The sequence below is a fragment of the Oikopleura dioica genome, chromosome 2 (genome assembly GCF_907165135.1).
Source record: "Oikopleura dioica chromosome 2, OKI2018_I68_1.0, whole genome shotgun sequence".
NCBI classification, from domain to species: Eukaryota; Metazoa; Chordata; class Appendicularia; order Copelata; family Oikopleuridae; genus Oikopleura; species Oikopleura dioica.
Window position 1 is genome coordinate 385224 of NC_137292.1, and position 258334 is coordinate 643557.

Consider the following 258334-nt stretch of genomic DNA (forward strand, 5'->3'; position numbering starts at 1 on the left):
GCCCCGCGCCAAGTGGAAAGAGCTCATCAACATCGCCCACGTGACAGGGGTATTCGCACATAGAAATAAGGTATCCGGCTTGTTGTGAAATATTACCGCCTCTAAATTTTTCTTCACTGATGAAAAATTCATAAGATCATACTTATCGCATCTATATTTCGCGATTCGACGACCATCGTTGCAGGTCAGCCTGTACTCCCAGTGAAATCTTTGGTTCCGATCAGGTCCATAGTGGTAGTTAGTTTCTCGCCTTTTTCGATCACCTGAAAGGCCTGACCAAGAGCCATTCGAGCTCGAATTGCATTATCGCACCGATCTTTCGGTCTCATGCAATCAAGGGGCTCTCCATTGAAGCCGTGAAACTCGATTGTTGGCGAGATTGAACGGCACCCCTGCAATGAGATTTTTCTCTGGGAATTGTTTGGCAGCGAAAGCCCACTTGGACAACGAGCCTTACAACTTAAGGCTCGGGTTGGGAAGTCACCGCACTCCCACGAGCCATTCTCGATCGGCGCGGCTTTCAGGGCATCCGCCAGCATCTTCTTGCATCTCGATTCCGGATCGGCCCCACACTCTAGCTTCGCGCCGATGCCTGCTGAATTGATTCTTGCGCCGTCAGTCGAACACCCTTTTATCAGAGCTCAAGTTCTTTTCAGAATGCCAGTATGAACATCCAGCAATCAATATTTATACAAAAGCATATCTGCTGTATCCGACAATTGATTTTCCTCATAAACTTTGAGCCCTGCTTTTGCATTGAAAAATGCTTGTTTGCGATTTCCATCGATGAAAACAACTTCGTCCGAGTTTGAGCATTTTGCGATGCATTTTACCACATCTATCCCTTCCCGCTGGCATTGCCACTCGCCACCAGCAATGAGAGTGGAAAAAGTGGCTTCTCTAGCAAGACTCATGCATGCTCCTCGCGACTCCTCTTCAGCAGCGAAGGAAGCAAGAAAAAAACTTGTTAAAAGTTTCATTTTTTTTTATATCTTGTCGATAAAAATTTGGAATACAAATTACAACAGAAGTTTTTATGCTCTTGCGAGTTCGGGCGCTAGAGATCTTTTAACCTGGCTTGTCTGGGAGAGTGCGCTACAAAGTCAGAGTAGAAATTCGGAAAACTTCTGTTGCGCTTTCTTGATGTCAACGGTTCAACCTACCATTTACATGTCAACCATCAATCAAGAAGTGGATTCCAGAAAGGAAGTTATCTCCTGCTCACGTTTCGAGATACGAACTTTTAAGAAAATCAGTAATTTGAAATGCATGTATCTAAATTCGTGCTGAAACGGTACCTTTAAGGTTCTCATAGAACGTGTTGCGTCCGTAGCACCTCTCATGAACCTCTTGGCTAGATGAAGCCTAGCCCAATAGAAAGCTATTCTATTGATAAAATGAAGGCTGCTTCTTGATCGCCCGGAATGTTGGATTGCCCGGATCCTGAATCGCCCATTTTCCTTGATCGGTTCCGAGGATTCCGGGCGATCCAGGATTCCAACGACAAAGGAGCATCTCAAAATGATCTTTCTTTGAGAATTTCGAAAAATAAACTCTTATTTTACGAGCCATCCGCGCCGAAACATAAACTGTTCTTTTAAGCGAGAAAAGCAAAAGAGGATTTCGACCCGCAAAGAATTTCAATGAAAAAAGATGGAAATCCTTAACAATTGAATTGCGACATCATTTGAGCGAGATTTATAATGAACTCTGAAATGATGATAAAAACTGATCATAAAATTGCCGTGAAATCAGCTTTATTTTTGAAAGTCGTTTTAAATTGCCAAAAGAGACAATACACTGAGAAGATATGAGTTTTTTTTATCATTTAAAACTTTTCACTTGGTTTTTGACCGGCTTTTTGGAGAATTTCCTCTTTCTCGGATTTTCATATGGCTTTTCTTTCTTTGAATTTATTTTAAAAGACCAAGGAGTTTTCTACAGCCAGTCATGTTCAAATGGGACTAATGTCTATTGGTCAGAAAGCAGCGAGCTTTGTCCAGAAGCATTAGAGCTTTATAATACCCTTTTTACGACAATATGAACGGGGATAAATTAAAGAAAAATAAAGGTTTACAATTCTTTATTTGATCCTCAAAATAGCGGCAATTGCTATTCTAGGTTATTTTCTCTCAAGTTTCCTCATCGATTTTGTCGGAATTTTCTGGTTTCGAATGCTTTTTTGCTCGATGAACACTGCTGGATACATAATGGTCGCTTATTATGAAGAAAACCACCTTCTGCTCTTCCCAGGATTGATATTTATTGCCTTCACGCTCGCCGGCGTTTGGTTGGCGGATGCAATCGCTTCGAGCATTTTCGGAAAATACGAAGGAATCGTTGTTGTTCTTCTAGCTGGCGCGTTTGATGCATCAAGTGGGGTGCCGCTGATTTTGAAGAAGATTTATTCGACGTTTTCGCTCTCGCAAATGACGATATTTCTAGCGATTTTGACGGGAATCATGCACATACGAACATTTCTGCAGATGCCATACTTTCTTCCGAATAATAGTTTTGAGAAGGGTTCGAGAAAAAATCTAACTAAACGACCTTCATCTAAATTGTTCATCATTCAAAACTAATCCAACCCTATTACAGACAATGGCGAGATACTCAAAAATACTGTCTTCGGTAAACTCTTCTCAAAGAAAAAAATCAAGCCAAGAAAATCAATTGGCTTCGAAGATGAGCCAAAAATTTTTGACTTGAAAAAATGTTGTTCATCGGAAGAATCAAATAAAGTGACGAAGCTGACAGACTCCTTGAAAGACCCCGTATTCATCATTTTTACATTGGTTTATCTTATTTCCTCGACGAGAGCGAGAAGCATCTCTGGCTGGATGTATCCCTGGCTTCAGTGGACTTATGCGTTTTCTCAAAATGCAACAAACGTGGAAATTGAAGAGCATGTTTCGCAGATTTTGGATGTTTTTGGCTACCTAATTTTTGCTTCACCCCTCTTCGCGCTTCTACCAGAACTGATTGTTATCATCGCATTCTGGACACAGGAGCAGCTTCATAAAGAAGAATAATTGATTAAAAAAAATCACGCTTGAATTTTTTCAAAAGCTTTTTTTCAGCCGAACTTGAAAGAAAGGTTCAACCGAGATAAATTTCTCACAGTCGTTTTGATGAGCTTCATTTGCATGTCTGGAGTCATTTTGTCTGGACAAATGATGTACCGGGTAAACTTTGAATAAGTAAAAAAATCATAACGAAAGTTGAGGCGAAGAGTTTGACGGACAATGCAAATACCTACGTCTTTTTAATACTTTTTCTTCTTTTCAAAGCGAACGTCTACGCTTCTCCTTGCAGTATGCTCTTGTTTTTCTTTCCAAAAGAACATTATGGCAATCTGGTCTCATTCAATGTCGCCCCTGTTTTTCTGTCAATGTGGCTGATTGATCCTCTTTTTCGAGTGATCTTAGGAAGAGTTTTTCTGACCATTCAAATATTGATAAAAGACTCAAAACTCTTTACAAAGGTGGAAATCAAATAAAAGAGGCGAATTTTGTTTGGGTCAACTTGGGCTTCGCCGTTTTACAAGGAATCTGTTTTTTCGAAGTATTCGCGCCGAAACATGGACTGTTCTTTTTGGCGAAAAAAGAGAGAGAGAACCTAAATACACGGAGAGCCTCGGTTTTCAGTCGAATTTCGGGAATTTCAGTGACAAGACTTCCAGCAGAAATGCTCGATGAAAATGCTCCGAGAAGATACTCAATAATTGGATGAAGCTTTTCATAAATATATCAAAGAAGATCCTTTATTCAAAAATAAACTTGTTTTGGAAATAATATTCACTAAAAATCAATTGTCTGGAACAGTAGGAAGTCAGGAAGTCAATAAATTATAACATTAATTTTACACTTATAATCTTATAGGGAAGTTGTTTGTGAGAAATCTGCGGTGGCATCGTTTCTTTGAGAAATATCTTTTTCATCCTCAGAAATTTCATTCCCTTCGCTCTCAATTTTCGAAAGATCTTTATTTTTCGCAAAATAAGAAGCAGCCAAGTAGCACAATCCAGCCGTTGCTTTCATCGTCAGTGCTTAAAAATGAGTTTAAATAATCAACAATTTTCTTACGCAAGACGAGAAAAGCATGAACAAGCCCTCGATTGTCATGAATCAAGCAGTTTCCATCGGAACCGTCTTTCATTTCACTCCAGACGACGCAGGCTTCGTCGATGACAGCACCAACGACGATCGGAGCAGTGATGCTTCCGAGCAAGCACAAGATCAGGTTCAAACTCGCTGCGGTCGTCTTTTCGTCAGAATTGAATTGGCGCAAATAAGCCGTCTGAAATCAAAATTCTTATTTCTATTTTAATCAAGCCGAAGATAACCTTGACGATCGGCAAGGGAGCATACGAAAACGCAAAAACGAAAAAGAAGCAAATAGTTATTTTCCAAAGAGAATCGCACTCAATAGCGTTTTCACAAAAGCCATCAGCAAGAGATTTGGCCACAGAATCCTCATTGTCGCATCGACAATTGGTCAAATTGAAGTCGAGACAGCCAGCATGGCAAGGCGAAAAGTAAGTGATCGCTGATTCCTGGTCGCAAACTGGTTCGAAAATTTCGTTTTGACAGGAACAACCCGAACGGCAAGATGATAAGTTGGAAAAATTTGAGAGAATCGAGTCTCCGTTTTTGTCGAAAACGCCGAAAATTTCTTGATTGTCGCAGGGAAATCTGTACATGCTCGGCAAGTACACCACCGATGCTGCCATTGAAGTCAGGAAACAAATGAAAAGCAACTTGCTGCTCTGCAATTTGAAAGTTCCAAAGGGAATCGGGATCAGACATCCAATAAGACCTCCGAGAGCGCATACGCCGCCGCAAAGTCCAGCTACAGAGGCGGAAATGTTGTATGTTTCTTGAAGAAGTTTCATTCCGTAGCCCATCAGAGCAGCTTATTTTAAGATTTTTATCGCCAAATTTCTTGATTTTTATTAAAAAGATTCTTTTAAAAAGTCAGAATGAGAAGATTTGAAAATCTTTCCTGTTGTAAAAAGATCGCAAATTCCACCAATCGAGCAAAACCACCAACAAGCATTTTTGAGCACAATTTTCGTCGCCTTCAATTCGCTCCCAATATCCGTTTTCTCGCTTCTTTTCCTTCCTGGCGCCCCGGGTAGAACTCTCGGGTAACCAAACAGAAAGGGGAAAGTGAGACAAGCAATAAAGAACTGTATCAAAAATGGCAGCCACCAGGCCCCGATCCAATTTGGATCGCTCGGGTCAAGATCAACGGAGCCGTGTAGAGAAATATCCGTCCAGATGCCAAGGAAAAAAACGCTGCTGAAAAGTCCAAGCAGAGATCCAGCGACAGTACCGGCGTTGCAGATTGTTATATTCACTCCTCCCTTTTGCTCGTTTGTTTGGTCCTCTGCGGCTGTTACTCCTTTAAATAGAAGGTTCAAAATATAGCAAATCTTGATCTAACTCGCCTCTTGTCCATAAGACACTGTTACCGATTCCAGTAAGAAGCCCAGCGATGATAAAACAAGCAAGCCAGCTGGACTGATCAATTTCTCCAAAGAACTGATTATCTTTAGAAACAGAGCAAATATTCGGTTCAGACTCCTCCGCGCCTAAAATCGGAGCATTCGGAGTTACAAAATGCGGAATAAAATTGAGCGCCGCACCGAGAGCAATGGCTGCTCCGGCTGGACCCAAAGAGCCGCCAAGAGAAATCTTCTTCGCTAACCAACTGGATGGAAAGGCAAAGGCAAGATAGCCAATGTCATAGGCAGCCATGATTAAGCCGGATTGCTTCGAGTTGAAACCAAAGCGTTTTTCAATTGTTGAAATTGAAGCTAAAAGAGCGCCGTATGGGCCGAATCCAATTGCGGCGATAATCACGGTGAGGAAGAAAACAAACCAATTCATCGAGTTCAAACACTTGAGAAAAAGTCATTTCCTAGTAAGAATCATGCAAATTTATACCTGCAAAAATTTAAAATAGAAAAAGAAAACATATCTTCCTTCTTCTTCTTTATTGCTCTGATTAGTTTTTTTAACATGATTTTTCTCTGAAAATTCTTTATTGAACATATTTTCTTCTCTCATTTTAAAGCAAAAGGACGGCTCTTGAACTTTTTGTAATTTTCTGTTAGACTTCATTGGCAGGAAACTAGCCGGACAGCCGGAACTTGAGCTCCCATCCGGTGGATACAGGCCTCACTGATATAGCTTGAACCCGAGGTTGATAAGCAAAGCATAACACCGTAGCAAGAATAAAGCATTGAAATTCCTTCTCAAAAAGCAAATACGAGCACGTCACAACTTCAAGCTATTTCTTTTACTGACCAATCTTCATCTTCAAACTCAACGAGAAACTTTTCAATACAGTGATGGAGAAATGATTAAAAAAGACATTGATGGCTTCCTTTTTTAAAACAAAAAAAGTCAAAGAAAACTATTTTGTTTTCGAAAAATTGACAGGAAGAGAAAAATAATGCCGGGAAGAAAAAGGCTTGAATTCACGTTTTTAGCCTCGTTGGTAACCATATTTAAATACACCTCTGAGCTAACTCTTCCCTTTACAATAACGGCCATGTCTTCTCCTCAAGATGGCGGCACTGTGGAATCTGTCTGTACGTTGAATGGATCAGTTCCAGTTGAAAATGCGGGGAAATCAGGAAACAACGATTTTGCCTGGACAGATGAGCAGTACGGAAACATACTCGGAGCATTTTTCATCGGCTATTCAATTTCTACCATCGGATCTGCTTTCGCAACGCAGAAATATGGGTTTTATCCGTTGATCAAGGTTTTGTGCTTCGGAAGTGCAACAACAACGCTTCTTTTCCCATTTGTCGTCAGGAGATCCTACCAACTCGGATGTCTTTTACGAGTCCTACTTGGCATCTTTTCCGGTCCATATGTCCCCGCTTTGCAAGGATCATGGTACTGGTGGGGCATTCCCAGCGAATTAACGACGAATATCGCGATTCAATCGGCTGGCGTGACGATCGGGAATATTCTTGGCTCAGTCGGAAGCGGCATGATAATCGATTCATTTGGCTGGGAATACTGCTATTACGTCGCTGGAACTTGCCAGATTTTCGTTGGTCTTCTCTGGGCGGCTATGGTTGATCCTAAGCCAGACAGAGAAAGAGAAGCATTTGGCTTTTGCGGGATAAAGAAATTGAAGATTTCAAGTAGAATGTCAAAAGAAGAAAAATCTCTGGAAGGGACAAGAAATTCTTTACTAAAAAAAATAATGATGGCTTTTTCTTGTCCAAAAACAGATAAAACATTCTCGACCAGCATCACTTCTTACAACAGAACTGCGGGATATTCCTTTCCGATCGATTATAATAGACCCTCAAGTCCTCCTCGCTCTTCTAGGATTATTCTCTTTTAACTTGATAATGAGCAGCACGATCAGCGTTCCGACATATTTGACACGCGCTTTCGGGTTGCCACTTTCGATAGTGACCTACGTTTTTGGAACAGTAGCGCTTGGATGCTTGATTGCTAGTTTACCTTCGGCGCTAATAGGTAATGATGAAGAAGATTTTAAAAGTATGAATTTTTCCGTTTAAAGTTGATAAATTACGAAAAAAGTACAGCACGACTTTTGTTCGAAAATCAATGATTGTATTTTTCTGGATTCTGATGCTCCCGTCAGTTTGCTGCATTAAAATTTTTGGTTGCAATTTTGTTGGAGTGTCCGTCCTTTTTTCTATTTATATTATTTCAACAGCTGCTTGCGGAAGTAAGTGATAAAGTTCGACGATTGATCTGATCGAATTAACAGTAGCCGGAATACTGCCAATTGCTGCTGAGCTGTCTGCAAATTTCGGCCCGATTGTGACTGGTTTCGCCGGTGGCATCGGCAATTTTGCGGGGTTCGCTTCCACTTCGCTCATGGTTTACCTGCTCAAAGACAAAAATCAAGGTAAGTCGTCAAATCAGACGTATCGAGTGTATATATAGATGACCCCGCCAATTGGAACCAGTTTTTTGTGGCCCCGGTTGGTTTCTTTACCGTTTTCATGGGCTTTTTCCTTGCTTTTGGAAAGATAGAAGTTCGACCGTGGGCGAAGAAAAGAACGACAAATTTTCCTTTTCTGCTGAAATGAGGAAAAAAATACACAAAAAACAATTTCACAATTTGTTTCAACTTTGTTTTTCTATTTAGCTTTAACGAATTTTTTCGCTTTTGCAACAGCATTGCCGAATTTCTTCTTCAAGATGACTTGCTTAGTTTTCTCAAGTCCAACATAGTAGGGTTGAGGCAAATGACTCCCGATCGGAAAGTCAGACTCGTCGAAAAGCGGAAAATCAGTTGGGCCGTGATCATCCCCAGAATGTCTAAAGAAGTGTTTTTCTCCTCTTTTCGTTAACAGAAAAAAACATAAATGCTTGCCTGAACCAATAAAGTAGATCAAGCACTTTCACAATGGGATCGCTAACAAGTCGGATTCGCAAATGCTTCTTTACTCTAAATTTTTAGAGTAACATTATCGGAAAACATTATCGGAGCAACAAAAATTTTCCGAGCGAGAAAATTAACCTTTCCTTGAACAAATCTTGAAGCGCCTGATTCCCAATTTTCGGGGCGGCGACACTCACAACTCGAAAATTCTCATTTTCATACTTAGGCGCTGATTATTGGCTCCGATTTTTTTTCATTTCTATACAACAGCCATTTTCACTGAAAATTTAAAAAGTTCATCCTAGTTTTCGAGCCAATCCTAAGGAAGCGCCAACTAAACAGGCAACTGCGCCACCAAGTGAGTGGCCAACAATTAATATTTCGTCGACTGGTTTTGTTTCCAGAGTTGAATCGATAAAACTTTCAATTTTCGGCTTCAGAGCTTGAAAGCACTCGTAGAAACCGCTGTGAACGCGAGCTTCAGTTTCTTCAAATTGAACTTGGGAAATCTTTAAATCTTGCCAGACGTCTTGAAGCTCAAGTGTCCCGGCGATGGTGGCGATCGCATAAGTTTTTCCCTCAACACCATCAATAGGCTTGTCTTTTGCATACATTAAGATGGCATCGGAGCCCGTTTCTTCGTCTCGGATGACTTCGAACTCGAAAAACTCGAATCTTTGCAGCAATGAAGCCAAAGAAGACTAAATTAAGATTATCACTGATAACAGATATTAAAATTCTAGAACACCTTTTCGAGCTCACTTCCATGTTGCGTCACAATCTCAGTAAATTTTTTGCTGTCACCATTTTCAATTCGTGCTTCAGAGAGACTCTAGAAACGATTCTCAGTTGAAACGGGTGGTAAAATAGTATTTTTACTTGACAATTGTAAGGAAGTGCAGATAGCCGAATAGAGAATTGAACTTTTAGGATTTTGTCGATTGAGATATTTTGGTAGTTCTCGTCTACCCACTCTTGGGCGTCACTGTTGAACCACTCTTTTAAAAAATCAGCACAACCCATTTTAGATGAAATGCTTCCTTTTGAAGACTCGAATCGCATCAAAAGAAGAGACCGGAAATCGATATGATAAATGCTCAGCTCATAATACTTTCTATTGTACTACCATTAATTATGCACCATAATGGTAGAGATTAACCAACGAGTTATAACTTATAAGTCTTTCCCTCATGTCAGATCATTTAGCAAGAATCAAGAAGAAATTCTTGAAAGCGAGAATAAGTTGCATAACAAAATCTATATTACAAATAATTTATTTGAAATAAATTATGATACTTATTGTCAATAAACCGATAATAGGAAAGAAAAATCTTAGGGCAATTCTTTAATTTTCGCTTCTAGCTGTCATATGAAAAATGAATTGATGGATAAATTTCTGGTTCTGCTAATTCACTTAATTTGCTTACTGAAATGAAATGTGCATAAAACAAGAGGGAATCAATCTGATGCAGGGTTGGGTGACGTTTTTCATTGATTTGCCACCGGCTTTGATTATCAGATATTACCTTTTTCTGACAGTGGCAAACTGTCACCGCCCTTGTCGTTAAATATTCACTAATCTCCCTCTTTACGAGCCTGAGTAACGTCTTATTTTTACTGTAAAGATGATTCTGTAAAGAACTTCTTGCACGCGTCCATCATTTCGTAAGTAACGTAAAATTCTCTCTTGAGAGGAATTCTAATTTGCGATCCTGAATGGTCGATGAGATTGTTTTGGAGAATAAATTGGGAGTCTTCAATTCGGTCTAGCACCATTTGGTGGAAAATTATAGACCCGTCGATTCGTTGATAGGCGCCAGTTACGGTTAACGGTTGAATAAATTCAAATTCTGAATGCAGGAGGACTGAAATTTAATAACTTACTGATAATCTTTGTTCTTTTTAATAAACCTTTTTCAAAATCAAAGTTGCCTTGTAATCCTTGATTTAATTGATCTTTGATAATATCCCATCCGCTTTTGTTCAAATATGTTTCCAATTTCAAGCGTTTTAGGAGCACTTCGATGTTGTTCGCTTGAAATTCTTGCTCGTCATTTTTTGGATTGAGATTCAAGCCAGCCAGACTCCTCGGGTAGATGATCATTGTTAACATTGTGAAGATTTGTTCGAGTATAAAATATCTTTGCAAATCTAGGTCATCGTTATATCTAAGATCATTTTTAATAGCCCATCGAATAAGCACTGTTATGGCGATTGGTACATCAAGATTGCTTTCTTTCTGGTCGAGAACATTCTTCGTTAGATTTTTGAAGTCGAAAATAATAACGATAATAAAAAGAAATTTTTCTCTTTTTCATTAAGAAATTCATACCCTTAGTTCTTGCATTATCTGTTCTCTTTCGTCTTCTTCGAGTGGTTTGAAGTTCAAACTTTGAACATAAGACTCCAGGCTGTCTCCAGGGTTCAACCATCTCCCTAGTCTTCATTTCTTTCCATATTCATCATATTCGGTCTATTAGTGTTCATTTCCAATAAATTTGGTCTTTCAGTCTGCATCTCCATTATATCTGGCTTAAATTTAATTTTTTTCAATAACAATTTTTCAATAAAATTGAGCGTCTCTTTCTCGATTGATTTTCAGGAAGGAAATTGTGCTTCTTTCGAAAGTTTGCTTTTTACAATCATATTTGCTTTTTGAGGGGGAATCTGAACGTTTCTGATGAATTTAGGGTTAGGGTTTCACAAGCCCTAGCAATTAATGCCATAACCAGAGTTGGTAAAAAGTATACTTCACTCGCCCTTCGGAATGAAGTATACTTCAGGGCGTTGCAGGGCGTTGAAGGGCGTGAAGTGTACTTCCGCCCTTCCCTCTGCTTCAACCGCCCTTCCGCCCTTCACTCTACTTCAAATTGGTTCTGTCGGCCATCAGAATCCATCCGCCAGATTTTTTTCAAATTTTGCGCTTATTGGCTCTCAGGCGCCATGATTTAAATCACGCTGATTGTGGCAGATGAAGTGGCAGCTAAAGTTTTCGATAAGAACCGATAGGGCGATGCTGCTGCGGGCCCTTTTCGCGGTGCCCCGCGTCGCGCGAGTTGCGACATGCCTCTAGTTATCGGATGATTTCAAGATACCAGTAAGCACTCGTAAAAACATTTTTTCAGAGATGAAAGATAAGTGTCTGATAGAGAACATATCGAAAAAAGAATGACGGGGTAAGACGGGCCTAGAAGATCTGCCTATTTGAAGGATAAATTCCATGTTTTTCATAATACTCATTGATTTTTTGCGAATTTTTCTTTCATATTTAAAATCAGTAGGTAAGAAAACATACTTGTCTGTAAAATCAGGAAAAACGGATGAATATTTCGGGTACATATGAATATTTCGGGTTGTAGTTGGGAAAGCGAAAATGGGGCCCTCGCGCTCCCGTGATAGTCCCTAGCCAAAACCATTGCCAAATAGACTATTTGAAATAGTCTATTCATTCACGTTTTCGAAGCTTTCCAGAACATGTTTTTTTTTTGTTATTTTTGGCGACGTTCGACGACATTAAGTGACATTCGTCGACATTTGGCGGCATTCATGGACATTTAGGAATATTCGTCGACATTTTGGGACATTCCACGACATTTAGCGACATTCGGCGACATAGTCAGTGCCAGCCAAATCTTTATTTTCAAAACAAATTTGCTTGATAAAGTTTATTTGATAAAAGTCAGTTGAAATTTCAAAGGCCTTCACAGTACAAAAAAGGTTTTACGCATAAAAGTGTTGTCGACACACACATTTTTTTAAACTCTTTCAAATCTCCTAAAGCTAGCTGTCTTTTCCGAGCATTTCGATTACCTGCGCCTGAGCTCTAGAAAATTCTGCTAGCAAGGAAAAATTGATATGAGTGGAGCGCGAAGAGAAGGGGCATGAAAAACGGGTGAAAATACGGTTCCGAATCGAGAAATTTGAAAAAGAAAAAGAGAAGCGTCCAATTTTTAGGCTTGAGCTTGTTTGATGGCAGCAGATCGTCGCTTGAGTCGTCGCTTCTCACCTCGTCGCTTTCGGGCAGCTTCTTTATCGTAGCCCTGCGACATCGCTGAAGAATAAATTAACACGGGTCATCGTTAAAGGGGGTGAGGTACCAAGTAGATAAATTTAAAAGCCGTTAACTGTCTATTTTTGCACAAGAAATTAATATTTTTCAAGACTTATCACCAAAGTCCCTATCTAAAAAACACGTTTATGATAAAAGGGAGGAGAAAAATAGCCCAAAATTTTGGATAAAACTTCAAAAAACGAGTCCAAGATTAATTGTCTTCAGAACACTTGATCTAATTCAAACCATTACTTGTCGAGTTAACCCTGAATCGACAATCTTTACCCGATTTTCCGGAGTCTTTTCGACAATGATGGCAAAAGCCAGTTGAAAAAGATGGGGTACCCGATTCGAACCTGAAAGAATAGCAGCTTTTTCCTCAGCTTCGTTCGCTTTTCGCTCTTCTTCAGCCTTCTCTCGCGCTTCCTTGGCGAGTCGCTCAGCCTCGACCTTGGCCTTTTCCTTCTCCATTCGAGCGTTTTTCTGCTCTTCTCGGAGCTACAGCAATTTTAGCTTCAATAGCTATTTTGTCAACTTTACCGCTTTTCGGTCGTTCATTCGTCCTTCAAGAGAAGTGATGTTTTCCTCATCAGCAGCTCGCTTTTGGAAGTGATCGTCGCACATTCGCTTCAACTCGGCCAAATCTCGCTCGAGTCGCTTCTTTACGAAATCGTCATCCATCGTTGAAAATTTGCTCTAGAATCGAAAATAAGCCAAGATCCCCCGCTTTATCTCTTCTATTATTATCGTCATAAAATTACGAATTTACACAAAAAATTTGAAAATTACCTCGTTCCTCGACAAGCAAAAATTGAAAAAACAAGGGTCGGGCCAAGGTGGATCCGCAGAAGACTCAACAGCTGTCTCCCCAACAGAAATCACGCCAGCTCTTGTAGCCAGGTCACAACAGCAACTGATGAGCTAACAACTTGCTGACAGGGCGCTTTTAACTCTTGTTAGCCCTGTTTGTTGGAAAACTCGTAAATAATAAAATTATTGTCAAGATATACTGTCAAGATAGAATTGTCCTGTTTTGACATTATCATGATTGCTCATGATAAAGTTTTCTGGAAAAAAAACGATAGATGGAAAATTAAAAAAGATGTTTCCAAAGTATACTTTCCGCCCTTTCACAAGTAAATAATATGTTCTTCCTTGATTTCAAAACAAAATTTCAGCTGAAGAGAAGGAAGAAATCAAGACCAGAAAGCGCCAAAAAGAAAGCAGAAAACCTTCGATTTCGAAAGCGATTTTTAAAGTAATTTGACGATTTTTCTTCATATATTATATCTTGAATAGATGCCATTTTACGTGGTCGAAAACGGGCGAGGTTTCAAATTTGGCGACGGCTTGATTGTCAAAAACTCCAAAAAAGAAGAATCAAAAGAGGAGGAACTTCTTGAGCCTGAAGATGTACTTCTTGTTTTTGACTTTCTTTAGAGAAAAATTAAGGGGGTGGTGGTCGAGAATCAGACTTCTTTTGACAAAATTAACGCAAAATTCTTCTTAAAAATCTTATTTTTTCTAACCGAAAATGGGTTAAAAAGGGTTCAAATTATGTGGGCGACTTGGTCTGAAAAATATATTTTGTCAAAAAATTGTCGTTATTTTGGGTCAAAGTGGACCTGAAATCTCATTTTATGCTATTTTTGAGAAATCATTTTCGGCTTTTTGATAATTTTCGGCTATTTTAGGCGACTAACTTGCCTAAACCATAGTTTTTGAGCTAGAAAAAAATCATAAAAGAAATATCTGAAGTTTATTCTTTGAAATACTGAAAATAAATGCCGAAAATCAAGAATCCTAGATAAATTCTCGACCACCACCCCCTTAAGGAAATGTCGGGTTTGCTAGACGCAAAAGAGCAGGCGAAAAAGAAGAATGAGACGTCTGAAGAAGGGTCAGGATCGGATTCGGAAGAAGAATCGGAAGAAGAAGGCGATCTAGAGGATGTAGAAATGTAAGAAACAAAGATGGAAAGGAGAAAGAAAGAGTTGTTTTTCAGAGACCCGGCAGAAATAGAAGCTGCGCTAGAAGTAGACGCGGACGATGGTAAGAGAGCTATTTTTAGAAATGGTATATGAGTTGATTGAAGGCGATGACAGCAATGACGACGACGCGGAGGAAGACGATCTTATTTGAGTTCAAGTATCTTCTTACTCAGCAGAATACGAGCTGAACTTTGAAACTGGATTTTGAAAATGATTTATTTGAACTCGGAAACAGCGACGAAATCGGATCAGAACTGGACAAGGGCCTTGATCGCCTCGACTGCGCAGTGGAAGACGAAATGAAAGGTTTTCGATTGCCTGCTCATTAAAATGAATTTTGTCATTCAATTTTGTATTCAGATAACAGCCAGCAGGTGATTTATCTGACGGACATCAGTCACTCGGCATCGATCGCTGGCGAATTTACCGATCAGGACTCGTACATGCTCGACGAGTTTCCTGATCAAAATGGCGATCAGACGTCTTACCTGCTTGTTTAATGCTCCATCAGTACGAAAATGATATTTTTAAAAGAATAAAGAAGATGACAAATGTACTTGCTCTTGATCTTAAACATTTATTATAAAGCGCCAAAAAGGTTGTTGCCATTAATGAGATTCGCCATCTTTGAGTCGTCCCAGAAGCCTTAAGTGAAGGTTAAAAAGGAGGAAAATGAGATCGATAAACCAAATTGAAGTCATAAAAGAACGACTTCGTTCTTTATTAACAAAAAGGCTGTTGTTAAAACGATTGAGATTTACTAAAATGATTGTTTCTACGCTCCCTTCCTTACGTCGTTTTTGTCAGTAAAATTCTGGAGAAGTTAGCTCTAGAGCCTAGAATAAGGGCTAAAAGTACCAACTTGTCACCGAACCGACTCTTATTAGCAGTTGGGGTCCGTGTACAGTCAGTTTAAATCCGACGAAAATGACCAACTAACTGAGAAAGTCGGGGTTTGGCAACCCTAACTCTAGAATCCAAACGGTAGTAGGGGCCCCCTATTAGGGTGTTATCATTCGAGCTGCCCCGAACCTTAAAACTAACCAAGGGGGCTTCGCTCCCCGGACCCCCTTAAGAGTTACCAGTCCCTAGCCCTAACCACTAGCCCAGATTCTAAAGAAATTGAATGGCTCGAATCATAGGCTCGAATGATAGCCCCTCTCTTCGATCAAAACCTGGTGATGGAGATCTCTTTCCGACGAACATCATTCCGTCCAAAAACTCGTTGTACTCGTCGGCCGATCTTTGTTGTAAATTGAGCGGATTTGCGCTAACGAAATTGATGATCTTAATTTTCTTGTTTCAAAAAGTTAGTCCTCGTTGATTTCAAATAAGTTTTGAAACAAGTGCCGAAAAAGCGAAAAAAGTGAGGTTCATTTTCGTTTTTTTGTTTGATGCGCCGCGTAAAATGTAAAATAGCTTCTGAAAACGAAAAGGGGGTGACGAGGAGATTGGCTTTGATTTGAAATGTACAGGTGATCAAAGATTAACAAGGACGCGGTGAATACGCGGTAGCATTATTTTTATATAGCATTATGGATGAAGAATTGCCATTACTGTGCAATTAACTGTCTCTTGTACCGATACAATCATCATTTCAGTCAGCATTAGTATTCAACCCTTCGCTCTTGTTAACGCTATTTTGTCTCTCAGTATCATTTGCTTAATTCACAGGGAACAATGTCTGGGAGAGCAAAATGAACTTGACGGTACCGTAAAAAAACTGACAAGAGCTTTCTACGCAGGTTTCCGACCTCGGGCTTTGATGAAAATCCTATGTTGATGATTTTTAGCGACAAAATGTATTTGGAACTCTTGAGACATGAGAGGCAAAATGGATGGGTCCGCTTATATTATAAGCCGAGATATATAATTAAATGATCATCTGCGTATAATTCTTTATTAAAAATTGGATGATCCACTTTTCGGACCGTCTGCCCGGCAATCGTGTTCCGCTCTTAATTTATATTTTCTTATTTAACAGACATGACAAAAGATGTCTTGTAGACTTGAGGTTCTTTTTCCCCCGTTTGAACTTACTTTAATTTGAACTAAAGTTGAGTTTCAGAAACTGCTCTTTGATGATGCTCAAATCGACCACGTCTTATGTATATCAACTTCATTAAACTTTGATTAAGAGCAGCTTTAGCGATTCTTAAGGATTATTCTCCGAAAAGGGTTTATTCAGAGTTCACTTATTAGCGTACAAAGTAGGCTTAACTCGCATTGGCATCGTGTCACTAAGACTTTCTTACAGTAGGTAGTAGTCTAATTCTTCATTTGTTTAGTAACATTGTATGTTTTGTAAAGACTTAATCTTTTAATGTCATGAATTTCAGCTAAAAATAACTTAACACTTGCTCTCAGTTGGTAGATTTAGACATTCTGTCAATTTCCACAAGAGTCTCGGAAAAATCAGTCTGCTGCTGCCGATCCAATTGGCGAGTCATTCAGAATAATACGGTACAAGAAAGGGAGTACTCATTCTAGCAGTCGATCTGCTCAAGGAAGTCCCAATTTTATGGGATTGAGCTTTTTAATTATTCAAGAAGGTAGCATTTTTAACTGTTTTTCGTTTTTCAAAATGTATATTTTCCAAATTTATTTTGACAAAAGGTGGAAATTTCCGAACAACCCTAACCCTAATCGTCCGTTTTTTCCCTTGAGCAAATAATTCCAGACTTTTCAATAAGATTTTTCGAGTCGCAAAAGTCGAAAATAATTTCGCGTTGAATGACGTCATCACTCGCGCGCGAAAGACGCGTTTTGGCTCAAAAGTCGTTTTCCTCACAAAAGTCCTTTTGACGCGCTTTTTCTAAGGTGGTGGAGGTTTTCTAGCCCACTTGCGCCTTATAAACCCTAGAACACCATACCTTTTCGGAATCAGCAGGAAATTCTAAGAACTTTGACCCTTTTAGTTTTCGAAAATTCCACTTCCGGTCCGATTCTAGAGCCGGAAGTTGGCGAAATTTAGGAGTTAGGGTAAAGTTTGACATATCAAATTGATGCTCAGAAGATTTCCTTTAAATTAAAGCAAGAATCGATCCCGACCGCGGTCAAACCAACCGGTTAAAACTGAAAAAATCATCAATTTATGCGTTTTTTCATAATTTTACCGGTTCGATTGACCACGTTTGGGACTGTTTCATCTGACATATTGATTTCAGGATGACTCAAAACGTTCGAGCATCAATTTGATATGTCAAACTTTACCCTAACTCCTAAATTTCGCCAACTTCCGGCTCTAGAATCGGACCGGAAGTGGAATTTTCGAAAACTAAAAGGGTCAAAGTTCTTAGAATTTCCTGCTGATTCCGAAAAGGTATGGTGTTCTAGGGTTTATAAGGCGCAAGTGGGCTAGAAAACCTCCACCACCTTAAAAAAAGCGCGTCTTTACAAATAATGAAGCGAGAAAAGCAAGAAAAAAGAATTTTCTGTAAAGAAAAAATCGAAGTGTAAACCGCTGAGCGGTCGCGAATGCTTGTGTTTTACTTTCTGCGAAATGTGTGAAACGAAATTGATCTTTGGCTTTCTTTCTTTTTTCTGTCTGTTGTGCTGAGCTCAAACACGAGAAAAATATTTATTCTTTTTGACCTCGATTCTTGATAATTCATTTTCGAACTGTTCAAATTTCAAAGAGAGGGTTGATAAAGAAAAATTCTAGATGAATGAGGACGACGACGTCCTCTTGATCGACGATGATGTGAATTCGACTCTGACGGATGACGAAGAGAGAGAGCTCATTTAGACGTTGGGCTCGGCAACATGAGTAGAAAACCTGAGTCACGGTAAAAGGCCGTAAGCTGCTCTTTCAGGAATCTGAGTCAGGGTTTCTACGCAGGTTGCCGAGCCAAGTTCAGAAAATACAGGAATTCAAGCTGGCGATGAACTGTACAAAATCAAAAACGAGTTCGAGTCGCTCAACTACGAAATCGTCCAAAACCGCATCCGCCAGGACGAGCTTCGGCGGCACAATAAGACTTCTTCGACGACGAAAGAGCTGGAGAGATGGCTGATTTGCTTCTTTATCGGTGCTTTGACCGGCGCGATCGGAGTGGTAATCACAGTCTCGATCGAGGCACTTTCGGGATTGAAGCAAAAATGGCTGAATAACTTGTTTCACCCAAGGCAGGGATCTTTATTTCAATAGCTTCTTTGCTCGAACTTCGAGCCTCGAAGAAGCAAACGGCTTCTCGATTTTCACTAGTAAAATAAGTCAGAAACGAGAATATTGCGCATATTGATCCTTGATGAAAGAGAAGTCGAAAGCCACGTGTCCTCCTTCGTCCCCGTCCTCGTCTGGTGCTGGCTGGACACTTCCTTCGTCCTTATTTCCGGACTAATGTGTGCCTTTCTCGCGCCAGTCGCCGCTGGCTCCGGCATTCCTCAAATCAAATGCTTCCTCAACGGCGTTCGTTTCCCAAAAGTCATTCGTCTAAAAACACTCATCGTCAAAGTTCTTGGAATCATCCTGGCCGTCTCTGGCGGCCTCGTCTGCGGGAAAGAAGGGCCGATGGTCCACGCTGGCGCCGTTTTAGCGGGAGGTATTTCGCAAGGAAACTCGCTGTCGCTTGGAATCACGACGTCGATTTTCGAACATTTCAGAGATGATCACGAAAAGAGAGATTTCGTCGCGGCTGGAGCTGCCGCTGGAGTCAGGAAATGGATGAAAATAAATAAAGATAGAGATCTTTTTCTGGCGAATTATTCAATAAATCGCCATCTGCGGCTTTTCGAAATGAATAACATCTGCAGTTTGGGAGGAATCCTTCCAAAATAAAGCCGCAAGCTTCTTTCTATTTTTTATCCAACTGAAAGCGCGGCTTTTGGCGCCCCCGTCGGTGGAGTTCTCTTCGCGCTCGAAGAAGCTGCTTCTTTCTGGAACCAGCCTTTGACCTGGCGCATCTTTTTCTGCTCGATGACTTCGTTCATGAGCCTCAACTACGGACTGACAGCGATGAAGACTGATCTTCAATTTGGGAATTTCTCCGCCGTTGGTTTGCTGAATTTCGGCAAGTTTGATAATTCAATGTGGTATTATTACGAACTGCCGCTTTTTGTGCTCATGGGAGTCATCGGCGGTCTCCTAGGAGCTTGCTTCGTCCAGCTGAACAAAGTAATCACAATCAACAGAATCCATCTTCGACCGAGTCGCCTCGCGAAAACGCTAGAAACCGGCTGCATCGCCCTACTTTCTACTTGTGCTTACATCGTCATGCTCTACGTAAACCCTTATTGCCGCGACGAAACGGAAGACGGACCAGCTGGATCTGCGATTAGCATGAAGGAATTTCAACATTTGCGAATGAACTGCGGCCCGCATCAGTACAACACCATGAGTTTACTTTCGTTTGGAACGCCAGAAACTGCTGTAAAGGTACATTTCTCGGCGGATCACTGAGAACCTGTGTTAAAACCTGACTCAGGTTCTCCTGAAAGGCGTTTGGTAAAAAGCTTTGTGGGAATTTCAGGGCCCTAACTCAGGTTTCTACACAGGGTACCGAGCCGAGTTTATCAGATAAAGAAATTTATCGAACTTTTAAGGCCATGTTTCACGAGCCCTACGATTTCTTCCATTCTACTACCCTTCTCATCTTCTTGCCAATCTACTGGCTTTTGGCTTGCCTAACGTATGGCATTTCAGTTCCCTCCGGTCTTTTTGTCCCTGCTCTGCTGTGCGGAGCCACTTGGGGCCGACTCGTCCACATTCTAATGGCGACGATCTGCGGCGTCGAGAAAATCAGCGATCCAAGCGTATATGCTCTCGTCGGTGCTGCTGCCGGTTTGGCTGGCACTGTCAGAATGACGCTCTCCCTCTGCGTCATTATTATCGAAGGTGAGAAAAAAGAACGAAAAATGAAGAAACGAGGCCCTTTTCTTTCTAGCGACTGGGAATTTGACCCTTGCGTTGCCGATTACAGCTGTTTTAATCACGAGCAAAGCTGTGGGAGATCTCTTCAACAAGGGAATCTACGATACTCACATCCATCTCTGGGGAGTGCCCATTCTCGAGTGGGAACCACCACCGAACTCAGAATTGATCAAGGCGACGGGAATCATGTCCAAACCAGTTGTTGGCTTCAGATCAGGTAAAAAAAGGTTTGAAAAAGGGATGAAATTGGTCTTTTAAGTCGAAACTGTGAGAAATCTGTACAACGAATTGGCATCATCGAACCATCAACACAACGGATTCCCGGTTACTGACGCTAATAACGGCGACTATCAAGGATTAGGTAAATTTCACTAGAAGTTGTCCTTGATTTCGACTTTTTATTTGAGTTTTACGAAGTCACATTCTGCTAATATTGAAAAATCGCTTGTTTTACGACCCATCGCGGCCGCAGGATTTGCTCTCGTTGACCGAGCTCAGAAGTGCTTATCCGAGGTACTTTTCAGTATCAGAGACGGGAATCGAAGAAGTGGATATGGACAAACTCGTCGATCTCAGGAATGGTTAATGAAAATCACTTCATGAAAAAGACCAGAAAAAATATTTCTCCTTTTTCTTCATGATGATTTTTTTTCAGAGATATATTTGATCAAATCTTATTAACATTAATCAGACCCTATATCAACAAGTCCGTCCACATGCTGACAGTCGAAAGCACCTTGGAGAGTATTTTCCGACTCTTTCGAGCTCTTGGGCTCCGTCATGCCGTCGTCGTCGATAAAGCCCTCAAACCGATTGGAATCGTCACCAGAAAAGGTCTGTTCCGTTAGTTGTGGATGAAATCCCTTCCGGCTTTCATTCCCTATTTAATTATTTTCTTCAGACATCGCTCGTTTTCGCGCAGAGAACGAGGCCGTCCATCGAATTCCAATTGACGAGTTTCGTCAATCGCACGTCTACTACGATTGATCGGCCTTTTTCGATTTGTACAAAGAAAATTAAGATACCAAAACGCCTTCAATTCAACCTCATTTACCTTCATTCGCCAATCTTTTTATACTTTCAAAAATATCTTATTTCTCATTCTCTCTTTCATCCATTTTTACACTGTTTCAGTTTGAGCTCCAACCCTGTCTTGTTTCAAAAATATTGAATAACAGAAATAAATTTATAGCGATACCCTTATTTTCAAAATTATGCTCTTACAGTTCCGACAAAATCGCATTTACTCATTCTTCATTCTTGTTTTTACACTTTCTTTTATTGAATAGTTCTAGTCTCATCTTATCCTTGTTCATTCGTGATTTCTTGTTTATGTTTGTGTGTCGCTAAAATATTTATTTATTGAAACTCGAAGCTCAACTTTTTCGACTGTTGAAATTTTCAATTTTCGATTCAAACATGCGTTTTTTATAGAGATGATTTACTATTGCAAAGAAAAATTGTAAAAAAAGGAATTGAATAAATGATGACGGTTGGAATTGACAATCCTGCGTTTGAAGATTTCAAGGACTCTTCTTCTGACGAAGAGAACGATTCCAGAGTAGATGAGAATTCGAATGAGTTAAATTCGGCGAGGAAAAATGGGGATTTCAAGCAGGCTTCTGCTGTTTCTGACGATATTAGACCAGGTTTGAAGAAGGAGATCTCAACCTGGGATCGAAAACCTGTGTGAAAACCTGAGTCAGGGTTCTGAAAGACGGGTGACGGGCGGCCACGTTCTGCCAGAACGGCGTTCTGCAAATACAGAACGGCGTTCTGCAAATGCAGAATGGCGTTCTGCATACGGATTTTTTTTTTCCGATGTAAATTGATTCTTATCAGTTTTAACGCATTCAGCGAAGCTTAAAGAGTAACTCCTGACTTAAGAAATTCTGAGATTTCCTTTAAGACAGGCGCGAAGCGCATATATTTTTTGAGTGCAAAACGCCGTTCTGCATTTGCAGAACGCCATTTTGCATTTGCAGAACGCCGATCTGCTGCAGAACGTGGCCGCCCTACACCCTGAAAGACTGATTATTTAAAGCATGATAGAATTGGGTAGTTTAATTGATAGATTTTGACGTGACTTTCTATAAATTCTATAAAAAAGCTCAAAGACGGCTTTCAGAACCCTGACTCAGGTTCTTTCACAGGTCATCAATCCCAGATTTTAATGATCGTTTCCATATCTTCGTTTTCAGAAAACGATTCTTCGGAGGATGAAGCACTAGAAGCCGACTTTGGATCGTCGGGTTCAAGAGTTGTGCAACTCAATCCGGCTGGCAAAGACATCGTCAAGTGCCGAATAACAAGGGATAGAAGAGGTGCAACAGCCTTTCCAAAGCCATGAATAACTCTCTTTGAAATAGGCATCGAAGCTTTCGGCTACCCGACTTATTTTCTCTACCTCGACGCTTCAACCGATTCAGAGCCGAATATGAAGGACATGGTTCTTTGCGCCAGAAAACGCAAAACCGGAAACTCGTCGTATATCATCGCCACCAGTTTGGAAAATTTAAACGCGGAGAAATTCGTGGGCAAACTCAAAAGCAACAATCTCATCGGAACACGGTTTGTTCGAACTTTTTTGAAGAGTTGAAAATTGGTTAAGATTCACGTGCTACGATCACGGACGAAAACCGGAAGCGACTGATATGTTGAGACGAGAAAAGGATGAAAACTTGAGGTCTGAATTGGTCTCGGTTTTGTACGATCAGAATGTTCTAGGATTCAAAGGTAGCGTCTTCTTAGTCGACCATTGAAAGAAACCATAATCCATTTCTATATTCGACTCTTTGGTATCGCTTTTTTGATGAGGTCATCGATCAAATGTGCCTATTTGTCGTTTATGAGAAATATGTTTCGAACCACACCTAACTCTTTATAACCACGAAATATCCAACCTCTAAATTCAAAGGTCCTCGAAAAATGACGATTGTTCTTCCCAAAATGGACGAGGAGACCAAAAAAGCTGTCACTATCCGCCCAGCTCAAGGTAAATTTCTCCTCGGCTTTATAAGGCGCAAGTGGGCTAGAAAACCTCCACAACCTTAAAAAAGCGCGTCAAACCATTTCCTAATCTAATTAACCAGCTTCTGAATCGCTACTTGGTTACTTCGACGAAGCAGATCTGCGAAAAATCACGGTGCACCACAATCGCCAGCCGAATTGGAACGAGAAGACGCAATCCTACGTGCTCAACTTCAATGGGCGAGTCACTCAAGCCAGCGTCAAGAATTTCCAAATCACAGAATCGGACAATCCGCAATCGACAATTATGCAATTTGGTCGTATCAGAAACGTAAGCTATCTATGTTTTCAATTTTTAGGGCTTTCAATCGAAAGATTAAGGGGGTCCACAACGATTTTTCCGAAATAAGCCATTTTCGAACGGCGCTCACGGCGTCACGGACTTAGATTTTTCACATATTTTTTTTCGTACAACTAGATCATTCTTAGATTTAGTGAAGCGTGTCTCAAATTTTTTTTAATCCGAACACATTCGTCGCTAGAGCGCCGAGAAGGTAACCATCTCGCGCAAAATGGCGTTTTTGGGCACTTTTTGACCGAGATTTACTCCGAAAGTTTAGGAAACAAATTTTTTTTCCATTTGGTTTCTGAAAGGTCTAACGCTAATCTAGTGAAGCGTATCTCAGTTTTGTCAAATTCCAAAAAATGATAATGTAACGAAGACGATCAAAATAATGTACGATTTTTGAAATTTCAACCAGCCTTCAGGGCATTACCCAAGCCCTTATTTTCGGGCATAAATAGAAAGTTGAGCTCATAGCCTTTCTAAAAATATGCCATATACGACCCTTAGACAGCTGTAAATAAAGGTTGATTTTTTAATTTCCATGCAGATGCATCAAAATTCGCTACTTCAAGGTCAATTTTCGACATTTTTTTCTTATACAATCGAAAAAAGCTAGAGACCTTTTTTGCAGCTTTTTTCATGAGGAATTCAAATCTGAAGAGAAAAAATTAGAATTCGAAAAATCTAAAAATCGTGTGGGACCCCCTTAAGGCTTCTTATTGGCTCAGGGCAATAATAGCGGCTTTTGATTGGCTCACGCCCAGAACAGCTTTTTATTGGCTGAGATAGGTCCTATTTCCGAAAGGCGAGACTCTGATTGGCTAAGACATAAGACGGTGGCTTCTGATTGGCTGAAAACACCCCTAAAAGGCTCGAATTCCCCATAAACTTCAATCTTTATATTTTAGAAAAAAACTAATAAATAATTTCAGGACAACTTCACAATGGATTACCGCTACCCCCTATCCGCCGTTCAAGCTTTCGGCATCGCCTTATCCAGCTTCGACCCGAAGATCGCCTGCGAATAAAAAAACTAGTAGACCCGCCTTCAGCAAACGAAAACGACTTTTTCAATCCGATCTGGTGTCTTTTATTTTCTGATTATGTCTTTCTAACATTCCCTAAAGTTTTAGTTCCCTGAAATTGAAATTGACTCAAAAAAACTCAACTTTTTATTTTAACAATTCTTCTTTTTAGTTCCTTTCTTACCCCGCTTTCTTGTAATTAAACTTATTATTATCTACTTTTTTCTAACGATTCTTTCTAACTCTTCAAAGTTCCGAAATAAAAAATTTTGCTTCATAAAAATTTGAAATTGTTAACTTCTTAGTTCAATTTCAAGTTCTTTTTCAACTATTTTCCAGGGCAAAAGTTTTAAAAAGGCATTTTTGAAAGGGAATATCCGGCATTCTTAAGATTTACTTCAATGCCTTTCAATAATCTTTGAGGCCTTTTAAAATTGAATTCAAGTTTCACTTTCAATTTCTTCAATTGTACTTTTTTATTTCCGACTCAGAACCTCTTCTACAGAGCAAAAGATAGCAGCTGAACTCAGCAACCTGTGTAAAAAACCTGACTCAGGGTCATTATCAATAAATAATGAAAAGCCGCTTTGGGGCTTTTCATTATTTATCTTTCAGAACCTGACTCAGGTTTTTACACTGTGTAAAACCTGTCAGGTTGCTGAGCTCAGGACAACAGGTACAATATGTTGCAGAGAATCAGCAAAAGCAGTGATCATTATGAAAGGATTCTTCGCTTCCAGGAATTTTGTTGCCTTTCGTTGAAAAATCAAAACGAAAATCGTCTCTAGAATCATGTTTTTGAATTTTTGCTTTTCTAAGATAACCTCAGTTCAGTTCCTCTGTGCATTAGTACAGTAGTTGCCCAGAAAAGATGGGTCTTTTCGGCCTCGCAACGAAGAAAGAAAAGGTATTAACGGGATAATTCTTATTGATCTTTACTGAATTATGACAGAAACAACTCCAAGATGAAATCGAAAAGCGCGATGTTACCATCAAAGAGTATCAACAAAAACTCGAAGATGTTGAAGCAAGTTTGAATCGCATTAAAGTTTCTTCTGGCATGAAAGATTTGCCCGAAAACGAGCAGATTGAGCAGTATCAGGAACAGTTTCAAGGCAATTTTCAATTTGTAATTTTGGCTTGGAGTCATTAGGGTTTAGGCTGAGCTCGGCAACCTGAGTAAAAGCCTGAGTCAGGCGCTGAAAGAGCTGAAATGAAAAACCGCGAAGGCTTACTGTACCTTTCATTTTAGGCTTTTTCAAAACCTGACTCAGGTTTTTACACAGGTTACCGGGCCTAGGGCCCAGGGGAAACGGTCGGACTCATTACCAATTGGTAACCCATTACCAATTTTGGTAACCCATAACCAATTTTGGTAATGCATAGGGGAAATCACTAATAATCGAGCTTTTTTTCTAGCTTAGTAGGGTGGGAGTATAATACAGTTTTAGAATCCCCAGAAGCTGGGGATCATTTTGACTATTGATAGTGGGGCGTCATCTCGAACCCTGAGGGCATTTAGGCACCTCTAAAGTCCCAAAATTCGGCCAACTTCGGAAATTTGAATTCGTCAAAAAAATGTCGATTTTTTTTATTCAAAGAGCGAGTGTGCGCTCCGCGCCTGTTTAATAGAAAACTTGTGGGGTGTTTTATTTATTAACTTGGCAAAAAAGTAAAAATAAATTGATAATGGACTCCCGAAAATTGGTAAGGGTTACCAAAAATTTTGGTAATGAGTCCCACCGTTCCCGGGGCCCAGATCCCACTTAACAAAATCCGGTTAGGCTTACCGAGAGGCAACCAAAAAAATACGCCTTTTTTGGAAACTTTTTCGAGAAAATCATCGTTGATCGCGATGCCGAAATCTCCAACCTCCAAGCAAAACTCGCCGATGCAACCCGCGAACTTGACGAGCAACTCAGCACTCATGCCAAAATGATGGAAGCCGTCTTGAACGAAAAGGACAAGCAAATCAAGGTACGCACGAAATCATCAAAAAAATACTTGATAATGAAACTAACAGGAAAAACTTCTTTCTCAAGCTTCCGAGCAGCAAGTTAGCTGTTGTGTTTTAATTAAAAAGGTAGATTTTGCGAATCAGAAAAGTCTAAACAGTTTTCTTTTCAGAAATTGGACACGAACGACAATTTGCGAAAAGCTGTCGCGGCCGAGGCTCTTGGAAAAGGAAAGCAGAGCGTGTGGACTTTCAAAAAGGTCGAGAAGAGTGAAGAGCAACAGAGATTGATCAAAGACGCGCTCTTGGCGAATTCTTTCATGCGCGGCCTCAGCGAGAACCAACTTGAGCGGCTGATCGACGCCATGGCCAGCACTAGCTATCCGGCCAACGAGAAGATCATCAAGGAGAACTCGAATGGCGACGAAATGTACATTATTCAGGACGGAGAGGTGAGCGTCAGCAAGGACGGAACTCACATCACCGATATCAAAAGAGGACTTTTCGGAGAGTTGGCGATTATGTACAACTGTCAGAGAACAGGAAAAAGGTTGAAGATTTGGAATTTTTTTTTTCTCAAAAAGTCTGCTGGACATTTTGATGTGGGTACTCTTCCTTGATTTCAAAGCCCCAAAAATCCAATCTTCAATCATTTTGACAGCTACTGTGACATCAAAGACCCCAGTTACGCTCTGGAAACTTCATCGAGGTGCCTTCCAATTGGTTGTCAAATCTGCTGGGGAAGAAAAACTCGAGGAAAAGTACCAACTGCTCAAGTCCCAGAAAGATCTTTCCGGCTTGAAAGAATCGAACTTGCGAAAAATTGCCGACTGCCTCGAGGAAGAGCACTACGAAGACGGAGATATCATCATCAAACAGGGCGAGGTTGGTGATAACTTCTTCATCATCCGAACTGGCTCGGTGAGAATCACGGTCAACGATGGCGAAGGCGAGAAAGAAGTAGCGCAAAAGGCAGAAGGAGAGTTTTTCGGCGAAAAAGCGCTTCTGACTTCCGACACTCGATCCGCCAACGTCTACGCAGTCGGTGACATCGTCTGCTACACACTCGACCGAAACTCCTTTACCAATCTGATCGGCTCTCTCGACGCTCCAGAATCAACTGTCGATCTTCACCAGAAAGCCGCGCCAACTCGAGTCGTTCCAGAAGAAATTCTCGGCTGCAAGGACGTCAAAGACTTGACGGTCGTCAAAAACCTCGGCGCTGGTGGATTCGGCCTTGTCAAGCTCGTCACTGTAAAGGGAATCGACAACAGGGCTTTCGCGCTGAAATGCATCCAGAAGTGCCGCGTTGTCGAATATGGACAGGAGAGCCACGTCATGGACGAGAAAAACATCTTGGCAGAAATGCAAAGCCCCTTTATTCTCGGGCTTTTGAGAACATTCAAAGGTAAAAAAATGAAATATGAAAAGTGAAGCCTAACATCAAAATTCTAGACAAAAAATTCGTCTACATTCTTACCGACGCTTACCTCGGTGGCGATCTCTGGCGAACGCTTTGCAACAAGGGACCTTTCAAAGACTCTGTTGCCCGATTTTACGCCGCTTGCGTGGTCCAGGCTTTCGAGTACTTGCATTCAAGAGACTACTGCTACAGAGACTTGAAGCCAGAAAATCTCATGGTTGATGAGAAGGGCTACGTCCGACTTGTCGATCTTGGATTCGCGAAAAAAGTGCTCCCTGGACACAAGACTTGGACCTTCTGCGGAACTCCTGAGTACATTCCTCCGGAGGTATACCAACAAATGCACCTAAAGTCCACTGGTTAACCTCTCTCGTTTCAGATCATTACCAACAGCGGTCACAACGTTTGCGCCGATCTTTGGTCTCTTGGAATTTTGATTTTCGAGCTCTGTTCTCGAAAGACACCCTTTTTCTCAAACAACGACATGGACATTTACGAGAAAATCCTTCAAGGAATTCACGCGGTTTCAATCCCCTTCCGAGTTTCCCGAAAGGCTGAGAGCTTGATCAAACAGCTTTGCAAGCGAGAGCCAAGTGAGCGAATCGGTTATCAGAAGGATGGATTTGAAGATATTCGACGACATCGATGGTATGCGGTAAGTTTCCCTAGAATGTAGCTGGACTCGGCAATCTTTAAAAAATATTCTAGGGTTTCGACTGGGAAGCGCTCCAAAATGAAACAATGATTGCCCCACACCCTCCAAAAATCTCAAGCTTCAAAGACTGCTCCAACTTCGATTCCTTCAAAGCCGAAAGCGAGAGCAAAGTTCCTGAAGAAAACTCTGGCTGGGACGCCGATTTCTAAACTACTGCTTCTTGCAAAAAGATACTGTACAAAAAACATGAATATCGATTTTTTTATGAATTCTGTTTATTTGAGAAAATTTCCCATAAAGCCAAAATCGACGGAGGAATCGCGGTCGTGGTGAAATGAGTCGTCAAATTCTTTCAGGGTCGTTTCTGGTAGCCTACAAGGATTTTGATTTTTCGAAAGTTAATTGAAATATACTTGTTCGGTTGATGTTTTAGGTAGGTTTTAAGGACAAGGGCGCACATATTCTCGATTCCTTCCATTCCCAAGACGACAAGACTCTTTTCTTTCGTCAGAACTAAATAACTTCGACCGTGGTTTATTCGGTAAATGCTTGACTTACGGATACATTCGTTATAAAACCGGTTTATTTGGTAGATATCTGTTTTTTGTTCTTCCAATTTCCTGGAAATGCAAAAGGCGAAAAAAGAAAAAATGAGTTTTATTTTCATCTTGACTTTTTAGCGATATTTATTCAGACTTTATATTCGGGAGCTCTTGAAATCCTCCTCGAATTCAAGATCACGAAAGAAAACAACTGGATTGGCTTTAATAAATAACTCTCATTGAATTTTTTCCTCGTTGAGAGACAGACAGAAGTTTCTGAAGTTCTTCTTGTCCAGTTTCTCAAATGCTTCAGCGAGCGAAAAAAAGCAGCCATGTGAAAAAACCGGCAGGTCTTTTTTGCTGATGTCGCTGTGATCTGTCTACCGATAGATTGTTTCGCGATCAGACAGTGTTTATGTTCCCTGAGAAAACTAAAAACACTCGCTCTTAGTCTGACCTGAGTTATCTGCTATCTCGAAACAAATTCACATGAGCGCTTACTGTTTTGCTTCTCTTCGTTGATTTCCATGTTTGGTAAGGAGAAAAGCAAGGGGTCAATTTGGGCTAGGCAACCTGTGTAGAAAACCTGAGTCAGGAATTATAAGAGCCCTATTTAAAGTGGAAGAGGTTCTTCGCAATATAACAAATAAAATTTATCATTAAAATCCGAACCGTGGGAGATTAAATTCATGATCCAGAAAAAAAACCCTTTTGCTTTCATAAAAAATCTCTGAGTCTCTGGTTCAGGTTTTATGCACAGATTATCGAGCCCAGGGTTCAATCGGAGACTTTTTCCCAAAAAACCCTAACCGTTACCCAAATAGCCCTTAAGGGCTAAAGTAAGAGCCCCTAACCCTAACCTTCTTCATTATCAAGATGTATTTGATGATCTTATTTTATAAGCAAATTGCTTTTCATCCTCTCGATTCCGAACTTTGGCTTTTGGGTAGAACAATTGAACTTTTCGACGATTATGAATTGATTTATTCTCCAAACGTTAGTTTTCCAGCGAACATCTTATTTCAAAATCAAGAATATGAAGAGCCGGCTTGTTCTTCTGGGAAGCAACTCATAGACAGTTTCGATATGGCCGCTTTCTTCAAGGCTCTGCATTTTTCGGCCTGAGAATGGCTTCCTGGAGAAGCTGAGCGAGCCGATATCTTCTTATCAGAACTCGTCTACCCTGGCTCGAGCGGTATAAAATCAGCCCTCCCACCCGTCGGATCTCATAATTGAAATAAAAATCAAGAAATAATGGCAATGAACAAAACTTTTTCAAAAGCCGCCGACTTTTTTAAATCCTTCTTTGGCAATTCTCGAAGAAATGTTTCGAAAAACACCTCGATCGACACCACCGAGCTCTGCGAGATTCTGGCCGATCCAGCTCGACTCCGCGATTTTCGAGAATTTCTCCTTCCGATGCGCGTCCCCGACATGGAAGTCGACATCGACTTGTTTCTCCAAATCAACTACGTCGAAACGACAAAGCCGTTTTCCAGCAACCGCCGCAGCTCGCTGGAAGATATTCGCGGCCATTTGACGTCGCAGGAACGACCGCTTTGGCTCTCGACCGTGGAATTGATGACGGCAAAGTCGAGGGTCACCAATTTACTCAGCGAAAAACCAGCTCACTTGGACCGTTAAAAACGCTTCGCGACAAATGCCTCGACCGACTGGTTCCTGTTTTGGAAGTGTTTCGACGATACCAGCTGAAAGACCCGCTGTTTTGGAAAGAAGATCCGCTCCAACTTCTTGTTGCTAACTGATCATTGATCAATTACTGTGTTTTTGATTTGTGACCCTAATTTTAATAATTTTTAAATAAAAAAAAATATTTGATTTGATTGATTTTTTTCTATGCACAAAAGACTTGCAAGAGCAGCGTTTTTCGCCGGCACAATTGTTTGATCGAATTCGCGGTAGTAAACCCCTTCTTGCAAGTAGGATGGCTGGCCACTAACAACCTTTGATTCATTAAGAAAAAAAGGCTGTTTTTACCTGCACCAAGTAAAGCCACTTTCTGACGAGTTGAACTGTTGTTTTTTGAACCCTGTATAAATGGAGGTAATAAAAATGATTTCCCTAAGAAAACGATTAACAGAAACTTTTTCAATTAAATTTTTTTTACGTTTTATAAGTTGTTTTTCTCAGGATCCAGGTTTTATCTAACAAATCGCTCTCGAGCACTCCATATTCTCGAATAAATGATGAGTTGATCTTCATTTTCGGACAATTAAGATCCTTCAAATTGCCGTGGTAAAGGATTGCTCGTCCTAAGTCATCGAATAGCTCGTCTTCGCAGAAAAAACTGGTGGAGAAATGAGGCTCCTCTGCTAAAACAAAAGTCATTTTCGAATCTTCTTTTTACCTCACAAATATACGCGCAGAAGGGAGGGCCATTTTTCTCGTTAATTTTCAAAACATCGACCATATTATCCACTTTCTTCTTTCGCTCTTCAATGTACTCTGGATAATTTGTGTTATCATCATCTATCCAAAAAGCGGCTCGAGTAAAACAACGAGGGTTATATTTCCCGAAATCCATGCTTTCTAAGTTCAAGAGTCTGAAAGGTTTCTTCGGAAGAGCCATTTCTCGGTCCTCACAAGTCTTTTTCGCATCCTCGAAATAAAATCGTCCCGTGACAAGCAGGCCCTCAACCACTTAAAAAATCTTGTAAAGAGGAAATTCTTGAAAGGGTTGTTTACTTTTTCCTTGAATTTCAGCTGTTATATTGAAAATTCTTTCCTTTTCTTCGTGTTTTCCGGATCTGAAAAAACATGCAATTATCAACAATCTGATAACAAAGACGACTTACAATCTTGCCAATGGCTTAAGAAAATCAAAACCTCCAGCATCATCGAAATCTTCCAGTATTGGAATGTCATTTTCATCCCGGAGAAACAAAAGAACTCCGACAAGTATACTTTCAATAAAATCAAGTACAAGACAGTTTTATAAATCGAGAGCAACTTACGCAAGCACCAGAAAAATGACGGAAACAATTTCAAAAAAGTATCTTTTTCTGACCATTTTGAAGTTCAAAATTTTTGAACTCTCAAATAGAATTTACTCTTCTCTTTGGTAATTTTCTGGTGCTAGTTTGATGATAGGTTGGCAACCTATCCATGCGAAACTCAAACATATGTTTTTTTTCACGCTGAAGTGCTTATGCTCTAGCGAATAGATCCTGCTGAAATTTTCAGCCTGAAAGAAGATTTATACTACAGTTGAGCATAGAGAACGGTTATATTTCGAGCCCAAGACTCAAGCAAACCAATATCCTTAGAGGAGTGGAAAATCGACTTTTTTGCACTGTAGCTGGAGGAATGAAATAACAGTTGGTATTTATTTATGAAGCTGTTGAGAGAAGAAGAGTTATTTGAGAAGGACAAATCTTTGGAGAGTTAATTCTGCTCGAAGAGTACCATGATTATCATTTCTGAATGACCAGAGGATCAGGGCCGCCCACGTAATTTTCGCCCGTTCGGACAAATCTTGCATTGTAAAATGTCCTTGAGACTTGGTCAGTCAGGAATGATAAAGAATCGAACGAATCGTCGCAGGAACGAGTTTTAGCATGTCGGAGGCTAAAATTAAGTCAGTAATCAAAAATTGCTTTACAAGGATGCGCAAACCATTTCTCCGTCCAAATATTCTTTTTGTTTTTGCATCGAACGACGAAATTTCCCGCCTCCGATCCATTTTCGCACTTGACCTTGCAGTTACTTCCAACATTGTTGCGCTTGCACTTCCATGTGTGAGCGCCATTGGGGGAGAAACTAGCCAGAATCGAATCTGCTGTACATTTTTTCGGAGAAAAGGAGCAACTCGGCGGTGATCCGGTAGTTTTCCAAAAAACGCTCCAGTTATTTTTGTTGTTTTTGCTGACGCAAGCGACTGTGTAGTTTTCTTTTTCTTTGCTTCCAACACATCTGACCTTGCATCTTCGTTTGCCATTGGCGACTTTGTTACATCGCCAAAGGAAGGCCTCGCCCGAAGGCGACAGAGCATCGGGAATCGATGAGACCGCGCAAGTCGACTTGCACGGATTGTTGACTGGATCTCTGCACTCACAAGAATAACTTGTCATATCATCACTATTAACACAGCGTTCATTGTCGTCACAATCGTGTGTTGCACATGGAGTCGGAAGTCCAGGCGAAACGTTTTCTCCGTTGATTTGGCATCTGAAAAACATGTCTGGATTTCCCTGCCAGGAAAAGCCAGGAGCGAGTTCGCCATTGTGACCAAAGCAAGTGTCGTCCAGCTCGGGACCGCTCCATGACCAGGTATTGTTGCAACCACCATACTCAGCACTTGCGCAGGCAGCCCACCCTTTGTCTGTTTCCCACTGCATCGTGCTTAGAAATGGATGCCATCCGTTCGGACCAGGAGTGCACGAATAAACGTCTTTGCCATTGTAAAGTTCGCCAGTAGCGGGGCACAATGCTTCCAATCCGCAGTAAGAAGCAAAAACAGCAGCGCAGCAACCAAGGTTAGTCTTTGACGCGTCACCGCAATCAGCGAGTCGGCCATCTTCGTCCTCTCCGTCGAGACAGTCAGCATAGCCGTCGCATAGCCTGTGTTTGAACAACGGTCGGATAACGTCGACAACGTCCGGCTCTAGACACTTTGTAACTGGCTCGAAGGGATGTGTTTCTTGCTTATTTTCACAGTAGAGAGCGTATCCCTGCATCGCGTCAGTAGTTGTCGCTCGAGTGTGAGGCTGGTACGTTTCGCCATTGAGAAGAGTGAATCCGAAGTACATCAAGGCTGAAGCAGGCTCAACTGGGTGGTTGGTATTTATCCACTCGTCCTCGTAGATTGCATTTGGACTGTCATAAAACTCGAAGTGATCGTGGAAGTCGGGTCGATCTTGCTCGTGGAGAATGCCGATAGCGTGGAGAAACTCGTGAGCGACTCCTCCAAATTTCAAGCAGATGCTGGGAATTCGCATTGCTTGCCAACCGGGGTGAATATCTGGCAGATCCCAGTAGCAGCCGCTGCAGACGCCGACGAACGACCAGCAACCAGCACCGTGAACGTTTTCTGAATCTTCCCCAGCGACGTGAATGCCGACCGAGTGAGAAAAAGTAGGATCGAAAACAAACTTGACGCACCCTAAGGAAAGGCTCAAGTCAGCAAGCTCATCGTGAATCTGTTGCCACTGGTGGGAAGGCACGGTATCCTGAAGAGCATACGGAACGACAATATATCCGTCGTCATCCGTCTCGCTCCATTTCTCCGCCCAGTTCACCACCCCTCGTGGTGCCGTTTTCGGGGCATTCTGGTCGATTTAAAGCTCGCTAGTGTCGTAGCCAAGGCTCGAAAGGGCCGGGACTTGCCATGGTTGAATAACGAGATCAGCATATTTTCCTCTGCTGTGAGGTCCCCCTAAAGCGTCTGCAGGAATTTTCTCGGCCGATATCTAAAGAACATTGTTTCTCTCTAAATGATAAAAATTTATTTCTAGAGTCTAGAGAAGTTATTAAACTGTGTTCTAGATTATTTTTGAAGAGATTTTATCGAGTTTTTTTTTTGCTAAAAACACTTTTCGATCGCTCAAGAAAAATTTTTTTATCATCAAACTTTTTTTTTACCTCAGATATAAATAGGCATAACGCACAAAAAATCGACTTTTTATCTGAAAGTCGTAGGAAGCTAATTTTCACCTATCATATAGAATTTTGCGCTCTGACAACATTTCAACAAAAAAAAATTTCAAAAATTTAAAATTTAGTACTTTTTTAGTACCCCAAAGTTGCCAAAAAATTGATTTTTCGTGCCATCCAAGCTACGGGGTTGTAAGTATGCTCATTCGAAAGAGCATAAAAAACTGAGTCAGATACATCGAAAAAAAGGGGTTCCTAGGGGGGTAAGTCAAATGAAACCCCAAATTTGGCTGATTTTAAGGGGTTTTTCATCCCTAGAATCCAGGGAACCCCACCAGGAACCCCTTTTTATTGATAATTCTGACTCAGTTTTTTCCGCTCTTTCGAATGAGCATACTTAGAATTCCGTAGCTTGGATTGCTCGAAAAGTAGTCAGTAAAGGGGTAAAAAAAAGTACTAAACTGTAACAAAAAATTTTTTCCAAAAAATTTTGAAAAGTCAGTTTTGGTGTTTTAGTTGCTCCCAAAGTTTCAAACTTGTATCTATTACAGGGAAAAAGTTGATTTTTTTGTGCGTTATGCCTAGATATAAATGTAATCGCGAATAGCTTCATCTTGAATACTCTCTCTAACGCTTTGTGAGTTGTTTCAACAAAACTTCTTACACGCGATTTTATATCGCCTTGCGGCTCTAGAACCGTTCCGCATTGACCAGACGGTACGGTTCTTTAGGCGCCCCACTTTGATCAGCTTTTTTATGTCAGCATTTTTATAAATTTATTTGGCTTGAGGTATCTTCAAAATTTAAATTGGAGGTTGATCCTTGGCCACAAAGAAAATTTTGCACCGGTCGATTTTTTGAACCGGCCGGTAAAATTCGTGGTAAATCGCGGTTTTGCCCTTTATGACCCTAAAAAACCCCTAATATAGGTATCAATCGATTTCTTATGAAATTTCAAGTCGAATGGAATATGAACCGCGGTAAATTGCGATGAACCGGGCGGTTAAAATCGCGGTTTAGCCCTTTTTGACCCTAAAAAACCCCTAATATACAAATCAATCGACTTCTTAGAAAATTTCTAGTCGAATGGAATATGAGCCGTTGGAATACTTTCTCGTGGAAAAAATCTTAACAACTGGATTTTTTCTGAGATACAATTAAAGTACTTTCACAGACTCTAGGAAATTGAGATAATTGCGAAATTTGGGCCGAACTTGGCTCAATTTTGCGGAATTCGGGCATTCAAAATCTCGACGGTATCTTTTCGTGTCATTTCCCGGGGAGTTTCGGACATCAAAATGACCGGCTTGACGAGTTCTTAATGATGGTATAGTAAGATCACGTGTACTGTCAGCGGCTTCCGGTGTTATTCTAGAAAAACCGGTTTTCCGACAAAAATTTTTTCAAAAATGAGGGATGAAAAATTTTTTTTGATCAATTTCTCGTGAAAAACTCTTTATTGGGGTCAGAACAAGTATATTACAAACAAAAAGCAAAATCGAAAGACCAACCCTGAAAGTGAGCCACCTCTCAGTAGAAATCTTTTTTCGGTGGCGTTACAATCATGATCAAATACTCTCTTCTTTAGTCTTAAAACGTGACCGGAGGAATCTCCATTATTCAAGGAATGCATTAAGGTTAAAAAAGAATAATTTCTGATTGAAAAATATTTTTATTAAAAATAGCCAGAGACCATGCTGAGAATGTTTGCAACAAAAGAGACGCTGCTGCAATATCCGTTAAAATAAATTGCGCGAACATTAATTGTCGGAACACTAAACGTGATTTTCTGAACGTCAATTTTTGTTTTTGGTTGTTGTTAGCAACTCCTACCACAGGAAATAAGCAAATAAGAGTAATAATCGCTATCATATTCTTGTCGATAACCTGTTTGCAAGTCAAACATAATGATGGTACATCAGGGACCCTCTCAACGTACTCTTTGCAGATTTGAAATCTGTGAAGTGCATCAAAATGATAAGAGAACCGTCAGAAATATCAAGTATTGACACCTATACTGAAGTAAAAGACTCAAAATGTCGTCGTGCGGTAAAAAAATGTAGCCATCATATTATGATAGCAATTTTAGTTGAAAATAGGACTTATAACATTTTTGGTACTCGGAATACTTGCTGCGATAATTGTTCCTTGCGTCCTTTATCTTCCTACAAGAGGCAAACCATCAACCACGACAGAATTTCCAAATAATCCTGAATTCAATTATTCGAGATGTTTCGAAGAAAAATTGAATGAAAACGTATGTTCTCTTTAAATTATTATTTATTCTCTTTTTAAAGTACCATTGTTTGGCTTCCTGTCCTCATGAAAAATATTGCTACGAAAGATGCTATGATTATTTTTATGAAGGCGCGACTGTCTGTTCAGCGATGACAGGGGTTTGTTCCAGACACAAGCTGAGCTTTTAAAATTTGATTTAACGTTTTTAAAGACCAGTACTGTTACAAGTACTACTACATCAACAACAACAACAAAGTGGACATCGATACCAGTTCCTACTCCCCCAGGATCAAATAATTGGGTAAAAATAAAATCCAATATTTAAAATATCATATTTGATCTGTGACTTTCCAGGAGAACACACATATCCTTGGATTTTACGATCGCAATCATATGTTTCAATATGCAACTGTCATCGCCGGAGACGGGTCCTCATCGACAAGGGCAAAAATAAGCTACGGTGACGAAGATTATTTTTATTCTTGGGGAAAAGGGGCCATGGTAAAGGGCCAATTTTATTTTTTTCAAGAAGGATCGGTAAAGAAAACAAACGTATTCATAATGAATATTGTTCCAGATTCTTAGGCTCGATGGTTGCGACGTTTCAAAAACGAGTTCAAATTTATTGAATTATTTTGACTCTTATGATGGTGACGCACTTACGATCCATGATGGAAGCGACGGTAAAACTTATATATTATTGTTCTTAAAAGATTTTAAGCACTTATGTGCTTTCATTCTTACGATGCAAATCACAGAAATTGTGAAATTTTTGATGGGTCAAGTTCAACACAAACACATGCTGCAATTTTTTCACACTGCTATGGTTCGACATGATTAGTTATATCTAAATCTTAGATAATTATCTGCTAATTTATGGCGAGTTGATCCATGAATGAAGCAGAGGTTCACTCGGAATATATAAAGGACAACCCACAGCTTTTGGTTCGTATAAATTTTCAAGTTATGAGCCAGGTCACCAAATTGAGACTTTTTCAATCATTGATGGATGGATTCAGCTACCTGAACATCCATGGTGAGTTTAGAATCTTCGGCAAAACCTTTAAATATTTAGGTATATTTTTGATAATTCTCTGGTTGGGCTTGATTCCGGTGCAATTATTACAATTGGAGGATCTTACTACACAGGCATTAAGTTGCTCATATTTTCTATCAATATTTTATGAATATTTTTTCGCTCTTATTCTGTTATCAGAATAAAGGAAAAGATGTAGCTTTTCGAAGGACCTCCGGACTGGACCATATCTCTTATGGATGATATTTGGATGCTTCAAGATGGAGATTGGTCAAAAATTGGTCAATTAGCGGTAAAATTAATTTTCAACATGTCAATAAAAATTAAGATCCGTCGATCGTCAATAATCTCGATTGGTGAATCAATTTACATTTATGCCGATGATTATTATTACAATGAGAACAATTATGGTAGCGTCATAAGATTGGACATGGATGGAGACGAGATCCTTAATTCTACAACTATTGCGGGTTACCCTGGAGGACAAGCCATCCTTACTCGGGCTACACCGAAATATTGCCATGACATTGATTATTATAATTACTATTAAAATTTTCCATTTGAAAATTAGAGAAAAATAAATTTTTAGTTCCAAATTCTTTTTTTTTGCACGCAAAATCGAATCAGATCTGTAGACGAAAAATCGCCAAAGCTATTCAAAGTTGTTCGAATCACATAAAAGAGTCACCGATTGCGAAAAAGATATCTGTTACTACAGTAGTAATTAGATTAAAACTGAGTATTTATATTCGGTCACATAAACCTGCAAATTGGTGGAGGAGTCATTTGGCCCGGGGCAATGATGCGCTGCGTTGGAACCTTTCACGTCAAAAGTCGCGTTTATCAACTTAGCCGCTTTTGCGTTTTTCACCGCCGAGAATAAAAAAACTACTACGAGACTACTAAAAATGAGATTTTTTCTTCTTTTTGGACTTCTGTTTATCGCTGTTTTTGGACAAGTCGACGTCCAAAATGTGTAAGAAAAAAATTTCTGAGCTCTTTTTTGTTATTTTTTTCTAATAATTATCGTCATTTTAAAATTCTAGTGAAGACGCTCTCGAAGGAACCGACCTTGTCAACAACGACGAAGTCTTAGAAGCTGACCCCTCCGACCTGGACGTCACGGAGCCAGAAACCGAAACTGAAACCGACGACAATTCCGCTTCGGACGAAGAAGAAGCCGAACCTGAGCCAGAAAAAGAACCTGAAGCAGAACCAGAGGCCGAGGCGGAACCAGAAGCGGAGAAGGAACCCGTTCCAGAACCAGAACACTTCAGCGGAGGATCATTTGTCGGCGGAATCGTCTTTGCCATCGTCGTCATGGGACTGAGCATTGTCGGATATCGATACTGGCAATCGCAGCGAAACATGCTTTAAAAATTCTTCTCGATCGAGATCGTAATATTTACTTTTTTCTTAATTTTATTTGAAGACCTGTTTTAGCCTCTGTTTTACCTTCTTCTTCTTTGCCATACTTAATCCTCATTACAAATCAACTTTGCTTTTTCAATAAACTCACAAATGAACTTCATCGTTAAAAATTTCAGCAGGATCCAAAATGAGCGGTATTTGAGCGATAAGTGAGCGGAGCAAAAAGCAAACTCGAGAAGCCGCTTGCGGCTTTGAGCGCAGAATAAAAAAGCCGCGCAAAACGGCTTCTAGAGTTTCACTTGTTGTTCCGCTCGCTCATCGCTCAAAAACCGCTCATAGCTCGCTCATGGTCAGGTCAAAGTTTGTGACTTCGGCGGAACCATAAACAATGGGCCATTATGCTGTAAATGACGGTACTTTCTGCAAAAGAAAACTCGTCGACAAAGTTGAAAAAGGCAAAATTAATTAACAAAAACGTCTCTTAGCCGCGAATCGAGAATACTTAGTTTTAAGTTGAAGGAGGCTTTCTGGACGCTGATCTATCCTTCCATACTCCTGGCAGGTTGATCAGATATCTCGGCTCATCTGCATCGGGAAAAGACAGTAATGGAAGTAACCAATTCGAGCGAAACGAAATAGGGAAAGGAAATACTGTCATTTTCATTTGGAACGCAAGATGAAAAAAGCGCTAGTTCTTTTTCTCGTTTCCGCTGTTTTCTGTAGCTTCGGTGCTAGAAGAGGTGGAGACTGTTATTTTGCAAGAAAAAATAAAAGCAAAAAATTTTAGTGCAGAAAAGAGAAAGTTTGTTGAATCGAAAATGGGCTTCAATCTTGAGGTATTCTTTTTTTGATGGAAGAAATGCATTAAAGACTTTGTCAATAGTGAATTGCACGATAACCTTGGGGAGATTAACCATTTTCATAAGTCACCCGAAGAAAAAATTCAAGTATCTCATTTCTCAAAAAGCGAGACTTTATAAAAATCATAGGTTCGCTCTATCATTCAGCCAATTCAACATGAAACCAAAAATACTGTGTATGGAAATTCAATGAAGGTAAACTCATATTCTTGAGCGTTCATATATTTACAGTACGCTTTTCAACCGACTTTCTTCAACGATATTTCCTCGCGGGACCGGCAAGCTGTTCGTCCATTTATCTTTTCTTATGAAAAATAACAAATAAATAAATGAACGAATCTTAACATACGCCCGGTAACCTGCGAAGAAAACCTGAGTCGGAGTCCTAAAACGAAAAAATAGTCCTAGAAATAACGAAAAGCCTTGCGGCTTTTTTATGAATAAAGCCGCGAAGAGGCTTCGCCAAAGTTTTCAAATCAATTGAACTGGTAACTTTGGGAAAGCCGCTTCGCGGCTCTATTTTTGAAAAAGCCGCAGTACAACTTTTCATCATAAGTCTTCTCGAACCCTGACTCAGGTTTCCAAGACAGGTTGCCGAGCTCCGACCTGAACTTTCTGACTGAACTTTGGAACTGTAATGGGGCCATCGGAAGCGTAACAAAATTTCTGTCCGTCTGTTAGTGACCTTGTTTGAATTGGAGTTTGCGCGGTGCCATTACGCAACGGGGCGATTATGAAGCTCGTGAATGTTATGATTACGTTCTTTAATTACGCTTATGCAACAAAAAAAGCACATAATTTTATTTTGCAAAAATTTATGTTCAGAAAAACAAAATATTTTTAATACTTAAAGTTTTTTAAGAAATAGAAGGATAAAACTGCTGATCTTTTAAGAGACAATCGATATAAGCAGATTTACTTGCTTTTTGGGTGTATTTTGCGAGTTGTTGTTTTTCCATTTTTACGATTGAAAAAGAGAACGAAGCTCAAAGCCGCTGTCGGAGAGATTCCAAGACAATTTGTCGGGCAGACAGAACTGAAAGAGCGCCTACGAATAGACCTTCTCTTCGGAGATAATAAAAAAGGTATGATTTTTAATGGGAAAGTGTAATTTCTCTAGAAACATTGGAGCGTTGAAACTAAGAAATCAATATTTTTTATGGCGAGATCAGTTTTGGACTTTTTATCTGATAAGGTAGCGTTTTTCCAGGAATCCGTTTTTTGAGGTAAAAGAGAGAGAAATCTTTATTTTATAATTTTTTTTGAAAAAAAATACCTTGGCTAAAATTTGAAATATAATTTCGATATCCTCATGCTGATTTTCCCATTTATTATTGCAAGTTGCACCTAAAGATCAAGTTCTGGTCAGTCTGAAAACAATCGATTTCCCCAGGGGCTTCTCTCTCCCTCTTTCTCCCTGGCTATATTTTAAATTCGCTCTCAGGCAAATCGGTTCCATTTCTCTCTCGCTCAGAATTAGACTCTGAAAATGTGAGTATTCGAAAAAAAATGAGCATTTTAGCTCGAAAGAAGAAGAAAATGAGCCCAAATTCTGAAGAGCAGGGTTTGCGATTCAGAGGACCATTCGGCGGAAGTGGGGATGAAAACGCAAATGGCAGTAGCTCCAGCAATAACAGTAGCGCAGCGAATTCGCCGAAAAAGACGGAATCAAAGAGAAAGAGATTCATAAGCGAAAGCGCTTATCAAAGATATGGGAGTAAGTCGAATAGATGTAAGTGGAAGAAATGTAAGAATATTACATTTTTTTGACCAAATCATTCACTGAAATTTTTCATAGAAAAAATTAAGGGCGTTACATCACAACTTCAACGCTGGATGGACTGATGCTGCTCCTCAATTCTATCGCAGTTTCGTTCGTTCTCGTCATTATGGGAATTCTACAGTGGTTCTTGAGCATAAGCGAGGCGAGTTTGGGAAAAACCGAATCACAGATTCTCCGAATAAGGTGACCCCCTGCCCTATTTCTTTTTTTCAAACTGCGTTTTAGGAGAGGAAGGGAGAAGTTCTACCGCCTCATTCCTACCCGTTTGATTTCGCGACTCTGGGGAGCAGTTCACGATATTCGACTTTTACACGCAGCAAGACCCTTTTTATTCTCAGGCAAGGGCTGTTCCCATAAATTATGGGCCATAATTCTTCGAAAAAAACAAGGAGATCGAACAAAAGTTACAGCCCCGAAAAAGCGTACTCAAAAATTTATGGCGTGCGGATTGATGAAGCAGCTGATCAGAACCTGTACAATTACCAAAATCTACAACAATTCTTTAGGCGAAAATTGCGTAAAGGGGTGCGGCCGATTTCACCCGCGAAAATGGTTTCGCCATGTGATGGCAAAATCATGATTCAAGGTATTTTGCGATTTACAATTAGTGAAATACTGAATTTGGGTGGAACTGATGTAATAAAAGGGGGGCTCAGCCAATCAGATGGCATCATTTATTGTTCGCACCAATAAGAAAGCCCGAAAGCCCAAACTAGAATCTGCCTATTGAAAATTCTCCGTTTAGGGCGCGTTTTCGACGGAATCATTTCGCAAGTAAAAGGAACAACTTTCACTCTCTCCCAATTCCTCGGCCCTTCCAACACCTCCAACGACCCTGCCGCTTACATCCACAAAGGCGACGATGCCGACAACAGAAGACGATACACAAGAGGCCTGCTCAAGAATCCAGACCAAAACCAAATGTACTACTCGGTCATTTACCTCGCTCCTGGAGACTATCATCGCTTCCACTCGCCTGTCAACTGGAAGGTTCAAATTCAAGTTTTTAGCTCTTCTCGAAATCGATTTAGGTAAATTTGCGGCGACACTTTCCAGGCGAGCTTTATTCCGTCAACCCATCAATTACTTCTTGGTTCGACAATCTTTTCGTCCTCAACGAGCGAGTCTGCCTCATCGGAGAGTGGATGCACGGCTTTTTCAGGAGATGCTCAGAATATTCTTAAAAAATTGAGAAACCGAAAGCGGCTTTTTGAAGAAAAGCGGCTGAATATAGGAGTTGATGGTGGTTGTATTCTTGAGCAAATAAAAAAAGTTATACAGCTGTTGGAGCGACAATGGTGGGATCAATAAAAGTGAGTTACAGTAAGAATCATGGATTGTTAGGAAGGAGGAGACTGTAGCTTTTCTTGTTCTTCAGCAGTAAAGTCGATGTCGACTGGTAGAGTGATCAGCTTTTCCATTACTTTTTCGAGGCTTTTTGCTTGATTTTTAAAGTAAGATTTTCTCCTAATTTGAAATTGAAAGCCTTTCATAAATTATTATCGATCTTTTCTTGAGTCAGCAATTCAATAATCTCAACCACGTGGGGATCAGTCGTAATTGTCGAGGTTTCGGGTACTTGGAGCGATTTCTTTTGAAACTCCCAAAATTCGCGGATTTTTTCTAGCCTCTCCAAGTTTTCGGCAAGTTTCTTTGCCGGTATTCTTCCATAGACAAATGTCTAGAGAAATATTATTCGTAAAAAGGCTCAGTTTAAATTATTACCTCTTTGCTTCGGAGAACTTCTTCAAAAACGCGAGTTTCCTCTTCTCTCGGCTTCTCTGGGCATTTTAAATCCAGCGTCGAAAACGCATTTTCTCCCATTTTTCGATAAACACTGAGCACTCTGATAACTGGACAAAATTGACCCGGGCGCTAGCCAATCAGAATCGCGCCTGATTTTGCCGAGGCGCAAAATGGCGCGCCGCGCGCTTGAATTTCTAGAATTGAATTTGCTCAGAGAAAAGAACGGCTTTTTCGCTGCAAAATTTCTTTCTTGGACATAACTTGGGCTCGGAAACCTGTGAAAAATACCTGAGTAAGGGCTTGCATTATCTTTTAAATTAACAAAAAGCTTTTAAAAATAACCATTCCGATCAATTTTTATTTCTGAATAGCCGCTTGCGGCTTTGTTAAGGCCCTGACACAGGTTTTCTACGCAAGTTGCGGTGTCCCGATCAAAATTCTTGAGTTCAATTTGCTTATTTTCATTTATTTCAGCTACCATGGGATCCAGAACTGAAAACGAACCAGAAATCCTTCGACAGAACAAAACCAGACTACAACGACCGCAATTGCTCGAAAGAATTCAAAAAGGGCGATGAAATCGGAGAATTCAATCTCGGAAGTACGATCGTTCTAGCGTTCGAAGCGCCCAGAGGACTCAATTTCAAATTTGATGATAATCAAGTCGTCCGTCTTGGGTGAGCTTTTCTTTCAAATTCCATCAAATTATCTCCTTTTTTAGGCAAACTTTCATCTCCAAAATGCTCCGAGTCCAGTCGATGCCTAATCTCCTCACCGTCACGAGCTCCTCAGTCGACTACGAAATGCCTTCATCCCTCACTCGTAACAAATCAGATCGTCACTAAAATCGCTCCTTTGAATACCTTGCTCTTCTGTACGCTTTTGTTTGTTGATTCGCTCTGATTGTGATTCTCCTTTTCTGCCTGTTCTGCTCTTCAAATTTCAAAAATGAAAAAAACTGATTCTGAAAGTTCAAAACTCGAGTTCAACTTTCAAGTTCAACTGTGAAACCAAATAAAATCTCAATTTTACAATCATTCATTTTCTTTTCTTGAAGAAATGTCGGCTTTATTCCCCGCGTCAGATTCTCTGCCCATCATTCAATACGTCATCGAATCGGATCCAGACATTTTGACCACGAACGAAGTGATCAACGGCAGATCCAGTCCTGAAATTTGGCCAGAAGTCATCCCAGGTGAATTTGCCTGTATTAAACCTTGCTCATTTCTTTCACAAGGGTCGAATCAATTCGCAGAAAACGTCGCAACAACCAACCAAGCAGGCAACGAGCTCGACCGTGAGCTAGAAACGAACAAAGTGAAGAAACTCGCAGAGCTTCAACAACTTTCCGACCAAGAAATCCTCCACAAGATGAAGAAATTGAAGCAACGAGCGTACAGGTAGCCTTTTTACTAAACAAAGAAGACTGAAATAATTCTAGCATTGGTTTAACCGAAGCAAAAGAAGTCGAAAGAAGCAAAATGCTGAACATCTTTGGCGATTTCAAGCACCAAATCAATTAATTGAGAAAAACTTTCTTACTTTTCTTCTGCCAGGGGCTTGGTAACTTGTGTAGAAAACCTGAGTCAGGGTCCTAAACGAGCTGACTCAGGTTTTACACAGTTTCCGAGCCCGCATTCTGCCTGTAAATAAATTTCCACGTCGAAATATTTGAATCCCTAATTTTTGTTCATCGAAATTAAGAATGGAAATAATCACTTGTGCTTCACAAATCCCGACAATCGAAAGAACCCGCAGAAGTTTGACTCAAGCCGAGTTTCAGCGTTACTCGCGACAACTGATTCTTCCAGAGCTCGGCCGACCCGGTCAAGAAAACTTGATCAACTCGTCCGTTCTCGTTGTCGGCTGTGGCGGACTAGGATGTCCAGTGATTCAGTATTTGGCAGCAGCAGGAGTTGGTACTTTTGGATTAGTCGATAATGACGTTGTTGATACTTCAAACATACAGGTAAGCTTTGTAAAAGGGTACTCTTTTGCTTTTTGTTCCTAAATAATCGCGGAAAATCGTCAAATTATCCCCTTTTTGAGCTAAATTTGCATGTTTTTCGGCAAGTCAGTTTTACATTCGTTGCGAAAAATGCTCTTATTTCATCAATTTTAGCCATATTTTGCCTTTCAAGAGCTCCAAAAGTGTATAAAATGAGTATTTAGCGTCAAATTCTACACATGGAATCAGACAACGGGAAGCTAAAAGTCCTCTCCGCCGCAGAAACGATCAAAAGCCTCAATTCTACCGCTACTGTTTTCCTTTTCAACTTGACAATCGACTCTTCCAACGCCCAGCAAATCGTCAATCAATTCGATTTAGTAGTTGATTGCACGGACAACGTCGCGACGAGATATTTACTCAACGACGCTTGTTTTCTTTCACAAAAATCGCGAATCCCGCTGGTTTCGGGCGCCGCGCTCCGCTGGGACGGGCAAGTAACGGTTTACAAAGAAGAGAGTTGTTGCTACAGATGTGTTCATCCGAATCCGCCAGCGCCAGAATCAGTCACGAACTGTTCCGATGGAGGGGTCATCGGAGCAGTTTGTGGCGTCGTCGGAGCTATTCAAGGGAATTGGGTCAATAAGGAGATTTATTTTTATTGAGGGTAGGAAAACCTGTAAATGTCTTTCAAGCAGTTGATTAAGCCAGACTTCTGTTTATGCAAATACTCATGTCTTCTTCTGAAAAACTGAAAATGGTTTTAAATTATATTAGTTGATAGAGGAATAATCCGACATTCGTTTGTCAATAATGAACAATTATTGTACTTACTAAGACTTAGTAATACTAAGTATTATACAGTATAATATACAGTATATAAACTGTGATATTTATCGAAATATTATTAATTCTATAAATTGTTTGGGATGTTTAATGCGCACGCTGTCCCTATTTCCAGAGCGCGAATTCAGAAAGGCGCGTCACCCCGGGCGCCGTCCAGCCCCAAGCGTGGACTTCCAACCGCGGGCGTTCGCCACCCAGCGCCAGGAGTCCGCGAACGTCCGGCTCGGGGTTTTCTTCAAACATGGCCACCCACCGCGCAGAAGTCCGGCGCCCGAGAGCGCGCTCGGACTTCCACCGCACATCCAATTTTTCGAGACCCTGATTATACTTACTTCTACCAATGCGTAATTTTTCTGAAGTCTTTGGAGCAGATGACTTCTGATGTATCTTTCCATCACTTCGCTCTGAAAGCCGTTTCCCATTCTATCTTTTACGGCTACCAAGTCTTTTCCGTAGGTAAAAATGATCAAAATTGAGAGCGTTATTTTCAGTCTCATGAGAATTGAGTTTTTATTGTGGAGACAGGACAGTATTTGAACCCTTTTATACCGTTGTTTTTTATATATCGACCATCGATTGAACAATTGCATTTGCACGAATCGAATTGACATGAAAATGTCACTTTCTGGTCCTGAATATGTGGCTTCTGCCTCAATCAGGTCGCTCATTTGACTGTTGTTTTGTGCCTACTTGGCCAGAATTTATTCAATTGGAACGAATGAACTTTCGAATGTCTTTAGCACAGGAAAATGAGCTTCTCAAAATACATCTCGTCGCCTTAACGAGCTTGACGTCGTTTTCTCTCTGTTTTAAGAACTGAAAACAATTCAAAACCGGGCTTTCAATAAATTTGAATACCTTGTGAAAAGTGTAATCCTTTTGCAAAGCTACTAACTTGGCTGTTTTCGCGATTCGATGAAGCTCCTCATTCACGATCGGATTCGTAAAGTATTTCTGTGTTCATTCAAGTTTTGATTCTGAAAATTTTTTACCTTGTGATTGCCAAGCTGGTAGACATCCTTGAAATATTCCTTCATTCCTTCACCGATGTTCGTGTGCCCATTCGCGGGAAGGCCGTCGCCATTCGAAACTCGAAAATGGGCGAAAATCAAGAGAAACACTTTTGTTTTTCGCATTGCGCGTGCAACGATGGTGCAATGCGTTCCGTCTTCACTTTTAATCGCGTGTCAGCTTATTTATTCTACGAATAAACTTGATGCATAATCTTCTGAGATCTTTACCCATGAAATATTACTGACATTCGAAAGGACACGAGAGGACAACAATGAACCACAATCGGGTGTAGGGCGTCCAGGCTCACAATTGTGAAAAAATACAGTTGCAATTAAACTTGTTGATTTCGATTGGCTTCCATTTTATTACAATTTAAACAGGATGAACAAACTGGTACATCTTTTGTTTACAGAAAGACGATTTGACCAAAAGACAGTTCGCTGCTTTTGCTAGCCGTAATTGCTTCTGTCTTTCTTCCAAAAACTAAAACCATCAGGAAGGCTTGCTTTTGGACTTGGTCTTACGTTGTGAAGAGTTGGATCTTTTTGTAGAGCAGAAAGTTTGCCAACCTTTGCCATTCGACCAAGAACATTATTTGTAGTCGGTTTCGTGAATTTTTTCTTGAGAGAAAAATATTACTCATTCAACCTGTTAGTTTCAATATGATAATTTCAAAAAAATTTTGCGGGTCTGGAAATCGGAAAAAATCTAAAAGTGCAGTTTTCTTCAGCTCGTTGAGACGAGTCGAATGGTGTGTCAAACTCTTGAAAACTCCAAGGATTGACCGGTAAACCGGCTAATTACCGGAAAATACGTTTCCGGTCGCCGTTTTCGTTCTAGAAATGCTAAAATGACGATTGAACCTGTAAACTGATCCTTATGGTTAGTTTTACTGTGGGCAAAAAGATATCGGTCAAATATGAAACACAACCTTGATTAACGATTAAAATTCTAAATTTTGTATGTATTTTGTTGTTGCTGCGCCTTCCTAATTTTCGGTCCCATTTTCATGTGAAAATACAATTTTGGTGATAAGCATGTCATGGTAAGAGATATGATTTTCATTTTTTAGCCCACATAAGAACTTTACATAAGAACTTTACACATAAGAATTTTTTGAAATTATCATATCTTTTCGCCACTAAACAATTACCCTCAACAACGCGATTTTTTGGAGGTCTGGCTGGTCGATGTTCGCTTTTAACATCGGGTTCGTGAAGTGTTTCTTTAACATATTGCGAGCCTTTTAATCAAGTTCTTTTTACCTTGAAATTTCCGCGTTGGTAAACATCCTTGAAGTACTGTTTCATTTTGTCGCTCTGGAAGCGGAAATTCGATGGAAGATCATTACCATTCGCCGCTTCAAAAAGAAGCAAAATTGAAAAAAGTATTTTAGTTTTCTGCATTTGATCGCTCTATTCGGGACTCTATCCTTTTTATTGCTCGTTGTTTCAAGATTCTGTTCATGCATAACCTCTTATCAGAAGCTCTTAGAGCTGGTGAATAAAGAACAGTCGTTAGTTACAGTAGATTTCCCACCATGACCCCGAAAAAAGCGACAGAAGCGTTGAAAATCCTCGCAGGCATAGAAAACTCTTTGTGCGGAAACATGATAATCTACGACGGTCTCAGGGCATCTACGAGGACAATCAGACTCCGACCGAGAAGGCCAGAGTGCAAGCTTTGCGGAGAAAAGCGAGAAATTATGGAATTAATCGACTATGTTCAGTTTTGCGGAATGGCGGCGAACGACAAGGATAAAGGCTTGAATTTAGTGCCTCCAAATGAAAGGTGAGTTTTCTAGGGCATCAATAGTAGCGATATTAAAAAAATAAACAATTTTTCAGAATAGAAGTCAAAGAAATAGAAGCGCTGAGAAAACGAGGTGGACTGATTGTCGATGTAAGAACAGAAGTGCAATTTGAAATGTGCCGTCTTCCTTTTGAAACGTTCAATTTTCCGCTGAAAAAATTGAAAAGAAAACCGGAGCTTCTGGAAGAAATAATTGAAGAGAGAAAAGCAGAAGAAGTCGTCTTCCTTTGTCGGAAAGGAAACGATTCGCAACTTGCCCAGGTGTTTTGGAAGGAACATACGAATGGTAAGAAAACTGAGAACAAGAACGATTCTAGCGCTTTTTCGTTTAGGAAAGATGAAAACAAGCGACGTCAAAGGAGGCCTGTACGCTTGGCAGGAAGAAATCGACAGTTCCTTTCCTTTGTACTAGACCGAAATTCTTCAAAATGTTAAAATACATACAATAACCAGATGTTTAAAAAGAAACAAGGCCTTGTTTATTTGCAGGAAAAAAACTAATTACAGTACAGGCAGATTCTTGTTGAATAATTACACATCATCTTAACAGTAAACTTTGCAGGGAATCGCTCATCCGCACTAAAATGGCATTCCAATGTTGTTAAGATGTCTGTTCAGCAGTTTGTTCCACTTTTTCATTCTGTTCACTTGGTGGTTGTTTTTTCGTTGCCCTTTGCAGCTGTCCAAGTATCTAGAATCGAGGTTGTAAAGGGGTGAAAAGAAAGGGATGGTGGATTACCGTTGAGCCCATTTTGAAAGTCCCGTCGTAAGTTGTTTGGTTCCAACTCTCGGGTCAACATTATCCAGTCGTAGATTTTCCTCATCGTCGAATCGTTCTTCTGGACCACCGTGGGGAAGGCTTGGGTCGTAGAAACCACATCTGTCGAACGCTGATCTACAATCCGACTTTTACCCGATGGAATTAATGTTTCTTTTCTTACCGCATTCTTTGGATGTTCGTGGCGAATTTCATCTTCCAGTTATCCTGTGAAGGAACGTGATCAAACCACTTATCCAAAAGTTCGTATGAAAATGCCTCTAAAAAACCAGGTAGAGAAAGAAATGAGGCTTTGAGGCTTACCGAGTGTTCGAAGTCGCGCTTTTGGATGACGATTTGGCACCTTCCTTTGATCGAGGGAATCGTAGCTGCTCTCATCGTAGTTGTACGGCTGGATGCTTGTCAATTCAGTTGGCAAGGAAGCAGCGTCGAGGCAGACAGCAAGAAGGCCGATTTGCGAAGCGATTTTCATATTTATCGTCTTTTGGACTTTTTCGTTTTTTGTGGATTTGAATCTATTGATTTGTTGTTGATGGTGTTGCTAGAATCGGGCTTGCTTTTTAAATGTGACTTTGGCGCTGTTGATCTTTGAAAAAATTTGAGAGAGGTCGCGATTTTCAGAAATTGGCACTTGATCGCGCAAATAATCGGATTCTAGTGAGGAGCTGAGCGGAGGATTAAGGCGATCTTTGGTGAACGTGATGCAAGTGAAAGAAACTTCTGTACTAGAATTTTTTTGTTCAAAATTTAATTGAAAATTAACAGTTATCGTGGAGTTTAAGTTTATGATGACGTCATTATGTTCTCAGACAAATTCTTCATGAATAAAAATGCAATGATCTTTGAGAAAGGGATCCAACTCGAAACTAGGTTGAACAATGACCACTTCAAGAATAATCTGTTTTTCTGAATACCAGAAAATCGAATAGAGAAAGATCGGTCAATAGAAGAATGAAGCTTCTACCATCTCTCGCTGGCTTGGCTCTCTCTTTCGAGCAGCCAAAATATGAGGATTTTCTCCGATCATTGCAGCAGAAAAGAAGCGGCTGGGGAGCTCCTACTGGGAGAATCGCTGCTCTTTGGTCACTTTGCCCAGCTTTGACGACCCCAGCAAATGGTCAAGTTGTTTGTGATCAAGCTACTTGTGCTCTTGTTTGCAATCAAGGATTTGTCCCTATCGCAAAGCGTCGAACGAAATGCCGCTGGAACCCGACAAAGAGTTTTTTCTGGAAGCGACAATTGGGCGCTTGCGAAACTTGCGAAACCGATCTTGCCGCCCCTCCAGCTGGGGTGACTGTGACTTGCGGCTTCAACGCATTGAATAAGAAGAAATGCACTTATAAGTGCGAAAACGGCGAAGAACTGCAAACAGCAAGTGGAAGTTTTAAGCAATTTACTGCGCTCTGTGCTTGTCCAAGATGGAACAATCGCATCTGTGGCTGGAACGCGAGAAAACTCGGTGGAATGATTACTGATGTTGAGATTGCTGCTCTTTCCTGCCCGGCTGTGGCAACTACAACAGCTGCTCCACCAGCATCAACAACTCTTGAACCACCGGTCTCGACGACAGCTGCTCCTCCTGCTTCAACAACCGCTCCACCAGTTTCATCAACCGCACCAGCATCAACGACGGCAGCACCATCAGCCTCGACAACCACTGCGCCACCTGCTTCTACAACAGCAGCACCACCAGCATCAACAACAGCTGCTCCTGCATCTTCGACAGCGGCACCATCAACAACTGCAGCTCCGCCAGCTTCATCCACAACTGGAGCACCTTCTTCCACTGCACCACCGGAAGTTTTCGAAGCCTTAACTGACGAGATTGATCCATCACTAACAACATGCTCCGGAGGTCGAACAATAGAAAAGATCATCGGAGGAACCGGCTTGATAACTGGTCAGGCTGATTGGCCATGGCTTGCTCGACTTTTGAGAACAAAGACCGACAACACTCAGACAATTTGCGGAGGGTCGATCATTGAGGATAAATGGGTTCTTACAGGAAGGTTTTAAAAAAATTGTTCTATGAAAGCAAGCTCAACTTCTGATTCATGAAATTTTAAACCCCAAAAAGCCGCCCATTGCTGCACCGATGCAACACAAATTGATGCCACTTTCAACGATTTCTCGATCTCTTCACCCGAAACTGGCGAATACACCCTAACAGTTACTCCTGCTCAAATTTTCATCCACGATGATTATTGGGACAGTAGCGATGGTAGCTCACAAAACATGGATCTCTGCCTCCTTAAATTCAACGAAAATATCCTTTCTGCTGGAACTGGCACTGCTAAAGTTTGTCTGTCTGACTCTTATCCTGAAGGTAAGACAAGTTTTCTAAAGAAAGGAATACACGTTTTCAGGCGGGAAAGCTTGCTGGATCGCTGGTTGGGGATTGATCGAAGACGGAGGTACTGCAGCTTCGGATCAGCTTAAAAGTGTTGGAGTCAATATCCTCAGCCAAAGCTACTGTCTCCAAAACACCATCCACAATTTCTTATTCGCCGACGACATCTGTGTGGGCTCTCCAGACACGACAGGCAACAACCTGATAGACGGTGGCATCGGCGCTTGCCAAGGTGACTCTGGCGGACCTCTCGTTTGCGACGTCAATGGTGCAGCGACGTTGATGGGAGTAACGAGCAGGGGAAACGTTTGTGGCGGAGAAGGTCAGCCTTCTTTGTACACTTCGATTTCTACCGACGACTGGATTTCTACGACTATTGCTGCAAATCCTTGATCAAGACAAATAAACGTTTATTCCGTCTTTTTTTATTTGAAAAGTTGAAAAGAATTGTCAATCAGAAAAGGAAGGACTTGAAATTACCATAACGACCAGAACTCTTTTTTTTTAAATCATTCAAAACTCAAGCAGCTTTTAGAAAAAAAATGTTCAACGGAAGGTGGAACAGAGTGCAGACTGATACAGTTGATCAGCTCGAAAATGTGCTTGGCATTTCTAAAAACCCGAAATTGGTGAAAGAATCAATGAGAGAATCGTTAGAAGAATACTTGAAGGCTAAGTTGACTACGATCATTCATCAAGATGGTGTTGATTTTGGAATAACAAGGCGATACATTTTTGAAAATGATGAGGATGAAGTTGAAGAGCAAATTACTGGTGAGTTCAATAAAGTTTGATAATTTGTCTTTCTGAAAAATAAATACGGCATTGCGGACAGCTCGAGTTTTGAGTTGTAAGAATGTTTTTTAAACATTTATTACAAAACTGATGACCGCATGAAGAAAGACAACATTTGTGATTTTTGTTTGAATTGAATTCTAAAAAGCAAATTTGGCACTCACCAGCTTCACTCCACAATTTTTTTTGTTTGTTCTTTGGGGTATTTAGCTGGAGAATCATTTTGTCTTGAAGATCTATTTTGTTTTTCAGAAATTCTGTTTCTTTCTCTTTGTCACGAATACGTTCTTGAAGCGATCTTATTGTTGACAAATGTTTTATTTCGCTTTCAACTCTTCGTTGAAGCTCTTCATTTTTTTCAGTCAACTGCCTGATAGATTTATTTCGCTTTTGAATCGCAGTATGGAGTGAAGTTATTTCTTGTTTTTGACTCCGAACACGTTTTTCATTCAAAAAATTACGGTCGTCTAAACGTTTCAGGTGAATGTTCGCCATGTTTGCCAAATGAAGATATCGGAATTTTAGGAATTCAAGCATAATTGCGGGATTTTCATCAATAAGAACCCATAAATTTATCTTCTTTTCTTCGAATTCTTCAGAATCTTTTAAGGTTACATATTTTTCAGCATAACCAACCAACGTATGAGCATGAACCATGGAGTGCTTAATTTTAGACAACTGGTTTTCTATGAGTTGAGCAGAAAAATTCAATCTTCTGGGTCGTTCATCATGACTTGGTTGAAGATTCAATGCCTCAGCCAATTGAGCAATTTTTTGAGGGACGAGAATTTGTTTGAGAATTCTTTCAGCGTTATCTTTAAAAAAAATAATCATTTCATTATCTCCCAAAAATATAATTGACATACGCGTTTTCGCGCTACACTTACTTTGACACGGATGTTCTGCAACAAAACATAGCCAGTTCAAATGATGGATATTCCCTGACCCAAACTTATGCAGTGCACATTTAAAAACAATCGATTTTCCAGTGTTTGAGCAAATCGGCCGAAGAGGATTGAACCCAAGCTTTGCTGAAGCCGAATCACTTTCATAGCGATCATCTTTATCCAGAGCTTCGATATCATAGTTTTTCTTTATCCATTTCTCTTCGTACGTATCCATTTTTGTACAAATCAATTTTCAGATTTCAAATTTGGGGAAAATAAACTGACAATCAACGAGCGTTCAATTTCTGGCTCTTTCACACCTTGCATCAACGGACTGCAAATAAACGGCAACGAAGGCCCTCTAAAAGTCACCTACAAAATTCAAGAAGGCAAACTAATCGAGATCCTGACCGGCAACGGCTTCAACTTCAAACAAATCTCCGAGGAAGAGCCGAAAGATTTCACTCTGTTTATGCACCGCTAAATCAAGTCTAAATAAACTCAACGCGCTCTAGAAGCGAAATTCTCAAGAAATCAAAAATTTGCACTTGATTGATTGATTCGAGTTGAGTGACGAGAACCGCTCTTTTTTAGAACTTGTTTCTTGGTCAAATGTTTATTCGAAAATAATTTCAAAAAGTGATTTTAAAGAGCATGTAATTGGCGTTTTTTAGAAAGTTCTTCGGTTCTTCTTGATTTTCTTTCGTTTTTTCTTCACTTCTTTTTGGATCTTTCGGAGGCCGCATTCAGTTTCTTCTTCTTCATCATCCGTTTCCATATCTTCTTGCGGCTGTCGATTGATTCTTTCACTTGGGGGTCCGACGAAGAAAGCGAGAATATTGTAAGTTGGGATCCAGAGAAGTAGAGACACTGTTGAGCAAATTACTAACAAAACTTGTTAAAGAAGAAAAGAGAATCTTTTTTGAAAACTGCCATCTACTTAGACGTTCAGGCCATTTTTTATAAAACATTTTATTATGATTTTCTTATCATAAAATTTTAAAGATATCATATCTTCAAATTGAGAATTTGAGGCTTTTATCGGTGACTAGTTGTCAATTTTCAAAATGAGCTCCAATTTTATCAAAATACCGAATCGAAGGAACTGATAAGACTTCTCTTGAATTCCCAAAACGGCGTAGAGACCATTTTCTTTCTTGAAAGCAGAATTTGTCAAGAAAAATAGACTGCTTTGGTACATCACTTTTCATTGGTTTCTCAACCCTTCTTTTATCCTTTGAGAAAAAAAAGAAAACCATTCCTTTAGTGAGAACAGCGCATTTCTGGTACCATTCCATGGAATCAGCATTTTCCGTGTTCACATAACTTTGATCGACGATATCTTCCAAAACGCGCAAAACAAGTCTTTTCGCTTTCCGGATTTTTTGATTTCTCTGCTCTCGTTGCTTTCTTTTATCTGCTTCTTCGCACTTTGCTAAAAAGGCGAGGCATTCTTTGTTGATTTCATAAAGTTCGTAGTTGTGATAGTAGTGCCGCATTCTCATTTTGAATCTTTTAAAATAAAAAAAAAAGCTTTTTTTGACTGTTTCTAGAGAACATTTCATTTTATGCCAAAGTCAGTCGATCAATGAAAAAAGCCGGCTAACGAAAATGTCCATTACGATATGATTACAGTTGTGCTAAAGCAGATGCCTAAAAATGGTAAAAACTTGCTCTTTTCCCGAAAAAGGCCATTTTAAATTAATTGACGTCGATTCGGTACTTGGCATTCTTTCCTATCAAGCATTTCAAAGCACCGGACATGCTAATAAAAATCTAGGAGAAGAAAGCAAAAGAAAAAAAAATACTGACAGTAGATTGCAGCTCAACCAGAAAAGTGAGATATAAATGAATTATACGAGCAGAAAGCTTATAAAATTTAATTATTTCAATCAAAAAGAAATTTTTGAGCAGAATCATCTCATCAGATTTTCTGAGGATGAGAAACAGCGTCGAAGGGGCGCGCACGAGGATCCTACTCTACCCTTAAGTTGCAGATTCTCGAATTTTGTTGTGTCCGATTCGGCGAGAAGACGGCAAGAGGAGAATGGGTCGCTGCGAGATAAGAGATCATAAGAGCTGAAATAATTGGTCTTAATTAAATAAAGATCAAACTGTTATCTGATGTGTGTGTCAAACTAGAACACACGCAGAATCATCAAAACCGCGATTCTCCTGAACTTACCATACATGATCTCTACAACAGCAGATGGCGAAAATCCTTCCACAAACTTCTTCAAGTTTGAAAATGCAGTTTTTCGTTGCGAACTCGATTTCGTGACGAAACGCGAAATGACGGGCGACGGGACTTTCTTTATCCAAAAAGAAAATTCAGTTTGACGCTCGTCGCGGGTTCAGTTACCTTTCCGACATTGCTCTTGACGATGTAATGCTTCGAAACGAAGAGTGCCAGAAGATCCCGATTGCCGGGACCACCGCGAGTCCGAATAAAGTGGCGGCGATGGCGACTTTTTCGCCAAGTTATACGCAAAAACCGACGGCGAGGACGACAACGAGGAGTGTCAAGCCGGCGGATTTGGAGCGAATTAATTATCGAAAAGAGCGATTTCTGGGTTTGAAAAGGAAGAAGGATTTGATTTCATTTCTTTTCTAGCGGTGGAAATTGCTGATGGAGATCATCGAATCACGTGCGGAAATTCTAGAGGCGCGCAAGGAGATCATTTAACCGGCGAATTTTACCATTCAAAAATCGGTTCAAAAATCATCGCAAAAAATTTTAAGAAAACTGGCCTTGAACCAAATCAAGAAATAAAATCTGCTGCGATGGGGCGCTTTGGAAACTTTCTGCCGGCACTGAATGTTGCGGAAAGAAGCCATTTTTTCCAAGGAAACAAATCTGCTGTGGATCCAAGATTCTCAAAAAGGTAAAATATGAGTAGAAAAATGCTGATTTCTGAATCAGAAAACGAATGGCTGCTGCGCTGGAAACTCGTTTCTCAAGGCCAAGAGCTTCTGCTGCGGCGATGAGTTGCGCTCAAGGAAGACGGAATTGACCAGATGCTGTGGGAAGAATAAGAAAGTTTTCGACCCAAGGCAGGGGGAGAAATGCTGCGCAAATGGAAAAGTAGCGTCGAGCGGGGAAAAGTGCTGCGGAATGGCAATTATCCGGTCCGAGGATTTTTGCTGTAGTGGTTTGGCGGAAACGACAGCGAATGGGATCATTTACGATCCTGATTCTAGTGTTTGCTGCAGGACGAGATCTCGTGGGGTGTTTTTAATGACAAAAGGTTGAGAGAAACAAGCTGAACATTGTTCAGTGAACAACGTCTGCTTTTTGTGTCTAGAAAGGTCGATTTTTGGTTAATTCAAATTTTTCAGAGGACGAAAATGATGCCTGCTGCAATGGAAAAATCTTCAACAGCTTGGAATCTACCTGCTCGAGAGGCGTAATTATTGATGACGCGTGAAAAGAGAACCTGTCAAAAAGAATATTTCTTCTCCGCCTTTGAATTTTATGATTTCAAATAAAAAAATAAAAGAAATAAACTTCCTCTTTCCAGATCCAAAAGAATCTTTTCTTTTTCGAATATTTCTCAAATCTTCCTTTTTTGAAATTTTACTTCCTCTTTCCAGATCCACAAGAATCTTTCTCAAAGAAATCTTTAAAAAATATCTCTTCGAAGAAAAAAATTGAATTTCACTAAATAATTAATTTTTTAACTTAAAATAATAAAACGTTCAACGAGCTCAAAATGTGTTCATGATGAACTCAAGGTACAGCTACAGTCGTTTTCTAGTATGCTTGTTTTGTCAGACATTTTCTGGCAGAAGTTGAACGGGCTTGTGTTTTTGGAAGAACTGGGGCAGGCATGTATTCGTACAAAACGGAGCACTGGCTCCTAAAAGAAAGTTGATTTTTGGAAGGGAAATTTGGTCGAACCTTGAATGAATCATTGTCGGATAAAAAGTCGCGTTCTGGTCGTCAATTTCTTTCGGAATTCGAATTCCAGCATTTGGCTTGAATCGGCATTTTTCCTTCTCGAACCAGACGCGGTACCAATTTCCGAAATCGCTCCGGAAGAACTGCTCTGATCGCTTTGTCGGCTGGACTGCGAAGTCGATCCCTTCGGCTGGAAGCTTAAGTTGCAGATTCTCGAATTTTGTTGTGTCCGATTCGGCGAGAAGACGGCAAGAGGAGAATGGGTCGCTGCGAGATAAGAGATCATAAGAGCTGAAATAATTGCTTTAATTAAATAATGATCAAACTGTTATCTGATGTGTGTGTCAAACTAGAACACAAGCAGAATCATCAAAACCGCGATTCTCCTGAACTTACCATACATGATCTGTACAACAGCAGATGGCGAAAATCCTTCCACAAACTTCTTCAAGTTTGAAAATGCAGTTTTTCGTTGCGAACTCGATTTCGTGACGAAACGCGAAATGACGGGCGACGGGACTTTCTTTATCCAAAGTAACGACGTGGAAGAAGTTCCTTTTGATGATTTTAAAAATCGAAAAAGTTTTAAAATAACACCTGCGCTTTTCTGAGACAACAAAGACTTTGTCATTGAGCCTTTTTATCCCGTGAGGAGATGAAAGAAGCTCATCTATCTTGAGATATTCTTCGAGTTGCCTTCCGTCTTTGGCTGAGTAAAATGTCAGAAAGGCTGGAGTAAACTCGTCGATCCAGTCATCCGCTTCTTCAAACGCGAAAAAATGAGTCTCATTTTCAACAAAGAAACCGCGGAAATTGATGACGCTCTGGCTCGTTCGATGGACCTGAAAGACTTCAATAAAACAGTAGTTTTTCATACTACTTATTGAACGGTCTAGATGATATTTTGAAAAGATAAAAAACTGAGATAATTTTAATTTCAAAGCAATAGCCATGAAGCTGCTAAGCAGACATTCATACTGCATCAGATCATTTTTCTCAATTGATCGACAAAACTCGTGATCTGCCAGACAACAACCTTTGAACAGAAGAGCGCAGAAGGAAAACGAACCTTCACACTAACGTCCCGGTCTCGTTGCATGTCGACAACGACCACAACGCCAATACAACCCAAATAGACAGCCACGAATTTTGCACAAATTTGAACATCGCCGAGAATCGGAATATCGTCGTCAAAAATGTCAAAGTTGCTCAAGTCCAAAGCGACGGTCCTCGTTGGCGGTCGACGCCAAATCGGCCCTATTTCGCTCGAAGAAGGTGATTTTGTCGGTTCCGCCGCTAAAAAAGTTTTTCCATTTCCATTTCGATCAATCTTTTTTCACCTAGATTCCAAGTATAGACAGTCAGCTTTGGGAGCCGATTGAAAAACGCCGCGGCGGCCAAATCTTTTTCAATCCGAATTTGCGCTGGAAACTTTGGCGAGTCGAAAAGATTTACATCTTCCAGATGATCAACGGAGTCGACCGAATGATCGGGGTTTCCGGTGTCAAGCGTGACGATAATCGGATCAGTATTTTTCGTGTGGGCTAGTCGCATCTGAACTGTTTTTCTGAAGAAAACGTTCGAATATCCAGAGGAGCCAGTTTTACCTTCCATGAACTCAAGAATAGCAGTCGGCGATCTCATCCCATGCCGAATCGCGCCTCGATGGAGACGGGCCCAAAGTGGCTCAGATTTTCGCAAAAGATAGGCGATTCGGCCAACTGCGGTTCTATCGGCGATCGTTTTTAACCGCGTACAGGTTGTCCTGAAAACATGAAATTGGAGAATGTAAGACGTGAAAATAGGGCTCCTTTTCGGCAATAGCCTCAATAAACCGCAATTAATTACGATTTAAGAGCCTCCAATAAACATTGAATTGGCTTTGAAATGACGAAAATGAATTCTACACATTTTGATGATAACCTTCCTCACCCGAATTGACGTAGTTCTTCTCCCGGCAAGTAGCAGCTAATGCCGCACAAGAGCTCCGGTGGCAACGAAAAGAGGCTGGTTTCCACTTCTTTTTCCATCTTTTTCTTCCTGAAACGAAAATTTGACGCTTTCTTGAATCAGGGGAAATTTGAATGAAGAAAACAGGGCGAATTCGACAGTATTCGAGAGCAGGAAAAATGACGATCAAAATGATTTTTCTTGAGAAAAAGGGGCGAAGAAGATTTTGCCGTGCGGGCGAATCCACTTGATTACGGAGCCGTTTTGGCTGGCGATGATGAAGCAGGACAGGTGAAAGAAAATGTAAGTGAGACGCTCGTTGCTGATCTTCTTCTCGACCATGGGTTCGATTATCGGCAGCTAGAAGAAACAAGGGATAACGATGAAGAAGTGGAAGAGTCCTACCTCGCTGGAATTGACGTGCTTCGGCGCAGGGTTCCTTTCTGTCTCCGAAAATGTCCTGAAAACCACGAATTTATATGCTTTCGTTATTTCACATGAAGAACAATTTACAGAGGAAACGAATATATACGAGCAACGAAAAGCGAAATTAAATATTACCGTTGCTGCCATGAATGCGTCGATTGAGAAAATCTGTAATTGTAAATATAGATTCAAGAATCTTTGATTAGAAATGAAAACTGTATCAGCAGTGAATCACATGTTAAATCACATGAAACTATTCAGCTGCTGACAAGTCGAAACGATAGAAGAGCGCGAGTTAATATTCATTTAGGCCAATTACCTTGTTCTTTTTGGAAACATAACATCGCCCGTAAGATCCCAAAGACACAAGATCCCATCGTGTCCAACAGATCCTTTAAATTGTTTTTAGAGGCAAGCTAATGATTTTAAATGAGCAAGAAAACAAGAGCTAGACCATTTATGAACAACTTTTGCAAGAAAAATATTTTCTTTGATATTTTCTATGGCTAATATCAAGCAAAACAGGCTTATTCGGAAGCAAGTAATAACTATCATCTCGAGATGATTTTGAAGTCTGATAACTGATAATTAGCTTCGATTAGGCTTGATTACTAAATTTATCTTTCTATTTTCCTGAATTTATCCAAAACAATTCCTAATCTTGCATCAATTCCAGCAGAAGAAGCAGCTACAAAAGTATCCCAGGCAATACTCGAAACCCAAGATCTATGCCCTTGGCATCGGCAAATCGGCTTTCTTGTCTCAACATTGAGAACTGTTATCGAATCATCCTCTCCTCCTGCGGCAAGAAATCGACCGCTTGGGGACCACGAGCAGCAGAGGAAGCCGCCAAAGAATGAGGAAACGGCGCAGATGTACTCGAACGAAATCTGGTAGTCGTATGACACAGAGACCTAAAAGGGAAATGGGCTGAAGAGAATAGACGTTTGTCTGCGCTTCAATTTGATGCAAATTACATCACATGAAAGCTAATTCTTACCTTGACGACGTAGCATTTTCCGTTTCTACTCGCGATTGCTAATTTTCCTCCATCGGGCGAAAATTGAATCGCAGAAATGGCAGCTTTTCCGAAGCTCCATTTTCGCAACGGATTTTCTTTCTCTTTCGAATTTTTAGAATCAAATTCGATGAATGGGACTGAAGCATCCTTCTTGTGGCTCCAATTCACTGGCGCCACGGCATCCGGGTAGTCTACACGAAATAGACAAGGTCTGGTCGTTTTCTTTTTTCGTACCTCTGTGGAAAGCGAAGAGGTCACCAGAGTTAAAAGCGGCGATTAGGATTTCTGACGAGCCGGGGAGCCATTGGATCGAGTTAATTACCGAGTTGTCGTGGTTGCGCTCGTCATTGATCTTGGCGATACTTCGCTTACTCTCGTCACTTGTCGCCATGTCCACGATTTGAATTTGACCCGCCGTGAAGCCGATGGCTATCTTCACATGATCCTGGAAGATTCGTTAATGACCATGATCGAATTCTAGTCTAACCTCCGAGGCATCGGCGGGGCAGATGCTCAACGTGCTAGGCAGAGCTTTGAGGAGGCTTTTTTCAGACAATCATACAGTATAATAAGGGGATTCTACCATCAAAGAGCCTGGAAGGTTTCTTCGCAGACAAAAAAGCCAGAAAAATTCTTTTCGTTTGGAAAGAGAAAAATTAATTCATTAAAATTTCCTTCCGCTAAATTTAATATAAAACGTGATCTTGAATCACATGGCCTTGAATTCACAAGAAAAATCATATGACCAGTCCTTCCATGAGAAAAATAATGCTAGAAGCCCCAATGCCTGATCCCTTGTAAATTCTCTTGTCCTTGTGTCTCGGATTCGTGTCGTGATGAAAGTTGTAATGGTAGACTTCCTTTCCTGTGCAAAAAACGATGCTTTGCGGATCATCTGGGTGCACTTCCTTCAGAGATAGTTTCGAAAGGTCGGGAACATAGCTGACTGAATCGACTGTTACGATGTTCCGCGGAAGTGCGACAAGCATAGAAGCATTTTGATGGCTGTCCTCTTGGTTGTAATTGTAGTCTTTTTCGTATACGCCTTTTTAGAGTTGAAAATTGAAATTTGAAAAGAATAAATGGCTCCTTCAATACTTAAACAATGAATTCAACGATTCCTTCTCGAGTTTTAAAATGTGTTTTAAGAGTTTCTGCTTTTTTGACCATTTTTGACTAGCGATTATGACTGAAAAAGACCTTGTTTACTGATGATTTGTTAGCTAGATTCTCTCAAAGAATCTCTTGTTTATTTCATGGATTTTGCAGTGGTGGAAAGTGGAATGGCATATGAGGAGTGAGAATTAGTTAGAGTACAGATCGTTCATGTCTTTGATGGCCAGCATCTGGAGAAGATTGTTGTCGTGTCCCTTGAAGTTCGCGACTCCTTCTTCGTCGATCGACTCGAAGGTTCCACGAAGCGTGACAGATCCATTCTCAGCGCAGAGAAGAGGAGCGGAAACAGCAGGCAATCCCCAGCTAAAATTTTGACAGTGTAAATCAAGTTCGTAACAGTCACCGTTATTTTCTTACCTTTCTTCCCATTCAAATGTCGCGAAATTCTCCTCCTTGCATCGTTTTTCGCCGTATTTGTTGATACAGTCTTCTCCGAGAATCATATCGACTGGGATCGACTTCATTCCCTTGCTCCAGTTGCAGTAACTGACCATGAAGCACTGTTTTGGGTTGTGATGGATGCATGGAGTCTCCATTTCGGAGACGGCATTCCAGAATCGTTTGTCGACGATTTGTTGGTAAGCTAAAATCGTTTTTAGGAATGAAATTTAGGGGAAGATTAGGCTACCTTTTCCGATCATTTCCGCTTCTTCGGGATCTTCGAATCCCTCCGGTAATTGTCCCAAAACAACGTTGTTCTTCTGCGCGAATTCATAATTGATCATGATCTTGGTTCGTCCAATCTGTCCATCATCCATCGCGTTGCAAGCAGGCATGACTGGGAGCTTCTCATCGAAGAAGAGAAGACATCGAGCAGCAGGAGCGGCGTCGAGGTATCGATCAAACAAGTCCTGGGCCGATGTGAATGGGAAGTGAGCGGAGAGATCTTCGTGCGTCTTGGTTGATGGAACTTTCATAGCGCCAGTGGGGAAGTGTTCTTTGCCGTCGATCAGGACGGACATTCCCTCGGCTGGTTTGTGAAAGCGCATGTAGAATTGATCGTAGTTGTCGAAGATGTTCTCATTCGACCCCCAGAGCAGATGTTCGTGCATCTTTTCGATTCCGATGAAGTTGGTCCACATTTCCACCTTTTCCAAAGTCACATCTGAATTACAGGCGTCCAGGCCAGTCAGCACCAGTCGCTTTCCGATGACTGTTCCGACTGCTGGTCGATTCATTCGTTCGCTTGCTCGGTTGAGGTAAACGACGGAGCTGTGTCCCTTTGATTTGTTAAGCTTTGGCGTGAGTTTTGCCCACATCATGTCGACGATGTCTTTCGGCATCCAGACGTCGTCGGAGACGAGCGACTCCATCAACTCGTCGATCATCCACATGTATTTCAAGTCAGCGGTGGATGCGCAAGTTGTCGATTCTGGAAGCTCCTTCGTCACTTCGGCCAACTTGTCGATCATCGCTCGTTGCGCTGGCTCATTCATTCGCACCTGGAGAAGAGCCTGGTTCGCGTTGAGCATCACTTCCATCATTTTCGTCTTCATTTCTGCTTTCTTTTCACTCCATTTGTCCATCGACCACTCACCAGTAGCGATTTTCGACATTTTCTCAGAGAGCTTTTCCCAGGGCATGTTTTCGGCGAAGGCTTTCCAGTCGATATCGCCCATGTGTTCTTTCATTTGGCTGAAGAAGGCCATCTTTCCTTCCATCATTTTCTTCATTTCGGGGTCGGAACCATACTTTTCTTTGTAGTACGCAGCCTAAAAAGGGGAGATAAAGAACTTTGATTGAAATTAAACAATGAAATATGGGCTCTTAAGAATTTTAACGGTGTCTTGATCGAAAAGAAGAATCCTTTACCTTATCTTTGTATTTCTCAAAGCCATGAGCGGCCTTTTCTTCATCCGGAATCGAGTCAAATTGCTCCTTGATCTCGGGGAAAAGCTCTTCCCAGTCTTTGTCCCCAGTTTCAGCTTTTTTCTCCTCCCACCAGGATTTCTCTCCCTCGGTTTTGCTAGCATCAGCGAGTTGTTGAAGAGCTTCGAATGGAGGCTCAGTTCCGTCCTGGAGCCAGCTGTCGAGGGATGGAGCCGCCCGGCAGACGGTGAAAAAAAGCGAAGTTGAAAGCTTCATTTTTCGTTCAGTTTTTCTTCAGAAAACCGAATGTGAGCATTTCGAGGGAAATGGGCGCGTTTTATAGTGCATTTGCAGGAAAATTGGCCCCGCGGGCATTTCCAGCGCCCAGGAAAAATTCGAAGGAATGCCAAACCCGCTTCAGATGTCTTCTGAGTAGGGGTTATCGCTAGATTACATTTTCGCCCGATTCCGACGTTAGAATTTCGCTGACTTCGCAGCTCACAGAGTTCATACTCGAGTAACAGAAGATTCTAAAGAAATTTTTTTCATAGAATTGCATCTTTCGAATTTCTTGCGTAATCATCGCGCAATCAACCCTCTTCTCGAATTTTAAGTAGAACACCTTCCCCCTCTTTTACAATATTTTTAATGTAGCAATGTTAAAAAGCAAAGAAACGATGAAAAATTTGTCTCAAGAACAACCACTTGGTTATCAATAAGTGCGTAGGTGGCCCTTTTACTGGGGTTCGCAATAATTCCAAAGAAACAGCCCCTGCTCTATTTAGAGTATTCTCTATAACTGCTTATTGATAAGGTATTATTCAAGGCATTTGGTTACAGAAAATAGAAGCAAATAAAAAAAACTTTGGCAGTTACAGTAGATAACAGAAATTTCGAAGATTAAGATGTTCTTGATTCGGCTTCTTTGACGCGATTGAGCAAAATTGTTGCGACTTCATGATCCGGCTTCAGTTTCAAAATCGTTTTCAAAACATGAGTTCCCTCTTCCAAGTTTCCACCTCTCAAATGCACTTGCGCCAGAAGAACTCGATAGCCAACATCTCCCGGTTTCAATTTGATCGCTTCTTTTAACAATTCAAGGGTCTTCTCCTTCGCTTTTTCCAAGAAAGCTTCTTCATTTTTCGTCGGATTCGAAACATTTTGGTTGTTTCTAACGATTTCGTGGTACATTGCTCCCAGCTGGAATTTAACCTCCGCAGCGTGTTCTTTTTCGTGATTGTTTTCGAGGAGCTTTCTGTTGCAATTCTCGAGTATACTCGCTGCCTTCATGAATTGATGCTTCTTCGGGCCGTATATCTTCGCCAGGGTTATATGCAAATTGGGCAGTTGACAGTCCCGATCTCGCTTGCTAACAGAATCCTGAAGAATTTCCACGGCGCGGTCAGTTTCTCCCGCAGCTACCAACACGATCGACTGCTCAAGGACGATCATGTGATTCTCTGGATCGAGTTTTCGAGCCTCTTCGTATTCTTTCTTCGCTTCGGCCGTTTCTCCACGCTGATATTTTAGACTTCCTAAATTGAGAGAATTATCCAGGTTCAGGGTCTCGAAAATTTGGACGTGCGGTGGATGTGCAAGCGCGCCCTCTCGCCTTGCACTTCCGCGCGGTGGTCGTGGACTCGCTTCCACGCCCGAGGCTGGAAGTGCAAACGCGCTAGGGGGAAAGTGAGTAGCCCGCCCCACAGAAAACCTTGAAACGAACCAAAAAAAGTTCGTTCTCAACCCGGAAGCCCTTTTTTGTCGATTTCGGGGTATTATCGCCTACCTACCGGAACAACCTGAAATTGAATAAACATAGATTGAACTCACTTAACTAGTCCTTTCCTTTCATAATGGAATTAATTTTGAGTTAAAATAATTGACTGCCAGAAAAATTTTACTTGACTTTTAAAAACTTCGGCAAAAACCTCCTTCTAATGGGCTAAAGCTAACTTTTAAAAATAAATAAGCACAAAAAAGGGTCAATTTGCAACGTCAATAATATTTGCGATTTTATGATTACAGGACTGTGAGGTTATAAATCATCTGGCCAAAATGAAATGATTAGAATTTTTATTTGCGAAATTGGTCGAAAAAAGGTTTTTCCTGAGAGTACCTGACCTGGTGAAAAACCCTGACCTGAGTTCCTGAGTAAAAATCGAGAAAAATTTTCCGAACCCTGTACTCAGGTTGCCGAGCCCGGGCACATTCGAAAAGGCGCGTCACTCCGGGTGTGCACTTCCAGCCCCAAGCGCGCACTTCCAATCGCGGGCGTGGCACGACCAGCGCCGGGAGTGGCTCCACGACCAGCTCGCGGTTTTTTTAAACACGCACTTCCAGCGCGCAGAAGTGGAGCGCTCGAGAGCGCGTTTCCACACCCACCGCACTTCCAATTTTTCGAGACCCTGTCCAGGTTAAAAATTATCAGCCTTCTATGAATTGAAAGTATTTGATCTAAATTCAGCCAAATATGACAATTTTATGATAATCCGATAAAATTTTATCACAGCTTTACCTCCCATATCGGAACTGATTTTCTAGCTCTGCTAGCCTTTTATCTTCAGCCTTTTAGCAAGAAATGATAATTTATCGGCCAGATTATGATTAACAAGACACCGACGACTAGTTAAAATGATACGTAGAGAATTTTCAAGTGATAGTAGATAGTTAAGAAAGCTGAGGATGAGAATAACGCTAGATTTATCAGCTTGAATATCAAAAAAAGTGTTCAAAATATGGTAATATGATAGAGGTGTAAAATCGACAATGGAGGCTGAGATCTGACGAAAATCAAAGTAACAATCAAGGTATAAGTCTGAGGATGAGAAGTTACTCTGGAGGAAGTTCCATTAAGATTTCATAATCAATTTGATTAGAATTCCTTTGATTACGTACCAAGGCGCATAAACGCTTCGGAGGTAGGCTTTATCCTCAGTGATTTTTCGTACAACTCTTCGGCGTCTCTCACCATCTGGGCTGAGCCAGATCCATTACCAAGCGTTTGCTTCACCCAGGCGAGATTGACCAGGGGATTCGGATTAAAGGGTTCCAGCGCGATCGCTTGTTCGTAGACTTTGATTGCTTCTTCGTAGCGTTTTTGTTCTGGAAAAGTTTTTGTTATTTGATTTTGAAGTGAACTAAAAGAACCTGTGAGCAAAGCGCCGTAGTGGTTGTATGGCTCGGCGATGGGAGAATCTGCGTTTTTAAATAAAAGGAGAATGTGTTGATAAAGCTTTAGGCAGATTTCATGAAAGGCTCTAATTTTTAGCTTTCCAGATATCTACATGAGAACCCCGTAATCGTCAAAATGACGAGTGGCAGAGTCTTCCGAAAAGTGTTTTTTTAAATCCGCCCCTGTTCCGCGTCCCTGTCAAATCCCCTCCGTTTCATAATCATCGCCAGTTTGAGTGTCGCAGTGTAGTAAGGTGTGTCATAATTCTGCACCGTGAGAAGCACCTTGACGGCTTCTTGAAGTCGCTCACTTTGAGCGTAGAGCGAGGCTAAGTTCGAATACGCGCTTGGATGGTGCGGATTCGCTTCGATGCTCTTTTGGTACATCTTCTCCGCCATCTTTGAACCTTCTTCTGTTCCGTCGTCGTAGAGGACCCCGATGTTGTCGTAGGCTTTGGAATAAGTGGGGTGAAGGCGGATCGCTTCTTCATAGAAAATTATCGCTTCGTCGATCTTCTGCTCGTTCCGGAGACAATTGCCGTAATTGTAGAACATCTAACGGAAGGATGATCATTGATCAGTCAATCAGTTACGAAACAGATCTGGCTCGGACCTGTTTCATGGCTGAGAGAACGAATACTTCTATCGAAAGAATCATCCTTTATCAACTGTTTCCTTTGCGTTATGGCGATGAACGGTAAGGCCAGATTCGAATAGATTTTCCTTCTTTTTCCATGCGTTGATGCGAAATTCCGTTTTTATCGTAAACAAAATTATCGTTAGGGCTAGACTAGAACGGATGATTGTTGATTTGAGGATTGATTTCTCAAATTTCTTGTGGAATTTTGTGAAGCCATCGGCAAAGAGAATCGCGAAACCGATGCTTTAGCAGGATCTCATCAAACATTGCCAAGAAGAAAATTCTGGAAATGGAATGAAAGCTGATTATCAGCGTCAAAGACATTTTTGAATAAAGGAGAATGAAAATTCTAAAACATCCCATTCAAAACAATATTTTGTGATGAATAAGACCAACTAATCTTGTTAAATTAATAATATCTTGATCATGAACATACAAGCTTTTCAATGATGAGAATCCAGTTTCTTCTCTTCTATTTTCGGATGAGAACCTGACCTGGGAGTGTACATGACTCGCTCTGCGACAGCAAATCCGACCGAAACCAACACATTCGAGGCTGGAATAAACGGGACGAAGAGCAGCAAAGTTGGAAGAAGAATTCGTCGATTATTGAAAAATCCAAAGATGCTGCGGAAACAATGAAAGCCAATAAAGAGGACGGAGGAGAAGAGACAAAGGATCGCAAGAATTCGACAGTCAGAAAAGTCCTGGACAAGTGGGATCGATCCATAAGCCCAATCGTAAGCCAAGTTCTTCGGGGAGAGCAAAAGCCAGTAGTGCTGAAACCAGTAAAAGGCAAAACTCGACCATTTGACAAATTTGTCCTTTGCAAAAGCAGCTGGATTATCAGGCGGAGTAAACACCGGATAAGTTCCGTTCAACACCCACAATCGCAGCGAGACAAAAATGAGCAGGTAGCTGAACCAGAAGAGCAACTTGTAAACGAAAAAGAGGATGAAATCGGGATCGAGAATCACTTCTCCGCGCCGTTTTCTGTTGAAAATGATGATGATTTCTAAAGCGACGAGAATCGCCAGGCAAAAGACGCCGCCTTCTTTGCACAGCATCGCTGAAGATTGATTTGTTATCTTTAATCAAAATGTTACATCATGTAAAACGTGAAGGTTCTTTCCCCCACAGATTTATCATTTTTTGAGACGAATAATTACCAATTAAAATGTCTAAAGACAAATAATTAAATCTTTTCTAGCAGAGTAACTTTTCAAGATAACTCTTGTTTCTTATCTTGAGGAAAGAAAATAATTGTCTTCATATGATTTTTTTACATTTTTAGTTGTAACAAAATCCACTAGTCATTCCTCACAAAAATGAACTCAAATTAAAATATTTAAATAATATAATTATTTATCAATCAAATACGATGATCATGAAACTAAAACACCAAGTTTTCTTTCTATGCATAGATTACTCGAATCAAACACAATTTAATCCATCAATATTGAATTTTCCAATCAAGAAGAAAATACTATCTACCGGCAAATAGAATGCCGCAGATAAACCGCTCAATGATAATAATTGAATATTATGATAAGTCGGCTTTGTTACGATATTAACGCGCAAACATCTAATAAACCGTTACGGTTCTTTGAATCAATGTCAATCAAAGTACTGTATCTACGTCAAACCAAATCAGATCCAGCCAGGCATACCCGTCAAGTTTCAAACTAACTCATCAATCAAATTTCTTACCTAAAAGCGCATAACATCCAGAAGCAGCCGTGTTATCCCGATTGACGATTGCACTGAGCATAAAATGCGCCGAAAGAACTTCTGCTCGGCCGACGTTGTTGGCGAAAGATTCAGAATTCAGCGGATGAATTCCAAAAATGATCGCGGCTAGTTGAGCGGATTCTCGAGAGTATCTTATTTTAGCGTTGGCGATTAGACTTGAAACAAGCTATTTTTAATTTGAGAGGAAGCGCAATATCAAGTTTGTAGTTTCGTCAACGGTGCCCAAAGCGAAGGAGAATCAGGTGAAGGCGGTAAACCAATCCAGAATGGAGGAGAATATTCGTCAAATGGAAGAAGAAAGCGTGATTGCCAGTCAGAATCCGATTGATCCTAGGGCACAGTTAGCAACTTAGCAACTTCGATTTCCGCAAGCGGATGATTCGGTCGCTTCGGAAGATGAATTTTAGATTTTAATTTATCGGAAAAGAGGATGGTTTTGAATGACTGATTCGAAGTGTTTGATGGGCTTTCCTTTACGTCAATTCAATCATTTCAGAATAAAATTGCCACTCGATTTAGTTAAGAAGTTGTATAAGCAGATGCATAATACCGGCAATAAATGATTTAGCACTCTGTTTTTGCGTAAATAACATTGAACATGCATTTGTTCTACGCATTTCTCGATAGCTTGAAAAAAATTGCAAATTTATTTTATATAACAACTTTAAACAAGATGATGGACAAGAAAAAATGATGATTGATTCGACAAACTTGTCGATGAGCTGTCAAATCTCGTCGTAAAATGACGTAAAACCGACGAAAAGTTACTATTATTTCCGAGTCACCTGTACGTCAACACAGTAAGCGGGCGATACGACTTGTGCGAAGTGACTTCGGACATAGCCTTTCCCCAGAAATCGTTTTTGAAAAGGGCAAGTAATCCAGTTCTGCCTTGTACGTCAGGATTGCGAACGATTGCTGGTATGTCATCGTGAACAAAGTCATTTTGGAAAGCGGGGCTGACGATGATGAAGACAATCAATGCCGATGCAAGAGGGGTCGAAAAACTCGGCATATTTGCGGAAAAAGGGCGACTTCACATCTGAAATTAAGATTTATTGTTTGAGTCAGTGTCAAATGAGTGGCCTTTCTTGCGGAAGGAAAAATGAGTTCTCCCCAGAAAAAATCATTTTCAAAAAGTCATGGGAAGCACCTATCGCTTCAAATGAAGTTTTACTCATGAAGAATCACTGAATGAGGCATAAACAAAGGTCAGCATGTCAGGTTCCGACCTTATACCTAGAAGATAGACGCAGTTTGTGAACTTGGGCAGTGAAATAAAGAACAAAAACAAGTGCTCACATGTCTTATCTTATCTTCAAAAGCAGAATTCTTTGGCAGGAGCAGAAAGCGGCAGAGTCTCCATGGTAAAAGCAGCGGATTTGTAAGCTTCGATTTCTTTTGCCGAAAGATCTTCCATCTTTTTGTAGACCACTTTGTCCGCTGAGAAAGAGGAATTGGAAAAATTTTCGAATCTTGGAACCAAGTTCCCAGGTGACAACGACGGCCTGCCCCAAAGTCGGTCGCGAATCTTGGAACCTCATTATTTCACTGATTGTGCTGATTCTAGATGCACAATCTCTTTTTATGTTATTATTTGTAGTGAATTTCGCACAAAATTGGCTAATTATGACCATGATTAAATGAAGAACCCTGTTACTTCTACCTTGGAAAATCCGCCCCTCGCGTTAAACTGTTCTGTGTTTTTGCCGAGTGCCCCTTATTAGTGTTTAACTCTAATTTCGAATTGAACAATTCTCCAAATGAATTTAACTTTAGAACAATATTAACCTTACAAACCTAACAGTCAATGAGCTGGAGTGCGCTCCGCGCCTGTCTTACAGTAAATCTCAGGTTTGACAGTGTCAAAACGGGAAAAAAGTCATATTTTTGCAAAGAAAAGGTTCCAAGATTCGCTTTACTGGCCGTCGTTGTCAACTGGGAACTTGGTTCCCAGATTCGAAAATTTTTCCAATCTTGGAACTTTTGTTCCCAGATTAGAAAAAAAAATCTAATCTTGGAACCGGGTTCCCAGATTGGTAAAGTTTTCTAATCTGGGAACCTGGTTCCCAGGTGACAGCATACCACCGTAAAAAGGATTCTCCTTGATTTTGATTCTTACGTTGAGATTTCGACAGTTTACTTTCATCGACTGCAATTTTTGACCCAAATACGCTATTCTGACTTGACACATTACTCTGAGCTGCTGTTCCAGAACCGGCCCTGAATAATTGACTTAATTCTCTCTCATTCTTTATTAAATTTGAATTGAACCCGAATGGATTGGCAGTTCCAGCTGAAGAGGCAGAATTTGCCGTAGTCGCCGCCGGCTGGGAGACACCGCCGCCCCCAAAGGGGTTTGACGTTGACGACTGGAAAGGGTTCACGTTTGACTGGGCAGGGGTTGAAGATGCTGCGGAGGAGGAGAAGGAGGAGCCACCGAAAGGATTTGAATTGGAAGATCCTGGTTTTGGCTTTTCAATTTTTATGACCTAACTCTCTGAGAAGAGCCCATTCTCTGCCGTTTATTGAAATTTGAATGATCATTGATCAAGGGAATTTGAAAAGCCTGGCAAAAGGATTTGACGCATTTGAAGTTGCATTTGAGCTTTGATTCGATGAGCCGTAAATTGAACCTTGATCTGAAGATAAAACGATAATAGCTCACTAATTAAAAACTTTTTTTAGCGTACTTGAATTTGAAGAAGTACCAAAGACGGCCCCTTTTTGATGAAGAAAAGAAAGATCCACCAGAGCGGATGGATTGTCGCTTTCGTTTCTGCAGTACTCTCAATTGCTCCTTTATGAAACATCAAAAAGAATGGCAGACATACCTTGATAAATGGCACTTTTATTCGCACTGTTGCGGAGATAATTGCGGTTTTCAATAACTCGCTCGTTCAGCTTCTTCATGCTTTCCATGTGGACTTTGATGGTCTTATTGCAGTTTATATAATGGAAGTCTTTGGACCTTCATTTTTTTCATAAAAATAATTACTTGTTTTACACTCCACTTATTTCTCAGGCGTTCTTTATCTTATATTGTCAATTATACTTGTATTTAACATCTTTATGTTTGATTGGAACTTCTTCGATTTTGCTGAGTAAATTAGTCCGAACTAAAGCATTTTGGAAAACAGTATTACTGAAAATAGTGTCCAGAGGTCTTTCAAATAAGACAAAGATGAGCATATTGGATATCAGATTTAAAAGATCAAAAATATGGCCAATTGCGTATTTTTGTATTTCAATGAGATTCGATGAGTCGTTCGAAAAAGACCTTCCTTGGACATTATCCTTATTCAAGTAGAAATTCATCCTGAGCTCTTCTGGCGAAATATCAAAAGTCTTTGAAAATCCTCCTTTCATATCGGCGGTGACTGAGTACGTAGAAAAAGGCCACACTTTGCCCTTTTCGTTGGCTGCCAGATCGACGAGAAGTGTTGAAAATATTGTTGTTTCGTCGTGCTTTGGCATTTTCAGCGAAATCTAGGATAATTCCTGGCATGAGTCAATTGTCAACCTTGAAATATGTAGGCAGGAGAATCTTTTTGTTGTCTCATGTCTGAGAGAAACTTCTTTCTAGGGCATTTTACGGAAAAAATGGAGACAACAAAGAATGAATAAATTTTGATTTTTATTATAAGAGATGTGTTGCAAAGTAAAATCTGAATTGTCAGTTCGCGTTTTTATGAAAAGAAAAATTTCTTTAGTAGAAAAGCAGGGAGGAAAAGGAGAGACATTGATAAGAAAGAACATTGACTGTACATTTAACTCATAAAGTTACAGAAAAGAGAATCGGATCAAGCATTCAAAGTCTGTCGGTGATAATTTTGAGCATCATTCTATGGATGCCTTCGCACTCTTCAAGCGGGTTTTCGTAGCTGCCTTGGAGGAATTCGGATTTGATAATTTCGTAGCACTCTTCAAGGGTGATTTCGTCCGGCGTGAATCTGGAAAATCGTTGGGGCTGTGAGTTCATTCGTCTGGAAGGTCTGTAGCTCGGTTCGGCGCTTCTTCCGGTTCGGAACCAGCTTTCATCGGGCTGGCTGTTCGGCAAGTCAGATGTTCGAATGACCATAGCGGAAGTTAAAGAAAACAGGATCACTCGAAGAAACATCATCTTTTTTCTTGTTTTTGAGTTCTTTTTTTGATCTCGGAAGAGGAGTTAAAGTTTGATATGGGATTGGGAAGAAGAGTTAACTTTTATAGTCGATAGAATCGAAGGGCGACAGAGCCAGAGCGCCACCGAACATGCTACGACAACCTGTCATGATATTACATATTTTACGAGCGTGAAAGAAGTACTTGTCTTACTCAGTGCTGTACTCACTGATTTACCCCTATTCCGGGCGATTCCGGACCGAACCCATCAGGTAATTAAGTGGACTGGTAACCCCCGCGGAACCGTTGAAATTGCCACGTATCATTTTCAACATCAATTTTGCGACTTAAGATCTAGCGGCTAGATTCTAGCCAAATGCTCTGAGGGTACGAAATCGGGGACGCTTGATTCGTGTACCAAAATTTTTTGGTATTCGAATACCAAATTTTTTTTAACCAGATCATATTTTTCCTTCAAAAACTAGTAAACCACTCCCAAAGTTTGGTATTCGAATACCAATTGGTACACGAACCGAGCGTCTCCCTACGAAATAAGACCCAACTTTCAAGAGTCGAAGTGATCACTAGGCGCTGGGCTTTATTATCATCTGTCACATTTAGTACGCATTCGAAATATATTGTTATTATAATATTCAATCTAATACAATTATTCTCTAAAAATCTAGTACCATTGGGTAATACCCAATGGGTATATTGAGAACACTGTTGCAATGATAGTTAATGGACTGTAACTGGAAAAGAATGATTTTCGATTTAAGGAGGTAGTCCTCGCTTTTTGCGATTTCGGCGGTTTTTGAACAGCGCTCACACAAATTTGGGCTTATAAAAGAGGATAAAAACTTCTGTTTTAGAAAGGTTTATCCTAGGTCTAGAGTTGCCACTCCACAAAAGAAAAGTATATTATTCACTTAAGGAGCTAGAGATCAATTTATTCAGATATCTCTGCCGAAATCGTCATTTTGACCTATTTTTGAACACGCGTAGAACCATCAAAATACAATTGCAAATTCGCGCCTTATATATTTTTAGAAAGTTTATACGATGGTCTAAAGTTGCCATATAATAAAATTAAGAAATTCAAAAAAAATATTATGTAATACGATCGATCAAACCTTGAGTCTCAAAAACTTGAAAATATGAGTTTTTGAAAGAAGGTTTATCTTATTTTACCTTTACACCAGAGGTATTATTTATCATTTTTTAAGTCTAGAGACCATAAAAAACCAAAATAACTCTACAACGTTCGATGAAAAAGTCAAAAAACTTCGAGTTTATAAAATTTTTCATCAAAATCTCACTTTTCAAGTGCGATTTTGGGGGCTTTTCTCTGACATTTGAAAAAACTGACCTACACAAAAGTTGTAGCTTTTTCAACGAGCTTTCAGAATCTGGAAAGAAAATTTGAAAATTCCGATTTTCTCAAAAGCGAGGACTACCCCCTTAATAAAATCGACCAAAGAAGTGAGATAAAACGATATAATCGTCAGAATAGTATTATCAAAGGAGAATATTGAAGGACGATATCTATAAAATATTTTATCTGAATAATGTAGCTGACGTGAAAATGTAGTCATACAGTAAAAGCCTAGTCAAGTGCTTGTAGTCATACATTATCCAGCAAACCTGCGGAATAATTAATTAATTTTATGAGAATGAAGAAAATTCGGGGACAGACAATTTCATGTGTTAATATTAAATCGTACATAATAAATATTTTGACTCTTGATGGGGGTGTAGGGCGGCGACGGTACAAAATTCGGCGAAAACTTTTGTACCGCCGGTACTGGCATAGTTTAGGTAGAGTTATGTCCAAAAACGACCATTGTAATGGGTAAAAATCGGTTTTTACTGTCAAAAAAAATATGATTTTTTGTACCGGCGGTACAAAATTTGTACCTGACCAGACACCTAACACTTATCCCTAGCCGAGAAAAAGTTTTGGTATCATACCAATTCTAGCTTTGCTAATAAAAAAAATATAAGAATAGGTGCTGTGCCGATTCAAATTGCAACCTTTCCTCATGCTGGGGTGGGAAACGGGACCGGGGCAACGGGACAATTGCCCTGTCCCGTGCAAATTCGCAGAAAACTCGAGTGAAAAATAAACGGGGCAAACGGGGCAAAACGGGAGGGGACGGAGCACCGAGTCCGAAAAATTAAGCGGGACGGGACGGGGCACCGATACTCCTTGACCCGTTTCGCACCCCAGTCCTCATGGTTTTACCAAAAAGACGACATTTTTCTAGCAGTAGCATAGACTCTTGACAATACAGTTTATTTCGTTACAAAAACAAACTCGTGGAAAAACATGATTCACGAAATGTCAACTTAGACTTTTCTGAAAGCTGATCTTTAGGATTGACATCTACAATTTTGCAGAGATTATTTGTCCTTCCCTTTCATTAAAAATTTTACTCATAGTTCTGATTCGCCCAGAGAAGACATCTCCTACACAGGTCATATATAAAAAATTTTCCGGAAAGATTATAATAGCCATTAGAAAGGCTAAAGAACACACAAAAATTCATCAAGCTACGTCATCAAGAAAGAAGAGCACCCTCTCTAGCCCCGCTAATGAACCACCTTCTGACTCTTCTACCGCCCTCTACAATCTCTCACGCTCGATTTTTGTATATAAAAACCTCCCGGATGAATTATTTATCAACTCTTCCACTACAATCAAATCGAAAAATCAAAATAAAATGAACTTTAAAATCTTCACCGTTCTTTTCCTCGCCATCAAGGCTTTCCCTGGCTACATGAGCCGACCGTGCCGAGGCTGCAAGACAGAAGTAATCAGCCAACGAGAATGCGGAAAACTCTCCCGACAAATGTTTCTCGAAGCCTTTCAACAAAGCCCGGAATCCGTGTTCCTTGTCGAAACCCCCTACAAAGAATGCGCCAACTTCCACCGATTCATTCTCAAAAAAATCGTCGAGGAAAACTGGAACACTCACTACCGACATCTTCTCCGATGAAAAGACTTCTTCTGTCAAAATTCAAAAAAAAAAATTCAAAATTCAGAATGCTGCCTTTTCTTCTTAAAAAACATGTCACCACTTGAATTTCTGTTTATAAACATTCTTCCTGTCTGTTCTTTTCTACTAAAATAAATGGAAAAAATATTAAATAAGTCTTTTTGATTGAAATCAAGGAAGAAAATTGCAATAACGAGGAAAAAATATTTTTTTTATTAAAACATCTTTTAAATTTAAAATTGATCAGTCGGTTTATAGCCGAGAATATTCAACAAGTCCTCAAAAATTTGCAAAATACATTCAAAAAGTATTATTCTTTCGTAGAGTTCTTTTGAATTCTGATCGAGTTCTATCCATTTTTCATCTTTGGACATCACTTTATGTGCGAGTTGGCCCAGTCGCAATCCGAATTGCAGGAGAATAAAGCCATCAAGTTCGCTTATTGACTTTTCCCGGGCGTTCGAGTAGCTTGCTGAAAATTCTAGCAGCTCTCGCCAATGTGGTTCCAAAGCGAACGCGCTTCAACTTTGGGTCAACACTTTTCCTTTAATTTTTAACAAGAAAAGAGGGTTGAAGAAAGACCCTTGCCTGAAATCTGCGTCATCAGTAATCACCATCTGTCGCGTTCTCGCGTTATTTTTTGACAGTAGATTTTTAATTTTTGAATAGGTTCGTTGGAGGTACATTCCATTATCGTTTTTAAGGTGGAGCTGCCAGTTAAACTTCAGATCTTTTTGACGTTTTGAGCTTAAAAATGCGTTTTTGAGAAATTTTCCTTCAATAACACCAGGAGAGAATCTCCCTTTACTGTCATTCTTGACTATTCTTGCTACAGTGGTTACAGTGTACTGTAGAAAAAAAAAGAGTACCTGAATACACTCGCTGCTACGAACCAAGCTGCATGTTTCTTTTTTGTCAGATCATCGAGCTGCTCAAAATTGTGCTTCAAATACGTTGACTTTTGCTTCTCCATCGTTTCTGCTTGTAATTCCAGTGCTTCTTGAACAACGGACTCGAGCGATAAACCCGTTCCAGCACGAGTTGACATTCCTTCTAGCTTCCCAAACCCGACAAAATCTATCTTTTCCGCCACATCGGGGTAGCCAAAATAATCCAGCGTCGAGCAGAGTTTATGAAAATGTTCTTTTTGCGACATATCTGTTATGTAACATAAAACATCCGCGGAGTACAATTCTGATCGTTTAATGGCGGTCAGCACATCACGTGATAGATAGATAGTTCGACCAGCAGAGAGAAGCTTCACTTTTCATTGGAATGAAAATATTGAGTAGAAATTATGCTGCGCTTTTTCCTCTACGCTTTATCTTTTCTTTTCCCATTCCTTCATGATGTGTCTGCTTCATATTCTTTTTCCTCGATTTCTTATTGCCAGCCATTGCCCAAGACGGGTTCCACTTCTTCAGACGAAGTATCACATCTTTGTTCATTTCCGAAGAAGAGCAGCTGTGGCCAACTTTCCTCAGTAGCCGGTAAATATCTTCAGGAGAAGCCACATCTTTTCAAGGCTCCGATAATAATTCCTTCAAGGAAAAAGTCTAGACAGGTCTTATAAAATAACTTGAGACTAGCCTGACTCTCGTTCCCAGTGATCGAAATTCACATCAAAGAGGTTGTACTGCTTCCTCTTCGGGGATAGAAATTACAGGATGGATTGATGTTTAGGTTAAAGATCAGGGTTACGGTAAGACATTCCCTGTTAGGATAAGATTAATAAATATGGCTTTCTATCTTCGAAAATATCATCAAAACAAATGAAAAAGACAAAATCCTATGACCAGATTGATCATCAATCAAGGTCCTATGATGTTTTGAACTCATGCAAATCGATTAGTAGCGAATTGAATATTCCGCCGATAATATTAACAGTTTACAATTTCATGCCCGTTCCTGTAATTTTCTTCACTCATCTTGACGACTCAATCCCTGGCTCATATGATGTACTGACGCAAAGTTCAAGATTCAACTTTTTGGAATGAAGTCTCCTAGTCAGCGAATTAAAAATAGAGTTCCATATGACCCAGTGCCTTGTGAGTGGAATTTCATCGCCTCATGCTCTTGAGATGATAGTCGGCCCGCGGCGCGTTTAATTTCCGCCGCGATCTCGGATTCCCGCTCAATTTGGGAAACTTTGACGTAAAGTGAAACCAAATCCGCAATTGCTAATTGCTCGACCGGACGGCTTTCTATGTTCAGGATCGATTATGAGCTTGTTTGACGTATTACAGTGTGAGATTACAGTATTTCCATTCTTGATCGGTTTCGTTTTTAGCTCAGGTCAGAAAGTTTGAACATAAAAAAACTATAGTTTGCTTTGAAGACTTTGACTAGGTTCGAAAACCTGTATACAAAACCTGAGACAGGGCCTGAAAGATCTTTAATGAAAAACCGATTTTTATTGGAATTTTTATTAAAGATCTTTCTGACCCTGATTCAGGTCTGAAGTCAATATTTTCAACAATTCAATTCAAAACTATTTACGTATTGTCAATACGGTATTGATAAACAGTATTAGCAGAGAGTAAATTGAGTAAATTCTGAATTTAAGATAATGAGCAAGCAGATGGTTTATTTTAAGCTTGAATTTAATACAAATAATTGTCATGGGAAACGATTACTGGCAAGCAATATCATTGACGTTGAAAATATACAATTTGTATCAAAAATAGAAAAATTGAAATGATAATGAGGGTAATTCAGAGTTCCAAATCTACCTGTTTCAATCTCAACAACAATTTTGAAATAACGTCCGTTCAAAAATCGCTTTGAATCAAAGCCTTCGATCCCTTTTCCTAAATTCTCCACTGCAAAAAAGCAGTTTGGCAAATTGCTCTCCCCAGTCTCCCAAATAATTGACCCTAACAACATCGTGCCCTTTCGCTTCCAAAAGATTGCAGACACATTGTCCCGTAATGGTGCTCCTCAAATGTCCCAAATGGAAGGGCTTGGCAATATTGGGCGAAGAAAAGTCGACAATGACGCGTTTTCCCGTTGAAATACGACTTTTCCATCCAGCTTTCAGAATTTCCGAAATCACTTGTCGCATTCTTACAGGATCAGGATTTAGTAACGAGGCTGTGTTTATTGCACAGTGAAGAAACAAGTATATTAGCTAGTAAAATAGACAGCAAGACCTTATGAGGACTATTTTTCGAATTCTAAGCGCAAGATTGAATCCAACTTCGGACGGCGTCTAGATTTCCTTCTTTTCCAGAGCATTCGTGTACTAAAACAAGGATGAACACTCGAAAAAAACTGCCCTTGTTCAAAAGGAATTGTTAAACTTTATACCACCAATTTTAACGTCATTATTGGGTATAAACAATGTCTATTTTTTGCCTCAAAGAACGCCCGTATAATAAAACTGACGTTGCGTGTTTACTCCTAGTTATACTTTTAAGTATGAGCTAATCTCGGCAACCTGCGTCAGAGTCCTGAAAATCGCATAGCTGCTTTCTTGAGACAAGGCCACTTTCAGAGCCCTGACTTAGGGCCACTAACTTAGGTGCCGGATTCAAAACAATCGTTGTTTAACAACGGTAAATACAGTCTTTTATGAACTGACAAACCTTCAACTTTCATGGGCAAATCAGCAAACTTGAAACTGTCGGAGTTTTTCTTTCCCAAGTAAACCGAGACGCGCTCATCATCGTTCGTGTCCTACGCCAAAAAGTCAATTCATGCTCCGATTTCAATGTTTTAATTATAGAAAAACTCGATCACCCGGATCACCCCTTGTGATTTCAGTGATCACAAGATGTCGATCTATGTTCCAACGAACTTTGACTTACCCTAAGGGCCGCTCCTTGTGTTTTTCGAACGAGGGTAAGTTCATTCTCCAGTAGCTCTTGAATCTTTACTCCGGACTTAAGAGGGTATATATTCCTAATCCTTTGGGATTCTTCTTGAAAGAAAAGTGCGTTTCACACTCAATTAAAATTTCCGTTTCAATTAATCCGGATAATGATTCTTTGGCCAATTATATCATATAAAATACATTTGGCTATTCAAAGAAGAAGCAATATTCTTTAAAAAGTTCTACTCAGTTCGTTATATTTCTATCTCTATCTTTCTCAGCCTTCAAAAATAACCCTTTCCTTGGCAATAGGACAGTCCTGCTGATTGGCAGCAATCAAGATCTTTGGCTTCAACGAGTTGATCTTTTCGTCTGTCAACAAGCTGAAAAGCAGCTCCGCGACGTCGCGAATTTCTTTTTGCACTTTTTCGGAGTTGATGACCAAGATGATCCCGCGAACGGAGCTCTTGAACTTTTGAATGGCGTTGTATCGCAGTCGGTCGGCGCCGGGAATGTCGATTAGTTGGATGGTCTTGGAGTCCTCGAGTTTGTATGCGGCGATGTTTGCTCCCTAAAAATTGCAGATAAGTTTGAACTTCGGAATTCTTAGTAAATCGAGTATGTCGTCGTATGAGCGTTCTGATCCACCCTTTGCGTCAAAAGATTTAAGAAAATGTCAAAAAGATCAAGACGATGACATGTTTTACGCCTAGATTCTAGGCACAACTTGTAAGCCAGAGTGTCAAAATAGAGGCTTACGATCGACGTGGCTGTCAGAAAATCCTTCTCCGAATTCAGCAGTTTCGATATCAGCGTCGTTTTTCCAGCTTGCTGAAGCCCAACGAAAACGATGTCGCTTCCCTTCGAGCTGCGAGTGAAGAAATAGGCGCAGATTCCAGCGATCAGCAAAAGCAACCCAACCAGGGCCTGAAAATCAATTATTCATTTTATCATTTTTTGACAATTTTCAACGTTCATATGTAAATTTGGCAATCGCAAAAACAGTCATAAAAGGGTATTGTCGCAAATAAGATGAATTTGATGGAAATTTATATTCGATTTTCTTCGATTTCACATAATTAGCCGAAAATTATCATGAATTCTGCGCCAATTAATAAAGCGAAAGGCGTCCACAATTCGCGGAAAATGTAAATTTTTCTCATTTTTCACCGTAAAAGCTGAATAAAATTAACTTACAAAAATTTCCACCGACATTTCTATCTTCGGAGAACTACAGCAGCCCGAGCCACTTCCGTACGAATCCAACTTTTCTTAAATTTATATCTTTAAAGCTTCAATTACGTTTGAACTTCAAACTTCGAAGAAAATAATTGTCGGGAAAAGAATCTATAATCAACAATCTGGCAGTTAAATTAAACGTAATTAAAAAAGGGCTCATTCAGCAGTATGTATGGAGTCGCCAGAGTTTGCGCAAAAATAAAAGCGTTTTTCGGTTTTTGATGTCCATCTGTCGTTTCTTTTTTGTTGAGTTCAGAATAATTTTCACAGTTTACTGAACGGAAGTAATTTGAGGAAATTGCCCTGCCAGCAAATCAAGGAAAATCAAATTAATCGTTTAAAAGTAAAGTATTTCGAACTCGATTTCCTTTGAACCATATGGATTGAGCTTTGTGCTTTGAATGAGTGCCTTTACTTCGTCTCTCTTTTTAGTCAAGCCCTTTCGGTGATAATTAGCGCAAAAACTCGAGCAAATCGATGGACCAGACGCAGTCGTACCACTCAATCATTCCATCCCACCTTTCCGAGTGGTTCACAAGCTGGAGGGCTTTGGAATGCTCGTCCGCGTAGAAAAACGCAATCGCCGCGCTTGTGAAGTGCGAAATTCGCTCCAAGCATTCGCCGATCAATTTGAGGAGGATTTTGGAGCAGCGTTTTTGAAGAAATTCGGAGAATTTGATCGGGCAGTAAGTAGTGTATTTTGGCTTGGACTCGGAAATGGGGTGGACGCCCGTCATTCTGTGGCAAGAGCGCGCTAGAATTTTGCTTGGATGAATTTCAACTTGCTTTTTTACCGAGGAAATCGAGTAACAAGGCCAGTGCTTCTTTGGGCTTTCCAGTTTGGAGCAAAACCTCGGCTTTGATGACGAAAAACTTTCCCTCTAAAAATAGATTTTGAACTTCCCCCTTTTTTAAACCCATGATGCTATCATAGGATTGATTAGTTGGATAGTCTACCTCTCGTGGGGTCTAATTTATCGTATTCCATTCCAGTCTCGAGGAGAAGGTCCACTGAATCTTCGATGGCCATGACATTTGCTACAGGATTTGGGATGTGCTAGAAGGAGATGATTAGGAAATTTGAAATTCTACAACTTTTATTTTCCACGTGATGATTTTTTTATCAAAATCGATGTCACTCTATCGTCTCGTTTTCATTTCTATTCTCATAAATTATGACGATGTCTACCTATCTGAGATAGGCTATCTCATAAAAATGATCATCTTAGATAAACCGATTGTGTGCACACATGTGTAACGTTTGAAAAAAATGTGTGACGCAATAAAAAGACCACGCTATTTTTAGGTTTAAAATTAACCTTTGGAAGATCTCTAGGAAGCTTTTCCACTGGAGCCAGAACTGCGTAGCCAATGGAGGAGCCCGAATGAAGCCGTTTCAGATGAAGAATGAACGTGAGCATGATTTCAATTAATTCCCGGTTGTAAAGATACTTCGAGAGGGTAACGATGTTGCTTGGTTTGACAGCGCGGCGGTAGTCTGTCGTGTCATTCTTACCGTCGAGGAGAGAGCTGCAGAGCTCGAGCCAGACGATTCTTGCTTCATTTGTTCTTTGAAAAAGTTCGATAAATTTATTCCGAGACATTTATTTCGCCTTTTTCAATAAAAATGTCTGGACTTTTTCCTATAAATGCCGCCGCGATGGTCTCTTTCCGCTCTGCCAGATCGATTCGTCATGTTCCACAGTTTCTGTGCAAAAGCCAAAAGTGGATCTTTGTACTTGTCGAATCGGCAGGAGCTCGTTTCGTCGAGGAGAATTGCGATGCCGAGTTGAAGCCAGTCCTCGCCTGGTTCGATCATTTTTTCACGGTTTGAGCCTGATTGAAGCTGGATGATATCGCTGATGGTTCTGAAAGATGATCGATAGATTTCATCGTCACGATTTGACTCGATGCAGCCGGTAGATATCAAAGAAACCGGTGATAAACATGTTGTTATCATCAGTTTAGTGTTTGCTTTACCATGAAGTTCCACATGGTGAAAATGAGATAACAAGACATTTATTTCAAGCTGAAAATGGCGGCTTGGATGATGCCTATTCCGATATAACACAAGAACCAAGTACATAGAACATGGTTCATCGAATATCATACTATTCTTGTATGACGCTTTCGTTTATCAGCTGAACTTTCCAGCTTTAGTGATAGGAATTGGGGGAAAGCAGATGAACCATTTACAATTGTAATATCAAGTTGATATTATCAACAAATTTCAAGATAGCACACTTTCGTCACTGATCTCAAATCTTACCTTTGTATCTTCTTGATCATTCCGCTTTCTATCTCCCTCGCTGGTTTTCGCTCGAAACAGTACTTAATCATCAAAATCCGGGTCTGTTCAATTTTCAACGACTGCTCGGTAAAATACGGCTCCTTGTTTTCTTTCAAAAATCGCTGCAGATATTCGACCAAATTCAGCGCTGCCTCGAATTGATTCAGTGCGACCAGCTGTTCTTCTTTGTAAAAGAACGCCTCTGCGAGAAGACGATGGTGAGGCTGAACGATGGAAACGATCTCGCACAGCGTTGCGCTTCTGATTTGCAAGTTGATTTGGCCACGCATGTTGAGTTTTTTTGATCTTGTCGACGATGTTGTGCAGTTCTCGGGGAGAAACGACTTCGTTGAATTGCTCGCGGATTTTACTCTTGCTTCTGTCGTCGTTTTTGCCTCCAAGGTCCATGTCCACGTCTGGCTCGGCAGGAGTCAATTCCATTTCCACTCGTGAGTTCAGACGGCGGAAGTCTCTTTCGGAGAGGAATTCGCGGGCGACTGGGTGCGAAAGAAGATCAGAAAGGGATGAGGCTTTTCGATGGCCGAGCATGAGAAGACGAACGAGCTCCTTAATACGATCTTTGTGAACCTTGTTGAGCCATTCTTTGCCAAGTACGTAGCTTTGAATGATTTCGAAGGTCTTGTTGATGTAATTTGGATTTGTCCTCGATTCAGCGAGAATCTCACCGTCCGGCAGGCTCCCCATGGAAAGGACGTTACTGGGGTCGGGAACCCACCATGTTGAGGTGGGTTATGGTGGGTTTTTTTAAGGGATTTTTGGTGGGTTTTCAGCCTGACCCTCACCCACCTCGAATTTTGCGATTTGGTGGGTTTTTGGTGGGAATTTTGATGATTTTGGTTGGTTTTTGGTGGGTTTTTTTTATGATTTCGGTGCATATTCGACGGATTCATATTCGACCGGTGATGGAATGGTGCTCCCTTCTCAATGGAAAAGTTTCGAGAACCAGCACTTTGATTATCAAAATAGGTAATTGTTCTAGATTTGTTTTTTCTTATATTTAACTTTCATAAACGATTTTATTTGAGAGATAAGAAGACTAAAACGCAAATTTTCAGATTGTTGATGCTTCCGAGAAAACGGACGAAGCATAGCCCGCCTTCAGAGCTTGAAGCGGCTCTTTATGGTCGCCAAGATGGTGATTGGAGATCTGTTACATCAAGATCGATAGAGAAAGCCCGCGTCGATTTTACAGAAGCTTGCCTTTTTGATGAGTTATACCACAATGACGTTAAGACTGGATATGCAAGGTGCAAAAATGCGGATTGCCGATCTCGCTGTAACCGACCGGTAAAATATACTTTGAAAATTGAAATTTAATTCCAGATGGAAAAGACAGCGTAAAAGGATGGACCGAAAGAGCTAAAGGATGGGCTATTCTGATGAGCAAAAAACTGGAATGTGCAGAAAAGACTCCGAAAAATCTTGAAAAATCTTCTCAAGATTTGAGTGATTTTAAAAAAGCTCTTGCCTTGCGGGACAGTCAAGAGAGCACGAATTCCACTGTCGTTTCATCTGATATCATGGAAGAAATGCGACGATTTCCTCCCTCGCTTCCCGAATACGAAAAATGTAAGCCTAGTTGAAATGAAAAACTTTATTCGATTTTTAGTCGAAAAGGTGATGAAGCAAGACAAGGTTCCGGAAAATCAATGGAGGTATCATTTTTGGGTGATGAACAATTTGAAGTTTCCCATGCTCGCGAAACTTGGACGATTGGTGAGGTTGTTTCTTTGAGCGTTAAAGAATAATATCTAGCTTTTTCGTGGATCGGTTTGTTCAAGCAGCTGCCAAGAGCGTGTCTTTGCCCGTTGCTCAAAATTTTATTCTTCGGACAGGGAGTCACTGAAAACAAAAACGGTTGAAACATTTCTTCAATTTGGTTATGGCGAAGAGATGGAAAAAGTCCTCAAGAGTTTAAAAAAATAAAGAATTTCATCATTATTTTTCTATTAATAAAACTATATTTATGTAAAAATATTCATTTTTTCTTTACCTTGGATAGGACAAAAAAAATCCCACCAAATACCCACCAAATCCCCAAAAAACCCACCAAAAACCCACCAGAGACCCCTTAAAACCCCTCAAAAACCAACCAAATGAAAAACCCACCAAAAACCAACCAAAATGGGAAACCCCTCCCCTCCTCGAAATATTGTGGTGGGTTCCCGACCCCAGGGACGTTAGACAACATATTTGCCACCTTCGCCGATCGAAGATGGACAGCTTTTCCTCTGCCCGTAGAGGATTTTATCTTCTCCAGGACACTCTGTCTCGCCATTTCATTCATCTCCGGTATTCCCTCCGCCATGATTTCCGCCAGTTCCTGCGCGGATTTAGAACTGTAAGGATCAGTATCTTGCCCGGATCGTTTTGCCAAGACAGAATTGCATGCTTTGGAGAATCCGTCGAGTTTTCTTGCGTCGAAGGAAATGAAGATCTTTTCATCGATCGTTTTAAGCGTCTCCTCGATTTTCGAAAAGTAGGTTTTTGCTTCGTTAAATTTCAATTGCAGCATCGAAATCTCGGCTAGTTCGTAAGAGATCTGCGCCTGAAGCTCGCCAAGTGGAATTTTCAACCCTTTAGCTTGCTCTTCTCCTTCCCAGAGGTCGCCAATCAGCTGTTCTTCGGAAGGCAAATGAATCGCGCACCGGATTTCGCTCTGCATTTTCTTCAGCTTGTCAATGTTCGCTTGGAGCGTTTCTTTCTTTCCCATTTTGTCGTAAATTTCGTTCTGCGCGCTCCAGTCTGGCGGAAGCGACCCGGCAAATCGTTGATATCCGCTAGAACCTGTCGGGACCACCGGCCCTGGTGGTTTACGAACGAAGTGACGCTTCAAGCCAACCTGCACTTCCCATCGCAATTTGAAAAGATTTGCGAATAAGTGATGGTCTGGATGGGCTTTGAAGTCATGCAAATTAAAAACGAATTATCGCTCAGATTCTCCTATCTCCCTAAACTGCTCAACTCTACGGTAGAAGTGACCCATACATTTAGTTCGATTGGAATTGACGCAAAACCAGCAGTTGCTCTTTTCACTTCCCCTCCTGAGTTTGATCGATCAAAAACTAAGCGTCAAAAGAATCTTCCGACTCAAAAGATTGCGCGAATAGAAAATCATCATAAAAACACTGTTTTTTAGGTTTACTCCCACTTTTTCAGACGCCCTTTATTCGCCTCAGGGCACGAGCTACCCCCTTATGATCAATAGTAAAAATGATCCTCGTCATCTAGGGATTCTAAAACAATATTATATAAGGATGTTCCTTAGCCAGAGTCGTGGAAAATTTTTACAGTTTTACACATAAAATAGGCCATTTTGGGCATAACCTCTTTTCGAACGAGTCATTCGAGTTCATGTGACCTCACCAAGGTCACGAGACCCAGACGAGGACACGCAGCAGAGTCTGGGCTTTCAGAAAATATATAGAAGTATGGGGGTTACAACTAAGGATTTTGAATGCGGTTGGGACAAAGTGGGAGTAAACCTAAAAAAAAACAGTGTTAAAGCCTTTTGGAAGCTTCGGAAGCCCTGTTCCTGAAAGAAGAGCGTTCGCATCTTCCTCAATTCCTTTCGAATATAAATTTGCATAAGTTCTTTTCAGAGTTCGAACAAATAGATTTCGGGCAGTCCCTTTATTCTTAAAAGTCTTAATTATCGAGATTAAATTAGCCGGTTTTTATCCGAATTTTCAAATTGATCTAATTTACTATCGAGAAGCACCTGAGTCCAGAATCCTCAAAAGCCGGCAAATCATGATGGTAATTTCTTTCTGACTTTGAGACTAACTAAAAGCTCAAAATTTATCAGATCAACGCTCGACAACCGGCAAAAAAAGCCGGTCGATAAGTGCTTTATGATAGCCGGTTATACACCCCTGTATTATCTCAAGCTGAACTAATCCTGACTCTCTTATTCATAAAAACTATCGTAATGATTATAATTTCATTCAGGCTCTTTCAAGAGCTTTTGATCAGTCTTTCGTAAAAAAATTGAGTGATTAAATCAATCAAGCTTATGTGTTCTTCAACTTTATCAACCAAGAAAAATTCCGGTTGATGATGATCTGTATGAATTCACGGGCAATTGAGCGGCTTATGATAATCATGTTTTTCCTCGTCACGAGAATTCGATGGACTTTGTCAATGAGACGCTTCTCAAGATGGTGTTTTTGATCGTCAATCAAATTTCGAACCCTGTCCCTGAAGAAGTGCGCTTGATCCTTCAGCGGTACATTTTTATGAAGCCAGTCAAAGCTCCACTTCTGTCTCGCCCAGATTCTCAAGATCAAGAAAACGGCTCTTCTTCTGATCATTTCCAAATCTTCTTGGTCTTCCTTTTCTAATTCTTGCTCGGGTCGTGCAAGCTGCTCGCAAAGGCGGAGAAAGAGGGATTTTGGAGTCACTGTCTTCAGTTTCTCGTCTAACGTGACATCTGCGACGGACAAAGAAAGCCATGTCGAGGCCAGGAGCGCGCTCGAACGCGATGTTGTCAGCGCGACGGGCTGATGAGCCGACCCGCTCGACATTTGTCTATAATTGAAATAGTCATACTCTTTGAATAAAGCAAAGCCTGCGCAAGTTAACCTATTCAAATCGATATTAAATCCCGAATAGCTACTCGGCTTTTCATCGAAGGACCTGACACAGGCTTTCTACTCAGGATGCCGAGGCCAGCCGACTACGACACGGAAAACCTGGGCCTATTTTGAGGTACTCTACTGTTCTTTTTGTTTGGGATCGGTTACAGAGATTTTGCTGTTGGATTATTCAATTTATGTAATTCTATAATTCTACCATGATTCTCATTTCTGACTGATGATAATCGCGGTATAATGAATAAAATAAGAAATCAAGAATGAAGCTTTATGAAATTGTCTTTTCGATGATTTCATGTTGGCGTTTTTGGTGTCTGAATAGTTTATTGGACGAGGCAGACACAGGGTGGTAATAGAATATATTGTTCTAACATTGGCGAGCTTGCAGTAGGGGGATTATCTCTCTTCTTATGGGTGCTTTAAACTCTTTATTCTTTGTTGGCGGCTTCTTCGGCCTTGCTGGCGTCCTCGAAGTTGCCTAAACAGCGGTCAAATTGAAGTAAGGGGTAGTTTCGTACCTTCAAGTTCGGGAACCTCATCGTCAGCCTTGGGTGCTTCAGCTCCAAGAGCGGCTTTCTTGAGAGCGGCGAAGCCTTCGGGGCCCATTTGGGAGACAATCTGCGGGAGCATCTCGGAGATCTGCTTCACCTGCGAGGAGCCAGAGATGGCGAAGGTGTTCGCGTTGGGGCTAGCTTGGACCTAAACGTAGTTTTCAGGAAAGAGTGGAAAATGGAGAGCGAGAGAAGCGGGGAAAATTAAAGGGCAGGGAAGTGTCTGCTCTCATAAAATACACCGATGCGTTAAAACTTCTTGAAAAGCGACGCTTCAAGGAATCATTCGGCGTCATCAACGGATGCCTGATCAGAGTCTCTGATTCAGTGATCGACGTCTCGCCATTGACATTTACCTTGGGATTGCTGAAGTGGAGGATGGTGCCGTCGTCCTTGAACATGTTAACTTCTTCGATTCCGGGGATCGGGTTGACTGAAAGCTTCTTCAACTGGCTCTGTAATTTCTTGTCGTCAGCGGAGGCGGCCTTGTGCACGATCTTCTTCTTTCTTCGCATAGTTCCTTTGCCTCCGATTTGAGCAGCGGCCTGAAAAGATTCTCACGCATTTTATTCTTTTACGCAAGGATCAAACCTGCATCTTGGCGAGTTTCTCCATGTTGACCATGATGATTGATAAATTACAAAGAAGCTACAAGTCTAAAAGAAAAGATCTCGTTAGCCCTTGATGAATAGGTTTTGCTGAACATGTTGTTTTTGAAGTGGAAATATCACGTGACACTTCCACTTGTGAGTGAAGCATTTTGGTACTTTAGATAGAAATGATTGCACTTAGTGGTAGGAGAAGAAAATTTGAAAATTGAACAAAGAAAGAGATCAGAAAATTATCGTCAATCCATTGGAGCGTGTTCCAACTCTTCCGACTTCGTCACTGATCTGAGTGGAGTTGTATTCTCAATTTTCAATTCTTATCAATGACGAGTTTACCTTTCTGATAGCGACTTCGAATACTTTTCTCGCTGCTCTCTCTTCCACTTTTTTATCTGTTCCTTCAGGTCTGGCCGCGGAATCACTAAAAAAGATATCTAGAAAACGCAAAATATGCGAAATTCTGGGCTGGTATCACCTCATGCGGTGCTAATCCTGATAAGTTATCCATGTGTATTTTCAATCGACCTTGACTCTTTCAAAAAGGGATGAAGAAATATCTTGAGTTTTGACTCAGATGATCAAATCAGAAAGAAGCCTCAACCATAGTCATTCCCAAACTTCATTCAATGAAGGCTTACCTTCTTCGAGTGTCAAAGGCTGTCGGTTGAAAGGATCAATCGGCGTCACGAGCAACTGTCTGGCGATTGTATTTCGACAAAGAATTGCGCCGGACTTGGGCAACTCGACGGGGTCCTCCATGAGCGAGCCCATGATTGGATCACAGAACTCGTCTGGCGGCTCCTCCTCGAAGTCGATTTCCTCCTCGATGTAGTCTTGCAGGATGAGAATTAACTCTTTGAATTTTGCCCCAACTGTTTGTGCGCTCTAATTAAAATCATGTTAATCTTGTGAACACAACTGCCAGACGTACTGGTAAACTACTGTTGAGGAGAATTTTTGCGCCTTCTTCAATCATTCCCATCGAAAAAGCTCGTTCATCCGCGCAAACTGCCTTGTTCCAGTTTTCAAAATCCGCCATGTTGACGTACAAAAGCGCTAGACTCTTGACCATATCAATCGGTCGGAAATTGATCTTCTTCGGATCCTTCACCTTGAGCATTTTTCGTTTCTTTCCGACGAGCATGTTCATGAAGAAATTCGCCATTTCAGCGATTCGCGAGACGAGAGTCGGATCGGCAAAGAGCGGCTGGCAACCCTCGGAAAGGAGGCCAAAGAGATTCAGCGTCTCTTGGGATAAACCGACGTAACTGTAAGCTTGTCGGTAGAGCTTTTCTAGTCGATCCTTGTCTTCATCTGTTCGGTCTTCTTTTAGCTCCAATGTTCTAGGAAGTTTTAAGATATTGGTTTGACCATGATCTGTACCTGATTTCTTGAAATGTTTCCATGCTTTTGCCCATCATCGAATTCGTATCATCGATCAGCAAACTTATGAATCTCAAAAACAGCGGCTGCTTGCTCATATCATCCAGCGCCTCTTCCGACAGCTTCACAATTTCCTTCCTGTACTCTTCCATTTTCCAAAGCCCATCCAAAACAGTATAAAACGGCATTCGGAAAGTAAACTTCGAATCAAAGCCTTCATCGTCGGTGACAAGTTCACAGTCGCAGAAAACGCCAATGACGGCTTTGGCGAGTCCGTATTTGTCTTCGAAGTTCTTGATCGCCGAGTGTCGCAGCTGGCCGACCATGGTTAGGACGGATCCGGCATGGGAGCCGTCTCCTTCGCGCCGCCGGTCAAAAGGAGTGCAGATGGTTAAAAGAGGGCCGAGGTCTTTTCGTAGATGCGGGTTGAAGGCATAGGTGGGTCCTTTCATGTACAAAACGATATAAGTATAGGCAGTGTGCAAGAAATCCTCGTCCACGGCGTCGGCGAGAAAGTCCTTTTCGAAACGGCTCAATTGTCCCATCACATCGTTGATATTTTCAAGAACGAATTCGGGAATGCTCATCAGGCTCTCCGGCGTTTCGTTAGCCACGTTGATAAGGAATTTCATCGTCAAGCGGAAGAATGAGAAGCAGGCAAATTTGAAGTTGCTTTCCATCAGAATCGCGTTAAGCGTGTAAATCTTATTGTTTAAGTAGTGTAACTGTAACTTGGCCATTTGCGCTTCTCGATTGTTTCCGTCGCGCTCAGCCTCAATCAGGCGGTTTTGGAGCTGCCGCATCATGTGCTGCATTTGGTAGTTGAACTGGGAGATGACGGGATGAAGGCTTTGCCGCATGGACAAATGGAGCAGCCAAAAAAGTGTTCCGTAGCTGGCAGCTTTTTCATCAAAGATGCTCTCGTCCAAGTTCGGTGCTTGATTTGACAGCTCGCGTGATTCAACAGGCTGAAGAGTGCTCTGACGCGTAAAAAGATCGAATCGCAGTCGATCCGCGAAACACCAGTCCGACTGAATATTTAGTTCGGAAAGTGGCTTCTTGATGAATCCCTTCACAGCTTGGAGAAGCAGTGACGTGATCGACAAACTCTGGGCGAACTTGATCGACAGTTTGCCCATGGGATCACGAATCGTTGAAGCCGTGTTGCCTTCTTCCTTGTTGTCGTTGAGGATGTTGAAGAGGATTTTCAACAAGCCCGATCTGCTCAAATCGTCTTGAAGAGCCACCTTCATCATTCGGTGCAAATTCTGAGTGTACAAGCTCATCGTGTGGCGGATAATTCCAATTTCTTCCTCCAACCCGTTGCGGGTCTTGTAACTCTTGTCAAAGTCCTTGAAGAAGGGGTAGAGATTAGGGTTGACTTGAAATGCGTCTGGGAAGGGATTCTTCGAGAAGATGTGGCGAAAAGGGCAAAGCTTCGACTCGGCGAGGGAGAACTGGACTAGGCAACGCATCGAGTAGACGGACTACCAACTGACTGGTCAAAAATCATTGTTGGAAAAGGGTTTTTATGGGGCATTCCATCGAATAAGAGGGACGTGAAATCGAAGATAGATTTTTGACCATTCCGAAAAGATCTCCGACGCTTTGAACAAAACCATGGAAGTGTCGGTCAAGCTCGTTTGGGAAATGGAAACGGAGAAGCTCGAGCAAATGAATCTCAGCCCAATGGCTGGTCCATAAGCCGCGGCTGCGTTGATTGCCCAGCAAGCTGCCTCGTTGGAGACACCTGAATCGACAGGGGTGGAGCTTGTCGCGGCGTTGTAAATGGCGACGGCTAGCATTCGACGAGTAGACATGCGTTTCCCAAGTGCGGAGCCAAAAGCCCTCTCGGCGGCGAATTTGATAGGCGACGAGGTCTAGAGCTAACATGTGAATCGACTGGGGAAGCCGTTTCTTAGGATGTTTACGAGATAGATGCGCCTAACATAGAAACATCTTGTTTCCATTACATGAAGAATGATCGCAAATGTAATGCTGACGATGTTTCTATGACGCGTCATCCTTACCGAATAAATAACGGCAACCATCTTTAGCATCCAGCTGTCTCCCGATCTAGGTGTTCCACTCCCACCGAGGAGGTAATCTCCCGGACCTTCCAAATCAGCGCGTTGTAAAATAGCTTCCTCCAGATTCAAAGCGCTGAAGAACGTCTCCTCGCCAACCATGTTTGGGAGCAGCACTGCCGGAAGAATTTCTTCTTCCATATTCAGCGTAATCTTGAAGAGCCTGTGACGAGTTAGACAACTGTGAAGTAAACGGAAATTCTGATCGATGATGTAACCCGGACCTGACAACGTCATCGTGGAAGATCTTGGGGTCCGCTTTCGGCTTCTTGAACAGAGCGAACGGATTTTCCGTCATTCTAAATTGCGGAAAAGATTATACAACTGGATGAAATTGAATGAGTGAGAAAGTATGGTAAAGGCTAATGAAGAGGGGAGTGGAAGAAGAAGAGAATCAGGACATGAAGGATTTGTCATCTTTTGCGTGGAGGAGATAGTTGACGTCCAGCGAGTTAGACCATTGCCACTCGTTTGTAAATGGATTCCATCTCATTCCTTGATCATTTTTTATACAATTTTATCGATTGAGAGTTACCTTTTATATCCTCCACTCTGAATTTAACCTCCCTCAGATCCATGATCAGCTCTTCCACCGTCACAAATTTATCCCAATCATGAGTTCCTCGGGGCAAGAGTCCAGCAAATCGTTCTGCCAGTTCTATCGCTAGAATTCGCGACTGTATCGTTCTGTTGATCGTCGTTAACACCAAGTCGCCGTCTTTTTTCACCAAATTTGAGCAGTAAGCGACGAAGGCCCACGGTTCTTCGACGTGTTCAAGAACTTCTGAGCTTCTGAAAAAACGTAAAATCAATTCAAATCGAGTCTATTTACATTACCAGGTCGAATCTGGATTCAATTTCTTGTAAATCTTCGACGAGAACATCCAAATAAGTCAAGTTTTCAATCCCTTTTCGCTTCCTTCTTTCTTCGGCGACAGAAATGAGCTCTTCGCTAGCGTCAATTGCCGTCACTTCTGCTCCTAATTGAGCAAGACCTTCTGCTAGAATTCCACCGCCGCAGCCGACGTCGAGGATCTTTTTTCCGAAAAGTGGGAGCCCGGGAGGAGGGTTTGAGACGGTTTTGCGCAGAAGATCGCGGACGTAGCCGACTCGCAGCTTGTTCAGACTGTGAAGGGGCGAGTTTTGGCCATTCTAGAGGCGAAATTTAGAGATTCGTATTCTATGACCTTTTCGTCGAAACTGTTACAGGACCCTGACTCAGGTTGAAGAACCCAGATTATTTTATGAAATACTGACCTGATCCCACCAGTCTCGATTCATAGCGCCAAATTTCGCAACTTCGGAATCATTTAGCGTCCCAATTGACCTTGAACTTCTTGTGATCTGACCTCGAGCGACCTCTAGTGACCTGAGAAGTGACCTCGGCCGACGGAACATTTGCTTTTCTCGACTCAATAAAATAAGAATTGAAATAGGAAAAAATGGCTCGTTCGAGAAATGGACGCGTGAGAATTGACCAATCAAGGGACGCGGTAGCGTGACTTGGCCAATTTCATTTGGAGACTTTTAGACGTGGCCTTTAGTCGCTAAAAGGACTGATATTTGGATTTTGATGTCTAAAATATCAACTTCAACCAGAAGTGACTAAATTTAGCAATGATAATATCGATTTCAAAAATTTTGATTTCAGGAGAAATCTGAGGGATCCAGTATCTCGTTTAGCACTGTAACATTGACTGTACGAGCTACGGTATTCAAAAATGGGGTCTGGTATTTCCTTTATTGGCAATTCACTGGTGTAGGTTTCTTTCTATCTGCGTCAATGAAATCATCGAAGATGATTCTATTCAAAAGAAAGAAATGTTAATTTTATCAAAATTTTTACATTTCTTTGATGACTAAAGTGATGTTAGAGCAATGTGCGCTTCGTTTTTTTATGCTTTGCACCCTGGAATAATTTCATTGACGCAGATTGAAAGAAATCATTCTCACCGAATTGCCAAAAGGGAATAACAGGGCCTTTTGGTTTTTCGTTTACCGAAAGGAGTGATTTCCTTGTTACTCGATTTCCATTCTCGTTTCGACATATGCGGTCAATCTTCGGGGTAGGGATCCCGAAGAATAGACGATTAGGGACAATCAGATTTGATAATTATCTACTTTGAAAATAGTTTACTTAAGTTAACTGTTAAAAACTTTCAATAAGAGAGTTGTTAATTGGCTTTCAATCTTTAGGACGAATTCTTATTCGGAAATCCCTCAATTTTGGTCGGAAATATCGGTCACTTATATAAAATACAATGTATTATTCATTAAATTATTATTCATTCATAAATTTATTGAAATTAATAACATCGGATTTCTATTTGTTTGATAGTTTTTCATAGCAGAAAAATCTATTGAAAAATTAAATATGCTGATCTTTTATAATATTCATCTTCAAAGTATTTTTTGACCCCGAAGATTCACCACAAAGTTGATCGGTTATTCTTCGTCTCCGGATTTTCGAGACCCCGAAGATTGGCCGCATTTTTTATCGGTAGCTCTTCGGGATTTTACCCCGAAGATTGAGCGTATTTAAAATCGTCTATTCTTCGGGATCCCTACCCCGAAGATTGACCACGTATGACCTCTCGTTTTCATCTTGATGATCTCACCAAATATATCAGCACACAGAATCAAAGAGGCTTTTCTTGGCTAGACACTGTCTACTAGACAGTCTTATTGGGGGATGTTTAATGACTTCAAATTGACAAATATTGCAGTAATAAATATAACGACTCGTAACTTACGAGGGAGTATATTTGACCAGAAAAAATTCAAATTATGCATTTGGATTGGCAGGAGCTTTCCAGAAGGTCTTCGCTTCAGCAACACACATGATATGATGCTCGGGAAAATCCATGTTTTCTAGAGGAACGATCGCAGTCGAACCGGTAAGCAAGCACCAGTCTCGACGCTTTGCCTCGATCCACTTCACATTCTTTATTCCTAGAAAAATTTTAGGTTTTACATCATTATCAACAAGCTTACCGTTGAGAATAACCTGGACATCATCGGATCCCATGTGCTTCGTAGCAACTCCATTCTTAAACGCCCAGGGGGTATCCTTAGCAACTTGCTTGGTGAGCTCGAACTCAAAATCAGCGTGAGTATACTTCGCAGCGTCGCGGAAGTAAACGTCGCCAAGTCGGTAGACGTCTGTGCTGTCGACAAGATCGATCTGAATCTCGCCGCTTCGGAGCTTTTTCACAAAGTCCATTCCACAAACATTCTTGGTCCAGAAGGCGTCGCCCCCGTAGCCCCCTAAAGCCTTATCCAGGCAGCTAGGCCCTCCGACCCCCCCCCCCTTAGGCCTTATCCCCCAGTAGGTATACTATCCCTAACTAAGAAAAGGCTTGGTATCATACAGTATGATTCATACTAATTCTACTGGTAGTTAAAATACAGAAGAATTGGTCCTGTACCATTCCGTATAAAAATAAATCTACAAAAATATATCTTCCTTCATTTTTAGCGGATAATAATTTTCGAAGCCTTGAGAACTTGCAGCTCAGACAGCGATTTTCTGCTCATACTGTCAGATTAGTCTGAAAAAGAATAGCGAGAAAGTGTAATTGGCAATTGCATCTTTTTTAAATTGTATTTTTGACAGAAAACCATTTGCGTATTGTAGTTGCTGCTTTCTCCTTTTTGGACAAAGAATTTGCCCTTTTTATATTAAAAAACGCGATCAATCAGAAAAAGGCGCCGCCTTTTCAGCTCTCAGCTCGACCACTTCTTTTCTTCCAAAAAACGTCTGTCAGTGCATTATTGAGAATATTCAACCAAAGAAAAATATCTTCTTTTTTTTTCGAAATAAAATGGACAGAGTTGAGAAGGAGCGTTTATTCAAGAGATGCCTGAAGTCAGAATCGTATTGTCCGGAAGGAATCGCCTTTTGCTTCTTTTTGGTTATTGGAACTCTCGGGATTTTGTTGCTTATTACGACGAAAGTTATGGTGAGGCCTTCATATCTGGCAAAAATATTTTTTTTCGAATAATTTTTATCTGATTTTTTTGACGAAAAAATGACTTTTTCTGATATAAAAAAATATTTTTTTTTGAAAATTTTTTTTTTCACGACAAAATGATTTATTTGTCAGAAATATTTTTTTGACAAAAAAATTTTTTTCTTTTTTTTTTGTTAATTATGCTAGAAAATGCGTTCAAAAACGACCGCTTTATTAAAATTCAGATGCGTCTGCAATTTGCGAATGGTTAATTTTTTATGTTAACCGCCTTGTATCACGTGGAAATATCCATTAACCCTATCCTTTAACCCTACTTCAGGAGTATCGAAAGCGGAGAAGATCGCAGTCTGATCTCAAGCAAATGATGCTTATCCCGCTTGCTATAGGAACGCCATCTCTGGCCGGGGTCAAGCTTAGCCTTCTTTAACTCCGTTTTCTTTATTCAGTTTTAGACAGGAGTTACTGTTACTTTCGCTCGCTGTGCCAAGTCTGGAACGATAATGAGTTTGAATCCGCGCGAACTTTAATGAGAAAAAAAGGGATGACAGGGGGTTTAATTACTTTCGGGGTGATAATACGCTTCTTCTTCTTTTGAGGCTGAACTTATGAGACATGAATAAATATTTTAAATTAAAAAATATTCATAAAAAAGGGGCTCAAATCGACAAAAAATGCGACAAAAAAAATCGAATTTTAGGGAAATTTTGACAAAAATTTTGTTCGAAAATTGTCGCATTTTTGTCGATTTCGAGCATCCTTTTCTGAAAAAGGGGAGCATTTAGTTTCCTTATCGTCGATTTATCGTCTTCTCTGGGGAGAAAAAGACGACGCAATCCGATTAGACATATGGAATCGCAGTTCGTAGTCGAGTTACAGTAATATTTCAAAACTAAATGTGCATTTGAACGTGATTTCCCTCCTTTCTTTTTCGTCAAATCTCCCCATTCTTAGCATAAATTGACCCCAAAGATCCGCACAAACGAGCTGACCCCGATTCGAAGAACGCGAGCACAGTCTTCAACGAGCTCAACAAGGCAAAAAGCCTCCGAGACAAGCCGTACCAAGATTCACCAGCGACGGTCAAGACGCTTTCCGTAAAATCGCGAATCAGCTCGGTCCGGAGCTCGATGAGATCGTCCTTCCGCCGCGCTGTTGGCCGAAAATCGAAATTGTCGACACCAAGAGTCGTCAAAAACAAAAATGTTTTAGAGGTTACGCCTGATGCTTCTCCAAATCAACTTTTGTAAATAAAATAAACAATGATCAAACATCCAACAAGCTTTTATTTAAAAAAGCGCTCTAGAATCTAAATTGCGTCAGAAGTTCCGAAAAAGCTTCCAATTGAACCGAGTGGTTTTTCGGGCTTTTTGACTTTTTCTTTTTCGTACCAAAATTTTCTTCCTTGTTGTTGTCTCTAGAAATTGAAAATTAACGATATTCAGTCTAAAATCCTTGCCTTGTAACTTTCTCCTTTGAAAATCTTCGGTTTCCTTGTTGTTTTCTTTTCACTCGCTTTTGCCGATTGTGGAGGTTTTGGAAGTGTCTTGTGGACTTTTTCTAGTCCTTTGAGAGCATCTTCTATCGATCCTTCCATCTCGATCGCTTCTCTCTCGTTTTCGAAGTGGAATTAGAAATATCGTAGTGCAGAAAACGGAAAATCCAAAGAGTCCATTATTTGAACACTTGAGATTAACTCGGGCTTTGTTGATTCGGTAGTTAGGACAAAACTAAGAAGGGGACGTCACGTGCCTGTCAAAACACTGTTTTACAATACTGTACATAGGAAGATGGTCACAAGAAGATTCAACTGCCTTTATGCCAATAAGGGGCTCCCTTCATTATTTTTTTTCCGAAATTGGCAATAACGAGGAAGATGTCCTTAAAATCAACATCCCTTTTTTCTCATGAAGAAAAATGATTGACCGGGCCACCAGCTGCGCCCGCAATAAGAATCAATAAAGACCCGGTTGGATGAGAAAATACTTTTTTAGATTTATTGAGTTTTTTCTTCTTCTAATTCGTCATTGGCATGCCCCGCGGCGCGACCCCTTTTTTCACAATCACCCCTGCGGCGATCACTCTTTTTGCGCCACCACTCTTTTTTATTTTATTTTGTCAGTTTTAGATTTTCAAAAGTGTCAAAAAGGACAAGCTGCAAACGGCAAAAATCAGAAAATTTTTCACTTTTGAAATCAAGGAAGAAAACAGAGCTGAAGAAAAGTGTTGTTGCAACTAAGGAAGAAAGAGTATGGCTAGTATCTTGCTCCAGCTGTGCGGATATGTCGGAAATATCGTCTTTGGAATTGTGATGATTATTGGTAAGAAACTACTGTTCTTGTAACTGACCCTCGAGGCAGTAAAACAGACGTTTTGAGAATTTTCGGCCCTTCTTCAGAAGTTTTTTCGCGTATTTTGAATTCACTAGAAGACTTTTCTCGGACTAAACCAATTTTTGGAAGTGAATTTTTGGATAACCAATAAGATTGCTGTATTTGGCCTACCGGCCAATCAAAACCCTTTCCATAAAAATCTGTTCCAAAAATTGGTTCGACCACTTTTCTCGAAGATATTCAGGAGGAAATCTGGCGTCAAGGGTTTGTATAATACAGGAGAGTTTCTCCTTGCGATGATTTCGTCAAAAATCGCCTTCTAGGACGAACCGGAGGAGAATATCTTTCGTACAGTCAGACAGTCAGACAAAATCACCGACATTTCTCCCAAAAAAACTCCTTAGTTTCCGTTAGATTCTCGCTGATTTTAAATTTCAACGCTCTTTTTTATCACGCCCTGTTTTCATCCTTATCAACCTCTAACAGTTCTTCTCCTTTCAGCGATAATGCTGCCCTACTGGCGAGTACAGGACGTGCAGTTTCAAGTGGACGAGTCGCAGTGGAAAAGTACGGGACTCTTCCGGCAATGCACATGGATCAATACAGGACACTACGATTGCTACAGAATCAGGAATTTTCTGTTCTCAGAAGATCGGAAAATTGACTTGGCGGTTTGTTTCATGGCTATGATCAGGTAAAGCTAATGGTCGATTGAATGGAAAACCTGTGTAGAAACCTCAGTCAGGGTCCTCAGAAAGCTGTGCTGGACCCTGACTCAGGTTTTTACGCAGGCTGCTGAGAAAAGAGCGACTCTGATTTTCAGTTTAAAAAATTGAAAATTTAGTCTCATAATTTGGTTCTTAAATTTGATCTGCACGATTCCCGCGCTTTCCTGCACAATCTTCCTTGTCCAATACCGCCAGTACTCGAAAGAAAACTTCGTCTGCTGGTCTTCGATTGTCTTTGCCCTGTGCGCGTTTTTGAACATCGCTGCGGCCTCGCTTCACGCTGCTGTGACCGTTGCCGAGTATGAAAAATCAGCTGGATACCAATTTAGATTCAGATGGGGCTGTAGCATCTATTTGGCCTGGCTCAGCGGGTTGGGGATGCTGCTCTTCTCGGTGTTGCAGTTTACTGCTTCGCATAAAAGCAAGTTCGACCAAGAAGGTAATTTAATACAGCCAGAGTATTTTGCAACCCGATTTTTAGAGCGAGGATCGACTTTGATCGTCCACTCCGCCTCGACGAAGCACAAATTTGGCACCGAAAACAAATCGTTTCCTGCTACTCCTCCTTCTGGATTCATTTAAAAATCTCTTTTTCGACAAATTTGCCTTTTTCTGATTATAAAATGAAATTTCGTCATCCTTTGCAGTTTACTTGAAAAAAATTGTTGTTCATGGAAAAAATTTATAAGATACTCAAAATGGAACAAATAAAGACTTGTTCAAAAATACCTTTATCCTGATCATAATATCCGTATTATCAGTCATATTAACAACTTCCTCTTTTCTCACAGCCCGATGCGCATCGTTTCGAAAAGCTCATTTTTTAAATATGAGAATCAAAGAATGAAGAGCAAATTATGAAAATTTCTTTTTAATTTTGAGGGCAACATTCCGCCGATCAATTCAATTTGGAAGAATCTTCCAAATCTTAGATAAACAAATACGATTCTTTAATATTATTTCTGTCACTGCTGAGAGACACTCTTCTTTTTTTTTAAAAATGAAGTCAAAAGGCATATTATTTAGAACATGGGCTTTGTCATAATATATGACTGTGTAATCTAATAAATCCTAATATTGTATTTTCGTTCAAATATTATCTTTAAAATGAATTCTAGAGGTAAGTTGTTTATTAGATGTGCTCGGTCCTGAAAAATATTCGATTCGCTTTCTGAATAAAAATTGCCCGTCTCAAGAGAATTATGATTATTGATTTATTTCTGATTACAAAAATGCAAATAAAACGACATTATAATAATATAGACTATATTATATAGTAACTGAGGTATTGATCATTATTCGTTGCGCCGAAAGCAGTGCTAAAGCCACATATTATCCGACTCTCAGCACCGTTCAAAAAATCGACTTTGATTGTCCATTTGGCCTCGACGAAGCATAAAATTCCACTAGCGCAAAAAATATGAGATAATCTTCTCACAAACACCGTGGTCTTTCTTCTTCATAATTATTTTTACGACTTCTTCTTTTTCCAGTTCAATGATCGTTGGTCTTCGATGCTCCCTGCCAATTTAGGAGGCTCTAAAATTGAAAGTTGAAAGTCTTAAATTTCCGAGACACCGCAAGACCACCAGAAAATGACAAAATGAAGACAGGAGGATAGACCATCATTGTTAGAGCAGACAGGATGACAACAGAATCGCGTTTAAATGCGAACACTTTTTTCGAGATTGCATATCTCGATTTTTGATACATTTGACATTCTGAGTAAAAAATGTGAATAAAATGACAATAAAACAAAAATCTATTGATTAATTTTCATCAAAAAGAGCATTTTCAAGGTCGAAGCAACTAATTTGAACTCGACAGGCATGTGAATGCCGGCCGGTCCACCCAAAGCCAAGCAAGCAAGCTTATCGGCATGGTCAATATTTCCATGTATCTTTCGAACTTCAAGGTGGCGCAAGACTTTCCTTATTTATATAAAGCAAATTTTTGTTTCAGAAAATTTCACTTTCAAATTTTTAAATTTTGAAATGAAGATTTTCCCACTTCTCTTGTCCGTTTTTCAAGTCGAATCCTATGTCGTCCCCGGATACTCCGGTCCTCCTCAGGATCTGAACTACTTCACCCAGCAGATTATCGACGGGCAGTTGAATCTCTGCCGCGGTCGGAACGTCGACAACGTCAGCTGTGGCAAGATCCTTCATGATAAAATCATGACGATGAACGACCTGCGACGAGAGTTCAGCTGCATGGTTACCCGTGGCTACTACGGATGGCCAAAAGGGAGGGGACACTTTCACTCTACTTCCGGTCCCAATGGCGGAAGCAACAACTACTACGCCGTCTGCAGCGAACGAGGAGGCACAGCCGTCAACAAATGGAGCTTTGAAAACTCGGTATTGAAAATTTCTCACTCATAAGAGGACGAAAACGTATTCTAGTGCGAATCCTGCGCGAACAGCTGCAACGGCGGAATCAACGCCGAAACCTGCGTGAGAGATTGCATGGCACTCAGAGAAGCACAGTTCTGTCAACAAGGCTATGCCAGTCTCATTACTTCGAAGGGTGCTGTTGGTGGGTGGACATATGGCGGTCGCTTCTATCAGTCTCGATCTGGAATGTGGTGTGGCGGAGTCTGCACAAATTATCTCCATTGATCTCCCTTTCATTCTTTCTTTCTGAATCAGGAAATAAAATTTTGATTCTCTCCAATTCCCTCATTATCATATTATTTACGACCGTTTCTTCTTTTCATAGCTTAGTGAGCATCGCTCGCAATTGCCCCCTCCCAATTCGGCAGTCCAAAGTCGCAAAAAAAAAAGTTGAAAGTCTTAAAATTTCGGAGACAAAATGAAGACGCGAGGATAAACGATCATCGTTAGAGAAGGCAAGATGAAAATGATGATATGAAGACATTTGTGAATGACATTTGTCAAATGAAGACATTTCAAAATGTCGAAAACACAAAAATAGATGTCGATATTTGATTAATTCTGAATACAAAAATGAAAATAAAAGGACATTGAAAAAAAAAACAGTTATTGATCATTGTTCATCGCGCCGAAAGCGGTGGTAAAGTCGCGTGTTACTCGTCTCACGACATCCGTCAATTTCTCGTTGATCTTTTCAGAGCAGTTTTTGAAGAAAATGTTCTGGACCCTTTCCATTTGGGATTGATAAGTGAACACTTTCAGCATCGCATTATCTAAAACAGAATGTCTTTTCCGATTCAATTAAGGGCGTACCTGGCAAAAACCGTTCCATATCTTCATCCATCATTTCCAGCTCGCTACGATCGAGTTCCGAATTCTGCGGATCGCAGCCGTTTTTCTTGCCCTTGATCCACCACGAAAACTGAAAACGTAATTTTACGAGTAAGACAAGCTTTTTACGGAAAAGAATTTTTGTTAAAACGCGCCCTTTTCCGGACAATTTTACATTTTCTACAAATCCGGGTCTCCAATTTTTAGCTCAATTCAATTTGAAATTCGTCAATTCTAGCGTTTTTCTAGCTGGGCTCGGGAACCTGTGAAGAAAATCTGAGTCAGGGACCCTGTCACAGGGTTTTTAACACATAAAACGAAAAGCCGCGTAGCGGCTTTTTGAAAAACTAAGCCGCGAAGCTGCTTTCCTAAAATATTTGAATTAATAAATCGATAAATTTAGGAAAGCCGCTGCGCAGCTTTGTTTTAAAAAAAGGCGAAGAACAATTTTTTCAAGAAAACATGAAAAAACGTTTTTACCTAGAAAAAGCTGGTTATCCAAGATTATAAAGTAAAAAATTCTCGTTTTACAGAACTTCACACTTTACGGAACGATTTCGTGAATATCTTCATAATTCATTTCATTAATTTCAAATTTGAAGAAAAACCGTAAAACTGACTCACTTTCAATTTAAACACAAAGCTGTCAATAGCAAGCCCCTATCGGATAACAGAGAGAATAGACACAGGCGTGTCTAACGCAGCTATCAGTAAACTGTCGGAAACGGAACTGTTTAAAAAAGGGCAACGTGGGGTCTTTTTTATCGGGTACTTACAAATCGGCGGGTTCGGTTGACAGCTCTTTCAAGTCTGTATTTCTTCTTGTAATCATCGGCATATCGTTCGATCCAGCCTTCGTATCGGGAAACGATTCGGTTGATTCGGTCAAGACCAACGTATTCTACATCAAAAAGTTTCAGTATCACGGGAAGCCTGGGCTCGAGAACCTGCGGAGAAAACCTGAGTCATGGTCTGAAAGATCTTAAATGAAAGCCGCGTAGCGGCTTTTTAAATAATAAAGCCGCGAAGCGGCTCTACATGAAAACCTTTCATATCTATTCTGAAAGCTTGGCAAAGCCGCTTCGCGGCATTGTTTCTTAAAAAAAGCGGCTACGCGGCTTTCATCATAGCTTTTTTTGACCCTGAGTCAGTTTTTCTACGCAGGTTGCCGAGCTTAGATCGCCATCATCGGAAAAAAATCAAGTTAGGAATGGCCTAATTACCCACATTAACCTCCTTACTAGAATTAGGCATTTTTAACTTTCCGTTGAACTAAAATATCGCCCAAAGTACGTTTTATCCGATAATTATGGGTGTCACTGTTTTAAAACCTAAAACAATCTCTCTTTGCAAATCTGATTTACAATGTACACGTTATTAAAGTAGCATAGGCTAAGCATAGCGATAATTTTACCTTCTTGTGAGGCCGAAAAATTGGCAAGAACAAAAATAATTTTCAAAAACTTCATTTTCAGATTTTTTGAATGGATGAAAAATCTAGCCGAAGCGCTTTATACGAAGCTGGAAACCGCTGCTCATTGAGTTTCTATCCGCTGATGACGGCATTGATCAATTGCGTTAATTACGATACACTTTGGATATCCGAACTTTTGCTAGAATTTTTGACTCATCAAACTCATTTGCATGATTTTTGATAGATTTAGGTTAGAAAACGAGAGTGCTTAGAAGCTCGGTTTACCAGTCTGCCTAAAGAACTGGCGAAACATAAAGAACATTTAATTACTGACTCGTGTTTTTGCGGAGACAAGTAAAGTCCTCATTTTATTCTCAAAAAAATTGATTAATTTAATGCTGCAGAGATTTTTTCGTTACTTTCTGTGATCGCCGCCGCTCCTTCTTCGGAGAATGCGGTCGTTTCTCACTCTAGAACTGCCAGGGCCACTGAGGAAATGATCGAAACTGAGATGGAAGATGCTCTTCATTTATGCATTCGAAAAAATTTGAGTCGCAACGAGTGTGCAACAAAGGTCGGTAAAGAACTCGACACGATCGATCCAGATAATCACGATTGTTTTGTCTACGACACAAACGGCTCCGGAAGAGCACACTACCATGCAAAGGTTGGAAGTCTCTATGCTTCCTGCAGCAGAAGATCAACCGTGTCCGTTGACAAAACAGCTTTTGGGGAATGGGTAAAATTTATCCGTAAAGAAGCATTTTTGATCAAAAAATTTTAAGTGTGGTTATTGTACGGAATATTGCGATACCAACCATTGCATTCAAAACTGTTTGCATCGAGCAAGAAAGCTCATTTGCGAAAATGACAGTGGAACCTTCGTGGCATCTTCTAGTTTTATTGGAGGCTGGACTTCAGGAGGTGCATACGCATCAAAATCGGCGACTAATTGCGCCGCTACTTGTAATAGTTAGATCGAGAGAAAACGATTGAAGACCGAATTCCTGACTTTATTTTATTTCTTGCTCTTTTCAGTTTATAGAAATAAACTTTCGCTTGTCCGATTGTATGACTTTTTAAATCGGCGATTTTGGATTGATGCCCTTAAGGGGGTAGAACTAGATTTTTTCGAAAATAAGTTATTTTCGAGAGCCATTTTATATAAAAAAGACCTGTTTTTACTTATGATAAGAAAATTTCCTCATAGATGTTGCTGAAAAAAAGGGTTGAACTATCTTAAAATAAAATTTAAGAAATTTGACAAGTCACGTGACTCGAGAAATTTGAGGACGCGAATGAGCTAAAATCGCAATTTTTGAAGAGATGGGTTGACTTTTCGCTCTCTTCCGCAAAAATCTATCGAAAAAATTTTTAAAAGAGAAATATTGTTAGATCTACGTTTGCTCTTTCTTCAGCCGAAGAGAGAATTTGTTTATCTAAGCTCGCGCGGCTTTGAGCGCCGGTCTAGAATTGGCTTTTTTCAAAAAACCTAGTTCTACCCCCTTAAAGTGAGCGTAATATCTTTTTTTTCTTAAAAAAAAGAGCAATCAAAGTTTCCTTTGAAATTACAGTATATCGCGGGATTAACACGAAGGACGTGGTCCTACAATAATGAAGAGTTCGGAGTAGTCAGAGAAGAAAAGCAAGTGGGACATGAAGATTTTTCCAACGCTTTCGATCATTTCTGCTGCTTTTGCATCCGACAACTCAACCGTTTCGAATTCAAGAAGCGCCAGAGCCAGTAAGGCAGAAATAGTTGCTGAAATGGAAGATGTCCTGTATTTATGCGATCGTAGAAATTTTGATAAAGATGATTGTGCAAGAAAAGGAGTAGAAGAGCTCTTGCAGATTGCAGGGGATTATGACTGCTTCGTTTATACATATCCAGCATCTTCATGGGGACAATATCATGCGAAAATAGGAGATTCCGGAATGACCTGCAGTAAAAGCTCACAACGAGAAGTTGACGATGGAGCATTTGAAGAATGGGTAAATTCTGCGTTTTCTTCATTGCCTAGTATACAAATGTTAAAATTCTGTTTTTCGAGGCAGCTCCCGTTTTGCCAAAAATCACGGCTCGCCCACATCCTGTTTCGCCCAAAATCCTTGATCGCCCAAAATGGCAGAACAAACTTGCGCGGGTTAGTAAGGGTAACCCTTAGTAACCCCCCCCCTTCCTTAACCTTAGCCGGCCAGGAGGCACCATCTATGGAATAGGGGTCAAAGAATTACGTCTCCCACTGAAGTGATTTTGAGTTTCGAAAAACGGAAGAAACTGTAGGGCTATTATCGATAAGCTACCCTTAGGTTACCTTCCGACTATTTTTGGTTAGGGTTAGGGTTCGGAAAAAGGCTTAATTTGAGAATAACTACATGCACCATGTATGGTGCATTGCTACAATGGCGCCGACACCACTGATGGTGCTTTTGGCCGGTAGGCAGTATTCGTCGAATACCGAGTATTTCAGACTCAAAACCCGAGAAGCGCCGTCACTAAAGCATCCCCATATTCTGATTGGCTAACAGCTAATTTGATTTTCAAAGGTTTCCACATATGGAAACCTTTGATTTTCTCGGGGCAAACGCTTGAAATACTCGGTAGTCTCCCTCTTCGAATTGGAAGATTTGATCTGATGCTGAAACCTAAACCTTAATCCGCACCCAAACCCAAACCCAAACTAAAACCCAAACCCGAACACTAACGAAGAACCAAAAAACAAACCCAAAGACGTACGTAATAGACTTTGAGTTGAATTTTTCAAGAATAATAGCAGGTGATGCACCACTCATGGTGCATTTGGCCGGTAAGGTCAGAAATGACATTTTGGCCGGCTAAGGTTAAAGGTGTCAACAACGATCGAATAAGGGTCTCTCTTATGATTCCAAAAATAGGGCTGAAAACACAATTATTAGGTCAAGAAAAAAAAGTAAGCAAAATTTTCATGAAAGACTTTGAAATGTGAAAGAAATTACGTTTGTTCGCGGGATTATCACGAAGGGCGTGGTCCTTCCAGAATAAAGAGCAAAAAGAGAGTAGTCAGAGAAGATTAGTCAACTGGGACATGAAGATTTTTCCAGCGCTTTCGATAATTACTGCTGCTTTTGCATCGGACAACTCAACCGTTTCGGATTCAAGTAGTTCCAGTGCCAGTGATGAAGAAATAGTAGCTGAGATGGAAGATGTCCTGTATTTATGCGATCGGAGAAATTTGGGTCTTTATGATTGTGCAAAAAAGGGATATGAAGAGCTCTTGCAGATCGCAGGAGATTATGACTGTTTCGTTTATACAAGTCCGGCATCTTCATGGGGACAATATCATGCAAACATAGGAGATTCCTGGATGACCTGCAGTGTCGGCTCAGAAAGTCAAAAAGTTGACAAATCAGCATTTGAAGAATGGGTAAATTCTACTTGGTTTTCTCATTTCTTTGAAAATATTTAAGTGTGATTTTTGCTCGGAATACTGTGATGACAATAAATGCGCTAGAAAATGTCTTGTAATGACTAAAAAGCTCTTCTGCGGGGATAATCATGCAACTGTGATTGTTTCATCCTATGATATTGGTGGCTACACTTATGGAGGTGCAGTACACACAAGCAAGTTTTCCACAAATTGTGCTGCTTTCTGCCAAAATTAGGCCAATTATGTTATTGTTGTATATTTGTCAATATCAGACTCGAAAATAATATTTCACGACTTCATTTTGAGTGATTCGCCGACAAAGATAATTGACGGAGTCGGCGCCGTGCAAGTTCTCATGCGACCATCGCATGTCAGAAAGGGAGCGCACTGTCAGTCGAAATCGTGCTATATTATAAAAACTATATATTCTTTTATTTCTGCATAAAATTTCCCGAAATGATTTAACAATGAATAAACAATGACTTGAATACAAATGTAAGAATTCTGTCGATCTGGCGCACTGATAAGAGGAGTTTGAAACTTTCGGGCCCCATGAAAAATTTTGAAATCGCAAATAAAATAACGGTAGATCGCGAGATTATCGCAAAGGGCGTTGTCTTGCATAAATAAAGAGCAAAAAAGACCGCAACTGCAATGATTACTTAGTCAGAGAAGAATAGATGACTGGGAGATGAAGATTTTTTCATCACTTTCCGTCATTGCTGCTGCTTTTGCATCCGACGACTCAACCGTTTCGCATTCAAGAAGCGCAAGAGCTAGGTTCAACAAAATCGCCCGAAACCAAGATCGGGTATTATCGGGTTTTTTAGGAGGTCGGAAAAATCGGATCGGGTTTTGTTGGATTTTATCGGGTTTTTGTCGGGTCGGAAATCGGGTTTTTATCGGATTTTTGTCGGATTTTTGTCGGGTTTCCTACAAGCAAAAATTAAAAAAATCAAGTCAAAAGAAGGCCAAAAACTCATCTTGAGCGGATTTTTTCAACAATTTTCGAGGATCATTTATAATAATATTTAGATTTTTGTACATTTTCCCATTGTGCATCTCCTAATACGATAAAAACGCCTGGTCGAATACGGTAGAATAGAGAATAAATAATCCCACCCCTGTTTATATGTTTAGAAAGCTTAGACCTTGCTGAGTTGCAGTTTAGGGGGTTAGGCATTGCCGAGGTCACATGACCTCAAATAACCCATGGGGTTGAAAACAGGGCCGACTATTTTCCCGGGCGCCGAATTTCGCCCGATTGCCCGATTTTGCCCGCCCGCCCGATTTTTTGCCCGACTTGCCCGGTCCCAACGTTCCACCCTGGTTGAAAATAGTGGGAGTACTAAAGCCTTCAAGCTCAGGCCTTTTCTGAAATTCTGCCCTCGAAATAGATCGCTGATTTCCAGGGACCTCGCCGAATTTCATTCTCTCAATTGCCAGAAGATAATCTTTGGTAAGATTAATGTGAATGTCCTCTAGAGCTCGTTTCCCCGGTTATGGAGGCAGTTCTCATCTATTTTGAGTGCATTTTGAGTAAAAAAGGGCTATTTAGACCGACTGTGATTGACTGAAAAAGCAAGAAAAACCCGACGAAATTCCGACAAAATTCGACAAAAACTCGATCCTACGTCGGGTTTCGAAATTTTCAGAATCGGGTTTTGTAGGGTGAAAAAACCCGACAAAACCCGATAAATATCCGATGCGATATCGGGTTTTCCGGCCATCGGATTCCGATTTGTTGAACCTAGCGCAAGAGTTAGTAAGGCAGAAAAAGTGGCGGAAATGGAAGATGTCCTGTATTTATGCGATCGTAGAAATTTGGATGAAAATGATTGTGCACAAAAAGGAGTAGAAGAGCTCTTGCAGATTGCAGGAGATTATGACTGCTTCGTTTATACAAATCCAGCATCTTCATGGGGACAACTTCATGCAAAGATAGGTGATTCCTGGATGACCTGCAGTAAAGGCTCAGATAGAGAGGTTGACGAATCAGTATTCGAAGAATGGGTAAATTCTCTTTGTAATATATTTGTGAACATTTTAGTGTGATTTTTGCTCAAAATACTGTGATGACATTCGGTGCGCTCGAGAATGTTTAATGAGAACTGGAAAGCTCTTCTGCGGAGAAAATCCTGCAGCTCTGATTGTATCATCAAATTATATTGGTGGCTGGACGTACGGAGGTGCTTACCACACGAGCAAATTTTCCAAAACTTGTGCCGCTTTTTGCCATTAGGCCAATTTTAGAATAAACTTATTGTTTTGCTGTTTGTCGAAATTAGGTCGGCTATTTCAATAATTATGAAAATTTACTATTTTGAATAAATGATGACATGTATCAAGCGTTATTTTGATTTCTTGGATATTCATACTTCTTGAAGTTTAGAATCTCTCTTATTTTAGAATTCACAAAAAACGAGCTCGAAAATATGACTCTTTTTATTTTTCGACTCGTGTTTTAAAGCGAGGCGGATTTCCGAGCATTACTTTCCCGCTCATGAAAATGTTACTTGAACCCCTTTTCGATCCGTTTTAATCCTCGTTGTGACCGCAAATTTCAGTTTTTCGCAAAATCGGAATAATAGAAGGCGCCACGAGCGAAATTTATTGTAATGCTGGATTTGGAGATGATCAAGTTCCTTTGTTAATATTTTCAGAATAAACATGGCTTCTTTTTGAGGAATGCTACAGTTGGTAATTACTTGAAGTTTTGTTGTTTCGACCCCTTCTCTTATGCATAAATGAGTGGTGACAAAGTACTTATTTTTTAAACGTTTTAAGCTTTCCTTTATCAAAATAAAAACGATGCTTGAATAAATAAGAGAAAAATTTGTGAAGGTAATATTTCATTTATTAAAACAGTAACTATAGCCAGTTATGATTTTGAAAGAAAAAGTAAGTTATTAATAATAATTTTTGAGTCAAATAATGAGCGCGCACATAGAGCTTCAGTTTCATTACAAAAAAAAAAATTTGTCGTTAAAATCGAACAAGGAATTCCAGATATTGTTTCATTTCAGAGGCATTTTTAAAATATAAATCTTTGTCTGAAGGTTTTTTTATAGGTATTTTTATAGGTACTTCAGAATTAAAATTTCAGACACTGATGTACTTAGAGAAATAAAAATAAAAACTGTTTCATTTGAAAAACTGATTGTTTCTATTTTCCCTTCTGGTTATATACGAATTGTTACGCTCTGATACCTCATTTGATAACTATCGACTCCAGTGTGTACTATCTGCTCATCAGATTGCCTCTTATCATTTTGGCCATCATCTTCTTCTTCTTGTTGAAAATATTCGTTGCGCACTTGGACAATGGTATTCTACGAAAGATTTTTGTATGCAGAAGCAAGTGGCTGATCTTGAGTTCTGGATCGCGACATAAATTTATGGTCGCGCCTTTTTGAAAGTGCCAAGGGTTGAAAGCCGCAGCGAGCGGGATCTAACGTCACAAAAGAAGATAACTTGGTTTTTTTCCAAGGAGAAATTTCGGAAAGAATTTCAAGTAGAATCAATTATTCGCGATTTTTTTTTAATTTCTTGTAAAAAAAGCAAAAAAAAATTCTATTGTCTGATTGGCCTATGTGTAGAATACGGACATCTAATTGGTCAAAAAATTGACCAAAGTTTTGGTCGAGATTTGGGGCTGTGTCAAGAACTGACAAAAAATTTTGACAAATTTTGCGTGAAAATTTTCATCCAATCAAAATCCTGGATTCGGTTAACGGGCCAATCAGGAGCCAAGTAGCCGCCCACGCAAAATTTGTCAAAATTTTTTGTCGGTTCCTGACGCCACCCCAAAATTTCCTCATTTTCAACCTCCCCTTTTGCTTAGAGTCAAGTTAAGTTATGATTTTGATCCCTCAAATCCGATCGATCATTTTTTCTAGAGCTCTCGCCTCCTTCCGGCCTCCGAATTCGTGAAACTCTTTGACCACCAACTTCCTGTCCAGAAACGAAAGTCGCCAATTGAACAAACATTTTTTTCTTGACAGCTCAATTTTCTTGATAAATTGAAGAGATTCGCTCTTACGTCGGCAAAATATCGGATGAGAAATTCTGAACGCTTCTTAGAGCGACAATAAATGCAGCAGGGGACCGTGTTCGGGCATGAGAAAATTAATCTTCGAAAACGAAAGATTTTCATAAAACAAAGTTGAACCAAGTGCAGGAACGTGGTTAATTCTAGAGCACCTGTAACACTGTTTTTTGGAGCTGTAACGGTTTCGTTCTTGAATGACGGCTTGAAGGAGTATTGTTAGAATTGATTTGATCTAATCTACAGTAGACCAACAGATGTACAGGTCGATAACTATCAGTTTTGGGGAGCAAAAGAGCAATTCTTGAATGGTATATATATTTGGCAAAAAACGCTCATTAGGTATAAACTCCTAAATGAAACCTTTGTTTTTATTCCTGTCCAACTTGTCACCTCTCTTGAAAAATCATCTTTTTTAAAATTAAAGATTATAATTAAATGAAACATAAGTATAAGTAGACCTTCAACCCTCCACAGGCATTTTACAACTGATGAATTAGAAAATCTTCTGCATCACTTGCTTACTGTTGGCCGAGCTGTGCTTGAAATAAAATGTTCGCTAATGAATCAAATAGGTTTCTATAGTTTAAATGATTAACGACGGAAGTATGCAATAAGAATAGGTACAGGATCAATTTTTCTATAATAAAGTCAGAATTGGTTTGAATAATTCGGTATTACCTAACCCTAACCCTATTTGTAACGTATTGTACCCCCTAACCCTAAGTCCCTAACCTGAACCCTAAAGCCTAACTCAGGGTCTACGCCGGGTCCCCTTATCCCCAGTAGGTACTTCTTACTTTACGAAAACGTATGAGCACCGTGTTTTATACCCTAACTCAGGCTTTCTGCACAGATTTTCACTCAGGGTTTCGCATAAATAAACAAGAACGACCCATCCTTTTCCTCAAATTTTCCATCCAAAGAAAGCGATTCTTCTATGTTATCTAAATGAAAGGATTATGAACGGGTGCTAATTAATATTTTGACAGAAATGTGACGCAGGATATTATCTGTTTTTTCGATCAAGAAACGTGGCTTCTTTCCCGATCCGTAACGTTCATTTATCCGGCTCAATTTTGACTGTATTAATTGAGTTCTGGCCGTTTCTTTAGCTCGTCAGATGCAGCGTTTTTGCATCAACTGCCCTCTTAATTGGCCTCTAATCAGCATAACAAATATTTTTACTATTATTTCGCAAAAATAGCGAGCGCGAAATTTTCAAAATAGTTCAACAGTTAAACGCCAATTTTGTCGCAATTACTGGAATGTGCGAACATTCACACCACATTCTCCAAAACCAACCAAATAGACTTTTCGGAGAAAAAGTCTTTCTAAAAAACCTCCAGCAATTTATTTAAAATATTACTCACGTGGTTTCCACGTTATGAATTAACAGGTTCAGCTACTGGTAAAAGCTGAGTCAGGGTTTGTCTCGGAAACCTGTGCAGAAAACCTGAGTCAGGAATTATTTTTCGCTTTTTTTAATTTTCTATAAGCTTTCAGGAAGTGGATTGTTCTTATTGGTATGAATACCCTGTAAAATCTGATAAGGATCAAATAGGTTAAGGTCGATAGGCACATTTTTTGCAGCTGTTTGTTACAGAAGGCCTTTTACTACTTTGAGAGCATAAAAACAGAGAAGACTCAATGAAAATTTCAGTCTGAAATGATTCTTATATAGAAGTTTCGTATATTCGAAATGGAATTTAAAGAGAAAATGATTTGAATTGCATTAGCAATTTTGATGCTAAAATGAACCAATTTGTTCACTGAGTCCATATGTAAGACCTGCGCCTTTTTTATTTTGTATTGTATACCTAAATTTATTCGCTTTATAAAATGTTCTTCTTTTTCAAGTGTTATTTGAGTCTGTGAGTCTGTAATAAAATCTGAAATACCCTGAAAAAAGTTCCTTGAAAAATTGTCGCCAATTGATATTTCTAAGTATCGCTAGCTTGTCAACTCTTACCCACGAGAGGAGCATTTTACGTAACTCGGCGTTGGTGACGATCCAGATATTACCGTAAATAACAAGTGAACAGATCCTAAGCTCGATGTAAGCCAAGTGTCAGTCTGACGGTTTTGATCAAGTACTTGTTCGCGAAAAAACAATAATCTTCGAGAGGCCAAAATGCGTGGCCCAGGGCTGGATATTTTGAAATCAACAAAAATCTCAAACCCCGAAAAACATGAATCATCATCTCATCCATTTCAAAAATGCAATCTCAGAAAATTTTCTGTCTGAGATCTCAATTTTCGATTTTGCAATATTATGATATTTGAAATGCTGAGATGATTTCAAAAAACTTTTTGTGGGGCCGGAAATCGTAAAAATCTGCAAGTGCAGTTTTCTTCAGCTTGTCGAGACGAGTTGAATGATGGGTCTAACTCCTGATAACTCTTAGGATTTTACGGTTTACCGGCTGGTTACCGGAAAATACGTTGTCAGCGGCCGTTTTTGTTCTAGAAGTGGTAAACAGATGATCGACCCCGGAACTTGTTTCTTATACTCAGTTCTACTGCAGGCTAAAAGATGAGAGTCGTATCAATAGTCTGAAGAGAGTTATCACTAAAATACTATTTTTGGCGGAAATGGGACTAGAAATCAGGAACGTGCAGCAACTACGAAATATATGTAAAATTTACTATTTTTAATGATAACTCTCTTCAGACTATTGATACGACTCTCATCTTTTAGCCTGCAGTAGAACTGAGTATAAGAAACAAGTTCCGGGGTCGATCATCTGTTTACCACTTCTAGAACAAAAACGGCCGCTGACAACGTATTTTCCGGTAACCAGCCGGTAAACCGGTAAATCCTTAGAATTATCAGGAGTTAGACCCATCATTCAACTCGTCTCGACGAGCTGAAGAAAACTGCACTTGCAGATTTTTTACGATTTCCGGCCCCACAAAAGTTTTTTCAAATCATCTGAGATCTCAATTATCTCAAAAAGGCGCGAGTTGGATACGCGCGTTGCAATGAAATGAAATTTGAAATTCTGAGATCTCAAGCATTTCAGGTCCATCTGAACCAATCACAAGTCTTGCTCTAAGCCCGCGACGTTTGTCCGCGGCCCTTGCGCTGTTTGCAAAATTTTGAGATTTGAGATCTCGAGATCTCAGCAATCTCAAGAATGGAAAAATTATGACGAGGGAGTTGCAATAATATTGAAATTTGAGATTTGTTGAGATGGTGCAAAATTTTGCGATAGAAATGAGATTTCACACAAAAATTGATTTGAAATTTTTGCTGATTTCAAAATATCCAGCCCTGGCGTGGCCTTTTTCATTTATTTTTTATAAAAAATCTGAACTTGCGAAAAGGAAAAACCGCAGGTGGGAACTGAAGATTCTTCAAGCTGTCGGGCTTTTTAAAAAGCCTCAGTGACGTTTTCGTCCATAATGCGTGCCCCACCCTTAATTCAAGTTCAAACTTCTTGTTCTCGCGAAAATTGGGTTAACAAAAAGACATTTTTTCTTTGGATTAGGGTTAGAGGTAGGGTTAGGGCTCGGTTTTCAAGTGTCCCCTTATTTTTAGGGGTTAGGGTTACGGTAAGGGTTAGCCTTAACCGGTTAGGGTTAGAGCTAGGGTTAGGGTTTGTCGCAAATTTTTTCATTTTTTGACTTTCTTTTCAGAAATTCTTCTTTAGAAATAAACTTTTATAAATACCAAAAAAGAAAATATAAATTATAATTTTCCCAAAATTGATGCTTACAGTGATCTTGTCATCGGACCTTATGTAAGATAGAAGATACCACTGTGTCAACATACAGTACACACTGTTCAATAGAAGGCAGTTAGAGATTCTTGTGGTATTACAGTAGGATCTCATTAGGGTTAGGGTTTTCCTTTTCCAGCTCTAGAATCATCAGAAGCTTCCGAAAGATATTGTCTTAGGGATTTCCTCCTGGCTTTGAGGGAGCTCTGTAATTATTCACGTGTCTTGTACCTTCTCCGTTTTTCTCACAATATCTAAACAGAAATCACATAATATACCAGGTAGCTGATTGTCAGTCTAAAAGAGCATCTTTCCCGCTTCCCGTGTTATTGGAAGAGACATGCTTGTGCATAATAAAATCGGCTCAGGAGATGACATGCGCTTTGAAAATATTTGAATCAAGTTAAGTCAAGTTGACCGTTTCCGGTGACTCAAGATAAGCTCGTTTTCGCCGACTTTACAAATATTAACATTCCCGACCATTTTTTCTTTGACAAATCAGTTTTCGTTCGGAAGATGTTTTTGCAGATGCAGGGTTGAAAAAGGTGTATCAAAGTATTGAAAACGTGTAATTATTGCGGCGGGAGGGAAGAATTTCTTTGAGAAAAAGGGTATAATTTGGATGTCTTGAAGCTTTTTTAAATAAATTTGATAATAGAATTGATCTTCTTTTCAAAAATCATCTTATTCGAGTTAAAACTCTTCTTTTTCAGAAAATTTAATTTACATTGAGCAAAAATCCTGAAATTGCTCGAATTAGCCAATCAGATTTTCGCATTCGGCTGGTTGACCAATCGTTTTTCAGAAAATCCTCATTTTATTTTCTTTTTTATTTCAAGCTCAAATGAAGCTGCTTAACTCCCAGCGATCATTTCTTATAGAATATGAGTCATACTTAAAAGAATCTTATGGTTCGTAAAAACAGTCTTCATATTCAACGATAAGAGTTTTTCGTCCATATATTTATTTCCCCTTTTCTTTGTGACGAGGTAGTTTGTCAAACAACCCTTCGCAATCAACAAAGGAAACGTTTTCTCTTTTCGACACGAAATCATGAATTCTCCTCGTCGCGCGCACGTGCTCTCTTGCGCCGCGCAATTCCCGTGCGCGCGTATAAAAGCGCGTAAAACGTAACGCAAAAATCGTAACTTTCAGCAATCTTTATTGAAAAACTACGTTTTCGACTTAAAAAAGTTGATGAAAATTTTCCTTCCTTTTTATTCGCCGCTCGGGCTGAGCTGAGCTCACTCGAACTTCAGAGGAGCTTCTTTGGAGGCAACTTCAGCGAGCACTGGGGACACAGCTCTGCCGATGGAGTCAGAACTGATAGCGGAAACGACGCGTGGAAGACTTGCAGGAAGCCAGAGATGCCGAAGTTTGGATTTACTTCTTGCTCCGGGAATAAATGCAGGACGCTTTGCAAGCCAGGCTATTTTACTATCGGTAAGTTTTCTTCTTTAGCCGTGGCGTTTTTATTGGCCTAAAAGATGATTTTCGAATACCCAAGATTGATGGTAAAATTTGAAAAAAGAAGCCCAAGATTGTCGATTTTAAAAATTTCAGCGAGTCGAATTTCGAGTCGAAAAAGAACCGCGTTTTCTAACCATTCTTCATTTCAGGCGGGCGAGACAAGTCCAAATGCAAAAGTAATGGTTTCTGGAATCACCCTCTTCCGGACTGCGAAACCTGCTCGATGCCTGAAATCCAATCGCGCCCCGGTCTCGATTCCTACTGCACAGTCGATGAACGGCGAGGCCGGACGACGTGCAAATTATCGTGCACTAATGGAAACAAAATTTACGGACGGCTCTCCAGGCCCGTAGCGTGCAAATGTCATAATAAAAGGGCTGCCAGTGGATGTTCACTGGGCCGGGAATGAGAAGGGAGGACAGGCATCATGTTGATTTGGACAGATTGGAAGAGATTTGCCCAAGACCGGTCAATAATGACCCGATTGAAGGTGAGCACAGTTTATTATTCATGATAAAATTTAAGACCCTAAAACTTCAAATGAAAAGCCTCGTAGCGGCTTTTTAAAACGAAGCCGCGAAGCGGCTTCGCAAAACTATTATTTAATCTTATCTTTAATTTCTGGAGAAGCCGCTTCGCGGCTTCGTTTTTCAAAGCCGCTGCGCGGCTTTTCATCTTTGATTTTCTATACCCTGACTCAGGTTTTCTACTCAGGTTGCCGAGCCTAGGAGTCAGGTTTATGCATCCAATTAGAAGTCTAAATCTCGATTCTAGTGGTGGATACATGCCCACAAGCTGAAAAAGTCCCAACTTGTGTCGACGTCACCAACAAAGGCGAAATCCTCAACAGTTGGACCTGCCGAGACTGCCATCGCGTCCGAGTCTACTTCAACAAGAACAACTACCCGAGGTAATTTTTTCATCTAAAAGAAAAGAGTTGACACGATTGTAGATTGAGAAACAGCTTCGACAACCGCGACTCGCTCTACGTTAAATTTTCGGTTCGAGTTCAATTCGATAAATGGGCGCATCCGGCGATGAGGTAAGCCAGAATAATTGATTCCAGAGTTGAATCCAGCCACATTAGACCAATTTATCTCGGCGGAAACGAATACCGAATCCCCTTCTCTCCCTTCAAAGAGTTCACCGACGGCTGGGTCGACTTCACCGCCGAGTTCCGACCTCTTGGATCGGTCGAGCCAACAATCGAGCGCGTCCGCACTTGCCCCTGTAGCTACACGCTGATGAGCGACACCTGCGAATGTAAGAATTTTAATTTCCGCGCTAGAATAGCTCTCATTTTCGCGCTTTCTAGCGGACAACGAGTGCGACGGAGTTTGTCACGAAGGACTGTGCGCGGAATGCGCCAACGACCAGGATTGTCATAACGGCGGAACTTGCAAAGATAACATTTGCCTGCTTTGCGAGAGGAACCGTGATTGCGCGGATGGGCTCATTTGCTCCGATGACAATATTTGCATCGAGTGCGAAAACAACAATCAGTGCTCTGAAGGCAGTACTTGTGTTCGGTAAGGAAAATGCGCAATTTTGATTGGTCAAGAAAGATTTTTTTCTTCTTGATCGGTCAAGAACATTTTGCATATTTTTGATTGGTTCAAGAAAAATTTTCTTGTTTCTGATTGGCTCAAGTCAATTTTCTTCATTTTGATTGGTCAAAAATATTTTGCATCTTATTGATTGGCCAAGAAAGAAATTTCTTGTTTCCGATTGGTTCAAGTCAATTTTTCTACATTTTGATTGGCTGAAAAAATTTTCACTTTTGATTGGTCCAACAAAAAAGCTCTTGTTTCTGATTGGTTCAATTTCACTTAATTTTAATTGCTCAGAAATATAACTCCGTCCTTTTTATTCGATAAAAGCGCTCGTACCAATATTTAACCCAATTCTAGCGGCCAGTGCCAAGAATGCATCGACGACTACGGCTGCGCCCACAAAGACCAAGTCTGCTACGATGGAACCTGCGTAGATTGCCGCTACACTGGAGACTGCGCAGAGCCCTTCACAAAATGCAGAAAGAAAGACAACACCTGCATTTCTACTATTTAAATTTCGAAGAAAGACAACTTCGATTTAGCGACTGCTTGAAATAACTGTAAATAAGACCTTTCTTTGTGCATTAATTTGAGAATAAATTCTTTTATACAAAAATCTTTTCAAATTATGAATTTTGCGGGCGGAATTCGCAGATAAAAGTGTGCATTCCTTGGTGGCAGCTTTCCGAAACCAGCATATTGTAGCTCTGAAATGTTGACTTGCCAAGGACTCACATTTTGAGGAAGGACTTACCGAGGAGTAGTAAGCGCAATTATGGCGATTGTCGACTTGATGAACATTGTATTTTGTCACTCGGTTGTTTCCATCAAGCTTTAAACAGAATATTCTAGCGGTAGTAGGAGCCCCTTCTTCTTGATAATTTGGGGTAAGAATGGACTAGCCCCCAACCCAACCCAACCCAACCCAACCCAACCCAACCCAACCCAACCCAACCCAACCCAACCCAACCCAACCCAACCCAACCCAACCCAACCCAACCCAACCCAACCCAACCCAACCCAACCCAACCCAACCCAACCCAACCCAACCCAACCCAACCCAAAGCCTTTTACTGATCAGATATCCTTTCCCAAATTCCATTGTATTTCCTGACATTGGACCAGGGTTGATTGAAAATCAGCCATCTTTGATCCAGATTCGTTTCTTGTCCTAGCAGGGTTTTTCAAAAAACAAGTGTACACTTGAAAGGAACAAAAAGCCCGTTTCCTGAAAAATCTGCCAAAACATGTGTTCCTCTCAATTCACAGAACGCGCGCTTGCTCGTATGTTGATTCACTCTCATGTTGGCTCAGTTGTTTGACGTTAGAAAAGTCCATTTCGTAAACGATTTGGGTCCCACTTGGGTTTCGGTCCCGAATGTTTGGTGTTAAATTGGGCTTTCCTATCAATGGGCGGTTGTTGTTGTTGCTGGGGGTTATTCGCACGATTTTCGTCTGCTGAGTTGTCTGAAAGAAAGAACTAGATGAGGGAGAATGAGCTTTCTTACCCTTGGAGCCAAAGTTGGCGCCATATTTTGGTTGATATTCCAGCTTCCTGGCTTGAATTTGATCGCATCTAGAATGACCTTTTTTCAGATGAGTTATCAAAAATCTGATGCCAAATAAATTATCAATATTCTCCGAATAGAAAGTACTTTAATAAAGTCAAGTAGAACCCTGGGGACGAGTAGCGTATTGGTCGTGTGCCGCTACTCGGAGGCGAGGGCCGCGAGTTCGAAAGCTGACACAATCAAATATTTATCGAACTAAAATTAAGTCAGCGGCGTCTCAAAAAACAAAAAGTCTTTGCAAACATAAAACTATGGGGAATGGAAAAATGATCTGAATTCTTCGAGATCAAGATGATCTCGAGGAGGCTCTGGGTGCTGACAAGAAATGACGACAAATAAAAACCGAAAATTGACGAAAGGCAGCACGAGCCCTGAGGTTTCTCTTGATCCCCAAAAAGGCCCCGCCTGTCAAGAGTTTTTGATGTTTACGGAATGTAAAAATAAAAATTGTAAAAAAATGAAATTTTTACTGAAATTATTGTTTTCTACAAAACCTGTTGAGTCCTTGTTTCCGCACGAATGCCATCCCCACTTTCCGCTCCCGTCCTTTTTCCAGACATTGCAAGTGTACTCCACGTATTCTAGCTGAACAGGGTGGTAGGTCTCCAAATTGGTAGTGATATAAGCGTAGCTACGGCTTTTTCCGAGTGTTTCTCCGTTTCGAAAGCCCCATTCTTTCCTTCGAACATGAGTTACTAAAGCAGAGGAAGTCGTTTCTAGTACCTTGGAGCATAATAGGCAATGAAGAAGTCAGACTTGTCCGCCTTTTGAAAAACCGGTCTTCCGTCCATATTCGCCGTGCTCTTGCCCTGAACTTCTTTGAACAAACCGCCAAGATTGGACGTTTTCCATGCATCACCGAAATCACCCTCGACGAAAATCATCTTTGGAAAATTATTCTCTCTCGCTTCGTTGTTGATTTTCGTCTGAGCGTAGCTTTCTCTTCGGTCTTTTTGAAGAACTTCTCGGCCCCCGTCGCGGACGAAAACGGAGCCGCAAGATGACCAGCCAGAGTTTTTCCAGACCTCGCATTTTCGAATTCTGCATTGGCTCGGGTCCTGGACGTCGGAGGAGCACAGGAGATTCGCGTAGTTGAGGCGGGAATTGAGGTCGTTTTTGGACTTTTGGGAAATCTTTTTGTAATTATGAATAATTTATTAATAAATTCGGGATGGTGTCTGGAACCGAGAAAAATTTCGACAATTTTTGCGTAGGCTGCTACTCGGCTGCAGAATGGCCGCTTAGCCGAATCCAGGCTTCTGATTGGTTAAAAATTTCCACGCAAATTTTGTCGAATTTTTGTCGGTTCCAGACACCTTCCCATAAATTCACATTTTTTAATTATAGTTTTTCCGATCCTGAAAGTACCATTTTCCATCTTCCGGTTCATATCTTATAAAAATCTCTTGTTGATTTTGATTTCTCGACTTGTAAATCGGTTTTCCCTGTGAATCTCTATCGGCAATAATTCAAACTTTCTTCCCCTTCTTTTTCCGAATTATCGCCATTCCTAGCCCTCAAGCTGCCTCTCTCAACCCTCTTGTACTCGCCTACTAGAACGGAATCTTTCCATTCATCTCCAAAGCTTCCTTCGACGACGATAAATTCTGACGATGCCGAAACGAGCTGCCAAAGACTGAGCAGCAAAAACTTCAAAACTCTTCTCATTTTTCTCTTCAGACGGTGCTGAAAAAAAGAAGACCGCGAAGAGGAGGAGGATCGACAAGTTCAAGGAAAATAAACAACTCGTCAATTTAACTTCGATTTTGTTTATTCTGATTTTCGGGTTATATAATCAAGGAAGGACTGCTTTTTGGAATTTCCCGGTTCAGGATTTTTATCAGCGCTGGAAAGGTGTTTCGAATCTGACAGTTGCCGGTGATTTTCGCGATTCCTGAAAATTATGAATTTTGAATTAATATTTTTCTCACCAAGAGCATCAGCAGTTTGGAGGTCTATTCTTCCAGTGAGAATTTGAATCATGTGCTCATCATTTGCATAAATTATCAAGCTATTATGAATTGGGTCCTGATGCTGATAACTTATCACGGATTTTCATATTGGAAGAAAAATTGAAGGGGAGGTATGAGGAAGCGACAAAAAATTTTGACAAATAACCTGAAATTTTCAACCAATCAAAAGCCTGAATTCGGAGAACTGTCCAATCAGCAGCCGAGTAGCCGCCCACGCAAAATTTGTCGAAATTTTTTGTCGGTTTCTGACGCAAACCGACAATTTGACCTGATTATTCGTCGAAAATCAGTTCCTTAGATAGGTCAATTTTCCATCGCACAAGCCCAGTTTCCAGCGACCAACTGTATTGACATCTCCTGTCAGGGTTCCAATTTTGGCCGAAAAATTTTGGAGTGGAGTGGAGAGATGAGTGGATAGCCCAAAAATTTTTCTGAGCGGAGTGGAGCGGTGAGTGGATGTCCAAAAAAAATGGTTGAGCGAGTGGAGTGGGTGAGCGGAGTGGATTTTGAGTGGATTTTGAGCGGATTTTTAGGGAAGTTTGAGCGATTAAAAAAAAATTTTTTTGCATTTCATGCACCCTACAATACACTCAAAAAAAGGGTCGACAGGCCGGTTTTTTTTTAAACGATTTCATTCTCATATTTTTATTCAATTTACAATTAGAAGAGAAAGAGGGGACGTAAAGAAGAGAGGTTGAAAAAGGTCGGGCCCCCACGAGCAGACAGAAACCGAAACAAAGAAGACTTCTTCTTTGCACGCCGTGAGCAAGCCTTTCATTTTTCGAGATAAAAAGGGTTTTAGAGGGGGAGGCGTGGTTAAGCGACAATTTTTGCGCAATAAAGTTTGTCGCAGGGCTACCGCCCTAAAAGTGCATGTTAAAAGATAGGAAAATATAACTTTTTTTGTGCGACAAATTTTGTCGCGCAAAAATTGTCGCTTAACCACGCTTTCCCTTTTAGAGGGGGTCTGACCATCAAACTTTTATGAAGAAGTTGGTCCTAAATTAAAGGTTGATCCTGATATTATGTCAGTGATTTATTCTCTTGATTATCCCCTGAGAGAATTTGATTCTTTATTTAAAAATAGACCAAACTCAGTCTCCAATCAGAATACGAGAAAAGGGGCGCTGAAGACAAAAATCCACTCCATCCGCTCAAAATCCACTCCAATCACTCCAAAGTAGATTTTACAGGTTGGAGTGGAGTGGAGGGAATGAGTGGATACTAAAAATATAGGCTGAGCGAGTGGAGTGGAGTGGATCCACTCCGCTCACGCTCCACTCCACTCCGCTCAAAATCCACTCCATCGCTCAGCAAAATTGGAACCCTGTCTCCTGTAACACCTTCTTCTTCCGTTAGATGCAGAATCAATCTACCCGTTTGCGCGGCTTGTGGCAATTCTGACAGTAAATCCGGCTTGTTCGCCAAAGATTCGCAAGCAGAAGATACCCATTTCACAGTCCTTAAAAAATCCTTCTCTTCCATGATTTCAAGAGTGCAAAAAAATACCGATACGATTCTAGCTCTTTCCTTTTTCCGACCAAGTTCGTCACCGAAACGGGCAAATTCGACTTCTGTTGCTTATAAGATCCGGTTAAAATCTCCCAAAACTCGATAAAAAAAAAGGAAGTGAAATTAATTTTTCTTGGACCTACTTTTATCTTTATCGGAAGACTGGATTTTCTTCGCAGATTTGAAGCAGGAGAGAGGCTTCGAGCTCGTCGAGAAATAAATTTTAAATTCACTTTAGTCATTCGTTTTCCTCTTTATTGAATAATTAATGCACAGGAAATGCTCTTTTCTGAGTCCTAATGATTCATAAACAATCAAATTCGTTCTATGTTGCTCAAAGTATCCTTTGACCTTTCTCGCATTTTCATTTACTGCATTTTCTGTCGTCTCAATTATAAGAGCAAAATGCGAAGTGACATCCGAGACGTCCCCAAAATATATTCAATGGCCAGAGAAACAGACTCTCTAGTGAGAAAAAATGCGTTTATTTTTCCGATTTTCAATATTTTTCACTTTGATTGGCTCTATAAGAATCAAAGGCCATCCAGATATTTACATGCTTCATGCTTTTTACAGCAAATGCGTTTTTGGTAAGTCAATCTGATACCCTTAAGGACCGGCCGATTATTTCTTTAAGAATTCGGGCTAAAACACGAGTTGGTTGATTATGACATGACCGGTGTGGAAAATATGTGTGGACTGATGATTGCTGATCAAATAACGAGACACTTATCAAAACCGTAATTGAAGAAAAAAAATTTTTTCGTGTGTAAATAACTCAATTTTAGTCAGATGAAGGGTGCGCTAAAATCTTTCATGGAATCTTACCACCATGCGAGAACGTCGAATTTCGGATTTATTGGAAATTATCTCTGAGAAATCGTTGATGAATAAAATAATCCATATTAATAATAATAAAATTATTAATAAAATCAATTATTCTTTGATTGTTCTAGACAAAAATTATCAATGATAATTTATCATGATGACGGCTATGTGCTTTTCAGCTGTCACTTCAATAAGGGGACCCTCAGCAAATTGTAGTATACATTCGTAATGAACTCTGACATCCTTTTGTTCTTTTGCATTTTCATGTTCTGAAAACATTTAGTCCGAGAAATGAGGCTCTTTTTCTTTTTTATTTTATTCATTTTTGGTGGTCGCTCAGTTCGGTTCAAAGGCTACCCAGATATTTATAAACTGCATTCATTTTACAGCAACTGTATTTTTGGTAAGTTTGAATATCCTTCTTCTTGTTAATCAGTTACCTTAAGTTTTTGCCCAAAAGCCTGATTTGGTCAAACTTGACATCTCTGGTGTTGAAGATATGTGTGGCCTTATTCTTGCCAATCAAATCGTCAATCTCCCAAAAGCGTTAGCTCAGAGATAGATCAATTTGCCTATAACAAATTGTTCTAGTCGAATGAAAGGAGCGTTAAAATCCTTCATGGAATCTTACACTCACACTAGAACTTCGAAATTTGGCTTCCTTGGAAATTTTCTGTGACAAAATTGAATACACTCATCATCGAAATTTGAATATTGTCTTAGTTTCTGGAATATATCAACTTCTGAGTTTTCGAATTTCCAGATTTTCAGCTTTTCCCTTTTCTTCATGTTTTCAGCCATATTCTGATGTTCCGAAAAACGGAGAAAATGGATTTTATTTTTATAATTTTTGCTTGTTTGGCCGTTTCTTCATGTGTTTTCGGATATTTGGAGCTAGAAATTGAGAATGAGAAAACAAGACAAGTTGAGCTCACTTTTTTGACATGCTTTAAAAGTATCTTTAGAAATTGAAAGAAGTTCAAGAGGAGAAAGAGGAACTCAAGATGGAGTTGGAGATTCGAAAAAAATCGATCAAGCGGAAAAATGAAGACTGGAAGGAACAAGAAGATTCTTTTATCTGGGACTCATTCGACGATTTCTCCGAAGAACTGGCTGAATTCTATGAATAAAGACCGGCTTGAAAGGAAAGAAAATAGAATTTTTTTGTTGAATTTGTATTTTGAAGAATAATAATTTCGTTTATAAGGATGATGAAAAATGAGAGATAAAAAAGGTTTGGCAAAGAATTGCGGTTATTGTGCAAATATGTCAAGAAAGAGCTACTGCAAAGTTTCCTAAGCAAAAATAAATTAAAGGGCAGAGAACGCTTCGTCGGGATTTTCAGGTCGCTCCTTGTTTTTTCGTCTTCGGCGGCGTTTTCCTTGGTCTCCTCCTTGATCCCTAAAAAATATTTTTAGCCCTGGCGTTTGTTGAGAAAGTACCGTAAATTAGCTGTAGACCCGTGATGATGATCCGCCTCAGGATCCTTTTTGCTTCTTCTTTGGCGACTTGGGCTTCTCTTCCTTGATTTCTCCTCGGATCTACCCACGTTTTCGAGATTTGTTCTCGATTCGGAGCGACGACGATCACGTGACGGCGATCTTTTTCTTCTGTCTCGCGACGGGGATCTTCAAAATAGCATTCTTTTTCCAAAAGATTTCATTTTACCTGTGTCTTGATTCCGATCGTTTTCTCGAAGTCGGCGAGTGATGCCTTCTATCTCTCGATTCTGATCTCCGACTCGATTTTGGCGACCTTCTCGACCTCGATTCCGACCTGTGGCCTCTTGTTCTTGAGCTCGACCGATCTCTTGATCTTTCCTTCTTTTCGTCCTCCCCTCTTTCGCGGCCATCTCGGTCTCGATTTCTCGATTCAGATCTTCTCCCACGTGATCGTTTCGAAGCTGATCGCGAGATCTTTTCCCCGTTTTCATTGATGCTCATTTTCGACCTTGATTTTCTCAACTCACTACAGAGCCAATTAGATAGGGAAAAAGGGATGAAATTGTTATCTTACCGAGGAGAAGTCAATTGATACTCATCTTCGAAGGTCTGAAAATCGTCATTTTTATCAAGCGAACGAGAAATGCTAGCGCGCGAGCCGGTTTTTTTGAGCGAAGAAATAGCATGCATTAGCTCCTAGAATATAAAAGTTTGCAACTTTTATCACCAAAAGATAAAATTTATTTATCAAGCTTAGCATGAAAATTGGCACTTTCGATTTTTGGCTTGATAGCGTTAGAATGGCCGCTTTTGAGTCAAAAATAAAAGTAAACACTAGAAAAATAGAAAATGCCTTGAAATTATAAAAATTCATTTTCGATCTTCCATCGAGCGTTGCCTCCGCTACATAGGGTCCTCCAGAGCGCGGAAGACTCTCCCACAGGGCCGCGCGTAGGCGGCGCGTGACACGTTTTCTCCCCCACTCGCTCATTCGCTCCTCACAACTGCGAGAAAATGCCTTTTCTGGATAATTCTACTTTTTACCATTCCAATTAGAGAAAAAGAAGCTCATTCTGTTATATTCTTACGAAACATATCAATAATTTAAAATGACTGCAAATGCATTATAAAAAATTTCGAACGCCTCAAGCGCCTATTTCTTGAAATAAAATTCATAATTTTTACCAAATTCTAGCCCTAATCCCTTCTCTTTTCAGACTCGTCGGATCTCTCGAACAAATCTTTTAAATAGCTTACTAGCTGCCCTCTGTCAAGTCTAATCAACTATGGTTTTGGGAAGAGTTCGAAAGGAATGGAAAGCCGAATACTTCCAGAAGGTCGAGCGAATCCTCTCCACCTACGATCGGGTCCTCGTCTGCGATGCTGACAACGTCACTTCCAAGCAGTTCCAGCAGATCCGAACTGGTAAGTCAACAAAATCAAAAATTAGGCGAAAAAACCTTCGCAAAAATTAGCACTTTTTCTTCGCGGCCTCCTTTTCGAGTCAAATTCGTCATGAGTCTCAATTTAACTACTTCTTTCAGGTCTTCGAGGCCAGGGCGAGATCCTCATGGGCAAGAACACCATGATGAAGCGAGCCATGCGATCCCTCTTCGGTGACAAGCCCGAGCTCGAGAAGCTTATGAACTTGGTCAAGCTCAACGTCGGCCTCGTCTGCTTCAACGGAGACATGAAGGAGATCCGAGACTTGGTCATGACCTACAAGGTTCCCGCCGCCGCCCGTACTGGAGCTGTCGCCCCAGTCGACGTCGTCGTCCCTCCCCAGGTCACCACTCTTGGTCCCGAAAAGACCTCCTTCTTCCAGGCTCTTTCCGTCCCCACCAAGATTACTCGTGGTAACATTGAAATCACCGCGCCCGTCAACCTCATCGCTGCCGGCGACAAGGTCGGAGAGTCCGCCGCCACTCTCCTCAACATGTTGAAGATCTCTCCCTTCACCTACGGTTTGGACGTCATCCAGTGCTACGACGCTGGCTCCGTCTACTCCCCCGAGATCCTCGACATCACCGAGGACGACATCAAGGCCCGATTCATGGGCGCTGTCGCCAACGTCGCTTCCGTCTCGTTGGCCATCGGTTACCCAACCGCCGCCTCTGCTCCTCACAGCATCGCCAACGCCTTCAAGAACATCCAGGCCGTTGCCGCTGTCACTGAGATCACCTTCCCACAGGTAAAACAAAAGCTCAAGATTATTAGACGGCTCTGCCAGTAGTTAGATAAGTCTCAGAGGGTAATAATTGCGAAGCCGCGTTGCGGCTTCGGTCTTATAAAAGCCGAACAGCAGCGTTTCCTTAGAGCTTGCCAGAACTCCAATCTATCAATGAACCACCTTTTAACCCTTTTTTTCAGGTTGAGAAGCTCAAGGAGTACCTCGCCAACCCAGAGGCCTTCGCTGTCGCTGCTCCAGCTGCCGCCGCTGCTGCTGAGGAAGCCGCCCCAGCCGCCGTCGAATCTGAGGAATCCTCCGACGAAGACATGGGCATGGACCTCTTCGGTTAAGGAAGTACTCGACTCCTTCTACGGAACGTATTCTGCGGTCTATGGGACCAAAATTTGGAGATACCATCTTTCAAATAAAACGTTCAAAAACCGCACAAAACTGTCTTTTCCTATCTTTTCTTGCAAATTAAGCATCTCATTCTTTGTATTTAACACCAAGCAGGCATCAAGCAAAACATTCCAATTCCCTACCTTTTCAGCTTCACTCAATCTTCTCTCATCAAGTGTAGGCAGTCTGTCATTGAGCGACATCCTAGATCCAGACTTGCGCATTCTGCCCGACGAAAGATCATCGCGAGATCCAGAACGACGATCTCGAAGGTCAGACTTTGAGCCGCGGATATTGTCACGTGATTTTCGCAGATCTCGACTGCTACTGTGGAGCTTTTCGCGCGAGCCATGGCGGGACGAGCGTTCGCGAGATCTTTTCAGACAGTTTCAAAATTGAAAATCATAGGAAGAAGTCCGCAAAGGGCGGTGACCTGGCATGAAAAACTGAGTCAGAAAGATCTAATGATAGAAATAAGTCCTCTTTTTGAAAGACTAGCGTCGCGGTTTTTATTCCGGCTCTTTCAAGTCCTGACTCAGGTTTTTAAACAGGTTCCTGAGTGATTAGCATTTGAACTGTTCCTTGATCGATCTCGATCTCTTCCACGATCCTTTGACCCCGATCTTCCTCCCTCTCTCGTCCTCGATTCCGACCTCGATCTTCCTTTTCTATCCCTCGACTCAGATCGATCCCGTCTTCTTCTTCCGCCGCGGTCTTCCTTGTTCAAACTCATTCTCGATCCATGATGCGACCTCCGTTCCGTCTTTCTTTCTCGCTGCTCTCTTGGTTCATCGTCTCGGCCAAGGAATTGATCCAGATTTACTCGCGGAATCACGGGATCTGTTGATGTTCGCAGCTCGAAGACGAAACCTTGCTCGATGTTCTTCTCGTCCTCTTCTTCTTCCGCAGGTTTGGTGAAGATCTGGAAGGGTTTTTCGCGATATTTTTTCACAAAAACTATCGCTACGATGAGGAGGAACAGTGCACAAAAGCCAGATACGGAGCCAACTTTTTAACATGGTCGATATGGGGGTAGATATTCTCAGGCCTTCTTTGAGGCCATCTGTTTTTTTAAGTAAACCAGAAATTCTGATTTCATACTCAAAGATTGCCTAACCAGATATGCACTTCTACAGCTGTTCAGGGATTTATATACGGCGAGATCAATGTGGAAAACATATCGAATAAAATGAATCTTTTAGTATAGATAACACATGCTGGTTCTTCAGAAGTGAAAAGAGCTTTTTACCTATCATTTTCACAATTCTGGCAAAACTGTTTCGTTCAATGAATAAATGAATAAAAGTCTAGGTAGTTGAAACGAAACTGAAAGAATTTTGAAAAAGTCAGAATGACTGAAATTTTGAGGGTCATTTCTTATTCGACCATTTCCTATTACCGCCATAATAAAATTGTCCTCTTCTTCTTCATCTCCCATTCCCGGCATTCCCGGAATCTCCCCTTTTACAGCTGGGTCGTCACTTTCAACGTCCGAAAGGAGCGGCACGCTTCCGTCTCTTGGGTAAATCGGCCCCACTGAAAAAATACGGGCGCGTTCCGAAGATACTTCGCGGTTTTGGAAGAGTTTTGCGGCTCGGCGACGGCGGAATTTTGTGATGTCACCTTTTGAACGGATTTTAAAAAGAGGCGACTTCTCTAAAATTTCTAGTTTTCTTTACTCTTGTTTTCCGCGTTCCTAAGCAGGCATGATTCGCCTCGGGTTTCTGGCAATCCGTGCAAATCCAGGCGCGGCAGTGGATGTAAATGAACTGCTCGTGTTGTGCGACGGTGGTCCACTTGTACATTTGGAATTTCCAGCTGGCATACGCGCCCGCCGAATTCTGGCGAATAATGACGCCCAATGGGTCCGCAGAACAACCGTTTTCGATCATCATGTACGCCGTCTTCATGTTGTCAGGGTTGGCCGACCGCGAGCCCCAGCACGAGTCGATCACCACCTTAAATTATGCGGTTTAGCGGGGCAAAAGACGCGCACTTTTGAGGGAGGGAACAGTATTAAAACAAATCGATTAAGAAAATATTGTGACAAGATTTTTCGCTCAATTTCATAAAAAGCGCTATTCTTACTATTTGTGATCACGAGAAATCTGCTTTCGAGTAATCTCATACTGTGCGCGGCAACCTGTGTTAAAAACCCTTCGTTTTTAAAAAGCCGCGAATTTTCAATTAAAGTCTTCAGAACCTGACTCAGGTTTTTAACACAGGTTGCAGATTCTAGATCATATAATTTTTCATGTTTTCAATTTTACCTTGTCAGTTTCCATCGCAGCTTCATTTTCCGCAAAGTCGAACGCGACACGAACATAAATGAATTCCCTGACAGCCACCTGAGCATAACCCTTTTCCGCTAAATCTTCCAGCTCTTCTTCGAATTTCGCGGTATTGAACAGTTTCATTTGGGTCTTGATTGACACTGGTCCTGCTTGAAGATTGTTGATTGCGGCGGAAGAGGGGAGCCGAACGTGCTTTTCTTGGAGGTATTGGATGCACGTGATGTTGGCTAAATCTTCGATTTTGCGTGATTTTTGATCGGTGAAGGAAAGCTTGTTTTCGTAAATGATTTGGACGCCCTGGCTTCTGCGGGTGGTGCCACAATCGCGCTTGGGATCCAAAAGGTTAATATTCAAAGTGATATGCGTTTTGTTGTGATACGCTCCTCGGCAATTGTTTCCGAGCGCACTTTTTACCGGATCATCATTTTATGAATTTAAAATTTAAATCGCTTTATTTATGATTCCTTAAAAGTTTTCGACCCAAAAGTAATGATGAAATTTTAATAAAAAATATAAATAAAAAATCTATTTTTATGAAATTGACACCCTTAATTTAATTCAAAATATCGAGGATCCGCTCCTTAAAAGCGTCACAGAAGCAGGTGGTCCATTCGAAACCGTCCATTTCGGGATGAAAATTTCAACATTTGTTTTTTGACAATTTGTAGTGATAAATTCCGACTTTTCTTTTTTCTCTTCGATTTCTTCTGTTTCTATTTCTTGAGCAAAAGTCGAAGCTAAAAGAATTAAACTGATCTTCAACGAGCATCTCATTTTCGTTTATTTTCTTCTTTCTACATCTCTTTTCGATATTTTGGCTTTTTATCAGAAGAAGTTGTATTTCTGTCAGCCTGGTGACCGACCGTATAATCAAGAGGAGCAGCGTTGCGCCTCCACCAATCCTGGCGCTCCGAAGGGGACGAATTCCGCCAAAGGGAGGGTTGCACCATCAGCGACGGAAGATGATGATTTTTCGCCAATTTTTATAAGAAAATAATTAAAAGTTAAAAAGGATAAGTTAGCCATTATCCTTCCGGGTCCATGCTATGCATCATTATTTGAGATTTCGTTACTGTAATTATTTGAAACTAGAAAAATTGGCACAATAATCTGTTAAAAAATCTGAGTCAGAGCTTTTCCGCGACCCTGACTCAGGTTTTCTGAATAGATTGCGGAGGGAAAAAGATCCGATCTAACCCTAACCCAAAATTTTTTACTAACCCTAACCCAACATACTCATGAATAAAGACACATTATTATCTATCAGATTAATTCCATTGTCAAGCTCGAGTACCTTCACATTCAACCCAAGGGCAAAATACAAAATTCCGCTTGTTCAACAAAAAATTTCAAAGAACGCAAATAAAATCACAAAGATAAAGAAAGAAAAGAGCAAGATTTCAGGACTCAAATATTTGCGCTCAACTCGGGCCGCTTTTTTAGCCATTTTTGCCGCTCGAAATCTCGAGTTCCAAAATGGGAGACATAGAGAATCCTGCTTTTGAGGAGGAAAAAGTCCATAAGGATATTGAAGAGACCGATTTTAATGAGTAAGTGGAGGCTGTTGAACAATAAATAATCAATTCTAGCGTCGATTCGGACAATGAAGAAGCCCAAAATCGCCGGAGACGGACTTCAAAGACGGTGAAATCCCAGAAGCATACGCTGGAATGCCCGCAGAAGTGCTCATTCACTATTCTCGGCAAAAGAAATTCGTGGTCGGTCGACTTTTTGGATGGGTACTGATTTTGGCGACTTTTGCGACACTGATTTCTTTGTCGGGAGTGATCATTGCTCAAAGCCCGCCGTGTTTGGACTTTTGGGAAAAATCACCGATTTATCAGATTTATCCCAGATCTTTCAAGGTAAAACAAAGCTGGACAAGAAACTTGATCATTTCTCTCCCTAGGATTGCGACCCAGACCTCAATCAAGACCGCGAAGATGACATTTGCGGCGACGGAATTGGCGACATCCCGGGCATCATCGAAAAGCTCGACTATCTCAAAGACGACCTTGGCATTTCCGTCGTCTGGGTTTCACCGATTTTCATGAGCCCAATGCAGGACTTTGGCTACGATGTTTCCGACTATCGCCAGCCGGATCCAGTCTTTGGAAATATGAAGGATTTGCAATTGTTGATCAGCGAGATGCATAATCGAGGGATGAAGTTGGTCTTGGATTTTGTCCCGAATCATACCTCTGTCGAACACGCCAAGTTCCAGAATGTTTCAGAAGCAGCAAATTTCTACGTGTGGCGAGACGGCGACAAGCCCAAAACTGCAAAATGGTCGAATCGGAGTCCGGTGCCCAAGTCCCCGACGCCGCCAACTGCGCCTGCTCCAACGTCGATATCAAGGAAGAAACGCCCGCTTGCCCGAACAACTGGCAATCCATTTTCGCCGTCAACGACAAGGGCGACCTGCCCGCCTGGACCTTCCACCCCGAAGTTGGAAAATATTACTACCGCGGATTCGGCTGGTTCCAAGCTGATTTGAACATGTACAACAAAGATGTTCAAAAGTTCCTCAACGTAGGGACCGAACGCAAATCAAAACGGCAAATTTTAAAAATAGAGTTAGGCCCCTGGAATAAAAATTTTCTATAATAATTCGCATATGCTGATTTCAAATCTCCTAATTAAATTCCAGTATCACTTCCGGTTTTCCGGATACTGTCGGTTTAACAGCCTTCCTCTGGGTGCTTAATCACGCGATCGTGATATGATATGTATTCTAACGAAAGAAAGAGATTTCAGTGGAAAAATAATCAAAATCGGCAGCGCGTACTTACGCTTGCCTTTTTGTACTTCTAAACTATGACTCATGCAGCGGCGGCAATAGCGCATAGCCTGCGTGAACGCGCGAGCGCGAAGGCGCCAGAGAGAGGCGCACGAAAAAATTAAAAAAGGGCGCGGCGGGCTTCGAACTCGCGCCTCCAGAATGACTCGAACCCATCAATTGACAACTAAGCTATTCGCATTTGTAGATGGATCCATCCTTCATTAATATATTTAATGAGGTAGTGGGGGTTTTCGGGAAATTGACCATTTTCAAACAGCTCTCAGGCTCGAATGGTTAAGAAGATTTTTATAAACTCTTCTACTACTTATTGATTGGACCTTAAACTATAGTCGAAAAATTTTTCAGAAAAAATAATAAAGGGAGTTTGGCCATAGAGAGCTCACCTTCAAGTCATGTCCGTGAAAACCATCATTTTGCGTCCTTTTTAATTGCGATTTTTAATGAAAATATTTTTATTTTTAAAACTTAGTAATAGAAATAAACTTCCATCGGTGTTCTCGGGTTGGATTGTAGGAATCTCATTTTCCTCAAAAGCTTATTGTAAGCTTTCGATTGATAATTGGGTCTCAAAACGATCAAAAACTGTTATTCAAAAAATATCAAATCTTCATTATTAAATTTAAGGGTATGGTACGCGCACAGGGTCAAGTCTCAGAATCGGTTTTTGACCATATATTCTGAATCCCCATGAAATTCTGACCAAAAACTCTACATGAGTATTAACTCTATCTCAACCCATTTTCCCACAAAATGCAATTGAAAGTGGCAAAAATTAGTGCATTTTGGCTAAAAGGCGGAAATTATAAAATTTTTACAATTTCTGATCGTTATGATAGGGTGTCATATGATACCTTCTTGGAAAGCTCACGTTCAGGACATTTATTTGCGATAAAAATGGGCGCTTTTGGGCTATGCCCCCAAGGCAATTCACGAAGCTAAAGGAACGAAAAATAGGTACCTTCGTACTTTAAAATTTTTACATAAAAATTTTTGACCAATTGAAAAAGCTCGTGTAATATTTAAGATTAGGGTCTAAACTTTACTATAAAAAAGGATTGAGGGGGTGTCCTTTGGTAACTTCAGAGGAGATCTCCTCTGAATATAGGCTTATTTCGCGATTTTTGACCGAGACGACAACTTTGAGCCATCCGCACACGACTTTTTTGTTTGAATTTTGAGAAAAGCTCGTGTAAATCAGAAGATCTAGGATAGAACTTAATTTTGCGCTATTGTACGCCTTCCCAGTATTGATAGGGCCGGAGAAGATCGTCTCTGCTTTGGGCCTCTGCGCGTACCATACCCTTAAGGGGCTTGACGGCCCTTCGGGCCGTCTCAGCCCCGTTCCTTCATTATTAAATTTAAGGGCTTGACGGCCCTTCGGGCCGTCTCAGCCCCGTTCCTTCATTATTAAATTTAAGGGGCTTGACGGCCCTTCGGGCCGTCTCAGCCCCGTTCCTTCATTATTAAATTTAAGGGCTTGACGGCCCTTCGGGCCGTCTCAGCCCCGTTCCTTCATTATTAAATTTAAGGGCTTGACGGCCCTTCGGGCCGTCTCAGCCCCGTTCCTTCATTATTAATTTAAGGGCTTGACGGCCCTTCGGGCCGTCTCAGCCCCGTTCCTTCATTATTAAATTTAAGGGCTTGACGGCCCTTCGGGCCGTCTCAGCCCCGTTCCTTCATTATTAAATTTAAGGGGCTTGACGGCCCTTCGGGCCGTCTCAGCCCCGTTCCTTCATTATTAAATTTAAGGGCTTGACGGCCCTTCGGGCCGTCTCAGCCCCGTTCCTTCATTATTAAATTTAAGGGCTTGACGGCCCTTCGGGCCGTCTCAGCCCCGTTCCTTCATTATTAAATTTAAGGGCTTGACGGCCCTTCGGGCCGTCTCAGCCCCGTTCCTTCATTATTAAATTTAAGGGCTTGACGGCCCTTCGGGCCGTCTCAGCCCCGTTCCTTCATTATTAAATTTAAGGGCTTGACGGCCCTTCGGGCCGTCTCAGCCCCGTTCCTTCATTATTAAATTTAAGGGGCTTGACGGCCCTTCGGGCCGTCTCAGCCCCGTTCCTTCATTATTAAATTTAAGGGCTTGACGGCCCTTCGGGCCGTCTCAGCCCCGTTCCTTCATTATTAAATTTAAGGGGCTTGACGGCCCTTCGGGCCGTCTCAGCCCCGTTCCTTCATTATTAAATTTAAGGGGCTTGACGGCCCTTCGGGCCGTCTCAGCCCCGTTCCTTCATTATTAAATTTAAGGGCTTGACGGCCCTTCGGGCCGTCTCAGCCCCGTTCCTTCATTATTAAATTTAAGGGGCTTGACGGCCCTTCGGGCCGTCTCAGCCCCGTTCCTTCATTATTAAATTTAAGGGCTTGACGGCCCTTCGGGCCGTCTCAGCCCCGTTCCTTCATTATTAAATTTAAGGGCTTGACGGCCCTTCGGGCCGTCTCAGCCCCGTTCCTTCATTATTAAATTTAAGGGCTTGACGGCCCTTCGGGCCGTCTCAGCCCCGTTCCTTCATTATTAAATTTAAGGGCTTGACGGCCCTTCGGGCCGTCTCAGCCCCGTTCCTTCATTATTAAATTTAAGGGGCTTGACGGCCCTTCGGGCCGTCTCAGCCCCGTTCCTTCATTATTAAATTTAAGGGCTTGACGGCCCTTCGGGCCGTCTCAGCCCCGTTCCTTCATTATTAAATTTAAGGGCTTGACGGCCCTTCGGGCCGTCTCAGCCCCGTTCCTTCATTATTAAATTTAAGGGGCTTGACGGCCCTTCGGGCCGTCTCAGCCCCGTTCCTTCATTATTAAATTTAAGGGCTTGACGGCCCTTCGGGCCGTCTCAGCCCCGTTCCTTCATTATTAAATTTAAGGGCTTGACGGCCCTTCGGGCCGTCTCAGCCCCGTTCCTTCATTATTAAATTTAAGGGGCTTGACGGCCCTTCGGGCCGTCTCAGCCCCGTTCCTTCATTATTAAATTTAAGGGGCTTGACGGCCCTTCGGGCCGTCTCAGCCCCGTTCCTTCATTATTAAATTTAAGGGGCTTGACGGCCCTTCGGGCCGTCTCAGCCCCGTTCCTTCATTATTAAATTTAAGGGGCTTGACGGCCCTTCGGGCCGTCTCAGCCCCGTTCCTTCATTATTAAATTTAAGGGGCTTGACGGCCCTTCGGGCCGTCTCAGCCCCGTTCCTTCATTATTAAATTTAAGGGGCTTGACGGCCCTTCGGGCCGTCTCAGCCCCGTTCCTTCATTATTAAATTTAAGGGCTTGACGGCCCTTCGGGCCGTCTCAGCCCCGTTCCTTCATTATTAAATTTAAGGGCTTGACGGCCCTTCGGGCCGTCTCAGCCCCGTTCCTTCATTATTAAATTTAAGGGCTTGACGGCCCTTCGGGCCGTCTCAGCCCCGTTCCTTCATTATTAAATTTAAGGGCTTGACGGCCCTTCGGGCCGTCTCAGCCCCGTTCCTTCATTATTAAATTTAAGGGGCTTGACGGCCCTTCGGGCCGTCTCAGCCCCGTTCCTTCATTATTAAATTTAAGGGGCTTGACGGCCCTTCGGGCCGTCTCAGCCCCGTTCCTTCATTATTAAATTTAAGGGCTTGACGGCCCTTCGGGCCGTCTCAGCCCCGTTCCTTCATTATTAAATTTAAGGGGCTTGACGGCCCTTCGGGCCGTCTCAGCCCCGTTCCTTCATTATTAAATTTAAGGGGCTTGACGGCCCTTCGGGCCGTCTCAGCCCCGTTCCTTCATTATTAAATTTAAGGGCTTGACGGCCCTTCGGGCCGTCTCAGCCCCGTTCCTTCATTATTAAATTTAAGGGCTTGACGGCCCTTCGGGCCGTCTCAGCCCCGTTCCTTCATTATTAAATTTAAGGGGCTTGACGGCCCTTCGGGCCGTCTCAGCCCCGTTCCTTCATTATTAAATTTAAGGGCTTGACGGCCCTTCGGGCCGTCTCAGCCCCGTTCCTTCATTATTAAATTTAAGGGGCTTGACGGCCCTTCGGGCCGTCTCAGCCCCGTTCCTTCATTATTAAATTTAAGGGCTTGACGGCCCTTCGGGCCGTCTCAGCCCCGTTCCTTCATTATTAAATTTAAGGGCTTGACGGCCCTTCGGGCCGTCTCAGCCCCGTTCCTTCATTATTAAATTTAAGGGGCTTGACGGCCCTTCGGGCCGTCTCAGCCCCGTTCCTTCATTATTAAATTTAAGGGGCTTGACAATGGCCTGGGAACTCTGATGTGATCAGTCTCAGTTATGTCCCCAACCCCACCCACACCCATCATTTAAAAAATTCTTATAGTCCCAGTTTATAGCAGCTTTATGGTTTGGATTTGAATTTTAAATTTATAGTTTTTCTCTTTTGTTGACCCCAATATTTTCTTCATTCTCAGGGGTTTCTTTGGGACACTTTTGCAAGGATAATGTTCTACTTTTGCGGACATTTATCCAGCCGAGAAAATTAAAGAGGAAGAAAAAGGATGTTTTTCAAAAATCAGGAAGTTTTTTAAGGAATTGATGGCTTATACATTTTCATTTACCAAAAATGGTAAAACAGGCAAAAAAGGCGTTTCGATGAAGAAATTTGCCATTTTTCGAAGAAAAATTTATCGAAGAAAAATTTTAAGGCCCTACGGCAATACAGTTTTTGAAGACTCTTGCCCACTTTCGTGGACATTTTTATGAAAATTGACCACAATAGAGGAAAATAACTGTATTTTTAAAAGAGCTATTAGCCTTATTTAATTCTCATCCAAAATGGGCATTTACCAAGAGATAATAGCCGAGTTGGTACTAGATGGGAATGGGTTACGTCAGGGGCGAGAGTTCGATTCCCGGTGCAGGCTCCTTTTTCAATTTTCTATTGGTTAGAGCACTAGCTCACTCGCAGCAAAACTTGAAACGCGTCGCGGCAAAAGCTTCTCGCCCCGGAGCGCCACCCTTTGCGTGACGCTTCGCCGCGCTGCGCGCTTCCAATTGGCTCTTTTCTTCGTCTCTCATTATTTTTCAAAGAGTGATAACTCAAAATCTACGATACCTATAAAAATTTGAGTTTCATATTTGAAAAGCTTGAATGTCAAAACCCATTTTTTCATTCATAAGTTCAGAAAAAATTTTTGGGTGCCCCGATGGTGATTTGCGTTCGATCCCTACCTCAACGATATTCTCGATTTCTGGCTGGACGAAGGCGTCGATGGCTTTAGAATTGACGCGATTGGTTATGCCTTTGAGGAGGAAAACTTTAGGAATGAAATGTACATTGACGAAACGGAGCCGGAGCCACTTTTCTGGTCGAACTTGTATCACGATTTTACTTTTGAATATGGATCCCTTCACGATTTGATCATGACTTTCCGCAAGACGCTGGACAAATACTCAACTGAACCAGGTTTCAAAATAGTTTTCCCTTTGTTCTTATGTAAAATTCAGGTGTCGATCGATTCATGGTCACAGAAGTCTACACAACAACCGAAAAGAACATGAAATACTACGGGGCTTTCGAGCGCGAGGCTGACTTTCCCTTCAACTTTGATCTCATCCCCCTTGGTTCTACCGGTTCCATTTCCGGAGCCGAGGTGCGTCAGCTGGTCGACAACTGGATGTTCAAAATGCCATTTGGTCGAACCCCCAACTGGGTCGTTGGAAATCATGACACCACTCGACTCGCCTCTAGAATCGATGGAATGAGCGACGACGAGAAGAAGCAAATTTCTAAGCTCTTTGCCCAGCTAACCTTCACTCTTCCAGGTGAAGATTTATAAGAAAAAATATAGACATAAGTTTTAGGAACGAACTTCATTTATAATGGAGAGGAACTGGGAATGGTAGATTTGACAAAACAAGAACTACCAGATGAATGCAAGGTCGATATTCAACAAGATTCTCGAGATTATGAGCGAAATCCTCTTCCATGGAACAATATTGCAGGTAAATGAAATGATCAGCTTTTGTTTCTCTCTAGAAACAAAAACAAGAAAGTGAAGAGACGATAATATACTATTTCAAAGAATCGTGTTATATATATTTTTACGAAAAAACCGAAATAGGGGTGAATAAACTGTGAAATTTGTCAAAATGCTATCGAGCAATATATGATATATTAATAATATAATATAAAATATTATATATCTTTTCAAGATCAAAACTATGGCTTCTCAAACTGCAGCGGCACTCAAAACCTCCCTCCTTCCTGCAATCAAAACCGTTGCACTTGGCTTCCCTTATCAGAATCAGCAAAAGACGGCTTGAACGTCGCTGACCAGCTCGAAGACGAAGAATCTGTTCTTTGGTACTATAAAAATTTGATCGAACTGCGCCAGGATGAAGCGTTTACTCGAGGAAGCTACTGTCGAAACCCAGATGATGAAAAAGACAAACCCGACGGTCTTTTGAGATATTTGAGAACTTTGGAAGGGGGAAAGACTTTTGAGATTGTCTTCAACTGGAGCGGAAGCAAGCTGAATTTTGACATCAGAAATGACAGAGAAGTCGTCGAAACTTTCCCAAAAAATTTCGACAGCAATGAACTCGATGCTTATTCCGGTGAATTTTTAATAAGAAGAAGAGATTCAAAATTTTTAGGTGTGATTTTCGAGCTCAGCGAGATCCCGGAAGACTACTCTGGCGAAGGAATTTGCGTCCAACGCCGAGCTGTGCGAAAACGAAACAATTTGATCCTCACCTCTGCGACTAAAGATCGACGACTTTTTGATTTTGAATCTCATTTTGAATAAATTCTTATATCGTATCAATGGATATCAAAGATTTCCCATTCTATTCGGCATTTATTCATGATTCGAAGGATGATGAAGAAAATACCTCTATGCCCTACGAAATTCGATGATGAAAAGGAATACTTAAGTAACTAAAGTAAAGAAGAACGTATAACTTATACGGTATAAGCAGTAATAATGGTATCAGAGAAGACGCTGAAATCGCGCTTGGCCAGCGCTTTGGTCTTTTACGACTGGGTGACAACTGGAGCAGCGTTTTGGCTGTAAGAAGTCTCGCCAAATTCGACCCATTGCAAGCCCTAAATTGAGATTGAGTTGAATTCATAAATAAATCATCACCTCGTATGAGTACACAGTGGTTGTGCAAGCTGTTTTGTCGACAACAGTGACTTCGAACCAGTCTGGGTACCATCCATCATTGTCTTTCTCCCAGATTCTGATATCGCCAAGGTTCTCGAGGCAGCTTGCAGGAAGAGAAGAAACATCGAGTACGAAAGTATCGATTTGTCCAGGCTCTTGGTCGTCTTTGTTAGGGTCATCAAGGTCGAACCAAGTGTCGCAGCCGGCCTTTGGAATTCTTAAAATTAAAGAAAGTATTTATCATATTTATGGGAAAATCAGCTTACTGAAAGTTGGTTGTTCCGTCTGTCTGTGCACCAGACACAGTCGCTGATGTTTGAGCCCTGATAGTGAAAACTTGCTCGTTTTTCAAGAGACAAATATCATCAAATGTTTGGTAGGAGAAGTTTCGGACAGAGTTCGGTATCAGATCAAACACAAAAGCGTTCAGATCGCCGCTTGAATATGCTCCACTGAGATCGTAAGTCCCTTGAGCAGCCTTAATCTTGGTTTACGAACGATTATTCAAGCAGGGCTCGGTAAGCAAGCCTTTATTCCTTGCTCAGTTGTAATTCAAAAGTATTGGTATTGTCTTTGTGAATTTTTTCGCAAAACCTAGCCTGTGTGCCGTCAAAGTTAAATACCCACCGCAATGTGGATGGATCTTCGTCAAGTTGGTTGACTTCAAGAGAGTACGTATTCCACTCACCAATCGTGCAAGGTTGCATGAATGATTGCCTCTTATCCCATGCGCTTGGGTCGGTCAGACTGATCTCCATCGATCCTGAATCAGGAGATGTAACGATTGAAAACTGTCGGTCTCCGGCGTTTGTCGGTGTGGCATATGGGTCGCCATTCCCCGAAAGATGAATATTGAATTTCCATTCGTTTATGTCTGGGCAAAGAATGTCGGCGGAAACCTTGTAATTACGCGCCGCACTTAAAACCGTTTTCTGACTGCCAACCACAGGGTTGAACTCGCAGCTATCTACGACCGTGCTGCAGCTGTCCAGATCTGCGCAGGGATCGGTTCTAGTTGGGCAGGGATTGAAGGTTTGGTAGTAGAAATTGCGGACGCTGTAGCTAGTTGCAGCGTCGTAGTGGTCGTCGGCAATGTGGACTTGGAGATCCAAGCCTGCTGGAAGCGCGGCTGCACTGTACTGCGATGTATGAAGTGGCGTGTCCCCAATTTTCGACACGTACTCGACATTTCCACTTCCTGAAATCTGTCTAACTTCGACAGAGTAAGTCGCCCATTCGCCGGACGTGCAAGGAAATTCGTCATATCTTTGATACTGACTGAGGGTCGGGTCATTGACAGTGAGATGAAGGTGTCCATCCGGCTTTTGGAAAAGACCAAAGGTTCGATCGCCAACGCTCTCGACGTCTCCACCGTTTCTCGAAACATGGAAAATATTCTGCCAGTTTCCATCAGGAACGCTGTTGCAGAGTACTTCAGCAGAGAACTTGTAGTCGAGGGCTGTTTGCACCGTGGAGACTAGATTGTTTCGGACTGGGAAGAGCGAGCATCCATTGACGAATGTTTCGCAGCTTTCAAGTCCGTCGCAGGGATCGAATTCGCAGGGAGCAGGGGTCGGCGCCAGCGGGAGATTGCATTTGAGCTGCTTGAATTTTCGATTGAAGAGAATGTGGCGCTGGCGGTGAATAAGTCTCCTCATTTTGTGGGGAGCCCATCCGTTGTGCGTGGTGAGGTTGACACCGTCCATGCACACGAATGCATCGTGAAAGCTCATGACAGAAGCGACAAGATTGTTGAGCGAGTGGCAGATGTCATTCTCGTCGTAGTTTGGGAAGACGAAAGCGTTTGGATCGCCGGAACCAGCAAAATTGGCGCAGGAGTCGGAAACTCGAGTCGGAAAATTGTCCACTTTGTTGAGAAAGTCTCGAAGTCGATTGGCTTTCTTCACACCGGGGATGTTCGTATTGGAGTATGCGGTCAGAATTGCATCGTAAAGACTGCTGTAGGCAGTCTCGATCGAGGTCCAAGCAGTGGTCGAGCCTCGGTCTTCCAAAGATTGAGCAGTAGCAGCTGCAGAAATGACCGCCGCGAGAACCTAAAATTTTTGTTAAAAATAACAAATCAAAATTTGGCTAGGACAATTTCTCTATTAAACTAAAAACGAATTCTTACTTTCATCTTACTTTCGAGTAAGAAAAGCTTTCTCTGACAAAAGATGGATCTTGCAAGAAAAAGGTCACTTAAGGATATACCCGATAAAATTGAACATTCATAGCGCCTATATACGAAGTCGGATCATTTTTATTTCAAAAGCAATCCTACCTAAAAGTGTGCGTTAAATTCAATTCTGGTACTTTTTCAAAAATTTTCATTACAATTTTTCTCTCTAGAGCGATTTGAAAACGAACTCTCTCGATTTCTCGAAATTTTTCCACTAAATCGCTAAAACTGACCCGTGTTCTGTATTAAAATAATGCTAAGCTACAAAATTGATGGGATCAAATTCTTTAACCCCATCGAATTTTCATTCTAGTGTTCTCCTCTTTCATACTCCTATTTTTCTTCTCTGCGCGCTTTTTCGCGTGCTACCAATCAGAGCGATGCGCTCAACCACTCACTTTCTCTCGGAAAAGAGGAGTCGAGTGAGTGAGAACCCAGCGCGCCGCTTTGTAGAGCTTTCATGCGCTGAGTAGCCCTCAATGAAATGGCTCTAGAATCGGTTTCCTTCGGAATTAAGGAAAAATAAACCATCAATATTGTAGATAACGGTCTAAAGAACTTATCTATCGAAAAATCTCGACCGATTTATACCAAAAATTTCGAGTAATCGAGAGAGTTAGATTTGAAATTGCTCTAAAGAGAAAAATTCAAATGAGAAAATATAAAAAGTACCAGATTTGAGTTCTACGTGCATTTTACGGTAGAATTGCTATTAAAATAAAAATGATCCTACGTCGCATTTCGGCGCTATAAAAGTTCAATTTTATCGGGTATATCCTTAAATCGTTGAAGAAATCGACCGTGTGGTGCGCTCAAGTGCGCCATTTCGAGAAGCCGTGCGTGTTCTTACGAAATTGCTTTGCTTCTCGATTTCGTAATTATGAATTTCGTGACCCATTAATTTTGAATTTTTATTGCCAATTTCTTATCAGAGTTTTAATTTCAGGCGGAAATTGTGCTTCCTCGTGACCCGAAAAATCAAAGTTCAACAAATTATGTTTGACCTAGGTGTAAGGATCTCGAAGAATAGGCGCTTTGAAATACGGTCAATCTTCGGGGTCAGGGCTGGATATTTTGAAATCAACAAAAATCTCAAACCCCTAAAAAATATGAATCAACCATCTGATTCATGTCAAAAATGAGATCCCAGCAATCTCAGAAATATGGAAAAAATGACTAGGATGTTGGAATCAATCTGAGATTTGAGATTGTCTGAGATGGTGCAAATTTTGAAATGGAAATGAGATTTCAGACAAAATATGATTTAAAATTTTTGGTGATTTCAAATTATCCAGCCCTGTTCGCGGTAGAATCCCGAAGGGCTACCAAGTTAAATAGCGGTCAATCTTCGGTGTCAAAATAAGCGTTTTCACCAGCAAATTTTGCTGCCACGTTATCAAAAATCCTTTCATTCGCCTGCCTTATGAATATTGCTATCAGCTGATTGCCTTCAGAAACGGAAAACCTTGTGGAGATCGCTTTAACTTCTGTCAAAAGGATCGGTCAATACTGAAAATGGCACGAATGGCACGAATGGCACGAATGGCACGAACTCACTGAAAATGGCACGAAAACAGAGACACATTTTTTGCGAATTAACCTTGAGGAATATTATGAATTGAACTGGGAAATTAACGGATTTTGTTGAAACGATAGTTATTTAACAACTTGAAAAGTTCATTAATCATGATCTAAAACAAATAAAAATATAAGAAACTTTTTAAATTGACCGCAAATTCAGGCCCAAAAGATACTTTTTGAGTGAAATTCCTCAATTTTGTCATTGTCATTGATAAAAATCGAAATAATAGTGATTTTAGCATAAATTATCAATTTTTCATTGAATCTTCAAGTAATAAACGGCCGCTCCGCGGGTTTAATGGTAGGAAACTCAAGGGTGGAAAAACAATAACAAAATAGTTTCTAGAATTTTACTGAAAATGGCACGATGAAAAGACATGTTTTCGTGCCATTCGTGCCTTTCGTGCCATTCGTGCCATTCGTGCCATTTTCAGTACTGTCGAAAGGATCCCCCAGGTAAGGGGTGGTTTGAATTGATAATTTTCTGTTGGAAACAACAGCGGCAAAAAGTGAGAAAAGCAGCTTGGAAGACCCCAAAGATTGACCGCTTTTAAGATTTGTTGCTCTTCGGGATTCTATCCCGAAGATTGACCGTATTTCAAAAAGGTTATAAGAAATCTGCCACGTTTTGGCCTTGATAACGCTGAAACCATGGTAAGGTTCATGGTAAGGGAGCAGAATTGCGTACCTTAAGGCAATTTGGGGTTTCCAGCTAGACATGGTTTCAAGTACTTCGTCACGTCCCGAATAATATTCTCGCAAATATGGAACGTGCCACCATATCTGGAAGCTCGGCTTGTTGGGACATAATACCGCAGCAGCAATCGACAAAATAGTACTGCGAATTCTGATGAAATAATTGATTGCGGAGCTAGGGTCGACCACCCATTTACAATGTCGGGTCGGGTCGGGCTACTTTGAAATGGCCAAAAACATGGTCGGGTCGGGTCGGGTCGGGTCGGGTTTTTTGTCGTGTCGGTGGTCGGTTTTTTTAAACACATGAGAATGATGGAAAAGCTTCGAAATCGAATGATTGGGGGTATAAAACTTTCGATTTTATGAATATTCTAGATTTTAAATGATTTTGTCGCTAGTGACACTGAAATAAGAAAAACTTGTCGAATAACAGAAGTGAATTTATATCGGAAAATATGCCCGAGAATGAGCGAAAACCGACCACTGACCCGACAAAAACACGACCATTGCCCGACCAACACCCGACAATGTAGATTTGGTCGAGTGTCGGCGCCGACACTAGTGCGGCAAAATTTCTTAAGGGATCCCCTCCCGATTTGAAAAATGTCATCGAGAGCTTTTTTGTGGTACATTTTTAAAATCTCCATCGTCTGAGGATCATTTTCATATATTATGTCAAGGGGCGTACTTCACGGGATTAGCCGTGACAAAGGTTTGAAAATGGCTTATTTTGATAAAAAAATTACTTAGAAAAAATTCTCAAAATTTTTGACTTTTCAAAGTCGACGAAATCAAATAAATGAGGGCTTTTTAGAAAGCTCCAACTTAGCTGAATCAGAAAAAAATAGTGATCATAAAATATTATGCCACTAAGAGGCGCTAGAGAGCATAGAAAGTCCTGAAAATGACAAAAGTCAGGCGAAAAAGTTTTTGTTAAGACAAAATCTACAATCCTTGACTAAATCAGATGCCTGTACTAGAGATCATAGAATAGGGATCAAGGAAGGTTTGGAGAATAAAAAAAGGGGAATATATAAGAAGGAAAAAAAGTAGTTCGACTTTGAAAATGGCCTAAAACTGGGTTTTTGGCGACTATCAATGTCTTTAGAGCTATTTTTAGAGATGATTCCCCTTATCAAATTTAATTTCCATACTAGACATTGCTCATTTAGAAATGAGCTTTAAAATAAGCCCCTAACCTTTAAGATAGCTAAGCCCAAAAAAAAGTAGTTCGACCTCAAAGTTGGCCAAATGGGGGGGGATCCCTTAAGGGGGGAGTCGTCAATATGGAAAATTTTCAATTTTGAAAATTGACCTGCTAAAAATCGACTTAAATTTTTAAAATGAGTGCGCGGCGGGACTTTGTAAGCAGCTGATTTCGGCCAAAAATAATCAAAATATCTGTTTTTATCGTAAGACATCATTTTTAAATGGTTTTTGAATCATTATTTATTAAAAATACCGAGTCTATGCGATTCTTGAAAAAAATCAGGCGAAAAAGTGTAAAAATATGGAATTTTTTGAAAATCGGATATTTTTAATCAATAAGAAAAAATTTTTTAAGGGAGTTACACTTTAATTTTTGATCGCCAGTCGATTTTGAAGGGTCCAATCTATTAGTAAAAAAAATCTGATTATCGAAAAAAATTAAGGGTTCCGAGATTTTTTGGTCAAGAGACGACCCCACTTTAACCCTTATTTTTGAAAAATTTTTCAAAAATTTTTTTTTTCTACTTGTCGCCGGTCGAAACTTTCAACCCTTTTCTCTTCACTCCAAAGTTCTTTTTGATTCAATCAAATCTGGTTTTCTCGCTTTTTTGGTCAAAAGAAGTCCCAATATTGACGACCCCCCTCTTAAGATAAAAAAAATTGGAAAAAAAATCATGAAAACAGAAATTAAAGCGTGTCGTACTTTCCAAGATTCATGCCTCTCTTTGAAATTGAACCTGTCAGATGATATTCACCAGGCTGATTGATTTTTTGTCTGATAAAATCAAATTTTGACTTGTGTTCTTTTTCAAATCGCACTTGGTCGAAGAATTGATTGTTGCTTTCGTCTTCTTTTTTACTGTCGAGAAGATCGGGCGTTTTGAAGATCAACAAGGAGGGCTGCGATTGGATGCTACTAGATGCGCGGGAAGATTATCGAGAAGAAGAACCGATTTGAACATGTACCACAAAGATGTTCAAAAGTTCCTCAACGATATTCTCGATTTCTGGCTGGACGAAGGAGTCGATGGCTTTAGAATTGATGCGATCGGTTATGCCTTTGAGGAGGAAGACTTTAGGAATGAAATGTACATTGACGAAACGGAGCCGGAGCCACTACTCGACTCGCCTCTAGAATCGACGGAATGAGCGAAAACGAGAAAAAGCAGATTTCTAAGCTCTTTGCCCGGCTGACCTTTACTCTACCAGGTAAAAATTTATAAGAAAAAAATATAGACATCAGTTTTAGGAACGAACTTTATTTACAAATTGTAATGGAGAAGAACTGGGAATGGTAGATTTGACAAAACAAGAACTACCAGATGAGTTCAAAGTCGATACTCAACAGGATTCTCGGGATTATGAGCATGTAGAGGTTTACTCTCTATATAATAAACTATCAAACTTTCATAATATTGTTATTTATTTGGTCAGTGGCTAATTTGAAAAATTGCTGCTCAAGTGCTCTTGAGAAGCGCCGCGCCCAGCTCGGGCGACTTCCTTCAAGTGCCAACTTGATTCATCGGAAAAAAAACAGTAAATCCCTATACTATCTCCCTCCTTCGTCAGAAAAAGAGCAGATATGGGAGGAAGTGTTGTAGGATAAGGCCAGAGCGGTTTTGAACAGGCGAAAATCGAAACAGAAACAAATGTATTAGGAGCTGGTTGAACCCGAGCAATTGGCTCTAGACGCCAGGTCAATCAAAGTCAGGCCGAATTCGAGATAGAGCAACGCAGTAAGTATCCAGTTGGGTTGGATTTGGTCGCAGCGAAGATCAAGTCAGGGATTGCCCTGATGCAGAAGACGAGGAGTACTTGCTCTATGAATCATAGACTATGATAGTGATGTTTTTTTGCGGTCTTATCGAGAGGAAATTGAATCCTATCTCAAGTCAGACACTTTTTCTTACGACACTCATTAATGGAGTCTATTATTAGGGGAGGTGTCTGGGACCGACAAAAAAATCCCGACAAAAATTTTCAATTTTTTCATGTAAATTTCAATCACCCACCATTATCTGCTGCGCTAACGAAAATTTCTCAAAACTGCCTAGAAATGTCCATTGTGGCCTAAAAAGGCCATTTCTGCATAGTTTTAAGAAAAAAGATTTCTCAAAAAATTTTAAGAGTTTATCTCTTTTATTGCAGAAGCTTTTCGCCTTTCGGCATCATCAGTGCTACAGGAAGTTAGAAACATACAGAAAACAAAAAAGCAGTTACCTTTAGAGACGCAAAGTTGTATCTGACAAAACCACGAAAACAAACACCGAAATCCCTTCTATTCTAGAGAATTTTTTCCTTTAAAAAACAAAAACAAGCGCAAAGATATTGACAATGAGACAGGGGCAACCATTGAGGCCCTTAAAAGCCCCTGTCTCGATCAAAACTTACGCAAAATTTATAATTTCATGATGTACTTGGATGTTTAAATCCGGTTTTTTGAGAACGATATGTATCGCCTCTAGTTTTTTTCGCTCTCGGAGAGCTAAATTTTGTTCAAGAATTTTAAACCTAGTTTGGAAAAAACTTTTGGGGTCAAGTCCCGATTCATTCATTTCCTTCTGGTACTTCTCGCATTCGGTTATATGCAAGTACGGTTTACCCTGATGTGAAGGTGTAAAATGCTGATTTATTCGAGCTCTGACATTAATCGTTTCGCCGATATACCTCGATGGGCAAACACAAGAAAACTCATAAATAGCATTTACTGCATTTAAAGGATCCTTTTTACTATAAAGTTTCGAAATAATAGTATTCCTAATATTCATTGTCTTGTGAGAGATTCGCAAATTGAACTCAGGTGTTACTGTTTTGACAAGTTTTTTTAAGTCGCTTGCGACTTTTGAAACTCTTTCGCTTGTATAAGGAATCGGTAAACAATGGTTGCGATCTGGATTTTCAATGATTTTTTCTGCCCAATTTATTTTATTATCCGAAATTTTATTTGCCTGTGCATGCTCTTTAGCTGCTGTTATGATTTTTGGTGAGTATCCTAAAGTCTCAAATTTTTGGGAAAGATTATCATAAGCTTTGTTAAGTTGTTCTCTCTCCGAATTTCTTATTTTTGCTCTTATAAACTCTGATTTAAGAATGCCAATTTTCATGTTTTTTGGTGCGACGGCTCTTTTTGAATCCATTGTAATTGATTCTTTTGGAGCACTTTTTATTTCAAAATTTTTACTTATTTCACTCTCATAGATGCAAAAATCGAGGAATTTTAATTCTTTATTTTGAGGCAGATCAAGCTAATAAACAATAGAAGGATGGAAATTTTCAAATCGCTGTGTGATTTTTTCTCGAGATCCTTTCGGCGCAAAAATGAGACAATCATCACAGTATCTAAAATAACTTAAAATTAGCCCTTCGGACTTCATTTTATTGATCTCTTTATTTTCAATACGGTGCAAAAAATAATTTGCGAGTACTGGACTAGTAACATCACCCATTGAAAGGCCAGTGCGCTGTCTAAAGAAATTACCATTAACCTCTACTTCAGTAAAATGAGTGAGTGTTTGTGTAAGAATATTTTTGAGTAAATTTTTGGGAATAAGCGGAAGAAGTTTACCGTCTTCTCGATATCTCGGGAGCATTTTGACTGCACGATTTCGTACATAAATTTCTTCAATACAAAATTCAATGAGTGTTTTTGTACATACAGACGGAAAAAGTTTTTTTACATCTAAAGAGAAAACTTCTATCTTATCTACTGGTAATTTTGCAGTTTTAAACCGATTCGCGAATTCGAGACTTGATTGAATGCCAAATCCTAGTGGAAATTTCTCGAAAATAGGCATAAAAAATTTTTTTGATAAATTTGTGCCAATGGTGCTCATTTGATTAACGATCGGTCGGATAGGAAAATCTTCTGAAAAATTTGGCTTGTGCGTTTTGAAAAGCGCGTATGATGTCTTTAATTGTGCTTGAGGTTGCATTTGTAGTCTAAAATTGTGTTTATTTACATATTTATCGACTGTTCGGAGCATCGCTCGAAAGTCGGTTAAATCTTTATCCAGTGGGTTAGAATTCAATTTAAGAAAATTATCTCCAGAAAACTCTTGTAGCAAGAGATTAAAATATTTTGATTTCTCGAAAATAATAATTTTGTTTTCTTTATCGGCAAGGCAAATTAAAATTTCAGGATTTTTGGATTGAAACTCACGAATAATTTTTGCAGAGTTATCATTAGAAAAACATTTTGTAAGCGATTCATGAATTCTTATTGCGTGTCCTTTAAGATGAAAGCGAGTGATTGGATTAACGCCCGTTTCTTCTAAATGTTTGTTCCATTTGGTAAGGAATGAATCAAAACTACCCATTAATTTGATACTATGCGGTGAACCACCCAACGGAAACTTAGTACCTCTTGATAAAATTGATAGAACAGATTCTGGTGGTTTGATCTTGGTAAAGTTCAAAACGGTAAATTTAAAAGGTTCTGATTTAGAAAATTTAAAAAGTTTAGTAAGTTTTGCAGATCTAGTATTGTCACGGGAACGTTCAAGATTATTTACATGAGAAATAATAGAGTTTTTAAGGTGAGAAATAACAGATGGAGAAAAATTGTTTCTAGAACATGCTTGCGCAAATTGTTTTTGAAACTTTGTATTTACTATAAGTAAATTATCTTCGGCTGACCTGATTTTTTCGTACAGGATTCGTCGTCGTTCTTTCAATATTTTTGGCTTGTTCCATTTTGTATACTGTAGAACGGAAGAGGGAATGTAGGTGCATCGTGGTAGCAGGTTATTTTCTTTGCATTCATTTAAGAACTGCAAATGTTTCTGGTTACGGTGAACTTTCGTCCAGCGCTGTTCCATAAACTTCTTTGTTCGTCGATCAAATTTTTTGTTCATATCGTAAAGTTGACGAGTATTTAATACATTATCTCTTTTATTGCAGAAGCTTTTCGCTTTTTTCCTTTAAAAAACAAAAACAAGCGCAAAGATATTGACAATGAGACAGGGGCAACCATTGAGGCCCTTGATTGTCAATATCTTTGCGCTTGTTTTTGTTTTTTAAAGGAAAAAATTCTCTAGAACAGAAGGGATTTCGGTGTTTGTTTTCGTGGTTTTGTCAGATACAACTTTGCGTCTCTAAAGGTAACTGCTTTTTTGTTTTCTGTATGTTTCTAACTTCCTGTAGCACTGATGATGCCGAAAGGCAAAAAGCTTCTGCAATAAAAGAGATAATGTATTAAATACTCGTCAACTTTACTATAATTTTAAGAGTATTTTTTCTGAAGTGTCTTTTTTTGAAAATTTTTGTCGGAATTTTTTTGTCGATTCCAGACGCCACCCCTATTATTATCGCCATTTCTGTGTGATTTCAGATCGATTGATTTCAAAATTTTCTTGGTTCTGATGACATGTTTTTGGTGGCATGTTAGCCTTGCGTGCCAAAGCAATTAGTAAAGAAGCCTTAGTAAAGAAATACGGTATAAGCAGTAATAATGGTATCAGAGAAGACGCTGAAATCGCGGGTGGCCAGCGCTTTGATCTTTTTACGACTGGGTGACAACTGGAGCAGCGTTCTGGCTGTAGGAGGTCTCGCCAAAATCGACCCATTTCAAGCCCTAAATTGAGATTTAAAGTTGAATTCATAAATTAATCATCACCTCATATGAGTACACAGTGGTTGTGCAAGCTGTGTTGTCGACAACAGTGACTTCGAACCAGTCTGGGTACCATCCATCATTGTCTTTCTCCCAGACTCTGATATCGCCAAGGTTCTCGAGGCAGCTTGCAGGCAGGGATGTACATTTTCAAAAATTTTCGACTGCGGTGCGAACTGCGAGATTCAAAATTTTCTCTTCGCAGTGCGCCGCAGACTGCGATTTTCTGCGAACTGCGGAAAATTAGCAGAAACTGCTAATCTTCGAATCTAACAAGGTGGAAAAAATCGAGTTGGGCCGTTTCAGCCCCGTTCCTTGATTTGTTAATTTAAGGGGCTTGACATTGGCTAGGAACTCCAAGGTGATCAATCTCAGTACTGTCCCCAGCCCCACCCTCATCCATTGTTGTAAAAATTCAAATTATCAAAGATTTTTACTCTATTCTGGTTTTTATTTAAAATTTTGAAATTACTCTAGGTTCACTAGCAGCTCATGTACATGTGAGCATGAGCTGTTCATTAGCAACCCAGTCGCCGTTCGCTAAACTTGGGAAAAACGGAGACCATTCTTACGACGCCTTATTATTCATGTTTTTCCAGTATTTCAAAAGAGAAAAGCTTGAAAAATGGCTTGAAAATGACCGCAGAATCCGCAGTCTGCGAACTGCGGGATTAGTCAAAAACTACGGAAAATGACTGTGGAAAACTCGCAGTTTTCAAAAATTCTCAAGAAACTGCGGACTGCGAGAACAGAAGAAACATCGAGTACGAAAATATCGATTTGTCCAGGCTCTTGGTCGTCTTTGTTAGGGTCATCAAGGTTGAACCATGTGTCGCAGCCGGCCTTTGGAATTCTTAAAAATAAAAATAGTATTTATCATATTTATGGGAAAATCAGCTTACTGAAAGAGTCCCCTGAAAAGAGTCCCGAAGAAGATACGATTCCAAAATCGGAGGCTCCGAAAAGCCCAATTATGGAGCAGCTTGATGGAAAAATGGACGACCTTGCAAAACTTCTCAAAACGCTCGATTTTTTAAATTATTGAAAAGTAACTGTACAAAAATTTAGAGTAATAAAATATATATAAAAAAATAAATATAAATTAATAAAGCAGCGAAGATATCAATTCGCAGTACTATTTTGACGATTTCTACTGCGGCATTATGTCCCAACAAGCCGGGCTTCGAGGTATCGTGGCGCGTTCAATATTTGCGAGAATATTATTCGGGACGTGACGGAGTACTTGGAAACACGTCAAGTTGCAAGCTTTATATTGCCCCAAGGTATGCAATTCTGCTCCCATACCCTAAACTCCAGACAGGCGGTGTTGCCGCTTCAGCGTTATCTATGCTAATGTTCTGTTATTTTGACCTAGTGCCCCCTAACCCTTATTTCAAATAATAGAAAGTACCGAAGAGTAGTATAAGTTTCTATCTTGAAAAAATTTTTTGACAGAAATAAAACGGATCTCTTAATAAAATCATAAAATCTCATTAAAATCTTTACTCATTGTTTTGATAATGGAGAGCACCTCTGAAAGCTAAACACTGGCAATTAGCTTCCACATATCATCAAATTTTATTTATTTTAAGAAATGAGGAAAATTAGGTCAAAAATAATTCGTTGAACTTAGATTTTTCGTGTCACGAGGAACAAAAAAGGTCCCTAGAATTTTCGCCTTCAGTTAAAACCCTGATAGACGATTGTCAATTGGCAATAGAGTTTCGAAATTCGAAATTACGAAATCGAGAAGCAAAACAATTTCGTAAAAACACGCACGGCTTCTCGAAATGGCGCACTAGAGCGCACCACACGGTTGATTTCTTCAACTTTATAAAGTGGCCTGTTACTCGTAAAATTCATCTTTTGTCAGAGAAAGCTTTTCTTACTCGAAAGTAAGATGAAGGTAAGATTTTGTTTTTCAAAACCCTCTTTTTAATTTGAAAAAGAAATCGAGTTTTGAATCGTCTTTAACAAAATTTTTGAGGGCAAAAATTGATTTTTTTCTTTTCTTCTATCATCAAATTTTTGGAATTTAATTAAGGTTCTCGCGGCGGTCATTTCTGCAGCTGCTACTGCTCAATCTTTGGAGGACCGAGGCTCGGCCACTGCTTGGACCTCGATCGAGGCTTCCTACAACAGTCTCTACGACGCAATTTTGGCTGAATACTCGACAACCAACATCCCCGGTGTCAAGAAGGCCAATCGACTTCGAGACTTTCTCAACAAAGTGGACAATTTTCCGACCCGAGTTTCCGACTCCTGCGCCAATTTTGCTGGTTCCGGCGATCCAAACGCTTTCGTCTTCCCAAACTACGACGAGAATGACATCTGCCACTCGCTCAACAATCTCATCTCTTCTGTCATGAGCTTTCACGATGCATTCGTGTGCATGGACGGTGTCAACCTCACCACGCACAACGGATGGGCTCCCCACAAGATGAGGAGACTCATTCACCGCCAGCGCCACATTCTCTTCAATCGAAAATTTAAGCAGCTCAAATGCAATCTTCCGCTGGCGCCGACCCCTGCTCCCTGCGAATCCGATCCCTGCGACGGACTTGAAAGCTGCGAAACAATCGTCAATGGATGCTCGCTCTTCCCAGTCCGAAACAATCTGGTCTCCACAGTTCAAACAGCTCTCGACTACAAGTTCTCTGCCGAAGTACTTTGCAACAGCGTACCTGATGGAAACTGGCAGAATATTTTCCATGTCTCGAGAAACGGTGGAGACGTCGCGAGCGTTGGCGATCGAACCTTTGGTCTTTTCCAAAAGCCGGATGGACACCTTCATCTCACTGTCAATGACCCGACCCTCAGTCAGTATCAAAGATATGACGAATTTCCTTGCACATCCGGCGAGTGGGCGACTTACTCTGTCGAAGTTAGACAGATTTCAGGAAGTGGAAATGTCGAGTACGTGTCGAAAATTGGGGACACGCCACTTCATACATCGCAGTACAGTGCAGGCGCACTTCCAGCTGGCTTGGATCTCCAGGTCCACATTGCCGACGACCACTACGACGCTGCAACCAGCTACAGCGTCCGCAATTTCTACTACCAAACCTTCCATCCCTGCCCTTCAAGAACTGATCCCTGCTTAGATCTCGACAGCTGCAGCACGGTCGTAGATAGCTGCGAGTTCAACCCTGTTGTTGGCAGTCAGAAAACGGTTTTAAGTGCGGCGCGTAATTACAAGGTTTCCGCCGACATTCTTTGCCCAGACATAAACGAATGGAAATACAATATTCATCTTTCGGGGAATGACGACCCATATGCCACACCGACAAACGCCGGAGACCGACAATTTTCAGTCATCACATCTCCTGATTCAGGATCGATGGAGATCAGTCTGACCGACCCAAGCGCATGGGATAAGAGGCAATCATTCATGCAACCATGCACGATTGGTGAGTGGAATACGTACTCTCTTGAAGTCAACCAAGTTGACGAAGATCCATCCACATTGCGGTGGGTATTTAACTTTGACGGCACACAGGCTAGGTTTTGCGAAAAAATTTTGCAAAGACAATACCAATACTTTTGAGTTACAACTGAGCAAGGAATAAAGGCTTGCTTACCGAGCCCTGCTTGAATAATCGTTCGAAAACCAAGATTTAGGCTGCTCAAGGGACTTACGATCTCAGTGGAGCATATTCAAGCGGCGATCTGAACGCTTTTGTGTTTGATCTGATACCGAACTCTGTCCGAAACTTCTCCTACCAAACATTTGATGATATTTGTCTCTTGAAAAACGAGCAAGTTTTCACTATCAGAGCCAGAACATCATCAAGTGTGTCCCATGCACAGACGGACGGAACAGTCAACTTCCAGTAAGTTGATTTTCACAAAAATAAGATACATAAATTATTATTTTTAAGAATTCCAAAGGCCGGCTGCGACACTTGGTTCAACCTTGATGACCCTAACCAACCAGACGATCGAGAGCCCGGACAAATCGATACTTACGTTATCGATGTTTCTTCTCTTCCTGCAAGCTGCCTCGAGAACCTTGGCGATATTAGAATCTGGGAGGAAGACGATGATGGATGGTACCCTGACTGGTTCGAAGTCACTGTTGTCGACAAAACAGCTTGCACAACCACAGTGTACTCATATGAGGTAACAATTATTTGAGTGAATTTAATTATTAATTCCAATTAAGGGCTTGCAATGGGTCGATTTTGGCGAGACCTCTTACAGCCAGAACGCTGCTCCAGTCGTCACCCAGTCGTAAACAGACCAAAGCGCTCAGCCACTGGCCAACAGCAATCTCAGCGTATCGATATTAATTTCTGATACCATCACTTATGCTTATACGTTTTTCTTCTCTTCGGATTTCTGCGACTTGACGTTCTTAGAATCTCCAAGAAAAACTAAGTTCAGAAAAATAGCTACTTCTTCTTATCATCGAATTTTGTAGGGCTTTAAGGTCATGTACTTTTCTTTCTCGAAATCTTCCAAATAAATGTAGTAGTAGAGAATCTTCGATATCCTTTGATACGATGAAAGTGTTCGGTTTTCAAATTTATTCAAAATGCGATTCAAAATCAAAAAGTCGTCGATCTTTAGTCGCAGAAGTGAGAATCAAATTGTTTCGTTTTCGCACAGCTCGGCGTTGGACGCAAATTGCTACTCGTGCTCATTTTGATAAGTTTCACAATTGATTTCCTATTCAATCGGTGAGTCTTTGAATGAAAATAAATGATAAGATTCCTTGCAAAAATATTTAATTCGCTCTGTGATGGAGTCTGTCTTTCATTCGAAATAGAACATTTTCTGATTTTTATTCCGATAGAGAGATAAAATAGTTTCTCTGCTTTATTAATTTATTTGTACAGTTGCTTTTCAATAATTTTAAAAATCGAGCGTTTTGAGAAGTTTTGCAAGGTCGTCCATATTTCCATCAAGCTGCTCCATAATTGGGCTTTTCGGAGGCTCCGAGTTTGGAATATCTTCTTTGGGACTTGTTTCAGGGGACTGCTCGACCCTTTTCTCCGGCAAAATTTCTAGGAAATATAAAAAATCGAAAATTTGAAAATAGAAATTTACCTTTTTTGACCGGTTTTGCTGGCTTTTTTGGTCTCGGAAGCGTGTCGTACTTTCCAAGATTCATCCCTCTCTTTGAAATTGAACCTGTCAGGTGATACTCTCCAGGCTGATTGAACTTTTGTCTGATAGAATCGAACTTAGACTTGTGTTCTTTTTCAAATTCTTCTTGATTGTCAAAGAATCGATTGTTGTTTTCATCTTCGTTTTTACTGTCAAGAAGATCGGGCGTTTTGGGGATCAACAAGGAGGGCTGCGATTTGGTGCTACTAGATGCGAGGGAAGATTTTCGAGAAGAAGAAGAAGATGATTTTTCTGAAGTGAAAATTTTTTATCAAAAACATTGAAGAAAAACAAACCTGAATTTTGTCTTCTGTTTTCAAGATCAGCATTTTTTCTTTCAGAAGATTTCGTTTCATCAGCAATTTCTTCCTCTTTTCTCGGCAAGCATTCCATGTATACGACTCCATTATCTTTCTTCCTGATAATTTCCGAGCTCGACCTCGATCTGTCCCCATTTGACTGGCTCCTCTCTTCTGACTGAACTTCTCGACCCTGAACGCTTGAACTAGCGACCGAGTTGGAACGAATGCTTTTGATCGAAGAACTCGAACGGGAAGGAGCTGGTGAACTTTGGCTGGCGATTGAACTTTGACTTTTTGAAGCGGCTATTGACTTGTGGCTTTGTAGAGATTTAGCGGGAAGCTCAGGTGTTGTTGACCGCGGCGATTCTTCGAGACAGGAAGATTTTGAAACTGGAGAAGGGTCACTGCCAAAGCCTCAGAAATTTCTCAGAAAAACTAAAAAGGTAAATATTTGAGAGGCTTTTCTTGAAGAAAAAGATTTCGAAGATCTGATTAATTTCTCTGGCAAAATCGGCGCTGGCGGTAAAGTTTCTTCAGCTTCTCCGTAGTTTTGGTTGAAAAATGAGTTCTTCATCGTTTCATTTATTCTTGACTCGTCTTTGATTTCGTTTGAAGAATTCGGGCTCTAGAATTTCATCATGATCGAAAGTTTGTCAAAGCAGATTACCTGTGAAGAATTTGAATAAGAAAAATTTCGTGGTGGTTTTTTAATTGAGTTACTCGTTCGTTGAACTGGAATCTGCTCGATGAAGACATCATTTTCATCCTTTTCTTCGCGGTTGATTTTTCGACTCTCCTGGATAGTCGATGGCCCAGTTTCAGAACCGAAAAAGATGTTCGCCGGGGAAATTTGATGATTTTCATTTTTCGGCGGGAGGACTAAAATTCTCGAATTTAAAACCATATTTAACTAAAAATATTTACCTGGTGGTAGTGGACTCTCTTCGTGATTCTCCTCGTTGATATCATCCCTCTTCAGCGGAGTCGACATTTCAAGCGGCAATCTCGGCGTAATATCAACATGAGATCCGACGACAGAATATGGATTTTCATCATGAATTGAGTCCGCCGAAGATTCTGTTTTCGAGCGAGTCGAGTTCGACCGCGTCGATCTTTTTGACATGATACTTGCAGGGCCACTTCTGGAAGGAACTTGAAGATTTCGAGGTGGAACGCGAGGAGCAGAGTTGACGGATGTGACGATCATTCGGCGGATTGGGAGGAAGTGATTCGTGATTTCGTAGCGGCGGAGATCCTGGATTCTAGAAGCAAGAATTATTGGTGATGACCATAAGCGGAATTTTCAATGCAAAATTTAGGCTTTTCAAGGTTATTTCCCATTGAATTTATTCAAAAAATACCATTTGCATTTGTCCTCGCAATATAAATTCTACAGAAAATATTGAGCTGTTGAAAATTGAATTCATTCTGAAAACAGAAAACAAATATCACACATTTGGCGCATCATCAGTCCACAAAACCGCCGTCAAGTTACGTTTGACCTGAATTTTGCGAAAGATGGTTGAATATCTTTTCAAAACCCTTGTTATTGGAGACATCGGGGTAGGAAAAACCTCACTGATAAAGAGATACGTTCATCATGTGTTCGGAAGCACCTACAAGAAACGGGCCCGGAAAATGAGGAAAAAATAGGCATTCAAAAAGAGAGAGCCCAGGAAAAGCCAACGATAGGAGTCGATTTCGCTTTGAAAGTCATCAACTGGGACTCAGAAACGATCATCAGGCTTCAACTCTGGGACATTGCGGGTCAAGAAAGATTCGGGACGATGACGAGAGTTTATTACAGAGATGCGGTGGCAGCATTCATCGTTTTTGATTTCAGGGCTCAACAAATTCTCAATAAATGGAAAGAGCTTGATTTGAGCCCAGGATAGATATAAACAGGAACACGACTTTTGAAGGCGTCCGAAAATGGAAAGATGATCTTGATAGCAAAGTTATGCTCGCTGATGGATCAAAGGTAGTAAGATCCAGTCCCTTTTGATCACCCTTTTAGATCCCATGCTTCCTTTTGGCGAACAAAATCGACATGCTGGAGGAAAGCGAAGTTGATGCAAAAAAGGCGCAACTTGACGATTTTGTTGCAGAAAAAGAATTTGCGGGCTGGTTTCCTACTTCGGCGAAAGAAAATAAGAATATCGATCGAGCTGCTACAGAGCTTATACGGTAAAATTAAATATATACAAAACCGTAATATTGATTTTAAGAATCTATTAATAGATTTTCTTAATACCTCGATGATCGATATCTTTAATTAAGCTTGATCAAGAAAAGTTTGTTTCGGTAGAGGAACCATAAAACACTGTATCCTATTATATGATTCATATTCTAATGAATCTTTTACCGTTATTTTTATAAGTTTTTAATTTTAAGTACGATTTTGGACAACGAGAAGCGTCTTTCTCCCCCTACTATTGACGATGATGTTATCGACATCCGCTCAAACAAGCCAACATCGCCTGAAAAGCAGTGTTGCTAACTGTGACATAAACTTACATAAATTTGGAGCAAACGCCTCCACCAGTACTTTGCGTTTTCTTTGAGTCTTTCTTCGATACTGATTTTTGCAGTCTTTTGATGCTTTCTTTTGGTTTCCTCGGAGCATCATCGGCTTTTTCTTTGAACTCTTTTTGTTCTTCTTGGTTGTTGCTTGCTTCCCATCGACTTCGTTTAATACAGGAACTCCGTCCAAAAGCGCGCGGCCTTCAGGTTGGAAACAGTAATTCCGAGCTGTCATCTGGTATTTGTCCATCGCTTTAACATCAGCGCCAGCTTTGAGTAGCACCTGAAAGAGAATCGTAAATTTTTGCGAATTCGCCTTTAGCTTATCATGCCTTTAGACACTCGAGCTGGCCAAATTTTGCGGCGCAGTGTAAAGGAGTGAAGCCGGAGAAGTCGATTTTATTGACGACTTCTTTGTCCAAATCGATGATGACCTGGAGCGCTTCATGAAGTCTGAAGAAATGAGTCGTATAATTTTTTTTCACTTGTTTCAAGGGATGAATAGGTCGGTATATTGTTTAATTAAAATTATATTTTCGGTGGTATAAGAATAAAAAAGAGTGTATTGCTGGTCAAAATTGAAGGTTTATGATATTTTCTCAAAAATAAGCTAGCTCTAGAATTTTTATCATATATTTATTAGACAGGGTATGAATCAAGAAGTTTGTTAGTATAGTTTGTTATTTTTATCAAAATATCTCTAAGAAAAAAATTATATATTTTTCAAACTTTTCAGACCATTATGGAACATAATTTATGGTTTCCAATTTTTTTTTCAAAATATTGTTTCTGTCAAATTACCCATAGCTAGCCAGGCAATGAGCGAGGGTAACACCAGTCTCCTCGTTTTTAAAATCCTTGAGTCCAGAAATAAAGCAGTTCGCCTTCTTTGTCCTTGCGATCATATTCAGCGTCATTTCGTTCAAAATTCTCGAGTGATTGCCGCGGATTACTTCTGGGTTGACTCCTTTTCGACTCGTCATTTGGCGGTTCATGGTGAGAAGCAATGGTGAGTTGTGGCGAATGTGGTTGATTGGGAAGTTTAGGTCGAAATCGACGGCGAAGACGTTGGCTTTTGCTTCGAGCAGTTGGAGCATCACGCTATTCAAGATGTTAGAATCGAAGAAATACTGTAAAAGCTAGTACCTGTAGTGATCGTGGTAGCAGGCATGATGCAGGGCAGTCCAGCCATCCATGTCGAAAGCATCGACATTTGCTCCCGCCCTGACCAGGTGAAGAGCCAAACGAGCATGGCCAGCTGCAGCGCAGAGAATTAAGGGAGTCTCTCCGGTAGGTCCGACACAGTTCACATCAACGCCATTAGAGATAAGGTGCAGTAGTTCATCTTCGTTCCCAGCTACAATAGTTAATAAAGTGTTAATTGGCAATTCATTTTTGAATCACGCCTATTTTTAGGGGGCGATTTCCCCTAATTGAATTCAATTATCCAGGCGATTATGAGTAATCTGTTAAATCTCTGGCTCTTTCTCGAGTTTGTAAACAAACCTCTGCAAGTATCGAGCAATAGAATGTGACCTTCGAAAGTGATCTTTGGCCGTCGCGGTCGTTTGAATCCGTCCGAGCCGTTTTCGCGTTCGATTTCTTGAATGTGCTGCCATCGCTCGATCGACACTTTTCGTGATTTTCGCGACTGAAATTGTGAATTTGTTTTTTTAATTAACTATTTTTTGATAATCTTAATTGATTTTCTACGAGATGATCTCGCTCAGATTTATTGTTCAATTATGCTGACGCAAAAATAAATAAAAACAATAAAAACACCTCCCATCAAATTTTTCCTATTTTTATTTTTAATGCAATTCAATGAAAGACAAAAACAACCCCTTCCTAGTATTGAATTATTCGTGTTTATTGTCGAAAATCCTTATTAAAATCGAAAAAAAAAATTTAAAGAAAAAATTTTAAGAAATTTTGATAAAAATTTAGACCAATCAGATTGCCGCGATTCTCTTGTCGACCAATCAGATTTCAGAAAAAAATGTCGCGAAAAATTCGAATTATTTGATGCATTTTTTGTCGATTAGAGCCAGGATCCCTTATATTTCAACATCAAAAAATGATCCTTTCATACCTTTTCTTGAACATCCGGCTGTGAGAAATTCCTCCATAGCGCATCATTCTGGAAGCTGTCTAAAACCAAAAGGTCACTTTCTCTTCTTTCCCGGAAAAAGATTCTTCTTCGAAAACGCTCTCTGACCAGCTCATCTCATAATTCCATTTTTTCCGAAAAAATTTAAAAAATGATGATTTCAATTATTTACACAAGGTCTTTTAGCGGATGAGTTCACAGAGCGGCTGATTTTGGATATTTTTGAACGGGCCGATGGGCTCAATTATGATGAAAAACGCGGATAGCGAGCTATTCACTTTCTCAAAATTAATCCGGCTTAGAAACTCACACACCCAAAAAGAGAGCGAATGCCACACAAAAATACAACCACAGTTGAGTTGAAAGAAGAGACTATTCTGGCAGACGACAAAATTGAAGCTGCTTTTGAAAATAGAAAAAAGTGGTTTATTGAGATTTTTCTCTTGATGAAGAGGATTTTGGATAAAGAAGAGTTTATTGTCGAGACAAAAGAAGATAAACTGTTCGGATTCTTGTCGTCTGATCGAAATATACCGACGTAGCCTGTGTAGAAAGCCAGAGTCAGGGTTCTGGAAAACCCTTGAAAAAACTGCGTAGCGCTTTCAAAATGACGATCGCAGATCCTGACTCAGGTTTTCTACATGCTAAATGGCGAACACAGCCTTTTTCAAATATTTCTTAGATTTGATTATAATAATACTTTTTACTGGCTTGCCAGTATTATCCAGGGTATGAATCAGCCCGGCTGGTTTATGTAGCTCACAATTTGGTTAAAAATCTTGTATCAAATTAAGTATTTTTCGAAAAAAATCAATTCTTTATCTAATAAGAGCTTTTATGGTTCCAGAAAATTCATTCTAGAATCCAGAATTCTGAATTTTTCGATTTTTTTAGAAAAGACTGTTCAATGATTCCTCTCTCCGGAATTTGACTGTGAATAGAGTTTACTACTGTACTGTTATCCGGCTTATTTATCATAAAGTAAATGTTTAATTTCGCCATTGAATCCTACATCCGCCGCCGCAAAAATGCGGCTCTTTTGATACTGCCTCGATCTTGAGATTCTGCAAATACTCGGTCATAAAAGCGATCAATAAAATTAATCCAATTTAAGTCATTCTTGATTTTATATTGCCGTGATCGAGAAAATATTTCCCAGCGTTTTCTTTTTCTTTTTACCTGCGTCGTTCATTTTTTCTTTATTTATCTTTCTCTATTTTTTCAAGCAAAACCTAGTGAAGATTTTGAATAAAAAAAGCAATCGTCTCCCACTGGGAGAAAGAACTGTTTTGCGCCTGTATGTCTTTTGGCGCGGTTTCGCAAAAACGAAAGAAAAAGGGGCGAGAGTCCATTGGGCCTCCCGTTCGTATTTGCCCAGGAAAAATGTTTCTGTTTGCAGCCAGAAGATTAGACAGCGCACATAACTTTAAACTTCGAAAGCGGAACGCGCAGAATCTTTTTTTTTATTTGCCAAAGTTTCGGGAACAAAGAATTAATGGCTGGCAATGATCGCTAAAAATTCTCAAAGAAAATACTTTTCAGGAGATTTTTGACCCAAAAAAATTCTTTCTTGACGACAAAAATATTTTTTGAATGATTTTATTGAGGATTAATGTACAAAGGCAAGATTGAAATTAAAATTGAACTAATAAAGAAATCATACAATAGAAATTTTCTCAAAGAATTGAATTCCTTCATCTTGATCGCATGATCCAACTGCATGAAGGTTGTTATCTTCGCAACAGAATCGACCAGTTTTGTACATTGAAAAGCTTCCAGACGATCTCTGGCAGCAGAAGAGCTCTCCACCTACTCCGGCTCCGCCGTGGACGCAATTTTCAACATCGAAATTTGCATTGGAGAGGTCAAGTTGACCGTTGTTTTCGTCTTTCAGGGCGAGGAAGGTCATTGTAAGCTGCTTATCGCACTCACAAATGGCCGTTTCAAGCTCAGTTCCAGAAGCTAAAAATGATTTGCTCGATTCGTCGTTCGGAAATCTTTAAAAAACTTACCACAAACTTGATTTACTGGCTCTAAATACCCCGGTGTCTCAATTTCACCGCTGAAAAACACGTCCATCGCACACTGAGAACACTTCTTCCACTTGTTGATCGCTCTATCAACCGCATCGACCGGCTGGCCCACGTTTTTCTTGAAAACATTGAAGAGATCTCGACCTGCGCAGCCATAGTTTTCGAGGAGAGAAAGGTCGAAGTTCTGGCCAAAATTGTTGAGAATCCACCAGATGATGTTGGCTCGATTTTCGGTCGAAGATGTTGTCTGCTGAGAAGTCGTGGTAACAGTTGAAGTTGTTGTCGTTGTTGATGTTGTCGTGGTTGTGGTTGTTGTGGTGGTTGATGTCGTACTGGTGGTTGTTGTTGTGGTACTAGTCGTCGAAGTCGTACTCGTTGTTGTTGTCGTAGTTGATGTCGTAGTTGTTGTTGTGGTAGAAGTTGTTGTGGTTGTGGTTGAAGTCGTACTCGTTGTTGTAGTTGTACTCGTTGTTGTTGATGTTGTACTTGTTGTAGTTGTTGTTGTTGAAGTAGTCGTTGTTGTTGCTGTGGTTGTCGTGGTTGTTGTTGTAGTTGTTGAAGTTGTAGTAGTGGTAGTTGTAGTCGTTGTAGTAGTAGTGGTCGTTGTCGTTGTGGTCGTTGTCGTTGTGGTCGTTGTCGTTGTTGTGGTTGAGGTTGTAGTCGTGGTAGTGGTCGTAGTTGTTGTAGTAGTGCTGGTTGTGCTCGTTGTTCCTGTAGGACACTCGCTTTCACAATTCGAAAATCTCAAATCACAGCAGTTCGCAGTATTCTGAGCATTGGGAAAATTGCAGACTAAGAAGCTCTGATCCCAAACAGTCCCCGGTCCGCAATCTTTAACAGTAGTAGAGTCGTGCTCGAAGCAGTGGTAGAACTTCTGGCAGATACAGTGTTCGTAGTGGCCGTTGTTCGCTTGCCCTTGGCAGAAAGTTTCGTCAATATTTCGGCGGTACCGGCGAAGGGGATTTTCTGTTGATGGTTTTAACGAAGCTTTTTTGAAACAAATTTGTTAAAATTATTAAAACCTTTCCTTGAGCAGAAATCAAAGCAGAAGAACTTACGATTCTTGAAACTGGATCCTGAAAAAATTTTTATTGAAAATATTTGTTAGTCGTTTCTTACAGTCGAGATAAAAAATTTCGCCTCAAGAGTCAAAAAGAAAAAGAAAAATAAAATTGTCATTTTCATTCTCTCTTATGAAAAACTCGGTCAATCGCGCGGGCTTTTATAGAAAACCGCGGCGCCCTAAGAAAAGAGAATGAAGGGAGCGTGAAATCTGTTGAACCGAGCTACCGGTGTCGAACACATAAGAATGCTCTTTCTTGAGTCATCAATTTCTTTTAGAACATAGTGGCGTGTGCTAATGCTTAAAATGATGGTCATGAAACGAGGCTTAGGAGAAAAGGAAATTTAATTATTAAGTCATGTCCAATTCGACTTTAGACAGATTTTTTAATTTCCATGACTTGAAGTTTCAAAGCCAAGGAAAATGACTCGAGATGTTCAAAGATAATACTGTATTTTTAGGGAAAGAACTGCGGGACGAATAAGGAAGAAAAAACAAACATTAAAAAGAGCTTGAATAACCAAATTTTCCGGAAGCCGAGATTTCTGACCTAATTAAGAATTCTAGCGTCGGATCTAGGCGGCATTGCAAACTTAGAAATCACAAAAACCGCGTAGTGGTAAACTTGCGGCCATAACTAAATTTGGTCTTCATCGTTCAATCCATCCTTTTTTCCCTCAATATTTGCATACTGTCCTACCTGGTTATGTTGGATCTGGAACGCCTGGGATGCCGAAGCGAGAAACGCTAGAAAAAAGGAAATCATCTTCACTCTTTTTTTTGACCGGGAATGATGCAAAAACAGCACAGACGGCGAAGATTTATACTACGGGCGGAAAGAGCGCCACCGCTACGAGTACCGCGCCGTACCAAAAACACCGCTGCAAAATCAAATCATCAATCAAGAGTTTATTTCGTAACAACTTATGTGTTTTTCTGTAATTTTTTCTAAAGTTGTACTCCACCATTACTCAATTTTTTTGGATAAAAATAGTCTTTGTACTACTCTCAAAAACTCAGTCAATCAGTCATGGATTCCGGATTTTCCAGGCTTGAAACACGAATTGTGAAATTCCTGATGCTTATTTTTACATGAGCCGCCCTTAATATTTCTCAAAAGACACTTAAAAATTACGCTGACTCTTCCGAGCACGTTTAGTTATGTATTCATCATCATTAAGTACATTCTTTTTGATCGGCTGAACATAACCATATGTTTGCTTCATATGGTTTTTCGAAGCTATCAATTTTCATTAGAAGCTCTTTTTATGTGCATATTTCCTTTCATTTTGATGACGCAAGGACTTACCGATCGGGCGGTATTTTTATGGAGCATTATATAAACACTCCAATTTACAGCGGTTTCCTTTTAAGGGCCCTCGAGCTCCAGGTTTCTTCCTAGATTTTAGCTGGAAGTGCAGGGTTTTTCTCAGAAACTCTGAAGCAAATCAGGAAAACCAAGAAAGCGGACGAATTATGCCTAGTCAATTTGGGCCACGAAAATTCATCTGCGGTCAATATAGAAATCCACCTGACATCATGTTTGGCATCTTTTTAGCACGTTTGCACTTTTTCTTAATTTTTCCTGTTCGAAGTGGCTCTCACAAGACCTCACGATTACCCTCAATTTTAGGCTCAGTAAAGCAAAATTCCTTCTAGTGCAGCCCTTAAAAAAAGTAAACATTGAGATAACATCTGGTTCTTCAAGATTTTATTTCCACGATAAAATTTATTGATTTAAATTTTTACTTAAAAAAATTTCATCATGAAATTTCTCGGAAATTGAAATTTACTAACGAACAAAGAAATTCTTGTTTTATCTGTTTTGTTTTCTCAAGAGCGTGTTTTTTTCGTTCAAGATGCTCTTCTGGCGGTAAAGAAATTGTACCTCAAAGGGATGTTTTCGGATCTTCGGGGGATTTTTATGAAAACATCTCAACTCGAATTTTGCCACCGTTATTCTTCTTTTTGGATTCGGAACTAAGATACTGTTTCGAAAGAAAAAATGTTCGGAAATCGGACGGAAATTGTTCAAAGAGGAATTATCAATGTGAAGTCCATTCGAGAAAGTCATACATCATTATAATAACAGTATGAGAATATCATCGATCAGTCACATCGATCTTATCAATTTCTTGCATCTCAAGAACATGTCTAGGCAGAGCTCATTCGACTTCCGTATTTTGGAACACAAAAAATTTGTATTTTTTTTCGTTGACGTTTTCTCAAGAATAAGAATGACGAAATTTTTCTTGCGTTCATAACAAGAATTGGCCTTCTGATAAGCCGAAAAAGGTCGCTTTAGAAAAAACTGACTGCATAGAAATGAATGACGCAGGAGTAAGTTTTCAAATTAATATATTTTCTCAAAAATAAATGTGATTTTCAGATAAGATATCAAAGAAATGGAGAAATTTTTGTTCATCGTCTTCTAAAAAATTTGTTAACTTTTACTCAATTTTGATTCTTTACCAATTATTTTCAAAAAACTCATGAAGAGTCCAATTGATCTCGCAATCACCGAAAGAATATTTGTATCCCCTCTTAGCGATCACGATCGCAGGAGCCATGAAAAGGACAAACACTAGTTCAAGTTCGATGGTTTGTTATTTTCTCACTAGAAATTGTTACCTGGAATAAGCGGAGGAAAAACAATAGCGGCAACGCATGAAAGTCCCCAAGCAGCGATCCAAAAAAGCGATGCGCCAACAATCCAGCTAACAAAAAAGCTGCTCCAACAACGCTCCAAGTCACCAGCCTCGCATTCTGCAAGTTTATTTCGACTTGCGAAAAAGATCGAAGGGGAAACCAAATCGAGGCAGGGGTACATGAAACCAGCTGCAATCGTGATTTTCTGCCAATCAGTTCGAATTTCGGAGCCGCATTCTTGGTCTTCCATGATTGCAAGCATTCGATCGAGGGCGTTTTCTTAATAGGATTTTTATTATCAATATTTAATCTTTGTTCAATTAACCTGCGTCTAAGTGTTGATTCGTTTGTCGATTGTTGTTGGCTTGTTCTTCATCTTTCAGAAATTTTTCGACTTCCTCTGATTCTGACTCCTCATAAGCGTAGCTATCCGACTCATACTCGCTCGACTCATATTCCGAAAAATCGTCCTTTTCGTCATTGGGAATCGGACAGTACTCCTCAAGCTTCCCCAAATCGGTGAGCACGCGACTTTCTTTTGGAACATTTTTGTTCAAAAAACTCCAGAAGCAGTGAGACTCCTTGTTACATTTACATGCAACTTTGAGGTCATTTTCCGCGGTTTCGAACCAAGTTGTTTCGCAAGAAAGGGTGCATCTTTGACGACCGTTGACTTTACTGCACTCGGAAGTCAAACCTGCTCGAGACTCAATTGGACTCAGAGTGTTGCATTTTGTAGTCTTTTTTCGACCTGAAACCTCTTGTGATCATTCTCTCATTTTAGGATAAGAGACTCTTATTAAGAGTAATAATTAGGGTCAAAACTCTCTTTCTCAAAACTTACTAGCGCTTCCTCCAGCCGACTCAGAGCAAAGGAAAAAATATAGCAATGCTTTCATTTTTTCTCCTGCAATAAAAAGATGCTCATGAGAGGTGAGGTTTTTGCAAGATTTTATTTGCATGGATGTTAACATTACTGATCTGGTCTTTCACATAACCTCAGAATAAATATCACCCTTTGGCAATAAATCATTTTTTATCTTTATCTACTCTCATAAGTTACAAGAGAATTTTATGACCGAATTCATCAACTTATATTATCACTATTGTTTAAAGCATCGTGCACCAATTCTAACGCAACGCCTCAGGCAAAGCTGTGAAAATATCAAAAGTCTAAGGGTGTTCAAAAGATTTTTTCAAAAAAAAAGAGATGTCAGATAAGTGCAAAAAGAATAATTATGATTTATGCCTAAACGGTGCAAAATGTGATGAGAAAACCGGTCAGTGTACTTGTTCAAATGGCTGGGAAGGTAGAAGATGTCAGAGAAGTAGCTGCTTACCAGTTGAGGGGCTTTCTGAGAAAACGAAAAAGGTAATGATCTATTAGTTGAAGAAGATGTTTTGATAGAAATTTCTAGTGCGTGGATGTGGATACATTTGTTATGCTCGCAGAAACACCTTCTATCCCCTGGAAAAAGAGCCTTGGAAATCCCATTTCCGACGATTTCATCTCCGCATCGCATTATCTAACCGGCGTCATTCACGATCTCCTCAACTCAACCCTCAATACCTTCATCGAAGCTCAAGTCACCGAGTTTTCACCTCGAACGAAAGGAATCGCTTTCCGAACAACAATCAAGCTCCAAGAAGGCCGAGCCGGTTGGGATCAATTAATCTGGTATCGCTGGATGAAAAGAGCAGTCGACTACGCTAGCATCGAATCTGGAAGAGCAGTTTTTATCGATCCAGAGAGCATTCAAGTTTTTGACGTTGACGAGTGCAAGCTAGACATTCACAATTGCGACGTCAACGCAGAGTGTTTCAATCAAGACGGAAGTTTTGAGTGCAGATGCAACGACCCTTTTGTCGACATTGCCGCGATAAATGGCAAGCGAAAGGGAACAGAATGTTTTGACGCCTGCGAAAATGCCACTGAATATTACACTGTTGATTACTGTATGAATGATGGCGTCTGCATCAACGCCCTTGACTCATTTGAGCCAATTTGCTCTTGTCAATATGGATTTTCTGGAGAAAAATGCGAAGTTAGAACTGAAAGTTTTGCCATGGTCTTTTTGCTTTGGGTAAGAAAGTCTTTCTTGATTGCAGAAAAGAATTTCTTTTAAGGGAATCTGCTTCGTCATCGTAATTTCGACAGCCATGGTTTGCGTCTACAATGCTGTTGCGAAGAAAAAAGGACGGGTTTATGCCCTCGATAAGAAAAACTTTCTCTCCGAAGAACCAACTGTAAATGAATAAGTTTTTGGCTGTATTATCAATTTGCTCACAGGAATAAATTATAGCAGGATTTCAATTCTTCTTCTTTTTCGACGGACCCTTGAGTTTAATGCAGTCTGGGCAGTACCAATCTCCTTTTGGCTCTTTCTTGATTCCCACGCATTGAAAATGAAACCATTCGATGAGGCACTAAAACCTATGTTAAGCTTGTTTATTTGGAATTTTTACCGTAGGATTGTCGCAAGCAATCATATCTCCTGAAGAAACTTGGTCGCAGTAGCAATATGTCGGCTCGTTTGGATCGATTGGCATGTCGTCCACATTTTGATTAGGAGATGTGGCTTAATTTTATGAATCATGATGATTTTCTATGAAAATGATAAGCTTACGATTTGACAAGGTGCCCCGATCTTTGCCAAGAAAGTTTTCGAACATCCAGACATTCTCGTCCAATCGAGAAATTTCTTCATCAAGCTTGAAAGATTCATTATAAAATATTTTTCATTGAGAAATTCACCTTTTTTGAAAGACCCTGCGCCAAAATAATCTTTTCATTTTGAATTTTCTCCGCTGTCTTCCAGACATCATCAATGTCATTTCTCATTTTTCGCCTTTCTTTCTTCGATAAATTTTCTTTCGATTTTGTTGAGAAGTCCTCATAATAGATTGAAAAACTAATGACCGTAAAAAACTACCTCAAACATTTCTCCAGCGAGTTTTTTCTGAAGCTCGACTTCCGTGTCCAAGATCTTTATGTCCTCAAGGACGGAGTTCAACTCGGACGGGAAAAAATTTAGGGATTGAAATAGCTCGTCGATGTACAATTCCGATGCTGCCATTCTGAAATTCAAGAGTTCAAAATACGATTCATCAAAACAGCCGTTGTTGTTGGTCGATTGTTCAAGTAAAATCTGGGAAATAAGTCCAAGGTGATGCGAAATTTTAAAACATCAGATCAGCCTCCGATCTTAGTTCCTACATTTCTCTCGAGTCTAAATTCCTCAGGGGTCTGCTCTTGTCTAAATTTGATGCAGTTATTGCTGGGAAAATTGAGGCTGCCGGTCATCTAGAGAAAAAGGGGAAATAAGGGCACAGTTAACTTTTTTGTCTAGAAGATATCGGCTCAAATTATCGACTTTGAAAAGCTGTCCTCTTTTTCATGAGCGTCAGATCGAGAGAGAGTTTGTCATTTGCGTCTGCTCAGGATATTCAACAGTAGAGACAGGCTTTTCAATTAGGGAAGGTAGAGATCTTTCAGATCCTTCCTAAGGTTTTCTGTGCAGATTGCCGAGCGCAGGGTGCTGGAATTTCAATTATCCTATTTTTACTATTTTCAGAATGTCCATTGATGATGTAGATAATGATTAAAGGAGAATATTTTCCGAAAAATCTCCAAAAAGCAAGTGTTTGCATGGCATTTTCGAAAGCGATCGCCTTAACACTTGTTTAATCTATCACAATGAAGATCTCCTTAGCAACCGGGCAGCCAATGTTTTCGATCTTTATCCTTTTCTTCTCGCGGCCTGAGCGTAAACAAGACAGACCTTCTGACAGATTTCCTGTTTTGAAAACATAGAAGAAAACATACTTAATTCGATCGAGAAATGCAGATCAATGAGGATTTTCGGTAAGTTTTTTCGAGAAAAGAATTTTTAGAGAATTTTTAATAAGAAAATCAATTTCAAAAATTAAATTTTGACAAAAAATAAATTGAAAATTGAACAAAAATATTCAGAATCGGGACATTCAGAGGATCCATGCGAGAAAATCACCTGATCCAGCGCCCGAAACTCGGGCGTTGCCTGGAGCGGGGTTATACTCTCCCTCCAGGCGCCACGTTTGGCCATAAAAATGTCAAATCTGACGGTGGTACTGCAGGTGCGCTTCAGTACTCTCCGCTCAATGCAAGAATAAAGTCAGCTTCGCCGGAAATGATGCAGAAGGACTTTGTCAGGCTAAATCGAGCAGCGCTCAAGGCTGGCTGCATTTCTGCTTCTGGACAAAAACAGGTTTGTTTTCAAATGAAAGAAGCATTTCTTAAAATTTCGATTTTCAGTTTCGAGCATTGAATGATTACCGACTTACTCCTCCATCACGTGATGTCAAACCTCGAATTTCAGTTCCAGAAGATATGACATTCGGCAAACCGGTAACCTCCCTCCCTACTCCCCCCCCATCTTACTTAAATTCTAGTCACGACCAAAATCGCCAATCTACGAAGTCATCGAGCACAAATTCCAGAAAAACTGGCTGATTGAAAGAAAACTTCAAGATCAACGTCTCGCTCAGGTTTTTGATCTCATTATAATTATATTTTTTAAAATTTCCAATAGCAAAAAGAAGAAGAATTAAACATCCAGCGGAAGAAACTTCAGGGCACCCTCACTTCTGCTCTCAGATCTACCCGATCAAAGGTTAAATTTTGACACCACTGAACAGCGATAACAATGTTTAAGAACCCAGATGATAAAGTAGATGGCCCGCAGTGGACAATGAAGCGATTCAAATCCGCCGGGCCAAAGATAAATGCAAGTTTCTTTCGAAATTCTAGTTGATTATTCAATTCTAGAGCTTCCGAAGCAAGTCGGCAAAGGAAAGATCGGTTCATTTTTACGAAGACAGCAAGCATACTCAGCTGGGAAATCATAATCGAGGAATAATTGTGCCAGCGAAATCTTGATTTTTCAATAAACTTGATCATAAAAAAAACAATATGTATTTATTTTCTTGAAAAGAACATGTTTATTGAGTTAAAAAAAGACAGGATGTATTCTTCTCTTTTGAATTGATTTTCTTCAATTGCTTCCGACGTAGTTTCCATCAAGTGGTCCACGGCTGTCGACATTCTTGGCCTCCTGACCTATGTAGTTTCCTGGAGGATTGTATCGGCCAACAGTCCAAGTTCCGAGGGAGTTGACTGCCTTCGCGTAGCAAGCGCTAGTGGTCGATTGCCAGACATTCTGGGTGAAGTGGCCGTAGACCTTGTCTTTCTTGCAAGTCGCGCTGGAGAAGTTCCAGTTGACATCTTCACTTTGGAACATGGTGACAGCAGAGCTCATGGTGCTTCCGCCCCAGGAGGACCAAGCGATGTTTTCGCCTTCTCCTGGTCGCTCAGAGCTTGCTAGATTACTTTTAGTCTTGAATCTCTGACTTGTTTTCCTTACGCGAATGCTCCAAAATAGGCTTTCCTTGAGCAAGAGACTTGTCGGCCAAATGCTGGGCCCACTTTTGAGCGCCTTCGCAGGTGGTCTTTGATGGAACAACGAAGTTGTTAGCTGCGTGGTTTTGTCGGTACTTGTTGTTTAGAACCAAAGCATCGCAGGCTTCGACAGCGTTGCGGTGGTAAGCGCTGAGGCTGTTGACGCAGTCGTCTTTGAAAGCACGTCCCTCTGGAGCCGCGAGAACTTCGGTCTTATGATTGGTTATTAAAATCGAGAAAACCATGACCTACCATGAATTCTTCATCGATGATCGAATCGTTGACGATGACACCTTGTCCGAGTCGTTCAGGAAGAATGCTTGCGGTCGCAATAGTGGCGAGGCAGAACACTTTCATCTTTGTCTTCAACTTTTCTGTTTTCAGAATGAAGTGGCTTCAGAAGAGAACAGTGGGAATCAACACAGCATCTGCTCATTTCTCAATGTCTTCTAAGTAAAATTAAGATAAATTTTATTCTCATGAGAAGAAAATTATGAATATCAGATGCTTGCACATCATATGACAGCTGGCCCTTGCTTCGCCGGTTTCGTTCGTTCTGTTGGTTTGTCATCGTTCCTCTCGCAGCCTGGCTGATAATCACGATCATCAAAGCAACGAGAAATTTAAAATAAATTCAAAGAAACCGGAAGAAGGCCGAAAGGAAGAAACAACTGAACAAATCACTGGAAGCGACACTGCGAATAATTGTCGTCAAGATTATATTCATAGCGACTTGGTTGCCAAATATGCTCGAGACGTTTTATTATGCAAATACAATTACTGCTACTGATGGATGTAATCGATCAGCGAGCGTATTTGCTTACGACGCATTTTATGACATTACTCTTGGATCTTTCACCAATCTTTTTTTTATCATTTGATGTGGAATGAAATTAATTTTTCCTTCAGATTTGAGATTAGGACATCCAACAATAAGAACGCCAAATAAATCACACAACTCACGCGAGTTTCAGCGGACTCAAACACATAAAATCAGGAGAGACTGCCTAACTGTCAGCTTACTGATTATCTTTCGGTTGGCCACTCGCCTAAAAACGCTCCATTTTTTCAAAGACCAGCGCCGAGATCTCTGATGCGGACGATTAAGAGGTCTTTAGAGAGAGAATAAAAAGCTGATCAAGAATATGCTAGTCTTATTCTTGCAAAATGATATTCGTCATTTTTAGAGAGATCAACCATATATAAAAATTTTCATTGGAAAATAAATTAATTTGCTTAATTTGATTATTCGTGATGTCAATCTTTGAACAAAACCTTATCGAAGAGACAACTAAGTGCGAAAAATTATTTTTTCCTTTAGGCCTTAGCCAATGATTTTCTTTTGGAATCATCAAGAAAATTTAGTCTGATTGACAAAACCTTGCCTTGATGTTTTTTTCCGATTTTTTTGTAATAAATAATTAATCCTTTTTGTATCAACGGCATTTTAAGCATTCAAAAAAACTTATCAATGCCCTTTGAATGAAGAATCGCTGAAAATTGTGATCTTATCGATTGTGAACTTGAGCGCCCGCGAGCCAAAATCTGTCGATTGCTGGAATCTGTTTCGAAAAATTATTTTGGAAATAATATAATAAATATTTTGGAAAAAATAAAATTAAGATTATCGATTTATTTTTGAAAACTTCGATATAATAAATACTTTTAAATGCAAATGATATAAAACTTTAAGCCTGCTAAACATTTATTTCAATTCTATTTATTTAAGTTGTGAAATAAAAGTAGACACTGAAAATGTATCGAGTGTCCCGAATCTCACCGATGTCCCCTAATAATTCTAATAATCCGAAGGTCCCCGTCGGATCTTACATTAACAAAAGAAAAAAAGAACTCAGAATTTTTTTTTGGCTTAAGTACGTAATTGTTTTTGTTAAAATTCAAGGAGAAGATCGCACAATTAATGGTAGAAAAATCATTATATTTGCTAAATAATCGCCTCTAACAAATTTTTTGAAAATTTTTTAATTTTTTGCGCTTTAATTTAAAAAAGTAAATTATTGAAGACATAAAAGAGATTTGGAATATATGCTTAAGGGGGGATGGACGAGAATTTTTCAGGGGTGATCATAATTTCGCTTGTATACATAGTCTGTAGATGAAACTTATCCTTTTTGAATTAACAGATTCTACCGAATCTATCGAGCCAAAAATCAGTCGATAAAAATGAGATTTAGGGGTAAAATAAAGAAACTTGCGAAAAAAATGACCATTTTTGGTGCATGTTTGCGGAAATGGCCCTACTTTGACGAGATTTTTGACCGGTTTTCTAGTCAAAATTTTTGACTTCTCGCCGGCTTATTTTTTCAACCCTTTTCTATTCGCCAGTAAATTTAGCTTTTGCCTATCTGATCAGGTTTTCCCGCATTTTAGGTCACGGAAATCCCGATTCTCGACGAGCCCCCTTAAGGAGGTATAGGGCGGTTCTCGGGAAATTGATCGTTTGAAAACAGCTCTCAGGCTCAGATGGATAAGAAAATTTAAAATTCGAATCTTCGCCAAGCCGCCCCATACCTCCTTAATGGATTTAAATGGACAAAACTAATTTTCTTCTTCTTTTGCGTTTTTATCGTTTTCCTTCGATAGTTCTTTTTCTTTTGCTACTGATTCTTTATTCGCGTGTCTGAAAGCAAGGATGAATGATCAACAAAAAATGATTCTTTATGATTTTAACGCTCCTTTTCTAAGAAACCAAGTCTCAGCAGAATATAAGAAAACATACTTTTGTTTCGTTTGGGCTTCTGTTTCTGTCATTTGCTCAGGAAGATTAACATGTTGCTCATTGCAACAATCAATTATCAATGAAAATGTCGTCCCCATACAAAGTATTCTTCTGAATAAAAATTTTTATGACATAACGTTAAAAAATTTTAGACAATTAATTTAAATGAATAGGGTAACAGAAAAAAATTATATCATGGATAGGGTTTCTATCGGGAATGCGGCGCGCGGCGCGGCGCTTTTCCTATAAAATGTTCGATCCCTTATTCCTTACTTGATCTAAATTTTCAGTAAAAAACATTTTGATACAGTCATTTTGATGGCGCTGATTCATAATTTGCCCTTAAAATTTTTCAAAAAAAGCGAAGAAATCCCTTCAATTTGCGAAAAAATCACTCTTAATACGTCTAAATAAAGTTTTAAAACTCTGATTTTTTGATACAGTGTGAAGCACTTTTAAGGCCGATTTTCGGATGACAGCGAATTTCAAAAGTGGCCTTAAAATGGATATTTTTGTCTCGAGTCGGATGACAACAATTTTTTTTTCTTTCTTGGGAAAAAAGATAAATGAGGGTTCATAAAATTATTCGGAACTTAACTTTCTTTCACTGTTTTTGGAATATACTTTCAACTTATTTCCTAAAAAATAGAAATAGTATTATTTTTTTTCGCCCGAACAAAATATGAATTGTAGCCTTTTTCAGAATGTTAAACTTTTCAGAATTGAACTCAACATGATTCTTTCTGTCATTTTTTCAAAAATAATATTTGTAAAGCATTAAGGGTAGAGTAAGACGTTTTTCTTTAGTCTATCAAAATTTCGAAAGGGGGGGACACAAGGAACCAACCAAAACCAGCAGAAGAATGGGTAGAACTGACGGCGCGCTACCCCCCTAGGATTATTTTTGTGGACGCGATAAGGGGCGTCATGACGAGCTCTATCGAAAATTCCTTTCGTCCGGCCCACAGGCTGAATCATAGACACAGATGCAGTCTCCAGCAAAATCCCAAAGTTGAATCATCGGCAATCGCTTTGATTGGACATCACCCCTTGACTCCACGTGGAGCTTTTGGATATGAGCCCCTGAGTCTGATTCAACCTGTGGGCCGGACGATAGGAATTTTTGATAGAGCTCGTCATGACGCCCCTTATCGCGTCCACAAAAATAATCCTTGGGGGTAGTGCATTACGCAGTGAAAGCGCTGCAAAAATGAGTTTTTCTTCCTTTACGGTATTCAAATAAACTTGTAGAACTCTGATTTTCATATATTTTGTTAAACAAAGCGCACTTGATATTCTGTTAAAATTTCATGAGGGGGCTAAAAGCGAAACCTTCCAAAACCACCGGATGACTGAGAGTGACGCGCTTACTAAGGCTCTTTCCATGCGCTTGGACTCTGTTGACATTGCTCCCCGTGTAAGGTTCGAACCTTTTTGCATAAGGTGACAAAACCTAGTGGTTCGATATGAAATCTAGGGATTTCCGGAACTCATTCCATTAGTACTATGTAAATTATGAAATTAACACTTCCTGAAGGTAGACGGCGGGTTCCATTCTTTGTGAAGAATGATTCTTTTTTCAAAGAATGGTTCTTTTTCGCAAAGAATCATTCTTTTTTAAGAATACTTGAAACATCGCATAAAAGACAGTCAAAAGTTCAGAAACAAAATCCTGTTTATGCAAATAACTTAGGAGCGAGTGTGCGCTTCGCGCCAGTGATCAGGGAAACTCCAGAGAGTTTGATATCCAAGAATTTTTATATATCCGAAAAACCTATTTTTACCTTATTTTCTCTAGAAAATTGGAAAAAAGAATGATTCTTTAAAAAGAATGGAATCCGCCGTCACCCCTTCCTGAATTCGAAAAAAAAACTTGTCGACCATGAAATTGCTTCTCAAGAAGAGATTGACAGATCTAAAGAGACTCTTAATAACTTCAATATCGATTAAAATAAATAAGCTATCCTAATCTCCATCAAAAATTACCCATAGATATGAAATTTCCCCAAAAAAGCATGGATTTTGGTGATTTTCTCCAAGCGCACTAAAGGCGCGCCCCTCCTTGCGAGCACCACCACGCGTGTCTCTTGTCATTTTTTAAATAGCAGATTCGTGATCAGCACAAAAAACTGATATAAACACTTAAATTTCAAGAAAAAAGACAGAGTTCGATTTTCCCGATAGAAACCCTAATCATGGATCATAGAATAAGATTTGATTCTACTCCTTCGTATTTTGATCGATTTTAAAATTCCTTGAATCGTTTGAATCTATTGATTCTATTTTTTGAGTTTTCGATGTTCGAAATTCGTTTTGATATTGGTCATAAGTTCGAAGTGGTGGTAAGCGATGATGTACAGCTCTATAATTCCTCAAGTTATTTTTGGGAGGATCAAGAAGAACTGGAATTTTCAAATGGAGCTCTGTCTCATCTTCATCGCTTATTTGATTATTTTCTTGATTGCCTTCTTGATTTTCATGTTCTGGAAGTGAATTGGTATACGAAACAATATTGTCCGTGTCAATCTTGCAATCAATTTCGTTGAAATGACATGTGCAAAAAAACATTCGATGAAAACAGCATTGATCAGTACAGCCGCAGAAGAGTTTCCAGATTATATACTCTTAATGCATAAAATAATGACTTGAGCACTTTCCTTTTTCATTACCAAAACAGCTCTTTCTCTTCGGATTAAAAATATAGCGCTTCAAATTCCTCGGGAACGGTTTTTTTGATCCTTCTTCATAAAGTTCCACAGTAAAATGGTGACAATTTGAAGTGAAATTGCTGTATTCTGACCAGCCATTGTTTTTCATGGCGAAAAATTTTCGCCGGAAAGATGCAGTTATCTTAATTATTATGAACAATTATTTCTTAAAAATCTTAAAAGCTTTAAAATAATCCATTATTTTTTCTTGTTCTTATGCCAATTGCTCGAAACATGCTGATTTGATTTTCTGTTTTTAGTGAATTCAATATTATAAATATATAATCGCATTCCAATAATTTTCCCTACATGATTATTCCAAGGCAGCCTCAACAGACAATTTTTATAAAGGATTTTTATCTGATCATAACGAACAGAGGAAATAAATTCAATTCTTTTAATTCAAAAATCTTTTAAACCTCATTCAGCTCTTCAGCATTATCAGTTGGTAGATCGTCCAATTTGATGAGTTCTTAAAGATTATTTTAAGAATTTAATAAATTTGAGAATAATTATCATTCTTGAATCGAATTTTAAAGAAAAAATATTTTAAAAGATTTAAAATATTTAAGTTCTGATCTTAAACGACAATATTTATAAATAGATAGCATCATAATATGAATGTTTACATCAAATGAGTCAAAGAGAATGAAGCGTTTTCCTCAATCTGTGGTAGAAACCTTCCTTATGAAGCAATATATTCTTATATTTTTACACAATCTTCCACAATATTTTTAGAAGGTCTTTTTTTATCATTATTCCTATCGTTGCCTTACCGTGTTCAAATTTTTCAAAATTCGGTCGATTGGCTGATTTGCTTAGAAGGGTTAACTGGCAGCTTCCGCTCACATAGTCATATTTGAAGGGCCATACAATAAGGGCAGTGTGATAAGTCAAATCCCCACCGCAGCAGAAAATGTCCAGGATACGACTATTAATGGTCTCTCTTGTCATCTTAAACAAAAATTTTAGGAGATTCATTAAAGATCAAGGGTTAAATGTCTCGTTTTACCAGTTTATTTTAAACAAAAAGGATAATTTCTATTTATTAAATATATGATTGGCGCTCGCGCTCAGGATAGAATATGTTCTTTTATTTTAGTTGAATTCTTACCCAGATTGCTGACTCGATGGGAATTTTTTTAATATGAAATAAATAATCATCTTTCTCTTGTTGATTAATAAAGCTATCTGCATTGTTTAAGCTTTTATCTGTAGGCAAATTCTGCGGTTTGTCGTCGAACAAATCTTCTTTGAGCAGATCAACCTGTTGACTGAAATCTTTCATCTTCAATCTTGTCGACCTTTCTGGGCTGATACTACTGCCGCGCCGAAGTTATTAATGTTTAATTGTTTTCCGAAATAAGATGATTTTTCGGATGACATGGGTTCAGGAAAAGTCCTTTTATAATGAAAATTTTCAAGTCGACCTTAGGTTACAGAGGAGTTTTTTTATTTTCTTAGTAAATTGATAAATTGCCGTTTATATGTACCAAAGAATTTTTAAGGGGTTTTGGATTAAAAACTAGGCTTTTTAACCGCATGGGACAGAAGGTGTTTTCCACTGCACTTAAGGACTTTCTAGCTAAATAACTTCCGAACGAATTGTCCAAATTAGATAAAAATTAAAATGGTTGTTCCTTCATATAATTTGAGCAGGTTGGTAAGTTTCAAGGAATTATCGATTACCAACCGCCCTCTGCACCGGATTATATGCGGCCTAATTGGCCTCCCGCTGAGTGTTTGCCTATTGAAACCGAACCAATATCAAGACTTTTGTCCACTAAAAGGGGTTTTATATGTTTTCGATATCGCTGATTTCAAATATTGAATTAACTTTTTCGAGAAATCTAAATAAGAGATAATTTTGAAACCCATCTGAGATAAATGCCTTTTTTTCTGCAAATTTTGATAGCGGATTTGAGATCTACACCCCAAAATTAGTAATACTACTACCAATGGGTATAATTTTCAAGTTTATCCGACGACTAGTTTTCTTAAGTGCAGTGGAATACACCTTCTGTCCGAGTGCCTCTATCCCCCGATCTGTCCCACGCGGTTAAGGAGAAAGACTTCAACGAGACTGTTAAAGTTTTCAATGGTTGCGAAGTTCTCGAAAATGCTCATTGCCTGGCGCTTCAAATTGATGAACGTTGAGCTGCGAAACAAGTAGAGATTGAAGAAGCGACTTAAGTTTAAGTGACTGATAAAGCCAATGTGAGGTATAATCGACAATTTTCCGAAAGAAAAAATTGTCATTTCAGCGACAATCAGAAGTGCCAGCCCAGAAGTGCCAGCCAAGATATCCACTTGTGTACTGATGCTTTTTTTTCTAACCATCTCTCTCTCTTTTTATCGAACTTTATTTTATCTGTCGACGGGCAGGAGGTAACCGATTTATAAGATCATCACCATAGACACTGTTTGATTTTTCAGAAAAGCTCTGCATGAATCAAAATTCCCATAAAAATGAATTCATGTGGGGGGACGGGGGTTGGTTTTCATTTTTTTTTTCTCGAGAAACCTGTTTTTGGCCATTTAATTTTTTTATTTTTATGAGCACAGAAATTTAAGTCGGATCTTTGCTGTTAGATTTGGTGCACAGGCAGACAAGGACTTTTTTGCTATAATAATCCATTTTTTAAAAAGCGTTACCTGGATACGACAAAAGGTTTAGAATGCGTTTTCGTGTGCCCGCCCTAGCTGTAGCGACATTCTCGAAAAGAGCATCGCCCTGACCCCGGATGTTACTTTCTCGACCTTCGCAAATCATGAGCTTTGTTCATCTGCAATTCCAGTAAAATCAGCCCTCCGCTTCTTCGCTTTTTTAATAAAGTTGAATGTTCACAGAAATTGGTGCACCGCAATTTGACGTCCGGCGGCGCGGAACACGCGATAATAAAAATGGAAATATTATATCGAGGCGGCGCGGGAATGTCGGGAACAACCGGTCACGTGGTCACCGCGGTGGAAATGATGACGACGGAGAGAGGTTTTTGGGGAGACATACTTGAATGTACAACTATTGTAATTTTTGGGAGAATGATGTAACATGCATTTTTCTGTTTTTTCGACTTGAAAATAGGAAAGATTGAGCATCTTAAATAACTGTTACTGAATCGATTATTCTAAATAATCACAAAATCAAGCATAAGGGTACTACCGTCGATTTTCCAAATAACCGAAAATGCTACAAATTTTTTTGTCTTTTTTCGGAAGTTGGTGACTTCGAGCCAAAATTTATCCTGTTTCTACTCGAGAAATCAAGAAATCCTTCTGACAAATTCAAGATCTAAGATAGATCTACTGCTTTAGTTATTTCTGCTAACATTGATAGGTTTTGAGTTATTCGACCGTCAAGTTGGGGAAATCGAAGTTAGTACCCTTAAAATCAGGAGCTGAATTTTGAGCAAGCTCAACTCGACTTTGAACTCAATCTTTTAGTCGTTTAATTATTGGCATGCGTTATTGGCAAGATCATGAGTAGCAAACCAAATCTTACGTTGCGGCATTGCCGAAAATAAATTAATCCGGAAGCGACTCGCTTTTGTAAACAGGCAAACCCACGGCGACTGACGGAAATGAAGCTGCTGGAAACGCGATTTGTTTAACAAACGGGAAAGTTTATTTTCGAGTGATTTCTTTTACGTATTCTAACTGCTTCGGTTTGAGAAACTCACGAGAGACGCTCTTTTTTGGTTCTCCTTTTTTCAGAATAAAAATTATCTTTCGCTTGATAAGTTTATTTTTCAATTGGAAAAAAGACCGTTTTTTATCAAGAAAAATTCACTCGAAGCCGTCGCGATAAAACGTTCACAGCGCTTCCGGCTGATGATCGCTTGCTGAATTCAGCAATGGCGACTGTGGAACTTGTCACCCCTTGTCAAGACGCTGCATCTCACTTCACTGCCAATTATCATATCGCATGTTATCGCCACCCGTTGTTTTTGCTCTAGCTTTCGAGCAAAAAGCGAAAACGTGTGTGAATAAACAGTCATTTTTATTAAAAAATTTATTTGACCCTGACTCTGGTTTTCTGGTACCAGCTTTTCTCGGCAACCTATGTAGAAAACCTGACTCAGGATTCTGAAAAATCCGTGTAGCCAGTCAATTCTTCAGATTCTGGCAAAGCCGCTTCGCGGCTTCATTTTTTAAATGGCCGCTACGCGACTTTTTTGAAGATTTTTTCACCCTGACTCAGATTTTCTTCTCAAATTTCTGATACCAGATCGGCTCGGAAATCTGTGTAGAATCCTGACTCAGGATCCTGAAAAAACCAATCAATTTTTCAGACTCTGGCAAAGCCGCTCCGCGACTTCGTTTTTTAAAAAGCCGCTTTGCGGCTTTTATTGAAGACTTTTCTAAACCCTGACTCAGGGTTTCCATTCAGGTTGCCGAGCAAAGAAAAAAGGTCAGGAATCCTGACTCAGGATACTAAAAATAGATTGATTTATAATCCGACTCATAACTTCTATCAAACATTTCTGTCGGAAGTTACGAGTCTCGTAATTTTTGATGAATTGCTTTTTACGTTCATTTTCGAATCGTCGTCGTTATTTGATGTTTTAGAAACGAGCGGCTGAGAGAGAGAGAAAAGCTTGTTTCTGCGGGTAACCGCGCCTTCTGGTAACTTCTCAATTTAAATGTTTCTTTGCGCCGCGGTTGGAAGATGTTTGCAGCGGAGAATTACAACGGTAGAAGCGGGATTACAGCGGATAGAGAGGAACGTACCAGACCACTTCTATCACCATAAAACATCAGAAATAGAACCGTTTTTGGGAAAATTCGCCATATTTAATGAGCGTGAAGATAAAGTTCAATTATTTCCTCTGCAAATAGCTAACGATTGGAAGATTTGAGTAAAACTCATTCAAAAGTGAATAAATGTTCAAAATTATTTTTCTTTTTTCTTTTCCCATCTTAGACGCGATTCGTCCTTTTCTTCGGGAAGGGCAATGTCCGTGAGTCTTGTATTTTATTATCGTTAAAATTGAACATGTATCTTTATCTTTTTTATGAGATATATTATTCTACATACCTCGGGTACCTGATTTAGGGTCGCTTTTTTGGTCCTGAAATTCCGAAAAAACGACACTAAATTGAACGACACGAAATTTGGTGGCAAAAACAGTGTTGTTCAAAAAAGCGACACTAAATTAGAATTTTCGGGATCCCGCTTTTTGAAAAAAACGACACTAAATTGGGCGACACTAAATCGGGTACCTGAGGTAATAGTTATATTTAAAATTATGAGTTATAACTTAGTAAATAAAAAAAAATAAAAGAGATGAAGAACTTGGCCTTCTTTGTGACAGTCAATGTTATAAGGAATTTCTTGCTTGTAAAGATGCGTGTAGCTCATCGTCCTGCGAGAGGGTTTGTCTGACTTCCTATATCGGTAAGATTTCTTTCTCTTGTTTTAATACCGATCAAGATTGCTACCGACTTTGCCCGTGCTTTGACGATTGCACAAATGGTTGTGATGGATGTAAAAATTCGGTTTGCTCCTGCCGATTGCCTGAAATCAATAATGTCGATTATCGACAATGCATAAAAGAAGTAACTGATGAGTTTAATTCTTGTTTTGGGAATTGTACTGCTGATAGTTTCTGCTACCAAGAATGTACGTCGACACTCATAGATGATTCTGAAAAATATCCGTGTAATTCTGGATGTCCTCTCGGCTGTCCTTGTGAAACTGGATACGAATGTCAGCCTTATATTGCTTCTCTTTGTCAATCAACCTCTTCAACTTTTGTCGATTTTAGTTATATGATTTCAGCCAATGGTCATATCAAGGATAGTTTCATAAAAAAATTTCAAGCAAAGAAAGCCAAATTATTCACGAAACTTTTGAAGGAAAATCGATATTACTCATCGCCCTTGACCTCTGCACCTTTTTTACGAGTAGCTGGCAGTGCTCTTTTAAAAAACGAAATGTTCATTTTTGGTGGTTACTCAGATCCGAAAAAGGTTTTTCTCAAAATTAAACAAAATTTGATATACCTCGGGTACCTGATTTAATGCGCTTTTTTGGCACCGAAATTTCGAAAATCCGGCATTAAATTGGAATCGTATGGTTGCCGATATTGGAATTGATCTACATATAATAATCTAACTTTGAAGATAGCTAAAATAACAAACTGTGCGATAAAAGAAATCGGAAAGAGGCTCACATATAGTTTTGTATCGACGGCTGGATCACTTGTCACATTAGAAGAAGTTGTAGAAGAAACAATTTTATGTAATGCCAATGAAGACCCTCTCAAATGCGAAAGCTTTGATGGACAATTTCTTCGCCAAGTCAGCAATACCAAAATTCAGCATAACAGTGGTTGTATGGCTCGTTATCATGGACAGGCTCTTATTATTGGGGGACAGCAGACAAACACTGTTGAGATACTTGAATTCAGGTAAAACAGGTTATTTTAATTATATAATAAATTAATGATAGGAATTCATATCAATTATTCTTAGCGGTTGGCAGTATATAAAAGCTTTTCCATCGGAGGCGAAATTTTTTCATCAAGCCTGTACATCAGTTGGTAATGAAGTAATTACAGTCGGAGGATGGAATGACACTTACATAAAAGAAGTGTATTTTTTTAAAAATAATGAGTGGAGCATTGCCGGAATTATGCAAAACGTTTGTTTTATTTTATTTATTGATAAATTTTTTCTTAGTATCATAGGGATGGATCGATTATTTTTTTTGAAAATTTCTTCATTATCTTCGGTGGCTCAAATAAGTAGGACTTGATTTCACGTTATTAAGTTCAGTTTTATTTTTAGATACAATTCTGTTGAACGAGGCGAATGGCTTAATGATACTGTCATTTCAACACGAACAATCCGTGATCATGGCGGCGATTGCTATCACCCAATTATCTTTGAAACAACTCCCGATATTTGCAGGGATTTTTGTAGCGAAGACTTTTGTTACCTTCCATAAAATAAATTTTAATGACTGTTTTCTTGTTTCAAAATCTTGAAATTATAACCATTTTGGCAGAAATCACGCCGGTAAAATCCAAAAATTAAAGCCCTTTCTTTTAGTTTTTTCGACAATATTTAGAGTAAACACGTTAAAGTAGCAAAAATGTTTAGTATTTATCGCAAATAACCATAATATTTTTGGCAATTACTTTTAGTGAATAGCAGTATGTTTTCTCATCGAATTTTCCAAATATTTAAAAAACGTTTGGAGCGTGTTCTCATTTTCGCGGCGGTGTCAAAAAAGCGCTTTACATCAGAAGAGGCAGGACTGGGCGGCTCCCATGTTCTGTGCGAAATTGAACAAGGAGAAATAATTGAGCAGCATCCAGAAAAGGGACGCCACCCTGAATACAAGAACAGTTGTTTTCTCTTCTGGTGCTAGAATCGGCTGGACTGGTAGACTGCTTGTTTTGCCATTGGGAACTTGAATAACATGATTTGGAGAAACAAGATAAGAACAGTTAATGGCCCGTAATTGCGGAAGCTCATATCTTGCTCTCTTTTTCATGAACTTTCATGATTTCTTGCTCCTAGCGTAAAAAGAGTCCTCGAGGAAATTTGTTTAACTAAAAATCCTCTGAACAGTATTTTTAGCTCAATTTCAGCTCCGGATTTTCCAGGCGCCTCGGAGATTCCAGAGAAAGAGAAGAGGTGATAAAGATAGACGTAGCTTTGTATACGACTACATTTCTGAAGAAAAATGATAAGCCATCGGAGATAAGGGTGGAGCACATTTTTTGCTTTTGAAGATCTCAACCCTTTTTTCTGATGGAAAATGGGGATTAATACTATCCAGGTAAAATAATGATAGATTTTTTTTGCCAAAATTTTCAAGATTTTTAAAAATTTTTATGATTTTTAAAAAAATCCAGATTTTTTCAAAATTTTTATTATTTTTAAAAATTTTCAAGATTTTTTCGAAATTTTCAATTTTTTTTTAATTTTTAAAAATCTTCGTGATTTTCGATAAAAAAAAATTTAATGATGAAGAACCCTAACCCTAACTCCACCCCTCTTTTTTCGAAACCCTAACCCCAATCGCCCGAGATGACCGAAAATGACTTTCGATCTTTCAATCTTTGCACCCGGTCATATTTTTATTGCAATTTAAATATCCCTTCATCTGGGCGTGCAAAAGTAGCTTCGAATTTCAAAATTTACGAACTAAAATGAAACTTTTCGGGGCTTATTCTGTTTTTTCGACATTCTCGAATGGTCAGGAAGAGGAATGTCTGTAAGATAGAGTTTTCGATGTTACACACTTGAGTGAATATATTTAGAGATGCGGAATTGGCGGACGACTGCCAAGGAAAAGCAGCTCTTGAATTCTTGGATTGCGAAGGAAATTGCTTGGATGCTGCTTGCGAAACGCAATGTCTCAACGTCAAGGAGTTCAAATAATTTTTTTCTTCAAATGAATCTATATTTCATGATATTTTTTTAAAGAATCCTGTGATAAGAGTACCGCGAAGAGCTTGATTCCTGCCCTTGTGGACGGGATTGTCCAATCGGGTGCCAAAATTGCAGCCATCAAATTTGCCAAAATGAGCAGAATCACCTCTTCGTTCTTGGGGATTACGGAGAATATCGAAGAGAAAACTTTCTGATCTCCACCACTGGCGAGTTTTTCGAAACGAGGGAGATCACCGTTCCAGAGGCGAAAAAGGCTACTTGCATCTTGCGGGACATGCTTTGTTGAATGACGAGATATTTATTTTCGGCGGATATAACGATTCGTACAAAGCGGCAGTTCTGGAAGGGTGTGCCTTCCGCGAGCTCCAGCAAAGGCTTATTTACGACTACAGTATTGGCAACAATGTACGCGAACTTGGCGGGGAGGTCTATATTTGCTTCAACAGGAAAATTAGCAAAAAAAAGAGAGACCATAAAATAATTTTCAAATTATTGATCCCATTTTTATTGATTGAAATATAATTGAAATTGAAAATTTTTCAATGTTAGCGGTATATAATGCTCTGAATTCTTTTAATTATTGAAAAGTCAATATTCAAACACAAATAAAAACTGCCAAGTTTTTGATGGCGAAAACTTCTCTATGTTTCGCCCTGAAACAACCTACACACATCAATCCGGATGTCTTGCAGAATTTGATGATAGCTTGCTGGCTATTGGATCTTATTACAGGTAAAATTTATAAACAAGTTACAAAACAGCTTGTTTAATCATAAATTCTCGTACAGATGTAGCTGCAGAAGTAATGATATACAGCTTCCCATTGAATATAATCATCTCCTCTTATTTCTTTGTAGCTAATTGTCCAACAGCCATGACAATATGGATCCCACGGTTTACGTTTTTCGCCATTTGGGTCATTTTTACAATCAGCCAAATAGTTACCACCAGGATCTTCCCGTACTCCCTGATTGGTTCCTCGCAAGGATTGCTTTTCCCATTATTTCTTTCAATTTCTCTACTTTCTCGAGCATTTTTCTCAGTACGCCGTGGTCTTGAGCATTCCGGTGTGAATATTTAATTTCAATATTATAAAAAAAATATGAAAACCTTTGATCTACAAATTTTTAGTTGAGTTCGATTCTCCTTTATATCAGTCGTTCGATCTTTCATACTGTTTGAAAAGACTCTCAAACAGGAATATCGACATTCTCGATCGTATCCGTCCAGAGAGCATTTATCAAGAAAATGCTCTGATGGTTTCGAAAAAAGAAAGCTTGGCAAAATGATTAAAAAACATCTCATTTTTGTCTTAGCCCGCTGATAAAGAGCATATGTAAAACACATTTGTTTGGACAAACCTGAGCAAATAAAGATCTGACTGTATTTAGTGGCGATCGAAATAAAGTCGAGCTTCTCCAAAAAGACACTTGGATCGAGCAAGAAAATCATCCCAAGTAAGCTTCTTCGAAAATTATCCGCTACAAAAAATATTAAGAAATCTAGCACTGTTTGGCTGCTTAAAAATTGGCACCGGCGTAATTACTGTTGGCGGTTTCAACGTGCTGACGAACAAGCCATACGATGATGTCTTTTTCTTTCAAAGTTCAAGTTGGCGATCTCTCGGAAAACTTCTCACCGTTAATATGCTTTTTGAAAATTTACATTGATAAATATTCAGCCTCAATTTTACAGCACAGTGTATTCTGTTGGCGGCGAGATCTTCTCAATTCTTGGTGGTAAAAGGTAGCGGAATTGTATACGCGAAGAATTAAATATTATGACTTTGTTTTTAGCCCGTACAATATCGAAAAATTCCGACTGCTTCAAGATGGAGGAAATGTGACGGATAATGAAGTTATTTATTCTGACTTCAGGTAACGAAAAAGGGAAGAAAAAAAAATAAAAAAATATTTTTAGACTTGATGCTCCAATTGTATTCGAAGCTGAAATCGATTTTTGCTTGAACTAAAAAATAAATGAAAAAATAGAAAGAACTTGATTTTTTAAATAAGCAAGAGCATCTCTGTTCAAAGTTGTCGCGCGCTCTAGAAAGCTGAGAAATGCAAAGGAATCCCAAATACAAGCTTATGCGAATATGATGACGCCAGTTTGGAATTCAAAGCCAATCTTCTTAGGGCTTGGCCGTTGCGCGATTAATTCAACTCAGCCACCCTTATTCCTGCATCTGACAGCTCAGTTCCTCATTTTACCTTATTTTTTAAGGTGGTAGTCCCTGCTTTTGAGAAAATCCGAATTTTGAAATTTTCTTTCCAGATTCTAAAAGCTCATTAGAAGAGCTACAAATTTTGTATTGATCATTTTTTCCGAATGTAAGAGAAAAGTCCCAAAATCGGCCTTAAAAATTGATATTTTGATGAAAAATTTCAAAAATTTGAAAATTTATGACTATTTTATCCAAAGTCGAAGCGTTGTGTTAATGATTTTTGGTCTGTAGATTACTCAAATAATAAATAAATTGTCTTCTATGAAGGCTACATAAGATTAATCTTCTTTCAAAAACTCATTTTTTCAAGTTTTTCAGACCCAAGTTTTGATCGATGGTATTAAATAATGATTTTTTTGAGTTTCTTAATTTCGTTGAGTGGCAACTTTAGACGAAGGTATAAACTTGTTAAAAATATATTTGGTTTACATTTATTTTAATTTTTAAGGGCTCTACGCGTGTTTGAAAATAGGCCAAAATGGCGATTTTGCTCGGGTTAGGTTAGAATATGGCACCATAGCTCCTCGATAGGTCGAAAAAAATATCTTTCGGGAACTGGCAACTTTAGAACAGCGTTCGACCTTTCTACCGATATAGTTTTCATCCTTCAACTTAAGCCCAAATTTGTATGAGCGCTGTTCAAAAAGTGCCAAGATCGCAAAAAGCAGGGACTACCTCCTTAACCAAAAACGTTCTTACAAAATCTGGGCTTTTTGGCTACTTGGCCTAATCGTTTCAAATACTCGTGAAAAAGCTCTCTCAACGGTGGCACCGGCAGCAAAAACGATCCTTCGAAGCAAGCTGCCTCCGCGGTTACGAAACTTACGCCAGTCAGCTTTTGATAAATCACCAAAAGCGGGTTCGTTTTCGCGTTCATTCGCAAGCAAATTTGATACTTTTACCAGCATGAGCATTCATCAAATTCGAGTGAACTCCCGAGCTCCGGTTTTTTTCGATTTATTTTCATAAAGAATTTTTTTTTGCTGAAGAATCGGGGTAAAACACATTTATGGAAGTGTTTAACATGGACCTGGGTTTTGATTGGTCGGTAGGCCAAAAACAGCAATCTTATTGGTAATCCAAAAATGCACGCCCTAAAATCGTTAGTCCAAAAATCAGCACTAACCAAGAAATAGAAGTGAATTTTTGAATGACCAATAAGCTTGCTGTATTTGGCCTACCGGCCAATCAAAACCTTTCCCATAAAAATCACTTCTTTTGCTTGTTTCGGCCACAAGAATCGCAGTCTCTTGAAGAAAAAAAAGTAAGTCACAGTAAAAGGCAAATCTCTAACAGAACTAAGAGTGATTCATCCTTCAATCAATTTCTTCATCAAAGAATTGAGGGAAAGACCTTCAAATTTCTGCAAAAATCTAATGAGGGCCGATGTTGGAGGTCTGAATAAAACATGTTAACGCGTTAATGGACCCGTTTTTTACCTTGTAGAATAAATATAGTAACAAGAGCAAACTTGGAAAATAACAAAAAGGAGAAAAAGTCGAGAAATCATATTATGTTCTTTGTTAACAAGAATTTTCCCCGTTTTAAAAACTGTCGCGATCATTAATTCAAGAAGCAAGCTAATTCAATCAACAATTTATCCAAAAACCAGCGTTTTCATCTAAAATTGAGTGGACGGAAAATGATGTTGGAAGGCACGTCAGAACGACAAAGCTGTAGTTTTTCAAGTGGATTTTGTATTTTTTTTTATTTTTTATTGAATTTAAATTTGTTCGAATAATTTTTCAGCCCAGCGATCGAGGCTGATCTCATCAAGTTTTTGCATAAATGATACGATAGATCGTCGGTTCCTAAATGTATTTTGATCAAGTGAAGAATAATGTCGGATGCCCTAAAACATCGCTTTTATTGATGAATATATGGTCCAAAACGTCTTTTTGGCCACGTGACCTTAATTTAAATTTTTTTTTTATTTCTTTTTACATTTTTGCTAAGGCTACGTGGCCAAAGGGACGTTTTCGACCACAAATGCAGCAATTAGGCGACGTTTTATGGACCCCCCGTCAGCTTTTTCCTTCGAAAAATTGAAATTTTTAAAAACGCCATACTTTTGGTTCATAATGCGTCCCCAGGTTAAACTTGCCTCAAAAACTTGATACAAGAGGATTTTTGACCAAGAAAAATCAATATTTTTGCCGAAATTAGGGCAAATTCGTCAATTTGCGGCGAAAAGTCCAATTTTTAAATGGGATTTTGGGGGTGTTAGAGTCGAGATAGACCCCCGAAAAATTAAGCCTCAAAATTATACAGCTCTAAAAATCAGACCATTAGAGCCACGTCTCTTGTATTCAGTCAGATAAGGGGCCAACCGACCCGAAGGGGAGGCCAGCCCCGTCTCTTTTATTCAGTCAGATAAGGCGATCTGGCTCCAGATTCAGGCTTCTCTTCGGGTCGGTTTGGCCACTTATCTGACTGATTCAAGAGTCTGGGCTAGCCTTTCCTTTGGGTCGGGTTGGCGCCTTCTCTGACTGGATTCAAGTGACGGGGCTGGCCTCCTCTTCTGGTCGGCTTGGCCGTAAACCTGACTGAATACAAAAGACGGGGCTTGCCTCCCCTTCGGGTCGGCTTGGCCCCTTATCATGTATATATGTGGAACATCGACACGCGATGAAAAAGGGTCTTTCCGTGTTTTTTGTCTTGACATTTTCGAGCAAAACCAAAGAAAAACAACAATTTAATAAAAAAAATGGTCTTTTTCTCAAAAAACTGTCGAATTCTTGCAAAGTGGTCAATTCCACAGATTTCAGCGAAATCGGCGAAAAAAAAATCTGCGGAATTGACCATACCCACTGTATAGGCCACCCCTATTTTGGACAGTTGCTTTTGAATTTAATTCGCAAAAATTCAGGATTTTTGTTTATTTTTATTTCATCTGTTCATGCGCCCAGGCATCCAGGCTTATCCGATCCGATCATCAACGACAGAAGAGATCCGCGGTTTCTTAGTGTTCTTTCAGAAAACTAAATGTTTTTGCCAGAAAATTACCTTTTAAATGATTTTGTTTGCCAAAAGAGAGCGCAAAAAGCGAAAATAAAACAGTTTTCAGATTCATTTTTTATTATTTTTCGTTTGAGACGTGGTTGGGGCTTGAATTCTTCTGATTGCCCTCTTCTTTTAAATGGTCCCAAGAATATGTAATCAATTGAAACAGGTGTTCAAACATAAATTCTTTATTGTCAAAAGTGGTTGAATATTCGACAAAGAAAATAAAAACAAGTCTACTAGGACGACTGTTCGATTAATAAATTCTTATTTCAAGTCGAAATAGAACGTTTTGAAGAAAAAAAGGGAAAAAATGTTTCTTCTTTTTTTTCCGCTGAGTGCTCAAAAATCGCCGCCCCGAGAGTTTCATTCTCGAGAGTTAATAATTTCAATGTATGGTAATCCGGCGCTGGCTCCGTCCGAATTCATAATCCCGCTTCAATTTTCGGCGTTCGCGGCGGATTACGACGCTCAAGAACGTCTTTGTCGCTCACAACGGGTGATTTTTTCCGGCTTCGTTACAACAAAAAAAAGGGGCGACATGTTGGGTTTTCGGCCAATTACTATTGTATTAACTAAACAAAGTAGCAAATTATAAAATAGGACAAAGAGGACGGTTTTTCAGCCTGATTGGGTTCTCGCCAAAACTGTGTTCTTTGTTAACAAGTATTGAAAAACGTAATTACGGGCTGATCGATACCCTGGGCTCGAAAAACTGAGTCAGAAATCAAAAATTTCGACTCGAAAGCAGCGTTTTTGGATAAAATAGATTAAGGGTGTCAACATTTTGCCAAGTTGTAGATTTGGGAAAGCCGCTTCGCGGCTTTGGTTTTCTAGGAGCCGCTACGCGGCTTTTTATGAAAATCCTATCAAATCCTGACTCAGGGTTTGAAAATGCTATTCTAGGCAATTTTGAGCTATTGAAAAATTTTCATTTTCAAAATCGAAAAAGACTATCTTATTCCCGTCTATGCAAAAGATCTAAGCGGTATTGGAGATGCTGAGCGGCACTTTTGCTATCTTTGTAAGCTTAATATTGTTCAAAGTGTCCTAAACAGCTCGCTGATGCGCGGCCTTGCTTATGCTTGTTATCATCGAACACATCCGAATTTCAAAAACAAAAGCAGTCCGATGAAATGGGGGCTATTTTCGGGAGCGTTTTGTTTTTGCCCTAAATCGTTGAAAAGGAGACGTTTTGTTGATAAATTCTTGAGAAAAAAATTTTCTTATTTAATTTTTAGTTAATTTAATTAGATTATATCAAAAAAATATAATTGAATAAAATATATTTAAATTTATTTAATTAATTATTTTTAATAAATATATTAATATATTATTAATATAAAAAAAAATTCTGCAAAAATTGATAAGAAAAGAAAATTCTAGAGCCCTATTTATTCCAGCAAATAATTCGCGTAAATTGTCGAAAACTCGGAAGTCCGTTTCCTTCATATTTTCGTCAACAGGGAAAACATTGTTTACAGTCATTTTCTGCAGCGCCAAAAAGGGGTGCTATAGTCAAAACAAAAGCTAATTAATGGAACATATATTCAAAACGACAATCAAAACGCGCTTGATGACTATTCACGGGAGGCAATTATTTACTTAATTTCCAGAAGAAAAAAAGAGCTAGAATGATTGGATTCCAGCGCCGGGAAAGATTAGAAGCGGCGCAGATCGCATTCTCGAGTTAAATAACTGCTAGAGTTCTTTTTGGACAAATCGTTTGTTGCTAACAAAGGCAAATGCTTTTGGAAGAGAGCCGGAAGTGAGCGCGAATGCCTTCGTTCGAAAAGAAACTTTTCGTCTCGAGTAAATTTATAGACTATCAATTATCGTATTTTTAAAAGCTTATCATCAATCCAGGTTCTAACACTATTCTGAAAAATTGTACTTAGTAGATATCAGATATGTAAATAATGACAAAAATAAAAATCTTCAGAAACGAAAATTAATCTTATGGTGTTTTTTTTCAACTTTGTTTTTTCATGTTTATAAAAATCGCGGTCGTTAGTAGGATCCTCTACGAATGCTGGAATTTTATGCGCGAGGTCCACGTTCTTCGTCGCTCATTTTAAGTGATTAGTCGAGCCCCGTTTACAATTAGCGCAAAACTCGAAGACCAGAAGTGCTCCATTTTATTCAAGAGCCACTGTTTAAGAAAATTTTCTTCCTGCTCAAGAATTCTTGAATTTCGCATCTAAGCCAGTCTTTTTTTGAGGCGAAACTGAATGCTTTTTCAAAAAAATATAAACGAAAAAAACAAAGTGAAAATTTATCATTTTTTCGCTCGTCAAAAGTACTTAACAACAACTGTTAGCTACTTATTCGGCAGGAAACGAATCAAGTTTAAGTCGGAAAGGGCAGGGAAGAGGTATTGATGAGTGAGTGAGTGAGTCGAAACATGGGCGGCCACGGAAGTCGGGTGCCTTTGAGCTCGCGTGATTTAGCAATCCGGCTTTACAAGCGCCTTGTTTCCGCCTGTCGCAGTGTCCATTTGTTCCGAAACAAAGTGAAACCGATGTTTCAGGACGCGCCGCACGTTCCATTAACTTTTCGTGCTAATTTTTGTCCAAAAAGCAGTTTTAGCTTTTGTCCTTTTTTTTAGCCGCAAATTACGCCTGTTCATTTAACATTTTCGGTAGATGTTTGCACATCGAAGCGCAGCAAGAGGGAGAAAAACGTGGTAAACAACAGTAATCCGAAATATGGTAATCGTTTCACCTCGAATTGTAAAGTGAGCCTTCTACACGGCGCTAGGTCACACCGAGGTCATCTCAAAATCGCGCCAAAAATCTCAAACAAAAAAGGATTTTTCCATTTTTTCTAACACTAAAAGTGAAGCCTCATAAAGAAAACGCAAAAACAATTTTTTGATAATCGAAAATACTTATTAGATTGATTGAATATCTACTTTACAGTAAAATTCACATCTTGCCTCGCCGCAGATGCGCTCTAGAGACGCAAAGGAGTCAATTATCAACATTGTAAAAGGTCAAGATTAGAAACCTAAGAAATCATAAAATGAAACTCAAATATAGACCCTTTTTCTTTGGATATTTTTAAAAATATTCATAGAAAGAAATTTTATATCGCTAGATAATCCTTCTACAAAAAACGAGAAATTCCTGACAATTAATAGTTTGTTTGTAATGCCTTGAATAATAAATATTTGCATGAAAAGTAAATACTTATTGTTTGGTCTGACTTTGCAGTTAGGAAAATAAGTCCGCATTATTCGAAAAGGACTGAGCTTGTTCTTTTGATTCAACCAAGAGAAATAATCTTGATTTTTCAATGCCAGCCAGGACTGTCAGTGTAGCTGTCCCAAGTAACGAAGTCCTAGGCGGAGCTGTTCTGGTTCTGATTGCTGGTGCTGTCTGTTAAAGTTTTTAAAAAACCTTCATATTTTAAGAAATAAGAAATTTTACTTGATTTTAGGAAATAATCACAACTTGTTCCTTTATTAAAAACTTTATGAAGTTATGCGATTAACACTACGGACAAAGCTGGCCAGTCAGGAATGGATGGTGTCAAAAACGGCGAATTGAGAGACTGTAGTTTCAAATCATGGCTGTATTCATTCGATGCAAAGTCAAGAAATTTTCCTGCTTAGAATCTTCCCTGAATCTCATGCTTATTTATTATTTTAGAAAATTTAATAAAAAAGTCGAAAAAATTTTGAGAGCGAGAACAAAAATGCAAAATTTTAGTTTGTTTTCAAAATATATTTCCATAAAACAGAAAGAACGGTTGGATTGAAGTCAAAAGCTTTTTTACGATTTGTCAAACGCAAGAGTTTATATACAGTGGTGGTTTTTTTCCTTTTGGTTCTGGCAGCCATGCGATTTTACAATTACAGTTAGGTTTCAAGAAGTCAAGGCACAGTTAAAGTCTTCTCAAACCATGACGATATCATTGGTTCTCGAGCTGAGTCTTGGAACTTGGCTGCCATCGAAGTAGGAAAACTCGGCTCCTTCGCTCATTGGCTGGGGAATATGGACGGCGGCGTAGCTGGATGGAGCAGCAACTCGACCGGCGGGGTAGAGATCGACGATCGCGCCGGTGGGGCCGCCTTGCTGGGGAGCGCCCTGGGGAGAGTTGGGGTAGCCAGGCGAGTAGTTGAGCATCGACTGGGGCGAGAGGCTTGGGTCGTATTTCTCGACGTAGGAGGACTGGTAGTCGGACATGGTCGGAAAGCTGTCGGAGCCCTTGCCAGCCATGAAGACTCGACGAGCGAGGAGGAAGATGATGACGGAGAGGACAACAAGAAGAAGACCTGAAAAAGAAGATTAGTTGGAGGACAAAAAATAGTTTTAGAAAGAGAAAGGGAGCTGTTTTCTTAAGTCAGTAGACTTGAGCGTGAAATCAGAGGGTTAGGGAGGTCTAAATCAAATATTCCAAAATGGACACTTACCGACAACAATGCCAATAATCATCGCGTTTGGCAGGGCTTCTTGCTTCTCCATCTCGGGCTCGAGAAATTGGACGGGCACACTGGTCTTGTCTAAAAAGAAGCGTTAGATTCTCGATTTTTTCAGCATCATCGAATTAATAAATAAGGGCATCAAAAATGAAGCAAAAAAGTTCGAATGTTCTTATGACAAAATTTTCCGCATTTTTCTGGACCAGAAAGCCGCATCCGGCTTTTCTACCCCGGCTTCTTTTCCTTTCTTTTTGGAAAAAAATTTTTAGTTTCTAAAGTCGCTGCACGGAAGGGGCCTCGGAAACGCTTAGAATAACGCGTCCACGTTGTTTTTTCTTTCATCCCTCAGAGCGTAACTACTACTCGGCCCCGTCCGGAATCGCCATTTTTGACTCGAAATAATTATAGAGCAGGGTGGATTAGCGCCGTACTTCTATATCATCAGCGCATTATTCTGAACGTGACCGCTGCTATTTTTACTTTTCTTGTTGACACCCTTAAGAAAAAAGACCCATTTTCTTACCAGTTGCAGAAGAAGCAAAGTCGTTACTGTAGCTGTCGACTGTAGACTCGGTTATTCGCTGGATGCCGGTTTCGTCTGAAAGAAAAAGAGATTAGATAACTTCCTCAAGTCGTTATTTTATAAAAACTGATAAGCGAAAGTCGAAACTTGGGGCACTTATCAAAGTTATTCAAAAAATATCCAGGATCTTACCTCCTCGATGGACTGAGATTCGCATTTTCATCGAATGGGATGAGCAGACGCCGCCTTCTTTTTGATCGAGAGTTGCTTGGTCGCCATTGGAAGTCGCTAGAATTGAGGGTTAAAGGGTTGAAAAAAGAGGGAAGGGATTGGTTGGAAAATGATGGAGGGGGACTTACAGATGAAAAAGTAGTCGACATCGGGTTTGAACTCGAGTCCGAAGGGGCTTGGGCTGACTTCCTGGAACTTGACGGTGAATTTCTTCTCTCTGACGGGTTGAGAACAGGTCATGATCTAGATAGAGGGTTAGAAAAGGAATAGGAAGGTTGAAAGGTACCTTTTTGAAGCTTCGGAAGTCGCCAAGTCGGCAAGAATTGAAGCTTTCTTCGTCGACCATGTAGATTGTTTGGTAGTGCTTGTCGGTCGAGAAGGTTTCTGTTCGATCATCGACGGCGGCAGAGGAGTACTGGGGGCAGTAGATGTCGACTTTGTCTTCCAGATTGACATCCAGGGAGTAGGAGTTCGCGAATCTAAAGATGGGGGGTTAGATTTTTGGATGAAAAGGTTTTTAAAAAATTGTTGAGTTTTGTTTTGATTGGCCAGCTTTTTCGAAAATCCAATTTATTAGTACATCGACGAGGGTTCGTTCTTTTGGCCCGGTGCCTAGCGAAGCGCGCACCCTCTCTCTTTTGTTGGGATTATTTTTCTTGTAATTTGGCTCCGTGTCGTAACCTTATCACGCTCTCTGCGTAAATAAGGAAACGTTCCGCCCGTGTGCCCCGCTTTTTCGGATTCGACCCATTGGATTGGAAAATAGAGAAAAGCAATCATAAAAAGTGGAGAGCAAAATGTAGTTTATAAACAATTATGACTAGAATATCCGGCTTCAAAAGGGCGAAATTGATGCATTCACTAATTCGCCGTGGCAGGAGAGCTTCAAATAAACCTCCACTGGTTGCCCAAACAATAAAATAATTAGATTCCTGCCGGGAAATTTAACTTTTCAAATAAGGACATACCACCTGATAAATCAAAACAATATAAAAAAGAGCATCTAATTTATCTTTTTTATAGAAAAAAAAGGTGTCAAAAACGCGTCAAATAATAACACACTGATACCCTTAAACCCAATGATTCGCGGTATTTTTGCCGCATCATCTGCTCAACCTCAAAAATTGCTCAAAAAATGAAGCATTAGAAACATTTCAAAACGAAAAACCAAAATACACGATTTCTTCATTTTCTCAAGGGTCTGAGAAAATACCGAATTGCACTTTTTTTGTTTGAAAGAAATTTAAAAAGTTTGTAAAAAAAAGTTTTGAAAGAAGAAGTTTTTGAATTTGAGGCCGGAAGGGGACGAGTTTGGAAAAGCGCCAAAATCTCTCGAAAAATATTGCTGTTATCGCTTTGTCAAAGTGCAGGTGAATTTTCAAGGGCGGCGAGATTTCCCAGCATTTCGAGAATTAGGAATTAAGGAAGTTGTGAATATTGGAACATCTCTTTTTTTCTGGGAAAATTGAATTTTGACCCGCTTTTTTTGGCTGAAAAATGAGTTTTCATGAGTTTTCATGATTATTTATACTTTTGTCAATTTATCTTTTCCGACTCAAAGTTCGTATAGATTAAGGGCGTCACTTTGTTTTGTATTTTTTACAAATAAAGTTTCTAAAAAAGAGTTTTAAAAAGAAGCTTAGCCTTGTTTTTTTCATGAACAACCGTTTAATTTGAAATTGATCAATTAAGGGTGTACCCTTCGCTCTAAAACGTAACCCTAGCCCAGCAGGAGACTTATCCGGCTCAGACCTTTTGGCTTAGCCACGAAGCCGCAGGATTCACTTTTATCATAATAAAGGCTTTTATCGCGGAAATGCGATGTTGTTGCAAACAACTCCCGCTGCAATAAATAAACAACAAGCAACAACTTGTCTTATCAGCTCAGAGAGCCAGAAGAACCGAATAAAAAATGGGCTTGTTTTTAATCTTGGCGAGGCCCGATTAAATTAAACCCGCGAAAAAAACGAAGTTATCAGAAAAAAGCGAAGAATGGAACCGTTTTATCTCGAGTCGAGAACCTTACTGACTGCTACACCCTTAAGTTTTTTAAGTTTTCGACTCGAAAAAAACTTGAAAGAAGGGTAGAAGTTTTTAATGCTTTGAAAATTAAGGGTATCACTCTGAATATTCAAAAAGAAAAATTGGTTCGAAAAAAGGGGTTTTCAACGGATATACCCTTAAGAAAAAAGCTTCCATTTTGAAATACGCGTGGCCAAAATCGCGAAAGCTCGCGAAATTCGTATTTAAGAAAGAATTTGTCTCTAAACAAGGGCTAAGTCACGGCCCAGTTCCGCCGCATTTAAGGTGACCTACCCCCTCGTAGATTCTGTGTTCATCTAAGGTAGTGAATATCGCGGATGCGAGCAAAATATCTCCAAAGAAAAAAATACCCCAACTTAGAAAGTTATACTTCCGCTTTTGCGATTTCAAATTTAAAGATTTTGAATTCGAGAAAGCGAGGGAAGAAAATCGAGACGATAAGGCGATGAGGGATGAATCCGGGCGAAAGTGGATTCACATAATCTTGACGTCAAAAAATAGAAAGATGATTTTTTCCTTCAAATATTTCAAATTAAAAAAAAAATAAAAAATATTTTTTATAATTCAATTGAACCCGGAAATGATTCTTTTTCGCTTTGGAAATAAAATCTGTTCAAATTCAATTTCAAATTCGCTCAAAAGGAACCAGGAAATCATCAAATAAAACCAACATCTGATCAAAAAAGCGCGCTCTGAATAGACTCTTCTCCGGGGCCTCTTTGACTCTCTTTCCCGCATCCGGCTGGCTCAGCTGGGCCAGTCGGAAAATTTTTTGCTTGTTGGAAAAAGTCAATTATGCAAAAACGCTAAATGAATTACAAAGATCAGCGAAAATCCGGGTTCGGAAAAGAAAGAAAAAAACGGAACCAGATGTGCGGAGAGCGGATAAACACTGCGGCTTTACATGTTCAAAACTTAAAAATTGGATTAAAAACAAGCTGCTGGAGGTGTTAAAATCAGCGCTTTTATGGACTTAAGAATTTTCTTTCCAGAGCGAAGTTGTGGCATATTGAACGTAATCTGGGTACGTGTTTTGACGGGTGGTAGACATTCTAACCATTCCGAACATGACAGCTCGGCACGATAAAAAGTCGAATCAGACGCGATGGCTTTTTGGAAAGGAGGACTTTTGCCATAGCCCGAAGTACTTAGCGAAAGTTTTGACAATCTCAAAGAGCAAGAATATTCTTACCAAAACGAGCGATAGGCATCAGGAATAGGCGGCGCGAATAAATTTGCAATAGAAGTTACTCAAGAATTCGGCCGAAATTCCACAGCGGGTTAGATTTTAGAATAACGGGTTAAATTGCTCAAACACTAATTTTACTTATTTCGAGATTTTCTTTTAAAAAATTGAGTTCGCAGATGTTTAATAGCCGGTAAGAAGTCAAAAGGCACAAAAATCAGCTTGATTTTTTTTGGATATTTGAGCTATGGCGGGTCGGGCTTTCCGTTTGATGCGATCATCCGGCCCATCAGTCAAGCTGAGCTCAACCCTTTCCTTTAAAATTAACCCGTCTAAAGCTAATTGCGCGTAATTGGTCGCCGGTTACAGCATGTACAAAGGGATTGAATTAGATGATTAGCCAGATTTTCGGATTTGCTTTTTACAAAAGTTTTTTTGAAAATTTTGGATAGAAAAGGGGATCAAAAAGATTCGGTTATTTTGAATTCCGCTAGAAATTGATGCAGAAAAAAGTTAATTTGGGAAAACGCAGCTGAAACTATTTCCCTGGCTTCGAAAAAGCTGAATCGTCAGATCCCATGATGCGCGGAGAGTTTTACGACACATTCTCAAATTTGCTCACTTGGCCAAACAATTGGAAAACAGGCAAAAAGTACCATGTTGGTAAAAATTGAAAATTTGCAAATTTGGATATTTTCAAAACTGGGAATTGAATTGATTCAGTTTCGCCGCGAGCGAGTGGTGTTTATTTGAAAAAGAAAATCACGGCCGAGCAAGTTTTACGGCGATAGTTTGCGCAGATGGACGGGATTATTTGGCGTAAATTTCAAATCCATTATTACATCAAACGGCAGCGAGTTTCGCTTCTTTTGACCGGGGAGTTAATTTATCCTATGCCAAGAAACTTTCATTTCCAAAATGTCGAATTTTCGAATTTTCAAAAATTAAAAAATGAAAAATTAAAAAAATTCTTTTTTATTTGAATATTAAAATATTTTTTTAATTTTTCAAAATTTGTATCTCAAAAAATATTTTCTTTTCAAAAGCTTATCACTTTTTAATCCCTCATTTTGAGCACTGAAAACTCCCCTTATCAGCTGTACTAGTACCCTTGTCAATCAAAAAAGCAGGGCCCCTCCGTCAATCAGCAGCTGATTGGCCTTGATCTCTTTGATCTGATTCTCGTACCGCCCGGTGATTTATCTTTTTCAATCTCGATCTCAATTCAAAAGAGTATTTATATACAAAAGCCGTTTTCCGGTTCACGTGACGGCTTTGAATTTATTTCAAGTTCGCCGAGGTCAAAAAGGGCCTTATTTACAATTTATAAGTCTATTTACAATTTTGATTTTACGGTTTTTTTGACGAATTTTTGGCTGATTCGGGATTTCCGAAAGCTATTTTTGGCTCGAAAATTTTTCAAGTTTTTTCTCTGAAAATAGGTGTGGATTAATTTGGCAAACAAAAGTTTTTCAGGTCAGAGGTCAGGAAAAATTGGCAAAGTCGATAAAAAATGGATTGACACCCTTAATTGATTTCCCGAAAAAAACGGAGTTTTGAAAATTCTGAGGAAAAAAATTTCAAAATTTCGGGCTAAAATTTGAGCAAAATTTTCTTTAATTTTAATTTCAACCCTTTTTTTGATACATACCTGAAGTTGTCGACATTCCAGAAAATCTCTTCTTTGACTCTGCTGGCCTGGGCAGCCGAGCAGGCGAGGGCAACAAAGCTGATGATCATCTTCTTCATTTTAAAATCTCTAAGTTCTTTTTTTTTCGTTTTTTTTCTGTTGTTGTTTTCGTAAAATAATTATAAAAAAAATTGCTGCAAAGGCTTTCGGTTTCTGTGGTCAACCTCACTCTAAGTTTGCGTAATGAGTTTGGGTGCTCTTTCTCTCCGGCTCGAATAGCGCGATCTTTTGCGGCGCCAGAGAGCGCTTTTTACGCGCTGCGCTTTTTTTCAGCGCGCGCGGTGCTCTTGCCTGCGCAGGGCTAGGGGGCGCTACGGGGCTGGGGAGATGATTTTGAAGGGGGAGGGAAAGGGGAGCTGGGCGTTATGGGTAATGATTTGGATTGCTTTGGGTACACGGATTTAATGGTTAATGAAATTAAGGTTTCAGTAAAAACATATTAAATGAATTGTGAATCTAATGCTACTGCACAATGTTTAGCATGTCATGCTAAAAATGTGACTTGTTCGTTCTAAGTTCAATAATTCTAGTATCTCTTATTAACAAGAAAGTATGACTTATATCAAATGTCATAGTATTATAGTCATACTAGGTGCAAGCCTAAGGATAATGAAGGAATGATTTTTTCAGCAGAAGAATATTTTTGAAAATATTCAAAAGAGTCTGAAAATATGGACTTATGGTTTTTAGATATAATACTCATTCGTTTTTCTAGATAAAGCTTACAAGAATTTTTCCTGTCATAATTCTGCAATTCTGAGTTTTTTTCCAAGAATTTTTTATGTCTTTTTTATTCAAATTTTTTTCTTAGGGAACTTCTAACGATGAAACACTGTGTAAGCCAATTTTGCTTTGTGAAAACTTTCTGAGGCAAAAAGTCTTCGCTTGTTTTAGTTGTTTTGTGCAGCAGGGAATTAGCATTTTCACCATGTTTTTCACGCTTTGAGGTTGAATTTCGCCAGCTTTGATCCTTTTTTTGGCAATTCAGAAGGGATTCTTTGGGCTCGAGCCAATCCAAACGGGGAAAATACAAGTGGGCTAATTAAACGGATTGAGGCGAAACAAGAGTTCTGTTTTTGGCGATTTTCGGGGCTTGAACATCAAAAAAGGGTTGAGAATATTTACACTTTCTTTCGCGCCAAAACTTAAAAAAAGTCCCAAAAAAATTTTCTGTACAGAAATAATTTTGGCTCGAAATTTAAAATCAATCATGGATTTTTATTTTTCAGTCAAAATTTTCGAGTCAAAATGTGAGTCAAAATTTTCGAGTTAAATTTTCGAGTAAAGAATTTCGAGTAAAAATTTTCGAGTCAAATTTTCGAGTAAAAATTTTCGAGTCGAAATTAATTTTTAATTTTCTAAGATTTTCGTTCGAAATCGGCCAGGAATGGTTCTTTTTTCCAAATTTCTAGCTCCAAATCGATATTCTGGGAATCCCCAAAACCCGAGCAATCAGAAATCGAAGGCGCTAATTCCTCGAAAATTTCGTGCTCAGAACAGTAATCCCCCGCTGCGAGTAATTCCTTCGCTCGCACCTGAGCAGCTTTCTCAGCGGGTGATCTCTAAACAAACTTTTTTATCGTCTTATCTCTTCAATCTCATCATCATCTTTTTTTTCTGTTCGATTGTTTTGAAATTGTCAGATGAAAACTTTCCAAAACGAGGAGCAGCAAATAAACACCAATTATGCTTGCTTAAAATATTTTGAAATTTTGTTAAAGGCGCTGGCCAGCCGCCACCGGCCCAGATCAGAAGGGCTTGAGCAACTCGCGCGGAATAAATATTTTGAGCGAAAAATTGAGGTCGGCTTTGAAAATGTGTGCTTTATGGGCCCATGGCTTCGCACTCTTTATTGTTGCCAGCCGCGGCTAGAATATACAATCACGATTTCAAGCTTCTTTTTTTTTTCAAAAATAAGGATTCCAAAGACCTTGTTTTATGTTGGTGTTAGAGTGGTAGTTTTTTGAAATAACGGGTTTCATGACAATGAATCAGTTAGTTGGAGTTTTCCAGTGATAAAAAAATATTCAATTTTATTCTCAATGAAATTATATCGATCTTATGGTTTTTCAGATCTTGATTCTAGAGAAGCCCTGTTCTTTGCTCGGCAACCTGTATAGAAAACCTGACTCAGGGTCTGAAATATCTCAATTTAATAGCCGCTCTGCGGCTTTGTTTAGAAAAAAAGCCGTTCCGCGATAATATTACTATTTGGGATATTTCAGACCCTGAGTCAGGTTTTCTACACAGGTTGCCGAGTTTAAACTTTACCGGCAAAAAAAAAGTGTCTCGTTGGTAAGAATTGCTTTAAAAATCTTCTGATAACTCCTTTTTTCTTGAATCCAGGGAAAAAATAAAGATTCCCTCCAAGCAAGTTTTCAAGTGCCAATTGAGCTAATGGAGAGTCCTTGTAGGAAAAAAATCCGTCCAGATTTTTTACACTTGACTTTGGCTGGCGACCTTTGCTCAAGCCCTTGAGAAGGCAAATACACACCATAATGGGCTCAATTGACCATTTTTGGGGACTTGCTCTCTTTTGGCATTTTGCGAAGAAAATGGCATGTGTGTGCCTTGATTCTTTACAAATAAAAAAGGACATTCTTTTTCATTAATTTGCTGCTTGGGAAAGTAAATTTGAATTTGCTGCCTCCAGCTGGGCGCGGCTGACAGCAACGACGAATTATTGCCAGGTTCTTTTTGGCACAAAAGTACTCTTTTTTCAGGGCCTTCCTCATTATTGTCATTTTTTGGCAAAATAAGGAAGCCCCGAAATTTATAGATTTTGGACAACTTTTTCAGTCATTTTTCTTCAATTTTATGAAGTCACGCTCCAACTTTCGGGTAAGTCTATACACATAATCAGGGTAATTATTTTGGTGATTTCTACTTTTTTGAAAGGCGAGACAAAGATTGATCCGGCGGTGAGTTGGCGCCGAATCACACGGATTCGCGCTCCACCTCCAAGAAACGGAATAAGCCAGCGATTATATTTAATAAACTTAAACGCTCCCGTCAGGGGTCTGGATTTTGGCCAAAAATGAAAAGCGAAAGCGAAGCGAAAGCGAAAATTTTTCAAAAATTTAAAGCGAAAGCGAAGCGAAGCGAATGAAAATTTCGTGAGCGAAAGCGAAGCGAAGCGAAAAATTTTTCTAAAAAGCGAAAAAATGCGAAAATTTTCCGGAAATATTTAACCTTTGAAAAAGTGTCCATTTTATGTATGGTTTCATTTTTATTAGTGACGCCCGGATCGGTGCTGGAGATGCCAAGATTGATTGACGTCTGAAAAGCAAGGATCGAAATTTTTGAAGCCGGGATTGAAGATGGTGATGTCAGGATTGATTGTCGGGAGGCCAATATATGAAGTTATAAGATCAATCGATTTAAATTATAATACATCGCCGTTTGTCCAATTCGCCGATTCCTCAAGTTGGACAAACAGAGATCTTGGGCAAACGGCGACTCAGGAAAATGGAGACCACTCCATTCGGACTCCCTCTCCGATTTTTCAAATTGCAAATTTTCTGAGATTAGTGAGCTGAAGAAGCTGTGTGGCTCAGCTCAGGTCAATCATTTTTTAATATTGACTGCCTTGCTCAAATTAACTGAATGAATTTGAAGAGTCAGCTCAGCTCAATGATTTTTTGTGAAGGACAGCTCAGCTCAGCGCAGCTCAGAATATTGTCTACTTTAAAAACAGTAAAACTTCTCTGAGCTCAGCTTTTCCAAGTGCCAACTTAGCTCATTCAGCAAAATTTCCACTTGAGTTTAAACTAAAGCTAAGCAAAAAAGGCGAAGTTTTCAATTCCTGGAAAGATTTCTTTTGAGCGAAATTTTCGCGAAAATTTTTGGTAAAAAGCGAAAGCGAAGCGAAGCGAATTGAAATAACAAAAAGCGAAAGCGAAGCGAAGCGAATCCAGACCCCTGCTCCCGTTATTATTTTGATTCTAGTCATGCTGCCAAAAAACGGCGGAGGGGGTAGATACGAGGGATTAAGATAAGAATGAAGTTATGATGAATTTTTATATGAATAATTACCGGTACTACTATTGGAGAAAACTGAACTCAGAAGACCCAGAATTACTGATATCTGCCGCTTATTTAATTATTTTGTTCTAGAGTCTGGTCTCATCCCTCTATCGCTAATTAAACCCAGTCTATTTTTATTTCTCCAAAATGATCGCCATTCACACGAACGGCAAATCTATTGTCTCACCAAACATCAGGTGCCATCCCAAAATTGAATGATTAGACTAAGTACCGTAACGTTTACATTTTTCACATTTGTCGCTTAGCAAATCAGGTGGGTGAGGAATTTATGGGAAAGGTATTAAAATCGCCCTTTTGGGACAACGCCAAGGGCAAGATTTCACACTTGACATTGTGTGAGCACGGCCTTTTTAAATTTGAGCTTTATTAAATGCAACAGCGGATGTATATTCTCTCTTATTACTGTCAATACTATTGAATCAATAGTGTCTTTTTTCGAACATGACATGGCCAGAACCCAAACTTTCTGGCACAAAGCAAGAAAATCAAATGGATTTTGGTCCATCTAATCAGTGATTATGTGTATAGCCTTACTCAAAAATTGGACCACTAGAAGCGTAATGCCAAGAAACGTGACTTCATAAATTGAAGGACACCTAAGACTGATATTGAATGAAAGTTCTGATAAGCTGTTATGACCAGGTCATTTTATCAGTACTGACTCACAGACGAGATTCGCACCACTTTTTTCAGCAGTAGGAAACGAAGAGAGGAGTTTTCATTCGAGCCTATGATTCGAGACATCCAATATCTCTAGAATTTGGGGTAGTGGTTAGGGTTCTGGGGGGCGTGCCCTTTGAGTTAGAGTGAGGGACAGCTCGAATGATTACCCCTACTACCCTAGGCGAAGCTACAGATTGTTGCAAGCAGTAGTCGATCTCGTCACCAAGATCTCCCCTAAAAACATTTAAATCCCCTAATCTCCAAAAAATCCCCCAAAATAAAAAAATTTGCGCTGGAAACGTGTCAAAAGAAGCGGGTTGTTGGCGGTTCAGAAGGGCAAGTTTTCTTAATCCCAAAAGTAATTTCTGTCTTTCCGTAAACAGCTCTATTTGTGGAGATTACAACGAGCGGCGATAATTTTTGCGATTAGCAAAAATTTTGAGCAAACGAGCCCTGGATTTATTTGATTTTTCAGCAGCGAGGTAGGATTAAAAAGAAACGCTTCGGAAATGATTATTTTTTTTTCTCGCTCTGAACTTCTTCAATAGAAGGCATTTTCTTACAGTAAGGAGTCATTCTGGCGCTGGTTTTTAGAATTTCGTTTGTCGAAGAAACGATGGGATTTTTCAAAGAACAATTGAAAATCATCAATTTCCGGAATCAATTGTAACTTCCGAAGCTCCGAAGTGTCCCCACCATTTTCCCTTATTCTACACATTTTTTCTCCAAAATCGGTACTTTGTCGTTCCCTAAGCAGCTCATTTGCTCGCTCAAGTGTTCCCCAAATAATTCAATTAAACCAACAGTTAAGAAAAAATGTTATTCTTCGCTTTATTTGCTCATCTTTCACCTAATGTTTGTAACTCTTCGGCGAAAGAAGATTAGCCCTGAGAAAATTTTGTTCCTCAGCCTATATTTTCGGGTTAGACTTTTAAAATATTTATTGCGAGCGTCGTCAATCTCATTATCACAGGAGAAAACAGCTGGGCGGAAAATTTTTCGAAGACGCAATTTTATGCCTGCCAAGTTTGCTGCTTTCCTATGGATCCTGTTCTTTTAGACAGTGACACCCTTATTATTCATCAAAAGTGATGTTACTGTCTGCGAGACAATATTTTGTCTATCAGACATGATTTCCAAATAAAAGACCTTTCTTTTTAATCCTTCTAAAACTCATGTTTTTTCCATATTTACGAACATGAAAACGGGCGTCTGAAAACTCCAAAATTGGAACTACCAAGTTGCCAAAACAGTAAAATATATTTTCTCAATTAATTTCGTGTTTATTGGGCAATAACCGGGCGCGCTCCAGGAAATCAGTTTTGCGAAAAGCTCGGACGCGAGGAAAATTACGAGCCATAAAAATTATCCAAAAATTTATGGGGCCAAAAGGAAAACTGACAGGGATGACTGAGAGACGGAATTTCTTTTTAGAAACTCTGAGAATGATGATGGCCACAATCATCATCTCAATTGACAAGTTCTAAGAAACAACCTCGTAAAAATAATTTTTTTGAAAATTCGAGTCGAAAAATTCGTATGGCGAAAATTTCGCTCTCTTTTTTTGGCGGGAAAGAGGCGAAATTGTTTGACATTGATTGCGTTTCGCACTTTGCTTATCTCGGATTCGCACAAAACAGTCCTTCAGCTCGTTGTTTGCCAAGATTTATCCACGTGACAAGTCCTTAATTTACAACACGGCAAATCAGCATCTGACTGATTTACTACTCTTTCTCTCTAAGCTCTGGATTACTCCGACTTTCTTTGATGTTTCTATAAACAAAAAGTACAATTAGCGGCTCGACCCCCTTAAAATCGAAAATTTTTCTGATCTTGTGCGCGTTTTTCATCCCTTTCTTTCGGAATTCTAGCGACAAGAAGAGCCGTCAGATCTATTGTTACAAATGATGCCAAATCACTATCGATTAGTATTGCTGAGTACAGTAGTACCCAACCGAAGAAATTATTCTGTTCCCATTTGTGAGCCATTTGCAGGTCATGCAGAGAAGCACGGATCCGCCATTTGCCCCCCGAGGCGCGTGTAACCGATAAGCATTATCGATCCGGGCTCAGAGAGACCCGGATAAAGCAGGATCAAATCTGCCTGCAAATTTTCAGCGGGCGCTTTTCCCCGCGATATTTTTTGATAAGAACAAAATTTTTACAGACTTCTTTCCGCATTTTGTAGTTAGTAGTATCTTGTTCCGGGAGCAGAATTGTTTTTCACGCGATAATGAAGGCCTGGATTAGACTTCTTTTCAGCGCTTCTTGGGAAAGTGATCTTAGCCGTCAATTCTGAGATTCTTCTTTATGGCCAGATCTGAAGCCGGCTTATCGGAAAGGCCTGCTCTTTTCTTTGATGTTTTAGTTTGTTTAAGATCCCTCATATATTTTCTTGATAAGACATTGAAAGATATTTTAGATTTTATCAATATATGATATATCAGGGGTCATATACTTATAAGATCTAAAATATCATATATGAGTAGGGGGTGAACAGTGAAAAAATGAGCAAAATTAAAAGTTGAAAAAACTAATTTGAATCGATGTATATGTATAAAACACATCATAAAAAACATTAAATTCAATAATTGTAAATTAAAAAAACGTTGTTTTCCATCATAAACGCCAATTTTCTCATGTAGATTACAGTTTTTTCAAGATAACTTTTGATCTCAACCTTCCTCAAGCCTAAATCAAAGATAATCTTAATCTACAGAAAAAATGCTTTCAGAAACTTATAAAATCACTTTGTGCACTTGTGTGCAAAAAATTCTAGAGCTAATTATTTGTCCAAACTCTGTGAGTTGGCCCTCTAGGGGTGTTCGAATCCCGGCAATGACACTTTTTTTTCATTCCGATTTTCCTCGAAAAATTGCGTTAGCTTGATCACGTGACTGAGTTTGAGTCATAATAAGTCCTCCGGAGGACATTTTTACTTGGAATATATTGCTGGACGACTGAGAACTTCCGCTTATTAAATTCAGTCGGCCCCGTCCCTGGCTTTTAAATTGAAATGGGCTTGACGGCCCTTCGGGCCGTCTCAGCCCCGTCCCTGGCTTTTAAATTGAAATGGGCTTGACGGCCCTTCGGGCCGTCTCAGCCCCGTCCCTGGCTTTTAAATTGAAATGGGCTTGACGGCCCTTCGGGCCGTCTCAGCCCCGTCCCTGGCTTTTAAATTGAAATGGGCTTGACGGCCCTTCGGGCCGTCTCAGCCCCGTCCCTGGCTTTTAAATTGAAATGGGCTTGACGGCCCTTCGGGCCGTCTCAGCCCCGTCCCTGGCTTTTAAATTGAAATGGGCTTGACGGCCCTTCGGGCCGTCTCAGCCCCGTCCCTGGCTTTTAAATTGAAATGGGCTTGACGGCCCTTCGGGCCGTCTCAGCCCCGTCCCTGGCTTTTAAATTGAAATGGGCTTGATTACGGCTGGGATTTGAAGAAAAGATAGAGATGATCAGTCTCATTTCTTCCCAAACCCCGCCCACACCCATTTTTCAATAAACTTTTGTTTGTCCTTCCCGATTTTTAATTATGGTTTTTCAAATATCAATTTTTTATATAGATTTCTCTACATTCTTAATTAAATTCTTCCATCAGATGGGGTCCTCCGGGTCCTCCGAGGGTCCACGTGATCAAATTATCAGATTTATATATGTTCACGTTTCGGTTAATAACCATGCCGAAGGAGTCCCTGGAAGAGATTATTCTTCATTAAATTTGCATAAATTCTTCCATCATCTAGGTCCTCCGGGGTCCTCCAAGATGTCACGTGATTAAAATTAAGGAAAAATTTACATGATCAGTGATAATCAGCAATCAAAATCATGAATAGAAACCCTAGTTACGTCGAGTTTGGGAAAAATCAGATTTTGACCTCAGCTGACCCCACGTGACCTTTGATGACCTCAAGTCATGTGTCAAAATGATCAGTGGATCAAGGGCTTTCCATCGATGTGTTATTCATCTCTATTGGAGGATGATAAAAAAATCAATTTTTTCACCGTTCACCCCCTATATATGAGTCATATAAATTATATGATATAATATGAGTCATAAGAAATTATATCATATTATATATTATATTATATCATATGATATAATCATATATAATACAATATAGGATATCATATTATATTATATCATATGATATTTTAGATATCTGATTATATATTCCTTTTAATATCTTTTGTATTTTATGTTAGATTCATACTGTATAAAAAATATGCTTCTTGAATATTGGAATGGATCCTAGAACAGGGATGGAAATATGACAAAATTTTCCGGCGGCACCGGCACGGCACGGCACAACCAAAATACCCGTGCCGCGGCACGGTACGGCACGGCACGGCACGAAATTCGATAATGGGGTGCCGCGGCACCACGGCACTGCACGGCACAAATTTGAATCATATGACTTATTTATGAAAATGAAAATAATTAAAGCTGCGAGTGAACTTATAGAATTTTCGAAAGATAATATACTAGGTATAACTAGGTAAACTTGATGAAAAATGAGCTCTTTTTAGAGCTTATAAATCAGGAATATAATACAGTTTTAGAATCCTCAGAAGCTGGGGATGATTTTGACTATTCATACTTGGGGTTTTGCTCATGCCCTGAGGGGTTTTGGGCCTTCCAAAGTCCCGAAATGTGGCCAATCTCGGTTAGGGGCTCATAACTTTTCTTCTCCCCATTTCTGGAGAAAGCCCACCATATGAGCTTGTAGAGGAGGCTCTAACGATTCAGAATATGTATAGAAAACCAACGGACACCCCCCATTCTAGACCCTCTAGAAGGCCCGGAAGTTGAGGAAGTCACCGGAAAATCAGTACTTTTTACGAAAATAGAGCAAAAGTGCAATATTTTCATCGGAAATCATTAGAAAAACGTTTTAATGACTTTCTGACGCACAAAATTTACTCTTGGGTCATTTGAGGTCACGTGGGGTCATATTGTGATAAAAATTGAATCTCGTAACAACTCACCCCGGAAGGTTCCCAGACTAAATTTTGTACGTCAGAAAGTCATTAAAAACGTTTTTCTAACGATTTCCGATGAAAATATTGCACTTTTGCTCTATTTTCGTGAAAATAGTACTGATTTTCCGTTGACTTCCTCAACTTTCGGGCCTTCTAGAGGCTCTATAATGGGGGTGTCCGGTGGTTTTCTATACATATTCTGAATCGTTAGAGCCTCTTCTACAAGCTCATATGGTGGGCTTCCTCCAGAAATGGGGAGAAGAAAAGTTATGAGCCCCTAACCGAGATTGGCCACATTTCGGGACTTTGGAAGGCCCAAAACCCCTCAGGGCATGAGCAAAACCCCTAAGTATGAATAGTCAAAATGATCCCCAGCTTCTGAGGATTCTAAAACTGTATTATATTCCCTGATTTATAAGCTTTAAAAAGAGCTCATTTTTCATCAAGTTTACCTATATATAACCGTAATAAACTTATAATCTTGGATAATTTGAATTTTTCAAACAATGGGTGAGGGTGGGGTTGGGGACATTACGGAGATTGATAGCAATGTTCCCAGCCAATGTCAAGCCCCTTAAGGGTACCTAGGTCGAGATGGCCATCTTTGTGGGTAAATTACTACCCTTTATTCATAATGTAAAAAGCTCCTTAATAGCTTATTGGATGGATCTATCCTAGATCTCAGATCGTGACAGAGCACTTTTTTGATTTCAAAAGTTTTTCAGATAAAACGCCGTCAAAGTTTGCGTCTCGGCCTAAAATAGCCAACTTCAACGCTAAATTCAGGTGAAAATTCTCATACAAACTTTTTTTTTCTTTCTGGATTTATATAGTTCCAAGCCTCCTCTTCAATCGTGACAGAGCAGATTTTTGGATTTCGAAGATTTTTTTAATTAAGGGTAGAGTCCCCGTACAGGGTCAGGTCTCAGAATCGGTTTTTGACCACTTTTTCTGAATCTCCATGAAATTCTGAGCAAAAACCTCCACATGAGTATTTTCTTTATCTCAACCCATTTTCGCACAAATTGCAATTGAAAATGGCAAAAATTAGTGCATTTTGGCTAGAAGGCGGAAATTTTAAAATTTTTACAATTTTTGGTCGCTATGTTAGGGTGTCATATGATACCTTTTTGGAAAGCCCACGTTCAGGACATCTTTTTGCGATGAGAACGGCGCCTTTTGGGCTATGCCCGCAAGGCAATTCACGAAGTCAAAGGGACGGAAAATGGGTACCTTCGTACTTTAAAATTTTTAACATAGAAAATTTTGACCAATTGAAAAAGCTCGTGTCATTTTTAAGACAAGGGTCCAAACATTACCCTACAAAAGAATCGAGAGGGTTTTTATTGCTCACTTTGGAGGAGAGTCGCCCTGAATATTGGCTATTTTCGCGATTTTTCGCTGAGACGACAACTTTGAGCGAACCGCACGTGACTTTTCTCCTGGAATTTCGAAAAAAGCTCGTGTCAATCAGAAGATCTAAGATTAAACTTTCATTTGAGCCATTACACGCCTTCCCAGCATTGATAGGTTCGGAGGAGAGTCTCGCTGCTTTGGGCCTGTACGGGGACCCTACCCTTAAATTTTCAAAAGTTTGGACTAGTCATCGCGAATTCCGCGTTTTTGCTTAGTAAGCTTCCATTTTTCCCGATTTTGAGATGAATTTAATTTTCTGTGGCAATTTTAAGCTTCACCACGATGTTAAGAAGGCCATAAGCTTTCAATTAAGCCCTTAATTAACAAAATCAGAGATGAAAAATTCTCGTCAAAATTTAAGGTGCTAGCATTTCCTATAGATTTTTAACTTTGAAGTGGTTTTTGAAGGTGAAAACGTTAAGATAGCTATAGGGTCATTATAGAGTTTTTTGTTCCTCAGAACCTGAAGAATGCGATTTTACGGTCAGAAAATAGTTTAAGGGTGTACCCAAACTCGACCTAGGTACCCTTAAGAGGGGCTCGTCAATATGGATTTTCGGGGGAGATGAAAATCTCACTTCTACATATAGTGTGCATATGTATAATATATTTTTAGAATCTACAGATCCTGACGAGTCTGTTGAGCCTGAAATTATTTAATAAAAATAAGTTTTAGGGGGTAAAATCGATGAATTTGTGAAAAAAATGACCGTTTTTGGTTAATTTTCGCGAAATGGCCCTACTTTTGCGGCATTTTTAACCGATTTTTTCTGACCAATATTTTTTCTCGTTTGCGCCGGTCGAATTTTACAACCCTTTTCTTCCCCCTATGAATTTTATTTTTTTCTATCCAATCAGGTTTTCCCGCTTTTTTTGGTCAAGAACAACCCCGATATTGACGACCTCCCCCTTAAATTCAAAAATCAAGGAACGGGGCTGAAACGGCCCAAAGGGCCGTCAAGCCCTTAAATTCAAAAATCAGGGACGGGGCTGAAACGGCCCAAAGGGCCGTCAAGCCCCTTAAATTCAAAAATCAAGGAACGGGGCTGAAACGGCCAAAAGGGCCGTCAAGCCCCTTAAATTCAAAAATCAAGGAACGGGGCTGAAACAGCCGAAAGTTATGTCCTTTATTTTTACCGATAATGAAAATTTACCTAAAAATAATGTTATACTGTGCCGCGGTGCCGCAACCAGATTTTATTCTATGTGCCGTGCCGTGCCATGCCGCTGTGCCGTGCCGTGCCGCTCAGATTTCCATCCCTGTCCTAGAAGACCCTCAACTCTTGCCAAAATCCCACTAAGCAGCTCTCAAAAATAATCATTTTCTTATTATTCGCCCTGAGTGAATATTCTTTTGTCAAGCAAAGTGCCCTCCCATGGCGAGCGAAGATTGAATCTTTTCTCTTTTTTATATTGTCTTTTGGGACTTCTTTTCTTTACTGAGGGGACAAAGGGCTTAATTACAATCATAATTACAGTAAGAACGAAATTGAATTTTGGGGCCAAATTTTTGGAAGGTGAAGTTTTTTTTTCGCGGGGACTTTTTCACGTATTTCCGGTGGCTGCCTTCCGGATGTTGCCAAAATCTTTTCTCAAGTAATTTCGCTGTTTTGACAACATTTGAAAATGAACAATTTGTGGAACGATTACGGAAAGCTGCGGGGCCGAGCTGTTTGTCGGTACGCAATTTTTTTGCTTTCCATTTCCGACGAAATCTTTATTTTTTCATCAAAAAGAATCGAGCTCAATTTGGGAAAATCCTTTTCTTAGAGCCATTTTTTGCGGAAATTTATCAGTTAGACACCCTTCTTTTTCCGAAAATTATGAAGGTGATTCCGACTTCTCAATTTTGATAAAAATAAGGGTGTCACAGCGTAAATTCGCGAAAAAAACACCTTCGAAGATTGGTTAAACGATGGTAACCCCCTTAAAAATTGATAAAGACCAACGATAAGGATCATAATTATCTCCACCCAAAAATCAGAGCTAATACGCCATAAACCCAAAAACACAACCTTCCTCCCTCTTGTGACCCGAATAACGGTCGTAAGAACATGTCACGGGGTGTCACGTGATATTAATGACACAAAAAGTAAAACTCGCTTTTGCTGTTTTATCAAGATGAGCAGCTGGCGAATTGAGGCTAAATGGACAATCAGGAGCTCGGGACAATTCAGAGGCAATTTTTTGATTATTGAGTGGCGATTATTGAGGACGCTTTGGACAGGCTTTCTTTCTTTGGAAAATACACTTGAGGATTCACTTGTGAATCTTCTTCTGCTGAATTGTTGATTTGAGTTTTCGAGAAATTTCGATGATTTTTCGGAACCGACAGAAAAATTTCGACAAATTTTGTGTGAAAATTTTCAACCAATCTGAAGCCTGGATTCGGCAATTCGGCTAATCAGAAGCGGAGTAGTCGCCCACGCAAAATTTGTCGAAATTTTTTTTGTCGGTTCCTGACGCCACCCCGATTTTTTTTTGAAAAAGATGATCTTCTTGGACTCTTGCCGGTTTTGTCCTGACGAAATCGGAACCATTAATGCGCGCCCGATCGCCGGTTGTTATGGCGTCCGTTAATTTGTGGAAAATCGGTGTGCGATTACGGGACCACCCAGTCGCTCCGAGACTCCGCTCGCAAAATATTTTTCCAACGCCGAGAAAATAATTGTCCTCGCTCTTATATAAATGTTGATCCAAGGCACCATCACCCAGACAATCTTGCCCCTTTATGACGCCACTGAGCTGGGAATAAGGAGCATTTCAAGATTGACTAGATTCTTGATGGGATTTTTTCTCGAAAGAAAATAGTCAAGCTTGAAACGAACCTGAGTCAGGACCTGAAAAAGACCCTGATTCAGGTTTTCTCTTCGATGAGATTAAATTCGGAAACACCCAAGTCGTCGTTCTAAAAACTCGATTTCCGTTTTAATTTCATCCAATTTACGTCCGTGTTTAGTCGACTTCTTTTTTCTAAAAAAATTTCCAGAAATGCAAAAATAAAATGTTTTGGGATTACACCATCTACCCGTGTACCTTAGCAAGTTACAACTTTCCGCCACGCAAGTAATTTGACACGAGTGGGGAGATATTAACTTGGAGCCTGTAACAAGCACCGAAAAAAGCAGAAAGCAGGAGCAGAAGGTAACCACCGAGCTAGCCACGGGGACATCAACAGGGTTACCCGCCACATCACGTTTTTAAATTACCGAATCGAGAGTTTTTCTTTTACGATAATTACGGAACGCGCAAACAACTTCATTTTTTCAAAGAAAAGATATCATCATAGGCGTTTGGTCAAAAAAGGCTTAAAATTGGGTTGGCCTTGTTCATCCTCTATCTTCCTGCAGGTGTGAATTTGTTCATCTTGAGGCCAAGAAGCCCCTTTTCTGTCGAAATTTCTAGAAAATTATAGAAAATTCTAGAAAACTTTTATTACGCATAAGTGACCCAAGGATGAACAAGGCTCCATATGCAGGAAAATGGATGACGAACAAGGCCACCCAAAATTTTAAGCCTTTTTGTAACAATTTTTATCGCAATAAAAAATCCTTATTTTAAGTTTTTAATCGTCCGTCAAATCGATCACTTTCTCCGACTTACAAAGATCGAGGGCCATAAAAACTCAGAAGAACATAAATGTCACGTGAGTCAGTCTACTTTTTCTCAAAAGCCATTCTTTCCTGTCGCCTGTCAGTATTTTCTGCCGCGTCGGAAGTCGAGCGGGAAATAGTATCGAGAGTGATCATTTTCTGTCAGTCCTTCCTTTTTGTTGGTTTCTGGTAATTGTGGCCTTTGAAAAGCTGTTATGACAGCAGCAACGAGAAGTTATGCTCCTCTTTTTAGAAAAAGAAAAAAGGGGTCATCGACCGAAGAATAGAAATATTCAATAGCCTTGACTTTGTTAGTTTTTCTTTGTTACGAATAGTTTACAAAACGTAATTCTATCTTTGCGAGGCAAATTGACAGGCTTTCCCATGTCAAATAAGGCTCTTTAGTACAGTTTTCTTTAGACCTTGAATCGGGAACCTGTGTAAAAACCTGAGTCAGGGTCAGGAAAAAGGTTCTTTCGGGACCCTTACTCAGGTTTGAAGACAGGTTTTTTCAAAACCCTGAGTCAGGACCTAACAAACCCTAACCCTATGTACAAACCTGAGTCAGGGTCAGGAAAAAGGTTTATTAAGAACCCTGACTCAGGTTTTTCTCAACGCCCTGAGTCAGGACAGAACAAACCCGAACCCTGTGTAGAAACCTGAGTCAGGAACAGGAAAAAGATTTTTTCAGAACCCTGACTCAGGTTTTAGTCAGGGTTTTTTTCAGAGCCCTGACTAAGGACCTAACCCTAACTTCGCTAACTCAGGTTTCTACACAGGTTGCTGCGCCCAAATTTTGGCAAAAAAGCGTTCAAAAAAGTCCTGAAAGCTTAAAATTTTCTCGAAAAGGAAGATTAGCGAAACATTAACATAACAATCCACGCGAGTAAAAGCGAAGAAGCTCAGCGAAATCCGTTTGATGCGCCGCCAAGTAATCGAAAAGCACACACTTTATGGTCGCTTCCCATGTCGAATTTCCAAACTGGCTAATCCGTCTGCGACAAATTTGGCCCCATTCACGCGCCAAGGAATTGAACAAAGCGTGTGCATCAGATCAAAGGAAAAATTAAATAAACAATTTCTAGAGCTAAATTAATTCAGGCCCTTCTCTTCCTGGTCGAATATCTTTCTGATAAAAGCTTAATTCTGGAGTTTGTCCAACCCTTTTTTCGACTGAGGGAAGAAAATAGAGATTTATCTCGCCAGCTTAATCCCTTGTTTACGGGTCGTTACGGCGATTGGAACGTAAGACTTAATTCGCTGATGCAGGCCGTTTTTTTTTCTTGGTTCGCGCCCAAGAAAGATTGGATTTCGCCCTTGGGAAAGGAGGTTAAAAAGTCGACGGAGAGTGACTTCAAACGGGATGATCGGATGTAAAAGATTCAATTACGAAACTCTAAAGTAGAGAGAATTTTTCGTAAATGAGACATTTAACCTTACGCCGCCAAGTGTGCCATATATGGCACCAAGACTTTAAAACGCCTGTAACTTATTTTTTACTTGGAGTGAGAGTTTCGCCGACCCCCCTTTATACCCCTACTTTTCGCTAACCTTTCACGTAGTAGGCCTTTGGTTGGCTTAGCACCGCTACAAATGCGTCAAAATAGCGAATTTAGCTTCGCTACTTGTGTGCCATATATGGCACAAGAATGTATTGTGATGTGCCATATTTGGCACATTTGGCGGCGGTGGGACTTTTTCCGCCTAAAATGCATTGTAAGGGATTTTCCCTTATAAGAGGAAGATAAACATTTCCGAGATGAATCTGATGTCATTTGATGTCGTCTGATGTCCTATAATGTCAAATGTCTAACATTTGGAAGCATGACAAAAAATTTCCTATTTTCAACATCTCCAGCCGACTTTTTAAGAGTTGTGCCATATTTGGCACATCGAATACACTGCAATGTGCCATATATGGCACATTTGGTGGCGGGGGGTGAAATTCGGGTTTGGCGGCGTAAGGTTAAGGGGGTAGTCATCGATAGCTGGAAGGATACAAAATTAAGCTGATATAAGTCGTTGGCTTGAGTTATGTCAATTTTTAGAAACTTGACAGTTCTTCAGAAGATATTTCTACGTGACTTTGAAACGACTGAAGTGACACCCTTATTTGGTCGTTGGAAACCCTAACCCTAACAACCCTTCCGATCCTTACTCTTATGGTTATGGTAAGGAAGGTAAGGGTTAGGATTGGAAGGGTTCTTAGGGTTCTTAGGGTTTCCAACAACCAAATAAGGGTGTCACTTCAGTAATGTCAAAATTCTGTAGAAATACATTTTGTTCTTCAGAACTGTCAGATTTCGGAAAAATGAGAATTTTGTAAAAATCGAAATCTTGATAAGTTCAAAGAAAATAATAAATATTAAAGTAAGACCTTCTGTTTCCTGTCTGGTAGACATTTCTGACATCAGATTATCGAAAACATTGATTTCTGAAGAAAGAGTTGGAACGCTTTCAACATCACGCGGATTTGAGCGCGAATTGACACGCTTAGTAGGGCAATAAAATGGTCTTAGTGGGTTAACTGCTCATTATTAATCGATTCTTTATATCTCCGAGAAAGACTTGTATATTGCGGCATTTTCGATTTTGCCTTTTTTTTCACTGACCGCGGAGGATTTCCGCTGTGACAGAGGTCGGTTATGAGCGGCCGGTAAATATTTGAAAGGCGATACATTCACATCGTTGAAACCTCTGTTTCAATAACAAATGTCAAAGAGGAAAATGAGATAATTGAATTGCCTCGCTTCGGACCGCTGGAAGTTATGTTTTTCGCAGATTGGGCTTTGGCAACACCGAAAAATTAGCGCTCTCCCATGAACTTGATCATTTTTCGGGAAGAAAAGTACTTCTCGATTCGATTGAAACCACGTGACTTTCAATATTGACATTTTAATCGCTCTTATCAGTAATTCAGGACAGTGTTCCGAAATGTACAGTGCTTCCGTCAAATCTTAATCTGGTTAAATACTGATTTGCCTTCGAAATACTGATCGCTAGCTTATCACCAGCTCGCTCAACAAATTGGTGGAGCATTTAAATTGAGGCATCCGGATCAGACTCGCGCAAAATGGCACAGAGAAATACCACCAAAATACTTTTATGGGGCACCGGAACATTTTTCGCGTTGTCGGCCATTTGCACAGTTATAACCGTGCCAGTTATGCTTTCAAGAAATGAAAAAACAATCTCTTCTGTAGGATAAAATCTTAACTTCACAACTTCTTTAAATTTTTTTTGAGGAAACAACATTAACGACAAATCAGGATTCTTCTGCCTCATCGCCAACATCGACCCAGCCATCATCGTCAACGTCAAAAACAACTTCCTCAGCTTTGAAGACTTCGACGACATCAACAACTTTGACCTCAACAACAACCTGGACTTCTTCTGCAGCTTCGACGAAATCTCCTTCATGGACAACTTCATCAACTTGGTTTTCAACGACAACTTGGACAACATCGACAACTTGGACGTCAACAACAACTACGACAACGAGTCAAACAACAAGTGGATACCTCGACTTTGAGGACACAATTATCAGCGGATCAAAACATCGCATGTCCTTCAATTCAAATTCTGGTGCCGTCTTTGACATTGCCATGTCCTATGTCGGGCCGCAAAATCCCATAAGTCAGCTCAGCTACAATGTGGCAAGCTTGAAACAAACAACTGATAAAAGCGCCATATTCAAGTATTCCGGCGACGATGGGACGAAAACTGGACTCTATCAATTCTGGAGCAATGGATTTTACTGGACACGGAATGGAACTGACTCGATAAACATTATTGGAAAGAGCGAGCAGTACCAAACAGACCTCAGTTTTTTCGATTTGAAATTCCAAGATCGAGATTTTCAGATCTTCGTTCCACCAGAATTCGAGAAAGTGCTGTATCCAATCGATGATGATGAGGGAGACTGTAAAGAAGACTGTTTTCCACTTAGAATCGGCGATCCAAGCTTGATTGATAAAGAACTGTACACATTCACCATGGACCCTGAATGACTTTCAATAAAGTAAAGTTGCACAACCTTTCACTTGCGGGTTTATTGAAAAGGTCAGACTGAAAAGGCGGGATGAAAGGGTGATGATATGGAGATACCCGAAGCCGGTAAGCTGCGACTCAGAATATCAGGCGGCGCCAATTAGGAGAGCTTAGAAGGGGATGAATCTATCATCTACCCGTCAACTCTGCCAAGGAGGGGCGGATTTAGGCCAGTCGCGCGCGCACATGTGTCATCTGATACCAACAAGCAAAATCTACTACTGACTAATAAAGATGTCAACCCGTTTCGTTCTGACAAAAATTTCTCGGAAATAAAAAAACCATAAAACTGGAAATTTTTTATTAAAAAATAATTTTCAGTTTCTTTGAAATAGGTGAAAAATAATTAAAACTTTTAATCTTCCATCGTAGATTTAAACCATCATTTATGCAAGAAATTATAATTTACCGCGAAAAGTCCAAAGAAAAAGAAGCGAAATTCTTGACAAATGGCCGGGAATCCCGTCCCGTGGTCGGCAGGAATTATTCGCGGAATTAAAATCTGGAATCCAGTCCGGCCTTCGACATTTTGTCTAGCGCTTCTAATCTTTTGTCCGCGAATTCTTGAGAGAATTTTATGAGAATTATGCCATAATCGTAATGCCAAAAGTACAGAACTTTGAACAGCGACTTTGATTTCAAATGACATTTTTTAAAAATCCCCGCCACAGATGTTCAACTTCTTTTCCCAATATTTTCCACTGTCAAATTTCCGTCAGCTCCTTTCTTTGCCCAGCCCGCTTTTTCTGACACTTCCCTGCTTCCCTTGCCAATTCGCGGCGGCTTGAACATGGCAAATGCGGTAATTTAATTTGTAAGATTATTTAACAATTAAAGATTTTTCGCCTTTTCGAGGGAGAAAAGGAGGAAGCAAGGGATTATCGTCGGGTTGACCCGGATCCAGCTGAGGTCGGGTCAGGTTTCACGGGCATTAGCACCTGTGCGAAAAATTTTCAATGAAAAAAAATCTCAATTTTGCCAAATTTGGAATTTCCAGCAGAAAATCTTTTACTTCCCTTCTCATAAAAAATGGTGATAAAGCTCCGAAATCCGCGCAAATTCGCAAATTATCTCGAAAATCCCAGAAAAATTTTGATCGGCGAAAAAAAATTTTTTTTCTCAAAACTTTTCTGAAATTTCTTAAAAAAATTCTTTGAAAAAAGAATCTAAAATTTTACTAAAAATTTCTGAGAAAATTCAGTTTTGGCTAATCCTAATAAATGCAGTTGATAATTAGATAGCGGTTGTTTTGTAATTTGTCTCTGGCCTCTTGACTTTGCAGTACTTTTGCGATTGTGTGCGCTGGAAGCAGGAGAGGAGGCGAAGTGAGCCAAGAAACGCTGCCGGAAGTGAGCGGAAAACATAAATGGCACAAACGAGCCATTAGAAACGAGCCGGATGCGTCTTCAATTGACGCTGGAATTTTTGACTTGCGTTTCTAAAACTTTGTACTTCTATACTAGAATATACTTTTTTGGAAAGAATAAGATGTAGGAATCAATTTGATTAAATCTGTTTGCATGAAATAAGGGTATCAACACTATCACTTTCGAAAAAATTAAAAGTCATTGATAACTAGATTTTACAGAGAGACACCCTTATTTCTCTTTATGTAGAGAAGGAGCTAAAACCCTAACCCAAACCTTAATCTTCTTGTTTGAAATAAGGATATCCCCACAATAATTTTCGAAAATTTGTTTATGTCATAAATCATAAGATTTCACGAAGCGACACCCTTATTTTTTGGATGTAGAAAAGAAGCCCGAACCCTTACCCCTAGCCTCAACCCTAACCCTAACCCCGAACCCATAACAATTTGTTCCCGTCAATATAATTCATCAAATTGATTATCAAACTTCCTTTGTAGCTGACATGTCCAATAGTGGTACATTCACGCCCTTTCCTTTTACTAGTAAAACATCAACAACACCAACAAAAAGGCAGATTGGGGCCAACTACTGTCGCTCAAAAGAGTTGCCGATCCGCAAAATTATTTTTGACACAATGAGGCGTAAAAGCTAAAGCCCCGCTTGGAGAACAAAGGGTTGAAGGACTTTCAATCGAGTCGTCAATCAAATCGCTCGCGTTTTATTTTGAAAGTTGACCGACAAGTGTAAGTCGACCGGGAAGCGCATTGAACAGGGCTGGTTTTGGGTGGATTAAAAAGTGGAAATTAGAAGGAAAATGATGAATTTCGAATTTTGAATTTCGATAATCAGAAACAACGTCAAAAGTGGATCCCATCATTTTCCCCGTAAAAAGCTAAATGATATCGAATTAAATCCGTTTGAGTTGATGATATTCGCGCCAGGTTCGAGCTGAGCTGATATGCTTGGCGATAAATAGTCGGCTCAAGTAGCCGCGTAATTGCACTTAGAATACGCCCCAGTCGAAAGCTGCTTTTCGGAATAATCGGAAGCCTCTGGACGGACTTCAGCTGCGAGAGATTTAGCGTTCCGGATCACCTTAATTTCGACATAGATTATTTGGCGCTTTCCCCCTTTTTTGCTCAGAAATAAGTCATAGCATCAGATTCTGGATAAAATCGAAATTCGCATTAGCTAATAAAAACCGTACTCTGACATAAAATTACAACTGTCGCCGTTTTAGAAGTCCGTTTATAGGCATTTGGGATTAAGGATGTCTCGACCGCAAAATCTTGTGTTCCACTTTGTGATGCACGGAAGCTGGCCTCTCGCGTAAGCAGATGGGCCAAATGTCACAATGTGGCAAAAAATGAAGACAGTTATCGATGCCAGTGTAACAGATTCCAAATCGATTTAGAGCTCGAAAATATGGTCTCAAGACTATTTTAATTTTTAATTTGACAAATTAGTAAATTACCCAAAAAATTTTCGAAAAATCCGCTTTTTAATCCCTTTCTTAATCCTTGATGATTGGTCAGTGCCAAAATTTCCAACCCTGACCCAAACGAGGAAGCCTTAATCCCCCCTCGGCGGGAGGTGCCGAGCCCTATCAGCTGCGAAAATGTTTGGATTTTCACCTTGGCGATCAACGAAAAAAATCTATGGATTTGGGATAAGCCGATTTTAGTCAGCAGGTCGTGGTTTCCAGGAAGTGATTGGAAAGTGAGGAACTGCTGTGAAGGTTATTAGAGAGTTTGGAAGCGCAAGTCATATTATCTGAATATCGCAAGTCACTTTGATAAAATATTTTGCAGCTTGAGATTTTTCGAGAATTTCTAAGAGCGATCCTTGAACAAAAACTTAAATAAAAATATGTCTCCTGAATATTGTCTTGATAACATGATCCAATTAACCATTTCATTGATGCACCGAGTACTTCCTTTTTCTCGATTTAACTGGAGCGATATAAAAACCCCCAATCAATAAAATTAACGCCGGAACGCATATACGACCCATTTTTGGGTAATACGATTTTGCTCATCAAAAAACCCATATTATATTTGATATACCGTATATCATATACGCATATAATATGACCACGCTCAAGTTATATTTTTGTAGCTTAGAGTCCGGTTATAATATATAAACCCGGATTTTTATTCTCTTTATGCCCAAATCGCGAAAATATTGGGTTAAAAAATGGTCAGAAATTGGCAAAAATGGTCATGCGTTCCGGGATTAAGCATTCATTTATGGTTTTTCCAAAAAATTGTAGAGAAAATCGGAAGTCTTGATCTTTATGAACCATAATCTGATCGAACTTATTCCAAATATTCCTGATTCTTCAAATTTTTCAATAAAATAAAAAATGAAAAAACCCAATTTCTAAAGTAAAACCTTGTCTTATGGTTCCTCTTCACAGTAAGAGGATATCCTGTTTGTTTGGGAAAGATGCTGGCTTTAGAATCTGGCTCAATCGGAAGCTGCGACGAATATACCAACAAACTATCAGAGAAAAAAAAACTTCAGGAAACTCGAGCCCCTTTACTACGTCAGTCAAAATATGCAAGGCAGAACTTGCGGAAATTTTCGCGGAACGACGGACCTGAGCCAAAATACGCGCAAAGGTCGCTGCCCGGAAAGCTCCACCCCAGAATGACTCGGGCATAATATTTTAATTCAGGCGGCTTAAATTGAGTAATTTGCGTAAAAATGAAAAGAGGCTGGAAAGAAGGGTGCTATTTTGAAAGGAAGAGAAAAGCTTGTGCAACGTTAAATAAAGACTTAACGCAAGTTTCACAGTTTGGATGAGCCCCTGACCCCAAATATCAACAATCTGCAGATAAGAACATTCGGTCTTCTGTTTACGTTTTCGAGAATTCTTTCTGGCGAAGATCGCCAAAACCTATTTTCGGTCGCCAAAGTGTTGAGATAAGCTTTTAGGTCAAGTAATTTCTAAGGAGAAATATTTATTCAGCGATTATTTGAGAAAAAGTCAGAAGATTTTCTTGATTTGAGAATCATTGAAATCTTGTCGGCATTTGGGACAAGTTTTTGGATTCAAGGAGTTCAAGCATTTGAAGCAAAATGAATGGAAGCAGGTGGCAATGCAGGCCTGTTGATGATCAGCACCATATTTTTCGAAGCACACTCCACAAGACAATCCATCATCTTTTTTCTGTTGAGTAGGACGGCCTTTAATTGATATGATAATGTTTTAATGTGTTCATTTACATTCTTTTTTCACTTGTTCACATTTAGACGTGAGGTCTGCGATCTTCTGCTCTTTATTACTTTTGATTCCGAGTAAATTTTTTTTTCGAAACCTCAAATTTTTCAATCTTGTCGATATTTCTTTGATTTCTTTTTGAATATTTTCTAGCTCGATTTTATTTTCTTCGAGACTTCGCTTTTCCTGGTTTAGCTCTTCCTCGGCTTTTTTAAACCCCTCAAGTCGCTTGATTTGGTTGTGTAACTTATGAATCTCGTCATCAATGCCAGAAGAGTTTGAGTTCGAAGATGAATTATTGCAAAAAGTAAAAAGATGTTGAAAAAAACCGTCGAATGACAGTTTCGCGTCACATTTTTCATGTGGACATCTAAAAATCACACCGGAAATTTTGCACTCCACCCTGTCAACAAAGGCCGAAATAGGAAGAGAAGATACGCAATTGTCACAATTTTTTTTCCTATTAAAAATGGTGATACGGCCTAATTCTTCGGCTTGGAGGCCGAAGGATTGATGCGTGTAAGAACACTGATTCTTCGGCATGAACCGAAGAATGAGTGATAAAAGATGCACTGATTCTTCGGCTAAGGTGAATTTATTCACAGATTCCTGTGCCCCTAACCACGGGGCTCCGCCCCTTAGGTCCTAAAATGCCGGGGTCTAGTCTATGGTTACTTTTTTGAAAAATTTATGAGTACGATTGTCAATCTTCTGCAGTAGGATCTTGAAATTGGTTTAAAATTTTTACGAAGCATACTTCTGCTTACCCGCACTCCTGGCATTGTGAACCGGCGCAAGTATTCTCAGGATGAACCCATTTTTTCGGGATAATTCCTTTTTCAATATCAATTTCTCCCATTTTTTTGAGAATTGAATACATAAAAATATAACCGGCCGTTAATGTTAACATTTGCTCGCTTATTTGCAATTCTTTGAATCATATATGATTCACTTAATTTTCAGGTAACGACGAGCTGGAATTGTCGTAAAAAATTAAAGAAAAACAGCTAAAAAATGGAGTAGAAGTAAATATAAGAAATTCTTGAATTCATAAAGTGCATCCCAAGAACCACATAATCTGTTTTGGGTTCAAAAGCCAGGTCGTGTATTGTAGCTGTAAGCGAGCGAAGACCAAGAAATTAGTATTGAGTAGCCTGGGAGTCATTCTGCCGTGAATGGGAAAGTACCTCCCTTATCCGAGCATTGATAAACAGCTTAGACAGAAATGAAGTGGCTATTCCTATTTTGGGGAGCGCGGATTAAACCCAAGAATGGGCCAAGGGCCAACTTCCAGGGCAATGATGACTTTCCGAGAATCATGAGTTTTCATGATTATTTTTTCATAGTTGATAATAATAATTAATAAAAAATGGCTAGAAAAGGTCAGAATTGAGCTCAGAAACCTGTGTAAAAACCTGAGTCAGGCTCCTCTCAAAGCTTTTTTGGCCCTGAGTCAGGTTTTTACACAGGTTTCTGAGCAGAAGGTCGGATTTGATTATGTAAAACAATGTTTTGAATGGAAAAATCATCCTTTGGTATAGAAAGTGTTGTACTCTTGTCGCCCGAAATTCCATGGTAGATGCTTATCCACCTGTCGATTGCATTTTGCGTGGAACCCGCGCTGTTCTTTTATACAATCTCACGCGGTTACCTGATTGCATCAGCCGTTCTAATCACCAAAAATAATATGACGCTCTATTTCCTCTTACAAAAATGCCGAGTTGTCCTTTTTTGAGCGACCCGAAATTCCAAAGTACCGTTTTTTCCCGATCGAATTTCCCAATCGCTTTTCACTTTTGTAAATTCGGCGAAGAAATTAAATAAAAAGAAGAAGTACGAATCAAAACCGCAAAAATCGTGCCCAGCACGGCGAAACTCTCATTAATTGACCTCATCCCCTTTTATCGGCGAAAATGCGAAGATAAATTCCTTATCGCTAGCTGCCAATTTTCTCTCTTTTTTTTCTCTTCGTAAAAAAATACGTGTGCTTTGCTCCTTATCAGATTCACCAATGATTTTCATGTATTTTAACCTTTTTTTTCCTCCTGAAACGAAGTTTCGGAAATAAAATCTTGCTGATGATTTTAAAACTCCGAATCGAATGTCTATCATGGTCCACTTGGATCGGCCACCTGTGGAGAAAACCTGACTCAGGGTCCTGAAGAAGCAATTATGTGTCGTAGGACCCTGACTCAGGTTGTAAGGCAGGGAATCCAGGAGATGTTGGGTTGAAGATGACAAAATCGACAAAAATGACGACAAAGTTGCTCAAATTTTTAAAACTGTCTTCATTTGAAATCTGATCGGCCCAGTAGCCAAGCGCGGAAGTCTGATTGGTCTAAAATTTGACAAATTTTTCTGTCAAATTGTTCGATTTTTCGTCCATTCATGCCACTGTCCGGCCAATTCTTGCTTTTTCGGGACCCTGAGTCAGGTTTTTAACACAGATTGCTTGGCCGAAATCTTTCATCACGAATCAACATTGAATTTATCAGAAAGAGAATCTTCTAGAGTGCAGCGCCTGAACATCCAGGTCGGAAATGTAACCCTAGCCCTAATCCGGATTTTCGAACTTCCGGATTAAGATGTCGCAATCAATGTGTCTGTTCACTCAGCTTACTATTTGTCGAGTTTGCTCAAGCCTGAAATATTGATCCCTGATTAACTGACTCTAAGAACACTACTGATAAGAAATCTCGAATCTAAGCACTCTTCAAGCATTTTGCTTCCGAAAGCGAAAGAAACGAATGCAACAGAACTGCTGGGAATTAAGAACACGTGGCAGCGAGGCGATAGAACTGTCGTCGCTGAGTAAGCTCGGGCGGATATGATATCCGGCTAAGCTAGGGTTTCTTTTAGAAAAGAAGAAATCCGCCGCCAGAATTATGCGATCATTTGCAATTTGAAATTGCCAATTTCGAATTTGGCTTTGTGAAGTTCAACAAAGTGGTTTTTTGTCTTGATTGGTTGGTTGGAGTTTTTACGAGATCTACAGTAGTCCAAAATTAATGAGGAAATTTGCTAAATCTATTTCCGCTTTTTTAAAAATTGACGCTTCTTTTTCTCAAAATGCTTTCTTTTTCAGACTTAACTTTCGATACAGTCGATGCAAGCGATGATCTCAAGAATTTTATCACGACCGGAGAAAAAATTTTTCGAGAGCGAGTCTGTCAAGAGTTTGATAATGAAGAGAAAATGAGCGAAAAGTAAGTTGAGAAAAATTTTTCTTCCTCATTAATTTTCAAGAAATATTTCTTGTATGAAGAAAATCAACGAAGCAATCCGCTTGAATCAATTCGACGATTTGTCGAATTTGGAAGAGGTTTGGGTTTTCGGCTACGGGTCGTTGATTTGGCGTCCCGTCTTTCGCTACTCGGAGAAAATCGTTGGAAAAATCCGTGGGTTTCACCGACGGTTTTACCAATCGGACATGACGTACAGGGGCACGCCAGAATTTCCAGCTCGAGTTGCGACGCTTCTGAAAGACCCCACTGCAGAAGCAGAGACATATGGCTGCGCGTTCAAATTGTCCGGAAAGAATGAAATTTCTGCGGGGATTAAATATCTCCATACGCGAGAGGTGGAAAAAGCAGGCTACAGCGTGACCGTGGAGGAGTTCCACAGCTGCGAGTCGCCGCCGATTCCAGCGTTGGTCTACACCGCTACGACGGAAAACTACTACTTTACTGGAAAACAGTCCATGGAGGAATTATCTGACATTATTGCGAATGCTAGCGGATTGGCTGGGCCGAATACAGAATATCTCTTTCGACTGGCTGAATGGCAGCGGGAGTTTTTACCGCTAGTTGAGGATGATCATCTTTACGAACTGACGCGAATGACGAAAGAGAAAATATCGAAAATCGAAAGCGAAAACTAAATTTTTCCGCTCTGTTTTCTTATCAAAATGAATACAAACATGAAAAAGGGTTTAACGATGATGTCTACTAGACATTGTCTAGCAGTCAAAAACTTGAAAAGCCGGACATCCGGTTTCGTCAACTTTCAAGCGAAAAGTCGTAAAATCAAACACCCAAATCGCGCCTTTCACTTCCGTTTCTACTAAGAAATTTTGAAGAATTTGAAAACTCAAAAGCTTTGATTCAAAATCAGAGGCGGCTCTGAGAATTTCCTTTCGGAAGAAATTTCGTTTTTGATTTCGTTTGAAGTGACAGGCCGTGCTGGCACGTTCTTGGCCCCTCCCGTGAGAAGAAGTTAGTAGAAGAACAAACGGAGGGGAGAATGGAGCACCGTCTTCCTGGAGAATGGAAGCACTTGAGCTGGCTTTTTACGGGAGCTTCTGTTTTGAGGCGATTGAAACAACAATGATCTCGCTGAAATCGAGCCAGAATATGACAAATTTTTACAGTAAGATACGACTAATGATAATCGGGCCGCCCGACATTCGACGAGATTAACGACATTCGAAAGCAAAGTCCGGGCCCCGCAGAAGGAAAGTGTATGATCTGTTGTTAATTTATTGAGTCAATGGTTCTTCTTATCAATTTAAAATCTATACACTCCGATAAATTAGATGATTATGGTCTCACCTCGGTAAGTTATCTAGAAAACCTGGCCAGGGTCCTTATTCCCCATTAATTAAATTAATTAATTTAATTTTCCGACTTCGATCTGTTTTTGAGTTGTTTTTTGTGCTATTTGTTGTGCAGACTTCTCAGAAAACGAGTCGTGTTGCATTATTTCACAGCCGTTTACAAATAGATACATCATTTGTGAATGATGTTCGTTATTTGTCTACGCGCTAGAATCGCGTCTGATTCGCGCAGGTTCGTGCAGTATTGCGTGGTGCTACACGATTTTGCTAATCACCGCAAATGGAGGCGATTTGGGGTGCATTTTTTTTGTAAAACTCCGTCAGCAACATGTAAACGAACATTTTCGAAGCGTAAACGGAAACAAAAAAAACGAGAAAATCTGCTAAAAACTGCTCGTAAAAAACACTCAAATTTTCGATTTTTTAAACAGACTAAAACATCAAAGCAAATTGCCGCGCTTGAGGCGATAAGGTTTATCATCATTAGCTCCCCAAAAGACTCTTTCGCTCGTTGATGAAATTGATGACAAAATTTCTTAAGAAATCGGATTTTGGCATCAATTTTCAAAGAGGGCCCAAACTTGGCAAATTTCTAAAAATTGAACAAATTTTTGAAAAATAATACAAAAAAAAATTTTTAACAAAAAAGAGTGAAATGATTTTTTGGTAAAGTAAAAAGGATGAGTAATTTATCGTTTCAAGCGAACACATGCCATTGTCGAATTCCGTCATCAGGGCGAGTTATGAGACGACAGAAGCCAATTTTCGAATTCATGCGGTTGCTTTATTCGCGTTTTTTCACGCTGCTTATTTTGTTCATTATTTTTCTTGAAAAAAAGAGCTGCATTCAACATCATTAGTCATCGAAAATCGCCACTTGATGCCCTTCGTAAAAGCGGAGAATTACACTGGAGTTATCATTTGTTACGACATCTGGTGTCGACTTAGTCTTCCGCCGAGTTTATCTCTGACAGCCGAGAGGTCACAGCATCAACACGAATCATTAGTAACCAAATCCGGTCTTTTCGCAATGCGAAACATCGGGTTTTACGATGTCTTTTCTAAAAACCTGTGTAAAAGCCTGAGTCAGGGTCCTGCTACGGTTTTTCCCAAAAAAAAAATCCTTCAAGATCCTGACTCAGATTTTTACACAGGTTTTTTGAGCCGAGGTCCAAATGTTCCAACCCCAGAAAATTCATCACTCGAGCGGAAGAGTCCTTTGATGCCCCCGACGATGCCGCAAACGAGGACCAGGCGAAATTGGACCAATGTTTAGATTTTCGCGCAATATTTGAGAAAAAATGATCATTAGTCGAAGGAGCAGCTTGGGTGTGACAAATTGCACGAGGCGAGATCCATCCTCCTTCGGCCCGTTTCTGATCTTGTTTAGCGTTGTTTACCCTGGCAAACAAAATTACACAACAAGCAGCAAAAGGTACAACTGCACATGTGCGAAAATTGGATGAGCCCGGCGCTTCTTCGCGAATCGTGAAATTTGCAACGCCAGAGTCGATCCACTTTCCTGCCCTGTTTTGGTATTTTCAGCATAAATCGACTCTTTCCGCCCGCGTCACTCCACCGGATGTGAATTTTTTCCGAGGATGGAACCGATTCTTGACTGAAAATATACTCGAGTCAAAGAACTAAAAGAAGAGTTCGAACTTTCTTGTCGCAAAGAAAAATAAGGGTTTCCCCTTGCTTAAAAATCGAGAAGCCGCGCGCAGCGCGGCTATTCTTTTGATCCTTAAAGACGTATTCTACTACCCGATTTTGAAGCAAGTGACACCCTTATTTATCGATTTGATCTGGAGTCAAAGAACATTAAAAAGTGTTTGAACGGAAATAAGGGTGTCTGTCTGTTAACGCTTGAACGCACGTTTGTAAAGTTTTGCTGAACGCATATTGCGCAGATTTCTGCGCAGCGCCTTTGACGGGTTCTAGTGTCGACTTATAAAAAGATTTGAGATTATTTCAGATAGCTGATTAAAGCTGAGACGCTTGGCAACCAGAAAAATATAGTTTTGAGTCCTAACTAGGGGAAATCACTAATAATTGGACTTTTTTTTGGGCTTAGTAGGGTGGGCATATAATACATATTTAGAAAGCCCAGGAGCTGGGGATCATTTTGACTATTGAAAGTGGGGGCTGATTCCGTACCCTGAGGGCATTTAGGGACCTCTGAAGACTCCTAACCCTAACTTTAACCTAGCTAAAACAAGTGATTTCAAGTTTTACCTAAGATATGCCATTTTCTCAACTTTTATCGACTATCATACAAAAGAATCTATCATTTTGACAATAAATCGTCATTTTGACTCTTCTAAAATAAAATTAAACCATGAAAAATTTACTGATTTCGTCAAAAAAGAATCAAATTATAAGGAAAATTTGTAGAATTTGGGCGGGACGGAAATTTTCGCTCTGAAGCCAAATTTTTAACATGAGGCCAAAAACTTTTTGATGATGGATTCGGATTCTTCATCGAAAAAGACCCCGAAAAGTGGGGGTTCATTTTAAATTTTGATAAAGTTAAGTTTGAGTTATCGAGCTTCAACGGTGCTTTGCGCAGAAATCTGCGCAATATGCGTTCAATCATTAAAAATCGAGAAACCGCGTGCGGCTTCGAGTAGAAATAAAACCAAAAAGCCGCGCACAGCGCGGCTTTCCCTTTGATCTTTGGATTCTTATTCGTCTTCTCGATTATTAAGCGAGTGACACCCTTATTTATCATTATCAGATGGAAGTTCAAGCAAATTTATTACCTGAAAATCGAGATTTCGATGTCTATCCCCTTAATTTTTCTGCTGTATAATTAATCAAATTGAATTCTTGAGAGCTTAAAATAAGTCCATTGAGGGTAAAAGAGACTCAAACCGAGTTAAACGTCAGGTGAGCTTTGATAGGATTCGGGTAGATCGCAGTGTTTATTCGGAACACGTTCACTCCAGCTGCGACGCTAACTGGATCCGAATTTCGAGAAAAATAAATTTTCATAAAGCTGCTTTTTTCGCACGTTTCGAACTTCTAGTTTCGGAAAGTGAGAATAGTATTTGGGAAATTAGCTGTTTTCCAGTTTTTGGTAATCCGCGCGGGAGTGGACTTGTTTAACACAAGAACCAAAACTTGATCGCTTTCGATAATCCGATGGTGAGCCGACAGGGATTCCACCTGCACCGTCCTAGAAATGACAAATCAACGAGAAAATTACAGGAGATTTTCGAGTGCCCATTCCAGGTGATTCTTTTCTTCGAATTTCTTTCCGCTTTGAAAAGACCAAAAACTGGCCAGGAGAAATTGTTCTCTACCGATGATTTTTGATGATTACCCCGAAAATTAAACCCCGAATAAGCGACACCAAGCGAGCAGATTTCTCTAGTGCCTGGAGGACCCTCCTGCTGGAAGAATTCTAAGTCAAAAGAAGAATAATTTCTTCCAGAAGTTCTTTCAATTGAGTTTTATTTTTTCTAGGGCCAATTTTTATTTTTTTTTTCTAGAGCATCTGCTAGAATTCTGTGTTTTCTCGAATAAAACTCAGTTTCAAGTTATGAGTACTCCCGGCGACTACAATTACGGGGCTGTGAATAATCAGTGGTCGCCAGGTTTTCAGGGGCACGAAAGTTCACAGTGGGCTGCTCCAAGTACCAATTCTTCTTCTTACTCCGGACAACCTGGAAATCCGCAATATCTTCCTGGTGCCCCTGCAAGCTCATATCCAGGATATGTGATGAACCCTGGTGTTCATAACTTTGCACCAGTGAATGTTCCCGACAAAAACGAGCATGTTTTGCAAGATCTGCAAAAATTATTCAGGTTAATTGGTTCAATTTTACATCTTTAAAAATCTGAATCGAAAATTCAATAGCTTGAACCATTAAAAGATCGCCAGCTAACGCCGATATTCACCTGCGAAAAGCAATCCTCCAACAATATATAGAAATCCTGACGAGCAAGAGAATAACTGTCAGACACGAAAGAACAAGAGGCGGGGGCGAAGCACAAACTACTGAGATCTACTACAAGCCGACCAAGATGCCATTGACCAGGCAGAATTTCGCTCGAGGCGATCCAAAATTTGTTATTTATTTCATCCACTCTATTCTTCCGGGTTAATAATTTTATAGAAAAATGAGTTTTTGAATTTTATTAAGGAAACCCAAAAGATGCAAGCTCTTGTAGATTCTCTGATAGCCGATTGTATCAGTATCCAGTTAAAACGGCGTTGTGTGGGGTTAAATCTGGCTGGAATCAGTTCATGTCCCTTTCTGAAGAAGACAGAATGATAATGGAATGCGTAAGGCTTTGTAAAGAAAAATAAAATAAAAGCTGATGCGATTTTAGACCGGCTGGAATCAAAATCAACTCTGGGCAGGAATGGCATCAGTTCAAACTTTACGTGAGTTCAAACCGCCAAAATCAATTTTTTGTCAACAAATAAATCAAATAACTGAGTTTTAGTGGATCAAGATTACACTTCGGGACTTGCTTGCAAAATTATCTGCAGAACTATAATATTTTTGCTTCTCTGTAGAGTTCTGTTCTATTTAATCACTAAGAAATAAATTTTAATATAGAAAATTTTCTTGTATATTTCAGAAAATATCACATTTGCCATGAATTGTTTGGATGAAGAAATCTGAACAGAAAGAATCTTCAGTAGGACAGCGAAAGTTTTCAGTAAGGTTTTTGCTGTGAATCATTGATATAAAAGCATTAATAAAAATTTCAAGTTCGCACGCGAAATCCTTTGATAAATGTGTGCTATTTTCTCGGAGACTTTTGGTAAAAGTATGAAACTCAGCTGTCTCGAGAATTATGAACTCAATTCTTATTGTGTCGAAAGAGGCACCGCTAATCTCGCCGGAAACAGGTTGCATCGGAATAATTCCTGCATAGGACTCATGGCTCCTGCATTTTCCCCTCCAGTACCAGTAGATGTCATCCTTTGTGGCAAGCTGCATTTCTGCAGCGCATTTCAATAGTGACGAATCGAAATCTTCATGCTCCGAACTCGCGGATTTTTGAAACTGTTTTCTCGCTCTGTCAAGAAACATTTTTCTTGTAAACCTTTGAATGATTGTTCAACACGAATTTCTCTATCTTTGGAAACTTACGCTCCATTTGAAGTTTTGTTAACCACAGAAATATCTAAAATGTCGATTCTCTTGGTGTTGACATCTTGTTTTATAATTCTTTTCGTTTATTTGTTTGAGCTTTCGGAATTAAATTCCATCTTCAGAAACTAAGTACAGTTAACATAAAATACTCAGAAAAGTAAGCTTACCATGTGAGTGGCAAGAGAGAAATTTAGCGCACTGAAGTTTTGACAAGAAAATTAGAAGGAGAAGAGTGATATCTAGATTCATTTGATGGGCATGTATTTCACAACAATAACGCCCATCAAATCAATTTTTATTGTTGTGAAATTCTCTAGATATCACTCTTCTCCTTCTAATTTTCTTGTCAAAACTTCAGTGCGCTAAATTTCTCTCTTGCCACTCACATGGTAAGCTTACTTTTCTGAGTATTTTATGTTAACTGTACTTAGTTTCTGAAGATGGAATTTAATTCCGAAAGCTCAAACAAATAAACGAAAAGAATTATAAAACAAGATGTCAACACCAAGAGATATAAATATGGAACCACGACATCGCCAAGAATATAAAATAATCAGAAAAGTCCAGCGTTATAGAGAACACATCAATTTTCTACAAAATTGCTTGGATCATCAAGTCCACCCCCGATTCACTTTTTTCAAGCCGCAAGTTTTGAAGCAAGTAAAATGGAGTAAAGCTGAGGTATCGAAAAGAAGATCACAAATAACACGTGAAACAATTCAAAAAAACAACGTAATTATTGACCAACTTAATTCTGAACTAGAATTATTTTCTAAAACTAAACTTTCAAATTTATCACCGCTTAACCTTCATCGTCACCTATCGCATTTACGAAATGTAGCCTTTCATTCTCTGAAATTTCATCGAGCTCAACTAGATAAAAAACTTAAATCTCTGATCGCACAAAAATCCCCACCACCTTTCGAAATCAAAATTATCAATGATACATCTGTTACTTTACCACCTGAAATTATCGATATTTTGAAATTCGGAGGCTCACGTAGTATCGGGGGAACTCCTCATGCTGAGAAAATTGGCGAAAAGTATGATTATTTAGCTACTAAAATTTTTAAATATTGCAATGATAAGAAGTTCGATCCACTCTTAACAGATGAAATTTTGACTAATATTAAAGTCTCTTTTCATTCTCTTCGGAAAGCGTTCCCAAATAACAATGACGCTCAAACTCTCAAAAAGTTTTTGAAAGAGAATCCAAGCATTCTCATCCTTCCGATCGATAAATCTGACAATCTTAAAATTGTCACATGTGAACAATATGAACAAAAACTTTCAGAACAACTTTTATCCGATAAATTTATAAAAATCTCGGATGATTTTTTAGAACGAGATTATAAACGTCTAAATTGCATTCTTGAAGATTTGAAACCTTTTGTTACATCGACCTGTTTCAACAAGATCAAGCCTAATTATAACAGTCGCACATGTTTTGGTCTCTCCAAGGAACACAAAACAAACAAACCTTTAAGACTTATCATTTCTGGCACGAACAGCCTTACAAGCAATACAGAAAAATTTTTTTTAAAACCGATTCTTTCTAAAATGCTTGGATTTTGTAAATTCAGCATAAAAAGTACCGAAGAAATAAAAAACAAAATCTTAAAAATTCGACCTTTTTTTGATAAAAATAAACATACAGTTTTTTCGCTTGACGTTGTGTCAATGTATGATAACGTCGATATCAATCAAGCGATTGAATTTATTGTCAATAAAATTTACCAAAATCCAAAATTTTATTTTGAAGGTTTTATTGAAAAACCAGAGCATTTTCCATCAAAAAGCACAATTTTCGCACTTCTTAGAGGTGCTCTTCGTGATTTTACTGGTTTTTCTAGCCGTGTCGGCAATTTTAAACAAAATAAGGGTGTCAATATGGGAGGTAGCATTTCCCCAATTGTTGCTAGTTTTTGCAGTCTTATTGAGAATAATATTGTTAGCTCACTGACAAAATCAGGCGAGTGTTTACTTTTTGCGAGATTCGTTGACGACTGCATAATCGTTTGTGAGAAAAAATCAAAACTAAAAATTTTCAGTAAGTTGAACTCAGTCAATAAAAATTTCCAGTTCAAAATTGAAAATATGAAAAATAACTCGATCAATTTTCTTGACTCGACAATTTTCATTAATAAAGACAACTCGCTTATTTCAATGAAACATTACAAAAAACCAACAAAAAGTAATGTTTTAACAAATTTCTCTAAGTCAATTTGCCCAAAATCCCATAAAAATAATTGCATAATTGGATCCGTAAAAAGAATCATGCACGCATCTTCAGATAAAATTTTTCAAGAACCTGCGATTGAAAAGCTTAAAAAGAAGCTTAAAGGAAATTCATACCCGTCAAAATTAATTAATTCGAAAATAGATTTAGCTTTAAAAAATGAGAAAAGAAAAGAACAAGAATATGACGAGGAAATTTATCTGTCTTTGGATTATACATCGCATCAGTGCAATCTCATCCAAAAACAATTACTAGAAACAATCAGAAAATTTTTGCCAAAATTCCGGCTTAAAATATCCTGGAAATCAATTCGAATCTCTAATTTAATAAATCCTCGCCTCAAACCTTCTCAAAATCGCGATAATCCAACCGCCTGCATTTATAAATTTACTTGTCCTTGTAATAATGGAATATATATTGGTGAAACACTTCGACCTGTTGTTAACCGTCTGAGAGAGCACAATTTTCGATCAAGTAACTCTGAAATTTCTACTCACATCTACAGCTGTGAAATTTATCAATCGAAATTGAAAACTGAAAACAAATACAATCTCACGCCAAAGAAGAAACTTGATTTTCTTCTTTCTCATACTTCCATTCTTAAATCAAATCTTTTCGACTGTCACAAACGAAAGTATACTGAAGCTTTTTTCATCAACATTTTACTTCCTAATCTTAACAAACAAAACAACCACCGAAAAATAAAATTCATTTGATGGGCATGTATTTCACAACAATAACGCCCATCAAATCAATTTTTATTGTTGTGAAATTCTCTAGATATCACTCTTCTCCTTCTAATTTTCTTGTCAAAACTTCAGTGCGCTAAATTTCTCTCTTGCCACTCACATGGTAAGCTTACTTTTCTGAGTATTTTATGTTAACTGTACTTAGTTTCTGAAGATGGAATTTAATTCCGAAAGCTGAAACAAATAAACGAAAAGAAAATGTCGATTGTGAAGAAATCTTCAATATTTTCGTTGCTAATTGTTAATTGGTCCTTTCTCTTCATCACATCGAGTTCGGAATAAAAAAGAAGCTGTTTGAGGATAAAATTGATTATGATTAAAAATTGTTAATTAAGATTATTATTTTCAACTCTCTCCCTGATTAAGTGAGTCATATTTGTAATACCGCCTTTCGCACATGTTTAAGCAAACTGAATTCAAGGAGCATTAAAGGCAGTAGCTAATACTGTCTCTTACATGCAGTACCATTCAACAAATTCTTCAGTGTCAATCTATCTTCAGTGCCGTTGACGAAATAGTTTCCAAGATTCATCGTGGCAGTCGAGTTGAGAATCGCAATATCAGTCAAAATTGACGAGTCCATATCTTCAACTTCTCTCTGATCGTCCAAAAACTTTTAAGCAGCATCGACATTTCGCTGCAGATGAAAAACAATTCCCAAAACGCATGCAACAAGCGCGCTGATGAAAATGTTTCCGAAAGAAATAAATTTTCCAATAAACAACAAAAAAATCAACATTTTCCTGAAAAGAAAGATCGCTAGAAAAACGTTTTTATACTCCCGGACTTTCATCTTTTTGAATAAAGAAAGTTGAGTTCTATCTTCTATCTTGTAGCGCAGCTTCAATGAACCTGTTTTATCAACCGTGAAATAATTAAAATCGATTTTGGTAAATAATTTTCAGTTTTTCGTGTTTTCGAGTCGAAAATATGCTTCGTATTTTTTTCTGATTGTAGGGTGACGTCTTCATATAAGATTCAAGAGCCGCTTGGGGTTTATCAATAAATATTTATCGCAGCGCTGGAGAGGTAGAATGATAAAGTTTTAAGTTGGCGAGGGGGAGTGCGCGTCTTCCGCATTTCGTAACTCCGAAACCGCTCACGTTTCCTTCTTTAGCTACGTCTTCGCCCTTTCGATCTGTCGAAATTGCTACTTTTCGAAAGAAAGCACGTTGGAATAAAATCTGTGTAAAAAGAAAAGCTCTGGAATCGTTATTTTCTTACCGAAAGCAGCGGAGGAAATCGAACAGGGTATTCAATACCACCAAAGACTAATATTGAGCTCATCACTTCCTGACGCCGCTCCAACCTTTTGTCACCGCCTCAACTTTCAGAAAATATTAAACTGACAATATTCTTAAAAATTATTTATGGCTGACAAAACACGCTCATTCAAGCATAGCTTAAGTTGGAACAAATCTATATAAACAAATTTAAATGATGATTTTTATAAAAATGAAGATTCGGGAGTATAAGGCTGTTTTTCTTGCGATTTTTGCCGTCAGGAAAATGTCTTAGTTGTTCATTGAAAAAAAGAGGAAAGAGATTGTTTCCCGAACATTTGAATCAGTGTACTTTTTGCATGCATCTTGGGCATTGTTTTTCATCTAAAGCGAATGAATGACGATGCTGCTGGAAAATTGTTGGATGAGAAAGCCTCTGAAAAAGGGCAACTAGTTGAAGATGTGGACTCATTTGCTTCGACTGACGTTCCGATTCTTAACGCGACAATGAGGATGAATCTTGGAGATTTCTTCGTCAACGGCAGCGAAGACAGACTGACGATTGAGAGTTTGTTGGATGAGACTCCATGTAAGGACTTAAAATAGAAATTTCTCAAAGGCTCTGATTAAGTTTGCTTATTCATTTGCGGGGTAGATCATTTTCGGTTCACCTCTCTTTATCAGGAACAGTATTCAAAATGATTTATATCTATAAATATTGATAAAATGCGCTCAAAGTATATCTTAAAAAACATCAGCGGTATCCATATTGGCTTTTCATCAAATGATGATTTCGAATCAAGAATCGAAGATTTCTTCAAAATCGACATTGTTTCTTTTCGTTCATATTTACTTAAGTATCCTGATGAAGTTTATCCAATAAACGAAAACGTTTGATACAAATCATATGATCTATCGACATTTATGATATTTCAGTCGTAGATAAAACTTCGCATGGGTCGTAAGTTTCAGCTAAAGATTTTGTCAAATCATTATGAAATTTTTAAGGTTTTCACGAAAAATGATTTTTGACGCAGCAAAAGAAGAGTTTGAACAATCTCGACTTTCTGAGCACGAAGACTTTGATTCCTCCGTATACAAATGCGCAGCAGAATTGATTACTTCTCCTGGTGGTATTACCTGGTCGAAACAAAATTTAAACAAGTGCGGACATTTTCCTCGACTACCTTATCAGGGCGAGATAAAAAATGCCTCCTTCGACACAGTTGAAATTCAGTATTCAATCGCCGAAAAAGCTGACTTTCACAATTTTACTCGGAGTCTCAAAGAAAACGAAACTGTTTTGTCGCGGGATCTCGCATGCGATCTGTACTTTTTTAATGTCGGCTTAATATCGTTGATTCATGCCGAAAACCTTGCTGAAAATTTCACCTGTCCCAGCGAAGACTCCTTCTGTTCAGATTTTTTCATTCAAACAATACATGATGAATGTATTGTAACGTGATGAATGTTGGTAACGAAAATAAACCGAACAAGAAGCCGTGAATAAAATAAGTAAAAACTGAGATTTTTGTGCGTTTTCAAGTAATTTTGGCACCTTGGCCGGAATAAGAGCGTCTCACGGTGCTGAAATGATATATCGCTGGTCGAATTTCAGAAGCTCTAATCCGCCAGCACCAGATCGTTACACGCAATTTCGCCTCACATGTGGAGCCGCCACGATAACGATTACCATAGTAAGCTGAGAATGTTTCTCTCTCTAGAGAAAATCACTGGGTTAGAGGGTTTCTAGGGCACGTTTGTTTTTATTGATAATTTCTTGATTTTTTGAGAATTTATCTTTCTCAAAAACTTTTCCCCCCCTTCCCTGGCTTTAAATTTAATTTGGGCTTGACGGCCCGAAGGGCCGTTTCCCCTTCCCTGGCTTTAAATTTAATTTGGGCTTGACGGCCCGAAGGGCCGTTTCCCTTCCCTGGCTTTAAATTTAATTTGGGCTTGACGGCCCGAAGGGCCGTTTCCCCTTCCTGGCTTTAAATTTAATTTGGGCTTGACGGCCCGAAGGGCCGTTTCCCCTTCCCTGGCTTTAAATTTAATTTGGGCTTGACGGCCCGAAGGGCCGTTTCCCTTCCCTGGCTTTAAATTTAATTTGGGCTTGACGGCCCGAAGGGCCGTTTCCCCTTCCCTGGCTTTAAATTTAATTTGGGCTTGACGGCCCGAAGGGCCGTTTCCCCTTCCCTGGCTTTAAATTTAATTTGGGCTTGACGGCCCGAAGGGCCGTTTCCCCCCCTTCCCTGGCTTTAAATTTAATTTGGGCTTGACGGCCCGAAGGGCCGTTTCCCCCCCTTCCCTGGCTTTAAATTTAATTTGGGCTTGACAGAGGCAGGAAAGTCTAACCTTTCAAAATAGGTAAGTACAAGACTGAGTTGATCAATCTCAGTTTTGTCCCCAACCCCACCCTCACCCATCATTTATTTAATTCAAATTATTCCTTTTTTAATCATTATTATGGTTCCTATTCAATTGAAGATCTTTTCGAATTTAAGATTTAACTCTTTCTAAGCAAATATCTTCAAGCAAAAGTCCTCCGGAGGACTTTCCCAAGGCTAAAATATCGTATTTCAACCTGGAAAACCTTAAATATCTTACGATTCCCAACTCGGCAAAGAGTGATTGACACTTCTATCTGTAGATTAGAGTCTGTGCTATTATAATCAAGTAAGTTTTTCGCTTCAAGTTGAGGTTTACTGTACTAAATTCTTGATTGAAACTTATGGAAAGGTGAAATTTTTGCGGTTCTTGAACTTTGAACTGGGAATTTTTCAAGAAAATACCGATGAAATTCAGTCATTGACCCCTATAAATGAAGCTCAGAGTCTATTCTTTAGGTTAAATAATCAAACGATCAAAAAATTTGACTACAGTAAAATTTTTCTTAATAAAAACAATGATAACCCAAAATTTCTCTCAAAAATCCTCAAAATTGCCTGTTAATTTTTTCTTGTTGGGTTTCAAGCTTCACTGTAATGGAATTAAATATGTTTTTCTTCGGACTTTTTGACGAAAAATGTCGAAAAAGTCCCAATTTTTCTAAAATTTTGGATTTTTATTGGTCAAAAAATGCTCCGAAAAAGTTTTTATGATGAATTGAACTTCCAGGCACGCTAAAAAGCCAAAATATGGCTGTTTTGAAATTTTCGATTTTTTGATGAAAATTGTTGACGGGGGGGTCCTTAAAACAGAGAAGTTGACATTCAAAGGAGAACTAAACTGTCGAAGTGTCCGACAAGCAGTCGCGAGGAAACTCGTAAAAGAATGAATTCTCGAAGTTCTCTTGTGCAATTTTCATACAAGAGAAACCGAAACCTTTCAACGCAAAGTGCGCAATGTTATTTTTCTAGGAATAATAATGGGAAAGCCGATATATCAAAAACGAATCCAGGTATTTCGACTTTTCTTAACTTTTATGAGCATACTAATAAAAGTGCCTTGATTGCGACTGCATTGGTGTTTTGCGAAAGCGAGGAAAGCGAGTCTATTTGCTGCCACAAGAAGTTCTGACTACTCGAAGCATTCGAACCCAAGAATTGGGGTATTATTAATACCATTTTAGTTTGCAGAAGGAGAATTGATATGAGAAGCAAATGATATGACTCATATCATATGAGTTTTATTCAAAACGAGAGTTAACAGTTGCTCTGATATTTTCTAATTGTAACTCAGTAGGTAAAGGTCCCACTTGACTGAAATAATCGGATAATGGAAATGAACTATTTTATCTTAAAAAATATGCTTTTTGTATCCCTACTCAAGAATATGATATTCCCAAACCAAACGAAAAGAAAACATGGAAGAAAAAATTAACGGCAAAAATGAGTCTGGCTGAGCACGGAAACGCTACAGATCCTCAGCAATATTCTTATCTAACCCTGGGGTCCATTTTTTGGATCACGGTGATGCTAATAGGTATTCTCTCCTTATAAATTTTTATATTTTATAGGTGGCATATTGTCACCCCTTGTTCGGGAAAATTATTCAATTTCAGCAAATTCAAATTTCAGCAAATTACGCATCCTTGGAGAGTTCCCGAGCTGTTTCGACTTATCTTACTTCGGAGTGTCATCGAAATTACAAACAATGTGTTCGAGTTGCAAAAATGGACATCTGTGCACAATTGATGAAACATTGCTATAAGACTCAGAAATTTATTGTTCCTCAACCAGCTTCAAGACAAGAATACAACAGAACTAAAACTCAAATTTTTTCGGTTGAAGAAAATGAAGTTAATCTCAAACGTTGTCAGAAGAAACAGTTTTACGACCAAAAAAATGCCGGCATCTTTGTTCAAATACTCTCGTTTTGGGATCAACTTGGAAGAATCCTTTTTCGCCTTGCGAGTCGATTTGTTTTGAACTGACTAAATCCTTCGATTCCGCTGGAGATGTGTGCCCAAGTCAAAAGTATTGTCGAAACGGTTGTCCGTGCCCGTTTTATAAATGCGAGAAGATTGACTCGCCGCAAAAATTGATTCCTGTTTTTGACCTTCTAGAGGATTTTACTTACGTTGACAAACTTGATACATACCTTTCTGGCGATACAACTTCTAGATATTACGGTATAATACATGATGCCTGTGGTGATGGATATTGCAAAATGTCAGACAAACAAAAGAGAGAAATTTCACTGATTTTAAACAGATCGGAGTTGGATAAGGAACGGAGTCGGAATTTGATAAAATGGTCTAAACCAGAATACGGAAGTGTAAAAATAGAAAATACTTTTTTCAAGTACAATTTTTGGATTGCCAATAAGATTGCTGTATTTTGCCAACCCGCCAATCAATCATAATTCATAAAAATCAGTTCCGAAATTATTTCATTCCATGCTATTCAGTATATATTTAAGTTTTTCCTGAAAGAATAGTTTCAGGGGTCCTCATTTAGGGATAGAACCAATTTTTGGAGCATATTTTATTGAAAATATTTATATTGGCCAGTACAGTTAATTATTGACTTTTTGGGTGGCCAAGGATTTCGGAAAAAATCTTTACCAAAATATGAGCTCAAATTATTGAAATCGGTTAAGAAAAGGAATAATGAGAGAGTTTACTTAATACAAATCAGGCGAAACGAAGAAAACGATATAACGTTCAAGAATCGGAATTTTTGAAGAAAAACATGGTGTTTTTGTTATTTTTGGCGACTTACGGCGACATTTGGCTACATTCAGCGACATTCGGTCACATTTGGCCACAAAGTCAGTGTCAGCCAAAATTTGATTTAGAGAAATGCCCAAAAATTTGATACAAGCACATTTAAAAAGTGTCCCAAGAAAACCCCTTAAAACTTTAAAAATGTCAAAAATTTGATGTCACAAAGTTCCATAAAAAATTGTACAGTTGTGTGAGAAGTTTCCGCACCCTATGTGAGTTCTTCGTTCCCGCACCCCTAGCCCGCACTTTTTCTACTATTTTCTTATAGAAGTAGCAAAAATGAGTGCTGCGTTTCCGCACCTTTAACCCGCTCTTTAGGGGCGCGGTCTTTAGGCCGCGCGGAAACTCCTCACACCACTGTATGCAAAATATAGCAATTGATAAGATTTCTTATTGGTCATCCAAAAATGCACGTCCAATAATTGGTTTATTCCTCACTTGGGCAAAAGACAAGACTTTTGTTAATTAGGTTTAATTTGATTCCTTTTTAAGAAACAAAATTGTCCATACTATTGGATAAGAACATTTCAAAATTTTTTTCTCTCAAATTTGAATGGAACTGATGAAAAAATAAGAGTTCCTAAAGACTTTTTTCCTCATGAAAGTTTTTGTAGATAAATCTCTCTGTTTTTTAAGCAAGCAACATAGTCGTAGAGAAAGGGTTAGTTGCGCGCTGCTCGAACTTAAACTAATAGTTTTTACGGTAAAGTCAGTCTATTTGACAAAATATTTCCCATGATTGACTGATTTATGCAAAACATGATCTTGTTCACCAAATCACGAAAACTTAATAAGTCGACTGGTGCCACCTTTCTTAATGGCGAGCACTACTTGGTCAATGTACTTGGACACTTAATGAGAGTGAGAGAAGGTGGCTACGCTCCAATTATTATTCCTAATGGGCTTAATCATGTGTAAGTTATGTCTTAGAGGTTACCAATTTTAACTTATCAGTGATTTTTCGAAATAGGGGCCTTAGCCGGCCAGGGTGCACCATCTTTGGATCACCGGCCAAAATATAAGCTCTTTCGGTGAAGTGATTTTGAAATTAGTAAACATAACATAAGAACGTTATGCACCAATCATGATCCATTAGTCATGGTCCATTTGGCCGGTAGAGTTAATATACCACTTTTTGCCGGCGAAGGTTAAGTTGCTACTAAGGTGAAACTTTCACTGTTTTTATGATGTTTTTGTTTTAGAGGATATTTTGTTTTTCATTTTGGATCTTCCGTCGGAACTCATCATATAAAGCTTCGATATAAAGAAGAGTCTTTACGCAAAATAGTTTTTCCTGTAGTCGTTATCTGTGATGGTCGAAAAGGGATACATATATTTTTGATATCATTTTTGATTTTATTGAATTTTTACATATTCAATAAGAAGCAAATTCGTAAGATTTACAATTTTATCAAATCAATAAATTTTGACCATATCAAGCCGTCCAACTGCAAGAGAGGATAAGTGCTTTTATTACGCTCCTGATTTTAATTTGAACCGCTTCGAAGAAGCTCAGGGTTTCATCGCTAGCAATCACTTCAATGCGAAAACATCTTCAATTAGCTATAAAGATGTCTTCTATTTGATGAGTGTCAGAATGGGCGAAAATTTTATAAAATTGTCAAAGACTATTGCTTTAAATCGGATAAGAGCCGATGAAGAATTCGAGAAAGGTTGGAAGAAAGACGACCTAAAATTGCCAGCTGAACTTACCAACTTGGACCCGGTCCATGTTGTTCCATTGAAAAGAGTTGCAAATGCATATTTTAACAGTTAAGGGGCGGGTGGTCGAGGCTAAGACTTTTTTCAACCTAAAAATCTCAAATTTTTTCAAAAAATATTCTTTTGCTAATTGAAAATAAGTTTAAAAAGGGTTCAATTTATGTGGGCATCTAAATGTGTATGTTTGAAAAAATATTTTCTTCGGAAAGATGATGAAAAATTTCTTCAAAGACGTAAAAAACTATATCCCCTTATCATTTTTCTTCAATATCAAACTTACCGACTCGGTAATACCGAGAGGAAAGTTCAAACCCTTTAGCGTGCGGGCCGCTTAGTTTAGAAAGTTCACCTTGTAAGAAAAGAAAATAGTTATTGAATGAAAACATGTTGTTTTCTGTAAAATCGTCATTTTCGCTCATTTTTGCAATGAAATTTTTGAAACATCACACTAATCGTCGTTTTTTAAGGTCTTTGTAAATAAAATATGACCAAGAAACATAACTTCGCAAAAAATCAATTTAAAATTGTTTTGAGTGCGAAAATCGCGTTTCATAATTCCCGAAAATGGCGATTTCATAGCATAAAATCGAAAGTTTTCTTAAAAAATTATGGTCCAATCAAAAAAAACTAGTGGCCAAAAATGCTCCTTTCTTATCAAGAAATCTAAAACTTATATCAAAATTTTAAAAAGTCTAAGAAAATTTTCTCGTCAACCACCCCCTTAAAATAAGACACTGTAGTTAATTAACTTCGAAAAGATCGATACGGGAAAACTTCTATTATTGATTGTCACAAGAAGCGTCGAGCTCTCAAACACCCTCTTCTCGATTTTATTAGAAGCAGAGGGAAAGTTTCTTACTGTTGGTCGTGAATGGATTGGTTCTTTGGTCAATTACGAGCGCGAATCCGTATGCTATTCGAGGTTATTCACGCAAGAGGATCTCTATTATACTGATCGGACTGGAGTCAACATCGATGAATGCGAGTATTTTGTTAACGGATTAGTTGCCGATGAGAAAATTCTTATTCAAAATTATGTGTTTGACTCGACATTTGAAATCGAGTTTAATTTTGGAAAGAATTAAAAATCATCATGTGCAGTTAATACTTGACATTTAAACGAAAGCAAAAAACTGATATTGGTGGATAGCCTATCCCGGATAGGCTTCGGTTAGTAAAAGTAACTGAAGGTTAACTCCCCGCCTTAGTAATTTTCCCTTATTAGTCTCAAATTTTATGATTTTTACATAAAAAAAAGTTTATGAGTTATGAGTATTGGAAAAGCGGCGCGAGCTCGGTGCGCGTAGGCCCTTAAGAGTAAGGGTTGATGTTTTCAATCAACGCCTTGCATTTTAATCACTTATGTTGACAGTGATTGGACCGATCGCAACATTTTTTTAGAATCATTAAAATTACTTTTTTCGTAAAAAAGAGCGATTTCTATGCACAAAAAAATTTCTCTCGACTTTCGTGCCATTTTCACCAAATTCGTGCCATTAGAACGTAGCTATAGAATAAGATATTTGCTTATTTTAATTCTAGCAAAAAGAAAGAGTCGAGATAGAATTTATTCAACAAAAAGCGAAGAATAAAATTCATGTGACGAGCAATCCTTTTTTCGCATTTCACGACGATGTTTTTCCATTGTTTGCAAAGAATGCAGTCGCCCAGGAGCGATTCCCCTCAAAAGTTTACCCAAAAACTATTATTCCGAATCAACCTTTTACTATTCTTAAAAATCTGAATCATATTTCGACTATTGAAATGGAATTCTCTGGAACAGAAATGCTTCAATTCGAGTTCAAATTTCAAGAAAACTCAAATTTTTTGAGTGAAATAAAAATTCTTGAATTGAACTTTTTCGACGAAAAAAAGTTTCTTCAGATTTGGAAGATTAAAGAACGGATCTTATTGGATGGACTCTGATTTCTTTAATAAACGTTTAATATTCAAATCAAATGGGCTGACAATAATTATCGATTCAAACAAATCTTCTACATTGTCTTATCTAAAAGTTTTCAAGAAAAAGTTTGGTCGACTCCTAAACAGATAAATAAAAAGGGGTTTCGGCGGACATTTAAGGGTGTCAACAACAATAAAATAAGGGTCTCCATTAGGACACTTAAAATATATTTTTCGGGAAAACTGAAAAGTTTTTATTTCGAAGAACGAGTGTGCTCATATAAAAGAGCGTCATCGAGAACCTATGCTGAGTCAATCTGGTCATGGGGCGAAAACGAAAATTTTCGAAAAAATGGGGTCGAAATCTCAATAATGGTGGTTTTTATTTCATTTCATTTTGGATTTTTCTCAAAATTTTCCGTAGCAGCAAAAATATTTTCAACATAAAATTTTCTCCTCGTTGTCTAAACAACCCAAAGAGGGGGGATCCCTCGTCAACAATGTTCCGTTAAAAATCGAAAATTTCAAAAAGGCCATGTTTTGGCTTATGAGTGTGCCTGGAAGTTAATTTAATCATAAAAACTTGTGAGGAGTACTTTTTGACCAATTCAAATCGGGAAACGGTCAGACTCATTACCGATTGGAAACCCATTAACAATCGTGGTAACCCATTACCAAGTTTGGTAATGCATTACCAAATTCGTCAAAAAAGTGTCGATTTTTTTCGTTTAAAGAGCGAGTGTGCGCTCCGCGCCTGTATGATAGAAAATTTGTGGGGTGTTTTATTCATTAACTTGGTGAAAAGTTAAAATAAATTGATAATCGACTACCGAAAATTAGTAATGGGTTACCAAAAATTCTGGTAATGAGTCCGACCGTTCCCGTTCAAATCTGAAATTTAAGCGAAATTGGGACTTGTTTGTCATTTCTCGTCAAAAATTCCGATTTTCAAACGCGATTTTGAGGGTGTAAGAGTCGAGATATACCCCCATAAATGAAGCCTTAAAATCGTTTTTTGACCAGCAGGATCCATCATTATTCATCGACCACTCAAAGTCAAGGTTTGGGTTAAAGAAAAAGTTTATCTTGAGGATTACTGCATGCACCTCCAAAAGGTGATTTTGGTGGAGGCCTTGTATTTTCTCGCTTTAAAAAATTTCTTCCCTTTGCATAAAAAATTCAAACTCACTCAGCTCTTGTTTTTAAATATGCTTGAATAAAAGAGCATATGCCGGAAATATATAAATTTAAGATGATTTCTAGGGTTCAGACGATGACAAAAACTGTCAGGTTTCAAATCAGGTTTCCTTTGAAGAGAAAAGCAGAATACCTCATTCAATTAGAAAATCTTATAAGGATTATGTTTTTATCTTTCGACTTAATACTAAACTTTATAAGGATTCTATAAAGACGAAGAAAATTGGCAGTCAAATTTTACTTATAAACTTTGATAAAAAAAGAGGGAATAAGATCCGAATTTATAAATATGACGAAGCAACGAAAATAAGAGACTTTTTCTATCAAAAACTATCGTCGAAGAAGCAGATCAATGTATTATTGTCGAGAGACATGCTTGATGAAGATATTAATCCTCTTCCATATGCTTATGTGACGAATAGTGGGCTGATAAGCCAAGTATCATTTTTTTCATCACCTTTTCTTGGTTCGTCATCTTTCCACAGCTTTCCTGAACTTCTTTGCGGATCGAAACCAGCAATAGTGAATGATAAATTATACATATTTGGGGGATGTATCGGTAGTAAAAACGTAAATTCATAAAATTCCGAGAAAGTGATTATAATTGTCCTTAAGATTCATCGATTAGACGGATGCTTTTTTAAAGAGCTTAATACTCATCTGAAAAATGAGTACTCTTATAAACACATGGCTCTATCTTACGACGGAGGCAGCAAAGGTTTGGATTTTCCGTTAAGATTGAAAATAATCATTCAAATAATTAAGCTATTATTTGTTCTAATGTCAAGAGAAATAATGGGAGAGAATGTGAGTTATACAATGGGAATTATGTAGAAAGAACATTTTCCACGAAAATAAATCACCGCGGTGGCTCTATTGGTGTTTACAAAAATAACCCGACTATAATTGGTGGATATCTAGATGAAGCAAAGAATGGAACAGTTGAGACATTGACCAAAGAGGGTAGGATTAAGCTGAAATCGCATTCAAGGTAGACGCATTAATAAAAATACAACAGAAATATTCTTAGACGTATCTGTGGGTCTGCTGCTGTTGGACTGCCCTCAGGAAACCTTTTGTAAAGGGGTTGATATTCATTAATCATTTTTTTTCATCAAATACCTAATCATGTGATGCCCCGTCCTATTAATACTGGAAGCGTTTTATTGAAAGACTTATATGACATATAATAAGAAAACACTCAAAAGCTACCAAAAAAACAATCGGTCGGATTCAAACAATTGAAAAATCAAAAATATAAATTGTATTCGGTATAAATTGTTTGGGTCGATATTCTTCTTCTGAAAGGGTTTTTGAGTTCGAAAATTTGATTTTTTTGATAATTTTTTGAAAGTACTAACTTAAGTTAAAATCTTTCTCTAACAGGTCTGATTTCGCCATATAGCTCGTGGTTCTGTTTGAAGAAATCTCTTGCTATCTGATGAAGCTCGACGTAATTATTTTTGACAAATTATTTAAAGTTCGTGTCAGTTTTAGGATAAGGGTGTAAGTTTTATTATAAAAATATATGGGATGGGTTTTCTATTCAAACTTGGGAGGTAGGTCTCCTTTAATATAGCTAGCGTTTTTTTTGGGAACGCCGAAGTTTCCTAATTTTCATGGAAGCCCCTCATATAAATAAAGAATTTTATGCTGATTTCAACGATACCAAATCTTTATGATAGCATTATTCTATTGAAGACAAGCTTAAGAATTCTCTTAAAGTGGGGTTATTTTTCACCCAAGTTTTCCAGGTCACCGGCTAATTTTCTTCTCAAAATAACTTAGCAAACATGAACCTTTTACTTCTGGTAATCTTTTTGTGTTCATCACCCGGTATTATTTGCATCTGATTCCGAGTACTGGGTCACAGTAAGCACCTACTGAGATTATGGCGTGCGCTTATGCTTTTTGGGCTTCCCGCGCAGCGCGCAATGCACTAGCGCGCTGTCAGTTTTACTCACTTATCTGAGGATTTCAAGCCACCCGTAAGTCCACGTAAAAAGATTTTTTCGGTAATTCAAGAGAAGTATCTGATAAAGAGCATATCTTAAAATAAATGACATGGCAGGGCGTGCTCTATATGATTCACCTCTTTGAAAGATAAATTTTGTTTTTTTGATATTTAACAAAAAAAATTGCGAATTATTCTTTCATATTTCAAATATAACTTAAACAGTTAAAGAGTATATTTTAAAATTTCTACCCCTTCTTTCTGCTTATTGGCGGGGAGGATGAAACCTCCCTTGAACATATTTGGCGACTGATGGACAATAACTGGGATGTGATTGGCTCTCTCTCATCCGTAAGTGGATAAAAAAAAAATTCGAGAAAAGCGTATTGATAAAACCAGGTGAAATCGAATATTTAGGGTATTGGTTCTTTGGCAGCTGTTTTTCTTGACAATTCAGTTTTCGTTGTTCCTGGCAATGATTTGTCTTGGGAACCAGCGTATCTCTGGAAAATCGATTTGGCTAAAGGCTTTTACAAGTAGGTTTCGAACAATCGGCGTTTTTTTGAAACACGGCGTGCTCTCGGGCGCTCCCGACTCTTCGCTGCCGGGATCATGTTTGTTCAAATCACCTGGTTGTGGCAATTACGAGCCTTTTTTTTCTGGGAATTTCGTGAAATACTCATAATTCTTCAACTCAGAAAAATTGACCGGTTTTTTTAATTTCATGTTTTTTAAAAAAGGTCCCTAGACGAAATGAAGAGATCATCTGAATCGGACTAGATTTTCGACTGATACTGAGCCTCTGAAGTCCCAATATGAGCGCTAGAAATTTTTGAGCGCCCGAAAACGGTTGAATACTCCATCCAGTGATTATGCCTATGGTCCCAGTTCGTAAAACAGGTTCTATTTAACCAGAATCCATTCACAGAAATTGTGAACAGGGACTCTAGTGAGGACCAGTGCCTAAAGAAACCCGAAAAATGGGGGCAAAATTGAGGTGAAATCTTTGGTCTGAGTTCTGAGAGGCCAAACTTGGCGTTGATTTTGCCCTATTTTTTGGCCTCCTTCGACGCTGGTCCTCACTTAAGTCCCTGTTCACAATTTCTGTGAATTGATTCTGGTTGAATAGAACCTGCTCTACAAACAGGGACCATATGCATAATCACTGGATAGAGTATTCATCCCATTTCGGGCGCTCAAAAATTTCTTGGAGGTCATTGAGATTGCTGAACAACAAGTTGAAGCTACTCAACAAGCTGCTGAACAGCCAAAGACTCCAGAGCCAAAGATTTAATGAGTCCAGCCAAGCATTCTCAATTTTTTTTCCAAAAAAAAAAATTTCGGTCGATAATCTCTCGTTTTCAAAATTTTCGGGTTTTGTCAAAATACTCGTAATTCTCCCACTCGTAATTGCCACAGTCGACTGTAATAAGTATGACTGCGATAACTGGCAACCACAAGTTTGTTATAATCAATTATTAAATTTTAATGCCGAAAAATAGGACAGAGATTATATCGGAAATACCGGTAAATAGAATTGCCACAGTAATTGCCACAGTCCACTGTATTTGCATCTTATCTCGTAAAGTAGGTTTGAGAGTCACCCGCTGAGAAAAGATCGCTTCCCACCGCTCACGTTCTTGCCACTCATTCTTGCTGCTCTAGCGGGCGGAGGAGCCGTTAAAGCCCCGAGCGCGTGGAAATGTTGGCCCCACAAGGCACGCCTTGCTCCAAGAAAACGCCGATTTTCGAGACCTAGTTATATACCAAACTTATTGATAATAAAAGCCTCCCTCGTTCAATTTGAGCAAACTAAGGCGATAGCTTTGACTAAGATTCAGATTTATTAAGCTTTAAGAAAGATAACGACGAAAATATTATTGAGACTCAGATAATTGGCCAGGTCGAAAAAGAATGGACTTATTTGGACCCTCAACCGATTGTTTTTGTGACAACCGTTGATTATTGTTCCAAAAGTCTTTTATGAACATTTCAAAAAAAATAAGTAATGAACCTTACTTTTACTCAAATACATTTCGTTTTTTACTGTTTATGCTCGTCTTTATCCTTAAAAAATATTTATCATTTTAATAGGAATTGAAATTTTGAAAGAACCATCATGAGTCTATCAGAATTTATGCTTCTTGATGTTGTATTTCTTTGCTCAGCTTGAGTAACTTTAGTCAAGAACGACATCAGCTCAGAAATAAATGTTTCAAAAATCTGCACTTCTTGGTAGTGGAAAAAGTTGAGTCGCTATTCTCGAAAATAAATCTGGGGTCTACTTGCTTGAGAGATTAAACCTTCTTAGACGGTCTCGCGACTTGATTACTTGATTTTTATGTTCTCCATGACATTGTGATGTAGATATCAAAAAAAAATTTTCTATTTATTTGTCTCGATTTTGTTCTACCTATAGTTTCAAGGTCAATAAGAAAAATTGTAAGCAAAAATTTTTTGATAGGACCACGTGATTTTATAAAAATCTCCTAAAAAACTCATTATTTGCCCGTTTAATTATAGATCGACGTGTTTTAGAAATAAATTTTAATGTAAAGATCTTCTGTTGTATATTTCAGAACATATCACATTTGTCATGAATTGTTTGAATAAAGAAATCAGAACAAAAAGAATCTTTAGTAGGACAGCGAAAGTTTTCAGCTAGGTTTTTGCTGTGAATCATTGATATAAAAGCATTGATAAGAATTTCAAGTTCGCATGCGAAATCCGTGGATAAAAGTGTACTATTTTCTCGGAGACTTTTCGTAAAATTATGAAACTCAACTGTCTCGAGGATTCTGAACTCGATTCTTATTGTGTCGAAAGAAGCACCGCTAATCTCGCCGGAAACAGGTTGCATCGGAAAAACTCCTGCATAAGATTCATGGTTTCTGCATTTGTCCCTCCAGTACCAGTAGATGTCATCCTTTGTGGCCAGCTGCATTTCTGAAGCGCATTTCAATAGTGACGAATTGAAATCTTCATGCTCCGAACTCGCGGATTTTTGAAACTGTTTTCTCGCTTTGTCAAGAAGCATTTTTCTTGTGAACCTTTCAATGATTTTTCAATTTCTTTATAAATTTTAGTATACTTACGCTCCAAATGAAGTTTTGTTAACCACAGAAATATCTAAAATGTCGATTGTGAAGAAATCTTCAATATTTTCTTTGCTTATCGTTAATTGGTCCTTTCTCCTCATTACATCGAGCTCGGAATATAAAAGAAGCTGTTTGAGGATTAATTGATTATCATTAAAATGAAAAATTGTTGATTAAAATGATGATTTTTAACACCCTCCCTGATTAAGTGAATCATATTTGTAATACGCCAATTCGCACATGTGTAAGCAAACTAAATTCAAGAATCATCATAAAAATAACTTTTACGATTTCTTACATGTAGTACCATTCAACAAGTTCTTCAATGTCAGTCTGTCTTCAGTGCCGTTGACAAAATAGTTTCCAAGATTCATCGTGGCAGTCGAGCTTAGAATCGCAATATTCGTCGAAATCGACGAGTCCATATCTTCAACTTCTCTCTGATCGTCCAAAAACTTTTCAGCAGCATCGACATTTCGCTGCAGAAGCCCAAAAACAATGCCCAAAACGCATGCAACAAGCGCGCTGATGATAATGTTTCCGAAAGAAATAAATTTTCCAAAAAACAACAAAAAAATAAACATTTTCCTGAAAAGAAAGATCGCTAGAAAAACGTTTTTATACTCCCGGACTTTCATCTTTTGAATGAAGAAAGATGAGTTCTATCTTCTATCTTGTAGCGCTGCCTCAATGAACCTATTTTGTCAACCGTGAAATAATTAAAATCGATTTTGGTAAAAAATTTTCAGTTTTTCGTATTTTCGAGTCGAAAATATGCTTCGTATTTTTTTCTGATTGTAGGGTGACGTCTCCAGATAAGATTCAAGAGCCGTTTGCCGTTTATCAATAAATATTTATCGCAGCGCTGGAGAGGTAGAATGATAAAGTTTTAAGTTGGCGAGGGGAGTGCGCGTCTTCCGCATTTCGTAACTCCGAAACCGCTCACGTTTCCTTCTTTAGCTACGTCTTTGCCCCTCGAAATCTGTTGAAATTGCTGCTTTTCGAAAAAAAGGCACGTTGGAATAAAATCTGTGTAAAAAGAAAAGCTCTGGAATCGTTATTTTCTTACCGTAAGCAGCGGAGGAAATCGAACAGGGTATTCAATACCGCCAAAGACTAATATTGAGCTCATCACTTCCTGACGCCGCTCCAACCTTTTGTCACCGCCTCAACTTTCAGAAAATATTAAACTGACAATATTCGTTAAAATTATTTATGGCTGACGAAACATGCTCATTCAAGCATAGCTTAAGTTGGAACAAATCTATATAAACAAATTTAAATGATGATTTTTATAAAAATGAAGATTCGGGAGTATAAGGCTATTTTTCTTGCGATTTTTGCCGTCAGGAAAATGTCTTAGTTGTTCATTGAAAAAAAGAGGAAAGAGATTGTTTCCCGAACATTTGAATCAGTGTACTTTTTGCATGTATCTTGGGCATTGTTTTTCATCTAAAGCGAATGAATGACGATGCTGCTGGAAAATTGTTGGATGAGAAAGCCTCTGGAAGAGGGCAACTAGTTGAAGATGTGGACTCATTTGCTTCGACTGATGTTCCGATTCTTAAGGGATCCCCCGTTTTGGCCATTTTCAACTGGAAATTCAGCCGATTTGGGCTGATGAATTGGGGCGTATAATAGCTCTACGGATAGCCCAGGTGCTATCCGCTATTCTCTAGTACAGAGAAGTTTTTTGCTCAAGGCAAACCTTCCACTAGGAGGCGTCAAAGTTCGAAAATTTCCAAAAAAGGCCATTTTAGGCCATTTTTGATTCGAAATTCAGCCAATTTGGGCTAAGATAAACACGATCTAAAACAAGATTAAGATAGAATGAAGCCTAATCTTCAATCTCTAGTACAGAGAAGTGATTTGGTCAAGTAATAAAAAATTTTTCTTAAGAACAACCAAATGTACCCATTTATTGCGTTTTTTAGTGTTTTTTTGCTCTCTAGCGCCAACATAAGGCTGATATTTCCAGTGCGGTTATAATATTCTTTTTCTGTGCGTCCTAAGCTTTCGATAGACCCCTTATATGTCTTATTTCGATGACATTGAAAAACCGAAAAAAATTCGATTTTTACGCTAAGACGTGCTTTTTTTAAGGTTCCTGTATTTAAAAGACCCACTTCCACCTTTTTATACTAGGAACATCATACAGATTTGGAATCAGCAGGAAATTTTAAGAATTTTGACCATTTTAGTTTCCAAAATTTCCACTTCCGGTCCGATTCTAGAGCCGGAAGTTGACGAAATTTTTGAGTTTGGGCAACTTGTGACCTATCAAATTGATGCTCAGAAGATTTCGAGTCATCTCATCTACAAATCATTCAAAAAAACCATCCCAACGGTCAAACCGACCGGCAAAACTGGGAAAAAATGCATAAATTTGTGATTTTTCTTTAATTTTTTAGCGGTTGATTTGACTGCAGTCGGCATTGATTCCTCTCTCAGATGATAGGAAATCTTCTGAGCATCAATTTGAAAGGTCACAAGTTGCCCAGACTCAAAAATTTCGTCAACTTCCGGCTCTAGAATCAGACCGGAAGTGGAAATTTGGAAACTAAAATGGTCAAAATTCTTAAAATTTCCTGCTGATTCCAAATCTG

General features: G+C 39.6%; 58 protein-coding genes, 5 long non-coding RNA genes and 1 pseudogene across 69 annotated transcripts; 29 read left to right on the forward strand and 35 right to left on the reverse strand.

Moving 5' to 3' along the window:
- Positions 1 to 3875: 3875 nt before the first annotated feature.
- LOC145696091 (solute carrier organic anion transporter family member 4C1-like) lies at positions 3876 to 5894 on the reverse strand. The gene is made up of 5 exons (XM_081773077.1): positions 5477 to 5894; positions 5155 to 5406; positions 4346 to 4914; positions 4086 to 4299; positions 3876 to 4048 (listed from the first exon to the last, which is right to left on the reverse strand). Exons 1-5 carry the CDS (start codon positions 5892 to 5894, stop codon positions 3876 to 3878), a joined length of 1626 nt encoding a protein of 541 aa, XP_081629203.1.
- A 2793-nt stretch (positions 5895 to 8687) lies between these two features.
- Positions 8688 to 9425, reverse strand: LOC145696093 (uncharacterized). The gene is made up of 3 exons (XM_081773079.1): positions 9271 to 9425; positions 9140 to 9223; positions 8688 to 9092 (listed from the first exon to the last, which is right to left on the reverse strand). Exons 1-3 carry the CDS (start codon positions 9412 to 9414, stop codon positions 8688 to 8690), a joined length of 633 nt encoding a protein of 210 aa, XP_081629205.1. The 5' UTR covers positions 9415 to 9425.
- Positions 9426 to 12163: 2738 nt separating this feature from the next.
- LOC145700249 (uncharacterized) lies at positions 12164 to 13310 on the reverse strand. Its single transcript, XM_081777502.1, has 4 exons — positions 13232 to 13310; positions 12983 to 13138; positions 12799 to 12940; positions 12164 to 12442 (listed from the first exon to the last, which is right to left on the reverse strand). Exons 2-4 carry the CDS (start codon positions 13121 to 13123, stop codon positions 12342 to 12344), a joined length of 384 nt encoding a protein of 127 aa, XP_081633628.1. The 5' UTR covers positions 13124 to 13138; positions 13232 to 13310; the 3' UTR covers positions 12164 to 12341.
- A 1001-nt stretch (positions 13311 to 14311) lies between these two features.
- LOC145699984 (uncharacterized) lies at positions 14312 to 14564 on the forward strand. The gene is made up of 3 exons (XR_014134118.1): positions 14312 to 14402; positions 14448 to 14494; positions 14538 to 14564. It is a non-coding gene; the product is annotated as an uncharacterized LOC145699984 (long non-coding RNA).
- Positions 14565 to 14581: 17 nt separating this feature from the next.
- Positions 14582 to 14989, forward strand: LOC145699985 (uncharacterized). The gene is made up of 2 exons (XR_014134119.1): positions 14582 to 14739; positions 14794 to 14989. It is a non-coding gene; the product is annotated as an uncharacterized LOC145699985 (long non-coding RNA).
- Positions 14990 to 18198: 3209 nt separating this feature from the next.
- LOC145696097 (H(+)/Cl(-) exchange transporter 7-like) lies at positions 18199 to 21691 on the forward strand. The gene is made up of 10 exons (XM_081773083.1): positions 18199 to 18221; positions 18262 to 18549; positions 18691 to 19089; positions 19249 to 19810; positions 19978 to 20269; positions 20319 to 20522; positions 20565 to 20666; positions 20713 to 20877; positions 20993 to 21139; positions 21207 to 21691. Exons 1-10 carry the CDS (start codon positions 18199 to 18201, stop codon positions 21290 to 21292), a joined length of 2268 nt encoding a protein of 755 aa, XP_081629209.1. The 3' UTR covers positions 21293 to 21691.
- Positions 21692 to 21697: 6 nt separating this feature from the next.
- On the forward strand, positions 21698 to 46093 carry LOC145700243 (tubby protein homolog). 2 transcript variants are annotated; one of them, XM_081777496.1, is made up of 8 exons: positions 21698 to 21954; positions 22507 to 22629; positions 22675 to 22876; positions 22917 to 23041; positions 23223 to 23300; positions 23398 to 23606; positions 24554 to 24657; positions 46083 to 46093. In XM_081777496.1, the coding sequence occupies exons 1-7, from the start codon at positions 21789 to 21791 to the stop codon at positions 24647 to 24649; spliced, it is 999 nt and encodes a 332-aa protein (XP_081633622.1). In that variant the 5' UTR covers positions 21698 to 21788; the 3' UTR covers positions 24650 to 24657; positions 46083 to 46093. The 2 variants fall into 2 exon arrangements, with proteins under 2 accessions (XP_081633622.1, XP_081633620.1); XM_081777494.1 differs by lacking the exon at positions 46083 to 46093 and having other exon boundaries at positions 24554 to 24891.
- LOC145696099 (cGMP-dependent protein kinase 1-like) lies at positions 25480 to 28947 on the forward strand. The gene is made up of 8 exons (XM_081773086.1): positions 25480 to 25553; positions 25599 to 25746; positions 26481 to 26698; positions 26774 to 27150; positions 27185 to 28008; positions 28056 to 28351; positions 28403 to 28678; positions 28732 to 28947. The coding sequence occupies exons 1-8, from the start codon at positions 25518 to 25520 to the stop codon at positions 28885 to 28887; spliced, it is 2331 nt and encodes a 776-aa protein (XP_081629212.1). The 5' UTR covers positions 25480 to 25517; the 3' UTR covers positions 28888 to 28947.
- On the reverse strand, positions 31141 to 32330 carry LOC145699806 (uncharacterized). The gene is made up of 3 exons (XM_081777067.1): positions 31594 to 32330; positions 31349 to 31553; positions 31141 to 31302 (listed from the first exon to the last, which is right to left on the reverse strand). Exons 1-3 carry the CDS (start codon positions 31808 to 31810, stop codon positions 31215 to 31217), a joined length of 510 nt encoding a protein of 169 aa, XP_081633193.1. The 5' UTR covers positions 31811 to 32330; the 3' UTR covers positions 31141 to 31214.
- LOC145696111 (uncharacterized) lies at positions 32565 to 34591 on the reverse strand. The gene is made up of 3 exons (XM_081773099.1): positions 34567 to 34591; positions 32857 to 34483; positions 32565 to 32808 (listed from the first exon to the last, which is right to left on the reverse strand). The coding sequence occupies exons 1-3, from the start codon at positions 34589 to 34591 to the stop codon at positions 32655 to 32657; spliced, it is 1806 nt and encodes a 601-aa protein (XP_081629225.1). The 3' UTR covers positions 32565 to 32654.
- On the forward strand, positions 36795 to 38876 carry LOC145697043 (uncharacterized). Its single transcript, XM_081774179.1, has 10 exons — positions 36795 to 36882; positions 36923 to 37090; positions 37131 to 37229; positions 37283 to 37372; positions 37426 to 37608; positions 37649 to 37754; positions 37793 to 37897; positions 37978 to 38107; positions 38147 to 38399; positions 38436 to 38876. Exons 1-9 carry the CDS (start codon positions 36808 to 36810, stop codon positions 38256 to 38258), a joined length of 1068 nt encoding a protein of 355 aa, XP_081630305.1. The 5' UTR covers positions 36795 to 36807; the 3' UTR covers positions 38259 to 38399; positions 38436 to 38876.
- Positions 38935 to 39613, forward strand: LOC145697044 (uncharacterized). The gene is made up of 2 exons (XM_081774180.1): positions 38935 to 39083; positions 39154 to 39613. Exons 1-2 carry the CDS (start codon positions 39016 to 39018, stop codon positions 39482 to 39484), a joined length of 399 nt encoding a protein of 132 aa, XP_081630306.1. The 5' UTR covers positions 38935 to 39015; the 3' UTR covers positions 39485 to 39613.
- Positions 40116 to 40423, forward strand: LOC145700096 (uncharacterized). The gene is made up of 3 exons (XR_014134151.1): positions 40116 to 40218; positions 40266 to 40314; positions 40362 to 40423. It is a non-coding gene; the product is annotated as an uncharacterized LOC145700096 (long non-coding RNA).
- Positions 41229 to 44712, forward strand: LOC145696112 (phosphatidylserine decarboxylase proenzyme, mitochondrial-like). Its single transcript, XM_081773100.1, has 10 exons — positions 41229 to 41423; positions 41861 to 42070; positions 42148 to 42304; positions 42347 to 42459; positions 42543 to 42707; positions 42867 to 43111; positions 43153 to 43288; positions 43382 to 43434; positions 44342 to 44544; positions 44589 to 44712. The coding sequence occupies exons 2-10, from the start codon at positions 41878 to 41880 to the stop codon at positions 44710 to 44712; spliced, it is 1389 nt and encodes a 462-aa protein (XP_081629226.1). The 5' UTR covers positions 41229 to 41423; positions 41861 to 41877.
- On the reverse strand, positions 43362 to 44006 carry LOC145697418 (uncharacterized). Its single transcript, XM_081774620.1, has 3 exons — positions 43847 to 44006; positions 43613 to 43802; positions 43362 to 43544 (listed from the first exon to the last, which is right to left on the reverse strand). Exons 1-3 carry the CDS (start codon positions 43943 to 43945, stop codon positions 43462 to 43464), a joined length of 372 nt encoding a protein of 123 aa, XP_081630746.1. The 5' UTR covers positions 43946 to 44006; the 3' UTR covers positions 43362 to 43461.
- Positions 44722 to 45522, forward strand: LOC145697417 (protein lin-52 homolog). Its single transcript, XM_081774619.1, has 3 exons — positions 44722 to 45062; positions 45105 to 45267; positions 45309 to 45522. Exons 1-3 carry the CDS (start codon positions 44927 to 44929, stop codon positions 45388 to 45390), a joined length of 381 nt encoding a protein of 126 aa, XP_081630745.1. The 5' UTR covers positions 44722 to 44926; the 3' UTR covers positions 45391 to 45522.
- LOC145700252 (adenylyltransferase and sulfurtransferase MOCS3-like) lies at positions 45573 to 46789 on the forward strand. Its single transcript, XM_081777506.1, has 2 exons — positions 45573 to 45836; positions 46040 to 46789. The coding sequence occupies exons 1-2, from the start codon at positions 45573 to 45575 to the stop codon at positions 46478 to 46480; spliced, it is 705 nt and encodes a 234-aa protein (XP_081633632.1). The 3' UTR covers positions 46481 to 46789.
- A 444-nt stretch (positions 46790 to 47233) lies between these two features.
- Positions 47234 to 47941, reverse strand: LOC145700250 (uncharacterized). Its single transcript, XM_081777504.1, has 3 exons — positions 47654 to 47941; positions 47520 to 47615; positions 47234 to 47477 (listed from the first exon to the last, which is right to left on the reverse strand). The coding sequence occupies exons 1-3, from the start codon at positions 47795 to 47797 to the stop codon at positions 47367 to 47369; spliced, it is 351 nt and encodes a 116-aa protein (XP_081633630.1). The 5' UTR covers positions 47798 to 47941; the 3' UTR covers positions 47234 to 47366.
- Positions 47942 to 48029: 88 nt separating this feature from the next.
- Positions 48030 to 49101, reverse strand: LOC145700248 (uncharacterized). Its single transcript, XM_081777501.1, has 4 exons — positions 48941 to 49101; positions 48829 to 48900; positions 48200 to 48295; positions 48030 to 48158 (listed from the first exon to the last, which is right to left on the reverse strand). Exons 1-4 carry the CDS (start codon positions 49079 to 49081, stop codon positions 48048 to 48050), a joined length of 420 nt encoding a protein of 139 aa, XP_081633627.1. The 5' UTR covers positions 49082 to 49101; the 3' UTR covers positions 48030 to 48047.
- LOC145700244 (adenylyltransferase and sulfurtransferase MOCS3-like) lies at positions 48860 to 49951 on the forward strand. The gene is made up of 3 exons (XM_081777497.1): positions 48860 to 49466; positions 49523 to 49773; positions 49820 to 49951. Exons 1-3 carry the CDS (start codon positions 49216 to 49218, stop codon positions 49897 to 49899), a joined length of 582 nt encoding a protein of 193 aa, XP_081633623.1. The 5' UTR covers positions 48860 to 49215; the 3' UTR covers positions 49900 to 49951.
- Positions 49944 to 51857, reverse strand: LOC145700245 (uncharacterized). Its single transcript, XM_081777498.1, has 4 exons — positions 50569 to 51857; positions 50429 to 50525; positions 50227 to 50382; positions 49944 to 50178 (listed from the first exon to the last, which is right to left on the reverse strand). The coding sequence occupies exons 1-4, from the start codon at positions 50735 to 50737 to the stop codon at positions 50067 to 50069; spliced, it is 534 nt and encodes a 177-aa protein (XP_081633624.1). The 5' UTR covers positions 50738 to 51857; the 3' UTR covers positions 49944 to 50066.
- On the forward strand, positions 51099 to 52281 carry LOC145696116 (uncharacterized). The gene has a single exon (XM_081773106.1). The coding sequence runs from the start codon at positions 51217 to 51219 to the stop codon at positions 52279 to 52281; it is 1065 nt and encodes a 354-aa protein (XP_081629232.1). The 5' UTR covers positions 51099 to 51216.
- A 65-nt stretch (positions 52282 to 52346) lies between these two features.
- On the forward strand, positions 52347 to 53029 carry LOC145700246 (serine protease 1-like). The gene is made up of 2 exons (XM_081777499.1): positions 52347 to 52591; positions 52632 to 53029. The coding sequence occupies exons 1-2, from the start codon at positions 52501 to 52503 to the stop codon at positions 53006 to 53008; spliced, it is 468 nt and encodes a 155-aa protein (XP_081633625.1). The 5' UTR covers positions 52347 to 52500; the 3' UTR covers positions 53009 to 53029.
- A 103-nt stretch (positions 53030 to 53132) lies between these two features.
- On the forward strand, positions 53133 to 54822 carry LOC145700247 (uncharacterized). The gene is made up of 2 exons (XM_081777500.1): positions 53133 to 53389; positions 54555 to 54822. The coding sequence occupies exons 1-2, from the start codon at positions 53158 to 53160 to the stop codon at positions 54779 to 54781; spliced, it is 459 nt and encodes a 152-aa protein (XP_081633626.1). The 5' UTR covers positions 53133 to 53157; the 3' UTR covers positions 54782 to 54822.
- Positions 54584 to 56012, reverse strand: LOC145700251 (uncharacterized). The gene is made up of 2 exons (XM_081777505.1): positions 55390 to 56012; positions 54584 to 55182 (listed from the first exon to the last, which is right to left on the reverse strand). The coding sequence occupies exons 1-2, from the start codon at positions 55496 to 55498 to the stop codon at positions 54968 to 54970; spliced, it is 324 nt and encodes a 107-aa protein (XP_081633631.1). The 5' UTR covers positions 55499 to 56012; the 3' UTR covers positions 54584 to 54967.
- A 642-nt stretch (positions 56013 to 56654) lies between these two features.
- LOC145700310 (uncharacterized) lies at positions 56655 to 60266 on the reverse strand. Of its 3 annotated transcripts, XM_081777561.1 has the most exons (8): positions 60131 to 60266; positions 59806 to 59963; positions 59539 to 59757; positions 59268 to 59494; positions 58796 to 59040; positions 58595 to 58753; positions 58199 to 58489; positions 56655 to 58157 (listed from the first exon to the last, which is right to left on the reverse strand). In XM_081777561.1, the coding sequence occupies exons 1-8, from the start codon at positions 60226 to 60228 to the stop codon at positions 58052 to 58054; spliced, it is 1503 nt and encodes a 500-aa protein (XP_081633687.1). In that variant the 5' UTR covers positions 60229 to 60266; the 3' UTR covers positions 56655 to 58051. The 3 variants fall into 3 exon arrangements, with proteins under 3 accessions (XP_081633687.1, XP_081633688.1, XP_081633689.1); XM_081777562.1 differs by lacking the exon at positions 60131 to 60266 and having other exon boundaries at positions 59539 to 59765; positions 59806 to 59945; XM_081777563.1 differs by lacking the exon at positions 60131 to 60266 and having other exon boundaries at positions 59539 to 59752; positions 59806 to 59943.
- A 26-nt stretch (positions 60267 to 60292) lies between these two features.
- LOC145700311 (WD repeat-containing protein 20-like) lies at positions 60293 to 62811 on the reverse strand. 2 transcript variants are annotated; one of them, XM_081777564.1, is made up of 10 exons: positions 62726 to 62811; positions 62383 to 62649; positions 62083 to 62126; positions 61830 to 62040; positions 61575 to 61786; positions 61228 to 61488; positions 60894 to 60964; positions 60710 to 60742; positions 60554 to 60608; positions 60293 to 60508 (listed from the first exon to the last, which is right to left on the reverse strand). In XM_081777564.1, the coding sequence occupies exons 2-10, from the start codon at positions 62582 to 62584 to the stop codon at positions 60335 to 60337; spliced, it is 1263 nt and encodes a 420-aa protein (XP_081633690.1). In that variant the 5' UTR covers positions 62585 to 62649; positions 62726 to 62811; the 3' UTR covers positions 60293 to 60334. The 2 variants fall into 2 exon arrangements, with proteins under 2 accessions (XP_081633690.1, XP_081633691.1); XM_081777565.1 differs by lacking the exon at positions 60710 to 60742 and having other exon boundaries at positions 62726 to 62810.
- On the reverse strand, positions 62808 to 65133 carry LOC145700309 (uncharacterized). Its single transcript, XM_081777560.1, has 4 exons — positions 64584 to 65133; positions 63400 to 64483; positions 63129 to 63354; positions 62808 to 63074 (listed from the first exon to the last, which is right to left on the reverse strand). Exons 1-4 carry the CDS (start codon positions 64854 to 64856, stop codon positions 62900 to 62902), a joined length of 1758 nt encoding a protein of 585 aa, XP_081633686.1. The 5' UTR covers positions 64857 to 65133; the 3' UTR covers positions 62808 to 62899.
- A 245-nt stretch (positions 65134 to 65378) lies between these two features.
- Positions 65379 to 71198, reverse strand: LOC145700308 (protein O-mannosyl-transferase TMTC4-like). Its single transcript, XM_081777559.1, has 9 exons — positions 70929 to 71198; positions 70366 to 70473; positions 70102 to 70274; positions 68887 to 69460; positions 68427 to 68634; positions 67935 to 68306; positions 67728 to 67812; positions 67476 to 67682; positions 65379 to 66115 (listed from the first exon to the last, which is right to left on the reverse strand). The coding sequence occupies exons 1-9, from the start codon at positions 71156 to 71158 to the stop codon at positions 65481 to 65483; spliced, it is 2592 nt and encodes an 863-aa protein (XP_081633685.1). The 5' UTR covers positions 71159 to 71198; the 3' UTR covers positions 65379 to 65480.
- A 12-nt stretch (positions 71199 to 71210) lies between these two features.
- On the reverse strand, positions 71211 to 73628 carry LOC145700312 (uncharacterized). Its single transcript, XM_081777566.1, has 7 exons — positions 73428 to 73628; positions 72978 to 73070; positions 72837 to 72932; positions 72717 to 72785; positions 72418 to 72607; positions 72266 to 72366; positions 71211 to 71586 (listed from the first exon to the last, which is right to left on the reverse strand). The coding sequence occupies exons 1-7, from the start codon at positions 73618 to 73620 to the stop codon at positions 71462 to 71464; spliced, it is 867 nt and encodes a 288-aa protein (XP_081633692.1). The 5' UTR covers positions 73621 to 73628; the 3' UTR covers positions 71211 to 71461.
- A 3212-nt stretch (positions 73629 to 76840) lies between these two features.
- Positions 76841 to 78506, reverse strand: LOC145696858 (putative arginine--tRNA ligase, mitochondrial). The gene is made up of 3 exons (XM_081773960.1): positions 78116 to 78506; positions 77835 to 77993; positions 76841 to 77765 (listed from the first exon to the last, which is right to left on the reverse strand). Exons 1-3 carry the CDS (start codon positions 78400 to 78402, stop codon positions 77480 to 77482), a joined length of 732 nt encoding a protein of 243 aa, XP_081630086.1. The 5' UTR covers positions 78403 to 78506; the 3' UTR covers positions 76841 to 77479.
- Positions 78507 to 80063: 1557 nt separating this feature from the next.
- On the reverse strand, positions 80064 to 82346 carry LOC145697338 (signal recognition particle receptor subunit beta-like). Its single transcript, XM_081774527.1, has 6 exons — positions 82258 to 82346; positions 81820 to 81987; positions 81362 to 81631; positions 81056 to 81130; positions 80834 to 80924; positions 80064 to 80490 (listed from the first exon to the last, which is right to left on the reverse strand). Exons 1-6 carry the CDS (start codon positions 82273 to 82275, stop codon positions 80423 to 80425), a joined length of 690 nt encoding a protein of 229 aa, XP_081630653.1. The 5' UTR covers positions 82276 to 82346; the 3' UTR covers positions 80064 to 80422.
- A 287-nt stretch (positions 82347 to 82633) lies between these two features.
- LOC145697339 (uncharacterized) lies at positions 82634 to 86603 on the reverse strand. The gene is made up of 6 exons (XM_081774528.1): positions 84569 to 86603; positions 83943 to 84167; positions 83619 to 83868; positions 83257 to 83356; positions 83094 to 83180; positions 82634 to 83053 (listed from the first exon to the last, which is right to left on the reverse strand). Exons 1-6 carry the CDS (start codon positions 84877 to 84879, stop codon positions 82752 to 82754), a joined length of 1275 nt encoding a protein of 424 aa, XP_081630654.1. The 5' UTR covers positions 84880 to 86603; the 3' UTR covers positions 82634 to 82751.
- On the reverse strand, positions 86431 to 89136 carry LOC145696118 (uncharacterized). The gene is made up of 4 exons (XM_081773108.1): positions 88820 to 89136; positions 88146 to 88213; positions 86731 to 87499; positions 86431 to 86452 (listed from the first exon to the last, which is right to left on the reverse strand). The coding sequence occupies exons 1-4, from the start codon at positions 89134 to 89136 to the stop codon at positions 86431 to 86433; spliced, it is 1176 nt and encodes a 391-aa protein (XP_081629234.1).
- A 373-nt stretch (positions 89137 to 89509) lies between these two features.
- Positions 89510 to 90476, reverse strand: LOC145696078 (transcription factor BTF3 homolog 4-like). The gene is made up of 4 exons (XM_081773065.1): positions 90348 to 90476; positions 90113 to 90301; positions 89724 to 89904; positions 89510 to 89683 (listed from the first exon to the last, which is right to left on the reverse strand). The coding sequence occupies exons 1-4, from the start codon at positions 90378 to 90380 to the stop codon at positions 89634 to 89636; spliced, it is 453 nt and encodes a 150-aa protein (XP_081629191.1). The 5' UTR covers positions 90381 to 90476; the 3' UTR covers positions 89510 to 89633.
- Positions 90446 to 93261, reverse strand: LOC145696076 (ubiquitin conjugation factor E4 A-like). The gene is made up of 5 exons (XM_081773062.1): positions 91748 to 93261; positions 91296 to 91707; positions 91003 to 91249; positions 90701 to 90785; positions 90446 to 90649 (listed from the first exon to the last, which is right to left on the reverse strand). The coding sequence occupies exons 1-5, from the start codon at positions 93220 to 93222 to the stop codon at positions 90604 to 90606; spliced, it is 2265 nt and encodes a 754-aa protein (XP_081629188.1). The 5' UTR covers positions 93223 to 93261; the 3' UTR covers positions 90446 to 90603.
- On the reverse strand, positions 93262 to 94132 carry LOC145696077 (uncharacterized). Its single transcript, XM_081773063.1, has 3 exons — positions 94059 to 94132; positions 93778 to 93997; positions 93262 to 93627 (listed from the first exon to the last, which is right to left on the reverse strand). Exons 1-3 carry the CDS (start codon positions 94130 to 94132, stop codon positions 93277 to 93279), a joined length of 645 nt encoding a protein of 214 aa, XP_081629189.1. The 3' UTR covers positions 93262 to 93276.
- Positions 94133 to 94163: 31 nt separating this feature from the next.
- On the reverse strand, positions 94164 to 95301 carry LOC145696514 (ubiquinone biosynthesis O-methyltransferase-like). Its single transcript, XM_081773560.1, has 4 exons — positions 95092 to 95301; positions 94667 to 94986; positions 94370 to 94626; positions 94164 to 94329 (listed from the first exon to the last, which is right to left on the reverse strand). The coding sequence occupies exons 1-4, from the start codon at positions 95230 to 95232 to the stop codon at positions 94229 to 94231; spliced, it is 819 nt and encodes a 272-aa protein (XP_081629686.1). The 5' UTR covers positions 95233 to 95301; the 3' UTR covers positions 94164 to 94228.
- A 3797-nt stretch (positions 95302 to 99098) lies between these two features.
- On the reverse strand, positions 99099 to 99466 carry LOC145700032 (uncharacterized). The gene is made up of 2 exons (XR_014134137.1): positions 99265 to 99466; positions 99099 to 99222 (listed from the first exon to the last, which is right to left on the reverse strand). It is a non-coding gene; the product is annotated as an uncharacterized LOC145700032 (long non-coding RNA).
- Positions 99467 to 99938: 472 nt separating this feature from the next.
- LOC145696788 (uncharacterized) lies at positions 99939 to 101700 on the forward strand. Its single transcript, XM_081773878.1, has 4 exons — positions 99939 to 100126; positions 100640 to 100832; positions 100983 to 101305; positions 101348 to 101700. Exons 1-4 carry the CDS (start codon positions 100057 to 100059, stop codon positions 101446 to 101448), a joined length of 687 nt encoding a protein of 228 aa, XP_081630004.1. The 5' UTR covers positions 99939 to 100056; the 3' UTR covers positions 101449 to 101700.
- A 1148-nt stretch (positions 101701 to 102848) lies between these two features.
- On the forward strand, positions 102849 to 103534 carry LOC145699213 (uncharacterized). The gene is made up of 2 exons (XM_081776476.1): positions 102849 to 103226; positions 103272 to 103534. The coding sequence occupies exons 1-2, from the start codon at positions 102861 to 102863 to the stop codon at positions 103485 to 103487; spliced, it is 582 nt and encodes a 193-aa protein (XP_081632602.1). The 5' UTR covers positions 102849 to 102860; the 3' UTR covers positions 103488 to 103534.
- A 272-nt stretch (positions 103535 to 103806) lies between these two features.
- LOC145699292 (uncharacterized) lies at positions 103807 to 105574 on the reverse strand. Its single transcript, XM_081776561.1, has 4 exons — positions 105508 to 105574; positions 104870 to 104994; positions 104076 to 104184; positions 103807 to 104035 (listed from the first exon to the last, which is right to left on the reverse strand). Exons 1-4 carry the CDS (start codon positions 105560 to 105562, stop codon positions 103869 to 103871), a joined length of 456 nt encoding a protein of 151 aa, XP_081632687.1. The 5' UTR covers positions 105563 to 105574; the 3' UTR covers positions 103807 to 103868.
- Positions 105575 to 117845: 12271 nt separating this feature from the next.
- On the forward strand, positions 117846 to 120311 carry LOC145696663 (uncharacterized). Its single transcript, XM_081773734.1, has 7 exons — positions 117846 to 118130; positions 118307 to 118647; positions 118932 to 119067; positions 119110 to 119199; positions 119245 to 119420; positions 119473 to 119686; positions 120068 to 120311. The coding sequence occupies exons 2-7, from the start codon at positions 118545 to 118547 to the stop codon at positions 120222 to 120224; spliced, it is 876 nt and encodes a 291-aa protein (XP_081629860.1). The 5' UTR covers positions 117846 to 118130; positions 118307 to 118544; the 3' UTR covers positions 120225 to 120311.
- Positions 120312 to 120893: 582 nt separating this feature from the next.
- On the reverse strand, positions 120894 to 122949 carry LOC145696125 (uncharacterized). The gene is made up of 5 exons (XM_081773113.1): positions 122818 to 122949; positions 122005 to 122414; positions 121776 to 121960; positions 121219 to 121286; positions 120894 to 121177 (listed from the first exon to the last, which is right to left on the reverse strand). Exons 1-5 carry the CDS (start codon positions 122947 to 122949, stop codon positions 120974 to 120976), a joined length of 999 nt encoding a protein of 332 aa, XP_081629239.1. The 3' UTR covers positions 120894 to 120973.
- A 3817-nt stretch (positions 122950 to 126766) lies between these two features.
- LOC145700479 (uncharacterized) lies at positions 126767 to 129977 on the reverse strand. 2 transcript variants are annotated; one of them, XM_081777753.1, is made up of 5 exons: positions 129749 to 129977; positions 127611 to 127645; positions 127263 to 127562; positions 127037 to 127222; positions 126767 to 126995 (listed from the first exon to the last, which is right to left on the reverse strand). In XM_081777753.1, the coding sequence occupies exons 1-5, from the start codon at positions 129827 to 129829 to the stop codon at positions 126905 to 126907; spliced, it is 693 nt and encodes a 230-aa protein (XP_081633879.1). In that variant the 5' UTR covers positions 129830 to 129977; the 3' UTR covers positions 126767 to 126904. The 2 variants fall into 2 exon arrangements, with proteins under 2 accessions (XP_081633879.1, XP_081633878.1); XM_081777752.1 differs by having other exon boundaries at positions 127611 to 127732.
- LOC145700478 (large ribosomal subunit protein uL10-like) lies at positions 128232 to 129656 on the forward strand. The gene is made up of 3 exons (XM_081777751.1): positions 128232 to 128461; positions 128581 to 129227; positions 129407 to 129656. The coding sequence occupies exons 1-3, from the start codon at positions 128323 to 128325 to the stop codon at positions 129554 to 129556; spliced, it is 936 nt and encodes a 311-aa protein (XP_081633877.1). The 5' UTR covers positions 128232 to 128322; the 3' UTR covers positions 129557 to 129656.
- A 1092-nt stretch (positions 129978 to 131069) lies between the features above and the next one.
- On the reverse strand, positions 131070 to 132849 carry LOC145696127 (CUB and zona pellucida-like domain-containing protein 1). The gene is made up of 4 exons (XM_081773116.1): positions 132698 to 132849; positions 131876 to 132305; positions 131285 to 131563; positions 131070 to 131228 (listed from the first exon to the last, which is right to left on the reverse strand). Exons 1-4 carry the CDS (start codon positions 132847 to 132849, stop codon positions 131070 to 131072), a joined length of 1020 nt encoding a protein of 339 aa, XP_081629242.1.
- A 1206-nt stretch (positions 132850 to 134055) lies between these two features.
- On the forward strand, positions 134056 to 141414 carry LOC145696794 (amino acid transporter heavy chain SLC3A1-like). Its single transcript, XM_081773885.1, has 6 exons — positions 134056 to 134425; positions 139833 to 140067; positions 140109 to 140426; positions 140466 to 140606; positions 140817 to 141221; positions 141261 to 141414. Exons 1-6 carry the CDS (start codon positions 134186 to 134188, stop codon positions 141410 to 141412), a joined length of 1491 nt encoding a protein of 496 aa, XP_081630011.1. The 5' UTR covers positions 134056 to 134185; the 3' UTR covers positions 141413 to 141414.
- A 166-nt stretch (positions 141415 to 141580) lies between these two features.
- On the reverse strand, positions 141581 to 142484 carry LOC145699663 (uncharacterized). Its single transcript, XM_081776931.1, has 4 exons — positions 142372 to 142484; positions 142039 to 142250; positions 141752 to 141989; positions 141581 to 141711 (listed from the first exon to the last, which is right to left on the reverse strand). Exons 1-4 carry the CDS (start codon positions 142477 to 142479, stop codon positions 141640 to 141642), a joined length of 630 nt encoding a protein of 209 aa, XP_081633057.1. The 5' UTR covers positions 142480 to 142484; the 3' UTR covers positions 141581 to 141639.
- A 12422-nt stretch (positions 142485 to 154906) lies between these two features.
- Positions 154907 to 157699, forward strand: LOC145699220 (uncharacterized). The gene is made up of 5 exons (XM_081776482.1): positions 154907 to 154954; positions 155093 to 156547; positions 156670 to 156881; positions 156930 to 157170; positions 157214 to 157699. The coding sequence occupies exons 1-5, from the start codon at positions 154949 to 154951 to the stop codon at positions 157283 to 157285; spliced, it is 1986 nt and encodes a 661-aa protein (XP_081632608.1). The 5' UTR covers positions 154907 to 154948; the 3' UTR covers positions 157286 to 157699.
- A 169-nt stretch (positions 157700 to 157868) lies between these two features.
- On the reverse strand, positions 157869 to 158862 carry LOC145699103 (uncharacterized). Its single transcript, XM_081776351.1, has 3 exons — positions 158457 to 158862; positions 158101 to 158412; positions 157869 to 158057 (listed from the first exon to the last, which is right to left on the reverse strand). Exons 1-3 carry the CDS (start codon positions 158551 to 158553, stop codon positions 157906 to 157908), a joined length of 561 nt encoding a protein of 186 aa, XP_081632477.1. The 5' UTR covers positions 158554 to 158862; the 3' UTR covers positions 157869 to 157905.
- A 15-nt stretch (positions 158863 to 158877) lies between these two features.
- LOC145696129 (uncharacterized) lies at positions 158878 to 161264 on the reverse strand. The gene is made up of 4 exons (XM_081773119.1): positions 160980 to 161264; positions 159387 to 159724; positions 159130 to 159341; positions 158878 to 159087 (listed from the first exon to the last, which is right to left on the reverse strand). Exons 2-4 carry the CDS (start codon positions 159667 to 159669, stop codon positions 158878 to 158880), a joined length of 705 nt encoding a protein of 234 aa, XP_081629245.1. The 5' UTR covers positions 159670 to 159724; positions 160980 to 161264.
- Positions 159981 to 161069, forward strand: LOC145696289 (ras-related protein Rab-32-like). Its single transcript, XM_081773298.1, has 5 exons — positions 159981 to 160091; positions 160145 to 160297; positions 160357 to 160443; positions 160480 to 160649; positions 160857 to 161069. The coding sequence occupies exons 1-5, from the start codon at positions 159981 to 159983 to the stop codon at positions 160960 to 160962; spliced, it is 627 nt and encodes a 208-aa protein (XP_081629424.1). The 3' UTR covers positions 160963 to 161069.
- On the reverse strand, positions 160976 to 164401 carry LOC145696131 (uncharacterized). Its single transcript, XM_081773121.1, has 8 exons — positions 164275 to 164401; positions 163078 to 163136; positions 162492 to 162636; positions 162132 to 162342; positions 161787 to 162086; positions 161318 to 161438; positions 161109 to 161268; positions 160976 to 161040 (listed from the first exon to the last, which is right to left on the reverse strand). The coding sequence occupies exons 1-8, from the start codon at positions 164285 to 164287 to the stop codon at positions 160976 to 160978; spliced, it is 1074 nt and encodes a 357-aa protein (XP_081629247.1). The 5' UTR covers positions 164288 to 164401.
- Positions 164402 to 170050: 5649 nt separating this feature from the next.
- Positions 170051 to 171137, forward strand: LOC145696137 (uncharacterized). The gene is made up of 3 exons (XM_081773126.1): positions 170051 to 170212; positions 170259 to 170924; positions 170968 to 171137. The coding sequence occupies exons 1-3, from the start codon at positions 170051 to 170053 to the stop codon at positions 171097 to 171099; spliced, it is 960 nt and encodes a 319-aa protein (XP_081629252.1). The 3' UTR covers positions 171100 to 171137.
- Positions 171106 to 171959, reverse strand: LOC145698778 (inhibitor of growth protein 5-like). The gene is made up of 5 exons (XM_081775999.1): positions 171774 to 171959; positions 171596 to 171733; positions 171468 to 171552; positions 171307 to 171419; positions 171106 to 171267 (listed from the first exon to the last, which is right to left on the reverse strand). Exons 1-5 carry the CDS (start codon positions 171915 to 171917, stop codon positions 171151 to 171153), a joined length of 597 nt encoding a protein of 198 aa, XP_081632125.1. The 5' UTR covers positions 171918 to 171959; the 3' UTR covers positions 171106 to 171150.
- Positions 171960 to 172586: 627 nt separating this feature from the next.
- On the forward strand, positions 172587 to 173787 carry LOC145696816 (cilia- and flagella-associated protein 77-like). Its single transcript, XM_081773914.1, has 7 exons — positions 172587 to 172705; positions 172814 to 173087; positions 173135 to 173227; positions 173272 to 173367; positions 173412 to 173492; positions 173535 to 173606; positions 173648 to 173787. Exons 1-7 carry the CDS (start codon positions 172683 to 172685, stop codon positions 173756 to 173758), a joined length of 750 nt encoding a protein of 249 aa, XP_081630040.1. The 5' UTR covers positions 172587 to 172682; the 3' UTR covers positions 173759 to 173787.
- Positions 173788 to 173824: 37 nt separating this feature from the next.
- On the reverse strand, positions 173825 to 174648 carry LOC145696817 (Golgi-associated plant pathogenesis-related protein 1-like). The gene is made up of 3 exons (XM_081773915.1): positions 174530 to 174648; positions 174243 to 174489; positions 173825 to 174199 (listed from the first exon to the last, which is right to left on the reverse strand). Exons 1-3 carry the CDS (start codon positions 174632 to 174634, stop codon positions 173874 to 173876), a joined length of 678 nt encoding a protein of 225 aa, XP_081630041.1. The 5' UTR covers positions 174635 to 174648; the 3' UTR covers positions 173825 to 173873.
- Positions 174649 to 188720: 14072 nt separating this feature from the next.
- On the forward strand, positions 188721 to 190123 carry LOC145699361 (uncharacterized). The gene is made up of 6 exons (XM_081776631.1): positions 188721 to 188866; positions 189526 to 189591; positions 189633 to 189774; positions 189816 to 189880; positions 189931 to 190011; positions 190055 to 190123. The coding sequence occupies exons 1-6, from the start codon at positions 188778 to 188780 to the stop codon at positions 190104 to 190106; spliced, it is 495 nt and encodes a 164-aa protein (XP_081632757.1). The 5' UTR covers positions 188721 to 188777; the 3' UTR covers positions 190107 to 190123.
- A 6948-nt stretch (positions 190124 to 197071) lies between these two features.
- Positions 197072 to 203638, reverse strand: LOC145698784 (uncharacterized). 2 transcript variants are annotated; one of them, XM_081776007.1, is made up of 7 exons: positions 203425 to 203638; positions 198831 to 199023; positions 198673 to 198787; positions 198506 to 198601; positions 198329 to 198388; positions 197782 to 197883; positions 197072 to 197643 (listed from the first exon to the last, which is right to left on the reverse strand). In XM_081776007.1, the coding sequence occupies exons 1-7, from the start codon at positions 203520 to 203522 to the stop codon at positions 197264 to 197266; spliced, it is 1044 nt and encodes a 347-aa protein (XP_081632133.1). In that variant the 5' UTR covers positions 203523 to 203638; the 3' UTR covers positions 197072 to 197263. The 2 variants fall into 2 exon arrangements, with proteins under 2 accessions (XP_081632133.1, XP_081632132.1); XM_081776006.1 differs by having other exon boundaries at positions 197782 to 197871; positions 198314 to 198388.
- Positions 203639 to 221231: 17593 nt separating this feature from the next.
- On the forward strand, positions 221232 to 222185 carry LOC145698807 (uncharacterized). The gene is made up of 2 exons (XM_081776028.1): positions 221232 to 221358; positions 221405 to 222185. The coding sequence occupies exons 1-2, from the start codon at positions 221233 to 221235 to the stop codon at positions 222167 to 222169; spliced, it is 891 nt and encodes a 296-aa protein (XP_081632154.1). The 5' UTR covers position 221232; the 3' UTR covers positions 222170 to 222185.
- Positions 222186 to 230000: 7815 nt separating this feature from the next.
- LOC145696138 (glutathione-specific gamma-glutamylcyclotransferase 1 pseudogene) lies at positions 230001 to 230710 on the forward strand (annotated as a pseudogene).
- A 4194-nt stretch (positions 230711 to 234904) lies between these two features.
- LOC145696152 (uncharacterized) lies at positions 234905 to 235931 on the forward strand. Its single transcript, XM_081773146.1, has 5 exons — positions 234905 to 235170; positions 235239 to 235465; positions 235509 to 235651; positions 235699 to 235753; positions 235816 to 235931. Exons 1-5 carry the CDS (start codon positions 234905 to 234907, stop codon positions 235917 to 235919), a joined length of 795 nt encoding a protein of 264 aa, XP_081629272.1. The 3' UTR covers positions 235920 to 235931.
- A 14747-nt stretch (positions 235932 to 250678) lies between these two features.
- LOC145698853 (uncharacterized) lies at positions 250679 to 251661 on the forward strand. Its single transcript, XR_014133956.1, has 3 exons — positions 250679 to 251246; positions 251292 to 251394; positions 251442 to 251661. It is a non-coding gene; the product is annotated as an uncharacterized LOC145698853 (long non-coding RNA).
- The last annotated feature ends 6673 nt before the right edge of the window (positions 251662 to 258334 follow it).

Bases quoted from the DNA above. Each gene is read 5' to 3' on its own strand.
- LOC145696091 (XM_081773077.1), bottom strand. From the start codon at position 5,894: ATGAATTGGTTTGTTTTCTTCCTCACCGTGATTATCGCCGCAATTGGA. The intron at 4,300-4,345 runs GTTATCTTCGGC...TTTTGATTTCAG, and splicing joins CTCCCTTGCCGATCGTCAAG to ACGGCTTATTTGCGCCAATT. The intron at 4,049-4,085 runs GTAAGAAAATTG...CTCATTTTTAAG, and splicing joins TCATGCTTTTCTCGTCTTGC to CACTGACGATGAAAGCAACG.
- LOC145696093 (XM_081773079.1), bottom strand. From the start codon at position 9,414: ATGGGTTGTGCTGATTTTTTAAAAGAGTGGTTCAACAGTGACGCCCAA. The intron at 9,224-9,270 runs GTAAAAATACTA...AATCGTTTCTAG, and splicing joins CACTTCCTTACAATTGTCAA to AGTCTCTCTGAAGCACGAAT. The intron at 9,093-9,139 runs GTGTTCTAGAAT...ATCTTAATTTAG, and splicing joins ATGGAAGTGAGCTCGAAAAG to TCTTCTTTGGCTTCATTGCT.
- LOC145700249 (XM_081777502.1), bottom strand. From the start codon at position 13,123: ATGGATGACGATTTCGTAAAGAAGCGACTCGAGCGAGATTTGGCCGAG. The intron at 12,941-12,982 runs GTAAAGTTGACA...AAATTGCTGTAG, and splicing joins GAATGAACGACCGAAAAGCG to CTCCGAGAAGAGCAGAAAAA. The intron at 12,443-12,798 runs GTTCGAATCGGG...TTTATTCTTCAG, and splicing joins AAAAGCTGCTATTCTTTCAG to CGATGTCGCAGGGCTACGAT.
- LOC145696097 (XM_081773083.1), top strand. From the start codon at position 18,199: ATGAGTAGAAAACCTGAGTCACG. The intron at 19,811-19,977 runs GTACATTTCTCG...CGAACTTTTAAG, and splicing joins CGCCAGAAACTGCTGTAAAG to GCCATGTTTCACGAGCCCTA. The intron at 21,140-21,206 runs GTCTGTTCCGTT...TATTTTCTTCAG, and splicing joins TGGAATCGTCACCAGAAAAG to ACATCGCTCGTTTTCGCGCA.
- LOC145700243 (XM_081777496.1), top strand. From the start codon at position 21,789: ATGATGACGGTTGGAATTGACAATCCTGCGTTTGAAGATTTCAAGGAC. The intron at 22,630-22,674 runs GTGCAACAGCCT...TCTTTGAAATAG, and splicing joins AATAACAAGGGATAGAAGAG to GCATCGAAGCTTTCGGCTAC. The intron at 23,607-24,553 runs GTAAGCTATCTA...AAATAATTTCAG, and splicing joins AATTTGGTCGTATCAGAAAC to GACAACTTCACAATGGATTA.
- LOC145696099 (XM_081773086.1), top strand. From the start codon at position 25,518: ATGGGTCTTTTCGGCCTCGCAACGAAGAAAGAAAAG. The intron at 28,352-28,402 runs GTATACCAACAA...CTCTCGTTTCAG, and splicing joins CTGAGTACATTCCTCCGGAG to ATCATTACCAACAGCGGTCA. The intron at 28,679-28,731 runs GTAAGTTTCCCT...AAAATATTCTAG, and splicing joins GACGACATCGATGGTATGCG to GGTTTCGACTGGGAAGCGCT.
- LOC145699806 (XM_081777067.1), bottom strand. From the start codon at position 31,810: ATGGCTCTTCCGAAGAAACCTTTCAGACTCTTGAACTTAGAAAGCATG. The intron at 31,554-31,593 runs GTGAGGTAAAAA...CTTTTGTTTTAG, and splicing joins TCCCTTCTGCGCGTATATTT to CAGAGGAGCCTCATTTCTCC. The intron at 31,303-31,348 runs GTAAAAAAAATT...TCGTTTTCTTAG, and splicing joins AGAAAAACAACTTATAAAAC to GGAAATCATTTTTATTACCT.
- LOC145696111 (XM_081773099.1), bottom strand. From the start codon at position 34,591: ATGCTGATCTCGTTATTCAACCATG. The intron at 34,484-34,566 runs GCAAGTCCCGGC...CGGCACCACGAG, and splicing joins GATCTCGTTATTCAACCATG to GGGTGGTGAACTGGGCGGAG. The intron at 32,809-32,856 runs GTTTGCGCATCC...ACTTAATTTTAG, and splicing joins AATATTTGGACGGAGAAATG to CCTCCGACATGCTAAAACTC.
- LOC145697043 (XM_081774179.1), top strand. From the start codon at position 36,808: ATGATAAGAGAACCGTCAGAAATATCAAGTATTGACACCTATACTGAA. The intron at 37,609-37,648 runs GTAAAGAAAACA...ATATTGTTCCAG, and splicing joins ATTTTTTTCAAGAAGGATCG to ATTCTTAGGCTCGATGGTTG. The intron at 38,108-38,146 runs GTGAGTTTAGAA...TTAAATATTTAG, and splicing joins CAGCTACCTGAACATCCATG to GTATATTTTTGATAATTCTC.
- LOC145697044 (XM_081774180.1), top strand. From the start codon at position 39,016: ATGAGATTTTTTCTTCTTTTTGGACTTCTGTTTATCGCTGTTTTTGGA. The intron at 39,084-39,153 runs GTAAGAAAAAAA...TTAAAATTCTAG, and splicing joins CAAGTCGACGTCCAAAATGT to TGAAGACGCTCTCGAAGGAA.
- LOC145696112 (XM_081773100.1), top strand. From the start codon at position 41,878: ATGAGCCCAAATTCTGAAGAGCAGGGTTTGCGATTCAGAGGACCATTC. The intron at 43,289-43,381 runs GCTCAGAATATT...TGTATTCTTGAG, and splicing joins GCACGGCTTTTTCAGGAGAT to CAAATAAAAAAAGTTATACA. The intron at 43,435-44,341 runs GTGAGTTACAGT...CATTTATTTCAG, and splicing joins CAATGGTGGGATCAATAAAA to CTACCATGGGATCCAGAACT.
- LOC145697418 (XM_081774620.1), bottom strand. From the start codon at position 43,945: ATGGGAGAAAATGCGTTTTCGACGCTGGATTTAAAATGCCCAGAGAAG. The intron at 43,803-43,846 runs GTAATAATTTAA...ATATTTCTCTAG, and splicing joins AAGTTCTCCGAAGCAAAGAG to ACATTTGTCTATGGAAGAAT. The intron at 43,545-43,612 runs GAAAGGCTTTCA...GCCTCGAAAAAG, and splicing joins AAAGATCGATAATAATTTAT to TAATGGAAAAGCTGATCACT.
- LOC145697417 (XM_081774619.1), top strand. From the start codon at position 44,927: ATGTCGGCTTTATTCCCCGCGTCAGATTCTCTGCCCATCATTCAATAC. The intron at 45,063-45,104 runs GTGAATTTGCCT...TTCTTTCACAAG, and splicing joins TTGGCCAGAAGTCATCCCAG to GGTCGAATCAATTCGCAGAA. The intron at 45,268-45,308 runs GTAGCCTTTTTA...AAATAATTCTAG, and splicing joins TTGAAGCAACGAGCGTACAG to CATTGGTTTAACCGAAGCAA.
- LOC145700252 (XM_081777506.1), top strand. From the start codon at position 45,573: ATGGAAATAATCACTTGTGCTTCACAAATCCCGACAATCGAAAGAACC. The intron at 45,837-46,039 runs GTAAGCTTTGTA...ATGAGTATTTAG, and splicing joins TTGATACTTCAAACATACAG to CGTCAAATTCTACACATGGA.
- LOC145700250 (XM_081777504.1), bottom strand. From the start codon at position 47,797: ATGCGAAAAACAAAAGTGTTTCTCTTGATTTTCGCCCATTTTCGAGTT. The intron at 47,616-47,653 runs GTAAAAAATTTT...GAATGAACACAG, and splicing joins ACCAGCTTGGCAATCACAAG to AAATACTTTACGAATCCGAT. The intron at 47,478-47,519 runs GTATTCAAATTT...AATTGTTTTCAG, and splicing joins AGGATTACACTTTTCACAAG to TTCTTAAAACAGAGAGAAAA.
- LOC145700248 (XM_081777501.1), bottom strand. From the start codon at position 49,081: ATGCAGAAAACTAAAATACTTTTTTCAATTTTGCTTCTTTTTGAAGCG. The intron at 48,901-48,940 runs GTAAAAAGAACT...AATATGTTAAAG, and splicing joins ACCAACGCGGAAATTTCAAG to AAACACTTCACGAACCCGAT. The intron at 48,296-48,828 runs GTAATTGTTTAG...TTTTCTCTCAAG, and splicing joins AAAAAATCGCGTTGTTGAGG to AAAAAATTCACGAAACCGAC.
- LOC145700244 (XM_081777497.1), top strand. From the start codon at position 49,216: ATGACCCCGAAAAAAGCGACAGAAGCGTTGAAAATCCTCGCAGGCATA. The intron at 49,467-49,522 runs GTGAGTTTTCTA...ACAATTTTTCAG, and splicing joins TTAGTGCCTCCAAATGAAAG to AATAGAAGTCAAAGAAATAG. The intron at 49,774-49,819 runs GTAAGAAAACTG...TTTTTCGTTTAG, and splicing joins TTGGAAGGAACATACGAATG to GAAAGATGAAAACAAGCGAC.
- LOC145700245 (XM_081777498.1), bottom strand. From the start codon at position 50,737: ATGAAAATCGCTTCGCAAATCGGCCTTCTTGCTGTCTGCCTCGACGCT. The intron at 50,526-50,568 runs GTAAGCCTCAAA...CTGGTTTTTTAG, and splicing joins AGCGCGACTTCGAACACTCG to AGGCATTTTCATACGAACTT. The intron at 50,383-50,428 runs GTAAGAAAAGAA...GTCGGATTGTAG, and splicing joins ACGAACATCCAAAGAATGCG to ATCAGCGTTCGACAGATGTG.
- LOC145696116 (XM_081773106.1), top strand. From the start codon at position 51,217: ATGAAGCTTCTACCATCTCTCGCTGGCTTGGCTCTCTCTTTCGAGCAG.
- LOC145700246 (XM_081777499.1), top strand. From the start codon at position 52,501: ATGGATCTCTGCCTCCTTAAATTCAACGAAAATATCCTTTCTGCTGGA. The intron at 52,592-52,631 runs GTAAGACAAGTT...ACACGTTTTCAG, and splicing joins GTCTGACTCTTATCCTGAAG to GCGGGAAAGCTTGCTGGATC.
- LOC145700247 (XM_081777500.1), top strand. From the start codon at position 53,158: ATGTTCAACGGAAGGTGGAACAGAGTGCAGACTGATACAGTTGATCAG. The intron at 53,390-54,554 runs GTGAGTTCAATA...ATCAATTTTCAG, and splicing joins AGTTGAAGAGCAAATTACTG to ATTTCAAATTTGGGGAAAAT.
- LOC145700251 (XM_081777505.1), bottom strand. From the start codon at position 55,498: ATGTACCAAAGCAGTCTATTTTTCTTGACAAATTCTGCTTTCAAGAAA. The intron at 55,183-55,389 runs GTATTTTGATAA...AAGTTTTGTTAG, and splicing joins TTATCAGTTCCTTCGATTCG to TAATTTGCTCAACAGTGTCT.
- LOC145700310 (XM_081777561.1), bottom strand. From the start codon at position 60,228: ATGGAAAAAGAAGTGGAAACCAGCCTCTTTTCGTTGCCACCGGAGCTC. The intron at 59,758-59,805 runs GTAAAACTGGCT...TCAGAAAAACAG, and splicing joins TATTCTTGAGTTCATGGAAG to TTCAGATGCGACTAGCCCAC. The intron at 59,495-59,538 runs GTGAAAAAAGAT...AAACTTTTTTAG, and splicing joins TGTCTATACTTGGAATCTAG to CGGCGGAACCGACAAAATCA.
- LOC145700311 (XM_081777564.1), bottom strand. From the start codon at position 62,584: ATGCTTGTCGCACTTCCGCGGAACATCGTAACAGTCGATTCAGTCAGC. The intron at 62,127-62,382 runs GCATTGGGGCTT...GCCTCCTCAAAG, and splicing joins GAGAATTTACAAGGGATCAG to CTCTGCCTAGCACGTTGAGC. The intron at 62,041-62,082 runs GTTAGACTAGAA...CGAATCTTCCAG, and splicing joins GCCCCGCCGATGCCTCGGAG to GATCATGTGAAGATAGCCAT.
- LOC145700309 (XM_081777560.1), bottom strand. From the start codon at position 64,856: ATGAAGCTTTCAACTTCGCTTTTTTTCACCGTCTGCCGGGCGGCTCCA. The intron at 64,484-64,583 runs GTAAAGGATTCT...TCCCCTTTTTAG, and splicing joins TTGAGAAATACAAAGATAAG to GCTGCGTACTACAAAGAAAA. The intron at 63,355-63,399 runs GTAGCCTAATCT...AAACGATTTTAG, and splicing joins AGCGGAAATGATCGGAAAAG to CTTACCAACAAATCGTCGAC.
- LOC145700308 (XM_081777559.1), bottom strand. From the start codon at position 71,158: ATGCCGAGTTTTTCGACCCCTCTTGCATCGGCATTGATTGTCTTCATC. The intron at 70,275-70,365 runs GCACCGTTGACG...CGCTAAAATAAG, and splicing joins CTGATTCTCCTTCGCTTTGG to ATACTCTCGAGAATCCGCTC. The intron at 67,683-67,727 runs GTTCTTTTAGTT...AAACTTTTCCAG, and splicing joins CTACGGCGCTTTGCTCACAG to AACAAAAACGCTACGAAGAA.
- LOC145700312 (XM_081777566.1), bottom strand. From the start codon at position 73,620: ATGCCAAAGCACGACGAAACAACAATATTTTCAACACTTCTCGTCGAT. The intron at 73,071-73,427 runs GAAGGTCTTTTT...AGACCATCAAAG, and splicing joins GAATAAGGATAATGTCCAAG to TCCACATGGAAAGCATGAAG. The intron at 71,587-72,265 runs GTAAGAATCAAA...CCTCTTTCTCAG, and splicing joins TAAACTGTCGAAATCTCAAC to CGGACAAAGTGGTCTACAAA.
- LOC145696858 (XM_081773960.1), bottom strand. From the start codon at position 78,402: ATGTCGCAAAAAGAACATTTTCATAAACTCTGCTCGACGCTGGATTAT. The intron at 77,994-78,115 runs GTACTCTTTTTT...CGCATTTTTAAG, and splicing joins GTAGCAGCGAGTGTATTCAG to CTCAAAACGTCAAAAAGATC. The intron at 77,766-77,834 runs GCAAGGGTCTTT...CCAAAGTTGAAG, and splicing joins ACTGATGACGCAGATTTCAG to CGCGTTCGCTTTGGAACCAC.
- LOC145697338 (XM_081774527.1), bottom strand. The intron at 81,131-81,361 runs GAAAGGGTTATT...TACCCTCTTAAG, and splicing joins AGGACTGTCCTATTGCCAAG to TCCGGAGTAAAGATTCAAGA. The intron at 80,925-81,055 runs GTAAGTCAAAGT...TTTTTGGCGTAG, and splicing joins CACAAGGAGCGGCCCTTAGG to GACACGAACGATGATGAGCG.
- LOC145697339 (XM_081774528.1), bottom strand. From the start codon at position 84,879: ATGCGTGGCCAAATCAACTTGCAAATCAGAAGCGCAACGCTGTGCGAG. The intron at 83,869-83,942 runs GAAAAAGTCCAG...ACTTTTTCAAAG, and splicing joins CATCGCGGCGGCATTTATAG to AACAAATGAAGCAAGAATCG. The intron at 83,181-83,256 runs GTAGACTATCCA...ATCTATTTTTAG, and splicing joins TAAATTAGACCCCACGAGAG to AGGGAAAGTTTTTCGTCATC.
- LOC145696118 (XM_081773108.1), bottom strand. From the start codon at position 89,136: ATGTCGAGCGGGTCGGCTCATCAGCCCGTCGCGCTGACAACATCGCGT. The intron at 87,500-88,145 runs GAACAGGGCTTC...AAGCCCATCCAG, and splicing joins TGCGAACGCTCTTCTTTCAG to ACCATCACTTATTCGCAAAT. The intron at 86,453-86,730 runs GTTGGTTTTTGG...TTTTGTTTTCAG, and splicing joins GGGAGGGGTTTCCCATTTTG to TGACTCCCTGTCCGAAGAAT.
- LOC145696078 (XM_081773065.1), bottom strand. From the start codon at position 90,380: ATGGTCAACATGGAGAAACTCGCCAAGATGCAG. The intron at 89,905-90,112 runs GTAAATGTCAAT...AACTACGTTTAG, and splicing joins TCCACTTCAGCAATCCCAAG to GTCCAAGCTAGCCCCAACGC. The intron at 89,684-89,723 runs GTACGAAACTAC...ACCGCTGTTTAG, and splicing joins TGAGGTTCCCGAACTTGAAG to GCAACTTCGAGGACGCCAGC.
- LOC145696076 (XM_081773062.1), bottom strand. From the start codon at position 93,222: ATGCGTTGCCTAGTCCAGTTCTCCCTCGCCGAGTCGAAGCTTTGCCCT. The intron at 91,250-91,295 runs GTACGTCTGGCA...GATTTTAATTAG, and splicing joins TCCTCAACAGTAGTTTACCA to AGCGCACAAACAGTTGGGGC. The intron at 90,786-91,002 runs GTAAGCCTTCAT...TATCTTTTTTAG, and splicing joins GCCTTTGACACTCGAAGAAG to TGATTCCGCGGCCAGACCTG.
- LOC145696077 (XM_081773063.1), bottom strand. From the start codon at position 94,132: ATGACGGAAAATCCGTTCGCTCTGTTCAAGAAGCCGAAAGCGGACCCC. The intron at 93,998-94,058 runs GTCCGGGTTACA...AACTCGTCACAG, and splicing joins TTCCACGATGACGTTGTCAG to GCTCTTCAAGATTACGCTGA. The intron at 93,628-93,777 runs GTAAGGATGACG...TGTTAGCTCTAG, and splicing joins TGGTTGCCGTTATTTATTCG to ACCTCGTCGCCTATCAAATT.
- LOC145696514 (XM_081773560.1), bottom strand. From the start codon at position 95,232: ATGTTCCGTCGGCCGAGGTCACTTCTCAGGTCACTAGAGGTCGCTCGA. The intron at 94,987-95,091 runs GTCAGTATTTCA...TTTCGCCTCTAG, and splicing joins ATCGAGACTGGTGGGATCAG to AATGGCCAAAACTCGCCCCT. The intron at 94,330-94,369 runs GTAACTCTCAAT...AAAATGATCAAG, and splicing joins CAGAGTGGAGGATATAAAAG to GAATGAGATGGAATCCATTT.
- LOC145696788 (XM_081773878.1), top strand. From the start codon at position 100,057: ATGGCTAGTATCTTGCTCCAGCTGTGCGGATATGTCGGAAATATCGTC. The intron at 100,127-100,639 runs GTAAGAAACTAC...TTCTCCTTTCAG, and splicing joins TGGAATTGTGATGATTATTG to CGATAATGCTGCCCTACTGG. The intron at 101,306-101,347 runs GTAATTTAATAC...CCCGATTTTTAG, and splicing joins AAGCAAGTTCGACCAAGAAG to AGCGAGGATCGACTTTGATC.
- LOC145699213 (XM_081776476.1), top strand. From the start codon at position 102,861: ATGAAGATTTTCCCACTTCTCTTGTCCGTTTTTCAAGTCGAATCCTAT. The intron at 103,227-103,271 runs GTATTGAAAATT...AACGTATTCTAG, and splicing joins AATGGAGCTTTGAAAACTCG to TGCGAATCCTGCGCGAACAG.
- LOC145699292 (XM_081776561.1), bottom strand. From the start codon at position 105,562: ATGAAGTTTTTGAAAATTATTTTTGTTCTTGCCAATTTTTCGGCCTCA. The intron at 104,185-104,869 runs GTAAGTACCCGA...TTACGTTTTCAG, and splicing joins TCAACCGAACCCGCCGATTT to TTTTCGTGGTGGATCAAGGG. The intron at 104,036-104,075 runs GTACGCCCTTAA...ATTCTGTTTTAG, and splicing joins TATGGAACGGTTTTTGCCAG to ATAATGCGATGCTGAAAGTG.
- LOC145696663 (XM_081773734.1), top strand. From the start codon at position 118,545: ATGTTCACTGGGCCGGGAATGAGAAGGGAGGACAGGCATCATGTTGAT. The intron at 118,648-118,931 runs GTGAGCACAGTT...TCTCGATTCTAG, and splicing joins CAATAATGACCCGATTGAAG to TGGTGGATACATGCCCACAA. The intron at 119,687-120,067 runs GTAAGGAAAATG...ACCCAATTCTAG, and splicing joins GAAGGCAGTACTTGTGTTCG to CGGCCAGTGCCAAGAATGCA.
- LOC145696125 (XM_081773113.1), bottom strand. From the start codon at position 122,949: ATGAGAAGAGTTTTGAAGTTTTTGCTGCTCAGTCTTTGGCAGCTCGTT. The intron at 122,415-122,817 runs GTTGAGAGAGGC...AATTACAAAAAG, and splicing joins TAGTAGGCGAGTACAAGAGG to ATTTCCCAAAAGTCCAAAAA. The intron at 121,178-121,218 runs GTAAGAAAGCTC...TCTTTCTTTCAG, and splicing joins CGCCAACTTTGGCTCCAAGG to ACAACTCAGCAGACGAAAAT.
- LOC145700478 (XM_081777751.1), top strand. From the start codon at position 128,323: ATGGTTTTGGGAAGAGTTCGAAAGGAATGGAAAGCCGAATACTTCCAG. The intron at 128,462-128,580 runs GTAAGTCAACAA...TACTTCTTTCAG, and splicing joins GTTCCAGCAGATCCGAACTG to GTCTTCGAGGCCAGGGCGAG. The intron at 129,228-129,406 runs GTAAAACAAAAG...CCTTTTTTTCAG, and splicing joins CTGAGATCACCTTCCCACAG to GTTGAGAAGCTCAAGGAGTA.
- LOC145700479 (XM_081777752.1), bottom strand. From the start codon at position 129,829: ATGCGCAAGTCTGGATCTAGGATGTCGCTCAATGACAGACTGCCTACA. The intron at 127,733-129,748 runs GTAGGGAATTGG...TTTATATTCTAG, and splicing joins GATTGAGTGAAGCTGAAAAG to GAGCTAATGCATGCTATTTC. The intron at 127,223-127,262 runs GTAAAATGAAAT...GCTATTTTGAAG, and splicing joins CGATCGGAATCAAGACACAG to ATCCCCGTCGCGAGACAGAA.
- LOC145696127 (XM_081773116.1), bottom strand. From the start codon at position 132,849: ATGGTGCAACCCTCCCTTTGGCGGAATTCGTCCCCTTCGGAGCGCCAG. The intron at 132,306-132,697 runs GTAGAAAGAAGA...TCCGGTAAAAAG, and splicing joins CCAAAATATCGAAAAGAGAT to TGCGCTCGGAAACAATTGCC. The intron at 131,229-131,284 runs GTAAAGAAAACT...TCCGTTCAAAAG, and splicing joins TAGGAACGCGGAAAACAAGA to GTGACATCACAAAATTCCGC.
- LOC145696794 (XM_081773885.1), top strand. From the start codon at position 134,186: ATGGTCGAATCGGAGTCCGGTGCCCAAGTCCCCGACGCCGCCAACTGC. The intron at 134,426-139,832 runs CTCAACGTAGGG...TTCGATCCCTAC, and splicing joins ACAAAGATGTTCAAAAGTTC to CTCAACGATATTCTCGATTT. The intron at 140,068-140,108 runs GTTTCAAAATAG...TGTAAAATTCAG, and splicing joins CAAATACTCAACTGAACCAG to GTGTCGATCGATTCATGGTC.
- LOC145699663 (XM_081776931.1), bottom strand. From the start codon at position 142,479: ATGCAACCTTGCACGATTGGTGAGTGGAATACGTACTCTCTTGAAGTC. The intron at 142,251-142,371 runs GCTAGGTTTTGC...ACCAAGATTAAG, and splicing joins TTAACTTTGACGGCACACAG to GCTGCTCAAGGGACTTACGA. The intron at 141,990-142,038 runs GTAAGCTGATTT...TTTAATTTTAAG, and splicing joins GACGGAACAACCAACTTTCA to AATTCCAAAGGCCGGCTGCG.
- LOC145699220 (XM_081776482.1), top strand. The intron at 156,548-156,669 runs GCTAGGTTTTGC...ACCAAGATTTAG, and splicing joins TTAACTTTGACGGCACACAG to GCTGCTCAAGGGACTTACGA. The intron at 157,171-157,213 runs GTAACAATTATT...ATTCCAATTAAG, and splicing joins CCACAGTGTACTCATATGAG to GGCTTGCAATGGGTCGATTT.
- LOC145699103 (XM_081776351.1), bottom strand. From the start codon at position 158,553: ATGGAATGCTTGCCGAGAAAAGAGGAAGAAATTGCTGATGAAACGAAA. The intron at 158,413-158,456 runs GTTTGTTTTTCT...TTTTCACTTCAG, and splicing joins AAACAGAAGACAAAATTCAG to AAAAATCATCTTCTTCTTCT. The intron at 158,058-158,100 runs GTAAATTTCTAT...TATATTTCCTAG, and splicing joins AGCAAAACCGGTCAAAAAAG to AAATTTTGCCGGAGAAAAGG.
- LOC145696129 (XM_081773119.1), bottom strand. From the start codon at position 159,669: ATGATCGTCACATCCGTCAACTCTGCTCCTCGCGTTCCACCTCGAAAT. The intron at 159,342-159,386 runs GTAAATATTTTT...CGAGAATTTTAG, and splicing joins AGAGAGTCCACTACCACCAG to TCCTCCCGCCGAAAAATGAA. The intron at 159,088-159,129 runs GTAATCTGCTTT...ATGAAATTCTAG, and splicing joins CTTATTCAAATTCTTCACAG to AGCCCGAATTCTTCAAACGA.
- LOC145696289 (XM_081773298.1), top strand. From the start codon at position 159,981: ATGGTTGAATATCTTTTCAAAACCCTTGTTATTGGAGACATCGGGGTA. The intron at 160,092-160,144 runs GCCCGGAAAATG...GCCCAGGAAAAG, and splicing joins GAAGCACCTACAAGAAACGG to CCAACGATAGGAGTCGATTT. The intron at 160,444-160,479 runs GTAGTAAGATCC...TCACCCTTTTAG, and splicing joins TGCTCGCTGATGGATCAAAG to ATCCCATGCTTCCTTTTGGC.
- LOC145696131 (XM_081773121.1), bottom strand. The intron at 162,637-163,077 runs GTATGAAAGGAT...TCACAATTTCAG, and splicing joins AGCCGGATGTTCAAGAAAAG to TCGCGAAAATCACGAAAAGT. The intron at 161,041-161,108 runs GTTCAAAGAAAA...TGCAAAAATCAG, and splicing joins AACCAAGAAGAACAAAAAGA to TATCGAAGAAAGACTCAAAG.
- LOC145696137 (XM_081773126.1), top strand. From the start codon at position 170,051: ATGTCAGATAAGTGCAAAAAGAATAATTATGATTTATGCCTAAACGGT. The intron at 170,213-170,258 runs GTAATGATCTAT...AGAAATTTCTAG, and splicing joins TTTCTGAGAAAACGAAAAAG to TGCGTGGATGTGGATACATT. The intron at 170,925-170,967 runs GTAAGAAAGTCT...ATTTCTTTTAAG, and splicing joins CCATGGTCTTTTTGCTTTGG to GGAATCTGCTTCGTCATCGT.
- LOC145698778 (XM_081775999.1), bottom strand. From the start codon at position 171,917: ATGGCAGCATCGGAATTGTACATCGACGAGCTATTTCAATCCCTAAAT. The intron at 171,734-171,773 runs GTAGTTTTTTAC...ATCTATTATGAG, and splicing joins TCGCTGGAGAAATGTTTGAG to GACTTCTCAACAAAATCGAA. The intron at 171,268-171,306 runs GTAAAAATTCCA...CATAGGTTTTAG, and splicing joins TTGCTTGCGACAATCCTACG to TGCCTCATCGAATGGTTTCA.
- LOC145696816 (XM_081773914.1), top strand. From the start codon at position 172,683: ATGCAGATCAATGAGGATTTTCG. The intron at 172,706-172,813 runs GTAAGTTTTTTC...AAAAATATTCAG, and splicing joins CAGATCAATGAGGATTTTCG to AATCGGGACATTCAGAGGAT. The intron at 173,228-173,271 runs GTAACCTCCCTC...CTTAAATTCTAG, and splicing joins ATATGACATTCGGCAAACCG to TCACGACCAAAATCGCCAAT.
- LOC145696817 (XM_081773915.1), bottom strand. From the start codon at position 174,634: ATGAAAGTGTTCTGCCTCGCCACTATTGCGACCGCAAGCATTCTTCCT. The intron at 174,490-174,529 runs GTAGGTCATGGT...ACCAATCATAAG, and splicing joins TCATCGATGAAGAATTCATG to ACCGAAGTTCTCGCGGCTCC. The intron at 174,200-174,242 runs GTAAGGAAAACA...AAAGTAATCTAG, and splicing joins GCCTATTTTGGAGCATTCGC to CAAGCTCTGAGCGACCAGGA.
- LOC145699361 (XM_081776631.1), top strand. From the start codon at position 188,778: ATGTTTCGCCCTGAAACAACCTACACACATCAATCCGGATGTCTTGCA. The intron at 188,867-189,525 runs GTAAAATTTATA...GACTGTATTTAG, and splicing joins GCTATTGGATCTTATTACAG to TGGCGATCGAAATAAAGTCG. The intron at 190,012-190,054 runs GTAACGAAAAAG...AAATATTTTTAG, and splicing joins GTTATTTATTCTGACTTCAG to ACTTGATGCTCCAATTGTAT.
- LOC145698784 (XM_081776006.1), bottom strand. From the start codon at position 203,522: ATGAAGAAGATGATCATCAGCTTTGTTGCCCTCGCCTGCTCGGCTGCC. The intron at 197,872-198,313 runs GTAAGAAAATGG...GCTTCTTTTTAG, and splicing joins CTTTGCTTCTTCTGCAACTG to ACAAGACCAGTGTGCCCGTC. The intron at 197,644-197,781 runs GTAAGTGTCCAT...CTTCTTTTTCAG, and splicing joins GATTATTGGCATTGTTGTCG to GTCTTCTTCTTGTTGTCCTC.
- LOC145698807 (XM_081776028.1), top strand. From the start codon at position 221,233: ATGGCACAGAGAAATACCACCAAAATACTTTTATGGGGCACCGGAACA. The intron at 221,359-221,404 runs GTAGGATAAAAT...ATTTTTTTTGAG, and splicing joins ATGAAAAAACAATCTCTTCT to GAAACAACATTAACGACAAA.
- LOC145696152 (XM_081773146.1), top strand. From the start codon at position 234,905: ATGAGTACTCCCGGCGACTACAATTACGGGGCTGTGAATAATCAGTGG. The intron at 235,171-235,238 runs GTTAATTGGTTC...AACCATTAAAAG, and splicing joins GATCTGCAAAAATTATTCAG to ATCGCCAGCTAACGCCGATA. The intron at 235,754-235,815 runs GTGAGTTCAAAC...ACTGAGTTTTAG, and splicing joins GGCATCAGTTCAAACTTTAC to TGGATCAAGATTACACTTCG.